Source organism: Apodemus sylvaticus, chromosome 22 (assembly GCF_947179515.1).
Source record: "Apodemus sylvaticus chromosome 22, mApoSyl1.1, whole genome shotgun sequence".
Classification (NCBI taxonomy): domain Eukaryota; kingdom Metazoa; phylum Chordata; class Mammalia; order Rodentia; family Muridae; genus Apodemus; species Apodemus sylvaticus.
Window position 1 is genome coordinate 22,949,822 of NC_067493.1, and position 235,200 is coordinate 23,185,021.

General features: G+C 47.4%; 4 protein-coding genes across 6 annotated transcripts; 1 reads left to right on the top strand and 3 right to left on the bottom strand.

The window, feature by feature from the left end:
- Positions 1-23,731: 23,731 nt before the first annotated feature.
- Positions 23,732-45,771, top strand: Usp42 (ubiquitin specific peptidase 42). The gene is made up of 18 exons (XM_052168451.1): positions 23,732-24,048; positions 27,987-28,233; positions 29,689-29,889; positions 31,678-31,788; positions 32,884-32,986; positions 33,733-33,800; positions 34,336-34,406; positions 34,814-34,896; positions 35,715-35,826; positions 36,230-36,370; positions 36,542-36,642; positions 38,499-38,649; positions 39,090-39,821; positions 39,926-40,026; positions 40,516-42,063; positions 42,476-42,777; positions 44,166-44,205; positions 44,803-45,771. The coding sequence occupies exons 2-17, from the start codon at positions 27,996-27,998 to the stop codon at positions 44,171-44,173; spliced, it is 4,071 nt and encodes a 1,356-aa protein (XP_052024411.1). The 5' UTR covers positions 23,732-24,048; positions 27,987-27,995; the 3' UTR covers positions 44,174-44,205; positions 44,803-45,771.
- A 124-nt stretch (positions 45,772-45,895) lies between these two features.
- Positions 45,896-137,724, bottom strand: Cyth3 (cytohesin 3). Its single transcript, XM_052168452.1, has 13 exons — positions 137,521-137,724; positions 72,897-72,979; positions 70,854-70,918; positions 70,383-70,449; positions 63,673-63,791; positions 58,111-58,191; positions 54,476-54,588; positions 54,166-54,314; positions 53,042-53,153; positions 48,933-49,009; positions 48,782-48,853; positions 48,533-48,687; positions 45,896-48,248 (listed from the first exon to the last, which is right to left on the bottom strand). The coding sequence occupies exons 1-13, from the start codon at positions 137,552-137,554 to the stop codon at positions 48,176-48,178; spliced, it is 1,200 nt and encodes a 399-aa protein (XP_052024412.1). The 5' UTR covers positions 137,555-137,724; the 3' UTR covers positions 45,896-48,175.
- A 61,659-nt stretch (positions 137,725-199,383) lies between these two features.
- Fam220a (family with sequence similarity 220 member A) lies at positions 199,384-201,040 on the bottom strand. The gene has a single exon (XM_052167946.1). It carries the CDS (start codon positions 201,038-201,040, stop codon positions 200,267-200,269), a length of 774 nt encoding a protein of 257 aa, XP_052023906.1. The 3' UTR covers positions 199,384-200,266.
- Positions 201,019-213,794, bottom strand: LOC127672643 (small integral membrane protein 10-like protein 2A). 3 transcript variants are annotated; one of them, XM_052167948.1, is made up of 2 exons: positions 213,364-213,789; positions 201,019-201,117 (listed from the first exon to the last, which is right to left on the bottom strand). In XM_052167948.1, the coding sequence occupies exons 1-2, from the start codon at positions 213,547-213,549 to the stop codon at positions 201,097-201,099; spliced, it is 207 nt and encodes a 68-aa protein (XP_052023908.1). In that variant the 5' UTR covers positions 213,550-213,789; the 3' UTR covers positions 201,019-201,096. The 3 variants fall into 3 exon arrangements, with proteins under 3 accessions (XP_052023908.1, XP_052023909.1, XP_052023907.1); XM_052167949.1 differs by lacking the exon at positions 201,019-201,117 and adding an exon at positions 204,210-204,414 and having other exon boundaries at positions 213,364-213,792; XM_052167947.1 differs by lacking the exon at positions 201,019-201,117 and adding an exon at positions 211,356-211,473 and having other exon boundaries at positions 213,364-213,794.
- Positions 213,795-235,200: the final 21,406 nt, after the last annotated feature.

Consider the following 235,200-nt stretch of genomic DNA (forward strand, 5'->3'; position numbering starts at 1 on the left):
TGTGCAGAATGCCTCACACTACATTCACTGCACACCACACACACACACACACACACACACACAAAACCCCCACAGGCAATTTTTGTTCCATTGTTTTGCTTTTCAAGACAGGATTTCTCTGGGTAGACTGCGCTGTCCTGGAACAGGAACCCCAACTCCACTCTGGCCTGGAACTCACAGAGATCTGCCTGTCTCTGTCTCCTGAGTGCTTGCAGTCAAGGCACGCACCACCACTGCTAGGCCAGAGTTGATTTTCTTTAAAAAACAAACAAACAAACAAAAAAAGTATCTTAAATTCGGGCAGATCCTTTAGTGGGATTTTATGGTTTCATGTAACTATGTTGCATGACCAGAATGTCACCAAGGGATATTTTGAACTACTGGTTCCAGCTGTGACTCTTCAGGAGTACTAATATTACAGTCCCGAGCCTCCATGCAGCGTTCATTGGGTGCTGGGAGAACTCAGGCCTTCTCCCACCCTTGCCAGCTCTCAACCAGCTGACTATTTCCAAGTCCAAATGTCTTTTTTGTTGGTCTTAACAAATTTTAACCCGTTTATTTATGAAAACCCCCCACAGCATTCAGGAGGTGAGAGGATGACGTAATGTAGTCAGCACTTCTCCCTCCTCTATCCGGACCCCTAGACTGAACTCTGGTGGTCAGGCTCTCAAAGGCCTTTGTCTGCTGGATATCTTCCAGCTGCCCAGGCTTCCCTCACGAGAAATGTGTTTTCTTTTATCTTAAGAGACCCATTGCTGTACCTATACAGAGGGAACCAAGGTCATCGAGTCCCTCCACCTCTGACCCTTTGGGTCCCATCCCCCACCCCTGCAGGCGCAGAATTCTCCAAGTCTCCCAAGTTACACTTCTTATTTCCTGAGGTGAGTTAGACAATTTTCCTATCTTCTGTCTTCTGTGCTCTTTTCTTAGTTAGGGTTTTACTGCTGTGAACAGGCACCATGACCAAGGGAACTCTTATAAGGACAACATTTAATTGGGCTGGCTTACAGGTTCATACATTCAATCCATTATCATCATGGAACATGGCAGTATCTATGCAGGCATGGTGCCGAGGAGCTGAGAGTTCTACATCTTCATCTGGAGGCTGCTAGCAGAATACTGGCTTTGAGGCAGCTAAGATGTGGGTCTTAAGCCCACGCCCACAGAGACACACCCACTCCAACAGTGTCACTCCTAATAGTGCCACTCCCTGGAGGGAGCCTATACAAACCATCACAGCCCTCAACTCCTTCCTTAGACATCTACCTTGTATTAGTGGATGGGGATGGTAGAGCTGAGGTGGTGTAAACCCTACAGCCTCAGTGGGTGACCTAGAGCAGACCTGGAAGGAGGTGGTCATCCAGTCACTGACTCGGCAGAGAGGAGGCTTCCCCTGCCAGTCAGGCATATGAGGTCTCCCAGTTTGGATCAAGGGACAGATGACAGAAGACAAAAATTAGGCTTCAAGCAACATGCCTTTTGGGCACTAATCCCCAAACTGAAGGCCCGGGCATGTGACTTAACAGTACAAAGACAGCCTAACAAGTAAATATGTGCCAGGTTTGTCTGGGTTTTCAGAAATCTGGGGAGAATGAAAGGTGGATCAATGCAGCATCAATTATCCAATGAACAAGTGTAAAAACTTGAGTTGAGTCTCAGGAACACACACACAGGCCTGGAAGACAGTGAATGCTCGCAGTGCCTGTGTCTCTGACCAGAGAACAGGCAGGCAGAGGAGAGAGGCTGGAACTCCATGGGATAGCCAGCATGGTTTATGCAGCAGAGAAGGAGACACTAAACAAAAGCAGTGGACAGTGAGGGTGTCTTGTGCCCTCCAAATGACCACTGTGACATGTCACAACTCTCAGACAAAACACCAAAACATTACAAAGGATAATGAGCAGACTCTTTTTTAAGAGTTCATCAGATCCCATTACAGCTGATTGGAGCCACCATGTGGTTTCTGGGACATGAACTCAGGTCCTCTGGAAGAGCCAGTCAGTGCTCTTAACCACTGAGCCATCTCTCTATCTTGAGCAGAGACACTTAGGGATAGACTTTCCTAGCACAGAATGATTTTATATAGCACCTAGGATGACCAAGGACTCCTCTGTCACCAGTGATGGCACTGAACCCACTTCATCCAGCTGCAACCTTCAGAATTCCCAGAATTATAGCCTGATCTGTGTTGGACTCCTTATTTAGTGTGTGTAGTCTTGATTAGCACTCTTATCAAATTTATAACCCACCCTTAATACAATTCACTTAGGTAAAATATTCTTATGAAATGTATTTGTATACATGCAAGTGTGTGTGCATCAGTGGGAGTCTCTTCTCTCTCTCTTCAGTGGATCCCAGGGGTCAGAATCTCCTTAGGCCACAGAAAGTTGCCTTTATCTAACCAGACATCTGGCCAGCTCCTAAGATGGTTTTGGTTTGGTTAGTTGGTTTTGTTTTTTAATGATAAGCCTTCCTTCTGCTTCTAGGAGACTCATTGTTGAGCCTGACCAGAGGGGACCAAAGGACATCAGGTCCCAGGACCTCTGACCCTTTGGGTCAAGTCCACTGTTGGTTAGTGTGAGGGAGTCTGCCCAACACTACTGGAGTTCTTTCTTTGCAGGTAAATTCTCCAACTTTCCTAAGTTAACTCCACTAGTCTCTGAGGGAATGAAACCCTGGTCTTCTCTTCTTCCTCTGTGTCCTTAGCCCCTCACACTGGTACCAGAGGGAGATGCCAGAGGCAGGATCTTAAAAAGCCTCAGCCTCCAAGGAGAAGGCTGGAGGAGGTAGGGAGGGCATTAGTTTCCTGCATAGTCACAGATCCCTCTCACAGAGGGGATTCGACTTTGACAGGGGACAGGGAAGTCTCAGGTCAGAGCAAGTCAAAGAAGACAGTTGGACCCGACTTACCAAGTAGTGATCTTAGTCCCCAGTGCCAACCCCTACGAAGCTCTGGCTGGGATTTACTGGTTGAGGTCATCCAAGGAACCATGCTGCAGGATAGCTTGAGCTCATGGGAGGAGGGTGGGGGAGCTCTGAGCAAGACTCAGTGGACCAAGTACTTGCCGACAAGTGTCAGCCTTGGTCTAAGTTCCAAGAAGACATGTAAAACCCAGTAGGGAATACCCATCTCACAGGGGAACAGCTTTCAGCCTGGCCATGGGCAGACACTGCAGACCCAGTGCATCAGAAATGGTGGAGGATAAAGACAGCTACCTGAGGCCGGCAAAATGTGCAGAATGCCTCACACCACATTCACTGCACACCACACACACACATACACACACATACACACACAAAATCCCCACAGGCAATTTTTTGTTCCATTCTTTTGCTTTTCAAGACAGGGTTTCTCTGGGTAGCCTGGTCCTGGAACAGGATCCCAAACTACACTTTTGTCTGGCCTGGCACTCACAGTGATCTGCCTTTGTCTCCTGAATTCTTGCACTAAACGCATGCACCACCACTGCCTGGCCAGAGTTGATTTTCTTTAAAAAACAAACAAACAAACAAAAAAAGTATCTTAAATTCGGGCAGATCCTTTAGTGGGATTTTATGGTTTCATGTAACGATGTTGGATGACCAGAATGTCACCAAGGGATATTTTGAACTACTGGTTCCAGCTGTGTCTCTTCAGGAGTACTAATATTACAGTCCCGAGCCTCCATGCAGCGTTCATTGGGTGCTGGGAGAACTCAGGCCTTCTCCCACCCTTGCCAGCTCTCAACCAGCTGACTATTTCCAAGTCCAAATGTCTTTTTTGTTGGTCTTAACAAATTTTAACCCGTTTAATTATGAAAACCCCCCACAGCATTCAGGAGGTGAGAGGATGACGTAATGTAGTCAGCACTTCTCCCTCCTCTATCCGGACCCCTAGACTGAACTCTGGTGGTCAGGCTCTCAAAGGCCTTTGTCTGCTGGATATCTTCCAGCTGCCCAGGCTTCCCTCACGAGAAATGTGTTTTCTTTTATCTTAAGAGACCCATTGCTGTACCTATACAGAGGGAACCAAGGTCATCGAGTCCCTCCACCTCTGACCCTTTGGGTCCCATCCCCCACCCCTGCGGGCGCAGAAATCTCCAAGTCTCCCAAGTTACACTTCTTATTTCCTGAGGTGAGTTAGACATTTGTTCTATCTTCTGTCTTATCTGCTCTTTTCTTAGTTAGGGTTTTACTGCTGTGAACAGGCACCATGACCAAGGGAACTCTTCTAAGGACAACATTAAATTGGGCTGGCTTATAGGTTCACACATTCAATCCATTATCATCATGGAACATGGCAGCACCCATGCAGGCATGGTGCTGGAGGAGCTGAGAGTTCTACATCTTCATCTGGAGGCTGCTAGCAGAATACTGGGTTTGAGACAGCTAAGATGTGGGTCTTAAGCCCACGCCCACAGAGACACACCCACTCCAACAGTGTCACTCCTAATAGTGCCACTCACTGGAGGGAGCCTATACAAACCATCACAGCCCTCAACTCCTTCCTTAGACATCTACCTTGTATTAGTGGATGGGGATGGTAGAGCTGAGGTGGTGAAAACCCTACAGCCTCAGTGGGTGACCTAGAGCAGACCTGGAAGGAGGTGGTCATCCAGTCACTGACTCGGCAGAGAGGAGGCTTCCCCTGCCAGTCAGGCATATGAGGTCTCCCAGTTTGGATCAAGCGACGGAAGACAAAAATTAGGCTTCAAGCAACATTTGGTTTGGGCAGTAATCCCCAAACTGAAGGCCTAGGCATGTGACTTAACAGTACAAAGACAGCCTAACAAGTAAATATGTACCAGGTTCGTCTGGGTTTTCAGAAATCTGGGGAGAATGAAAGGTGGATCAATGCAGCATCAATTATCCAATGAACAAGTGTGAAAACCTGAGTTGAGTCTCAGGAACACACACACAGGCCTGGAAGACAGTGAATGCTCGCAGTGCCTGTGTCTCTGACCAGAGCACAGGCAGGCAGAGGAGAGAGGCTGGAACTCCATGGGATAGCCAGCACGGTTTATGCAGCAGAGAAGGAGACACTAAACAAAAGCAGTGGACAGTGAGGGTGTCCTGTGCCCTCCAAATGTCCACTGTGACATTTCACAACTCTCATACAAAACACAAAAACATTACAAAGGATAATGAGCAGACTCTTTTTATAAGAGTTCATCAGATCCCATTACAACTGATTGGAGCCACCATGTGGTTTCTGGGACATGAACTCAGGTCCTCTGGAAGAGCCAGTCAGTGCTCTTAACCACTGAGCCATCTCTCTATCTTGAGCAGAGACACTTAGGGATAGACTTTCCATGCATAGAATGATTTTATGTAGCACCTAGGATGACCAAGGACTCCTAAGTCACCAGTGATGGCACTGAACCCACTTCATCCAGCTGCAACCTTCAAAATTCCCAGAATTATAGCCTGATCTGTGTTGGACTCCTTATTTAGTGTGTGTAGTCTTGATTAGCACTCTTATCAAATTTATAACCCACCCTTAATACAATTCACTTAGGTAAAATATTCTTATGAAATCTATTTGTACTCATGCAAGTGTGTGCATCAGTGGGAGTCTCTTCTCTCTCTCTTCAGTGCATCCCAGGGGTCAGAATCTCCTTAGGCCACAGAACGTTGCTTTTATCTAATCAGACATCTGGCCAGTTCCCAAGATGGTTTTGGTTTGGTTAGTTGGTTTTGTTTTTTAATGATAAGCCTGCCTTCTGCTTCTAGGAGACTCATTGTTGAGCCTAACCAGAGGGGACCAAAGGACATCAGGTCCCACCCAGGACCTCTGACCCTTTGGGTCAAGTCCACTGTTGGTTAGTGTGAGGGAGTCTGCCCAACACTACTGGAGTTCTTTCTTTGCAGGTAAATTCTCCAACTTTCCTAAGTTAACTCCACTAGTCTCTGAGGTGAATGAAACTCTGGTCTTCTCTTCTTCCTCTATGTTCTTAGCCCGTCTCACTGGTACAGAGCGAGATGCCAGAGGCAGGATCTTAAAAAGCTCTCAGCCTCCAAGGAGAAGGCTGGAGGAGGTAGGGAGGGCATTAGTTTCCTGCCTAGTTATAGATCCCTCTCACAGAGGGGATTCGACTTTGACAGGGGACAGGGAAGTCTCAGGTCAGATCAAGTCGGAGAAGACAGTTGGGCCCGACTTACCAAGTAGTGATCCGAGTCCCCAGTGCCAACACCTACGAAGCTCTGGCTGGGATTTACTGGTTGAGGTCATCCAAGGAACCATGCTGCAGGATAGTCTGAGCTCATGGGAAGAGGGTGGGGGAGCTCTGAGCAAGACTCAGTGGACCAAGTACTTGCTGACAAGTGTCAGCCTGGGTCCAAGTTCCAAGAAGACATCTAAAAACCCAGTAGGGAATATCCATCTCACAGGGGAACAGCGTTCAGCCTGGCCATGGGGAGAGACTGCAGACTGCATCAGAAATGGTGGAGGATAAAGACAGCTACCTGAGGCCTGCAAAATGTGCAGAATGCTTCACACCACCTTTAAATCTAACACGCACGCGCGCACACACACACACACACACAACACACACAACACCTACAGGCAATTTTTTGTTCCATTCTTAGCTTTTCAAGACAGGGTTTCTCTGGGTAGCCTGCACTGTCCTGGAACAGGAACCCCAACTACACTCTGGCCTGGAACTCACAGAGATCTGCCTTTCTCTGTCTCCTGAGTGCTTGCAGTCAAGGCACGCACCACCACTGCTAGGCCAGAGTTGATTTTCTTTAAAAAAAAAAAAGTATCTTAAGTTCTAAGGCAGATCCTTTAGTGGGATTTTATGGTTTCATGTAACTATATTGGATGACCAGAATGTCAAAAAGGGATATTTTGAACTACTGGTTCCTGCTGTGTCTCTCTTCAGGAGTACTAATATTACAGTCCCGATCCTCCTTGCAGCGTTCATTGGGTGCTGGGAGAACTCAGGCCTTCTCCCACCCTTGCCAGCTCTCAACCAGCTGACTATTTCCAAGTCCAAATGTCTTCTTTGTTGGTCTTAACAAATTTTAACCCGTTTATTTATGAAAACCCCCCACAGCATTCAGGAGGTGAGAGGATGACGTAATGTAGTCAGCACTTCTCCCTCCTCTATCCGGACCCCTAGACTGAACTCTGGTGGTCAGGCTCTCAAAGGCCTTTGTCTGCTGGATATCTTCCAGCTGCTCCGACTTTCCTCACGAGAAATGCATTTCTTTTATCTTAAGAGACCCATTGCTGTACCTATACAGAGGGAACCAAGGTCATCGAGTCCCTCCACCTCTGACCCTTTGGGTCCCATCCCCCACCCCTGCGGGCGCAGAAATCTCCAAGTCTCCCAAGTTACACTTCTTATTTCCTGAGGTGAGTTAGACATTTGTCCTATCTTCTGTCTTCTGTGCTCTTTTCTTAGTTAGGGTTTTACTGCTGTGAACAGGCACCATGACCAAGGGAACTCTTCTAAGGACAACATTTAATTGGGCTGGCTTATAGGTTCATACATTCAATCCATTATCATCATGGAACATGGCAGTATCCATGCAGGCATGGTGCCGGAGGAGCTGAGAGTTCTACATCTTCATCTGGAGGCTGCTAGTAGAATACTGGCTTTGAGGCAGCTAAGATGTGGGTCTTAAGCCCACACCCACAGAGACAAACCTACTTCAACACTGTCACTCCTTATAGTGCCACTCCCTGGAGGGAGCCTATACAAACCATCACAGCCCTCAACTCCTTCCTTAGACACCTGCCTTGTATTAGTGGATGGGGATGGTCGAGCTGAGGTGGGAAAAACCCTAAAGCCTCATAGGGTGACCTAGAGCAGACCTGGAAGGAGGTGGTCCTCCAGTCACTGACTCAGCAGAGAGGAGGCTTCCCCTGCCAGTCAGGCATATGATGTTCCCAGTTGGACCTAGGGACAGACCACAGATGACAAAAATATGGCTTTAAGTAGCATGTGGTGGTTTGGGCAGTAATCCCAAAACTCTGTAGGCCCAGGTAGGTGACTTAACAGTACAAAGACAGCCTAACAAGTAAATATGTGCCAGGGTTCTCTGAGTTTTCAGAAATCTGGGGAGAATGAAAGGTGGATCAATGCAGCATCAATTATCCAATGAACAAGTGTGAAAACTTGAGTTGAGTCTCAGGAACACACACACAGGCCTGGAAGACAGTGAATGCTCGCAGTGCCTGTGGTCTCTGACCAGTGCCCAGGCAGGCAGAGGAGAGAGGCTGGAACTCCATGGGATAGCCAGCACGGTTTATGCAGCAGAGAAGGAGACACTAAACAAAAGCAGTGGACAGTGAGGGTGTCTTGTGTCCTCCAAATGTGCACTCTGATATGTCACAACTCTCAGACAAAACACAAAAACATTACAAAGGATAATGAGCAGACTCTTTTTCTAAGAGTTCATCAGATCCCATTACAACTGGTTGTGAGCCACCTTGTGGTTTCTGGGACATGAACTCAGGTCCTCTGGAAGAGCCAGTCAGTGCTCTTAACCACTGAGCCATCTCTCCATCTTGAGCAGAGACACTTAGGGATAGACTTTCCTAGCATAGAATGATTTTATGTAGCACCTAGGATGACCAAGGACTCCTATGTCACCTGTGATGGCACTGAACCCACTTCAGCCTGCTGCAACCTTCAGAATTCCCAGAATTATAGCCTGATCTGTGTTGGACTCCTTATTTAGTGAGGGGGAATCGTGTAGTCTTGATTAGCACTCTTATCAAATTTATAACCCACCCTTAATACTTAGGTAAAATATTCTTATGAAATGTATTTGTACTCATGAAAGTGTGAGCATCAGTGGGAGTCTCTTCTCTCACTCTTCAGTGGATCCCAGGGGTCAGAATCTCCTTAGGCCACAGAAAGTTGCCTTTATCTAATCAGACATCTGGCCAGCTCCCAAGATGGTTTTGGTTTGGTTAGTTGGTTTTGTTTTTAATGATAAGCCTTCCTTCTGCTTCTAGGAGACTCATTGTTGAGCCTAACCAGAGGGGACCAAAGGACATCAGGTCCCAGGACCTCTGACCCTTTGGGTCAAGTCCACTGTTGGTTAGTGTGAGGGAGTCTGCCCAACACTACTGGAGTTCTTTCTTTGCAGGTAAATTCTTCAACTTTCCTAAGTTAACTCCACTAGTCTGTGAGGTGAATGAAACCCTGGTCTTCTCTTCTTCCTCTGTGTCCTTAGCCCCTCTCACTGGTACCAGAGTGAGATGCCAGAGGCAGGATCTTAAAAAGCCTCAGCCTCCAAGGAGAAGGCTGGAGGAGGTAGGGAGGGCATTAGTTTCCTGCATAGTCACAGATCCCTCTCACAGAGGGGATTTGACTTTGACAGGGGACAGGGAAGTCTCAGGTCAGAGCAAGTAAGAGAAGACAGTTGGACCCGACTTACCAAGTAGTGATCTTAGTCCCCAGTGCCAACCCCTACGAAGCTCTGGCTGGGATTTACTGGTTGAGGTCATCCAAGGAACCATGCTGCAGGATAGACTGAGCTCATGGGAAGAGGGTGGGGGAGCTCTGAGCAAGACTCAGTGGACCAAGTACTTGCTGACAAGTGTCAGCCTGGGTCCAAGTTTCAAGAAGACATGTAAAACCCAGTAGGGAATACCCATCTCACAGGGGAACAGCATTTAGCCTGCCCATGGGGAGACTCTGCAGACTCAGTGCATCAGAAATGGTGGAGGATAAAGACAGCTACCTGAGGCCGGCAAAATGTGCAGAATGCCTCACACCACATTCACTGCACACCACACACACACACACACAACCTCCACAGGCAATTTTTTGTTCCATTCTTTTGCTTTTCAAGACAGGGTTTCTCTGGGTAGCCTGGTCCTGGGACAGGAACCCTAACTACCCTCTGGCCTGGAACTCACAGAGATCTGCCTGTCCCTGTCTCCTGGATGCTTGCACTCAAAGCCCGCACCACCACTGCCTGACCAGAGTTGATTTTCTTTAAAAAAAAAAAAAGAAAGAAAGAAAGAAAGAAATTTTTTGAGATTCTAAGGCAGAATTTTAGTGAGATTTTATGGTTTCAGGTCACTATGTTGATGAACAAGGACTCAGTATGTCACCAAGGGATATTTTGAACTACTGGTTCAGCTGTGTCTCTTCAGGAGTACTAATATTACAGTCCCGAGCCTCCTTGCAGCGTTCATTGGGTGCTGGGAGAACTCAGGCCTTCTCCCACCCTTGCCAGCTCTCAACCAGCTGACTATTTCCAAGTCCAAATGTCTTTTTTGTTGGTCTTAAAAAATTTTAACCCAGTTTATTTATGAAAACCCCCACAGCATTCAGGAGGTGAGAGAATGACGTAATGTAGTCAGCACTTCTCCCTCCTCTATCCCGACCCCTAGACTGAACTCTGGTGGTCAGGCTCTCAAAGGCCTTTGTCTGCTGGATATCTTCCAGCTGCTCCGACTTTCCTCACAAGAAATGCATTTCTTTTATCTTAAGAGACCCATTGCTGTACCTATACAGAGGGAACCAAGGTCATCGAGTCCCTCCACCTCTGACCCTTTGGGTCCCATCCCCCACCCCTGCGGGCGCAGAAATCTCCAAGTCTCCCAAGTTACACTTCTTATTTCCTGAGGTGAGTTAGACATTTGTCCTATCTTCTGTCTTCTGTGCTCTTTTCTTAGTTAGGGTTTTACAATGTGAACAGGCACCATGACCAACGTAACTCTTATAAGGACAACATTTAATTGGGATGGCTTACAGGTTCATACATTCAATCCATTATCATAATGGAACATGGCAGTATCCATGCAGGCATGGTGCCGGAGGAGCTGAGAGTTCTACATCTTCATCTGGAGGCTGCTAGCAGAATACTGGCTTTGAGGCAGCTAAGATGTGGGTCTTAAAGCCCACGCCCACAGAGACACACCTACTCCAACAGTGTCACTCCTAATAGTGCCACTCCCTGGAGGGAGCCTGTACAAACCATCACAGCCCTCAACTCCTTCCTTAGACACCTGCCGTGTATTAGTGGATGGGGATGGTCGAGCTGAGGTGGTGAAAACCCTATAGCCTCAGAGGGTGACCTAGAGCAAACCTGGAAGGAGGTTGTCCTCCAGTCACTGACTCAGCAGAGAGGAGGCTTCCCCTGCCAGTCAGGCATATGAGGTCTCCCAGTTTACATCAAGGGACAGAGGACAGATGACAAAAATATGGCTTCAAGTAGCATGTGGTAGTTTGGGCAGTAATCCCAAAACTCTGAAGGCCCAGGTAGGTGACTTAAGAGTACAAAGACAGCCTAACAAGTAATTATGTGCCAGGTTTGTCTGGGTTTTCAGAAATCTGGGGGAATGAAAGGTGGGTCAATGCAGCATCAATTATCCAATGAACAAGTGTGAAAACCTGAGTTGAGTCCCAGGAACACGTGCACAGACATGGAAGACAGTGAATGCTCCCAGTGCCTGTGTCTCTGACCAGAGCACAGGCAGGCAGAGGAGAGAGGCTGGAACTCCATGGGATAGCCAGCACGGTTTATGCAGGAGAGAAGGAGACACTAAACAAAAGCAGTGGACAGTGAGGGTGTCGTCTGTCTTCCAAATGTCCACTGTGACATGTCACAACTCTCAGACAAAACACAAAAACATTACAAAGGATAATGAGCAGACTCTTTTTATAAGAGTTCATCAGATCCCATTACAACTGGTTGTGAGCCACCATGAGGTTTCTGGGACATGAACTCAGGTCCTCCGGAAGAGCCAGTCAGTGCTCTTAACCACTGAGCCATCTCTCCATCTTGAGCAGAGACACTTAGGGATAGACTTTCCTAGCATAGAATGATTTTATGTAGCACCTAGGATGACCAAGGACTCCTGTGTCACCAGTGCTGGCACTGAACCCACTTCATCCAGCTGCAACCTTCAGAATTCCCAGAATTACAGCCTGATCTGTGTTGGACTCCTTATTTAGTGAGGGGGAATCGTGTAGTCTTGATTAGCACTCTTATCAAATATATAACCCACTCTTAATACAATTCACTTAGGTAAAATATTCTTATGAAATGTATTTGTACTCATGCAAGTGTGTGCATCAGTGGGAGTCTCTTCTCTCTCTCTTCAGTGGATCCCAGGGGTCAGAATCTCCTTAGGCCACAGAAAGTTGCCTTATCTACTCAGACATCTGGCAGCTCCCAAGATGGTTTTGGTTTGGTTAGTTGGTTTTGTTTTTAATGATAAGCCTTCCTTCTGCTTCTAGGAGACTCATTGTTGAGCCTAACCAGAGGGGACCCAAGGACATCAGGTCCCAGGACCTCTGACCCTTTGGGTCAAGTCCACTGTTGGTTAGTGTGAGGGAGTCTGCCCACTACTACTGAAGTTCTTTCTCTGCAGGTAAATTCTCCAACTCTCCTAAGTTAACTCTACTAGTCTGTGAGGTGAATGAAACCCTGGTCTTCTCTTCTTCCTCTGTGTCCTTAGCCCCTCTCACTGGTACCAGAGTGAGATGCCAGAGGCAGGATCTTAAAAAGCTCTCAGCCTCCAAGGAGAAGGCTGGAACGATAGGGAGGGCATTAGTTTCCTGCCTAGTCACAGATCCCTCTCACAGAGGGGATTCGACTTTGACAGGGGACAGGGAACTCTCAGGTCAGATCAAGTCTGAGAAGACAGTTGGGCCCAACTTACCAAGTAGTGATCTTAGTCCCCAGTGCCAACCCCTAAGAAGCTCTGGCTGGGATTTACTGGTTGAGGTCATCCAAGGAACCATGCTGCAGGATAGCCTGAGCTCATGGGAAGAGGGTGGGGGAGCTCTGAGCAAGACTCAGTGGACCAAGTACTTGCCAACAAGTGTCAGCCAGGGTCCAAGTTTCAAGAAGACATGTAAAACCCAGTAGGGAATACCCATCTCACAGGGGAACAGCGTTCAGCCTGCCCATGGGGAGACACTGCAGACTGCATCAGAAATGGTGGAGGATAAAGACAGCTACCTGAGGCCGGCAAAATGTGCAGAATGCCTCATACCACATTCACTGCACACCACACATACACACATACACACACACACACACACACAACCTCCACAGGCAATTTTTTGTTCCATTCTTTTGCTTTTCAAGACAGGGTTTCTCTGGGTAGCCTGGTCCTGGGACAGGAAGCCAAACTACACTCTGGCCTGGAACTCACAGAGATCTGCCTGTCCCTGTTTCCTGGATGCTTGCACTTAAAGCCCGCACCACCACTGCCTGGCCAGAGTTGATTTTCTTTAAAAAAAAAAAAAAGAAAGAAAGAAAGAAAGAAATTTTTTGGGGTTCTAAGGCAGAATTTTAGTGAGATATTATGGTTTCAGGTCACTATGTTGATGAACAAGGACTCAGTATGTCACCAAGGGATATTTTGAACTACTGGTTCCAGCTGTGTCTCTTCAGGAGTACTAATATTACAGTCCCGAGCCTCCATGCAGCGTTCATTGGGTGCTGGGAGAACTCAGGCCTTCTCCCACCCTTGCCAGCTCTCAACCAGCTGACTATTTCCAAGTCCAAATGTCTTTTTTGTTGGTCTTAACAAAATTTAACCCGTTTAATTATGAAAACCCCCACAGCATTCAGGAGGTGAGAGGATGACGTAATGTAGTCAGCACTTCTCCCTCCTCTATCCGGACCCCTAGACTGAACTCTGGTGCTCAGGCTCTCAAAGGCCTTTGTTTGCTGGATATCTTCCAGCTGCCCAGGCTTTCCTCACCAGAAATGCATTTCTTTTATCTTAAGAGACCCATTGCTGTACCTATACAGAGGGAACCAAGGTCATCGAGTCCCTCCACCTTTGACCCTTTGGGTCCCATCCCCCACCCCTGCGGGCGCAGAAATCTTCAAGTCTCCCAAGTTACACTTCTTATTTCCTGAGGTGAGTTAGACATTTGTCCTATCTTCTGTCTTCTGTGCTCTTTTCTTAGTTAGGGTTTTACTGCTGTGAACAGGCACCATGACCAAGGTAACTCTTCTAAGGACAACATTTAATTGGGATGGCTTACAGGTTCATACATTCAATCCATTATCATCATGGAACATGGCAGCACCCATGCAGGCATGGTGCCGGAGGAGCTGAGAGTTCTACATCTTCATCTGGAGGCTGCTAGCAGAATACTGGCTTTGAGGCAGCTAAGATGTGGGTCTTAAAGCCCACGCCCACAGAGACACACCTACTCCAACAGTGTCACTCCTAATAGTGCCACTCCCTGGAGGGAGCCTATACAAACCATCACAGCCCTCAACTCCTTCCTTAGACACCTGCCGTGTATTAGTGGATGGGGATGGTCGAGCTGAGGTGGTGAAAACCCTACAGCCTCAGTGGGTGACCTAGAGCAGACCTGGAAGGAGGTTGTCATCCAGTCCCTGACTCAGCAGAGAGGAGGCTTCCCCTACAGTCAGGCATATGAGGTCTCCCAGTTTGGACCTAGGGACAGACGACAGTTGACAAAAATATGGCTTTAAGTAGCATGTGGTGGTTTGGGCAGTAATCCCAAAACTCTGTAGGCCCAGGTAGGTGACTTAACAGTACAAAGACAGCCTAACAAGTAAATATGTGCCAGGGTCGTCTGGGTTTCAAAAATCTGGGGAGAATGAAAGGTGGATCAATGCAGCATCAATTATCCAATGAACAAGTGTGAAAACCTGAGTTCAGTCTCAGGAACACACACACAGGCCAGGAAGACAGTGAATGCTCTCAGTGCCTGTGTCTCTGACCAGAGCCCAGGCAGGCAGAGGAGAGAGGCTGGAACTCCATGGGATAGCCAGCATGGTTTATGCAGCAGAGAAGGAGACACTAAACAAAAGCAGTGGACAGTGAGGGTGTCTTGGGTCCTCCAAATGTCCACTCTGACATGTCACAACTCTCAGACAAAACACAAAAACATTACAAAGGATAATGAGCAGACTCTTTTTATAAGAGTTCATCAGATCCCATTACAACTGGTTGTGAGCCACCATGTGGTTGATGGGATTTGAAGTGATGACCTCAGGAATAGCCAGTCAGTGCTCTTAACCACTGAGGCATCTCTCCATCTTGAGCAGGGCCTCTTAGGGATGGTTTTTCCTAGCATAGAATGATTTTATATAGCACCTAGGATGACCAAGCACTCCTATGTCACCAGTGATGGCAGTGAACACACATCAGTCAACTGCAACCTTCAGAATTGCCAAAATTATAGCCTGATCTGTGTTGGACTCCTTATTTAGTGTGAGGGAATTGTGCAGTCTTGGCCAGCACTCTACTAAGTTTATAACCCACTCTCAATACAATTCACTTCGTTAAAATATTCTTAGGAAATGAATCTGTGCACATGATAGTTTGTGTAGGGTGCTCTGTACAATGCATCACTGGGAGTCTCTTCTCTCTCTGCTCAGGGGATCCCTGGGTCAGAATCTCATTGGGGCACAGGCATTGCCTTCATCTGCTCAGACATCTGGCAGCTCACAAGATGGTTTTGGTTTGGTTAGTTGGTTTTGGTTTTTAATGATATGCTTTCCTTCCGCTTTAGAAGACTCATTGTCCTGCCTAACCAGAGGGGACCAAAGAATATCAGGTCCTAGGACCTCTGACCCTTTGGGTCAAGTCCACTGTTGGTTAGTGTGAGGGAGTCTGCCCAACACTACTGGAGTTCTTTCTCTGCAGGTAAATTCTCCAACTCTCCTAAGTTACCTCCACTAGTCTGTGAGGTGAATGAAACCCTGGTCTTCTCTTCTTCCTCTGTGTCCTTAGCACCTCTCACTGGTACCAGAGTGAGATGCCAGAGGCAGGATCTTAAAAAGCCTCAGCCTCCAAGGAGAAGCCTGGAGGAGATAGGGAGGGCATTAGTTTCCTGCCTAGTCACAGATCCCTCTCACAGAGGGGATTCGACTTTGACAGGGGACAGGGAAGTCTCAGGTCAGATCAAGTCGGAGAAGACAGTTGGGCCCGACTTACCAAGTAGTGATCCGAGTCCCCAGTGCCAACCCCTAAGAAGCTCTGGCTGGGATTTACTGGTTGAGGTCATCCAAGGAACCATGCTGCAAGATAGCCTGAGCTCATGGGAAGAGGGTGGGGGAGCTCTGAGCAAGACTCAGTGGACCAAGTACTTGCCGACAAGTGTCAGCCTGGGTCCAAGTTCCAAGAAGACATGTAAAACCCAGTAGGGAATACCCATTTCACAGGGGAACAGCGTTCAGCCTGGCCATGGGGAGACACTGCAGACTCAGTGCATCAGAAATGGTGGAAGATAAAGACAGCTACCTGAGGCCGGCAAAATGTGCAGAATGCCTCACACCACATTCACTGCACACCACACACACACACACACACACACACACACCCCACAGGCAATTGATTGTTTTGCTTTTCAAGATAGGGTTTCACTGGGTAGCCTGGGCTGTCCTGTAACAGGAACCCTAACTACAGTGTGGCCTGCAACTCACAGCGATCTGTCTGTCTCTGACTCCTGAATGCTTGCACTAAACATATGCACTACCACTGCCTGGCCAGAGTTGATTTTCTTAAAAAAAAAAAAAAAAAAAAAAAAAAAAAAGTATCCTAGGTTCTGAGGCAGATCCTTTAGTGGGATTTTATGGTTTCATGTAACTATGTTGGATGACCAGAATGTCACCAAGGGATATTTTGAACTACTGGTTCCAGCTGTGTCTCTTCAGGAGTACTAATATTACACTCCCGAGCCTCCATGCAGCGTTCATTGGGTGCTGGGAGAACTCAGGCCTTCTCCCACCCTTGCCAGCTCTCAACCAGCTGACTATTTCCAAGTCCAAATGTCTTTTTTGTTGGTCTTAACAAAATTTAACCCCGTTTAATTATGAAAACCCCCCACAGCATTCAGGAGGTGAGAGAATGACGTAGTCAGCAATTCTCCCTCCTCTATCCGGACCCCTAGACTGAACTCTGGTGCTCAGGCTCTCAAAGGCCTTTGTCTGCTGGATATCTTCCAGCTGCCCAGGCTTCCCTCACGAGAAATGTGTTTCTTTTATGTTAAGAGACCCATTGGTGTACCTGTATAGTACTAAGATGGCCAGACTGGTGGCAAGTGTCCTTGTCAGTTAAGTCATCTGCCTTTTCCCTAAGAACTATCCTTAATGACAATCCTTTCTCTTTTATTGTAGGCATATTCCCTATATCAGCAGGTTTCCAGACCTGTGAGCCTTCGGCTCAAGTCCTCTGCCACCCCCTCCAATTGGACTTCCCCTCCTTGAGCCTCCAAAGCTACTTCCCCTGCAGTTTTTAGGTAAGCTAGATTTGTGCTTCTTTGCTTACCCCCTTTCTAGATAACAATAGAGAACTAAACGATGTAGAGGGACACTGCTTACAGCATGTGTATGTCTAGGATCACAGCAGAGGGAGGAGGGCTTCATGTACTTTATCCTCACCCACAAAAGCACACATATTAAAAACGACAAGGATCTGAAGGGTGGAGCTTTTAATGCCACTCCACCTTCTCATATAAGATGGCCCTGTGCTCCCTCCATTTCTCATTATGACACTGAACTCCTGACTCACTTCCTGCACCTTTGTTGTTGTTTCAAGATAGAGTCTCACTGTGTATCCCTGGCTATCCTGGAACTTAGAGATCTGCCTGCCTCTGCCTGCCCAGTGTTGGAATAAAAGTTGTGTGCCACTGTCACCAGTTTTTACCTGCACATTTGGGAGTGTTGGGATTCAAGCCTGACCTCCCATGGACCCTTTCTACTGTGCAGGGGAAGGAACCCACGGTGTCCTGTATGCTATGCTAGCATTCCACACAATGAATTTATTTGACAGTCTAACATAATTTCTTTTGTGAAAATGTTTTGTTACTCTGTGTGCTCTATATAGTTTGCAATGTTAGGGAGTGTTCCTTGTCCCCCTTTCACTACGGGAGACCCACTCGGGCCCTGCACAGCAAACCCGAGTAGTCTGGTCTTGCAGCAAACACCTTTATTCCTAAGCCATCTTGCCAATTCTTAATAACAATCTTGTATCTTGGCTCTGTAGGAGGCATATTTGTGAGGTCAGCCCATAGGGACCAAGGCCACCAGGTCCCAAGACCTCTGACCCTAGGGGAAATCTCCACCCCAGCTGATAATTCTTCATCTCCCACATCACTTCCTGTAATTCTTTAGGTAAGTTGGACACTTAGTGCTGAAGCAAGCTTCCATCTCCCTCTTCTGAGATGCCTCCTGAGTTCTTAGGGTGTAGATGTCAGAGCAGGGTCCAGGTTCACTCTTACAGCCCCAGGAGGGCACTGGAAGTCTTGTTAGAAATATGGTCACACAGTTACAGATCCTGCCTAGAGAGGGCACTACATCACACCAGGGGCAGGCTCAAGGTGAGTCCCAGGCTAGCTGCAGTGACATATACCAGAATGAGGTCTCACAGCCACACACTAGGTCTGTAATTCAAGCCTCAGCAGCTTCAGGCAGGAAATTTACTAGTTGGAGGCCAGCTTGGGAAACACAGATGTTCCAAATTAGTCCCCAAAAATGGGGACTGGGAAGAGCTGGGGAGATGAAATTATGGATAAAATCTTGTGCTCAGCAAGCATGAGGACCTGAGTTTTATATTTCACTTTAAGCTGAAGCTGAGGTGTGGTGTGCCAGCACTCTAGGTTCATTACTGAAAGAAGGCAGGCAGAGACCAGAAACAGTCTGGAAGCTGGTGGGGCAGTTAGCTTAGCATACACAGTAGATAGTAAGAGATGGCCTTAACAATGGAGAGAGGCGGGCTAGAGAGATGGATCAGTGGTCAAGAGCACCCACAGCTCTTCTAGAGGACCTTGCTTCACTCTCCATCACACACAAGGCACTTTACAACTACCTGTAACTCGTGTTCTAGGTGATCTGGTGCTCTCTTCTGGCCTCTGCAGGCACCGGGAATGCAAGCAGTGCACTTAAACACATACAGACGAAATACTCATACACAGAAAAATAATTTTTAAGATACAAGGTTAGGGACAACACCAGAGGCTATTCACTGGCACCTCTCTCCCTCCCCCTCCCCTCTGAGATCCTTAAAATACTTACAAGTGAATTTGTAGAGGTTCTGGGGCAGAGCCTTTAGTGTTTCATGTTCTCATGTGACCATGTAGGATGTGGCCATGGGCTTCACTGTGCTGCTCAGGATGAGACTGAACTCCTCAAGTAGTGCTTCCTGCCTCAGGAGTGTGAGCACTGCAGCTCCGAGCTACTACTGTCTGCCTTTGGACAGGGAACCCATGGTTTTCTGCGTTCTAGGGAATCACACTACCCTCTAAGCGAAGAGGTTCCACTGCCCCAGTGGCTTTCTTTTTAAAAGGTTATACTACATTTTTAGTGTGCTGGGAGGTTAGAGCCAGCTTATAGCACTTGTCTCCTTCCACTGTGGTAGGGATGGGACTCAGGTCACTGAGCTCAGGGGCTGTGTCATCCTTCTTAATGACAAGCCCACCTCTGCTTCTCTAGGAGACTCACCGGTGAAGGCAGCCCTCAGGACCAGCACCATCAGGCCCTAAGACCTCTGACCCTCAGGGTTAAGTCTATTTCCAGCCTCCAACCAATTGGACCTCCCCAATTGAGGACAGTTTCTCCATTACTACTTCTGGTTCTTGAGGTAAGTTGGACAATTGGTGTGTCTGCTGTCCTACACCTCCATTCCCCCTTTCCAGATCCCCATAGTATATTAAGGATGCAGGTGTCAGAGATGGGGTGACAAAGACAGTATAGCTCCAGGTAGCAATCGAAAGGAGATCTGGAAGAAGGTAACAGCAGCTCTACCCAACAGGGTCTTGATCCATAAAAAGTAGGGTCGGGCGGGTCCCAGGTTGGAACAAGCATTAAATGAAGACAAAAAGCAGTGTGTGGTATGGGCTTGTAATCCCAAAACTCAGGATGCTCAGGTTTGAATTTGACCTGAGAAGCAAAGGGTATTCCTGAACTAGTCTGGACTGTCAACAACAACAACAACGATGATGATGATGATGACGACAACAACAACAACAACAACAAAAGTGGAATTTTGGGAGAGTCTTAGGAATAATCTTTACTGGCATGTTTGATCAGGCAGTTAGGCAAGTTAGCACTGGCAAATTGTAATAATTTGAGTGAAGACATAGTTGCCTGTCACTTGTTTTTTATGACTTAGTGGTAGCAACATACATGTTTGACAGTGAGTGGGATAAGGATGTTTTGGTGAATAAAACCTCAGCTAATTTCTTTGTGGATGGAAGACATCCTCCTGGTATATAAACTGTCTCTCAATAGAGTCAGCTTCTGTAGGAGGGGGAAGTCTTCCCAGATCTGCAAAGTTGGTTTAGATGAGGTCAAATGTCATGAGATACACGGTGTAAGTTAGATCTAGTGCTGCATATTTGCATTCCCAGCACTTAGAGGGCCGAGGTAGGAGGATTGCTTTGAGTTCTAGGCTAGCCTGGGCCACACAGTGAGACCCTGTCCCAACGAATGTAACAGTGGATAAAGGAGATGGGTCCTTTATTGAAATAGTTTTACATTTATTTGGCGTGGTGTGTGTGTGTGTGTGGGGGGGTGCACATATGCTGTGGTGTGCTTGTGATGGAAATGAAAGGACAACTTGAGATTAGATCTCTTCCTCCCATTATGTTGGTCCCTAAAATCTAACTCAGGCCCTGTGGCTTTTAGCCAGGACCTTTTCAAACTACTTCGCCATTCCACTGGTCTGCCCACTGATCCTTCAGTAAAGTTCTTCCAAGCAGGAAGAACTGAGATAGATGGCCATAACTCACGTGCAACTGTCAGATGAGGTGGTATGGACTTGCTTGCCTACGTCTGGGATGGTGAAGTAAGTCAGGTCCCTGAGCCTTTCTGGTCAACCAGTCAACTGGTCAACCAGCCTTCTTGGCACGTTCCAGGCCAGTGAAAGTCACTGTCTCAAAAAAAAAAATGTAATAGCATCTAATGATGCCTGAAGTTTTCCTCTGGTACACACACACACACACACACCACAGATTCTGGACATGATTATGTACCCCTGTTATCTCAGTTCTCCTGAGATTTGTGCAGGAGGATCAGTGGTTCAAAGTCAGCCACACAGCTAGTTTTAGGCCAGCCGGGACTATATGATGTCCCTTCTCAAAAGAGCCTGCCCCGAGCAGAGGAATGATGCGGCCATAGCCCACGTATACTGCCTAGAGTGGTGGATATGGCAAGAATCGCAAGGAGGCACTTCTCTTAGCTCCGAGATGTCTGCACGACCTTCTAGAATGCACTCTATGCTTTGGGGAGTGCTGCTTTCCAAGGCCACGGCAGACAATCTGAAGTGCTCACTCCAGAACAGTGTCTCAGGCACAGATGCAGTGGTCTTCTTTAGATGCTGTCATGTCCTTATACTGCCAGGGAGTAGAGAGGGGACACAGCACAGGACGTGGATCTCAGGACACCATCTAACCAAGCTCTCAGCTCAGTGTGATGTACGAAGATGCCAGAAGTTACCCTCTGTTTTACACACACACACACACACACACACACACACACACACATGCCCTCACGCGCGCGCGCGCACGCACGCACACGCACACACACACTTGAAATACAGGAACTATTAACAGTTGGCTTCCTGCCTGGTGGTGTTGGCGCACGCCTTTAATCCCAGCGCTTGGGAGGCAGAGGCGGGTGGATTTCTGAGTTCGAGGCCAGCCTGGTCTCCAGAGTGAGTTCCAGGACATCCAGGGCTATACAGAGAAACCCTGTCTTGAAAAAACAAAAACAAACAAAACAAAACAAAACAAAAAACCCAAACAGTTGGCTTCCCGGTGAGTATGCACACCTGCAAGTGTGTCTATATACAAACTACACAAGTATGGTAGCAGTTGAAAAAAAAAAAACCCACCTGATGTTGACCTCTGTTTTTGATATACACAAGCACACAAACCTCTCTCTCTCTCTCTCTCTCTCTCTCACACACACACACACACACATACACACACTCTCACATACACATACACTCTCTCTCTCTTTCTCTCTCTCTCTCTCTCACACACACACAACGTTTTCTAAGGTGATCTGAATTAAAGAACATCAAACTTTGTGTAAAATGAAATTCGAAGTGAGGGCCATTTGAGAATGTCGCATCTATTAGTGCCAAATTTTCTCTCTTTCTCCCCTCATTTAAATCTGTAAGCCCAGCACTTGCAGATTGAGGTGGAGGTTGTTGAGTTTAAATCCAGTTTACAGACTAAGACCCTGCCTGTAAAAACAAACAGCAAACCCCCTTCTTAATAAATCCTAATGGGAGCAGAGGAGAACTTCTGTGACTTCAAAGGGAAGTCTTTTGAAATACCATAAAGTTTTAGTTCAATAACTAGTTCCTCAATTCCTTAGCATTTCAATTTAGTCACCTGGAAAAGGCAGAGTACTGAGCCAGTCAGTTCTAGTCTCTCAAATCTGTCATTTTCTATGAGACAGGGTCTCTATAGTCTTGGCTGACCTGTGTGTGTGTGTGTGTGTGTGTGTTTTCAGACAGGATCTCACTTTGTAGTCCAGGCTGGCTTGTACTCGTGGCAATCCTTCTCCCTCAGCTCCTGAATTCTAGGATCACAGACATGAATTACTTTACCTTTTGGGAATCTCTTAATGTTTAAAGGTCTACAATGGTGAAATTCCATAACCATTTTTTTGTAAAGAAGAAAGTTGAGAAGTTAATGTTGACAAGAGATGCAGAAATATGAGCAACTAGGATCCTTTTTCTCAAAGTACTTGAGTTTTTTTGCTCCAAATACACAATGGAAAGTTTATGGCCAACCTACAGGAACTGTAATGAAGTTAGTAGCATGAGTACATATAGGCTCCTGACCTCTTTATAACTTTAAAAGCTTAGCATAGCAGGCTGATTGGAACAAATGAAAGAAAAAAAGAAATGTGGAGTTGCAGTTTTGTTGTTTTGAGACTGGGAATCCCTCTGTAGCACCGGGTGCTTTCAAACTTGTGATTCTCCTGCCTCAGACTCATCTGTACTGGGAATCATTAAAATGGGACTTTTAATGCCCAAGCTAAGGAGTTTAGCTTCTTCTCTGGCCCGGGGAAGACTCTGAAAAGGGGAAATGACATGCTCTGAGCTGTTTTAAAATAAAACAAAAACTGTGTCCACAATAGTAAAGTGAAACCAGAGTGGTGCGATGGAGGAGTCAGAAGAGGCTTAGTGAGAGAGAAGGCAAGTGGGTGGTGGTCAGGGCCACAGCTCTTTGGGCCAGTGGGTGTAGTGAACTGGTGGTGTAAGGGGTGAAAGTTTCTGGTCAGCAGTGAATGCATTTCAGGGTGTGTCCTAAATGGGTGCCACAGGCAGGCGCTGGAAGGGAGAAATGCAAGGATGAACTACTTTGTCCAGCCTCGGGATCAAGGAAGTGACCAGAAGTAAGACTGTAGGACTGGGGCGCAAGAGTCCACCCAGTTGCCTCAAACTGCAGAGCTAAGGCTTGAAGTGAGATGTCGATGGGGGTGCATGGTCTGTCCTTTTGCCCAGCGGGCTACGTAAGGTAGAGTCAGCGAAGCCCCCGTCGCGGTGAGGGTCCGTGGGTCTAAAAGCCAGAGATCGCGGAGCCCAGTGGCCCCGCCTCGGTAGTCCGCAGGGCCAAGCGCAGGAGAGGCATCAGTCTCTGAGGATGGAAGCTCAGGTGTACTGTAGCTTTAGGGCCCTAGCTGGGGCCGCTCCAGGAACTGTGGACGGAAGCGGCCCCTCCTCGCCCTGCTGCCGGACACCCAGCCAATCAGTGCGTCCCGCCAATCAGGGCGTTGGACCAATCAGCGTGCTTTCTCCGCGGCGCCTGGCGCTTAGCTGACGCATGAGGCCAGCCCGCGCCCCGCCGCCCTTGGGCGACGGCCCCTCCCGCGCTTGCCGGGCCCGTTAGCTGCGCGCCGCGCCTCTTGTGCGACGGCCCCTGGGCGGCGGAGGCCGTGGCGGCGGCGCGTGCCGGCGCGGCCCTGGCGCGCCCCCTGGCGGCCCGGCCGGCAAGCTGCGGGTGCGGCGCTGACCCGGAGGCGGCGGCGGCGGTGCCCGGATGGAGGCACGTCATTGTCCCCCGCCGGGCGGCTGGGCTGTGTGCGGCGGCGGCGGCGGCGGCGGCCGAGGGGGATGGAGCGAGTGCCGAGCCGGGTCAGGTAAGCTCCCGCCTCCTTCCCGCCCGCTGCAGGCCGGCGTGGGGCCGGGCCGCGTGTCCCTGCTTCGCGGCCTCAGTCGCCCCGCCACCTTTAGCCGGCCGCGGCCCGCCGGGACTAGCGCGGCCCCTCGCCCGCCGCCCCCTCTACAGCCGCCGGGCGGCCCGGGGACCCCACGGCTGCGGGACCTGCGCTGCTGCCGCCCGCCCGGGCCAGGCCCGCAGAGCAGGAGGCGGTGGCCACGGCGGGCGGGCTCGCAGCGAAGGCAGCGCTGGGGTTGCACGGGAAGGGCCGGACCCCCCTGGTTGCCATGGCCACCGCGCTCCCACCCCCACCGGCCCCAGCCCGCCCCCTCGGTCCGCTGCTCCGGCCGGGCTGCAGCCGGCAGCTCCCGGGCCGCCCGGCGCGTTTGGAGCTGCCGGGGTGGGCGTGTGCACGCCGGGACAGTGTAGCCGGCGTCCGGGGCCCGCCCGCCGCCCCCCGCGTGGCTGCCACCTTCGGCTCCAGGGCGCCCCTCGGAACTCGGGGCTGGCCTCCCCGCCCCCACCCCACCCCACCCCACCCCGACAAACTTTCCCACCCGGGCGCGGTCCACTCGGCTCCTCCGCAGAACACCGGAGTTGCCCACGCCGGAGCGGACACCCTAGAGGAGAGGCGGACAGCCCGGAGTGTCGGGGTGGGGGGAGGAGCCCCGTAGCTCTTTCCCCTCCGAAAAAAAAGCAAGTGTGCCTTCCTCCCTCAGGTTCTTTATCTTTGGGGCACGAAGAACCAACTTACCTGGAGGAAAAGGCGGGTGGGAGGGATCTTATTCAGATGTTTGAAATGAATATTTGACGGGACCAAAGTTTTACAATCTAGGACTTTAACCTCCCTAGAATGTAGTTGAGATTACTCTTATTGAATAGCTCTTTTATATTTGAAGGCCTTAGGACTTGCTTGTTTGTGTTTCTTTCAAGTAAATACACTCAAGTAATGAAAAGTGTTGGGAAACTAGTTAACGCCCCTTTTACAAAGTAACAACCGGATCCAGGTTCTCACAGCTGTTTATGGAGGATAACTTTTCTTCAAAGCGTGCATTTTAAACATTCTGCTTTCACCATGTCACTCATTCAGATGCTTAGGTCTGTGAATAATGTTACACTTACTTGTTTTTACTCTGGGACAGTTTCACTTTCTTTTCTGTAATCATTGACTCAAGACTAAGTATTTGGTTTGCAGAGTTTTACGGTTAATCATTCTGTTTACCAAAATACAATTAAAAACCAAGTGGTATCTTTTTAAAGTTTCTTAAAAAGGAAATGTTACAAGAACTTGTATAATATTGCTTATGAAGAACTCGCACATAACAGGGTTTTTTTTAATGTGTTGACCTTATTTCTTCAGCATATGTGGAGTGACACAATGTTTAAATAGTAGTATTCTTTCTTAAAATGAAAAAGGTAAATGTAGCCTGGCATTTACTCATCATAAAAGAGACCCAAGCAAGTAAATGTTCTTAGTCTTGCACATTGATCCAGCCTTGTCCAGGCTAAGGTTTCAAATGGGTTGTTGTAACTTTGTAGATCATGAAAAGGAGTTGGGAAAGGCTCAGCTTTTGATTAAAGTAGCTAACTTTCACCATCCATTTTGAATACTAACTTTCAGAAGCTTTACCTATAAAAATCGGAGCCACATGAATCCTGACTTACACAATGTACTTGGGTTTTAAGAAAGGCTGTCTCTGTTATAGGTGGAGTTTAGTTTGATCCCTGGTGACTTTAGGGTGAGATTTCATTGGCTGAATATCTAAGTGAAGAAGATGAATGGATTTTGCTATTTTTGCCAGAATCAAAACAATAACATATTGATGAATTGTGTTTTCCTTAATATTCATTCCGCTAAAATAAGTACAGTGTTTTGTTTGGTTTTTTGTTAATCATTGTATGGAAAAGTTGCTTGTCCCAGGAAAATTAAGGGATTTTACTATTAAACAGACTAACCTTTCCCTACTACTGAATTTTGACTTTCTTTCTTTAACTCTCCCTCCTGTTCCTTTTCTTTCATCAACACACTTTATACATTATACATTATATACATATATATAATATAAATCACATATATTTCTTTTGCCTGTAGCATGAGAAATATATAAACTTTATTTGGATAATTGGCCCAAGTGTTCTTGTGACCGAAGGTGATTTATCTTCAAGTGATGAAGTAGTCAAGTTATTGACTTTACAATTTTATGTAACTGCCCCTACATTGTTAAGGTTGTAACGTCAGTTGAATTAAAAATTGTAAATGTTGAAACTTTCAAGAAACAACTTTATTGTAAGCACCACGCACATGGTGACATCTGCCCCTGGAGTGGCAAGTTCATGAGCATTTTATTACCCTTGGACTTTGAAAGTGGTGAGGTTTTTAAAGGCCAAATTTTAGAGGCACTGTCTTAATTCAGAGGTTCTAAAGAATTAAATCAGATACCATTTATAAATCATTCAGCACAAGCTGGCGCTAAAAGCTAACACTAGTTACTTCCTGTTGCATGATTTCATTCATTTGTTGAACACATGTTTGGAAAGCTTTCCCCGTGCCAGGTAGGGTGGAATAAGTTTTCACTGAATGCTACCATAGAAATCAGCACAGGATTTTTTAGGATTGGTTTCTGACCCAATCTTGGGGTGAAAGGCGTTGTCAAGGAAACCCTTTAGGGTGGGTTTCTAATCCAGTCTTGGAATGAAAGGAATTGTCAGAGAAAGCATTCCAGAGGAATAAGTTCTAAACCTGACAACTAGAAGTGTTAACTAGCCAGAGGTAGAGAGATGGAGAGGAATATGTAAAGAATAGCTTGCAGGAGCTCAGGAAGAGCAGGGACTAAAAATGGTCCCTGTCTATGGTGGGAGCGTGATGTGCGGAGTGTTGCAGAGACTAAAGCGTGTTGAGCTCAGATGCTGGAAGAGCATAGGGCAGTGGAGCCCTCCTAAAAGGGTTTCTTCAGGGTGTGACATGCAGATGTGGCTGCCTGGACGCTTTGAGGAACATTCCTAAAAGCACGTTGCTTACTTAAGGTTGCATGACGGCCAGACAACGGACAGCCCTGCGGGGTGTTTTGGCTCAAGTCACTGACCTTGCAGAGTTTGGCTGATCTTCCAAAAGTTTATCATGAAAATTTAGCAAGTAAATATATATTCAGCAATTAATATATGATACCTAGCACATCGAAAAACTCAATTAGTAGATTTAAAAATAAGATCGAGATTTAAATTCAAAGTTTGATGTTAGTAAAATTACAGGTTTAATTTTAAAAGTTAAAATACTATATACCAGACTTCTTCAGAGAAATGCATTTGTTTCACTGGTAAGACTTTTCTATAGCTAAAATTTTTCAAAACTTCAAATTTCATATAATGGTCTTTTAGACTTTGAGTTTAAAATTAAAACTATTTAGTTTTAATTCTCTTTATGCAATTGAATTGTTTTTTCCCCTGAAAAATGGTATAGGAATTGAAAATGTAAAATATATTAAAGTGTAGACTGTTCCTAGCTTTAAGTAGTAGAGAGTAAAAAAAAAAAAGTTTTTAGCGTACATAATTGTGAATTGAGGTACTTACGTATAAACTTTGATGATTTGGGGGATATAGTACAAGAAAAGGGTTTTTTGGTGTTGCTGCTGCTGCTGCTGCTTCCAAAACAAGGTCTTTCCAAGATAGTGTCTTGTACTGAACTCTTGATCTTCCTTCCTCCACATCCATTGTGGGATTACAGGCATACACCACTAAGGCTAGTAGGCAAGACCTCTACCCATGGAGCTGCATCTCTACCTCTACTAACGTTTTCTATTTGTTGGATGACTGTTTAAAGACAATTTTACTTGGTTAGCCACAGGTTCCGAGGACACAGTGACTGGTGAGTAGACTGCTCTTCTCACCCTTTGAAACAAATGGACTTTCTGTCTGTTGCAGGGTTGAAAAATGACCATAGTTGACAAAACTGAGCCTTCAGACCCATCAGCCTGTCAGAAGCAGCCTGGCAGTTGTGAGGCGGTCTCACCTGAAGACATGGACACAGGCTCTGCCAGCTGGGGTGCTGTGTCTTCAATAAGTGAAGTCTCAAATCATACACTTTCCTTAGGGCCAGTGCCCGGTGCTGTAGTTTATTCTAATTCATCTGTACCAGAAAAATCAAAACCATCACCACCAAAGGATCAAGGTATGATTGCAGATTTACTGCTGGGAACTTAGTACAGAGGATTCAGAAAGGCATTGGTTTTCAAGATTGACACTGTTTCATTTGCTCTAATGGGCATTCATTAATCTACCCACCCACCCACAGACCATTATTACTGTGTATCACAAATAGGATAGAATGAGTTTTAGTTGCCAGGTATGAATTTTTTTTAATTCCTGAGATTTTTATCTTGGCCTCAAACTCATTATGTAGCCAAAGCTGGCCTGATTGTTTTGTCTTTTGTGGTTTTTCGAGACAGGGTTTCTCTGTGTAGCCCTGGCTGTCCTGGAACTCACTCTGTAAACCAGGCTGACTTTGAACTCAGAAATCCACCTGCCTCTGCCCCCAAGTTCTGGGATTAAAGGCGTGTGCCCCCACCGCCCGGCTTGATTCCTGCCTTTACCTCCTGAATGCTGGGATTACAGGGGTGCTGGGGATCAAGCCCAGGGCGCTCTGCATCCTAAGGAAGAATTCTGTTAATTGAGCTACATTTCCAGACTATTATTATAGAAAAGTATGAGAAAATATAAAGTTATAGGTCCAATAAACTGTCATATATCCAACAGCCAGCTGCCAACAGTTGATGACCTCTTAGCTAAGCTTTCACCTCGGGGCTCCCTGTGTGTCGGTGTGACTTACGCCCTCCCTGTGTGTCGGTGTTATTTATGCCCTCCCTGTGTGTTGGTGTGACTTATGCCCTCCCTGTGTGTCGGTGTGACTTATGCCTTCCCTGTGTGTCGGTGTGACTTATGCCCTCTCTGGCCTTCACAGCACTGGTGCTCGTATGTGCAGAGGTGTGGCACACACAGAGAAATACAATTAAATCTAGTCTATATTTAGATACCTCTTATATTATATGTTTGTCCATGTTAAGGTATAAGTTTCCAGGGTCAGATTCTCTGCTTCGGCTATAGGTCCCATGATTAAACTTAGTCGCCATGCTTGTGCAGCAGGATCTTCTACCTGCTGAGCCTTCTGCAGGCCCGCAGAATTTTTTTTAAGTTTTTTTTTTTTTTTTTGGATGTTGTTTGTTTTTGTTTTGTTTTGTTTTTGGTTTTTCGAGACAGGGTTTCTCTATATAGCCCTGGCTGTCCTGGAACTCACTCTGTGGACTAGGCTGGCCTTGAACTCAGAAATCCTCCTGCCTCTGCCTCCCCAGAAAAAATTTTTAAGTAGTGTAAATGAAGTCTACACTTCGCTTTGGGTAGATTTATGTCTCTGAAGATTCTTTAATTTGTATCCAACCCCCTGTGTCCTTGAAGATGATTTGTTGAAGAAGCCAAGTGGATGTGGAGTTAATGTCATCCTGGGCTCTGGACTTTGTCCTCTGGGTTTGTAGCAGGCTAGTACTGCAGCATAGAATCTTGATCAGATTCAGACATTGATATGTATTTTGCTTATTTTGTTTTTAATTTTTTGCTCTCTTTCTTTTTTAAGTCCTAGGTGATGGTATTGCTCCTCCTCAAAAGGTCCTTTTTCCATCTGAAAAGATTTGTCTTAAGTGGCAACAAAGTCATCGAGTTGGCGCTGGGCTCCAGAATTTGGGCAATACCTGTTTTGCCAATGCCGCATTGCAATGTCTGACTTACACGCCACCCCTCGCCAATTACATGTTATCTCATGAACACTCCAAGACATGTGAGTGCCTTGTGCTCTTGAGTGCTTGCTGTTAGTGCTGGGGTTTGCTTCCCTGGTGCTGTGTTCTTCTGAAATGAACATGAAGTGTTTTGTGACGTTCTATTACCATGGGCTTGGGGTTTAGCTCACTAGTGAGTGGTGTGCTCATCTAGCATGTAGAAGGCAGGCCCTGGGTTTAATCCTCAGCCTGCATTAAAAAATAGTCAACAAGAAACCCAGGGCAATGATCACCAAGAAGTTGGTTTGCTGGTTTAGAAACTGGGGTAGGTGGGAGGGACTTTTAGGATTGGTTTTGGGTTGCATAAGGAACATTTCACACTAAATCTGATCTGTAAAGTATTTTAAAAGAAGCTTCTTTTGTTAGCTTTTGACATTTCAGAAGCCCTTGGTGTGTGTGTGTGTGTGTGTGTGTGTGTCTGTCTCAATCTCACTATGTAATCTTTAAAATAAAGTTCAGCATCCTCCTCAGCCTCCCAGGTGGGACCTTGCATTCCGGTTGTTTACATTTCTTTTAACTCAGTCAAAGCCTAGCTCAGTGTTGGCTAGTGAGATTTGGAATTAAATAATTTACCCTTCGCCACAGTTTTTTTGAGGTGTGATTGATAGAAAACCTGTGCTTTAGATTCACAAGTTGATGCAAGTTGACTTTGTGTACATCTCTGAGACTGTGACCACAGTTATATTCATCAAATCTGAAAATGTCCTGGCAGTCCCCACTTCCTCTGCCCCACGCAACTGGCTGATGATATGCCCCTTCCCAACAGATTAGCTTGGAGTTGTTTTTTGTATGTTGCATGGATGGAGTTACAACGTACATATTGTTTTGTTTTGCCTGATTTGACATAATTCAACATTATTCTGTTGGTTGTGTGCATCAGCCTGTTTTGAGCTCTCACAAATTACACAGCTATACACTTGGCAAGTGAAGGCAAGAGGATCTCCAGGGTTGTTAGCTTCCGGCCAGTCTGGGTTACCTGGGTCCTGTCTCCAGTAAATAATCAAAAAACCAAATCTTTATAAAACTAATACATATATTTTTTCTCTTAGGTACATGTGTAAGAATGGCTTCGTCCTGTTCTGGGCACATAACTTTTAGACTTTTTAGAGCCAGCAGGGGATACAAGTTCTGTTCACACCATTTTCCAACACAAGCTTTGCTCAGGGCTCTTTTTTGGGGGGCGGGGGAGCATGTATTTCCTACATTCCTCTACACATTGGCATGCATTTCCAAACGTCATGCACACGGACAATAAGTAAAGTGTAAAAAAGTCTTTACCTAGTCTGAGGTCAGAGATATTTTTACTACATTTTCTTCTATACATTACCCAAAGGACCCGTGATAGCTTTTTTAGTTAATTTTTGTCTGTGATACGAAGAATGTGTTTTTTTCCCCTTTCAGTGCTGGGGAGGTGAATGCAGGGCCTCACACATGCTGAGTGAGTGCTTTGCCCACCGTGCTACAAAGGTCTCTCCTGTTGCAGTTGTCCACCCTGTTTGTGCTCAGGAGTGGGAGCCTTCCTCCTGAATCATTCGGCACCTTTTCTTGCATATCTGCTACTTAATAAATACCCAACGTTGGGTACATTCCTTCTCTTGATTTTAAAGTAGTCAGGATAGACTCACCCAGGCCTCCTTGATGAATGAATGAGCACTAGCTATAGCAGCAAGCTCAGTGCACACGCGTGGCCGGCACTGCAGCTGCATCCCGGGCCTCTGCCCTCACTCCTGGTCTACCTTCCTGGTGCACATTGTCACAGTTTGCTCATTTGCATTCTCATTATCTTGCAGGCCACGCAGAAGGATTTTGTATGATGTGCACAATGCAGACGCACATAACCCAGGCACTTAGCAACCCTGGGGATGTTATCAAGCCAATGTTCGTCATCAATGAAATGCGGCGTAAGTCTCACTGCAGTGGCTCATGCTATTAATATACATATAAATACGGCGTAGCTCAGAACGATAGCCCATGTCTAGTTGTTGTCCTCCATACCTTTTCCTTCTTGACATGCCTCCCAGATCATCCTCAAATGCTGACCTGCTCATAGGTGTGTAACCCGTGCAGGGCTTGTATGCACTTTGCTTTTTTCTTACACACTGTTTGTTTCCTGAGACAGTGTCTCCTTTGTGTCAGTCAGGCCTACTTCCTTACCCTCTGATCTCCACATCCCAAATACTAGAGCACAGGTGTGTGTTGTCATGCCCACTGTATTGATGTGGTTTTTGCTTTTTCTTCTGCAACTTTTTATCATTTTAATTAGCCAAGTTGTAATAAAAATGAACAGAAGCCTTGTTCAGGCTTCTAGCTGAGTAATTAGGTGATAAGGTAATTACACAGTGACGAACTATAATCTTTTTGCTTAAAAAGCTGCTGAAAGCCGGGCAGTGGTGGCACACACCTGTAATCCCAGCACTCTGGGAGGCAGAGGCAAGTGTATTTCTGAGTTCGAGGCCAGCCTGGTCTACAGAGTGAGTTCCAGGACAGCCAGGGATACACAGAGAAACCCTGTCTCAAAAAAAGCAAAAAAAACCCAAAAAACAAAAACAAACAAACAAAAAAGCTGCTGAAAGTCAGAGATTACCTGAGTGTGGTGGTGCACACTTGGAGTCCCAACAAATTGAAGGCAGGAGGACCAGGAGTTCAAGGTCATCTGAGTTGGAGGCCTGAATGAGATCCTTAAGACTCAACCTCGGGACTGGAGGGACCTCTCAGCAGTTAAGATCACTGACTGCTCTTCCACAGGTCCTGAGTTCAATTCCCAGCACCCACATGGTGGCTCGCAACCATCTGTAATGGGATCTGACACCCTGTTCTGGGGTGTCTGAACTCAGCGACAGTGTACTTACATACAATAGATAAATAAATCTTTAAAAAAAAAAACATTCAGCCTCAAAAAACAAACAGGTCATTTGGAGATTTTTCAGGCTTTTAGGGGTGCTGCTATGGCATAAGGTATGTAATAATAAAGTCTTGTCTTTCTTCAAATCTTATAGGTATAGCTAGACACTTCCGTTTTGGAAACCAGGAAGATGCCCATGAATTTCTTCAGTACACGGTCGATGCCATGCAGAAAGCATGTTTAAATGGCAGCAATAAGTACGTACGGCAGAGTGCATGTTGCTCTATTAGATCATGCACGCAGCCTGGCTCCTTGAAGGCACACAGAGCTCGCCGCTGTACCTTGGTGTCTCATCACCAAGATTGTGTAATCTTAAGCTGGTTGCTCACTAGGACTGTTTGATTCTGTTGCTCTCAGATGCTGGGCAGTCAGCTTCAGTCTTGTTGCTGTTTAGTTCCCAGATCTGAATGGCGCTCCTTTTACTTTTCAGCCGTGCTTAATGGTTTCCTTGTTCACCTTTAGACTCAACAATTTGCCCCAACCCCACTTCAGTCAGCAAGTCTGTAGTTTCTTAAAACCCAAATGCAGACTCAGGAGGACTGAAGATAAAGGTGCTAAGGCACCTCCAGGTTGCAGACAGCCAAACAGCTACACCTTGAGCTTTGCGCGCATTCCCTCATGGTCGTGAAGGTTGGGCTGAGTGAGCGCTAGTGCTGAGTGGAGGAAGCTGCTCTGCCCTCAGCTCCCCTTGTCAGGCCTTGGGAACGAAAAGAAGGCCAGTTCGCAAAGAACGCCTTCTCCATTCTCTGCCTCAGGTCCCCTCATGACAGAGTGCCTGTGTCCTCTTGATGTCCATCGCTGTGACACATTTTGACACCGTCCTTTATGATTCTCCTGAATTCTTACTTCTGTATAATCATAAATGCTTTTAGAATGTAGACCCCGTACCCATAACAGTGTTTGCCAGGATCTCCTCTTATGTCACTGTCTGACTGTTTTTCAGATTAGACAGACACACCCAGGCCACCACCCTGGTCTGCCAGATATTTGGAGGCTACCTAAGATCCCGAGGTAAAATTTTTGTTTGAAGGTTCATCATATCATGCATTCTAACAGCTTTAAATGGTAACAGTAGGGGCAGGGTAGTAGCGAAAAGTAGATCCAGGTCTGCCCAGACTTCTGTTGCAGTGCAGCCTTCTGGTGCTTCCTATGCATGCACAAGCTGGGAGCATGCTATGCATAAGGTTTTCATATTTCTCTTACTGTTAGAAAGCTTATGTGAGCATAGAGATGTAAGAAATCTGTTTCATCTTATTTCCTATTGCGGGATAAGTCAGTTTCCATTCTGGTGGAATCCAAGCTCACATGCCTTCATGTGTGTACCTGTGTGTTCAGGGTAGAGGCTTCTAATTTCTGAATCAGGCAGTATCCAGAGGGTATAGTGATTTATTTCCAACGGTACAGAGATTTTACAGTTGCTTTTTCATTGTAATAAAAAGTTACACTCTTAAGTTCTTCATTTTGAAGTATTTTCTGTTCTTTCAGTAGTTGGGAAGGCAATAAGTAGACAGACCTTACTCACTGTTCATATTTTCTTTTATTTCAGTCAAATGTTTAAATTGCAAGGGTGTTTCAGATACCTTTGACCCATATCTGGACATAACATTGGAGATTAAGGTGAGCTCAGCAGTTAACAGTAACAAAGTTACACGTCCTTCTGTCACGGTGGGCTTTTTATGCATTCTCATCTCAATCAAACTTAGATGGGTGTTACTCTTAGAACCTTGAGTCCCGTGGCTTCTTTCACATTCTTTTGTTGTTGCTTGGAGCTTTTGTTTTTCTGATTAGCTTACTATATAGAGAGATATGTCAGAGAAATGTAAAGCCTGCCTCTCAGAATTCATTCTTTAGTGCTGTGATCTATACTGCTGCACAAGTAGATTGCTTTTGAAAAAAAATGTTTATAATCTTTGATATATGCCTGTACGTGTGCATCTGTGTGTATGCATGCATGTTTCCTCTGTCTCTTCATCTCAACCTCTGGCGGTATGCATGCTCACGTGATGTTTATGCCCCTTCCCTAGGCTGCACAGAGTGTTACCAAGGCGTTAGAGCAGTTTGTGAAGCCAGAACAACTGGATGGAGAAAACTCCTACAAATGTAGCAAGTATGACTGGGTGATGGGCTTCTTCCCACTTTCCCGTGATGATTCCAACTTAGAAATTGGCTCAATTTTCAGTGGTTTTTTTTTTTATTGATTTTTCTTTGTTTATTATTTATTTGTTTGCTTATTTATTTTGGTTTGGGTAGTGGATGTCGAGTCCAGAATCTCACATGTGATAGGTAAATGCTGTTAGCCACTTAGGTCCTTTACCGAGTGCTTGTCTTTTCAAAGGCAGTGTCTTCTGTGTGGCCCAACCTGGGTTTTGATCTTTGATGATTCTGAACTGCCAGCTTACATCTCTCTCACGACAGTGGTCAGCTCCCTCTGTAGTTATTAGTACTCCTGTGCACGTGGCTGTTACAGAGGAGTAAACCTGGGCCCCTTGTACTAAGCAAATGCTTCACTGCTGACCTCCCAGCCTCATGGAATGTTTAATTTTACAATTTTGACTGTTGGTCCAAGGGGGTGCTTGATGTTTTATTTAGTTTCCTTGTTTTAAAATATTTTATTTTTATTTTATGTACATTGGTGATTTGACTGTGTGTGTGTGTGTGTGTGTGTCTGTCTGTCTGTCTGTCTGTCTGTGTGTCTGTGTCTGTTGATATCCTGGAACAGAAATTACAGACAGTTGTGAGCTGCTGCGTGGGTGCTGGGAATTGAACCCAGGACCTCTGGAAGAGCAGCCAGTGCTCTTCACTGCTGAGCCACCTCTCCAGCCCTTGTTTTAAAATCTTAATGTAATGTTTTTTAGAAAGTAAAAAGTAACACACTTAAGACGTTTTTACACTGAGCATCCTAACCTTTCCTTCCTGGGCTTCAAGGTGCAAAAAAATGGTTCCAGCTTCCAAGAGATTCACCATCCATCGGTCCTCTAATGTTCTCACGATTTCACTGAAGCGTTTTGCCAACTTTACCGGTGGAAAAATTGCTAAGGTAGGTACATGATTTATGATTTTTCTCATCTGTGTACATTGAGTTTTCTCCTCTTTTCTTCACAATTAATGAAGGGAGACGTGGTCAAGATATAGTAATGTGCTAGAGATATAACACGTGCACAAGTCACTTAAGATAAAGTTATGCTTAATGTCTAGAGCTGTTACTGTTATTACAATTGTTGAACGTTTACAGTATGGATCCTAATTGATGGCAAGTCAAAACAATGGGGTTCCCTTTAGGTCCCTCCTGTTCCATGCATTAGGTTTCGGGGTCAACAGTTAAGGGTCCTGCAAGTCCCTTCCTTAAGACTGTCCTTAGGAGTTATGCCTGTAGCTGAAAGCATGGGGTCCCTGTGTTCTCAGAAGTGGCGGAACTTTCTCTTTTTTCCTTTTATTTTTAGGATGTAAAATATCCCGAGTATCTTGATATTCGGCCCTATATGTCTCAGCCCAATGGAGAGCCAATTATCTATGTTTTGTATGCTGTGCTGGTGCACACTGGTTTTAACTGTCATGCTGGTCACTACTTTTGCTACATCAAGGTAAGCTGTTGGGTGGCAGAGACATCTGTTGTGGGACAGCACTGTGCTCATAACGGTGGAGCTCTCACAGTGAGGTGTGAAGGTCTGTTTTTCTTGGGTGTTTTTTGACTGTGGGTTTTGACATCAGACTAAATCTACCTACCACCCCCACCCCACCCTGTCTCTTTGCAGGCTAGCAATGGCCTCTGGTATCAGATGAATGACTCCATCGTGTCCACCAGTGATATTAGATCGGTGCTTAACCAGCAAGCTTATGTGCTCTTTTATATCAGGTATTGCTTTAGAAACAAGTCGTCAGCTTTATGATTATATCGATTTCTTTCCCCTCATCCATATATTTAAGTTTAACTTTGAGCTAATTTGTACAAACAGCAAGTTAAACCTGAGCTGCCGTGCACCTGAGCACAAGGAGGCCTTTCTGAGTGATGAGTTTGTTGTCACTTCTGACAGGTATAGAAGGCGGGGATGGCCCTGAGGAGTGGTCTAGGGACAGTGGAAGGCATGGGAACGTGCTGTGAGGGCCTGTGTGCTCTGAGCCAGTAAGTCCCTCACCAGCTTGAGCACAGCTCCAGTCAGGCCCTCCAGCCCTGGCCTCTGACCTGCTGCAGGCGCAAGCTCTTAACTCTGCAGCACTCTCTAGAGATGGGATGCCTGCCCAGACCACCTTCTCTTTGTAAGGTACTTGGGCTGGAACCCAGGGCTTCCTCATGTGTAGTAGCCAATCCTTTTGTCAGTTCCAGCCACAACCCCAGAAGGTATCCCAAATAGCTGAAAATTAATGCTATCCCCAGAACCCATGACAGAATGATCATAGCCACGCATGACATACTGTGGCAGTGTTCAGAGTGGTTTGCTTGTTTGTTTGGGAAGTTGGGGAGATGAGGGTCTGACTGTTACACAGGCTGGCCTTGATGTCTTGATCTGTCTGCTAAGAATAATTTGCATAAAGCCTTTTTAAAAATGTTCTGAGAAAGTACTCGATGTATATGGAAAGGAAAAAAGTTGAAATGTTAAATGCAGGTGTTGAAAAGAACAGTGGGCAGAAAGCCTATGGGATAACATCAGTCAGAAGTAGGGATGTGGGCTCAGCGACAGTTCTCTGAGTATTGCATATTACAGGTTTTTCTATAATGGTGTGTGTGTGTGTGTATGTATACATGTATATATATGTATATATGTATGTATATACATACACACTCTTGGGGGGGCGGTTCAAGACAGGGTTTCTCTGTATAGCCCTGGCTGTCCTGGAACTCACTCGGTGAACCAGGCTGGCCTCGAACTCAGAAATCCGCCTGCTTCTGCCTCCCAGAGTGCTGGGATTACAGGCGTGGGCCACCACCGCCCGGCAATGGTATATATTTATAATTGAAAACATAAACAGAAAAATAGTTTGTCAGGTAGCAAAACTATCAGGATATACAGTTCAAAACATCAGTTGAGAGCCAGCCACGGAGGCTCATCATCCTCAGGCAGGAGAATGGCCTCAAGTTTGAGGGCAGCAGAAACTACATGTGTGAGTTCCAAGCCATCCAGAGCTTTAGAATGAGACCTTCTCCAAAACAATGACAAAAAGACGGCAGTAACTTAACAGAAAATCCCAAACTAAAGCATTTCGTTGACTTATATTTGGTTCTAGGTGTGGTGGCACACAGCCGCGATCAGAGGCAGAGGCATCTCTAGTTTCTTTTTTTTTTTTTTTTTTTTTGGTTTTTTTGAGACAGGGTTTCTCTGTGTAGCCTTGGCTGTCCTGGAACTCACTCTGTAGACCAGGCTGGCCTCAAACTCAGAAATCCGCCTGCCTCTGCCTCCCAGAGTGCTGGGATTACAGGCGTGCACCACCACCGCCCAGCCGCATCTCTAGTTTCTAAGCCAACCTAGTCCACACACCCAGTTGCAGAGTAGCCAAGGCCATATACTGTGTCTCAGTGGGGGCGGTGGGGGTCACTGAGTCAGGCCAGTTTCCAACTTTCCTGGTGTAGCCCCTAATAAAGGTGATGTGCATAGCTCTGAGATGACTCGGAAGCTCCAGTTCTGTGTCCGACAGGCTGAGTAGTGCTAAATTTGTAAATGGATCTTTTCGGGTCCTGTCCTTCCTCATACAAGCCATTTCATTCTGTGTCGCCAGGTCCCATGATGTGAAAAATGGAGGGGAACCCGCTCATCCTGCCCACAGCCCCGGCCAGGCCTCTCCCCGACCTGGAATCAGTCAGCGGGTGGTCAACAAGCAGGCAGCACCAGGCTTTATCGGGCCCCAGCTGCCTTCCCATGTGATGAAGGTAACACTTGGGAGGCAGGATTTATTTCCTTTCTTCTTGAATCCAAGCCTGGTATCGCTGCAGGAATTGCCTCGTCTAAGCTGCGCTTCCTGCTTGAGGGCGCTGCAGCCCTGTATTGCGTAGGCCTTGGTGGGTGAGCAATCCAGTGCCGCTCAGGGACTATGTATGTAGCAGGCCCACTCGCTGCGCACCCCACACTCCTTACAGGCCAAATAGTGGGGTTTTTACTAAGGTTTGACTCAGGGGAGTGAAGCTCTTTCAGAAACATTTTGTTCATGTCTGTGGGAATGTGGAAGTTTTGGGCTCATCAGTAGATGAGAGAATGGTATGTATTTCACAGAGGTGAACTTGTTAGTTACCAAGACCAAACTGAGAAGGCCCCAGCCATTGTGTACCCTGTGTCCAGAGTGCTGACCCAGCTGTTGTCTCCCTTCTTCTAGAACACACCACACTTGAATGGTACCACACCAGTGAAAGACACACCAAGTAGTTCTGTGTCCAGCCCTAACGGAAACACCAGCGTCAGTAGGGCCAGTCCTGCTACTGCTTCGACTTCTGTGCAGAACTGGTCTGTTAACAGGCCCTCCGTTATTCCAGAACACCCCAAGAAACAAAAAATTACCATCAGTATTCACAACAAGTTGCCTGTTCGCCAAGGTCAGGCCCAGCTGAATAACAACCTCCATGGCACTTGTCTGGAGGCCCCGAGCAAGGCGGCGCCCTCCTCCACCATCACTAACCCTTCTGCAGTACAGTCTACCTCGAACGTACCCACAACATCAGTGTCTAACAAAGTAGCAAAACCAGTTTCCCCCGGCGAGTCCTGTGCCAAGCCCATGATGAATGGCAAGGCTAAAGTGGGCTCCAGCGTGCTCGTCCCCTATGGGGCCGAGTCCTCAGAGGACTCTGACGAGGACTCAAAGGGCCTGGCCAAGGAGAACGGTGTGGACGTGACGGCCAGCGCTCACCCCGAGAGGCCAGAAGCTGCTGCAGATGAGGATGGTGAGGCTGCCCCTCATGAGCTTCAAGAGTCCGTCATGCTAAATGGTGCTAATAGCGCAGACAGTGACTCGAGAGAGAGCAGCCTGGCGTTTGACAGTGCCAGTTGCCAGGTCCAGCCTGATCTACACACAGAAAACCTCTTTTCTAAACTTAATGGTCTTCCCGGAAAGGTGAGTGGCAGGGAGGGAGGTCTCAAACCTCGTAGCTCATACAGCTGGGTTTCGGTAGGCATGGAGCTGGCCTCAGGAGCTCAAGTACCTTTGTTTCATTGTAGGTGACGCCTGCGCCTTTGCAGTCTGTTCCTGAAGATAGAATCCCTGAAGATAGAACCTTCAAGCTCACCAACCAGGCAAAGGGTCCAGCGGGTGAAGAGAGGTAGGAGCCATGCTCCTGGGTATGGGCTCTACACCTGCTATGTTAGAACTGAGGCCACAACCCAGGGCTCTGTGTGTGCTAGGTGAGCACTGCCCTCTGAGCCACACCCCCAGCCCTGGGCTTGTCCACACAGGAGCTCATTGTGTAGTGCAGGCTGGCCTGGAGCTTCCTTTGTCGATCAGCCTTGTTTCAAATTCTTGTCCAGTTTCACAGATTCTGGGGTTATGAGTATGTCTAGCTACCATTCTGTCTACACCTGGCTCTTTAGATGGGTTAGATACTTACCCAAAACTATGAAGTATCTAGAACTGCAGAGTTGTGAAAACAGAAGGTGGTCCTGATTCAAATCTTAGAAAAACTTGGTTTCCAGGAATGATAAGCGTGATAGTGGGTTTAATCAGTTATGCTTAAGTCGCGGGATGTTGAGTAGAACTGTCGGGCAGTCCTGTGTGGCAGGAAGGCTGACTGTGACTCTCTGTCTTGCTCTAGTTGGACTACGGCAGGGGGAAGCTCTCCAAAGGACCCTGTTTCACAGCCGGAGCCCATCAGTGATGAGGCCAGTCCCCTTGAGATACCGGAGGCAGTCACCAATGGGAGCACGAAGACCCCTTCCACCACGCCACCCCTGGAGCCCACCATCAGCTGTACCAAAGAAGACTCGTCTGTTGTTGTCTCAGCCGAACCTGTGGAGGGTTTGCCTTCTGTCTCTGCTCTTTGTAACAGCACCGGTACTACCTTGGGGGATGCCCCAGTGCCCGAATCGTGTGACCCTGGAGACTTGACTGCCATCTCGAGCCAGCCAACCCAAGCCGTGAAAGGTGATGCAGCTGAGAACGCGCAGGACTCTGCCGTGGCTGAAGTGGTGGAGAGGCTGAGCCCTGCTCCCTCAGTACTCACAGGGGACGGCTGTGAGCAGAAACTCTTCCTTTACCTCAGCACAGAAGGCTCAGAGGAGGCGGAAGACTCTTCCAGAAGCTCGGGGGTCTCTGCTGATACGATGCCCCCTCAGCCTGACAGGACCACCACCAGCTCTTGTGAACGGGCTGCCGAGCAGGCTTCTGGGGAGAGAGGCAGTGAGGCTGGTGTGGGGCCCAGAGCTCAGGAGCCTTCCCCAGCCAAGGAAAAGATGAGCAGCCTTCGGAAAGTGGACCGAGGACACTATCGGAGCCGGAGGGACCGGTCCTCCAGTGGGGAGCACGCAAGGGACAGCAGGCCTCGACCAGAGGACCATCACCATAAGAAGCGGCGCTGCTACAGCCGGGAGCGGCCCAAGCAGGAGCGCCACCCTGCTAATACATACTGCAATGGGGGCCAGCACATGGGCCACGGGGACAGAGCCAGCCCTGAGCGCCGCTCCGTGAGCAGGTACAGCCACCACCACTCACGGATTAGGAATGGCCTGGAGCAGGACTGGAACCGGTACCACCACGTGGAAAATGAGCCTGCCTGGGTCAGGGAGAGATTCTACCCAGACAAGATGCGGTGGGACAAGTGCAGGTATTACCCTGAGAGGTACACGCCCCTGTACACGGCCCGGGAGGCTCGCGAGGCCCGGGAGGCCCGGGAGGCTCGGGAGGCTCGCGAGGCCCGGGAGGCACGCGAGTCCCGGGAGGCACGCGAGTGGCGGCCTCCACATGGTCGTGAGCATGAGCGCCTTGTCCAGTCTGGGCGGCCGCACAAGGACAGCTACTGGGGCCGCAAGGGCTGGGAGCTGCAATCCCGGGGGAAGGACCGGCCCCACTTCCAAAGCCCCCGAGAGGCCGCTGGCCTTGCTGTGCCCCTCGAGAGGCAGCTCCAAGAGAAGGCTGCGCTGAGCGCGCAGGACAGCAGCCACAGTCTCCCTGAGCGCTTTCATGGACACCAAAGTGTCAAAGCGAGGAAACGGAGGTATGAGGCTCTAGAAAACACCGATGGCCATCTAGAAAAGAAAGTCCACAAAAGCCTGGAGAAGGACGCAGAGGAGCCGCGGGTGAAGAAGCACAAGAAGTCTAAAAAGAAAAAGAAGTCCAAAGACAAACACCGGGACCGAGACAGCAGGTGAGGGCGGGTGGGGCGGCCTCCTGTCCTGGCGGTGCTGAGCCCGCCGGCTGGGTCTCTGTTCCAGCACTTTCTTTGTTTCACTCTCTTGAGTTTAGAGATTTCATTAGTTTACATCTCTACATTTTCACACAGCTTTGAAATTGTCATATTCTTGTAACTGCCGTTGTCTTTTGTAGCCAGCTGCAATCACAGCTGCCTCTGTCCTATGCTTGAGCACAAGGTAGAGTAGGGCGAAGCCGTGCTGGGGGATGTGGCGCTGCATTTGAAGACTACGCTTAAAACTGGTTTCCATGAGCGGAAACCACTCGTTAGCAGGCAATGTCTGCCCACATATGCATAGCCGGGTCCTGGGAGCAGGCAGCTAGATGGCAGTTTGCCTTGTGCTCAACTCTGGCTGCTTCTTTTGCAGGCATCAGCAGGAATCCGATTTTTCAGGAGCATACTCTGATGCTGACCTTCATAGACACCGCAAGAAAAAGAAGAAAAAGAAAAGGCATTCGAGGAAGTCGGAGGACTTTATAAAAGACGTCGAGATGCAGTCTCCAAAGGTCTCCAGCCATGAGGCCGTTGGCCATTTCCGGAGAACAGAGGGCAACTTTCCACTGGCTGACGGTCTGCCTGTGGAAGACAGCGGCCCTTCCCGGGAAAAAACGAAGCATTTAAGGATGGAAAGCCGGCCTGACAGATGCCATCTGTCAGAGTATGGCCAGGGTAAGGGAAGTAAGGACACAGCTCTGAGGAAAGTGTCTTGGGAAAGGTGATAAACACAGAAACCTAAGAGGCACAAAGCATATGAGAGTGGACTCAAGATGCCCCAAACAAGGCCTGCCCGTGAGAGGAGGTGTGCTCTGACCGCTGGCTGGCGGCTCTCTGGAAGGCCTGGGTTGCATAGAGCTAGGCTCAGCAGCACCTGTGTCCTTGGATACAGAGCGTCTGTGCACTTCACACAGTGCAACTGTGGCTTCTAAAGCATTCTGTGCCCGTGGGTGTCTTTATGTATGTGCACATGTGCACATCTCTGTGTTGTACTCATTTCTGAACCCGTAAATGCACTAGTGTACCTCCGCTCCTAAGTCCTAACTCCATAGAGCGATCTCTAGAGCTGTAGCTGCAGTGTGGGGCTCTGCTGTCCGTCAGGCTGCTGGCTTAGGTGGTTCTTGCTGATCTCCCTACATGAGTAGTTCTGTACTCTGTACTACACAGCAGCCCCTGTGCCCCGATCTTCCTACATAGTCCAGGCTAGCCTAGGACTCAGTAGTACGCCAGCATGCTGAGTGCTGTGATTACAGGCCAGTGTGCCGGGCCACTCCTTTCTCTGGGAACACTTCCTCTAGGCAGGAGCCTTGGGCTCTAAAAACTGCATGGGCTGTGAATGTCCGTGGGGCTGGAGCAAAGGCTGGCAGCCTGCAGCCAATCTAAGCTGGAGTTTGGGATGGCTCTCAACAGTTAAAAGTGCAGAGGACTGGTATTTGTTCACGAGGTGTGCTGTGACGTTGGAGGGTTGGGGTCAGTACACTTTGGAAATCAATGTGCTTTGTGTTAGTTTTGGTTTCGCTCAGCGGTGAGACATGGCCTGTCCACTGAAATGTTTTTCATCACTTAGTCCTTGATATAAAAAGCTTGACAATTCTGCCTCAGACACCCAAAGATCATGGTCACAAATAAAGGACATGTGTGTTGCTACAATGTGGGTATCTTGGTGGCCCTGAGTGGAACCTTTTGCTTCTTGGCAGTACATACATGCACTGCAGCTAAACACCTCTGCACCCACACCTCCGCCTACCTCTGCCCTGGGGTCTGACCATTGGCCCTTTCTTGAAGGATACCAGCCCTTCCTCCGGCACTTTGTATGAGTCCAGCTCATTTCTTCAGCCTGAAGGAATGTCCGTCCACAGGAGAGTGCAGCACTGTACTGGGACTGAGACCTGGTCCTGTGTGGCTGGCGACCATCCTGTGCCCGTGCTTTGTGCCACTGCCAGCCCATCCTGCTGCAGGGATTGATTCCTTTTCAGCAGCTGATAACGAGCTGTAGGAATTGATTATGGTTGGTCTGCAGGTACACATCAGTAATAAAATTGTTTCCTTACTTTGCCTTCTAGGTGACTAAAAACGCCTTGGCCTCATAACAACAAAATTACGGTAAGCAATTGTCCATCTTTTGGTCATTGAAGTGCTGAGTGGATATAGGTGTGTTTTCTTGTGAGGAAAAATGGGTGGGGAAGGGGAGGGTCCTGGTGAGTCTGTGCCTCTAGCACTCAGAGTCACTAGCATCCAGATGTGGAAATTGTGCTAAGAAATGGGGTTGAGTGTCTGAGAGCAGCGAGAGACCACACAAGGGTCAGACTACATCCTGGTTCCCAGTGCTGGTGTAGTATTTTATAGCCCTGAGACACAGGAACTCAGAGCCTGTACTTTGTGGAGGAGGAGAGCGGCTGTCAGGTCTAGTCAGCAGAGGCTTTAAAATGAGCTGCTACTGCAGCTCAGCTTGCAACTAATACCAGGCTTAGACTGTGTCGTGGAGACAGGCTCTAAGCCTCTCCTCTCTGCCCAGTGAAAGTGGTATCTGAGGTCTGGGTGATTTGCCGCTCTGGGGCCCAGCAGGTGGCGCTGCTCTGGCATCCCAGTTCAGCAAGGTAGAGAGGCCATTTCAGGAACTTCTCAAAAGCCTTTGGGGCTACATCCAGAGAGTGGGAGACGGGCCTCTGTTGGCTAATGCCTGCACCTCTTATCTTTCAGATTCAACATTTTCAACAGAAGCCATCCCCAACCCAGCTTAAATTATAAACATAGAAAATAACTTTGTCCAAACTGCGTGGTGCTTCTTTAGTAAATACTGTACAGATTTTACCATGGACAACTTTTTTTTTCTTTTTTTATTTTTCTTTTTCTTTCAGTTTTTACCTTTTCTTAATTGCCCTTATTCCAAATGGATACTTTCTACACTGCTGAACATTGTAAATTACCGTGTACATAAAATCACACTGACAATAATGCCCTGGAATAGACCATCTCAAATGCTGCTTAGCCACAGACTCAGGTTGACTCCTTGTATCTCATGTAACGTTCCTCCACGCTAGACACTGGTGCACGGCCAGCTGGGAACCATGGACTTCCAAAGGACAAGCGACAGTGCGTCTATTTAATTTAAAGACTTATTTAAAGACCCAAGCTCTCAGTGAGATCTTCGAGGGCTTCCTCTGCAATGTCTGATACTAGAAACTACTTTGCTTCACATTTTAGTTGTATTCAAGATCTGAAGATGTATTTTATAGACAAGTTCTGTTTTTGAACTTTGTGGAACTATCCAATCAATTTACCAGTTCTGATGAGTATTTGCATTATGAATGTATAATCCAGACATTATTTGTAAAGCCTACAGTATGTTTTTTTTTACCTAACACTTTTTATACTGTGTCTCGTCTCGACAATATAATATTGGAGTCTGAGTCGTCAGCTTGATCCCTTCAAGTTTCTAGTTACAGACAAAAATCATACTGTGATTTTATTTTTAATATGGATATGCTATAAAACTGTGACACTTATGATTCACTGGTCCTGCATCAGGAGACGGGAGTGGGGAGAAGACTGTATTTAATACAGTGTGTATCTGAATAATCTGTATGGTTTATACAGTTTGTGTTGTTCAGAGATGTCTAAAGTTGATCTTTGTTTTTTTAAGATTAAAAAAGCACTTGCCCCACTGTATATATACGGCATGTAAAATTTATATAGTATATAAATGGCAGCAAATTAAACAACTGACTTTGTTCTTCTCTGTTCTCCACACGCTCACAGCTACGTCTCTTTTGAAGAATTGAGTCTTACGCAGTTTTGGTTTTAACCATCTGTTTTTATTTAGTGAACACAGTATTTCCAATAGTTCTGACAGCTGTAAGGCCCTCCATTTTACTAGCTGTTTGCTTTGCAATAAAATAGCCAGAAATTCTGATAACATTAATAGGATATTTCTTCATGCAGGTTGTAGGAGTATGTACATTGTGTAACACTGAAGAAATTAATACATATGTACATTATTTACATAGTAACTATTGTAAATAGAAATGTTTTCTAAGGTAAAAAGAAATCACAACTTATGGTTTCAGGTCTGTAGCGACCTGACTTGTCAGCAAAGCACACCTGTATCTCTGAACTCGGTATGACACGAAGCGCAGTAAGTCGCTGCATCTCCAACAGGTCCTCGTTACACTGCAGTTCCACATCGTGTCCTGAAACCCAGAAAGGTCGCCCGGGCCCATCAGGAGAGGAAGCTGTCGTTGGCCAGAGCAGGGCTTAGTGCTTAATGGCCGAGCGCAGACAGGGTGAAGGGCAGGAGCCCCTGAGCCTTCACAAGCTCTGAGTGGCAGGTGCCCTGGGGTTAACACTGTCACAACACGACCTGAGTTAAGTGACTCCATGTGGATACTCCAAGAGCCAGTAACTTAGGATTCTTAGCACCAACAGCCATCAGGCAAACCAATAGCCGTAAGGTAAGGTCCCCTCAAAGACGACTATGGCATTAAAGACACTAGGTAGCCTCACACTTAACGTCCCGTCCTCAATATCCGACAGAGCTCCGGGCCACACCTGGGTTGAACATCGGACCTGCTCACCATGGTCCTGACTGAAGGAATGCCAGTTCCCACCTCCCAACAGGTGCCCCACCAGCAGTAAGTTCAGGTCTGAGGTGGCAAAGGCAGGGGGGTGGGGATTAGGGGGAACAGGGATCATGGAAGACTGGGAGCCAGGCTGCATATACACCAGCCAGGCAGCTCAAATGCAAGGGTTTTATATTTGAGGTATTAGTAAAAACATAAAGCCTAGAAGCTTAGAAATAAACTAAAAAGTGACCAGTCTGGTACAGGAGGGAGTTCTGGCCTTCACATCCCCCTGCCATCTTAGGTGACAGCTATCACCAAGGTCGAGGCAAACAGCCTCAAGACAGCTCACTCAAAGTCTTGTGCAAGGGCAGTTGGTTGGCGGTTTGCACACTCCTGGAGCCTGTGTTTTGAGGGCCCTGGAAAGGTCTGCAGGGGAGAGCCATTTCCAAGTAAGCCACGAATCGCCCTACCACCTACGCAGTATCAGCTCAAGCACAGGTGCCCTGAAGTCATTCGCTGGTCTAGGGGTCTAGATGCCACAGGTCTCCCTCACTGCATCTTCAGCTTTTCTCCTTCTCAAAAGGATGTCACATGTTGGAACACTGCACTGCCAGAGGACAGGCGGGTTACTTGTAGCTGCTTTGGCCCACTCATCACATCAAAATGTATGTCAGCACTTAACCGAAGTCTGACACAGCAAGTAAGCAAAGTACCAAGGCACGAGCCTAGTGCAGGCGGACCACAGGAGTTGCCCTATATGAAGGCCAAACAGTTTAATGCGTTCTGCACATAAGTGGCCTGTTTCCAGAGAGAACTCCATCTCCAGGCCTGGGCCCTGACAGCATAGATACCCAAACCATAGCCAATCTTACTGATTCCTCTTAGAGAAGCATGTGAGGGAAGGGGCAGTCACGCCCGAGTCTCCCAAGCACACTGGTCCTCATGCTCACCCCAATGCCTCTTCACCCAGAGTGGCTGCATACATAGACTTTTCAGTGCACGGTATATATTTGTGTCCAAGAGTTAAGTTTATAGCTGCCATTCTAAAAATACTACTGTTAGAAATTAAGTATCTTTCATTATAATTTTCAGAATATAAAAAGGCATATAAAAGCTATAATCCTATATATCTGAGAAAAATTCTGAATAAAAAAGTGGTAGGTTTTCCTTTCCCATTTTGATATAAAACAGCGACTTCTAGAACATCTAGTGCTGCCCAAAGAGCAGGTGTGGCATGGTGGATGAGGCTCTGGCTTCAGAGGAGTCCCACGTGGGCTGTGCAGATCTGGAGGCCATATCACCAAGTGCTGCTGTGGACAAGGGTCCCCAAAGGTAAACGCCAGGATGGTGGCAGGAAGGAGACGCTCACAGCTGACCAATGTCCCAGAGCACAGGACTGAGGGCTCAGGCCTCGGCTGACTGTGTGGAGGACCTGTGGGCACCGCACTGCCCCCCTGTCCTGCCGCTTGTGAGGCCAGTGTGTCTGCTGGAGTCTTGATCTCGGCAGTCACCTATTTCTTATTGGCAATTCTCCGTTTCCTCGTGGCCAGCATGTCATAGAACGGGTCCCTACTGATGCTTGCTCTGGGGAGAAAAGGAAGTTAAGTGGGTTGTAGCTGCAAGAAGGCCTGGATGCCCACTACACCCCCAGGTTCCAAGCAGCAGGTTCAAGTGTGAGGTAGCCAGCTAAGTGTTGGCATCCGGCATGCACACAGGTCTGCACACCCCTGCCCCACATGGTGAGCAGCCTGGACGTGCACACTCAGGTCTGCACACCCCTGCCCCACGTGGTGAGCAGCCTGGACGTGCACACTCAGGTCTGCACACCCCTGCCCCACGTGGTGAGCAGCCTGGACGTGCCCACTCACTTGATGGACTTCATCCACTCGTCCTTCTCCTCAGGGCTGGGTGCAGAGATCCGGTACACAACATGGTTCCCCTCCACCACACGGCCGTCCGCCTCCGTCTTGCAGGCTTTGATGACTTGCCCTTTGTGACTGGGGTTATACAGCTCAAAGCAGTTCTGATAGAGAGAAGGGAGTGTCAGGGCATGGCGGGTGCTGCAGAGATCCAGGGTGGAGGAGGCGCGCGCACGCGGCAGCACATCCGGCACATACCGGTTTCCGAGGGTCCTCCACCTCCCTGATGCTCAGGTTCTCCAGGGGGATGATGCCCCTGGGCTCCTTGTCCTGAGAGAGAGAGAGAGGTCAGGGGAGGCCTGACCCACAGGGACTTCCGGGACTTAGGAGGGCGTGCGGCCTCACTTACCGTGGTGTACTCGAAGTAGTAGAGGCAGTTGTCTGTAAGGATGAACCAGCGCCGTTTCCAGGTCTTCACACGACCCCCTAGGAGCAGAAGAGCTCTGTGAGGCAGGTGCCTGTGAGGCAGCTGGAGCCCCAGGGCCCAGAGCGGGTCCCAGAGTCCCCTACCACCACTGCCGCGTCAAGGGCTACAGGAGCCAAGCTCAGAACTGGGCTTCCTTCCTCGTCATCACCCTATACTGACCATGGTTATGAGTCAAGGACGAGCCACGAGGCCTGACCATCCGGGATGGCTGGTGCAGGCCTGGAGCCCCCATGCACCCCCACCCAGGGGCCTTCTCCATGACCACCCAGGGTCACCCTAGGTCATACACTGCTTTCAAATCTGCTTGCTGGAAGTTAGTTGTAATGGATGGGTGTAATATTTCCCCCATGAAATGAACACGATGAAGTCAGTGCGGCTCACACAGGTCTGTCCAGGCTTAATCCTGTTACATCAGGGTTGTTATCGCATTACTGGGACTTTGAGCAGCCCGGGATCCATCAAAGTCAATTACTCTTGGCCCAGGGAATTATTAGATTGAATTAATCTTTTAACAAGATCTGGAGCTACACACACACACACACACACACACACACACACACACACAGCTATCTGTACCTGTTCTTTACTATAGAAAAGAACCCTCTTTCTTTTTGCCTTCTGCTCTAACACAGACGGTCCTCTCAGTCAATATCATCTCTACTAATGGCTTCTGCCTTTGACAGGAAGTTTGAGAACATGAAAGGGGAGAGCTGCTCATGCTGACAAGTCAGGGGTTCCAGGACCAGGTGAGCATGAGCGGGCCCTCCTCGCTCCAGAGGCTCATGGGAACTTGACAGTGCTAACAGAGGCCTGGCTTGGCTTTCTCTCCGAGGGAAGGAGGAGGCAGGAGAGAGCCTGGGGCTGCGTCTGCCTTCCTAAGCTCTGCAGACAAATACAGGGTGAAGTGCGGAAGGCTGTGGGGGCACAGAAGGCGCCCAGCATGAGGGAGGCAGGAGCTTCTGGTAGAGACAGGCAGCAGACAGTGGAATAGGGGAGGGAACGTTAACCCTGACAGAGTGGAGAGTCTACACAGTAAGGAGGGGTCTGCAGAGCACAGAAGGATGTCAGGCCAGCCAGCCCCAACCAAGGCGCCACCACACCACATGCCCTCCAGCCTCTTCCCAGCCCGGAGCCATTCCTTTCTCCCATCAGCCATCCTGGTGTCTGCCCTGAAGTCCCGCTCCCCACCCCCACGGTGCGGCGTCCTCACTAGAGGCCTGCCCAAGTCAGGGCCTCTCACTCCATTGCACACTAGGGACGCATGGGCAATCCCATCCCATGCAGGGGCCTAGAAAAGCTCACTCAGCTCTGTTCCTCATGTCCCCTAACTCCCCCAGTGAGAAGCAGAGAGAGGCATGCCAAGATCTAGCCAAACTCGCTTCTTTCAGCTGCCCTCCCAGGCCAGGGCTGTGACAGAATCAGGTGACAGCAAGCTCACAACTCAGACATCATAGTCTGCTGCCTCCTCCCCTTGGGGACTCCCACTGCATGGTCACCCCAGGTACACTGGTGTCTCCAGCCTTGGGCAGGCTGCCTTCCCAACAATAGCCAAAGCACTTGGAAATGAACATGCCTCATTCCCTGCTTCCCTCCCGCTCAGCCCCGGCTCCACGGCAGGCAGAGCTGCCCCGGGGTGGGGTCTGCGGCAGCCGCCCCTGGCACGCCTGCTCCTCCCCCATGCTGGCCGCAATTGCTCTTTACTGCAGAAAAGAAGCCTTCTGCCCGACATACTCAGTACTGTCAGTCAACATTATTTCTACTGAGGCCTTCAGCTTTGGACAAGAAGTTTGAAAACACCTGGCTGCCAGGCCTTCTGTGCTCTGCTCAGCCTCAAGCTACCTGGCCTGCCAGCTGCGGACTCCCAGCTGCCCAAGGATGTGTGTGGGGTATGAGGATGGCGGGCCTCGGTTCAACACCCTGGGTACCTCGGCTGCCCAGCAGGGCTACCATCAGCGCAGATGCAGCCCGGGAAGGGGAGGGCGATGCCCGCACTCCAAGTCACAGCAGACTTAGAGTTATACTGGGTTGGGACGTGCCCTGCTCACCAGTCCGGCAGTCAGCCCTGTGCACAGGGGTTGTGCTCCCCAACGCTTTCATGTTTGTATGATTTCACTTTCACTGGTGTAACCAAGCATGTGTCAATGGACATGGTGGCTGTAACACATGTAACAGTGACATGTGCATGCCTACACACACCTTTTCCTCCACGATAATCCAACTCTCCCAACAGCCAATGTTTTTATTTGAATGCTCAAACTTCAACCTTGTCCACAGCCCCCCGAGACTGTATATGGCTTCCAGCATGTCACCTGTCTCCCGACACTTGTTGAGAGACATCAGCTGGCCGTAGCAAATGCTAGTATGTGCCTCACACAACTGAGGGAGATCGGAGGCAGAAGTGTCCGTGGCATCAGGCACTAGGGAGAGGCTGATGCAAGCTATCCATGCCCCATGCTGGGGTGTCCTCTACAGACAGCACCTCCTGTCACCTCCTGTCACCGTGGCTTTGGCTTCAGACTTTACCCCTAGAGCAGCATGAACACTGAGGGAGGGAGCGCCTAGGTCCTGCCTCCTGCCTCCGGCTGGCCTGCATGGAGGCCCCGCCCAACTCAAGTGCTGTGCACATGCGTCGAGGTCTGCCTAAGTGCTCAGCTGGGCCGCAAACATGAGCCGCTGACAGCCTGGTGCCGTTCATTTGTTAGCCCAGGGACTGGCATCTTCCTAACACAGGAGCCACACAGACAGCTACGAAGCTGCTCCTGCCATCGTCCGAGGGCTGGCCGTCTGAGGGCTCGCCTGGATGGCTGTGGGCCTCGGCGAGAGTTCCTCTTTTTTCTGCGGCAGGTCCACAGCACAGCGAGACCTGAGGGCCTTAGTGTGTGCATCCAAGTCTCCCAGGGGACGAAGCTCAAGGTTATCGTTTAGGTTTTAAGGCCAACGTTAAGAACATTTCTAACTGTTGACCCAGGAATAGGCAAAGAGGAAGAGCAGCGGCCAAAGTCTCCCAAGGAGAGCAGGCCTCGGGGTGACCGGTCCTTGGCCGGCGACAGCAGCTGTACTTGTCCATCTCCGGGTCACACCCTTCCTCCTCTGATCTGTCTTTCTAAGAGTACCCTCAGAATTCCATATCCAAAGAATTCCATATCCCTCATGCCTTTCTTGCTACACAGCAATGATATTACCTGAACACGTAACGTCATGCGTCGTGGGTTTTCCTGTCAATCTGCAGTGACACTTCATTCCCCCCAGAGTCAAATGAACCCTAAAGTCTCAATTGTCCCAGATGCAGGAAGTGATTAAGTTTCCACAGGGAAGCCTCGGTACAAGTGCAAGCACTGTTGGTAAGTGGGGGTCGGGGGGGACAGGCTGGTGACCAGCTGCCTCCCTGCTTATCCCACACAGCCTCCCCATGCGCTTCCTCCCGGTCCTGTCCTATGGGCCGGTGTCATACACTACGCCTGCAGGATGCCGCCCCAGCCAAGTCCAAAGCCAAATGGAGCAGACGGATGGCAAGCACAGACCAGAGCGTCACACAGACCAACGTGGGGAGAGGGTGAGCCGCTGGGGGGGGAAGAAGCCACTGGGTACCTACCTCCTAACGCAGGACAAGCAGGGACAGCCCGGCACAGAACAGAAAGGTGGGAGCCACGGGCAGAAGGAAAACAACAAGAAGGCAACATTTAAACCACTCGCCAGAATCACACCACGCCAAAGCACGGGACAGCACACAGGGTCTGCAGAGAAAGGCACTTGCTTCTTGGGCGACAGGGCTGCCCGGATCGGATCGGTGTGGACACTAGTTCAGGAGCTTCTGGGATGGGCTGTGCAGTGGACATGGTAAGCATGACCCGCTCTGGAAGGCCACAACTCAGGGACAGCGCCACCGGTGCTGGGGGTGTGGCTGCCAGAGTGGGCACTGGCTGGACTGCACTTTCCCCTTTAACCTTTCTGCCTTGTAGCTGGGGGGCCCGGGGAGCTGCTGCTGTGGGTGCTGCAGGGGCGCGGCGCAGGCCCCGCCCCGCCAGGCTCACCCAGCTTCAGAAGCCAGCCTTCGCGGTCCGGATTGAAGAAGGTGTGGGTCAGGTCATTGCCGTCGTCTTCGGGGATCTTAAAGGGCTCATTCTTGATGCTTTCGTACAAGTTCTGTAAGGGAGGGGCAGCCAGTCAGGGGCTGTGCTGGGAGCAGCCATCCTTCCCTCCTCCCTCCTGCACCAAATCCCCTGCGGTTAGGGAGACAGTTGGAAGCCACCGTTGAGATCAATAAACCAGCATTCCTGATTGTCGTTGGACTGAGAGTATTTTGATGAAAGATAACTTGAGAGGCTGGGGAGACAGCTCAGCTGGTGAAATGCTTGCTGGTGAGCACGATTCTTGTTCTGGACCCCAGTGCACATTACACCTAAGAACCTAGGTTTAGCAGAATCTGTGCTTGTCACCTCAGAGATCCTTGGGACTCACCAGTCCATGACAGACCCCCATCTCCAAAAACAATAATGACAAAACACATGGAGGCTGGCAGAGGCCCAGCGGGTCCAGGCAGCTGGCACATGGCCTGGCAACCCGAGTTCCATCTGCACAGCTCACGCACCTGGGGGAGAGCCAACCCCTGGAGTTCTCGGACCCCCACACGCCACCGCCCCAGACACCACGTGCACATCCACCACAGACAACAGCACTAACAGTAAACTACAGCAGAGCAACGGCTGAGGGAGAAACCCCACAGCCAGCCCCCGCCCCTCCCACATACACACGAGTAGGGAAAGCCAGCGAAAGGCGGCAAGGAGGCCATGCTGGCTTAACTGTCTGCACGACACAATCTGGAATCCCCTGAGAAAGAAGCATTAGTGAGGGACTACATCAGCTGCCTGCCCGTGAGGAGCGGAGAGCCAGCCTCCCTGCTCCCAGGTCTGGGCCGCACACTCTAGAGAGGGAGCGTGAAGTGAGCAGACTCTGCCCGCCTCTCCTCTCCTGTCCTGTCCTCTCCTCTCAGCTCTCCATAGGACCTGACCAGGAGCTTCAGCGACCTGCTCTGACTTCCCTACAAAGATGGCCGGCTGTATGTACACCTAGACTCTGTGCGCTGCATGAAGCCTTCCTCCCTTGAAGCTGCATTGTCGGGGTATCTTATCCCAGCAGCAGGGGCCGCCCCACTCACCCTCAGCAGCTCCTCAGGAAGGTCCCCGCCCTCGTTGATGCCTCGGTTCATGGTGATGAACCGCTCCGCGGTGGGCTTGTCACGCACGTTGTGGTTGTGCAGGCTAGTGTTGAGCATGATGATGGCGAAGGACAGCACGTAGCACGTATCTGCAAAGCCACAGACAGGATGGGAGGCCAGGAAGTGCTGCCCCGGCCTCCCTGGCAGGACGGCCACCCACTTAGAGGGATGACTTGCTACACGGCAGGGCTCAGGGGTGATGGGGAGCAGGGGTGGGAGCATCTCCCCTTAGCTTCAGAGGGCTGCTGACCTGTGGACTGGAAGACCCCGGGGTTGCACAGGCAGTATCGGGACGCGAAGGCCTCCATCATGCGGTCGATCTTCTGCGCCTCTCCGGGAAGTCTGAAGCTCCACAGGAACTGCCTGCAGACACAGGACGGTTCCTCCACTGAGGACCCTTGCAGGACAGATCAGGCCAGGTCCCAAGCTGTTCCTGCCCCACACCACAGCAAGAGCATGGCCTGCTCAGTCAGGGACAACTCCCATGAGGGCAGCTGGCTTCCTCCGATTCAACAACTGAAGGCCGCCCACTGCTCCCTTTTGTGTGACTGCATCAATCCCTCCAGATCTGCTATGGACGCCCGCCGTCAACCTGTCTGGGATCCCACATGAGGCCCCTCATGTCCCCATCTCCTCCATGTCCCAGGTGGTCTCCAGGGCCTGCTTTATCCCCACAGTTGTCACAGTTCTGACAGGATAGGGGACTTCTCACCACAAGGCAAGGTTGGTCAATAGCCAGCGCCCACCCACACCTTCCAGGCCACAGCCGTGGTGTGCGGTCATTCCTGACTCTAAGGACCAGGCCCAAGCACAGGCCTGAGACACTGCTGTCCTCAGAAGTCCCTCTCGCAGTTAGGCCTCCCCTGGCCAGCCTATGTGACACTGTGGTTCCTGCCTGACGTCTCCAGCTCCTTCTTGCCTCACTTTCCCAGTGTGCAGGGCACCCACCAGCACTTCCCAGCTGTCTGCCCTAAGTACTGTGGACAAGGTGACATGGCCGTCCTGCCCGTGAAGGCCCCCCTGGCCAGTGAGGTTCCTATCAGCTGCTCAGGACTAGTCAGGCAATGGTGGCTCAGAATGAAGATGAAAAGGCGGGTCAGATCTACGTCTGGAGGACACTTCTGGTCTGCTTTGAGTCTTAAGACAAGCGTCTACAGTGATACCAAGGAGAAGGACCTGTCTCCCTCGGGCTCCTCCTGCCTGGGCTGGTGAAACAGGACTGTTTCCTCTGGGTCTGGCCACCACCCCCTCCTTCTGGCCACTGCCGCCTCTGCCCCCACTGCAGAGGGATTCCTGCCACAATCAGCTCCTCAGTCAGCCAGAGCCTGGCTCAAAGCATCTGTAATGAGAATTTTGGCTTCTTTACAAGACACAGAAATAGGAATGTGCTTTCATTTTAGTCCAGGGCAGGGGTGTGGAGTGCCTACATGTGGCCCCAGCAGGTGACTAGGGTTTGCCTCGTACTCTGGTGGGGCAGGAGCACGATAATTCTGTAGATAGTTTCTGCAACTGTGTGACTTTTTAGACTGTATATGAATGCTGGCCCAAGAGGCGGGGTGGGTGTTGGCTGGTGTTGGTCAGCGTTTGTTAAGTAGCTGTGCACAAAGAAATGAGGAGGAGGAGGAAAAGAGGAGGAGGAAGAGGAGGACGCGGAAGCTAGGTGATATGCTGACAGGGAAGATCAAACCTGTCCCGAGGAAGAATCGGTGGCCCCAGCAGCAGAAGAGGCCCAAGGACAGCGTCGCCAGCTTTCTGGCCTCTGGCTTTACTCAGGATCTCCTTCCTCCCTCTCCACCCGTGTCTCTCCTATCTAGCGCTGGGGGTGGGGAGGACGGGAAAAGGGGCCGAGAAGGAAGGGAGAGCGATGAGCCTGCCGGGCGGGCGCGACATGCTGCTGTCCGTCCGTCCCACTTCCAAGGCAGCCGGTGAGGCAGGGCCCATCTCGGACACATGCCCACTCTGCTCTACACAGCCGGAAAGTGCCACTGGCACACGCTCTCCCTGCCCTGCACCCTGGAGGCCAGTGGCCCATCTCCGTCCCCTGCAGCAAAGGTCAGAATTCTTATAGCAGTTCTTCAGGCTACAACAGCAGCATCCGCCAGCGTGGGGCGTGTCTCCCTGGTTCCTGGTGCTTGCTCCGTCCTGTCCTCGGTTCGGAGGCTAGCCTCCCTCATCCCACTATTCTGACAACCTCTTACCCAGCTTCACACTTTATTCCCACAGGCAGCAGCTTCCCTCAACAGCGCTACAGGCATTAGCAAGGCCTGCTATCCTCCCCCAGGGAGCAGCACTATTAGGAGGTGTGTCTTTGTTGCAGTAGGTGTGTCTCTGTGGGCATGGGCTTTAAGATCTTCCTAGCTGCCTGGAAGCCAGTTTTCTAGCAGCCTCCAGATAAAGATATAGATAGAACTCTCAGCTCCTCCTGCACCGTGTCTGCCTGGATGCTGCCATGCTCCTGCCTTGATCATAATGGACTGAACCTCTGAACCTGTAAGCCAGCCCAAATGCTGTCCTTTATAAGACTTGTCTTAGGCATGGTGTCTGTTCCAAGCACTAGAACCCTAAGACAAGGTCTGAGTCAACAGGGCCTAAAATCAGTGACCCAGGTCTTCAACGTTCCTATATGGGTTTCTGACAGGAAGCTTTCAGGCCAGGCTGAGCTGCGGAGCGGGATCCCAAGGGCCTATAACCAAAGGCTGCCAACACTCCAGTCTAAAAGACCGTGTAAACAACCCCAGAGGCAGGAGGAAAGGTGTGAAGATACAGCAGACAAGATCAACTCTGTGTGCTTAGCTTGGAGCAGGCGGCGACCCGCCAGGACGGTCCTGGTGCCTCTTCCTAGATCAGCTGGTATACCGGGGTGAAGGTGAAGTCACAGTCCAAATGCCATGCCTCCACAGAAAGGCATCAGCTGCGCAAGACTGAAGACCCAGCAGCGTGACCCGGCACCCAAAGGCCACGCTAGGACACCAGACTAGCACGTAATGCTGGGGGCCATCGTCAGAAGCCACAGGATGACATCTGATGGTTCAATCGGCATCCTCCTTTGCATGCTGGGGGCCTGAGGACAACTCTAGTGACAACAGGCCAAGGAGACACTGAGCTGTACCAAGCGTGCCACAGGAAGCAAAGCACACGTATGTGGTGATGGCCAGGCTCTGCTGTCAACTTGATCGGCTACAGAAGCACGGTGGAGACACACCTGTGGGTCTATCGATGACGGTGTTTCCAGAAAGGTTTAAATGAGGAAAACCCGTTCTGAATGTGGATGGACCTGAACTGATCCCGCCTACCTCCCATCTCCACAAAACCTGCAAGAGCAAGAAACTGCTCTCTAAGAGCAGAAGGATCTGTCTCTGCTTTTTGGCCCCAACCATGCTATCGATACACGGTGGTTCTGCTGCTTCAAGGCAGCTCCATAGCTGGGAGCCTGTAATTCTCCAAATAAAGCCATAGGGAGAGCGCCTTACCTCAGGTCCTTTCTGCAAACCTGTCAACATCTTTTCTTGTCTATAGGCCTACCTTAGGCAGCTGCCGTGCCTTCCCCATCGTGACAGACTGCACCCTCGAACTGTGAACCAAACCAAACCCTTCCTTAAGGCACTTCTTAAACAGGGCAGTGTGTCAGAGCAACAGGCGCAGTAACGCCAAGTGCAGGGATCCTCAGAACGAAGGGCAGCCAGGAGACTGAGGAGGGGCTGAAGCAGTGGCCACAGCGAGGCCAGCGTGTGATCTGCCCCTGCGTGAGTCTGGTTTCTGCCTAGGGCTGCTACCTGTCACACAGGAGGGGTACTGGGGAGTCCATCAGAGTCACCTGAGCCACTTAGCAGCTCCGCGCCTGCCGCCCCAGCCTTCTCATCCGTGGGAGACTCATGAAGCACTCACCTTAAGGCCTGGACAAGGTTGAGATCAGCAAACTCATGCAGCTCAACAAAGGCCTGAAGAACTTTGATGTTAAAGTCATCCCTAGGAAAGAACATAATCAGGGCGAACACATTACATCCGAGTTCCTTGGAAAGAAAGCATATCATGGCAGGCCATACAGGTAACAACGGCGGACAGCAGGCAGCCATGGTCCTTCGCTGCAATTTGTTTTAGAGTTTTTATTTTTTCTTGTTCTTTTGAGAAAGAGAGTCTCTCACTAGACTGGAGAAGGCCTGGAACTCAGGATCCTCCTGCCTCCACCTCCCAAGAGCTGAGATTATGGGCTCCCATGACCCATGCGCCCCATTTTCAGGCTCAATGCAAAGAACCCCGAGAAGCTCTCTGGAGAGTATTTCCTCCCAGACAGAGGTGGAAAGGAGTCTATTGTAAACCCTCAATCCTCTTGAGGCCAGCTCCACATATGACAAGTTGTGAGGCCCAGGAAACTGTAGCCGTCCTGGGACCTTCAGAATGGCCCCGAGCAAGGCCTATTATAATCTCCTTGTAAGTGGGGTTTGAGCAGGAAGTAATGGCCAGGCCATAAACCAGCAAAGGCGCTAGACCAGGACAGGTTAGGGGAAGAGACACCATAGCAGGGGGATTTGTTTCGTTTTGTTTTGTTTTGGGAGAGAGGTGAGATCAGGTCTCATTTTGGAATTTGGACTGGCATGAAACTCTATATAACCTAGGAACTATAACCTAGAGACGCATTGGAATCCTCCTGCCTCAGCCTGATGAGCTCTGGGATTTTAGCTAAATCCCGCCACAGGCATACTCACCATGTGCTCTGAAGACATGCCCCCTAGCAACACCATGCCAGAGTTCACCTGCCCTAACTCAGAACTGGTACCCATCATAAGGGACAAAAACCTACAGCCTCAAGGGACGCAGGGATTAGATCAGACGTGGCAGAAAAACCAGTCTGTGCCACACAAACACTAGACGTGTCTGACGCAGTGGTCACTGTTTAGTGCTGCCAGCCCCTGGGAATCCAGGAGCAAAGCTCTGGTGGGGAAGCGGGCACTGTTATCTCCAGGCCCTGCTGGTTCCTTCGCCTGTGTCCCCAGAAGGGGGCATGATGAGACCTTCCCAGGAGGCATGCAAGGCCTGTCCCTGCAGATGCAGAGGCTGTGCCCAGTCCTCAGTCCTGGGACACCCTTGTCGGATGAGCCACTGAGCTGGCACAGCATCTGTGCATCAGGCACTTGGGCCAGGTGTGCGCGCCCACTGCTGCTCGTGTGCGAGCGCCGCTGTGGCTGCAGGCTAGGGACTGCAGGCGTGACCCTCCACTTCCAGCTTTTTCTTTTTCCTTTTCTTCCCTCTTAATAGTATTGTCTGAAGCAGAGTTTGGCCCCAGAACCCATGTGGGGAAAGAGAATCAACTCTCAACAGGTTACCCTCGATCTGCCGACGGACCACAGCATGCTGTCCCCACATACAGACACCGACATTTTACAAAACATTTGTGACGTTCAGTTTACCTTTTCTTCAGTTGCTCAAGCTTTGGGCACTAGACTTGAAAAGCTCTTGCAAGAACAGGTTCACGACGATTCGCTTCTGACTCTTCTAAGCGTTTAAAGCTGTGTCTCGGACCCCTCTTGTCTTTATGTTAGTGAGGAGCCGATGTTGCCTCTCACAGATGTCACCTGAGATCACCTGCTGGGCTCACTTGCCCTCACACAGGTGTTCTATTCTCAGCTCCACTCTATCACCTGCTCTATCTTTATGTTAACTGGGCATGAACACAGGGGAGGGGTGCGCAGGCATGCACAGGTACAGCAGAACACAGGGGAGGGGTGCACAGGTGTGCACAGGCATGCATAGGTACAGCAGAACACAGGGGAGGGTGCACAGGTACAAGAGAACACAGGGGAGGGGTGCACAGGCATGGACAGGTACAACAGAACACAGGGGAGGGGTGCACAGGTGTTCACAGGCATGCATAGGTACAGCAGAACACAGGGGAGGGTGCAGAGGTGTGCATGGGTACAACAGAACACAGGGGAGAGGTGCACAGGCGTGCACAGGTACAACAGAACACAGGGGAGGGGTGCACAGGTGTACACAGGTACAACAGAACACAGGGGAGGGGTGCACAGGCGTGCACAGGTACAACAGAACACAGGGGAGGGGTGCGCAGGCGTGCACAGGTACAGCAGAAGTCAGAAGAGGACACCAGACCCCAGGAGCCACTAGATATGGGTGTCACAAATACAACTCAGGTCCTCAGCCGAGCTCCTGCTCTTGTCAGCTGAGCCAGGTCTCCAGCCCCACAATCTTCTACATATCTGTCTTTATGTCAGTATTGCACTTTGTTTTGTTTGTTTTTTGTTTTTTCAAGACGGTTTCTCTGTGTAGCCCTGGCTGTCCTGGAACTCACTCTGTAGACCAGGCTGGCCTCAAACTCAGAAATCCACCTGCCTTGGCCTCCCAAGTGCTGGGATTAAAGGCGTGCACCACCACAGCCTGGCTCAGTATTGCACTTTATTGATTAGTATAATTTTAATTTTAGTCTGTAACCAAAAGTGGTTTGTTTGGTTTTTTTCTTAACTTTTTTCTTTTTCAAAACTGTGGCTATTTTGATCCCTAGAACCTTCTACGTGGAATTTCATAATTAGCTTGAGGACTTATGTGAAGAGGTCAAATGGCATTTTGGTAAGAGTGTGGGACCTACCATCATGGTGGGGGTTGCCACTATAGCAAGGCTCCTCCCAAGCCGTCACCATGGGCTGGATTCCCATCCACTGAGATCTGCACTGACTGAATCCTCTCAGGCTGCAGGCTGCCTGCACATCTTCTGTTAAATTCACTCCTGGTCTTTTCAATGGTACAGAACCCCTTTCTGTTTGCTGAGGTGAGATTGTACAGAAACCCAAGTGCCTGTGGTAACAGACCTGGACTCCTGCAGTCCTGAGATCGCTGGCTCACTCTTAGTCTGGCGTGCGCCCTGGCTAGTTTCACTGTCAGCTTCACAAAACTGAGAGAAAACTGAGGGGAACCTCAATTTACGAACTGTATTTATTAATCAGGCTGGTCTGTAGTCATGTCTGTGAGAGAGTCTTTGACTAATGGTTGTCTGCTGTGGGTAAGCACTATGTCTAGGCAGGTGGACCTGGGCTACAAGGGAAAGTTAGCTGAACAGTGGAACTGGTTTGGAGATGTGGGTGCAGGTGAGCCAGTCCTGAGGGCACGACGGCTGGAGAGCTGGCCTTGCCTCCTGCTGATGGTGGCATTGGGTGGCCTGGCTGGAGCAATGCTGGAGAGCTTGCCCTGTGTGGACAAAGGAGAGCCGGCAGGCTGACCAGCCCAGCTACCAACCAGGCCCAGTTCCAGGACCAGACCTGTGGATCCAAAGCTGCAGGGTCTCCATGACACAGGGCAACAACAGGATAACTGTGAGGAGTGCTGGTGGGAGTGCAATACTGATGGTGTCACAGAAGACAGAGACCGCGAACCAGACCAGTGACTCATTGCAATGAGCATTCGTTCACAAGTGAAGCTGTGTGGACAGAGGGACAGACTGTGGGACACACTGGGACACATTACAGCTTCCAGGACCAGGTGCTTTCTGTGCTTTGTTTATTTCTGTTTGTGTGTTTTTCACTTGGGCAGGGGGAGGGTGCCAAGGCAGAGGCATGGGGAGCCGAGTGGGACTGGGGTGCACGATGAGGAACTCTCAAAGGAGCAATGAAAAAGGCAGCAGCCAGCTGAGCTTGAGGCGGGAGCGAGGCAGAGCAAGCAGCGCAGCTCCCGCTGAGGGCGTGTCTGCCCCCCCCACCCCCCCCACCCCCGGCTCCCCTCAGGGATCGGCGGAGATACAGAAGGATAGGCAAACGCATTCTTTCCTGACCAGGTTGCTTTTGGTCTGAGTATTTTATCAAGCAGCAGAATGAGATCAGGACATCATGAATATGTATGCATGGTATGTGTATGTGCCTGCTTGCAAGTATGTTAGGACACAGGTATGTTTAGCTATGTATGTGCAGAGGCCAGAGCAAATGCTTCAACCACTTCCTGCTTTACTTTCTAAGGAAGGGTCCCACACTGACTCTGCGACACTGGTGACCCGGGTTGCCCTGGCGGCCTCCCCATCCCCACCTCTGAGTGCTAGAACTACAGACAGCCGCCACCCTGCTCAGCTTCCTGTAGGATTCGCTATACACATGAACCATGTCATCTGCAACCCGTTCTGCTTCTACCTCTCCGATGTGCACCTTTCTTCACTGTTGCCTGGTGACCTGGCCGACAGCAGCAGTGTGCCAGCAGGCAGGCTCCCTGCTCCGCTCTCACCTCAGGCCTGGCATGCCTGGTTGTGCTGAGGGACACCCGTCTAGTGGTTTATCATGAAACAGTGTTGCCTTTGCCACATTTACTGAGGTGTCCCCACAACTATTGCTGTTTACTCTAAGGTACATGCCACTGTGTGTACGTGTGTGCATGTGTGCGTGCGTGTGTGTGTGTGTGTGTGTGTGTGTGCGCGCGCGTGCGTGTGTGTGCATGTGTGCGTGTGTGTGTGTGTGTGTGTGTGTATGTGTGTGTGTGTGTTGCCCAGTACCAATGCAGGGCCTCACGCATGCTAAGCGAGCATTGCAGCACTAAGCAACACTGAAGCTCTGTAACTGACAGTCACTGAACTGACTGCCCAGGGCTAGGAATACCAGGAGTCAGCAAGGAAACAAGTAAATGGTCACTAGAGACTGCGGGCACGCCTCAGTCCCTTTCACTTGAGACTGTGCGGGCAAGTGTGAGTCCATTTCACTAGAGACTGTGTGGGCACGCCTGAGTCCATTTCACTAGAGACTGCGGGCAAGTGTGAGTCCATTTGGAACATAACCTTCACTTACTGATAAGTCTGATTTGCTAATTTGTTTTTAAAAGTTCATTTCTATAGGCACAAGATACTTGTTTGTGGCATTTGGCTCATTAGTGTCTGGTTTGGGTGTCAGCTGACCTCCCTGAATGAGTTGGGGAACGTTTCACTTTAGATCAAGTATTTTTAGTAATAAGCTAGAAGCAGATCTGCCCTGACTAGACAACGTTGGGCTTTAACCGCTCCCCTCTGGCCCCTGCTGCCGCCGTCTTCCCAGTGAGCCTCAGCTAAGCACAGCGGACGGCCCTTCGGGGAGTGGTGATCCCCATAATCCCAGCCCTTAGAGGTAGAGGGAAGAAGGTGGGTGTCAGTACGAGGCCGGCCACGCTACATACCCAGTGAGACTGATCTCAAAAGCCAACAAAGACAAGCAAACTAAAACCACCATTGGGATGGACCTCTAGCTGAAGTGAGAAAGTCACCTCGAGTGACAGGGGAAGATTCCTGAGAAGGCTGGGAACTTGTGGCCAACCTGCAGACGGTGCGCATGCTTTCATGGGCCAGGGGGGAATGACACTTTAACACTGGGGCCGCATGATCCCAAATGCCCGGGTGTTCCAATCCCTGTCCTCACTCGGCTCCCCAGCCATCTGGGGTGAGCGCCTCTGTCCTCCAGCCTGCAGCTCAGGGGCTTGAGGGCCTCCTCAGCTTACCTCTCACCCAGGTAGTCTCCGATGACCGTCTTGTTCAGGCCCTCTCCTTTGTACAGAAACTGGGCGACATCCTCTGGGGAGCTCTGCAGCAGGTCATTCTCAATTAGGAACTGAATGCCCTGAGGAACAATGTGGAATGGAACATGCAGGTCAGGAGGGCCGCTCATGATCCATTTTCAAAGTTGGAAACATGCTTTGTGCAGTAACCCAACAGGGTTAGACACTGAAAATGCCAGAGACCTAGGAAGCCCACATGGTGTCTGGTTTCCAAAATACCATAGAGTGTTTCATCCATTCAAGAAAGAGCCAGTCTGTTTGTCAGCTATTACACACGCAATTAAAAAGCATCATCAGACTTGTAAAGCTTAGGGAAAACATCTCGGCCCTGCTGCACAGAACCTTGCAGTGGTGAGAGACTCTGTCAGGTGTGCAGCCCAATACCTGTCCCTCACCACCAATCTCTTCAAAACTTTGTGTTTCTACTTTATGGCTGTGAGTGCTTTGCCTGCATGGATGTCTGTGTGCTACATGCATGCCTAGCACCTGCAGAGGCCAGAGGGAGTCAGACCCTCTGGGACTGGAGTTACTGGAGGTTTGAGCTACCATGTGGGTGCAGGGAACTGACCTCAGTGCTCCAGAAGAGCAGCTGACACATCTTCCCAGCAGCCCTTCCCCATCTTTTAAAAAATGATTTTTAACTTATTAAAATTTTAACTTCTGTTTACTTATGTGTGAGCCCATGCACTGGCCACAATCAGAGGACAGCCTGCCACGGACTGGCTCTGCCCTTCTACCGTGGTGTCCTGGGGATGGAACTCAGGTCCTCGGGCTTGGTGATGCCTTTACCTGCTGAGCCACCTGGCCAGCCCTCCTTACTCACTGTGACTGTGAGTGACATGCACGTGCCACAGCGCACGGGTGGAGGTCAGAGGACGCCGTCAGAACCGGACCCTTGTGGCCGTGCTGTTTTCTGATCCTCCCACCCTGCCCCAACCCAAGCCTTTTAAATGAGCTTATGACACAGGTCTGGGCAAGCTGGCATTAACGGAAGCCTGGAGGGATGCCTTCTACTGCCTTCCTCTTTCTTTCCACCTTGGAGTCCATGCCATGACCAGGATGTCAGGGACGGACTGAGATAAGCATCTAGTCCCTGCCACTTGGAAGACACTTATTGCCATAGCAACTACATGAGAAAACAAACTCCATTGTGTAACCAATGGGGGGCGGTATTTGTTACCTGAAGCCAAAACCACGTTAACTGGCATATTACCACTGAGCTCTCACCAACCAAACACGGGCCCACTTGAAGAACCTGCACAGCACAGCCGGCAGCTTTGAGACTGGGCCGTCCTGGCCCCAATCAGCTGCACTACACTCTCACGGAATGACCAGGACCCACCACAGGAAACCTTCACCTTTTGCACAACGTGAGAGTTGGTTTATACCAAGCTACCTTATACCAGGCTGGGGACAGTACACGGAATTCTGCTATCCATGTGCCAAAAGGCATTTCTACAAACTCAGAGAGGCTTTTCCAGCTGAAACGCCTAGGCCTAAGCCTGCTGTGGCTTCCTCATACACCCACAGTCCATCTGGCAGCCGTATTTAGCATTTCCAAAAACTTCAGTAAGAGAAAGGATGAAGATAGAAGATGGAGGCTTGCAACTGGGTGGAGAGAATGAGATGAACAGGAGGCTCATAGGCCTGGGACCCAGCAAAGACAGCACAAGAACACGTGTGTAAATATATGCGATAACTGCATGCATGCATGCATGTGCTCAGACATGGGGGCCCCACGCTGCTGCCAGCTCCCTTGACTGTGCTCCGTTTTCAACCGACTGAACCTGGAGCTGCCCATTCTGCTCCATCTGTTTAGCTACCTCGGCCCAGGGCTTCCCTGCCCTGTCTCTCCAGTGCAGGGCCACTGTGCCTGCTCCAGCTTTATGTGGGTCTGCAGAGTCAGTCTCTGGCCCTCACTTCCCAGCAAGCTCCACAGCCACTGAGCCCGCCCCTTCCCCAGGCAGGTACACTTTCATTCTGCTTACGCAAGGTTTAAAAAGAGAAAACCTAATTTTGGTGCTAGTGTGGGATACCTGGGGGAATGGATTTCAGAAGCAGTGGCCCCAGAAAGGTGGCCTGCAGCGTTCTGCAAGTACAGTGTGTTCTGGGTTGAGGGTTCTGTTTCTTAATTTGTCAGAAGGCTTCAAGACTTATATTTAAAATATAATGTGCTGTTTAAATCTGTCGGTCCTACATTAACTCTTGTGTGTTCCTGGTAGGAATGGGAGAGAGCATATCACCCGGGTGCTACTGTGAAAGCCACACACAGTCTGCGCACTACGCCACTGTGATCGTGGGGACACACCTGTGCTGGAGGACAAAAGCCAACCTCGCTGCTGCTCTGTGTGGCTTCTTCCCCAACCAGACAGGTGAGGGGAATTAGGAGTATTCAGAGATGGGCCAGAAGTACTCAGAGTATTCAGGAGTACTCAGAGATGGGCAGCCGGCAGCCGGCAGCCAGCAGGAGGACACCGGGCAGGGAGACCCTTGGGGCTGGCAAGGGAGGGGCAGTAACCACAGGAATCTACTGCCTAACACCTCGGGGTCAAAGGTCAATCCTGCAGCATTACAGAACCCTTGCTAAGAACATTAGGACTCATAAGACCAACAGTAAGTGTAAAACGGTAAGTCTTGCTCCTTGGAGATCTACCAAGGACAGGGAGGAAGGCATCTGAAAGCACCCAGGATTCTGGAACCAAAGAAGAGCCTACAGTGGTCTGGTCAGGCCTGGCTCCTGGAGACTCCTTTCACTGACACTGTAGTAACAGAGGCTGAGTTTGTAGTCAGTCCCTCAAAGATCCCGATGCCCCTAGGCAGACACAGGTATTCCCAGGACCTTTGCCCTCTGGCCTTTTCTCCCCTCCTACCTGCCCTGGGGCTCTAGGGTCTGTGGTCTCCAGGCTAAGTGCCTGACCCTCGAACCCCAGGCCTCTACCAGGTCACAGTGACTTTGTGGATCACACTGTATAGATAGATGTTCAAGACCTGCCTGAGGCTCCATCCTCCCAAAGAATTAGGTCACTGTAACAGCTGATCTTGACTGTCAGCCCAACAGTACCCAGGAGAAAAGCTTGTCTCTGAGGGAGTGTCAAGAGACTTTGAGCTGAGAGGGGAACGCCCCACCATAAATGTGGATGGCGCCCCTCCCGTGGGCTAGGGAAAGGCTAGCTGAGTGCCAGCACTGATGTCTCATGACTGGACAAAGGGCAAGCTTCGGTGGCCGCCATGCCTTCCCCCTATGGACTGGCCCTTGACCTATAAGCCCACGTGACCCTTCCTTCCTGAGGTCTATTCTGACAGGCATTTTGTCACAGCAGCAAGAAAAGGAATCAATACACCTGTTTGGAGAGACATGAGGAAATCAAACGGTTAAAACAAGGTAATTTCTGGCTGACATCACAGAAGAGACACATGGAGGAGGCCAGCAAAGGGTTCCCTCTGCAAGAGACAAACCCTAACCATGGGAACCAGGGCTGCTGGGGAGACAGGGAGGGGACCTACGAAGGCTAGTCTTGTCAACCTGACTGGACTGAGAGACATGTGGTCAGTGGAGGGCACCTCTGGGTGTCGGTGTGCTCCCACGCGTGATTAGATTGGACTAGCCTGGCTTTGAGGGTTCTGACCTCATTAATATTGGGACTCTTCAGGGCCGACAGGTTGGAGGCAGCAGAGCTGTGGAAGACGAGGTCTGGTTAGAGGAACTAGGCTGATGGAGGTATGCCTTTGAAGGGTCTATCTGTCCCTTGCCTGCTGCTTTTCTATGCTTCCTGTTTCTACAAGCAAAGGCCCTCTGCCACCCCCGCCCCCACATACTGTTCTGCCTTCCCTCAGGCCCAAAGCATCCAGATGACTGTGGCTGAAACGCTAAAACCATAGTCCAATCCAAGCCTTCCCTTTGCACTCTGCTCGGTGAAGGAATGTCTGATGCACACCAAGCACCAGTGGAGCCAAAAGCCTGAAACCAAGCAAGTGGAAAAGAAAGGCCCCAGCGGTGAGACCCAAGCGGCAAGGACATGGGAGCAGGCTACCCTGAGTTCAGTGACAAATGTCCTTAACAGAGCAGCTAAGCCAGGTATGGTGGCATACACCCGCCATCTCAGCAGAGGCTAAGGCAGGGCGGTCAAGAGTTCTGAGCCAGCCTGGACTACACAGAGAGAAGGAATGTGCACAGAAGGGAAGGCACAGAGGCTACGTTCACAGCTAAGCTGCACCGCTGTCAATCACCTGCAGCTAGGAAAGGCCTGGACAGACTCTCCATCCAAGTGTGAAAGGTATTCAGCCTCGACTCCTCATTTCCTGTACGAGGATACATTTCTGTGTCTTAAGTCATCTAGTCAGTGGTAACTTGTTACAGAAGGTATAGGGTACTAGACATTAAACAATTACTTATAAGAGAAATCAATGTGTCATTAGTTAAATTTTTTCGAGACAGGGTTTCAGAGTGTAGCCCTGGCTGGTGTGGAACTCACTCTGTGGACCAGGCAGGCCTTGAAGTGAGTGATCTGTCTGCATCTGCCTCTTGTCTCTGCCTCCTGAGTACTGGGAGAAAGGCTTGTGCTAACAAACCCAGCAGAAAATTAATATTAAAAAGAGTCAAGAGCGGAGATGGGAGAGCGCGCTCAGCCTTTACCACAGTGCCTCTTCTTACCTCTTCATTTGTCTTCCACTAAGGGCGCTGTGACAGAGGTGCAGGGTGCCCTTACGTGTAATGTGCTTTTTCCTCCATGTATGTCTGTGCACTGCAAGCATGCAAAGGCCAGAAAGGGTTTCAAGCTCTCTGGAACAGGAGTCGCCGTGGCTGCGAGTCACCATGTGAGTGCTGGGTCTCGAACCTGCAAGCGCTGAACCCACTGAACCCTCCTCTCTCCAGACCCTGCCAGCGTTTACCTCTAACCTAGGTGATTTAACCAAGTCGAGTTTCTGTTAGAACTTGCTCCTCTCTGCTCCTAGCTGGTGGGTTTTTTGGGTCTTTCGGAGGAAGAGTCTGTGAAGGGTGCCACTCTGCAGCCCAGGCCACAGCTGCCGTGACCGTGCCTTCATCAGTTTACCTTCTCTGATAACTTATTAACCTTATTTCATCCCCATCCTTAATGGCAACCCAGAATCTTGACATTTAAACCTGGAAAACCTCAGCTGTCTGCTCCTCTCCTTTTCTCCTTTCTCATAAAATATACTGAGGGAATTTGGGACTCCTAAAACGTTTTTTCATATCACCCCTTTCTTGTTTAGACTTGGGGTTTGTTGGTTTCTGTTCGTCTCTTTTTTGTGGCTGTTTTAGGAGACAGTGTCACACTCTGTGGTCCAAGCTGGTCCTGAACTCTCCTGCCTCAACTTCCCCAGTCCTGGGGTTATAAGCATGAGCCAGCGCCTGCCTCTGTTTGCTTCTGTATTCTGGTGTCTTTCTTGTTTTTAGGTGTATTTACTCAGTTTCTTCTCACTGAATAATCAGACAAGTTCTTAGTGACTTTTTGAGTCCCTGCATATCTAAAACTGTCACTGCTTCCCTGTCCCCCCCCCCCAATTAGGGATAGTCAGGACAGAGTTCTCAGTTTTAAATCATTTCTCCCCTTAAACCTTAGAAGACACTGTTTCCCTCCTGGGCCTGACACAGCATTCTTTGGTAATACAGCTTCAGACTTCCTTGATCTAATCAAGCCTTTCCTGATTTACTTATAAACCCCAGTGCTACTTCTAGATTCCAGCCCACTGAACAAAACCAAAGCTCCTTGTTTAAAGTGTCATCGTTCAGAGGCTGACAGTCCCTCCTACCTGAGACTAGTCACTCTGGCATTTCCTGGTACTTTCATGAGATGTCATGACGCCCTAAGACACAGGCATAAACAGAGTTCTGAGCTATAAAGTGAGATTATCTGTTGCATCTATGGACTAAATGTGTGTGTCCCTCAAGATTACACATTGAGGCCCAAACCTGCAACAGCCTGTAGAGGCAGAGACTGTGGGGTAATCGGAGTGAGACAAGTCCATCTGGGTGAGATGCCGGGGTGGGGGCACAGCTGCCTAAGAGGAGCAGCTCTAAACTCAGCTTCTTCCACAGCGTCATCACATGAAGATTCAGAAAGAAGGCCACCATCTGCACCCAGCCTGGGAGCTGTGTTCATTTATACTCATGCCAGTTTTTCTGCATCCAGGCTGGCCTCCAGTTGGCTTTGTAGGTCAAGACGACAGTGAGCTTCAGATCCTCTGGCCTCCTGTTTCTACCTTCCAGCACTGGGCTTACAGCCCACCAGCCTGGTTTTCAGGGTGTGGTTACGATAGCTCAAGCTGACTGAAGCACGTATTACAACTAAGTCTACAATAGCAAATGGTTTTTTTAACACAGCAAAAAAATTCATGTGCAGAATAAATGAGCTTTTGCTTTTATAGAACAACTTAATTATAAAGAGTTGACTAGAACCATTAGTTAACATAAAATGCATATTTTGACCTGAAATATACTTTCAGGTCAAAAGGGACACAAAGTGAACCTACTGAGCAGTTCGCCGCGGCCTGACTGAGCAGAGTCCCTTGGATGTGGTAGGCAGACACCACAGGGCACCTGGGCCTTTTGTCCAGGCGCTTGTGACAAACTGAAACATCAGCTCCATCTTGTCACGAGGCCATGGGATGCTGAAGGCGGAACTATTCCTTACCTTTTTGGGGTCCATGTTGAATTTCTTCCTTCCCATGGCTATTTGCTTGTTCCTCTGAGTAGTTTTGCTATTGGTTTTAAATAATTTTGAAAAATCATTAGTATTTCACAGAGTACAGCAGAATTACACCCTCCTGTTCCTTTTACATCTCAGGTCAACCTGGGACATAAAGCAGCAGTGTCCCACAGACCCCACCACCCTCCGCAGGTGACATTGCTGCTGCTGCTGCATTTTCATGAACAGTGACTTCTTCAGAAAGGCTAACGGTGAAAAGCAGAGCTGTTCTCCCTCTGCTTGTTCCCAAACCTACAAAGTTATTGAGGAACACAGGAGGCAGCAGGAAGGATGGCCAAAGGCCCTGACTTCCCAGCCCAGCGCTGCACCTGCTCCAGTCTCCAGGTAGGGAGTACGGCTAGAGGAGGTGGTAGGAATAGAGGGGGAGGAGCATGAACATAGTCCCGAGCGCTTTACCTCTCCTCCACTGAAGTCAGGTTGTCAATCTCCGTCATCACTTCTGCAATTTCATATTTCAGCCTCTGTCAGAAAAGAAGGAACTGGGTTATGGGGTATCTTGACTCCTATACTCAGAAGCTCAGAGACATCTTCTGATGTCTTCTCCTGGCACAAGCTTTCTCAAAGACTCAGATGAGCATCACAAGGCCAGATTCCAACATCTATATCAGTAAGGCAGACTCAATGTCAGAGGCAGCACAGCACAGAGAACACAAGCAAGCAAGCACATACTCATGGAAGCACACTCATTCACCACACATACATACACACGCACACTCACACCCATGCACATGTACACTCGTGCACATGCATACTCATGCACATACTCATGCACGCACACATGCACATGCACACACACTCATGCATGTGCACACACTCATGTACATGTACACTCATACAGACATTCATATACATGCACATTCATGCACATCCACACACAATCTCAACCTCTCATCACACACATCAGAGGGGGCCAACTAGGCAGGCTCTTAAGTAATTGTGTGAAAAATCAAAAAGGAAGTAAAAAACTATAAAAGCATGTAGAGGCAAGCAGGGGTCCTCAGCTAAATCATGTAGTCATTGCACATGACCATAGACATGGGTAGCCCTGCATTCTGAGGGGAGCAGAAACCCGGATATGTCTAGGTTGACATCAGGTTTGCCAACCAGTCTCAAGATTGTCACTTCATAAAAAAAATGAAACCCCTCAGGCTAGAGAAATGTCTTAGAAGTTAAGAGACTGTGCTACCCTCTTCCAGAGAACCTGAGTTCAGTCCACGCACACATCAGGTGGCTCACAACACTTAAGTCCAGCTCCAGGGACCCCACTCATCTGGCCCACGGGCGTCTGCACATGTGCACACACCTACACACATATACATCATTTAAGCTAATAAAAAGTAAAGTGATGATTAGTTATGATTCTTTTTAAAAGAGCAACATGAAGCCCTAAGGACAAGGCCCAACTCCGAGACATCAGAAAGAGAGGGGACAGCAAAGGTTCAATCCCCACAGGCTGGCTCCCCACCTCTCTGCAATCAGAGTCAGGGGAGGACCCATGTTCTTGAGCAGTATGATCACTTCTGTCCACACAATATCCATCCTTACTCTTTAGATAAAGGACTTCTCTGGTTTGCAGAATTTTCCAAGAATGCAGGCTAACCTTACAGCCAAACAGCCACCAATTACCTCTGAAGTACAAAGACATTTTATTCAGAACCCTATTATGTGTGTGCCAACAAGTTCAAACTTAAACAAGTCCCTAGAAAGGAGCCATTGTCCAGGACAAGGCCTGGTCTGCAGTGAGTGGCCTGTGAGGCAACATTTACTTTGGCAATGACTGTGTCTAGGAATCGTCTCAAGCAGAGCCACACGACTGTCTTTCCTTAGGTCGCTCCACACCAAAGGACCCAGGCGGCCTCTGAGTGCTGTCTCAAGCATCTCAGATCCCCAGCTCTGGAACTGTAGCTTCACTCATCTCCCGTCCTGTGGGACGTCCTCCGCCCTGGCCCCCGCGTCAAGTGCACAGCCATGGGAAGGCACTGTTTAGGCATCGGTTTCATTCAGCTTTCTTTAAGTTTGTTTTTCTGCCCTTACCAAGTAGGCACATGGTCTGCGGTTAGAATCCAACAAATATGCTTATCTGTCCATTCGAAGGGCACAGACTGCCAAAGGTACAGTAGGTACCTCTCACGTGCCTGGAATAATCCACACAGAAAAGGGCAGCATGTATCGGGCTGTTTCTACCGTTGATGCTAACACTTGTAACTCTCAGGCCACATGTCAACTACTGGGAATGCCAGTCCCATGGAGGGCTCTACCAGGCCTTGTGCTTTCTAGAATGGACAGTCTTTGCTGCACCAGCCAGGAGCAGCCATCTCGTCTGTCTCTGTGTTTCTAATACACACATACTAAAGACTCAATCTCACGTGCTCCTGAAGCTCCCCTATTCAGTGTTCCACACAAATCCACAAGCTAGGGCACGCTGCTGTCGCTGTTTACCTCAATGTCATCGATAAGTTCCTTTTTTCTTCTACGAATGTCCAAAAGTTCTTCTCGCTCTTCTAAGGACAGGTCTTCAGGCACTGAAAAGAAGAAGAAAGAAAGGTCAACAACTTCGGGGAAGCTGGTCAGGCTGGAGACTGGAGGTGGGAGGCCGGGTTGGGAGGCCCCTGACGCTCCTCTCACCCACCCCACAGAGGCTGCCTGCTTCTCTGGAGGAAAACAAAGCTAAAGGGCACCAACCACCTCTGTACGCCTCACCCCACCACAGTGCAGGTTATCTCGCCCCCAAGCTTTATCATCGACCTTCCCCACCACAGAACCCTGATGGGAGGGTGGGGTACTTCTCTGTACCCTCTCACAGACTGTAGCGCCAGGGTTCAGACACAGATGCACCCAGCAGGGCTGTCCTGCTGCACTCAGCTCTCAACTGCATTTAGCCTTGCACCAAAGTGCTACATGTGTAACACATAGAACACGCACTGAACCAGACACACATCAGTAAGAAAGGTCAACGTGGTTACACTCTGGGGACTGAGAAATGCAGTGGGAAGGCAGCACGGTGCTGGCCGCCCACACTCTGCCCCACCGCGAGCCTTGTACAACTAGGGACTTTCTTAGGCACAACTATAAAAACTCTCTCACTGGACTGGCTGTGGTGGGGTGGAGCAGAGCACGAGGGGCACACGAGAGGCGCTTGGGCAAGCACTCAGGTGCATCAGACAGCACCACCCGCAGGTGTGTACACCATGCCCAGCTGCTTTCCCTTAAGCATACGCAGGAGAGCACTCTCCAGCAGTGTAGCAGGACGTGCAGCAATGCTGAAGAAGCACAGTTTAGGGATTAGAAACTATCCAAGAAGGGAAATGCCCATCCACAGTAGGCTGGGCAAACACGCTGGGCTCTCACAGAAGTCCAGCTGCTACAGGCAACTGTCAGCTCATCTCAGCACAGCTGTGTAGACATTGCATGCATTCCCTTATGAACCTCAAGAACAAAAACTTAACTATATTGTTCGGGTAGTTTCTTGGTTTTGTTCCCTGCTGCCATGATAAAACGCCTTGACAAAGTGGTGCTAAGGGAGAAAGAGTGTATCTGGCTCACAAGTCCAGCCCATTGTAGCGACGCCATGGGAGTTTGAGCACACCTCCATTGTCGAGAAGAAGAGTGAGTGCCTGGGACCATGCTGGTGCACAGCTGGCTCCCCTCCCGCCCAAGGACCCAGCGTAAGCATGAAATGGTGCTACCCACACTCACAGGAGGTCTTCCTCACCTCAACCCAATCAAGAAATTCCCTCAAGGCCATTACCACAACCAATATAATCTAGAGAATTCTTCACAGAGACTTCTTTTCCAGATGATTCTGTGTTATATCAAGTTGGCAATTAAAACTAACCACCAATAGGCTGAAGAGATGATCCTAAGGGTAAGAGCACTGGCTTTTCTTCCAGAGGACCAATTTGCAGCACCCACATTGTAGACAACAACTTTAACTCCAGCTCAAGGGAATCCAACACCCTCATACAGACATACATGCAGGAAAAACATCAATTCACATAAAATAAACAAATAATTTTTAAAAAGAAAAAGCTAATCACAGGCATATAAATACATATCATAAAATAATTAGAACAACGAATACAGAATTTATAATCGGTATGTCCTGTAAGGGAGGGAGCGGTGGGAGTGGAGCGTTGGTCACAGTACCACTCTCCTCTTCCTCTCCTCCTCCACACTGAAACATGAATGGCACCTTAGCGGTGTCTTTAGGTGACCTTCTGTGCCAAAATGCTACTAAGGAAACGGTTGCTGTACTCCAAATAAGAGAGCTATAAAATACCTGGGCCTCTCAAAACACCATGAGGGCAGCTATTATTATCCCTATTTTATTTTTTTTAAAAGATTTATTTATTTTATATGTAAGTACACTGTAACTATCTTCAGATAACCCCAGAGGAGGGCATCTGATCTCATTACAGATGGTTGTTAGCCACCATGTGGGTGCTGGGATTTGAACTTAGGACCTTTGGAAGAGCAGTCAGTACTCTTAACCACTAAGCCCTCTCTCCAGCCCCTTAAAGAGTTGATAGGTTTTTGTCTTTTTAAAGATTTATTTATTTTATATATGTGAGTACATTCGCTGTCTTCAGACAGCACCAGAAGAGGGCATCCAATCCCACTGCAGATGGTTGTGAGCCACCAAGTGGTTGCAGGGAATTGAACTCACGACCTCTGGAAGAGCAGTCAGTACTCTTAACCACTGAGCCATCTCTCCAACCTATTATCCCTATTTTATAACTGAGGCCAAGAGAGATTGAATAATTTTTCCTAGGAAAGAGATACTGAAGAGAGAATGGGGCTGGAAAGATGGCTCGACACTTAAGAGCACTTGGTGCTCTATCAGAGGCTCAGAGTTTGATCCCAGTACCCACATCAGGCAGTTCACAAGTGTCCATGACTGTGACTCCAAGGGGCAAGACTGCCCTTCTGAAGTCACTGAATGGATAGGCGGACGGACACACACACACACGCGCGCGCGCACACACACACACACACACACACACACACACACCTAGATAGATAGATAGATAGATAGATAGATAGATAGATAGATAGATAGATAAGAAGAGTAGCACAATCCGAGATATTCAACGCATGCCAATCATGACAAATTTAGACTTGTACAAGGTCCCTGGAACCAGTGTCTTCCTTCTGCCTTGCAAAGTGCGGGCTCCGTCATGAAACTGCCTTCTGCCCTGCTATACAGTACCTGGTAGCTCAACCTCTGTGTGCTCCTCACCCCAGGGCCCTCAGGCTTCTTCTCAGAAGGTCCTATAGAATCTCTCCTTGATTCTCACTAGCCTGAACTCTCAGGCTGCAGATCTCAGTTCATACCAATCAGAAAAAGTAGGAGACATGTCCAACACACACACACACACACACACACACACTTTATGCCTTTTATGTCAAAGAGAAGACAAGGAGCCAGCAACGCCCAGCATCCAGACAGATGAAGCATGAACAAGCACACACTTTCTCTTCAAAACTATTACCACAATCACCAACTCTAACCAAGAGAATATTTCTCAAATAGCCAGCCTTTAGAGGTATTAGCCTGATATTAGTCACCACACACAGACCAGCCACCCGAAGCAACCCCTAAGATGCCCCTAAGGCGTTTCTTCTGCTGACCTCTCCGACACAGACACACAAGAGTCTGGAAGGAAAGAGCTGTAGATTTTAATCTTCCACAGATGGTTTTTCTAAGAAAACAGTCTTCCTCCTCCTGCCCTGAAGACAAGAAGGCTGCTAAGAACCAACAAAGGTAATGGAATCACCTGCATAGTTCACCCTAAAGATGCTACTGTTTGGCCATCGGAACCTTTCCACGGACTGCCTGGATTTCTCTCTTCCTGCAATGCCTGACTTATTCTTTAAAGGCAGTGAGACAGTGCTGCCCCTTCACCTTACCAGGAATTCCAACCAAAACCTGCTTGTCCTAAAAAAAAAAAAAAAAAAAAGAGGAGCTGGAAAGGTGGCCAAAGGCAGAGTGCTTCCCGCCAACCAAACCTGAGTGTGAGCCCCAGGAGCCACATGGTAGAAGGAGAGAACAGGAACACACACACACACACACATACACACACACACACACACACACACACAGAGAGAGAGAGAGAGAGAGAGAGAGAGAGAGAGAGAGAGAGAGAGAGAGAGAGAGAATATAACTTTAAAAAGATAACTTTTGTCAGGTAGGATAATGGTGTTGCAGTTTTATAGGAAATATCCTTATTTTCTAAAGATATCCAAGAATTTTGTGGTATAAGGCTATTATATCTAAATTTTACTCTCAAAGACTTCAGAAAAAAATGAGTAAGCTAAAAATTACTGAATCTATTTGATTGGTTTTCAGTTCTACATTCAAAGTTTGAGATTTCTAGGCCGGGTATGTGGGGCTTGCCTTTAATCCCAGCACTAGGAGACAACAGCAGATGGATCTCTGGGAGCTCAAAAGCAGCCTGCTTTTCATACCAAGTTACATGCTAGCCAAGGCTACATTGTGGGACTGTCTCCAGAATAAAGAAGGAAGGATAAGAAAAAAATTAAAATTTCTCATAATAAAAAATGATCCCTCCCCAAAAAAACCTTTTGACTTAAACAGCTAGTAGCATCTCTTTTGTAATGTCTTTTGAGGTATTTGGCGGAAACAGGCAGAGGAAACAGGGGACACTCTTCCACACATCAGAAAGACTGACAGGGCTGGGTGATGTAATACAGCATTAATGCAAACGATAAAAGAACACTATCCCTGGACCAATCTCTGCATTTCCTCTGTCACTCTACACCTTGCCACGCTGTCATGTTGTCAGGTGCTAGGATGCACCATAAACACAGCAACCACTGCTGGGTACCAGCCCAGCATCTCTGCAGGCCATTTCACACGCTCAGCTGCCACAGCTGAAGGGTGGAAAGGCAGCGATGCTGAGGGAAGGCTCACCAACGCTGCAGACCTTCCCCAGCAGCATGCCAACGCTGCAGACCTTCCCAGGGAAGTAGATACAAAGTCTGGATTTGCTTCTGACATCTGGGCTCTGCCTTGTCACTTTGAGTCTCTTGGCTTAGGAGAAGTAAAGGTGTCTTAATGAAAAATATTTCCTCTAACTTCAAGTAAGGAAAAAAGACAAAGATGTCCATCCTGCAAGGTCTTTTACATTTGAGTGTTTCCATTTTGAAGAGGTGTTCGACAGAAGGTGTGCTTTCCTTTCCTGGCCGTGAGAATCCTGGGTGCGGTCTTCACTGTGGAGGGCCGTGAAGCCATTTGTCTATGAGCTGAGTTTTCGGCACAGGTGGGGGTGTGCCTGGTGGTCTCCTGGTGTGACCTGAGTGTGAAGTCAGACTAAGGCAGTGCAGTGAAGAGCACTTGACAGTCCGGCAGTCCGACAGTACGGTTCTCACAAGCACCGCAGGCTTGGGGAGATCTACGTCCGGGTTCAGAATGTTGCTCCATCTCTTAGAAGTGGATCTGGAGGCCTGTTGTAACTTCATGATTTCCATTACACCCTATGGACACCGCTCAGCTGGAGGCTGGGCTACTGGTGGGCACACGCTTGTGTTGTGCACGTCGCTGTGCCGACTGTGAGTTTGTGCATTCCTTTACTGCCTGTAGCTTATTTTATTGTCACCATTCCTTGATGTCTTACCACTCAGAAAACTGTCAAATGTCAGTCCATTAGAGGAGAGGACTCCACTGTTGTAAAGCTTTCTGGGCATTACTGAGTAAATCTCTGGGGATTTAATTCCCTTCGCCATTCGTTCCTTCTTTCTCTCCTTTTCTCCTCTTCTCCCCTTATTTGTGACACTGGGTATGGAAGTTAGGGCCCTGTGCATGCGAGGCTGTTACCTACCATAGAATGCTATCCCAGTCCATCGCTGATCCTTTTTGTGGGGCACTGGAGGTGCCTTGCACATGCCACGTAACTGAGCTACACTCCAAACCCTTTATTTAGTTTGAGACAGTCTTGTTAAGTTAGCTGGGTTGGCCTTGAACTCATACAATCTTAATTTCTTTATCAAGTTTTTAGGTTGGTGGCTAGGCAAAAGTTGGTGATTCCTCAATTTGTAACATTTTTACTGTATCCTACACAAAGTCTGCAGCAGTGAAGAGTGAGAAACATTTCCTCGTGATCCCAAGCAGTCAGGGCAGCAAGCAGGGAAGGGAGGCACTATCTAGCATGTGCACCCTCCTGTCTGGCCTGTGTGTTCTCCCTGGGGATGGACAGGATCTATATACTTTTAAGATGCCTTAAAAGTAGAGGATCCTTTGATGACTCTTCCCAGAAATCGAAGCGTTTACAGTGCTATGGTTTACAGAAGAAGGTGCCAAGAGAACCGGCAACGTTGTTAGCAGGAACAGAACAGGGCAACTTGACAGCCACTGCATAGAGCGGCCCAACTCCGAGCACCAGGAGGCTGTAAAGCCTGCCAGTCAGCATCTACTTAACAAGGCTGAATTCTGCTGCTCACTGAAAATATAGCTCACATAAATCATCTGCCACACAGCGTTCTCATGTCAACAGGGATGGTATGAGAACAAATAATGCTTTCCTGACTTCTAGGGTGAACGGTTCCAAAGTGAACAGCTCTGACTGGTGTGTGACTCACTTCATTCCGGGGAAGAGGGTGGTAACATCTGGATTCTGGAATCTGGGTGCAGTGTTTGCTGTTTCTCGTCTTACTCCACATGGAGGCAGGCCTGAGTTCTGTGCTCACATACTGAGGAGCTGCACAGAACACCACCTCCAAGACAGCAACGGGCCCTGGCAGCACAGGGCACATCAGCTGTGGGGAGCAGGTACAGTTTCAGTTTGCTCCAAATTCTGGAGAGCAAACAAATGTTTTCACAAGGGAAAACAGTAAGGAAGGAAGGCAGGAAATCCTGTGTTTCTGCTGCTGGCACAGCTTCAGAGAAGATTCACAACAAATTCAAGACCTGGACCAGGCCTTGTGCTTTCTCAGGTACCTGCCTCCTTCAAACGAAGATTTGCAAATCAAAGTATCATAGGGGTGGTGGGGTCAGTCTGCTGCTGGCCAGGATGGAGAAGTACAGCTGGACTTTGTTTTTGTCCGAAATGAAGGAGAAAGTGGAAAAAAATCCAAACCTTACAAAATATCTTTCAGAAAAGGTGAAACCAGCTACATTTTAGACAATAAAACTTTAAACTAATTCATTGGTAGCAGATCTGCAGGCAGCAGGTGTGGACTACCAAATCTAAAACAGTGTCTCGAGCTCAAAGAGAGCAGAGTGGGCAAAGGGTCTCCAGTCCTGATGCGAATTTCTTGAAAAGATTTAGTGCTGCCGTTGGAACCAAAACCAAAGGTACACTGGTTTAGTAGCCAGATAAAAGAACACAAGACTTGGAAGAGAAAATAAAAGTGCATTGTTATGAGTCTCTTTAGACACCTGTAAACAGCGGTCAGAAGGCTGAGTCAAGACGAGCGAGCATCCTAAGTTCAAGGCCAGTCAGCTACAGAGTAAGACTCTGTCTCAAAAAAACTAAAACAAAACAGACAACAAAAACAAGAGAAAAAATATTATTTTCCTGTATAAGAAATGGTATATGTTTGATGATAGACTATAAGTTGAAAATAAATATTACAGGGCTGGAGAAATGGCTCAGAGGTTAAGAGCATCAGCAGAAGACCTGCCCTGGGTTCAGTTCCCAGAGCCCACTTGGCAGCTCACAATATCTGGAGCTCAGGGGACCTGACACCCTCTTCTGGTCTCTGTAGGCACCAAGCATGTACATGGTGGGCAGACAGACTTACAGGCAAATGTCCATACACTACACAGATAAGACCACTGTCTTTATAAACAGAACACAGGGCTGGGAAGATGGCTGGGTGGATAAGAGCACTCGCTACACAGGATTCAGACCTGAGCAGAAATCCCCAGCAGCCATATAAGCTGCTGTGCCTGTGCCCGTGCCTCTGCACGACTGCGACCCCAGCACTGTGGGGACAGAGGCAGGAGGATTACTAGGACTTACTAGCCACTTACATGGCTCTAGACCCTGCTCAAGTGAATAAGTACAGCAGGACACTGGACATCCCATATATAAACACAGCCCCTGCCCCGCCCCACCCCGCCCTGCCCTGCCCCCCCCCCCCCCACACACACACACACTCTAAACCCTGAAGCAGCTAACAAGGTTGGAGATGCTGCATAGAGATTAGAGTGCTGCTCACCACAGTCAAGACAACCCGGGCATGCACCCATTATACCCTGCTGTTCACACACATCGAGAGCAGAAATACTTACATCTCAGAGTCATGGGAAAATAGTGCATTTTGTATATAGCTTAGAAAACATATTGGTATTTAAAGCGTATACTGATGCTAAAGAATCAACAGTTTTCTCAAGGATGAGTGAGTACTTTGTAACAGTGAAGTTAAGTGAATAACTAACTCACTGTGTGACCAATCACAGATGCCAAGGAGCTGTGATTTCTCAGCTCTGGATTGTTGCTGAAACCCTTGTAACTCATTCCCCATCCCACACACTAGCGTCGTCTCCTCTGTCTCTCTCACACACCGTCCATAAGGTTAACATTCTGTTCTACAGCTCTCCTGAGAAAAGATAAGGTGCCCGAGTTATGAACTGTGACCAGAAACATTATGTTTTAAGGACTAGAAGTCAAATATGATAACAAATTATCCAGTGAAGAGAAATCTGACCACTTGGTTACTCAACCATGTGTTCTGGCTCTCAGCAGCAGACTGGAAATGGCATCTGCCACTTTCAAGTTTACTGTCACCACACATAATCAACACTAATGCTCCAAGGCTAACTTTCCCATTGCCATTTGACTGCTTTTAGATTTTCTTGGTCAGGGACATGCCAGTCCTACAGGATATTAGCAAGGCATGAGCCTAGACACTGGTCCCCACGGATCCACTAAATGAGAGCCCTGTGAAGGGAAACAATACCTCTCCTGCATTCCAAACACTAGTGACTCAAACATTAGTAAGCATGGGTCAGAAAGACAATTCCTATCAGGGAGATCTGACAGCAAGAAAAGACAGGCGGCTGGGCACAGGAGCAGCAATGAGCCTGCGGGTCTCAGCAAGAGCCTCTTGACCTCTGCAGGTGACAAGGCCAGTCAACACACTCATACCAAGTGGGTCACCTGGCCAGTCACATGATGGCTACAGCAGGAAGAGCAGTGGGAGTGCTCCAGCTGGCCAGGGTGCTGGGCTGAGCTACAGGACCAGGTAGAACTGGGAGCCTTAAGGTCACATGTGAATTGCTAGTGCATGGTTACCCCTCAATTTCCACTGTTCCTCTTTATTGTTCCAGAACTCTTTGCCTGGTCTTCTTTGTAATTGTAAAACAATTACAGACCAGTAAAAACTTAATAATTTGCCACTTGGGCACTATTATTAGAGGAAACCCTTAAAAAGGACCATTAAGAGACAAGCTGTGAGCCAGGTGGAGAGGGAGCCAGAGAGAGGAAGCAGAGCCCTCCTCCGCCGGCCACTCTGAAGGAAGGCCATGACACAGACAGAATCTCACAGAATGAAGAGCAGGAACTGGAGACGCAGCCAGTGAGCAGCAAAGCAAACAGGCTTCCCTCAAGTTCCTGAGAGCCATGAACCATCAAATGGACATTTTATACAAAAATGACCAGGCTATGCAGGAAAAGAACTGAGTTTCAAATTCCAAAGATGGGAGATGGGACTGAGGGTGGCCCATTACCAGGCTGGCTCTAGGTTTCATCCACAGCACCACAAAATAAAAGAACCAGACAAGAGACACCACACCACTGTTGGAAATTCAAAATACAAAATATTAAAGCAGAAAAGCTAATGTATTGATTCCTATTACTGGAGAGAGAAAATAAGTTGACAGTAGTTTACAGCTCCTCCGATCACGAAGGGGAATCTGTGTCTTATCAGTGACTGCAGGCTACCTTAGAAACCTCCTATGGCCAAAGGAAGAAGGCAGATGTGACAGAGTGCTGGCTCAAGGCCACAGAGCCTCATACCTCACCTCTCATATCCTGGAACCACCATACTCTGGAGAAACTAAGGTTCACAACCCTGAGGGGAGAAACCACAGAGACAGAGCTGCAGACACCCCAGCTGTCACAGTCACCTCAGCTAAGTCCCCAAACACCAGGGTGTCATTGTGTGGATGATCTCAGCCCCCACATGACCTGCCAGCTGAATGCAGCAAGACGAGTGGGCCCAGCAAATCAAAAGACAAAAAGGCTGAAGAAGACCGCATGCTACCGCCAGCTCTGACAACCGCACTGGGCAGTGTGGCCTGCAGCAATGTGGAACTGCTACTTACACAAGAAATATAAAATGAAAAGTCACATTTAAAGCCCTAAAGTTAAAAATTGAACAAAAAATGAAGCTAATTTTTATGAAGACGAGGCACATCTACAACAAACACAGTGTATGTTTCGGGGTGGGGGGGTTGTTGCATGGGTATAGAGCGGGTACGAGGGGATGGCATCGGGCTCAGTGAGAAAGCTTGTTTCAGGGAAACAAGAAGGCCATATTCACATACCAGTGCACATACCTGTATATACACATGTACAACACAGACACTATACACACGTTTAAAATCTTCAACTTTTGGTGGATGTACGATGGATATAGCATGGGAGCCTAGATTAGATTATGTATCCCCCTCCCTCCCCCCCCCTCTCTCTCTCTCTCTCACACACACACACACACACACACACACACACACATGCAGGCATACACTTCTCCTCCAAGGGACTGGTGGGATAGACACCTAAAGTGCCTTTATCTGTAGGGTTTGAGCCTCACTCTGTGAAGACAGTGGTGTTGGTCAGACAGGAAGAACAGGCTCAGGGTCTATGCAGAGCATGAGTAAGACAGGTAGGAAGCCAACTGCATACATGCCTACTGCTGAGATTGTAAATCTTTAAAAGCAGTACTATACACATGAGGTAATGGGTGTGTTTAATAGCTTGATTTAACTTAACAACCCCACAGTTTATACATACAGCAAAACATTATACAGTAGGGGCCTCCAGCTAACGGATAAAAGTACATTCCTGCCAGGTCTGGTGACCCAGGTTTGAAACCAAGAACCTAAAAGGTGTCAGAATAGAGCCAACTCTCACAGGCTGCCCTGACACTCACATGCGTCACGGCACATGTGTGCCATCCCCAACATACTAAAGTAATCATTAAAAAATTAAATAAAAGAACTATAGAGCACACTGTCAATATACACACATTTTGTTACCTCCGCCTTAATAAAACTAAGAAGAAGAAAATTCCACCTTAACATTCCATCCCCAGATAGCTAGGCTTGGATGGGTGAGTGGACCCACTGACGAGAGACAGCAAGCACACAATTCCACCTGGGCTGTTCTACTGGCTGCTTCTCAGAGAGCAAAAGACTGGGAACAGAGGGGTTTCTAGGTCAGCGTCTGTCTACCACCTCTGGAGTGCATTCTCTACATTTCTAGCCCACTGCAGCAATGGTGATCCTAATTCAGACTCGGGACCTGTCACCGATAGGTAAGTAGGAACTGAATGGTTCCAGGCACGGCCACAGAGGTGAGCTCTCTCTTGTGGCCATCCCAAGATGGGCACAGCACCCATCCTGCCTAAGTCACTCACAGTGCTTTATTCCTTGGCGTTCATGGAAAGACCACATTCTCTGACCACAGAACCATTAAGTCAGAATTCAGCAACAAAACAGTCACTAGAAAAACCATTTGTTTAGAAATTAAAAAACAATCCTAGAAGGACATTATGTTAAAATGAAGTAAGACAAATACCACATGTTCTGTCTCATCTGTGGAAGCTAACAACCTGGATGTCAAGTAGAAGAGAAAACAGTTGCTACAACAGTAAGAAGGAGAAGGAAAGGGAATAGAGAGTGGGTGGGTAGCGTGTTCAAAGCAGTTAGCTAAGAAGCCAGTGGGTATTCTCAAAAACAACAGGGTGGCCAGATGCTGGCATCTGCCCCATTAGAGGCTCCAGCAGGAGGCAGGAGTTTCAGGCCATGCTAGGATACACAGACCCTGAGAAGGTAGACTTGGAAGAGCAGAGTCTGAGGGGCAGAGCAATCAGTAGAGATGCTAATTACCCGATTTGATTAGTGTACATTCTATATAGGAATTTAAACTTTAGCCCAAATAATATGTGCAACTATTATGTTAATCAGAAAGAAAAAGCTAAGGATCCTAATTGCAAATAAGTTACTGGTCAAGAAGACATAGTAAAAAATTGTTTCTTATAGTAAAAATGTTTTAAAGACCCAAAATGGGCCGAGTGTGTAAAAATGTCACATACCAGCATTCATGGGCTATAGCTCTAACATAGAGAAAACCACACACTAACATAACAATTTTAGAAAACAAACTGAAAATGTAACTTTTTAAAGTAAGAAAAATAAATTACTTAAACCTAAAGAAGAAAATGAAACACTCAAATTTTTAAAATGTGATACATTGTAGCCATTTTGGAACAGAGCTTGGCAGTTCTTCAAAGACTTAGTCTGCTTAATAGTGCAGTTCAACTCCTGGGTGTGCATCAGAGAAGTAAAGACACCAGTCAACACAGAGGCCCCCATGTCAACCTTCAGAGAAGCAGTGTTGACAACAGTCAAAAGGTGGAAACAGTCCAAAAAAAGAGGGAGACATATATGTGTGTGTGTGTGTATACATACACACACACACATAACAGATACATACATACATACATACACACATACATACATACATACAGGGATGGAGAGAGGGAAGGAGAAAGGGGGAAATAGAGTGAGAGGGAAAGAGAGAGGGGGAGAGAGAGAACGTGTGTGTGACTAGATAGGTAAGAAGAGGCATCAAATGCCCTGGAACTGGAGCTGCATGTAGTTATAACCCACCATGTGGGTGCTGGAAACCAAACCTGGGTCCTCTGTACAAGAAGCAAGAAAGTGCTGAGCCACCTCTCCAGCCCTCTAGACCACCTTCTTAACAGGGAAGGTTGAGAGTAGGTCAAGAACAGATAATCCCAACTCATGACAGAAACGTGAGCAGGGCTAGCCTGGGTGGAAGGTGCTGCCTGAGAGGCCACGGCAGAGCTCCTGAGGTGGCGCCAAGGGCTCTGTTCTGATGTGGGTGGTCACTACCCAGTGCATGTATCCAGCATATGCAGACATGACAGCTTGAGCTCCAGGGAACACTTAGCATCTGAGCACTCTGTTAGTCATATTCCTGTCACCGTGACAAGCATCCAAGATAATCAGCTAAAAGGGAAAACGTTTATTCTGGCTTAGAGTTTCTGAGGTTTTCTTCCACAGTTGTTTGGCCCTGTTCCTTCTGGGTTTGGGGCAAGGGACAAATGATAAAAAGAAACCACTTTGTGGCTAGGACTGGACAAGTGAATGGGGGGGGGGGGAGGCAAACAACAACAACAACAAAAACCCTAAGAATTTAACAATCCTCTTCAAGAGCACACTTTTGATGAATTTTTAGATTTTTTTTCACTTCCTCATTCTAGGCCCCATCTCTTCCAGGTCCACCATCTCTCAAACATGCAACACTGGGAACAAAGTCTTTAGTATACAAGACTTTAACAAGTATTTGAAATGCAAACTAGCACACTAGCCAACACCTTAGCACACACTTTATCACCTGAAAGGTTTCCATCTAGGGGCTGAGGAATGGTTTAATGTGCCGGGGTGCTTGCTCTGGAAACATGAGGAACTGGGGTCAAATCCCTAGCACCCATGTTAGAATCCAAGCATGGCTCTGCAAGGCTGTGACCCCAGCATCAGAGGAGTGGAGACAGGTGATACCAACAACCCCTAAGCAGCCAGCCTAGCCAAACCAGTAACACACACACACACACACACACACACAAATACACATACCTTAGAAATTTTAAAGACTACACCTGAATAGTTGACTCCTTTCAACTTGATGAAAGAAAAAATGTTTCCTAAGAAATTAAAGCACTGAGATCCTGCCTGAGAGCAGTAGGCTTATCAGTGACTTTGGCTATCAAGAACACAGACTTTGTATACAACAGCCTATTTTTTTTTCATCCAAAGTTACTACATTTATCTTACAGTAGATAAAAGTGTTTTAAAATTAGCACATTGTATAGATTGATTAAAAACGGCAAAAACTGAGAATCAGAGCAGTCAGCATGTTTTTTAAAATGTAGGCCTTGTCTTTATACAATGTTGCATGTTAAAAAAAAAAAAAAAAGCTGGCATTGCAGTGTCCTCAAAATAGCCTTTTGGAGTCCATATAAACATCCTCTTGACAACTAGCATGCCAACCCACAACTGTTGCTCTTCCTGTGTGATGATGCAGTCAGCCACCGCCGAGGAACAGAAGGAGCACTGTAGTCCTGTGTTACTGCGCAGTGGTAGAGGGCAGTTTGCTCCCTGGCTCCATCCAACAAAACTAAACACAAGGATCAAGGATGCAGCCAGCTCTCTAAAACACACAACCAACATGTTCCTTTAGAGTCTCTGATTCTGATTTTCCACAGCAGTTTTCTATCATGCAGGGCCCCGTGAACCTTCTCCATCAGAACCACTCAGAAGCATGTACTTGGGGCTGAGAGATACTCAGTAACTGCTGACTTAACAAGCATGACGTCTGGAGTCTGGGTTCCCAACACTACATGCAAAACCAGGTACAGCCATGTGAATATTTAACCTCATGACTGGGGAAGCAGGCCGGAGGATCCCTCAGAAATTGCTAGCCAGCTAGCCTGGCCAACTGAGTAAACTCCAGGTTCAGGTTCAGAGAAAGACCCACCCCCAAATAAGGCAGTGAAACCTGACACTACCTCAGGTCTCCATGACACACACACACACACACACACACACACACACACACACCTGCGCATACACATTCATATGCACACACACAAATGCATGTTTGAAATACAGTTACCAGACCTTTTCCCAGGCCTTTCAAATCAGAATCTCTAGACATGATTTTAAAGATTCTGAATTTTAAAGAGATTGTAGAATGATTCTATTAAGCCCAGAAATTTGAGAATCACTGCTAAGATGGACTGAGGAACATGGACATCCAAATGTGTGGACACGGTGGGCTAAGAATGGAAGCAGCGCTGTGGTCCGGATCTGGACTGGTTTCTTTCATGGGTTCTTAGTTGAGATCCTGATTTCCAATGCAGCACTATTCATAGCTTTTGAAAGGGGGATTAGATCATGGAGACTCTGATCTCATCCACAGGCCATAACGTAAAGTGATGATGAACCCTTTTAGGGTGGGGCCTGACTGGAGTAAGTAGGCCACTGGGAGTGTACCCCCAAAAGGGGTCCAGCCTCTTTCTCACCCTCCGCTTCCTGCTGCCATGAGGTGAACAGCTTTCATCCTCTACCTCCTGGCCCTGCACCTGCCCCACCACAGGTCTACAGCAGGAACTGAAACTTCTATAATTTCATGGACAGAAACCTTTGAAACTGAGAGCCAGAACGAAATTTTCTTCCTTTACGTTGTTTGTCTCGGGTACTTTGTAATAGTAATATAAAGCAGACAATAACCAGGAAACCGTAAGCCAGATGTGGTAATGTACACTTAGAGGCAAGCACATAAGAGGCAGAGACAAGGCTATCCTGGATTTGAGGCCATCCTGAGACAAGGCTATCATCCTGGATTCGAGGCCATCTTGTTTTGTGAGACTGCCTTCAGAGCTTTAGCCACTGCTGTTACGGTGTGAGGCACAGTAGAGCAAACAGGCAGGCAGGACCCAGTGCTGGAGCAGTAGCTGGGAGCTCTACACCCAGATCCCCAGGCAGCCCCAGAAGAGAGAAGCCAGGCCTGCCTTGGGCTTCTGAACCCTCAAAGCCCGCCCCAGTGACACGCCTCCTCCACCAAGGCCACGCCTCCTCCAACAGCAAGGCCTAGTCCTCAGGCAGTGCTGCTCCCTGTGACAAGCAGCCAATCCGGAGCTATGAGGGCCATTCCTATTCAAGCCTTCGCAGGCTTTGGCTCATGAAAACCAAATAGAGGAAGACCAAATAGAGGAGTCTCAGAGAAGTGCTGTCTCAAATCTTACACCTACCACACAGGAGCTGGGTGGCCCTGAGCTGCTCACTAAGCTTGATGTCACTCAATTTTCTTGCCTATAAAAGAGTCAACACTACTACTTTTAAAAGTCACATCTCTTCTTGATCTTGAAATTTTAAAACAAGTACTCTATTTTTTTTAACAAAAACAAGAAATAATTTAAAAAATCTGAAGAATTCTTGAAAAATTAACAGCAGACAATAAAACTTTCTACCCTCAAAAAGAGGTGAGGAAATAAATTTTTATGTCAAACCTGATAGGGTGATTCTTTCCACATCCAGAAGGTGAGGTTGTGGAGGAGAGAGAGTTTCACAAATGAGTGACTAGGAGCTGTGTGGAGACACTCTGGAAGACAGTGTGCCAGCCTCTCTCTCACAGAACTAAACCCAGGCAGGCAATACAAGCCAGTGCTGCATTCCTAGAGACTTACCCAGCAGAGCTGAAAGCTCTGTCCACAGGAAGACCCGCCCATGAAGATTTATAGTGGCTATTCCATTACTGCCCTACTCTAGACACAACTGTGATGCTCTTTGATAGGCGAACGGAGAAACTGACCCATTCCTACTATGGAACAGTATGCAGGAATAAAGAGTGAGGCTGTGGTAGTGAAGTCTTCATTGCTATGAGAAATACTGAAGAGACAGAAAAGGACGAGCTTCCTTCCCAGAAAAGCCGGATGATCCAACCTCCTCACCTCAGCCTCCGGGTCCCTCAGACCTCACCCACCTGGGTGCGGTCCCCTCCTTGTTGGCAATCCCTCTCCTGAGTGTCAGCTCTGCTCACACTCCGTCCCCTTCAGATCTGAGCTGAAGCCTGACCATCTTTTTAGGACACCATGTGTGGGGTGGAGTGCACAGGTGCGCATGCCTGCACCTGGGGACTGAGCCCAGGACCTGACTGGTTCCTACAAATGAAGCATTTTCCTGATTGAGCTACACTCCCAGCTCCTTTGTGACCATTTTTAAATATTTGTATTTATTTTTATTTTATGTGCATTGGTCTTTTGGCTGCATGCATGTCTGTGTGACATGTCAGACCCCCAGGAGCTTGTGAGTCCTGGGAACTGACCCTGAGTCCTCTGTAAGAGCAGCCACTCTGTAAGTGCCCCCCACCACATGGCCATCTCTCCCCAGCCCCCTTCAGAACCATTTGTAAGAGTGTAGTTCAGCGGCTGGCAAGATGGCTCAGCAGATAAAGACACATGATAAAGGTGCTTGCCAGCAAGCTAGGTCCAACTCTGGAATCCACATGGTGGAAGGAGAGAACTGACTCCCTCAAATTGTCTGACTTCCACACATTCTCTGACATGTGTGCGTGTACAGCACACACATGTACACACATGTATACACATATATGGATGGATGGATGGATGGATGGATGGAAGATGGATGGATGGAAGATGGATGGATGATGGATGATGGATGGATGATGGATGGATGGATGATGGATGGATGGATGGATGGATGGATGATGGATGGATGGTGGATGGATGGATGGATGATGGATAGATGATGGATGGATGGATGGATAGATGGATGGATGATGAATGGATGGATGGACGGATGATGGATGGATGGATGGATGATGGATGGATGATGGATGGATGGATGGATAGATGGATGGATGATGGATGGCTAGATGATGGGTGGGTAGATGGATGAATGATGGATGGATAGATAGAATGGTTCCAGAGTGTTAACATTCACATATCTTTTCATCCTCGAACTACCTCGTCTTGTGGATATATATCGACATTAAATACTAAGCTAACCTCACTGTCCTTCACCCTTGAGAGCCACCATCCAACCATCTGTCCGTAAGAATCTGACCACTTATAGACACTTTATGTAGAGGTTCTGGAAGAGGCTTACTACACTGGGTCCAATGGCACCCACAGTGTTAATCTAGGTTCTAGTACGTGATTTCCCTCCTTGGGGGCGGGGGGGGGGGGAGGTGTCTCACTTTGTAAACCGAGGCTAGTAATGAATTCAAGGTGATCCTTCTGTCTCAACTTGCCCACAGTACAGGAGTGTGTAAGTCTATAAAAAAAAAGCAAGTTCTTCCTTCTAACATCTGGATAATATTCCATTGTAAGAACCTACCATATGTTTATTCACTTGTCAAAAGAAAATTAGATTTATTTTATTTTATATGTATCTTGCCTGCATATGTACTATATGTACACCACATGTATATGTGGAGCCTGCAGAGATTAAGAGGGTACTGGATCCTGAGACTGAAGTTACACATAGTTTTGAACTACTTTGTACATGCTAGGAATCAAACCTGCGTCCTCTGCAAAATGAACAAGTCTTCTTAAGATTGCACCATCTCTGCAGCCCACAGGGTCCACTTCTTATCTACGACCAAGAGTCATGTTACTCTCCATAACAGGTATGCCTTTCACATTCACACCCACAGTGCACAAGAGCCCCGGGTCCTCCTTCTGCCATCCTTAGTAGCAAACACAGGGAGCAATGCTTCGCCATGACAACGGGAATGCTATGCATCATGCTAAATTATTGTTTAGTTATGTCTACAATAACACACAGTAGGTGCTCAGAAATTATTTCCTGGATTGGATGCAAGCCGTATGCCCTTGCAGCATATTTAAATGACTGAGAGAGATAGATAGATGGACAGAATTTTCAGAATACTTACAACACAAGTTTTTCCTTTCCAAAAATTTGCTCAAGGGATTGGAGGCATTTGCTTATCAGTGTCTTATAATATAAAGAGCTGTTTCGTGGGGCTGGAGAGGTGGCCCAGGAGTTAAGAGCACATGCCGCTCCGTCAGAGGCTCTGAGGTCATGCCTACACCCATGTTGTTCTGCCTGTAACTCCAGCTGCAGGTAATATGATGCCCCCTCGTGGCCTCTGTAGGTACCTGTATGCATATACACATAACCCACGCGTATATACACATAATTAAAACCTAATAAAATAAATATTTTCTTTAAAAGAAAGAGTTATTTCAGTATTATTTTATGGTCCTAGAGAATTTCTGAAAATCAGTTCCAGCACTGATTTTCAAAACAAAATTTGGGGAGGAAAAAATATCTCTAATGATATGTCAGTAATATTTCAAATATTAATGTGGGATCCCTTTAATGACACAGAGCTCAGCATTTTAAGATTTACAACACAATGAGGCAATGTGATCCTGGCTTGTGAAAACAACCTCAATCTTGGCAAAGCATCCCTCTTCCTTTTCCTCCTGGTCTTTAAATAACCAGTGAAAGTAAGTCTTAATTCTGTTGGCCTGCAACACCCGGGACCCTTGAGAGCCAATGATCCAGGCAGGTGCAGTTCCTCAGTGCAACTCTCACTGCCTTTGTCAGCTCTTCTAGTCCCTAAGAACAAAACCCCACCTGTTCTAGATCCCTCATCTAATGCAAGCGTATACCTCAGAACAAGATGGACGCTCCAGCCTAGAGCTGGCAGAGCAGGAGTCCTTCTCTCTGGGGATGCTCTCCTGGACCACCTGCCCGAGCTCACTCCATACAGTCCCAAGATCCAACACCAGGCACTCATCCGGGCAAGGGCACTCGCCTTATGGTCTTGTAGGAAGGCATATGGATGTAGCAGGGAAGGACAGGAAGTGAGATATTCCCTGTACCTTTACTAGTCACTACAGCTGCTTAGAGAGCATGTCTTTGATGGACCCACCATGGAGTGTATAAGATGAAAACAGGCCAAATGATAAAGTATATTGATAACTACAACCATAAAATGGCCCCAAAGATGAACTAGTAAATAAGGGATGGATAAACAGACAGATGCATGATAAAGCACACCAGACAAAAGGCAAGTTCTAGATCTGAGAAAGTGGTTGCATTTGTTTCTAGCAGGGTCTCTGGCAGCCCAGACTAACCTTGAACTTAATAAATATTTAAAGATGATGACCTTAAACTTCTGACCCGGTTTTCATCGTCTGAGTACAGGGATTACATGCAAGCCCCACCACGCCCAGGTTACTCAGCACTCTGAACGGAGCCCAGGGTTTCATGTACACTAGACAAGCCGCTGGAACAACTGAGCCACACCCCAAGCCCTCGGCCTAGTGGTCATGACAGTTTTCAACTTTTGGGTATGAAGGTTTTCATAATAAAACATGGAAGAGTTAGATAAGTTCCAGGCTAGCCAGGGCTACATAGAAACCCTGTCTCAAAAACGCGAGGGGGTAGTAAGGTGGGAAAAGAAAAAGAAAGAAATGAAGGCTAAGAGCCACTACGCTCTCTCTTCTACCTTTCACACACACAATTGCAGGACTTAAGCCACGGGCTGCCACCAGTGAAGCAGCCCTGCAGAAGGCTCATTCCCACTGCACTCACAAGGTCAGGGCAGAGATGACAGTGTCCTCATTTAAATCAGCTTTAGATACATGACTTAGGTTCTTTTAGTAAGAAACCAATTTTCAACCAAATGCGCCTAACATGATATAGTTATTTCACACGTGAAGAGAACAGACTTGGAGGGAAGGTCTCCTGTAGTTCTGTGTGTAGGCGTGCTGGCAGGGGTGAAGCATGGCCAATGGTCAACATCAGCTCTTTGTCCACACTCCCCACCTTACTTCTGGACACAGAATCATTCAGTGGGCCTGGGTCTCCACTGTCTGGCTAGACTTGCTGACCAGTAAGCCCCCAGAGAGTGGTCTGTCTCTCCCTCTAAGCGTGTCATCCCGTATGTAATATGAAGTGCCACACACAAATCTTTCCATGGATGTTGAGAAGCATATGCAGCAAGCCTTTACCCGCCGAGCCACCCCTGGCTGTACCCTGGAGCACTGTGTCTGCGCCTTCCCACATGTGCAGGAGTGCTGCAGGCAGCATGCACTTCCTATGGGAGCACCCACGTCAACAAAGGAAGGTGCGGTGAATCTGAAGGTTCCTGACGGTCCCTTCACTTAGGAGCCAAACGGAGGAGGTTCTCCACGGCAAAGGAGACATGGCAATCCACAGAGCTATAGAGAAGGAGACGTGGTGATCCACAGAGCTGTAGAGCAGCTCCCCAACACAAACACAGAGACTACAAGCTGGAAAAACATCTTTTATAACTAAAAAATTCAAATTTGAAACAAACTCCCCCACAAACCTATAAATTCAAGAAGTTTATCCAAACAGGATAAACCTAGAGATCTATGCCAAAACACATCATAAATGTACCCCTAAAAGAGAGGGAAAAAGATGAAAGTTTCCAGCTAGGGAGAAGAGTGCCTTACCTAGAGGAGGCAGACAGCCACTAACAGTGTGTGCTCACCGAAGCCTTCCCGGTCTGAGGAAACAGCACAACATTTTTCAAGTGAAGAAAGAAAGAGCTGTCAATGCTGAGCTGTATATCTGACAAAATTATCCTTTGGGAACTAAGGGGAAACTGAAACATTCTTGAACAAAGGAACAGCAAGCTGCATTTGCCAGAGCAGAGCCCCCCTTGAAGGCCAGTGTAAGGCCACAGCGCAGGAAGGAGCCTTAGAGAGCAGGAGGGGCCTAACTGCCACGATACTCCAGCCAGGCTGGTCTCAAGTACAGTGTGCACCTTTGATCTCAGCACTCTGTGGAGCAGAGGCGGGAGACAGTATGAGTTCGAAGCCAGCCTGGTCTACAAAGTGAGTCCAAGGCCTTGCTGTATTTATCTTGTATGTATGGGAGGGTATGCACGTGTTACAGCGTGAAAGGGCAAACTGTAGGAGACAATCCTCTCTACCACAGAGTGCAGGGATCACACTCAAGTACCCCAGTAGGCCAGTGGCATGGCTCTCAAATAAAAGCACGTGCCACCATTCCCACCACACGGTGACGACAAGTGACTCCCTCAAGTTGTCCTCTGACCTCCATTTGCCATGGAAAAGCGTGCGCACACACACACACAATTTCACTAGTTACGCACTTCTGATGAATCAGGTACTTCTTTTTGGGTAGTATTATATGTACACACTCTATCCCCTGTCAGAAAGACTTGCTGACAGACTGGCTGGACAGTTCCCTCTGCCTGACCATGTGGGAAGCAGAACTTAGGATGCAGCTCTGAAGACAGTGCTAATGGCACAAGCTAGTGTCTTACTGCTGATGAAAGAGAAGCACTAGCAGAAAGGGATGAACGGGAAAAGTTTATGCACAAAGGGAAGGAAATTCTGGCCCCCTCTGAAATGTGAAAGCTAATACAAACAGTTCTGGCAAAGCACACACGAGACCTGCATGCTGAGAACCGCTCTGAAGAAAGAGACAGAAGTCTGAAGCAGAGGACAGCACAGCTCCACAAACTGGAAACTCACCAGAGCCAAGATGTCAGTTCTCTTAGTACACGGTTATTATGCCACGGCAACCAAACCTCCAGCTAATTTTTCTTTTTGTAAAGACAGGTTCAATAGTGTACAGCTGTAGTCTCAGCCCTTGGGAAGCTGAGGCAGAAGGTCCATCGACCTGGCCTACACAAGGCAGCAAAGGAAAAGCAAACCAACGGGACACACCTTATCAAGACCAATTTCCTGATTTCGATATTTATTATGGTTACATAAGGTTGCACTAAGGTGTTACAGTTATGTAAGATGCAACAATGCCCACAAATGGGTTAGGGGTTATTAAAACCTCTGTATAGAATCTTTATAACTTTCTACAAGCCTACAACTACTTCCACATAAAGTTCAGTCAACCAATGAAATGAACTCTTCACACTGCCTAACAGGTAAACAGGGTCTTCTATATCCTGGTGACCTGACAGTAGGACCTGGCCTCCCTGGTCTCTAGAGCCACAGATCCTACATCACCTGTGGTGTGAACACCAGAAAATTATCTGAGGGGACAAGAAGCACATTAGGTTCAAAGGGACATACCTGCGGCCACCCTGCTCAGCACAGCCTCTGACTGGAGCAGATGGGCAAGCTCAGGAACACACAAACATCAGGGTCCAGCCCTGAATGGATACCAGAACTTGCTAATTAAATACGTGATTTCAATAAGATATGTTGGTAGCACACGCTGCCATCTTTGATTCAATGCATGGACCCAGATTTCTATACTTGTAAGTCTGACACAGTGACAACACTGAACTAGAGGGGTCACTGACATCTTTAAATTGTCAGAAGAAGAAATACACACATACACATCCTAAAACTTTAGGTGACAGTTCATTTTGGTTTGACAAATATGCCAAAGGAACATTTTAGAAACTAGTTTTAAAGAGCATTGTTTAAGCAGGTATGGGAGTTCGTGACTATAACCCCAGAACTTGGGAAGCTGAGTTGGAGGCTAGAATGGGCTATACAGCAAGATCCTACAAAACAAAAGGAAAGAAGAATGAAGAGGAGGAGGAAGATGATAAAAAAATATGAAAGGGGCTGGGGAGATGGCTCAGAAGTCAAGAGTACTGCTGCTCTCCAGGACTTAAGTTTGGTTCCTAGCACCCATATTCAGTGGCTCACAAAATCCCGAAACCCCAGCTCCAGGCCTACCAGCATCTAGAATCACCTCAGAGGCGAGCCCACCTGAACACCTATGAGGACCAGCCTAGATGAAGGTAGCCTCTTGGCAAGTCTATGCAGGTTTGTCTTGATAACATTAAGTGATATATTAATTTTGGGCAAGACAATTCATCAGTGAAGGGGACCCTGGGGAAAGGCTAAGTGTCTGCAGGTGTGCTCTCCTCTCTGCTTCTCGCCTGTGGATACCCATAACCAGCTGTTTCAAGCTCCCGATGCCCCCGCCTCCCCATCAGGACGATCTAGCCTAAAACTATGAGCCAAAGTGGGTCCTTTCTCCCTCAAGTTGCTTAGGTCTGAACTATTTCATCGAAGTAAAAAGTAACTAAGGCATGTGCTTTTTTTTAAACCTTTGTACAAAGGCAAAGCATCAGCCAAGCACCAAGGCACATGTCCATTAACCCAGCACTTGAGATGCAGAGGCAGGAGGGTTACAAGTTTAAGGCTCCATAATAAGATTATGATGTTTCAATTTTTTTAATTTTTATTAATTTATTATATGTAAGTACATTGTAGCTGTCTTCAGACACTCCAGGAGAGGGCGTACTCATTACAGATGGTTGTGAGCCACCATGTGGTTGATGGGATTTGAACTCAGGACCTTCCAAAGAACAGTCAGTGTTCTTAACCGCTGAGCCATCTCTCAAGCCCCAGTTTCAAATTTTTAAAAATTAAATTAGAAACCAAACCACAAAAAAGATATGGTAATTTAAAAATAAAAATCTTCCAAGCAGTGGTGATGTGCACCTTTATCCCAGCACTCGGGAAGACAGGAGCACAAGGATCTCTGAGTTTGAGGCAGCCTGGTCTACAGAGAGAGTTCTAGGACAGCCAGGGCTACACAGAGAAACCCTGTCTTAAAACACCTGCCCCCATCCCCCAAAAAAAGCAAGGACCAGGTAGTCCTGGGTGTGATCTGAAGCACTGCACAGCACAGGGTATGGTGACAGCCTGTGAGCCCGCACTCTGCAGGTGGAGGCCAGGGGTCATCAGTTCAAGGCCATCCTCAACTACCTGTGAAGCTTGAGTCCAGTCTGGGCTACAGAAGACCCTTCCTCAAAGAATAATTTACTTTACTTTTTTGTTGTTGTTGTTTGTTTTTGTTTATCAAGACGGGATTTCTCTGTGTAGCCCTGGCTGTCCTGGAACTCAACACCCTCACTAGACCAGGCTAGCCTTGAAATCACAGAGATCCACCTGCCTCTCCCTTATGAGTCATAAATTACCCCCCCCTCCATAGTTAGGCTACAAAAATCAAAATGTGTTAATGCTGGTCTAAATTAATTTTAGTTTTCATAGAATGAAAACAGTCATGTCAGGCTGAGATAGTAGGAGCAGGCCTCGTTCACCACTCTGAGGTCCACACATCACAGCACCCGTAGCACCCACGTCTCTCCCCTTAACTTTTCTCCTTCCCACTCACTCCAGTCCACTGACAATAAACATGTTCCAGGCCCTCATGCCCCTGCCCTTTGAAAATACTCTTTCCTTTCTCCCGTTGAAACTATGTGAAAGTATGCTGATTTTGAACTCCGCTTCTCAAAAACAGGGATGACTTGAGTAAGATCAACAACTTCAAGTTGTAGGTAAACGCTGGCGTGTGTAAACATCCAATGATACTCTGACAAAGAGCATGGTACAAAAAATAGGTAAAGAGAGCAACAGACCAAGCTACAGAGCTTTAAAGCAGATAATCACACAAAGTATTCAACCCAGAAGCTTCCGTGTGTGTGTGTGTGTGTGTGTGTGTGTGTACACTCTAAATGAAATCATCAAGTAATAGGAGACACAGAGTCTCAGATGACAGTCTCTTGTCATCAAATGAAGTTTCCTACACTGGAATTGGATTACATCTAACTGAGTTGTTGGCCAAAGGGGTCCTGTGGGAATTCCAAACAACCAGAGCTGTTGCCAAGAGTACAGGTTGCTTTCCACACAGACAGCAAGTCCCCATTGCTGAAGACAACACCCACACAACTCACTGAACACGGAGAAGTTGAGAGCCCTCACCGCATCTGTCTTTGGTACAGGAAGGTACTCGGCACACTACCAACAGCTACCAAGCCAGTCACAAACCCTTTCTAATGGTATAGTGCCTGCAAGATATGTTAGGGTAATACAGCTTGTGGCACAGAAACTGTAGGAGTAGCCAACCAATATCTCATTTGACTTAAGGCCCTCGCCATGAGATGGAACCATATCAGTCACCATTTGGACCAAAAACCAGAGACTAACTAGACAGGGAGCTAGGATAAAATCAAAAATCACTGTTTGAAAAACAAATGACCAACAACAAAAACATAGTAATAAGATGACCCCTAACGTCCTAATGACATTCCGCCACACTCACAGATCAGGGCCCTGCTCGGCCACCATCGGAGCCGCTTCCCCCGCAGCAGAAGGGAACAGATACAGAGACCCACAGCCAGAGTGTGTGGAGAGGGAGAGACCTGGGAACACTCAGCCCTAACCGGGACGTCTCTATCCCTCCCCTCAGGGCTCAGGGAACCCACAGAAGAGGACGGAGGAAGAGTGGAGGAGCCAGAGCGGGTGGAGGAGGCCAAGAAAAAAAAGCCCAGGCCTGCACCAGGTCCTCTGCATATATATTATGGCTTCTAGTTTAGCATTTTTATGAGATTCTGTTTTACGAATGTACAAACAAGTAATCTCTCCTTCTTGTCCTCTTGGGCTCTTTTCTTTCTGCTTGTTTGTCTTGTCCAACTCTAACCTGATAGGGTTTTGTCTTATTTTATTTTATTATTATTATCCCTTAGAAACCTTTGTCCACTAATGAAAGACAGAAAGGGAGTAGATCTGGATAGGAGGAGACATGGGCAGGAAATGGAAGGAGTAGAGGGAGAGGAAATGGTAACCGGATGTCTTATGTGAGGAGATACATCTATTTTCAATAAAAAGAATGAACTCAGTAGGTCCTTCAAAAAAGTATGCTGGGATGGTGGAGTGCCAACAGGAGAAAGGCCAGGTTACACTTCTCCCCCTCACACGATCAAACCTCCACTCAAAATGGACGATGTAAGCTCAGGGTAAGAGCAACGCTGCCAGAAGAAAGTGGAGGTAAACCTGACCTCCGGGTCCTCGGGAGGACAGCCTCACAGAACAGTAAAAACAGCTACAGCCTCACAGGACAGTAAAAACAGCTACAGCCTCACAGGACAGTAAAAACAGCAGCAGCCTCACAGGACAGTAAAAACAGCTACAGCCTCACAGGACAGTAAAAACAGCTACAGCCTCACAGGACAGTAAAAACAGCTACAGCCTCACAGGACAGTAAAAACAGCTACAGCCTCACAGGACAGTAAAAACAGCTGCAGCCTCACAGGACAGTAAAAACAGCAGCAGCCTCACAGGACAGTAAAAACAGCTACAGCCTCACAGGACAGTAAAAACAGCTACAGCCTCACAGGACAGTAAAAACAGCAGCAGCCTCACAGGACAGTAAAAACAGCAGCAGCCTCACAGGACAGTATAAACAGCTGCAGCCTCACAGGACAGTAAAAACAGCAACTGCCTCACAGGACAGTAAAAACAGCTACAGCCTCACAGGACAGTAAAAACAGCTACAGCCTCACAGGACAGTAAAAACAGCTACAGCCTCACAGGACAGTAAAAACAGCAACTGCCTCACAGGACAGTAAAAACAGCTACAGCCTCACAGGACAGTAAAAACAGCAGCAGCCTCACAGGACAGTAAAAACAGCAGCAGCCTCACAGGACAGTAAAAACAGCTACAGCCTCACAGGACAGTAAAAACAGCTACAGCCTCACAGGACAGTAAAAACAGCTACAGCCTCACAGGACAGTAAAAACAGCTACAGCCTCACAGGACAGTAAAAACAGCTACAGCCTCACAGGACAGTAAAAACAGCTACAGCCTCACAGGACAGTAAAAACAGCTACAGCCTCACAGGACAGTAAAAACAGCTACAGCCTCACAGGACAGTAAAAACAGCTACAGCCTCACAGGACAGTAAAAACAGCTACAGCCTCACAGGACAGTAAAAACAGCTACAGCCTCACAGGACAGTAAAAACAGCTGCAGCCTCACAGGACAGTAAAAACAGCAGCAGCCTCACAGGACAGTAAAAACAGCTACAGCCCCACAGGACAGTAAAAACAGCTACAGCCTCACAGGACAGTAAAAACAGCTACAGCCTCACAGGACAGTAAAAACAGCAACAGCCTCACAGGACAGTAAAAACAGCTACAGCCTCACAGGACAGTAAAAACAGCAACTGCCTCACAGGACAGTAAAAACAGCTACAGCTTCACAGGACAGTAAAAAACAGCTACAGCCTCACAGGACAGTAAAAACAGCAGCAGCCTCACAGGACAATAAAAACAGCTACAGTCTCACAGGACAGTAAAAACAGCAGCAGCCTCACAGGACAGTAAAAACAGTTATAGCCTCACAGGACAGTAAAAACAGCTACAGCCTCACAGGACAGTAAAAACAGCTACAGCCTCACAGGACAGTAAAAACAGTTACAGCCTCACAGGACAGTAAAAACAGCAGCAGCCTCACAGGACAGTAAAAACAGCTACAGCCTCACAGGACAGTAAAAACAGCTACAGCCTCACAGGACAGTAAAAACAGCAGCAGCCTCACAGGACAGTAAAAACAGCTACAGCCTCACAGGACAGTAAAAACAGCTACAGCCTCACAGGACAGTAAAAACAGCAGCAGCCTCACAGGACAGTAAAAACAGCTACAGCCTCACAGGACAGTAAAAACAGTTATAGCCTCACAGGACAGTAAAAACAGCAGCAGCCTCACAGGACAGTAAAAACAGCTACAGCCTCACAGGACAGTAAAAACAGCAGCAGCCTCACAGGACAGTAAAAACAGCAGCAGCCTCACAGGACAGTAAAAACAGCTACAGCCTCACAGGACAGTAAAAACAGCTACAGCCTCACAGGACAGTAAAAACAGCTACAGCCTCACAGGACAGTAAAAACAGCAGCAGCCTCACAGGACAGTAAAAACAGCAGCAGCCTCACAGGACAGTAAAAACAGCAGCAGCCTCACAGGACAGTAAAAACAGCTACAGCCTCACAGGACAGTAAAAACAGCAACAGCCTCACAGGACAGTAAAAACAGCTACAGCCTCACAGGACAGTAAAAACAGTTACAGCCTCACAGGACAGTAAAAACAGCAGCAGCCTCACAGGACAGTAAAAACAGCTACAGCCTCACAGGACAGTAAAAACAGCAGCAGCCTCACAGGACAGTAAAAACAGCAGCAGCCTCACAGGACAGTAAGAACAGGAGTGTCGTCACATGACAGTAAAAGCAGGAGCAGGAAGAGCTGCAACTGGGCCTGGGCCCTCCCAGAGCTCAGCTCTCAGATGTCAGGTAGCCGATGACAAGCTCCAGGCCAGCCTGAGCTACAGAAAGACCATGCGAAGACGGCCGGAGGAAGGGCAAGTGGTGTCTGGAGTAACAGCTCAGTTCCTAAGTGCACTGCTGCCACTGCAGAGGACCTGGGTTCAATTCCAGGCACCTACATGGGGGCTTACAACCATCTGGAACTCAAGTTTCAGAGCATGTGACACCCTCTTTCTGCCTTCTGAAAGCACTAGGCATGCACAGGGTACACACAGTCAGTCAAAACATTCATATACATAAAATAAAATTAAATTTAAAAATTATTATGTACAAATGCCAACAAACACATGAAAAGAGGCTGAGTACTGTTAGTCAGAGAAATGCAAATCAAAACCACAACATTCCATTTCATAGGCACGAGAACGGCTTCAGTGTTTGTAAAACATAAAAACTAGTGTTGGCAAGTATGTAAGGAAATTAACTGTCCTACAGAGCTAGCGGCGATACGAGATGGACCGTCACTGTGGGAAAGACAGTGGTCTCTTCAGAACGCAGAGCACCAGATGACCCAGCAGTGTGGCTTCTCTATGTGTACCTGACCACAAACACTGTACGCAGTGTTCACAGACACACCATTCACAATAGCCAAAGGTGGAAACAGCAGAAACACTCCCCAAGCCATGAGTGGAGAGAAAACAGTAGTGGTAGGGGCTGGATGGATGGCTCAACAGTTAAGAATGGGTGTGTCTCTCTCAGATGACCCAAATTTGCTTCCCAGAACCCATGTCAGACATCCTGCCACCTTCTCCCATTCCCTTAACCCTCCCTCCTCCATAACTCCAGCTCCCGGCGATCGGATGCTCTCTTCTAACCACCTCAGACTATTATAGTCACACCTGTACTGCCCCCAACACACACACACAAGTTTAAAAATAATAAGTCTTTTTTTAAAAGTTGTTGTATCAGCTGGAGAGATTGTTCAAGTGGTTAAAAGCACCAACTGCTCTTCCTGAGTTCAATTCCCAGCAACCACACGGTAGCTCACACCCATCTGTAATGGGATCTGATGCCCTCTTCTGGTGTGTCTGAAGACAGCTACAGTGTACTCATATACATAAAATACATAAACATTTAAAAAAGAAAAAAAAGAAAAGTTGTTGTATATCCTACTTACACTGGAATCCTATGCAAGCAGGAAGAGAAAGCACTGATACATAATACCCGCCACAGTGTAAGTAAAGCACACAGAGGTTGTGCTGAGCTACGAGGCTGCCTGGGAACTTGCCACACACAAGAATAAGGAATCTTTTGAGGACATAAAAATCTTCTAAAGCTAAACTAGGCAGCAACTATCATTGAACTGTGCACTCAAAATGGTAAATGTTACAGTATGTAAAATACCTCAGAGAACTATTTTAAAGTACAAGTTGCTGGGGTCTGCAGATTACCATGACAAAAAATAAAAAAATAGGTTTTGTCTTTAAACAAAGAAGAAATCAGCATTTTATTATTTATTTATTTTTTACACTCCATATTTTATTCCCCCACCCCCTGTCCACCCTCTGACTGTTCCACATCCTGTACCTCCTCCTCACCCCACCCCCCTACCCCCCACCCCCCACTCCCATCTCCATCAGTCTTAAGTGTTTGTTAATCGGTGTCTTTTAAGTCTAATCAAATGTACCTCAGGCAGACTGTGAGAGAGGATGGGGGGAGGATGAAATGCTAAAGAAGGGAGACAGGGTGTATGCAAGGGCACACGCGGGCATCATGTACATGTGCCTGGCTCCACAGCCTGCCCAGTGAACATGTGTGCACACAGACAGAGGTCAGAGGACAACCAGTGCGAGTCAATACTCTCCTCCACCCTGCGGGTTCTGAACTCAAGGTCAAGGCTTGGCAGTTACGAGCGGTTACCCAGTGAGCTGCCTCGCAGCCTCGCCTGCCTGCTTACTCACTCTGCTTCTTTGTTTCTTTCTTTGTTTCTTTCCTTCCTTCCTTTCTATTTATTTTTAATTGTTTTCATCTGCATGCGTGCTTTGCCTGAGGGGGTCAGGATCCTCTAGAGCTGGAGTTAGACAGTTGTGAGCCACCCTGTGGACGCTGGGAATCGAGCCCCAGGCCCTCGGGAAGGACAGTAAGTGCTCTCAGCCACTGGGCGGCCTCACCACCTTCTTTCTTACAAGAAGAATCTGAACAGTCTCCACATAGACTGAAGAGTCCCCCTGCACCGATCACACACAAGCACAAATGAGGTTTCCCAGTCGGTTGGCTTAAGGAGCCTTGGAGATGCTTCCTCCCTTCTTGCTGGGAAAGCCTGAATCACTACTCCCTCTGAGGCAAACTGGATACAGCTGCAGAACATCTGGCATTGCATTTCCCACTCACAAACATTTAGAAGGTACAACACTTGAGGAATTTACTGCTGGGGTGGGGTGGGAAAGTGCTATTTCAGGACACAGTGGGCAAAGAGGGCCGCAGCCCAGCTGGTTTTCATTCGCATTCCAGGCGTGAAGGTGAAGTGAGGAGTGGAGGCTGGAAATGCTGCAAGGCTTCTCCAGACACCCAGGGCAAAGTCCTCAAGGAGCCTGGGATCACGCCTCACACTACACCAAGCCTTCTCGCTCCATCAGGGCCTCAAAGGAAAGGCACCGTTGTAACATCTCACCGGTGGTCCCATGGGCGGAGAGGGAGCCGGAAAGGTTGCACTTTGAATTGCAGGGATGAGCAGAGACTCTGCCTCTCTTCCAAACCCAAAGTAGCACAACAGGCTTTTTGCAGAAAATCACTCACAACTCAGAACTGCTACTTAAAAAAAAGGGGGGGCCGGGTGGTGGTGGCTCACACCTTTAATCCCAGCACTTGGGAGGCAGAAGCAGGCGGATTTCTGAGTTGGAGGCCAGCCTGGTCTATAGAGTGAGTTCCAGGACAGCCAGGGCTACACAGAGAAACCCTGTCTCGGGAAGAAAAAAAAAAAAAAGGAAGATACTGAAGAAAAGATTTCAGGAGACGCAGACTGAGAAGTTCGTATTTTAGTCTGAAGCTGCAGTCACTGGGAACGCTTCGCTCCCACTCAAGTCAGAACCAAAGAGAGGAGGTTCTCTCTATGTCCTGCTGCTGTACACAGCAGGCTGCATCAAGTTTTCCAAAGATGAGAAGCCTTTGGTTAGAGCATCAGTTTAGCAACCCAGAGAGAAGCATTCCCCCAACTAACATTTCAATAATTAGGGCCTGAGAAGTGCTTTAGCAGGTTAAAGGGGTTTACCACACGACCCCAACAACCTGAGTTTGGATCCCCAGAACTCACAGAAGACCTGACAGAGATGCACATCTGTAACCCCAACAGCCCTGCCTTAGATGGGAGGCAGAGGCTGGTGAAAGCCTGGCCAATCAGGGGCGAAGAAAAGCTACAGCAGAAAACCCTGCCTCAAACGGCCTAAAGCTGTCCTCTGACCTCCACACTTGCACTGCTGCATGTGGGAAACCCACCCTCCAACACACACACACACACACACACACATACACCCTGACCCAGACTGTTTTTTTTTTAATTAGCAATGTCCAGTGTGGTAGGACATGGCTTTAATCTCAGCACGTTGAAGGCAGAGACAGGGAGATCTGAGTTTTGAAGTCAATTTGATCTACATGGGGAGTTCCAGGCCAGTCAGCACTGCAATAATGAGATGCTGTGTCACACGCACACACACCATAAAATTAGGAATTAACGAACATAGGAACTTGTCCTTAGTTTACACTCTAAAGTGCTCACTTTTCTGCTAACTCCAGGCTCACATAAGAATGGTCTAAGAACCAGAGGAATACACACACACACAGACACACACACACACACACACACACACACACACATACACGCGAAGCAAGCACCGAACCCCACCCCAGCCCACAGTTATCTTCTTGACTTTTTATTCTAGCCAACCATCTAAAACTACTGCTGATAGTGTTCCAGTGTCAGAGGCACGTTAGGAAGCAGATCACACGCGTACCATGCATTCATGAAGATACGACTCTGCTAGATTCAGAGCGCATGCTCTTCCGTGACCATGGGACAGAAGAACACACTCAGCATGCCCTCTGGCCAGGCCTCTGCTCTAAATACTCAGCTCCAACCGTGGAGGTTAGGGGGAGGAGAGGGGCTAGAGAGAAAGGTCTTTGTGAGCTAAGGATCAAGTTCTGGGTTTGTGTGGGAGGGTAGGATTCAGGGGTCAGGCCACACTGAGGGAGCAGGGCTGGAAGCAAAGAAACTTACCCCAAAATGGCCTTATTTTAAAAGAAAAGAAAAGAACTGTTTTAAACCGAAAAGTAGAGGCAAAAGAACTTATCTACAGCCAAACCAATGCTCAACTTTAACATTTAGCTTCTGGAAAGGCGGGCTGCCTCCCCCAGCTGAGCGCCCTCCCACACTTTCCTCCACAAAAGGATTCCCTCAACTCAGGCAGTCTGCCTCATTCTTAGAAATGTAAAATGCCCCTTCTCATAGGGGACTTCCTCCTTCAGTTGGCCTTATCGTCCTTCCCTTCATTTATCTAAGGGGACAGAGTAGTTTTGTAGACGTTTTTATCGGTGGCTCCTGAGTTAGAGGCTACAGTGACAAGGGGGAGCACAGAGCCCTTTGCAACTGCTACATTCTGAAGGCACTGAGTGTACACAAACAGGATACAGGGAGCCACTGTGGAGACGCAAACTACTGCAAGCTCTCTGAGGAGAGCAACAGATGTTTAGCAGCTGTCCAGTGACAGTCTGAGACAGTGGAACAGAAGGTAAAACTTGAGCTAGCCAAATGAAGTGTAGAGGGAAATCCAAGGAGGAAACAGTTGGAGCGGAGGTGGCTGGGGAGCCCGGTGCTCTATGACTGTTGCCCACTGGCTGCTCTGCTGCAGCTACGCAAGGGAAAGCGGCCCCAAAGGTGGTAAAACCTGCTTCTTGTTTTAAGACAGTGCCGCTTTAGCCTTCTAAAGATGTGGAATGTTACTACTACCAGCTGTGCTTTAGTTCAGAGAGCAGGCTGGCTTGTCCAGGCAAGGCCTGGGAACCAGCAATCATGAGCCCACAGCTCACCTCCACCTCAGGTGTGCCACGAAGACTATTTACACAGGATATGTCATCTGGTCAAGTCCCCATTGTCTGGTCTAGAAACTGGGATTTATAGTGACTACACATTAAAACTCAGGAAATTTACAAAGCTTATTTAAGATGTAAACAAAATTCACAACTCTCAGGAAGCCCCTGAATCGTACAGGATTCACGAGGCCCCTCCCCTCAGATTATTATACAAGCTACAGCAACTGCTAACCAGAGATTCTGTGGCCTGCATGCTCACTCATACTACTGTGGATTTTCAGGGGATGCAGTTGCCTATGTGTCATTCATACTCCTGGAGAAACCCCAAAATCTCACTGGTTCACTAAAGTGGACTTGTATTGGAAGAACAGAAACATTTCCTCAAGAAGAATCATACTGAACAGGAGCAACAGACTCAGAAACTGTAGTAAGGATTCAAGTGAGGTCACAGTTCAAGTGGCAGTGATCCCTCTGCCACTCTGTTGCTGGTACTTAACCACATTAAACACTCACAAGGAGCCACAGGTCCCTACCACTGTTCTAGACGGAGGGAAAGGAAACTTGAGGTGAATGAAGAATGCCAGATGACCAACGCAAACGCCAGAACCAGTCAGAACTAAAACTGAAGCCAAGTGTGATAGTGAACGCGTGAAAGCCCGACACTCAGAGCAGGAAGCTTCAAGGCCAGCCTGGTCTATGTAAGACCCTGTTTCAAACAAACAAAAACAGGATTCCACTGTACATTCTACCTTACTAACAATCAGTCTTAGAGAAAAGTCTGTGCCTTGGGCAACTGACAAGATGGCTAAAGGAATATCTATTTAAATAAATTTAAAAAAAAGCCATGTTTCCACACAGAAGCTCACAACCCTCTGTAACTTTAGTTCTAGGGAATCTGCTGCCTCCTCTGACCTCTGAAGGCTCCTGCATGTGCATGGCACACATACACTCATGCAGCAATGCAGTCTTGTGCTTTTTTTAAATAGCAAGTGCTGAACAAAAGGGGGTTTGGGGCACATGAGCATGTTCCCAATGCTAACAAGTCAACCCATAAAGGTAGGCCGCCACTTATCTTTATGAGACTTCTAGAAATTAACATGATCAAGATGTTATCTCCCAGAGTAGGACCCACTAAGAATCAGAAAGCTTCTCAGACTGGGGAGGGGCTTAACACTGGCCGGGGACACTGGCCTCACTAAAGACACTTCCTAAACACCTCCCAGCACCAACTCACCAGAATCTGGCCACAGAATCTCTGGTTAGCAGTTGCTGTAGCTTGTATAATAATCTCAGGGACGGGGAGGGACCTCGTGAATCCTGTACGATTCAGGGGCTTCCTGAGAGTTGTGAATTTTGTTTACATCTTAAATAAGATCTAAGGATAAACACTACACTTAATGGCATTCCAGGCAATCCCACAATCTGGTTATTACTGAAACAAACTGGTAGACAAGTGGGTCTCTGACCTTGGGTACACCTACAAGAAGTACCTACAAGGACTAGAGAGTTGGCTCCGTCAGTAAGGTGCTTGTACCACAAGAGTGAGACATAAGGCTGAAACCCAGCACCATGCTGGGTGGGGCGGTGGGCAGCACCCTGATGGCATGTGCTTGTAAATCCAGTTCTGGGGAAGCAGAAACAGGCCTATCCCTGGGCTTGCTGACATGCACTGTATACCCCATACACACATGCACACGCACTGCACACACTGACCTTCCAGGCTCCAAGCCTACTGCTGGCTTCGGTTAGGTCTGCAACGAGAGCACAGCAGGATCCCTACCAGGTGTTCCCATGTCTCACCCTCTAATTGTTCCTTTCCCCAGCTGCTCCCTCTCTGCTCCTGTGGAAACTATCAAGAGCACAGTGACAGATGGGTCACACGGGCTGTCATGATGGGCAGGCCGCCATCACAGAAAAGATCTGTGTCACGGCTTCTGAACCCTCCTGTTGTGAGGCTGACCGATATGTGTACCCATGCTTGACAAAAATCAATCAAAAAACAACAAAAACCAAACAAATAAAAACCAAACCAAGTAACTCAGAAAACCTTTGCCAGCGCTAGCAACAACCAGGAGCCTGTGGTGGCAGCTGCAGCAGCAGGCACAGGCTACAGCCAGATTGCTCGTGTGCTGGCTGCAGCCCTGGCTCTGGCTCTAACTGCCACTTCTCTTCCGCTGGTCAGTGTCTGGGTATAGCTTTCCAGACAACCTGTAAGTTCTGGGACTTTCTCCTCATCTGTCCAGAGACTTCCTTACATACTTAAATGAACTGACATCATCTTCTGTGATTTGCAAACAAGAACTGTGGTGAGCACAGACATGAGTTTCGAGTCCGGGCCTGGCACAGGATTCTCCCGACATCCCGCCTCCTGCAGTCTTCTGCTTTGCTCGGCCACAACTGCTCTGCCATCTCCACTGCCTTCTCATCCTGTCTAGCTCAGGCAACCCGTGTTCAACCTCAAGTGCCTTAACTAGCACTGGCAGGGCCTTGCTCTTCACCACCGTGGTTCTCACTGTAACCTGGCTATCCTCGTGCTCAGTGCTGCTGGAACTTCACGTATCCCGAGCAGCAACAGCCTTCAACCACAACACCACAACGTACACATCTTCACCAGGAAGATGCTGGCACTGTCACCTGTTGCCTTGTCCTCTACAGTCTGATCCTACCCCAGACTCAACTGGCGCTTCTGCTTTCCACAATGGCAGACCAGCCCTAGCTTTCGCCCAGAGGCGGGGATCCCGTGGACTGCACCTGCACGCCTAGCTGATGCAGCCGCAATGTCCGCCCACTCCACGCCCTTACCCTTTCTCCAGCCTTTACACCTTCTGTCTGTCTGGATGCTGTAACAAGATGCTCTTGATCAAGCTGCTTAGAAAGTACAGAAATGTATGTGTCCCAGTTCTGGAGGTTGGAATCTACAACTGGTGACCAGAGGAACTTCAGTATCTGATGAGGGCTGCTCTTAAGGTGGCCATCTTTTCGCTGTGGCCTCATGGGGTGGAAGATGCAAGCAGCTCCCAGGGGTCTCTTTTATGAGGGCACTAATCCCCATTCATGACCTAATCACCATGAAGGACCCCCAACTCCTAACCATCACCTTGGGGCTAGGATTTTTTTTAAGATTTATTTTATGTGTGCAAGTGCTTTGCCTGCAAATATGTATGTGCATGCCTGGTGCCCATGGTGACCAGAAATGGGCACCTAATCCCCGGAACTGAGGTTACAGATGGTTGTGAGATTCCATGTGGGTGCTGGGTACCAAACCTGGACTTCCTGCTAAAGCAGCAAGTGCTCTCAACCACCAAGCCGTTTACGCAGCCAGGGGTGAGGAGAGGGGAACTGGTGCTAGGATTTCAACAGATGCATTCTGGAGCTGGGCAGGTGGCACACACCCATAGTGCCAGCTATTCAGAAGGCTAAGGTAAGAGGGTCACTTGAGCTAGGAGTTCAAGGCCAGCCTGAGTCCAGAAGCACATGCCAGCTAGTTAGGGCCATTCCGAATCACGAAGTACCTTGACAGCAAGCACGGCCTACGGTTTCACATGATCTTTCAGAAAGCTGCCACGGGTTCTGCCTTCCACAGGGAAGCCACTTACCTGGAAGTGGTGACTAATGACAAGATGAGCAGTCAAGAGCAGGCAGTCCCTTCCAACTCTCATTCACATAGTCTGCCGACACCTGAAAGTCAAGGACATCACACAACCCTCCAGGACAGAAGAAACCCGATTCCAATGTGAGCAGACTCCTTTTTCTCCTCGAAGATCTAAAACACCTCTAACTCCCTGTTAGGGAATACTGTTCTCGGGAGCTCCAAGTACTGGAGGCTGCAGAGATAGCTCCATCCATAAATGACCTGCCATACAACAGAGGACCTGAGCTCAGAACCCAAGCTCCATAGAAAAGGCCAGGCACAGCAACACCCATCTGTCACTGTAGTGCCGGGGAGACTGAGAGGAGACTCCCTGAATCCTGATGACTAACAGGTTTAATTCAATCCCAATTTTGCAGATTTACAGAGAGATTCTGTCTCAGAAACAACAACTGAAAATCTGGCTCAGTGGTTAAGAGCAGCTGTTCCTACAGAAGACCTGAGGTCAGTTCCCAGCATCCATCCTGAGTGGCTCACAGCCGCCTAACCCCAGCTCCAGAAGATCCAGTGCACTCTCCTCTTCTGGTCTCCCGGGGCATCCACACACGTGTACAAAGACAAATGCAGATATACAACTTTAGGGGCTAGAGAGATGGTTCAGTGGCTAGAGCGCTGGCGGCTAGTTCAGAGGACCCGGTCTGCTCCTAGCAGCCGCAGGAGAGCTTACAACTGTCCTTGGAGTCTCAGGGGATCCCCTGACCTCTTCCGGCCTCCACAGGTACCAGGCATGCATGCAGTGCACATACATACACACAAGCAAGACACCCATACACATAAATGAAAAGTAAAAGTTCAATTTAAAATGTAAAAATGTTTTAAAAGGTGAAGGTCTACAGAAATGGATCAGAGGTTAAGAGCACTTGTGCCTCTAGAAGAGGATCCAGCTACAGTTCCCAGTCGCCACATGGTTGTTCACAACCATATGTAATTGGATCCAGTTCCAGGGGATCCAATGCCTTCTCCTGGTCACCATGGGCACCAGGCAGCCATATGATACACAAAATACCCACACACGTTATAAGATAATTTTTTAAAGGACACTACATTCAGTACAGAAACTTACCTGACTGCAGTACCATGGGCCTTGCTTCAAGTCCTCTCAGGAAGCTATACACACACCTCCTTACTTTAAGTCAGGTAGTATAGAGTAGAGCTGTTGGGGTCAGGCACTCAAAGCACAAGGGGAATGGAGAAAGCACAAGGCGCGTGGGGGAGGGGCTGGAGGACAACCTAAGCTCCAGTAGTCTTCAGAGGATAGCTTGGGTCCATCCCACTGATAACAAACCTCAGGAATATACGACATCACAGAGACAAAGCCCTAGCTCTTCATCTATTCTGTTCTGATTTCTACTTTAAGGCATGTTCAGGGGCTAGAGAGACAACTCAGCAGACACAGTGGGGACCTGACTATGGATCCCCAGCACCTACATAAAAAGCCAGGTGTCCCAAAAGTCGTGTGTGTGTGTGTGTGTGTGTGTGTGTGTGTGTGTGTGTATCCCAGAGACAGGAGCTCACTGCCCAACTAGCCTAACCAACTAGGCTAGAGACAGGAAAACATGGGACATCAGTCTCTGGCTTCACACACACAGACACACACAAGCATGAAGAGCTTACTCCCATAAGAATCACTGCTAATTACCTGGGTCTCAACTCATGAGAATTGGAAGTCTCAATTTCATCTAATTTCCAGAGAAGATAAGAGAGACAAAACACAAAAAAGAATTTCATGATGCTCAGGGAAGCATTTGCCCTCTGTTGTTAGAACAGGGCCTGCATACCAATTTGCCTGGGATGTACAATTAGTGGAATTGGCTCTGTGCAAACATTGTAATTTACAAAAGCAAACATTGTATCTAGCTGAGGCAACTGTTATATTTTATCAAGCACCCTTACAAATGGTTGTCATTCAAACTCAAGAAACAGACTATAGCTACCAGGATACAAATTAACTATTAATATTTTAAGTCAGATGTATTCTTTTTTAAAATAATTGCTTTTAAGTATATGATCATAAAAATGTTAAGCATCATGAAACTTGGTATCTATGTAATTGCTTCATTTATACTCAAAAGAAATAACCCTGGGGCTTGCAATCAAGCATAGCTCTCCCCCACAGGTAACTGCTTAACAGTTTCCATTAACGAGTAGGGAGGAAGAGAAGAAAGATTAGAAAATGGGAGCCTTCAGTGCAACTGCTCTGTGACACTACAATGAAAACATGCACACTGGAACTTTCAGATTTGTAGAACAGATACCAGTAAGGTGAAATCCAATCGACACCATGGACCCTGGGCAGTAGTGATGTAGTGGATCCCAGTGGATTTCCAAATGGCTACAGTTTAACTCCAATAGACAATGTGTCCTCGGATGTTAAGGGCTTGGTTATCAGCTAACAGCCTTTTGGAGAGGTGACTGAATCCTGAGGGTTCTGACTTTATAAATAGACTAATGATCCATGGTAAGACTGCTTGCAAGAAGGAGGCTGCTGAAAGGCGTGGCTCCCATGAGCTGAGCAACTGTCCTCCACCACTGCTCTTCTGCCATCAAGTTCCTACCTCACCATGGACCCAAAAACGCCAGGCCAAGCGGCTACAGACGGAAAGTTCTCAAATTGCACAGCAAAATAAATCTTTTCTTCCTCACTTTTGTCAAAGCAACTAGCAGGTGACTAACAGATGGACTTCATCACATATACTGCTATAGCATGGATGTGAACAGTGGGGGAAGGAGCAGGTGGGGCAGAGTCCCTGCTTATCTTCAAGAACATGTTCTGTGACCTCTAGGAGATACCTAAATTTGTATATATATTTATTTTCCTACGTAGACTTCTGTAGTGGGTTGGTCTGATGCTATTGCATTCTGGTGCTGAATACTGGTTCCTCACGATGTGGTTGCCACCGACAAGCAAATCCCCATGTTCTCAAGTGATGCCATGTGAACCTTCTCCCCAGTTTAACTGGTCAATAAAAGACCTGTGATTGGGCAGAGGAGGGGAAAGCAGGACTGGAGGTTTGAGAGACGGGGCTGCAGGTAGAGAGAAGAGGAGAGGAGGAAGACGGAGCAGAGGAAGATGCCACGAACCAGAACTGTGTGGACAGGAGAAACAGCAAGTAACAAAGGGCATTGTTGTTGGGGAATAAAAGTTAGCATAGCCTAGATCTGCCCAATCTAGACATAGGGCTTATAAATAAACTATCTGGACTGTGTTCTTTTATATGGGCTTATTTAGGACTATAAATTCTTAACCCAGATATCTAAATAAGATTTGTCTTATTATTTAGGTACTATAGGAGATTAAAAACAGTTAATTAACTGTTGTAACTTTTTTTTAAAAGTTGTTTAAAAAGTAATGAATATTTCTAGAACTTTCCATTTGGTATTTTGAGACCAAGGTGAACCATGAGAAAGTGAAACTGCAGAAAATAAACCCACATACAACCAAGGGCAGAGGATGGAGGTGGTTACTGAATAAGGGAACTCTCTACAGTCTGCTCAGTTTTGTTGTTACCTAAATTGTTCTAAAAGAATTCTGTTTAAAAAACAAAAAACTACAACTCTAGAATCAGGAGGCTAAGGCAAGACCAAGTGTAAAGCTACCTTGTCTTTTAAAAGAGGGGGGGGGGAGCTTCTTTCCCATCCTCTCTGGTCTCTATACATCACTACCCACAATGCCTAGGGTTACCGGGCCCTCAGCTCTGTCCTCTTTCCCTTTAACAAACACAAGTTCCCAATGTTTCAATTCACCACCTACAAGTTAATGACCTCCAAAGTTGATGGGATAGCTAACACTGTCAACTTGAGAGTATCTAAAACCATCAATGGAAGCAAACCTCTGGGCATGTCTGTGAGGGACTTTCTAGATCAGGCTACCTGAATCAGAAAGACTCACTCACCCTAAATATGGAAGATGCTATCCTGTGAACTGCATAGAAAAGAGAAAAGCAGCTGAGTGTAAGAATCCATCTCTGCTCCCTGACTATGGACAAAGTAACACCTGCCTGACAGTCCTGCCGCCATGCCTTCCCTGCAATGACAGACTGTACCTTCAACTGCGAGCTGAAGTCTCCCTCCCATAAGGGGGCTGCCTTTGTGGGGTATTTGATCACCACAATGAGAAAAGTAACTCCCACAGCTGAGTCTAACCAACCGCTCTGAACTAGAGTACCAATGGCCGCTGAGACCAACACCTTACAGAAAATCCTGGGTTATTTCTTTCATCTCTTTGTAGTAAAATAAGCAGACTTTCATGTTTGAAGATTGTCAATTAGATTAGCTAGAGCGGACAACAAAAGCTACAGAAAGCATGAGAAATTACCAAGAATATGAAATAACTTTTTTCCCTAAGTTCTGGGTTGTTACTACTTTTATATATTTCTTTTCTTTTTTCTTTCTTTCTTTCTTTCTTTCTTTTTTTTTTTTTTTTTTTTTTGTAGCCCTGGCTGGCCTAGAACTCACTTTGTAGACCAGGCTGACTCAGAAATCTGCCTGCCTCTGCCTCCCAAGTGCTGGGATTAAAGGCGTGCACCACCACCGACCGGCTTTTATTACACTTCTTAAAACTTGTTAAATCATTGTAACTTCTGTTCCATTACAACTCAATACCTGAAACACACATGTTTATTCTTTTTCCCTAGACATGATCTTCCTGTGTAGCCCTGGCTGGCCTGGTACTGTAGACCAGGCTAGCCTCACACTCAGAGACTCCCCTGCCTCCAAAGTACTGGGATTAAAGGCTCCATAAATCCTCACTCCATTATTGCTGACTCAGATGCTGCTGTGGGGCCTCTCACCGCTCTCCCTTCATTGCTGTTTACCACAGAACAGAGACCCTGGAGAAAGCATGACTTTGAGAGATGTGCTCAGACCCTAACTCATCTCCAACCTCTAAGAAATTCATAAAGATCTAGTTAAAAAGACTGAGGAAATCATTTGAAATGTAAATAAAGAATATATCGAATAAAAAAAGAAATAATAAAAGGATATTTCATAAGAAAAAATAAAAAACAAAAAACAAAACCAAAAAAAAGACCTCACAAGAATTTCGGGGTAAATCATAATTATCAAAACTCTAAGTAAATGTGGTCCTCAGTCCCCATCAGTACCCTATACAAAATGCCACCTGCTTAAATACTTCCTAAAAGCAGAGCTGAGGAGAGAACATCACTGGGAAGCCGTTTGCTGCACAGACATGACCCATGTGCAGATCTCCAGCACACAGCAGCCACATGCCTCCATTACCCGAGTACAGGGCGTGGGGGGAATTACAAACAGGAGCATTCCAGTATTAGCTAGCCAATCAGTCTAGCCAATGAGCCCCAGGATCAGCAAGCCCCTGCCTCAGAACGGAGGAAAGCAGCAGAGGAAGGCATCTGAGGCTGGCCACTGGTCCACACAAGTAAAGACATGAATTCACAGCATATATGTGAGCACACGAAATCGCTACACTATAACAAGTTATACTCTGAAGAAATACAGGGAAAAGCAGATCACAGCACGTTTGACTGGAGGACCTTATCCCATAATCTGTTCTGTTTTATTTTCTTCCTCTGATGTGAGATGCTTTCATCTTATTTTAAATCTTCTAGTAGTTAGGTCACCTTTATCCTGTCTTTTTAAACCACAGTACTATTAAATTTCTGTAATTATCAATGTCAAAAGTAAAACCAAGACTGGGTCCTTACCTTCTCCCAATACTTCTGAGCCATGTCCTTGCGGGCTTCTCAAGTCCCCTGACTAACTCTGTATTAGGATGGCTACTGAGTAGCCAGCTGCCCCTCTATACTATTTTATCTTCTCATTGAATTCACTCAAATGGTTACGCTTATAATTAGACAAATTTAAAATGGTTAAATTTTAATGGCAGTGTTTTGGTTTCAATATCACAGCTTTCTCATTTAAGTTATTTCAACTTTTTGCCCTTAACAAGACAGACCCTTACTGTGTTGCCAGACTGACCTTGAATGCTCCATTTCAGGGTTAATGGAAACTGGAGTTTAGGCCCACCAATTAAGTCTTTCAGTTGAGGGTCCACTATGAAAATGTCTCTTTTTACAGAAAAACCCCCAAATGGCATCAGGAAGACTGCAGGGAAGAGCCACACCCTTGAACAGAAAGGACATGCTGGTGCCTGTCCAAGGACAGGTGAGCTCCCACCGAGACCCACGTGCTAGCTCTGCCCTGTGTGTGCGTGTGTGTGTGTGTGTGTGTGTGTGTGTGTGTGTGTGTGTGTGTGTGTGTGCGCGCGCGCGCGCGCGCGCGTGCTCAGGAAGCCAGGTCAGTGGAGGCGGTGCTCCTTCCACTCTTCCATCTTACTTCAGAGACAGGTTCTCTCCCAGACTAGACTGATTAAGCAACGAGCTGCAGGGCTCACCTCTGTCCCCAGCTCTGGGCTACTGCCCTAGACCCCCACACCTGGCTTCCTGGGGAGAAGGCTCAGCTCCTCATGTTTACACAGCAAACACTTCACCGACTGAGCCATCTCCCCACACTCCTAGCTCTACCTTCTTTGTAGTTTGAGAGAGCTCCTTTCTTTTGTCTTTACAAATTAACAATGATGGTGATTGATTCTTAGAGACAATCGCTTCTCCTAAAAACTGTCAGCCTTACTCTATCCAATGATATTGTAGGAAAGTCTAAAAGCATCCTGATGTCCCCTAAGTAACCTACACACACACACACACACACACAGACATTTGCTTTAGGTGGACTCTTTTGGGGTCCTTAATCCTGATATGTCTTTCTTTCTACTAATTTCAACCAATGCGGAACAAGCCCACTGAATAGACAAGAGTGTCTGGTGGTTTTCTTTCACGTCAACGTTACTTTTTTCCATTGTACCTCTGATTACTGTTTCTGTTCTGTTTTGTTATCTTCTCAGAAACAATACTTACTTAGATCACAGCACTAATTTAACTTCCCACATGGCCATGATCCATTCTTCCTCACAGATGGATCCTAGTAGAGTTTAAAAGTCTGCAAATGAACTTAGTAATTGTATTTTCTTTCTCTTGGTTTATTCATCTCACTTCATAATTCTGTCTCTCAATCAACTACCTTTCAACTTGGCCTTTTTCATCTTAAAAAGAGTGCGTGTGTGTTTGTGTGTGTGTGTGTTTGTGTGTGTGTGTGTGTGTTTGTGTGTGTTTCTCTCTGTGTGTGTGTGTGTTTCTCTGTGTGTGTGTGTGTACACAAGCATGCCTGTGTCATATGTATGCAGTGTCTATGAGGCCAGAAGAGGGCAGTGGATCCCCTGGAGCCTCGGAAGAACAGCAAGCACTCTCAACTACTGAGCCATCTCCCTAGCCCCACTGCCTTTAACTTTTAATCCATTTATCTCCCTCCTTCCAGTTTAATAAAATGAACACAAAGTACATTTTACCTAAAATTTTCAAGTTTCTATAGTTCATTTTTTTCAGAATTACATTTAAGAACCTGTATCCCCCTTCATTGTATTTTGGCAGCAAGCTGTTTCTATTATTATTGAACAATGGTTTCCAAGTCCAAGCCTCCCCCCACCCACCCCCAAACAGAGTGGCTGGCCCTGCCTGTAACCCCGCCTAGTTTGGCTGGGTTTGTTTTGTTTTACTTTTCTACCTCTTCTGTGTGGGCAGGAGGGGCTGGCTGTGTACACCTCAACCACAGGAGCACCCCTGGGGTAGCCCAGCTCCAGCCCTCAGACACTTTGTCAGTCTCCTAGGATAAACCCATCCTGTTGATTCTGGATCCTGACATCTCTGCCTAACTCTGACCTGGTTTCCACTGGGGGGGGGGTGGGGGAGGGGGCGGGGCTGGAATGCTGCCCACTGCTCCAGGGGAGAGACTGAGCGCGGAGGCAGCAGCACTAGCACGGCTGAGCATACGGAGCCCACATGTGTCCAGTGGCCTCCCGGTCCATCCAGTGGCTCCTGGCGCTGATTACTGTGCAGGCACAAATCCACCCCTGGCTGTCTGAAGTCACTTGGGATCCATCACCCAGCCTTTTTCCTACTTCCCAAATCAGCAGAGCCCCTCCACAGTTTACAGTGTCTCTCGCACACTGAGTGCTTGGGAAGCCATACTCTGACTTGCGTCAGGCCCTGATCCTTCACTGGATCACTGCTGTGATTCAGAGTCACGCTCTTCCCTCCCTGTCACTTCGACCAGAAGCTGCTGACCCAAGAGGAGGGCTGGAGTCTGGGCTCTGGCACCTCCCCACTCACCCCTGCAGCTGCCAGGGTGCACGTTTAAAGTGTTCTCTGTTCTCTCAATTCTCTTTCTTTTGGCATCGGCTATTCTTTCTAAAAATATTTTTAATTAAATCTCTCTCGTGCTGCTGGGTTTTTCCACCCATCTGGATATCCTTGCTGTCTGCAGACATTTAAGAGTGAGCTACAGTTAGCTCCGTGGCATCCTTCCGTGTGGTAGCGAGGGTCTCCCCTCAGCAGATCCCTCCAAGGCCTGCACTCTGAGAGAGAGTGCCTGTCTCTGGCTCACAAGCAAAGCTTCCACGGCCTTCATTCAGGGTGAAAGGTCAGATGAAGGCCGACAGGCTCAGAAGCCCTCAGAGGGCAAAAACAAAAATAAACAACTTTATTTGGGGTCTCAGGGTATATCCAGAGAGCCCCAATTTCCCTTTAGACAGAGAAATCCATTTTTATAGAAAAATGTTTGCCTAAGAATATCTATCAACTCTGTCCTTACTAAATAGGAAGGAGCAAATGGAGGGAAGAGTGCGGGGGACATTCTGGCACAATGGCTTCCAGATGGCCTTTACAATCCAGATTGTGTGTGTGAAACAATTCCCACACTGGCTGCCCTTGCACAGACAAGGCCTTGTAAGAGGCTGCCAAGAGCCTTTCCTGCTTCTTCTAAATCCCCATTCCCACACCCCATCACGGTGGCACAGCTTGTCATGCCAACACTCTGCAGGTGGAGGCAGAAATATCAAGTCAAAGCCCATCTTGGCTACAAAAAAAACTATCTCAAAAAATAACCCTCATTCCGTTTGATGTGCTGGCAGGTTTCCAGCTTCCTGGTCCTTCTAACAGCTTAACTCTGCCCTCTACCAAGGGTCTTCCCTTGAATGTGTCTCCACTTAAGCTATAGCAAAACTGCTGATGAATCCTTCATATGTATCCGTGGGTGTGATACATGCACCTTTAATCTCTGGAGGTAGAGGCAGGGGACTCTATGCAGGTCAACTCTGGCCTAATCTATAAAATGATACCCTGTTTCAAAAAGCTGTTTAATATGCATACATGTTGTGAGAAGATTATCATCTAAGCCAATTATCATGGCCACCTCAAACAGTTACCAAATGTGAGAAAAACAGTTACCAAATGTGATATGATACAGTATTAACCATAGTCACCATGCTACACTATAGCTATCTAGAATTTACTTAAAAATTTACTTATAAATCCCCCTACCTGCCCCATCCCTTTCCTGTGTCTTTCTTTTTTGTTTGTTTGGTTTTTGTTTGTTTGTTTTTTCGAGACAGGGTTTCTCTGTGTAGCCCTGGAACTCTGTAGACCAGGCTGGCCTCAAACTCAGAAATCTGCCTGCCTCTGCCTCCCAAGTGCTGGGATTAAAGGCGTGCACCACCACCGCCCAGCTCCCTTGTCTTTCTTGTTGTGAGCAGGTTTTTAACGTTGCTATCATCCGTAGGGACTTAAGAGTGAAGGGATGAAGGTGTGGCATCCGAAGTCCTCTGCTGTGGACATGCTGGCATCCCTCAGAAGCAGATCTTCCACAGCTCTGTTAACGGTTTACCTCAGCTCCTTGTATCTGTGCACTGGCCTGCAGAGTAAACACCCTGCAGACCACACACTCCTGCCTCCCATGCCGCTGCCTCCCATGCTGCTGCTCATGTACACCAAGAGGCTACCACCAGAGTCGTGCTCCACGTGTAGCGATGCCTGCCTAAAATGCAATTGACTCTTTTCCTCTTGTGTGGGGGGACAGGGGATGTGCTCTGGACTTCCCCTGTCCCACTTCACCTTATGCTTATATTATTTGGGGGGGCACCATGGTCTGTCTGTGGAAGTCAGAGGACGACTTTGGGGAATTGGTTCTCACCTCCCACTTGCTGAGGTAAGCGCTCACTTGTTTCTGCAGGTCAGCTGGATAGACAACTTCAGCACAAGTCTCCTGACTCTGCCTCCCATCTCACAGGGCGGTGCTGGGATTAAGGGGGCTCGCTTGCTACCATGCCAGCTCTCTTACATGAGCTCCAGACTCAGCATGTGTGGAGTGTGTGCCTAAGGCGTGCAAGGCCAAGCCCGGGGTCAGCCCTAACACTGTGACCCCACCGAATGTTACTGTTATGAACAGGAATTTTAGTGCTAAAAAAATAGGCATCTCGTTGCCAAAGAGCTTAAAGGGTTATAAGCCTGATTCCTGTTAGTTTGTAAGATCTAAAACTTGTAACAGATCTTTGATGCTATAAAAAATAAACAATAAAAAAAAAAAACCAGCAAGCCAATCACTTATAAGTAAGCAAGCTATCAGACTATTCTAATTTAAACAAACAAAAAGGTAGGGTGCACTGATGAGCCAAGAAGTGGGAAGACATGCAGCAAGTGCCTCAATTATGAAGATGCTCCTCTCAGAAGGAGGCAGAAAACCAACGGAGCAGGACCCTACTGTAAAACAGGAAAGACGACTTAGAGATCTGGTCTAGACTCAGCAACACTATAGGAAGCAGGATCTCGTCCCTTAAACTTGTCCAGCAGTACTTGCTAGGCCGTCATATCCACAAAAGCACTGCTAGTGTGTTTGTCTATAAAGTCTAAATAACCTCTAGATAGTGAACATTTCTGTGCTAATGTGTATGTATTGCTAATGCTCTGAACCACAGAAACAGAGATCTAAAAATAGCACATGGGGGTTTTCAAGGAAACCTGCCTATAAAATCAAATCTAAGAAGACTAAGAAGGCTTCCACAGACCACATGATTTCTTCACAAGCAGCACTGGTCTCAAATAGCCCCCAAACAGGATGTCTGGCTACAATTAGAAGAAATATGAGAAATGTGACTCCCACACACATACAAAAGAAAAACAAAATGTCCGAGATGCACAAGTGTGTGAAAGCCACTAGCCTTACAATCAGTCCACTAATCACAAAAGTATTTCCCTTCAGCTATAGGGTGATAAGATATAGTTGGTTCTTAAGAGACATCAAGATCCAATGTCTTTCTATAGACAGACTTAAACAGATGCAAATTAAAATTTTCATTGAGCTGCTGATTCTGAACTTAATGGCTTCATGGTAAGTGCACATATAGGAGTATTCCAGAAAAAAACCTAAGAGAACCTGGCTTGCCTTAACGGAGCGGAGCTGGCTCTATCCCACCCTCAGCATAGACCGTGTTCTGAAGAATTCTCACTCTGTTTTCCAGGAGGCGCAGTTGGGTCCTCTGGGTTCTCACATGTTACTATTTTCTGCCTCCCACTGAAAATGTGTCAGCCTCACGTACACTCTCTGGTTACATGGTGTGTGCATAATATTAAAAGGGGAAAAACTAAACCGCCTACTAGACTAGTCACCAACAGAATTAATACTTCAGAATGGAATTTAAATCAGCCTTCTGAGCGGGAGACTCCTAGATCCTGTTGCTATTTCTTGAATGCTTTTATAGGGTGTCATTTTTTCCCACCCTGCCCTTTTCCTTTATTGAATTTTCATACAATGAGTTTGCTATGACCATCACCGGATGTAAGAACAACAACAAAAAGTTACAGCTGGATCCTGTATTGGCTTCAGCTGCAGCTAAAGTTGATTTCTTTTTTAAAGCCTGAAGAAAAGCACTGAGGGAGGGAAGAAAAGAAAGACCATTTCCAGAGAGAGCCAAGTGTGCTCTATTTCCAAGGGTATAACAGCAAGGCGTCTCTTTTATGTTATGTAACTATGTTATGTTATGTTATGTTATGTTATGTTATTGTAGTTCTCCAATCCTATAGTTCATTTCATTATAAAACCCTGGCCAAATACTCAAATAAAATCTTCCCTATGCTAAGCTAGATGAATAACCACCTTCCCGTGAGTGGGAATCTAGCAAGCCATTATGCTGGCCAGTTCCGAGCTCACCCACACACAGGCCACTGGCATCTCAGCTGTCTAGTCACTTCTGGTGACCAACTTAGGCCACAGTTATCAAAAAGCACAAAAAATGAATACAACTTTGATCCTTTATACGATGATTTTAACATATCTGTAATGAAAGTGGCATTAAAGAAGAAACTAAGTTCTTAGAGTATCTCTAGCTCCTGTGGATAATCTAGTCTATAGAATGTAAAGACTATTAAGCAGTAGGAGTATACTCGTCAAAAAAGCGGGAAACTGAAAAATTATATGATGTAAATCTTAATCAGACCTAAATACATAAGAAAAATAAACAGTGAGGCTGAGAAATGACTCAACAGTTAGGAGCACTGGCTGCCCTCCCAGAGGACCCAGGTTAGAGTTCAAGCACCCACATGGCAACTCACAACTTTCTGTAATTCCAGTTCCATCCTCCTCTGGCCTCCACAGATACCAGGTACACATACAGCATACATATGAATATTCAGGCACAACACCCATATACAAAAAGGAAACAAATAAGGCTTAAAAAGAAAAATAGTTTGAACAATTGGGGCAAACTGAATTTGAATTATATGTAAATTACTATGAAATCTGTGTGTGTACACACACTTGACACAAGGTCTGACTGTCTACCTGCCCCTGACCTTACCAGCTCAATGGGAAATGCTCGGGACAATTGTTGTTGTCTTTTTTCAAAACATGTATACTTAAAGACGTGCAGAATACAAAGCTTGGAGAGAAAAATTAATTATATTGCTGGCCTTAAACTTACTAGATACATGGGCTGATACATGCTTCAGTCTCCCAAGTGCTGGGATCCCAAGTGTGAGCCCCGGGCCAGCGGGAATTGCTGTCAGTCTTCAAGTGATTCCACCAAGGGGTGTCCACAGTAAGGCAGATTATAAAGTATTCATGGAAAAAGTGTAATGATACTTAGAAGTTACTCTCATACAGCTTACACACACACACACACACACACACTCATGCACACACATATACCATTTAAATTATATAAAGAAGAAAATGAACAAACTGTCAGCAATTCCGATGCAGAAAACACACACATGAAGTATAGCTGGATGGCTGACCCTGACCTTACCAGCTCAATGGGAAATGCTCGGGACAATTGTTGTTGTCTTTTTTCAAAACATGTATACTTAAAGACGTGCAGAATACAAAGCTTGGAGAGAAAAATTAATTATATTGCCAATCACAAGTTTCTCCTGCACCCCCAAAACAGAATCTACTCCAGCTCCCTTCTGCCTGTGGACTGGGGCAGGCAAGGAAGGGTTTAGGACAATGAGGGCTGGTCGATGTGCCCACTATTCGAAGATTTCACTTAGAGCTCTAAACGTTCACTGCACAGATGAAAAACTTGAAGCTCAAGGAAAGTAACTTACACAAATCAAGAAGGTAGAAACAATATATATGTCAATGCCAAGTGCAACTACTAGGTTCAACGTGTCCACACACATGTCTGTGTGTGTTAAGGACACAGAGTACAGGCAGGATTCAGAAGTCGCAGACTTTATAGCTGATGCTTCTGCCCCCAAAGAGAGGATTGATTTCTTCAGTGCCTGACCTAGAATATCAGAAATGGGTAAGACTCTTGAGTCGCAGACAACAGGAGGTGTCTTAGGAAGAAATAGCTGCTCCGCTATCTCCAGCAGCACGATTCTTACCAGGTCAGCCATGAAGATGAGGACTGGTGACAGAAAAGGCTCAAGTGTTGTGGCAATCCTACAGCTCCAGAGACCAGTTAACTTATGGAAGTAACTATCTCTACATGGAGGTAAAGGAATGACAAGTTCAATACATTAAGAACATCAAGTCCAATACACACAGAACAGAAGCAGCGCCCTCCGGCTGTGTGCAGCAGCGCGCTCGGGTTGCTGTACGCGGGTTGCTGCTGCAGCCAGAACCAGACAGCCTTCCTCCCTTTTACCAGCGGCAGGTGGAACGGCCCTGCCACCAGCTCTTCACAACTCCCTAGTTAAGGAGAGGCACACCTGTAAAAACCTGTTCCTGAAATCTCCCATCACTAATCCACTAAAAGCAAGACAAAAACCAGCTACCCCAACCTCCTGAAACCGGGGCGCTCTAGAGGACTACCGCAGCAGCCCCGAGAGCACATGCCCCGAGAGTTCCCAGCTCCTCGGATGCTGCACTGGGCGTGCTTCACAGTGGCTGTGCTAAGACTAGCCTAGCCAGACTGAATTCTTTTCTGCCCCATCAAAACCTTTTTATAAGTAAATAAGGAAAGACAAATAAACAAAAGTTTTTGATGTGGAAGTTGTGAAAACTCTTCTAAAATACATGGTCTCCACCCCTCTTCAGATGCAAGACCAAAATAATCCATAAAAATTGACAGGAAGACCAATTATCCTCTACTGTGAAGGAGAAAGGTAGAGGCGATGTGAAGGTTAGCAGAGTCTTAAAATCTAAAAACTAAATGTCAAAGCATTAATAGCGGCAGGATCCCAGGGGAAAGAGAGCATGTTCTTTCCAGATTCAAAGCGAAAGATTAGTCATGGTCTGCATGTCCAGCCACATTACCAGGCATTTTATGAAACAAAACTTCTACCCCAGCAGCCACATGAGGGTGGGACACAGATGTCCTGCCTGGACTCTGCTCCACTAACGGTTGTCATCAGGAGTGAAGGTCTGGGTCTCCAAGAAGCAGAGGAGGCAGAGACTGAAGGGGAGAAGGGAAGGAAGCCCAAGCCCTCCGTTAGCCATGTGACTAGAGTAGAGCCCAGCCCTATTTCAGATGAAAGAAACCACATAAGAGCCAGTCTTTACGAAGGAAGAACTCAAAGCTTGGAATCACGTTGCTCTGGGAACCACAGGTAGCCGATGAGTCCTGAGAACAATGCAGTCTGAGAGGCTTGTCCCACAAGACTCCCGCTCTCTGGGGTGAGCGGCACCCTTTCCTTCTCACGTCACCCATGCTCTCTCCCTCAACAATGAAGTCTGTACTGACTCAGAGTCTGCAATCACTCAGCTTCCCACACGGGGATATACAGGCTTGTCATGTGAGCAGGCCAGACATCTAAAAGACGCTACAATCCTCTATTTTCCCATACTCTAACACAAACACAAATGAATTCATTTGTCTGATCTCTTCTCAACTCAAAAAAATTTTAATCTAATTAGTGAAATTTGGCAAAGGGCATTCTTGATCATTTTCCTTTATTTCCTCTCTGCTAAGAACTAAAAGGGAGTCCTGTCTTCTAACAGAATGTTATGTTGCCAATGCCCACACCACTATTCCTCACTGCATTAAAAAAAAATATGCTTGAAAGAACTGTAATCATAAATGTCTGCCAAATGCAATATAAACATATCCTAAGCATATGAACACATAATTTTGTTTATATATTTTATGCAGAAGAACAAAGTGTTAATCTCAAAAAGAAAATATAACCTACCTCAGTTTTTAGAAAGAAAACTATATCTGATTAATATACTTACAGAAAAGGAAAATGCTTTTCTCTCCCTCTACAGCAATGTGATGTTGCAAAGTGAGAGGGGAAGCAGCCTGCTGCCCCACTGCCTGGGGCTGTCACCTCTGACTCAGACAACACCTCTTCCTGGCCACTCTAATAAGGAATTTATTGCCCTGTGTGACAGGAAATATAGAGACATCAATTGAGGGGATTAACCCAGCAAAACCATCTTCTGTAAGAGTGTGGTTTAGAACTCAGGCATAAAGGACACCATGCCTATAGACTGCCTGGCCATCAAGGCCCAAGGGAGTCCAGTGTAAGACGAGTCATATCCCCGTGTAGTTATTAAAGATGAGAAATTCCCAAGAAACCCCTCTGCTAGTGGCCCTCCCTCGGTGCTGGCCCGCCTTCCGGGATTAGTGAGATTCAGAGTGGCTAGATTATCAGACTCTGTGGTGCCCTGACGGGGAGATGGCTTCTGGGCAACTCCTGGTTCTGCACACAGAAGAAAACAGGGTGGACTTGTGACAGTAGACCACCACAGCAATGATGCCAGGCCACCAGAAGCAGGGGACAGAGGACTGGACAGGCCGCTCGCTCAATCCTTCCCCACTCATCTCCCACCAATACTTAGGGCCCAGTTTTATGGTTTCAAATCACAGAGCATTACTTAGATATGGCTTTATAGAATGGAAAAAAATTACTTAATTCCATCAGCCACCCTATTATTTAAATCAACTCTAGAAATAGCTAAATAGTTGCTGCTTTAATGAACCCTCATATTATCAAATTGTGGTTTTTAAAGAACCTCCAGAATGTGAAATAAATGCAACCCAGATGTTCACTAAAAAAAAAAAAAGAAAAAGAAAACAAGACTGTTTTTACTTCATAGCAACCAAATAGGTCAGCCCGTTTCCTCCTTCCGAGAATCCTCAGGGGACCGCAAGCGCCACTCCAAGAGCATGTGTTTCGTATGCATCTGTCCGCAGAAATAGGAAATGCCGCTGTCCAAAGTAAACGGGGAATATTATATGTTCCCATGAAAGTGAATTTAAGACTGCAATAAGACTGTTTTCTGCAAGTTGCCAAACATCTGGATGAAAACAGGGGGAGGGTAATTAGTAATTACCTTCCCGTCATCATCAGAATACTCAGTGTGACAGTATACTTCTGAGTTTATTTATCAATTACAGAAGCATGTTTGCCAAGAGGAAGAAAAGGAGCCGAACACTGACTAGAGCCTCTGCCGGGAGCCGCGGGCAGGAGCTTTATCCCCCCTATTTGAACAGTGTTCCTGGTGACTTACTGGAACTGAGACAGCCCAGAAAGTCAATTTGCTCTGTGAAAGTAAATTACAGAATCATCTTGACCAACTAAGTTGACTCGAGAGGGTCTCTCCTAATATTTACTCAGGGCTGAAAGACATTCATCTGAAAGAAAAGCTCCGGGCAGTCTCTAGGCAGAGCAGGCAGGCAGCATTTCTGAAACCCCAGACCATCTTACCATGCCATTTGGGAGACAGATAGCAGCTCTCAAGTTCATGAGGACAATCAATTTCAGAAGGCTGATAGAGACAAGAGGTATTTTACCCTTACTTAAATCATTCACTGTTTTCCAAAAAAGCCAAAATATGTTATGTGTATTCAGCAGATCCTCTGCTAGATTAACAAAATCTACTTTTAAAAGTGTTTAAAAAGCTGGAAAGATGGCTCAGTAGTTAAGTGCACTTACTGCTTCTGCAAAGGACCAAAGTTCAGTTTCCAGTATCTGTTGGTGGTTAATGCTGCCTTGTATCTGCAGCTCCTGGACAGGCAAAACCCTCTCCTGGCCTGTGCCAAAACACACACACACACAAACACACACACAATTTTAATTAAAAAAAATCCCTACTAGAGGTGTGATGATATATTCCCAGCACTCCAGAGGCAGAAACAGGCTCTATGACTTTGAGGCAAGCCTGGCTTACATAGCAAACTCCACACAAAACAAGACTACATAGTTGAGAACTGTCCCCAAAAAGCAGGGGGTAAAAACTGAAAAGAAGCTTTTCACTTAAAAATTGTCCTTTGTGCTGGGCGGTGGTGGCGCATGCCTGTAATCCCAGCACTTGGGAGGCAGAGGCAGGCGGATTTCTGAGTTCGAGGCCAGCCTGGTCTATAGAGTGAGTTCCAGGACAGCCAGGGCTACATAGAGAAACCCTGTCTCAAAAAAAAATAAATCCAAAAAAACCAAAAAACCAAAAAAAAAAAAAAATTGTCCTTTGTAATACAGTCCTGTATTACAGACTGATAAACCACTTCCTCCAGAACCTTCCATCAGGGTCTTTAAGCTCACTGACCTCTTTCCAAGGGAAGACTCCCACCAGTCCTGTTGAAGCAGTCGCACGGTGTGCCCACCTATGCTCTCAGCAAAAGGAATCACTTCTGCTCACCATACAAACTGATTACTCCAGAAATAGGTCATACGCACACATACGCACACACGAATACACACGTGTGCACACACATGTGAACACATGCACACACGCATACCCACAGTTTTAAGTAATGAAAAGCACGGAAATTAGTCTCAGATATACATACATGACAACACAGAAGACACACCTAATCACATGTAATCAGAGTTCCAGGAGAAGGATCAATGAAGAGACAATGACCAAGAATTCTGCACATGTTAGTTAAGATCAGGCCTTGGCAATGGCCCTACTAAAAAGTGAAACAGCAGGACAGACTAGAGGAAAGCCACCTCTGGCCCAACCCAGCTGAAAGGCAAACAAGACAGGCGAAGGTGAACTGCGCAGAGTCACACGGGCTTCAAAGGAGCCTGAGCTGGTTCCTCCAGAGACACTGCAGCCCATGCACGCACAGCAATGAATGAAAGCGTCCCTTCCCAGCACCTTGGGAATAAACTTGGTGCTCAGTAAAAACAGCCTCTGAAGGTGGAGAAGGCAAACACCGGAGCCCTCTCTTCTGCTCTCTAAGCCTGCTCACAGAAGCTAAAACCCCACATCATCCTCCAACTGCGAGGATCCCGCACTGCTAACCCCTCCCAACTGTCACTGTGTCCGTTTGAGCCTTCAAAGCACAGCTCACTGCTAGAAAAGCAACAAGAGCCATAGCTGTGGGGCTGTGGGGCTGCGGGGCTGCGGGGCTGCGGCAGCTGCTCCAAGGCTGGGAGCACTACCTGCTCTTCCAGAGGGCCTGAGTTCACTTCCCAGCGCTCACACAGTGGCTCACAATGTCTATAATGGGTCCCAACGGCCTCTACCGGTGTGCAGACAAAACACCCGTATACTTAGAAAGAGAAAAGGGTACACAATGTATCTTACTCCTGAGGCAGGTGGACACTTAGGATAAGAGCCAGAGCACGGATGTGGATTAAAATGCTGGGGCTGCTGGGAAGTCAGAGTGGCACTCACCAGATCCTACTGAGAAGGCAACTGGCTGGAATCTAGGAAAACCAAAAGCAGGCAAACCATAACCACTGACTGGGATGCCAGCACAGACCCAGAAACAACAGACTCAGAAAGCCTCACACACATATGAAGAGACACACCTACGGAGCTCATCTCAGTGTTGTCTGTAACCACATCAACAGAAAATCAGGTCGTCAGAGTTCAATGCAGGACACAGACAGAATGTGAAGGGTTAAAAGAAGCAAACGGAAGTCTCTAGACCATTCTGTGTGTCATCCTACACGTACACGCCCGCTACCAAGCATCCATACAGTTGACACTAGTCTCCTCGTTAAAAAGGAGACTTGCATAAACGCACTCTGTCAGAGCAAAAGAAACCACAGGGCCTCACAGCAAAACTTAAGGGCCGCCATTATTGACAGAAGAGGACAGACAATAGGATCAGAGCTTGCTCCGAGGTAACCACACTGACCTGAACGTACTGACTGAGGTGAAGGGCGCGCTGCAAAAAGGAAGGGCCTCTGGTTGAGATCCAGGCACTCAGGGAAAGTCAGGCAAGATCCTGCATATCTGCAGGCCCAGTGCTGGGGACTCAGAACCAGGCAAATGCAGGAGCCCAACAGCCAAACTGGTGAGCCCTGGGTTCAGTGAGCAACTTTCTCAAAAGACACTCTGAGGGGCTGGAGAGGCAGCTTGGCAGTTAAAAGCACTTTAAAAAAAAAAAGAGCCAGGCGGTGGTGGCGCACACCTGTAATACCAGCACTCTGGGAAGCAGAGGCTGGCGGATTTCTGAGTTCGAGGCCAGCCTGGTCTACAGAGTGAGTTCCAGGACAGCCAGGGCTATACAGAGAAACCCTGTCTCGGGGAAAAAAAAAAAAAGTAAAATGCACTGCTCTTCTGAAAGGTCTGGGTTCAAGTCCCAGCACTCACATGGTGGCTCACAACCATCTGCGACTCCAGTCCCAAGTAGCTCCCTCTACTGGCCTCTGTGGGCACTGCATGCATACACATTCAAGCAAACACAAATATGACATAAAAATAAAATTTTTTCAAGACGGAGAGACCTTGAATAGTTCTTTTTTTTTTTAAATTGTGTCTGTGTGTTTTGTGTGAGAATGCCAGTCATCAACCTCTGGCCTCTACCTCCTCAGACATGCATATGCATATACAGACCATATCAAAATAAGTAAATAATTTTACTAGGCCTGATGTACACAGATGCACAGAGCTGTATTTTAGATCTTAAAAGCATAGCAGCAGATAATATTTCTTCATCCATACAACCTACCTTCTTTTAAGTTAATTTATTTTACTGAGATAGGATCTCGATATGTAGCCCTGACTGTTTTCACAGAGACCCTCCTGCCTCTAACTCCCAAGTGCTCAGATTAGAGGCATATGCCAAACTGTCTAGCTAGAACTTACAGTCTATGAGAAGTCAACTATAAACAAATACATAACGGGCAAGCAGTGCTGAGTACTGAGAAGTGGAACTACAAGAAACTGAGAACAGAGAAAAGGGAAGACTGGCCTCGGTGACGCTGGGTGGGTGCCTGAGGGAGGGCTCTGTGGTAAGGAGACACTGCGGTCACAAGATTCTGAATGAAATCGGGAAGGCACCAGGTGCAGCCAGCCAGCAGGAAAAGCCTGGGGGCAGCCGAGCAAAGGCCCTGAGGCAGGGCTACCAGGCGGAGACCAGGAGGTGTAACTGGAGCCAAGTGAGAGGTCGTGGGAAAATGTAGAGCCAGTGGGAGCCGGGGCTGGGGAGATAGGTGAGCTGTGCCTACCACGTTCAGGTCCCAGCACCCACGTCAGGAGGCTCACAGCCACCTGCCAACCCCACTTCCAAGGGATCTAGCACTCTCTTCTGACCTCCACAGATACGCAGGCAGGTGAACGGCTGGGCGCACACGTACACACCACAGATTAAACAAACAAACAGGCAAACAGCAAAACTCTTTTTAAAGAAGATGGGCTGTACAGGAGCCAGATATAGTGGCAAATGCCTTTAGTATTAGCCCTTGGGAGGCAGAGGTAAGCAGGTCTCTGAGTTCTAAAATACCCAGGGACATACAGTAAGTACTTGTCTCAAAAGCAAAACAAACAAAAAATAAATAAAAACACTTACCAAGGGGTCAAGGAGAATAAAGGGTTTTTTATGTAGCATACAGTAACGTACATGAATTAGGATATATACTAATGTATATACTTTACATGCTGTGGTGCTGGGACATACTCTGGCTGTGGCATAAACAAGGCCGTGGAGCTGGATGGGGAGGTGTTTGAAGGTTACAGCAAAGAAGTAAGAGGACGATAGCACCCAGGGCTTGGCCGGAGTAACCAGAAGGATGACGCAGCTATACCGAGGCAGAGGGACAAGCCTCTGCTACACACTGAGATGAAGGGACTTATCTGCAATAATACCTAAAGTCATACCACGCACTGTCAACAGCTAGGGTACTAATTCTGAGAGATGGAGACAGTATGTATAGTGCGCGGCAGTTTGTCTGTTCTGAACCAGAGTCTCACTCTACAGACCAAGCTGGTCTGGAACTCATGCCCGCCTCTGCCTCCACAACATGCAGCTTTTTTAATGGAGACAAGTGACGTGGCCTTTCACCCCTTGACCTGCTTCCCTGCTCCTGCAGCTGGTGTTAACTGTCACCTGCACCACGACCTGCACCTCACTGTGCCCACACCCTGTGCTCTTCCCCCAACCCATTCTTCACTAGGACCCAGGAACACCTTTCCTAAAAGGGCGAGGTGGCCGATGGTTAAAGATATGGACTCGGTGCTTGGCGGGCAGAGGCAGGTGGATCTCTGTGACTGTGAGGCCAGCCTGGGTGTCCCAGAGTGAGTTGCAGGACACCCAGAGCTACACTGAGAAACTCTGTCCTTAAGACGTTAAAAAAAAAAAAAAAAAAAACAGACTCAAACAAGAACACAGATAAAAATCAGTCATGACTCCACCACTTACCAGCTGTGACATTTGACATTTGAAACAAACTACTTAGCCTCCCTCTCCCTCCATTTTTCTCTGTGTAGCTAGTAATACTTAGCAGTGCAGTAAATCAAGATAAGTAAAGCTCAGAAGATAGGACCTGACAAAGAACATTCTATAAACATTAAATACAATTATTGAAACATAAATCTAATGGTGCTGTCCTGTTTGAAACAGGCTCCTGCACGTGAGCACGGCCGCACACTGGTCTTCGCCTGGCTCTGAAGGAGCCCCTCCTCCAAGATGCAGTCTGGGCCAATGGCTTCCTCCCATGCCCACCTCCAACACCCTTCTGGCCACCTCTTCTCTCTTTCAAGACATTTAGAATAATTTTTGGTTATTTTAGAAATCCAGTGACCTTTTAAGCCTGTCTCCCCATGCAAACATAAGGTCCATGGACACAGGAAGTTCACGGGCCTTACTCATGATAACTACCCTGTGGCAAGCACAGGAGCTACCACTTGATACAGACCATATCAAAATCTGGTTACTGCTAGAAACCGCTCAACACCTAATCTAAAAGCATCATAGCCTCTCAAGAGTAGAGTGGTTACTAGTGTCTATACATACTGTGAATGCATGTAGGGAACATACTCTATTTATACTTAATATTTTTATCTTACATAAATTTCCTCAAAAAAGGATGTTTTTGAGACATAAATCTCTTTGTAAAAGGGGATGTCTTCTTTTCTCTTGTAGGAGATAGGTGTGTATTTTATTTTTGGCTTGTTTTGAGAGTTTTGTCTTGGGGTATTTTGTTTTGTTTTTGAGACAAGGTCTCTCTACATAGTCCTGGCTGACCTGGAACTCACTATGTATATAAGACTGACCTCAAACTCATAGAAATCCACCAGCCTCTGTCTTCTGTCCTGTCCAGTCCTGGCTTTGCAGAGACAGTTTTGTGTTTATTTTAAGAAGGATTTATTCTGTAGCCCACACTGTCCTTATGACACACTCTGAACTTCAGGCTGGACTTGAACTCTTTCTTTGCAAGTCCCCTGCCTCAAGCTTCAAGCACGGGGATTAGAGACATCTGCTGTGCCCAACAAATAAATGGGGGGGAGGGGGGGAGGGGTCTGACTTGCACGGAACAATATTTTTCCCAGTAACTTGTTTTCTAATTTTAGCAAGGTGAGGACAGATTTACTTCAACGTTATCCAATTTCAAGAAATAAAAAGACAGAGAATGAAATATTTCCTCCCCGTTTAAATTCATCAACCTGTCTGAACAGGTGATCATTGTTCTTAGTTCCTTGCTTACCCTTCCAGAAAATGATCATTCATCTACGAGCACTTCCTTAAAAAAACAAACAAAAAAAAAAAAAAAAACCAGAAAACCAGAAACTAGCACACAATGCATATTTTCCTTCTTTGCTTCTGTAATTTAGCAAAACATCATGGAGGTCTGTCTGTCTCAACTCAGCTGCCTCTTTCCTCAACTCTGTAGCTTTTTCAGTCACCATCCCTATATTAAGAGTTTATTCTCCCGAGTCTTCTGCTGATAGACATTCAAGGCAATGAATAATCTTTTGCTTTTACTGCCTCTCGCAAATACAAATGTATTCCCGCATTAAATTCCTAGAACTGCACTGTTGGGTCTGAGGACTTACAGTTTGATTTTTAAAAAATATTGCCCAGCGTTTCCCATAGATGTCAGAGTCTAAACAGGGTAAACAGCCATCTCTTTAAGGGAAATTGGCCTAGGGAATTGGTTACGCATGTGACAGAAAAACAGGAAACAGTAAGACAACCCAGAGACCAGGAGGAGCCACAAGCTCTCCCTTCTGTCTTCTGTCGGGAGGCTGGAGGCAGAAGGCGGGAGGTTAGAAAGGACAGGAGCCAGAAAAGCAGAGACCCCGTGGCAGGGGCAGGAGCCTAAATAAAGGAGGAGGAGCAGCAGAGACACGGTTTTACAAGAGAACCTCATTTCTCCTTTCTTCCAGCTTCCAGACTCCCCAACAGCTCCCTCTGGCCAAACCCAGCCAGGCAAGACCACTCATGAAGATGGAAATGCACCTGCAGGGCAGGGTCCCTCCCCACGGCAAGGGCAAGAGACAGATCTAAGCCAATAGGACCCAGGCAGGTCTGTTAACCCTTCTTCAGAGCCGTGACTAATGTGCCCTGCCACCGGCAAAGGCCAAAATGGCCTTACAACACTGTTTTCAAACTTGAGGCTCAGTACCTGACTGACAGGTGAAAGTTGGGATCTCGGCCAACTTTACCTCCGTTTCCTGAGTACCCTGGACTTCAGAGCACCTGAGTGCGCACTGTGCCCACATCCACACTGACGGGAGATGCATGCTGCGGGCATAGGTCAGGCCTATCACCTCACCTGTCCCAGTGGCACGTTCAGAGACACGGGCCTAGCCCCGGCACAGAGCCAAACCAGCCAGTTACCTTCTAAGTAGAGGCCTGATTCAAGAACTGTTCTAGAGAATCTGAAAGGTACCAAGCGCCAAAGGAAGGAAAACCACCTTAACTACGCTCTGCACACACTGCCTGGAACAATGTGTCCCTGTAACCTCGTACCCCACTCCCTCCTCCTTGTAACCGCCTTCCAGCCATTCATACTCCATCCTTTCCTTATCACGCATGGCAAAGAACAAATAATTAAAGCCTGGACAGAAAGTTCAGTTATAAAAACCACAAATTCTGAAGTCCTGTTTGCCTGACCAACACATTAACAATAAAGAAAATCTTTTAAATCACCTTCGGCCTCTGCTGTAACTACTATTTCAATAAATTCAGCTTTTTTTATCTTCTAAGAAAGCTGAAACAGGGGTCCCAGATGTAGATTAAAGGCTCACCTATCTAATGATATGCCAAATAATGCTATACTTTGTAACTGCCCAGCAACTGAAACAGTTTTGTCAAAGGGCTAACAAAAACAAAATCTTTTTCAGCAAAGCAGTTTGGAAAATGGAAATGGGATTACTACAAGAAACGATATATTAACTTCAGATCTCCCCAGATCAAGAGTCATACAGAAGCCATCAAGTTCACACAATAAGTATACAATAACTCACATTTCAAAATTGTGAGAGATTTTTCCACTGGGCTCCAAGTTAAATACTCTAAGATTGCCAAAAGCAGCCGTAAGTATCTCTCCACGACATGAGGAGGGAAGTTTTTTTTTTTTAATAAACTGAATCAATAAACGTTAAAAAGCTGTTTTCTGTCACACAGCACACTGTCTGGCATTTCAGCAGAAAAAAAATCAATAAATCTCTTCATTGTCAAGTATTCCAGGAAGGTGAATTAAATCACGCTGTATGTTTAAAATGCCCACATCTTTTATAAGCTGAGGAATTTTTCCCCCAAATTTGAAAGCATGTGTTCTTTTTCAAGAAACCTGGGAAATATAAGAGAAAAATCCATAATGATAGCAGTATTTACATTGTTTAGACAAGAATGTATAAAAATAACTGCTTATTCTTGGTACTTTTTTAAAAATTGTGTGTGTGTGCACAAGCTCGTTGCTGCTTGCCTAAGGAGGTCAGAAGACAACTTGTGGGCGTCAGTCCTCTCCCTCCGTCTCTCTCTCTCCCTCCCTTCCTCCCTCCCTTCCTCCCTCCCTCCACTGAGTGGCTCCTGAGAAGTCAACTCCAGCTATCAGGCTGTCTTGATTACTTATTTGCAATGTCTCCCTGAAGGAATCTTACCTGACTGCCATTACTGTTTCTCTTTTTTTTTTTTTTTTAACTTTTGACCATGGAATGCAGTATCATTGAATGTAACATCTTTTTTCATTTTAAGAGTGTTTCTCTGCTTTATTACTATCCCAGAGACAGTAAGAGTCCAGAGATAGCTTTAAGCCTTTTTGATACTTTAATGTTGACCTTTATTATACTTCTTAAATTCTATGAATGGCTGAAACACACTGGCTTCTAAGTTTCCCCACTGTATCTGCTTTTACCTTCACATCTTTCACATGTCGAGACGCAACAGCCTCTGCAGCACCTGCAGAGCAATCCCCAGTTCAGCTCGCTTCCTGGATTCCAATGTCAAACTGCCACTGTCTTGTCTTTTCTAAACTATGTCATACGGTGATATAGGCGAAAGGCGAGGCATCCAGAGGACCAGTGCCTCCAGACCACAGCCGGTGTGTAGGAGGGTTTGCAACTGGGCTCTTTCTTTTCATAAACAAAACACCCACTCGGTACCACTGTGCTACCCCTGGCTTTTACTATGAGAACTGAACTTGGCAAATGCCGCGAGGAGTGCCAACTTCCTACAGGCCAGCCACTTCGTCTCTTTCACAAGGAAGGGAAAAAAAAAATCTGAGAAACTTTGGAATTCTCGAAGGCACCTTGATTAACCACTTCACGAGGAAGTCTTCAATACTGCTCATTCTTACAGGCAGCTGCTCCAGCAGCCTGTAATTAAGACTTTTTTTTCCTCCTAAACACTCCCTTATTACATGGGATTCTGATCATTCTGTCAGCAAAAAAGGAAGATCGTTTCTCAGAGTCCAGACAGCTTCAATTTGGGTAAAAAGGATGAGCATATCATTAACCCTTTGCTTGCTTCAATCAATGACCCACTCCACAAACGGTGACTCTTAAATGCTTTGGGAAACCAAATTCATGAAATGACACAACAGGAATTTGTATTCCGTTGAGTAATTTGCAATCGGCACATTTGCAGCAGGGTGGAACTCAAAAGTCAGACACATACAGCCTGAGCAACCCCGAGAACTGACAGCCCACCTCTGGAAGGGTGTCCGTCACAGGCACCTGTCCAGGAGTCTTACAGTCTTGCTGCCTGTGGCTCCTGCTCACCACCCTCGGCTTTAAAGGGATCGCACCTGACCCTCTTTAATTTCTTAATTATATATTTCCATTTTGTGGTGTTGCGGATCAAACTCAGGGTCCTGGGCATGCTAGACAAAGATTCTACCACTGAGCTATTTGTCCCCCTCTTTATTTTTACACCCCACCCCTTCTCCGTAGCATTTTTTCTTTCTATTTGATAAAAATGCATACTCAGACCTGGACTGGAGCTGCTTGCCCCTCATGTCCTTTAAACCATTCCCAACGAGTACTTCTGATCTAAAAACCAGAGACGTGGTCATGACTTCTAACCTTCCTCCTCTCGCCCGACCCCCGGGCCCCCGAGGCGTCCAAATTGAAAACTTTCCCCCTCCCCATCCACGAGCTCCCAAGCTCGGAGACACCTGAGGAGAGCTGAAAAGGAGAGGGGGCCCGTCCGAAACAGCTGGGCTAGGGAGGGCGTGGACGCCCTTGGCCATGAGACGCTGGGAAGGTCGCCCCGCAATTTGCCCCCATCTCTGCAAGGCGACCTGGAGCTGTGCCGCGGAGACCCCGGCCTCGAACCCGCGACCCGCGACCGCGCTGGGCGACGACCCCGCCGTCTCCGACATGTCCTCCCACCAGCGCTACGAAGCCCGCGTCCCGGCCTTACCCCGCGCACCTCCCCACGGTCGCCGCCACCCCACCCGACACCCGGCCCCGCGTCTCAAGCCTGGGCTCTCAACAGCGCGACCCCCGGCCTCAGGGCCGCCCAGAGAGCCGGCCACACCTCCATCACTCACCGCTGCCGCCCTCACCGCCACCGCCTTCGTCCATCTTGAGGCCACTCCCCGCCAGCCGGCGAGCCCGGAGCCGGCAGGAGCGACTGGGCTGAAAGCCGGGACTAGGAGAAGTGGTCGCGAAAAGAACCGGAGAGCAGCTCAGCGTGCGCGGCCCGGGTCGCGGCCGGGCCTCCACGGAGGGCCGGGCGGAGCCTCACTGCTCCGGCGCCATCACGTGACACAAACCACGCCCCTCTGTTGGTGTGGGCGGAGCCTAGACGCCCGAGCGGTCCCGCCCTCCAGACTCCGCCCCGCCCTGCAGTAACTGCAGTAGCTGCAGTAGCTGCTGCAGCTGCTTGCCCAGAGATTTGGATCCTGCATCTCAGCACTCTCCCTCGTACTTCATGTCTGCCCATGTAGAGCATCCTGGAGAGGAAGCCGCATCTATCAGGAGCACGAGGACGCCCTGCTCTACAAAATCAGAAGGCTAAGGGTCGAGACTCGAAAGTGCACGGAGTAGGGGAGTTGGAAAAGATCTGAAAGGGAAAGCTGATGATTGGCTCAACTGCCCTCCCCCCCCCCCCCCCCCCCCCCCCGCCACTTAAAAGGCAGAAGGAAAGAACTGACTATAAAGTTTTACTGTGACCACAGCATGCGTGGGCGTGCACACATGACATATACACAGTAATAATTGTGTGGGGAGATAGTTCTGCGGTTAAGAGCACTGCCTGCTCTTGAAGAGGACCAGAATTTGGTTCTCAGCACCCACAGGACCCTCGTAATTACAGCTCTAAAAAGGATCCAATACTTATGGCCTCTAAGGGCACCTGTACTCCTATGAGGGTTACCTGACACAGTCTTCTTACCTCCACACACACCAGGCATGCTTGTGGTGCACACATATGCATGCGGGCAAAACACTGATACACACAAAATAAAACTTACAAAGACTTGAGATAGGGTTTCTCTGCATAGCTATCGATGTCATGGAACTCTCTCTGTAGACCAAGCTGACCCTGAACTCAGAGATCTTCCTGCCTCTGACTCCCAAATGCTAGAATTAAAAGGATGAGCCACTATGCCCAGCTAAATAAATCTTGTTTTAAAAGTGTTTATTTAAAAAAAATAATTTTAAAAATAATAAGAATTGGGTATGGTGGCGAATACCTTTGATCCCAGCAAGCAAATCTCTACGAATTTTTATTAAGCTTGTCTGCATAGTGAGTTCCAGGTTAGGCAGAGCTACCTAGTGAGTCCCTGATTGAAATAAATTAATAATAATAATAATAATCTGAAAACGAGCTCACTGAGAAGCCTCTCCCCATAACCCCTCCCCCCTTCTTCACCCTCAGGATGTTAGGGTAATTCCAGCCTTTTATCCTTTGGGTATATAATAATAATGGAGTCTCATTTTTCCTGTGGATTGAATGCATTTTAAAATTAACAAAGTATTAGGTTTGTAAATGAACGTAGTCATGCGATTGAACCCTAATCCCAGTCCAGCACAGCTGGGACCCAGCTCTCAAAGAGCATTATTATAGGGTTGGCCAGTCTGGCGTCAGATGCCCTTCGAGTTGAGCTTTAGTCTCCCTTGGATTGCTGCCAGCTGCCCTGGATTTATGATGCAGTAGGAGCTCTGAATTCAATTTCCCGTGGGCACAGCCCAGGGCTGGGCAGACGGCCTCAGTTCGCCCCTGTTCCACATCTATGGCTTGCTTTTTTCATTCTGTGTGTCTTGTTTCCTGGAACCTCTCCTTACCATTGCATGTCTGCCCTCCCAATCCTTTCTGCTCAAATTAAATTGCATTAAAGAAAAGCAAACATTGTAAGGGAGGAGATGGTTCATCTGTAATAAAATTTTCCAGCAACTGTTTTATATTTACAAATTGCCCATTGAATCAAAGGATCCTTCCTCCATCGTCCATCTATCAAAGCAGACAGGCTTCACCTTTTTGCTTAAGGTTAAAGGATGATTTCAAAGAGGCCAATTTCCTGATAACCTCAAGAATTATAACCCCGGATATTCTGCTGCTTCCTAGACTGTAAGATATACTTCTGCGAGTTGGTGAGATGTTTAGCAGCTTGTAACAAATCCACAGAGAAGTGATCTGAGAGTCAAGAGATGTAGGTTCAAGTCCTGATGAACAAAACTGTGGCTTCCTGATCCTGTCCATTTTGTTATCTCAAGATAACAGATTCTGAGAAAAAAAAGCAAACAAACAAACAAACAAACAAACAATAGCACTCTTTGAAGACGATAATGTCCTGGAGTGGAGCTTTGAACCCAGATTCATCAATTATAAATGCTTTCCAATATTAATCCCTGGGCCGGCTAGATGGCTCAGAGGGTATAGGTGCTTGCTGTTAAGCCCAACTGCATAAGTTCAATTCCCAGGACCTGTATGGTAAGAGGAGAGAATGGTCTCTAGCAAGTTATCCTCTGACCTCTCCACATGTGTGGTATAGCACACCCATGAACACATACATACATACATGTACACATAGCAATAACGAAACATATATTTAATATATATTATAATGTAATATATAATATGATATATTAATATTAATCCCTAATGCTTCTGTTTCTTAGATTGTGGTCTACAGGTACATTTCTCAGAGTCTAAATCTAAAAAACTGCTTCTGATAACATCCAATCCAATCTCACTAGCATAATGGATAAGCAAATGGTTGTTTGTAAGCAGCGTGTATTACCCCTATGGGTTAGCCTGAGCCCCCATTTTGACAAAGCTGAAAGAATGTTGGAAGACAAGATGGCTCAGTGTGCCAGGTGGTGGTGGCACACGCCTTTAGTCCTAGCACTTGAGAGACAGAGGCAGGCAGATCTCTGAGTTTGAGGCCAGCCTGGCTACAGAGCAAGTTCCAGGACAGCCAAGGGCTACACAGAGAAACCCTGTCTCAAAAAAAATAAATAAATAAACCAAAACAAAAGAATGTTTGGAGAATAATAAAGACTGTGGGTGTCATTTCTACCGTTTATTAAAGAAATCAGGAGACCTTCAAAATTCACAGGTATTAATATCAAGAAAAAAATTGGATTTTTTTTAAAGTAATGCTTTCTGGTATTTCAGGTAAATCTGACAAAGATATCTGTTGTGCCCCCATATTGGGACAGCTAATGCTCTCATTAGCCACTAAGACACTCGGTGATAGCTAGTTTTGAGTGGTTTTCTCAGATGTTAAAATAAGTTTATTCTATGTATTTATTTGTAGGGGGCAGTGCATACATGCCAAGGCCCTGGAGTGAAGTTCAGAGGACTATTACAGGAACCATCTCTCCCCTCCCACCGTGTGAGTTCCGGGATTCGACTCGGTTTGCTGGGCTTGACGGCAGGTGCCTTGGATACTGAGCCAGCGGAGGGAAAATACGATATGCTCCAAGATAATTGTATTGAAGGCAATTATCACATTGTTCAACTCCTGGGTCCAAAAATAGATATAAGCACCGCTTTAGCTGTTTGTATTTCCTCACTGCATGTGTAGGGCACTCGCATGACCCATGAACGGGAGGCAGAGGACAGCTGTCAAGAACTGATTCTCTCTTTCCACCATGTGGGCCCTGGGGAATCAGACTCAAACCCTTGTCCAGGGGGCAGAACTTTGACAGTAGGCATCTTTACCTCCGTAACTACCTTACCGGCCCCTAGGCACCTCTTAAGTTCCAGTCTAGGTACTCAGAAGATGAAGATGAAAAAAGATGCAGCCTTTGTCTTCCTGGGATTGATAAACTAGGAGGGGAAAGTCATCAAGGAAGCAATGGTATAAATATTTACTCCTCCCAGCTGCCCCCCACCCCGACTCCGGCTCCCGGAGCCCAGGGCAGATGCTCCGTACCCAGTCTCCACAGTATAATTTTAATCTGTCTCCTATTTATAGCCATTCTTGCGTTTGCAGGTTCATGCTTTACTGGCTTCTCAGCCTTGCAGAGATGGTAATCTGTCTCTGCAATCTCCTCCAGGGTGTGCCCATGTAAAAAGGGGAGAAAACAACAGTTAATTGCTGGAGGGACAGATCATAAGAAGTGGAAGACACTCTGCAAACATGTTGAAACCCATTTATCAGTCTCTTAACCATGGAGGAAATAGTCGAAGAAATCTAGAATGTGCACATTCAATCAAGGTTGGGATTTTTTTAAAAAAATACATTCATCTCTCTCTTGCCCAAGGAAGTTTGTGAAAGCAGACAGAAGCCTCTTCCAGAACTAAGGGCACAACAGCCAAGGCCTGCCTACACCAACCCTCCCTCCCTTCTATCCTCCCTCCTTCCTCCCCACACTCCCTCCTTCCTCCCCACCCTCCCTCCTTCCTTCCCTCCCTCCTTCCTTCTCTCCCTCCTTCCTTCTTTCATTCCCTCCTTCCTTCCCTCCCTCCTTCCTCCCTTCATTCCTTCCCTGCTCTCTCCTATCTCCTTTTCTTTCTCTCAAGTGGCCCAGGGTGGCCCTGAACTTGCTACATAGCAGAGGATGGCCATGAACTCTTGATCTCCTGCCTTCTGGGATTAGTCAGTGTTTAGCTCCTCTCTGTGTCTCTGTCTCTCTCCCTCACTCCTTCCCTCTCTCATTTTTTCTTTCTCCCTTCCTGTCCTAACAACATCTCCTGTGTAACCCAGGCTGGCCTTGGTGGCCTTCCAACCTTCTGGATTCAAGAATTAACAGGCATGCACCATTACTCTCAGATGCCCTCCACTTTTGGCCCTTTTCTCTTTGCACGATCAGGAAAAAGACCGCCCACACTGCCGATCTCTGGCTGATGCCAGATCCCAGACAGAACAGTTCCCAGCTCCTTTGATAACGGTCAAAGAACGCAGACACAGCGGTGACAACCAGCAGACCAAGACTGGACTAATAGGTTACATGTGGTCAGGGGTCTGGTGAGTCCAGGGAATGCACAGGGAGGAAGCCAGCTAGCTCCCTGTGGGCTCACAGTCACGAAAGGAAAAGAAATGGTTTCCAAAAAAAAAAAAATCTAATTTCACCTAGGAATAGAGAGGATCTTGAACAGATTAGCGAAGCTCTGGGCTCCACTCTGCCCAAGCAAACAGGAGGATTTCATGTGACAAGTCACAGCCTTCATTAAATTTTCAAAAGCCCAGACACTGTCCTTCAGGCTCTGCCTTTCAGTGTTCAGTGTCTTCCACCTTGGCCGCATTTCCCCCTGGAACCTAGCGCTGACATCAGTTCCCCGGTCTCACATTACATGGGGCAACTTCATTGGTTTTAGATTGATTCCTTTTTTTTTTTCCCCACTTTTTATTTTTCAGGAACAAAGGCAGCCACATTTATGTAAAAAATTTTCATAGTAAACTTGGAAAGAAACTTGGAAACTGGGTGGACTGCTATTCCCAGTTGTTTGTCCTTGAAAGCAAGGCATGCTAGGACGCCTTCTTTTTGTTAAGCAATTATTCTGTGAACCGATTCTTGTTATTATAACTTAAATTGTCTTCTACAGTACTAAAATGCTGTGCTTTTTATTTTACCTCTTTTGTCTGTTTTGGTTTAGTTTTTGAGAAAGGATCTCCAGGGGCAGCTATACCTCACCACCCCTATCTTGATCCTTTATGGCTACAATTACAGGTGGGTCACCACACCCATCAGACATTTATTTATGTGGATTTTGATGGCATTCAAACTCAAGTTATCATGGCTGCACAGAAAACACCCTAACTGCTAAGTCATATCTCCAGACCAGGCCCCAAACCCAGCTGTTTTTTGAGACAGAATATCTGTTGTTACTATTGCCTCTAAACTGAAACATTCAGCACATAAAACCTGCAAGTCCCAGGAAGTTCCCGAAACTTAACAGGATTCCCAAGATATTCTCCCTCAACCAAATTATGTAAGCAGTGAGGATTTCTGGGAAAGATCACTCCTCTAGGAGTTCCACAGACACAGTTTTTTCCTGAGTCACAGATCATGGTAGAGTGGGGTTTTGCTGACACAGCTTCCTTTGAGTCACTCAAATTCACGTTAAATAACCTCAATAAATTCAATGGTTCACTAGGTTAGACTTTGGGTGGAATCCTTTCTGTCACCATTGCCTTATCTGGAAGTGAATGATATTTTGTGTTGGTTTTTTTGTGTTTTTTTTTTTAAATGTCTTTCTGGGAATACTCACCCACTAACTTATGCCGTCCTTCAAATCATGATTCTCCTGCTTCTACCCACTCAGTGGGTACCAGCATGCTAACCTGGATATTATTATTATTATATCTATCTAATTCTTTGTTTTTATAGTTTGCTCCTGCCTGACTGAAAAAACAAAAAAACAATTTCACACACAAAAAGTTAGGTCACAGTCTGTGGTACACAGCCTAAAGCTATCATTAGATATTGTCCTGGATTTCAGAGTGTATAATCAGTCAGGGAATTAAAAAGGTGAAGGGTGAAATGGCAGATATAAAGACATAGAGAGTCTGTCTATGATTAAGGTCATCCATGCAGAAAGTGTGTTCCTTGCCAGCAAATGACAGAATGCTAAATGGCCCTGTCCTGTAAGGGCTGTGACTCAAGAGAGTTTAACTATATCCAAGCAAACGGTGATTCCATAATTTGGCCTCTAGGAGGGGAAGCCAATCATAAGATCTGGCCACGTCACACCCTGGGTGCTTCTGAGTCCTGACCATAGTGCCACCATTGGCACCTGGATAATCCGTACTTTCCAATCAGAGGGACAGGACAGTGTTCTCTGGCTGTGGAACCTTGTGCAAACTGTTTCACTCCTCTATGCCTTAGTTTCTATAAACTGAGACCAACAACAAACTCTGGCTTGGAAAGGTGCCGTGAGAACCTGCTGAGGGCCATGGGGTGGGGGTGGGGTGTATGCCCCGAATCCTAGCACTTGGTAAAGTGAGGCAAGAACATCAAGTTCAACTCCAGGACCAGGAAGAGCACTGGCTACTCATCCAAACGGCCTTGGTTCCATTCCCACAGGGTAGCTCACAGCTTCAGTTCCAGAGGATCTGATGCCCATTCTAAACGGGTAGAAGGCATGTACATAGTTCACAAATATATAAATGTGTGTTTGCATATGCGCACACAGGGAAAACACCCATACACATAAAAATAGAATTAATTACCCTAGCACTCTCCTCTGCTCTCTAGAGAGCATCCTGGGTTCCTAAACCCCTAGTCCTCTGCTGGGCAGTCAGTAGCCCAACATAGGTTTGTGCCCTGACTCTGGAACTGCTATGTCTTTTTACTTCAGAGATTAGGACCAGGGCTTCCTAGTGCTCACTGGCAGACATCACAAGCAATTTTTCCAGGGTCCCAGAATATAATCCTAGTTACTCAGGAGACTGAGGCAGGAAGATCAAAAGTTCAGAGCCAGCTCATGATATATAGAGAGTATAACGTCTGTCTAGGCAACTTTATGAGATTCTGTTTCAAAAAAAAAGAATGTAGTAGAGCTCCTGCCTAGACTCCCCCAGTGAGGGGCCGAGGGCGTGGTTCAGTAGTAGAATATTTGCCTAGCATGTCAGGCCCTGTGTTCATTCTACAGTACCACCAAAAGAAAAAAAAAAGTAATTTATACAGGTTTCTGATTCCAGATGCAGCAAAAGTCACCTCTAATCCTCTCACTAATACAAGAGACATGCGTGAACATTGAATATGAAATACAAGATAGAAACTGTAGAGAAAAGTCCAGACAGACTCCGGACACACGGACCCAAGGAACATCCTCCTTTTCTTTCTGCCTACAGTGGAGGCTGGTGAAGCCAGACATTCAAATCCTCAGAAACACTAACTGGCATCTAGGGGTAGAGTGGGGAGTGGGGGAAATCGTCCACAACAACAACAACAATAAAAGGCTGCTCTCTTGAGCCCAAACCAGGAAAGGCGTAGCCAGACAGGACAGAGAATGTTTAGATGATAGAGCTTAGTCCCTACTACCCTGCTCCCACCATAAAAACAAAAAGCCAAGTAGGGAGCCTGTCCCCCACCCTCCCGGCTGCAGGGACACATGGCAGAGCCATGCCTCCCTCCTCAAAGGCCAAACAATGAAATGGGGTTGATTCTAGCTGCAAAGTAGATGAAGTTCCCTTCCCTGCCCATTGAGGCGGTGGTAGGGGAGATGGAGGGGAACATCAGGACTTCCCCTCACCTGCCAAGGCCTAGGATTGTTCAGAAAGCCCACCCACACTCAGACACAGGAAAGGACCCCCCACAGCCCGATATGGCAACAGAAGTCAGACGGAAAACTCAACTTCCACCCACAACTATTCCTCATGAGAAGATGGTCCAGCTTTGACAGAATAATTGTAACCTAGAATCTCCTAGCATATAATTTATGAAAAACCACTTATGGAGACCTTAGCATGGTTGTGTGTACCTGTAATCTCTCTCCAGCTGCCTTTCCATTATTATTAATCCACTATTACTATTAATGTGTCCCCATTTGTGACTAGAGTCATAAGGAACTACTATTCTTTGACTCAGCCACTGTAGTTTTTTGTTTTGTTTTGTTTTTGTTTTGTTTTTTTGATAGCATCTCATGTAGTCCAGGTTGGCTGTGAACTCACTAGAGCTAAGGGTTAACACTCTAAACTTCTGGTCTTCCTGAATCAGCCGCTGGCAACAGAGCTGGCCACTGTGCCAATGGAGTTACAAACCTAGCCTCTAGATCTATCCCCACCACCACCAGTACCACCCCCTTTTCAGACAAGGTCTCACTAAATAGCTCAGGATGTCCTAGAACTCACAGAGATCTGACTGCCTCTGCCTCTGCCTCTGCCCCCCCAAATGCTGGGCTTGAAGGTGTGCTCCTCGATACCCGGCTATTTTCTATTCTTTTAGTGCTAGTCTTACCATGTACCACAGGCTGACCTCAAACCCAAAATCCTCCTGCCTCAGCCTCCTGGGTGCTGGCGTGACAGGACACGTCACCATGCCCAGCTGAAGGGAATCTTGCTAACAGCATCCCAGGGAGAAAGCAAAGTTTTATGTGGAGGCTGTGTCAGCTCTGTCAGTACAGCTGCTTCTCCAGGAAAATGAGTCCCCGATTTGATCTGCAGCTAAAGAACTGTCTTCTGCAAAAAGAAAGAGGGATGCTCCCTCAGTCAGGCAGCGTGTTTTCTACTTTGAAGGAGGAATTGAAATGCAAACAAAATCTCTGTCTAGTGGAGAAGCCAGGTCGTTGCAGTGCCTGGGGCACCTTCATCCCCTGGAGCCTGCCTGCTCTCAGTCAGAAGACTCCTTCCCAGTCTACTGTCTGGGAGCTTAATAATCATGGCCTTTCAAACTCCACAAGTCCCAGGTCAAAGGAGGCAGGGAGGAGGCTCAGAGAGACACTCTGAAGGAGCAGGCGAGGCAGGGTGAAAGGATGTATTAATTTCTAAAAAGACTTTCCATTCCTCTAAATGTCTGTTGTGCTCCTTCCTCCTCTCCCCCTCCCTCTCCCTTTTGTTTGTTTGGTGGTGGTGGTTGTGTTTTTGGTTGGTTGGTTGGTTGGTTGGTTCCGTTTGTTCTGTGCAGCCGTGGCCGTCCTGGAGCTCGTTATGTAGACCAAGCTGACGTGGACCTCACGCCTCTGCTAGGATTAAAGGTTCATGGCACCACCTCCGCTTCCTTTGTACTTCTTAAAAAGAAAAACAGCTCCCATTGCTTTCATATCTTAGTATGTGTGTGATATATTTGTATGATGTATGCACACATGTCTGTGCAGATGCGCACCTGTGCGCGCTCACAGAGGACAGGGGAGGATGTCTCGAGTGTCCTGCTTTAGCATGTCCTGTCTTATTGGGCTGTTTCACTAACTCTGAAGCTAGGATGGTAGCCAGCCCACATTCTTGTCTCCTCTCCCATAGCTCTGGAGTTACAGGCACACATGTACACACACACACACATACACCATGCCTGGATCTTTTTTTGAGACAGGGTTTCTCTGTGTAGCCCTGGCTGTCCTAGAACTCACTCTGGGGACTAGGGTGGCCTCGAACTCAGAGATCCGCCTGCCTCTGCCTCCAGAGTGCTGGGATTAAAGGCATGCGCCACCACCGCCCAACACACCTGGCTTCTTCATTTGGGGACTGAGGACCATGCTTATGAATCATTGCTCCAACCCCTTCCCTGGCTTCTTTTGTTTTTGTCTTCTGATGTAGCCTAGCCTGGCCTTGAACTTGCCATCTGTCTGCCTCTTAGATGCTTTGACAGAGGTGCCATTACCACCTGACTCTCTTCTCTCTGAGATTTAGCATACAAAAATGAGCAACTAGAGGCTCGATTCTGCCCATACCCAGCAGGTCCGTCAGCACCACCAATGTCAGCATCGCTGCAGCTTGGTTACATTTCTGACCTTCTGGAGACTAAGCTCAGTTCACACTTTGCCTGGAGCCCTCCCAGGATCCTCCCCATCCACCAAACAAGGCAGATATTGTCCTTGTCGGAGCCTGGGAAGTGAGACTCCCAGACAGTATCTCCTCTAGGACCACACAAGACGACAGGAGAGGAGCCAGCAAACATATTGCTTCCACTGGCCCTGTTCCTCTGGAATCTAGTTCAGTCTCAGCAAATGTCTTTTGCCTTTTCTTTCCCCCACATACTCTTCCTTCTCTAATTCCCAGTGCTGGAGATGGAGCCCAGGGCGTGGGCACGCTAGACAAGTGCATTATAGCTGAGACATGTTCCTAGGCCTTCACTGAAAGGCTCTACCACTGAGCCACGCCCCCAGCCCCTCACTGGGGGATTCTAGGCAGGGGCTCTACCACTGAGCCACACCCTCAGCCTTTCACCAGAGGTTTCTAGGCAGGGGCTCTACTACTGAACCACACCCTCAGCCTTTCACCAGAGGTTTCTAGGCAGGGGCTCTACTACTGAGCCACACCCCAGTCCCTCACTGGGGGATTCTAAACAGGGGCTCTGCCACTGAAAAACACCCTAACCCTTTTTTTCCCCACTTATTCTGAGACAAGGTCACACTAAACTGCCTAAAAAGGTCCTGAATTCACTCTGTATCTCAAAACTTGAATTTATAATCCTACTGCTTATGGGGTATTAGGATTCCAGGCCTACGTCACCAGGCCTAGCTTTTTTCTTATCATCTGTCATGTTTTTCTTTTTCTTTTCTTCTTTTGTTTTTTGAGATAGGGCTTCTCTCTGTAGCCCTGACTGTCCTGGAACTAATTCTGTAGACTAAACTGGCCAATAACTCACAGAGATCTGCCTGCTTCTGCCCTCCAAACACTAGGATTAAAGGCACACACCACCACACCTGACTACTGTATACTCATGTTCTGTGGCTATGTCCACCAAATTGAATTGTCTTTCTCCTAGAAGGTAGATGGAATCTAAGGATGCTAATGATGCTGATAAAGTACAGGAAATAAACACCTAAGTCTCAGGAAGTTCCTGAAACTTTTAAGACACACACAAACACATACACACAAAACATATATACATACACACAAACATATACACACACATAATCATATACACAGACACACACAAACGTATATACACACACAAACATATACACACAGACACACATAAACATATATTCCAACACACAAACATAGACACAGACACACACAAGCATATACATATACATACACACACACACAAACATATACACACAGAAACATATATACACACAAACATATACACACAGCATACACAAGCATATACACACATAAAAACATATACACACAGACACACACACAAACATATACACACATAAACATATACACAGACACACACAAACATATATACACACACAAACATATACACACAGACACACACACATATATACCGACACACAAACATACACACAGAAACATACACACAGACACACACAAGCATATAGACACACATACACACACACAAACATATACACACACAAACATATATACACACAAACATATACACACAGCATACACAAGCATATACACACATAAAAACATATACACACAGACACACACACAAACATATACACACATAAACATATACACAGACACACACAAACATATATACACACACAAACATATACACACAGACACACACACATATATACCGACACACAAACATACACACAGAAACATACACACAGACACACAAACATATACACACACATACACACACACAAACATATACACACACAAATATATATACACACAAACATATACACACAGCATACACAAGCATATACACACATAAAAACATATGCACACAGACACACACGCAAACATATACACACACATAAACATATACACACAGACATACACACAAACATATACATACACATAAACATACATATAGACACACATACAAACATACAAAGACACACACAAACATATACACACAGACACACACAAACATATATACATACCTACAAACATACACACAAACATAAGCACATACGCACAAACAAACATATACACAAAGACAAACACACACACAATAAATAAAGTAAAATAAATCTCTTGATTACAAAGTGAATGGATGTGGTGGCACACAGCTTTAATGCCAGCATTCGGGAGGCAGAGGCAGACAGCATAGTCCACATAAGCAAGGCTTCTCACCCTTCCGAATGCTGTGACCTTTCAATACAGTTCCTCGTGTTGTGGTGACCGCCAACCATAGCATTATTATTATTGCTACTTCCTTACTTTAATTTTGTTACTTATGATGTGTGGTGTAAATATCTGACACGTGACCCCTAGTGTCTTACTCAGGGTTTCTATTCCTGCACAACATCACGACCAAGAAGCAAGTTGGGAAGGAAAGGGTTTATTCAGCTTACACTTCCACGTTGCAGTTCATCACTAAAGGAAATCAGGACTGGAACTCAAGCAGGTCAGGAAGCAGGAGCTGATGCAGAGGCCATGGAGGGATGTTCCTTACTGGCTTGCTTCCCCTGGCTTGCTTAGCCTGCTCTCTTATAGAACCCAAGGATACCAGCCCAGGGATGGCGCCACCCACAAGGGGCCCTCCCCCCTTGATCACTAATTGAGAAAATGCCCCACAGCTGGATCTCATGGAGGCACTTCCCCAACTGAAGCTCCTTTCTCTGTGATAACTCCAGCCTGTGTCATGTTGACACACAAAACCAGCCAGTACACCCATGAAAGGGTTGTTTGACCCACTACAGGGGTCGAGGCCCACAGGTCGGGAATTCCTGACATGGTGAGTTCCAGGACAGCCAGGACTACATGGAGAGACCTTGTCTCCAACAAATAAATAAGTAAATAAGTAAATAAATAAAGCTACAAAGTGGCAGTCGTCTCCTGAGGAACTATACTCAAGGTTGACATCCTCCCTTCCTGTCCACATGTTCACCCAACACACACTCGCAAAGCAGCTCAGGAAAGAAGAGACCCTTCTGTTATCAAAGCTGCCTGCAAGTCATACAGAGATCTCTGGGGACTCGACTTCTGCATCTCCCATGCTTTCTGACAGGCCTCTCAATGGCACAGCCTCCTTTGAGACATCCACAGGAAACCCCTCTCCCATACTCCTGTAAGAAACCCAAATAAACTCACTGACAGGCTAAGCTAGGTGTGGAGAGTCCGTGTCCATCTCCCCAGGAAAGGGCATCACAACAAAATCCCAAGACCCTGTGAAGAGCCAGGCTGGGATAAAATTTCAGTCACACTTGGCCCCTCCCACTTCTGTATCTCCACGTCAGCTGCATCGTGATAAGACTGACAAAGAATGAAATTACTGCTCTCTCGAGAGGTGACTCAGGATGGTGGATTCTTGCTCCACCTGTCCTGCAGAATCTCGCATTTCTTCTGCGCACTTCTGGACCACTAATATCATTAGTGTAAACCACATCCTAGGCCACCCTTCCCAGGATGTATGACAAGGCAGCTTACTAATTAGTGGGTGGCCACTGAGGGCTGTGACCCTCTGAGACATGTTACCCATCAGGTTTGCCAAGAAGGGTTGCTTGCCACACTACATCAGGGAGGTCACAGCAGGATCAGCCTGGTTGCAAGTGAGGAAGGACAAGTACCAGACTTTTGTTTTGTTCTTTTGATCCTCTGTGTGTGTGTGTGTGTGTGTATCTGTGTATGTGATGTGTGTGTGTACCTGTGTGTGTGATGTGTGTGTGTATCTGTCTGTGTGTGTGTGTGTGATGTTTGTGTGTATGTATCTGTCTGTGTATCTGATGTGTGTCTGATGTGTGGTGTGTGTGGTGTGAGTGTGTATGTATCTGTCTGTGTGTGTGGTGTGTGTAGTGTGTGATGTGTGTGTGTGGTGTGAGTGTGTATATATCTGTGTGTGTGATATGTGTGTGTGGTGTGTGATGTGTGTGTGTGGTGTGTGTGTATGTATCTGTCTGTGTGTGTGATGTGTGTGTATGTATCTGCCTATGTGTGTGATGTGTGTGTGATGTGTGGTGTGTGTGTGGTGTGTGTATATATATGTCTGTTTGTGTGATGTGTGTGTGTGTGTGTGTGATGTATGTGAGTATGTATCTGTCTGTGTGTGTGGTGTGTGATGTGTGTGTGGTGTGTTTGTGTATCTGTCTGTGTGTGATGTATATATGATGTATATGTATATGTCTGTGTGTGTGATATGTGTGTGTGATGTATGTGTATGTGGTATGTGTATGTGTGGTATGTGTATGTATTTGTCTGTGTGTGAGATGTGTGTGTGCATGATGTGTGTGTGGTGTATGTATCTGTCTGTGTATGTGATGTGTGTGTGGTGTATGTGTATATCTTTCTGTATGTGTGATGTGTGTGTATCTGTGTGTGAGTGTATGTGTGTATCTGTGTGTGTATATGATGTGTGTATGTGATCTGTATGTGTGTGTGTGTGTGTGTACTCATGTGGAATGTTTCTCTACCAGGCACTATCTTTTGACAGTGTCTTCTTTCACTGGCCTGGAACTCAGTAAGTAGACTAGGCTGGCTGCCAGCAAACCCCAAGAATCTACCTGTCTCTACCTCCCAAGCACTGAGATTACAAGCCTGTGCAAACGCCCTAAGATTTGTTTTCTTTTCTTTTCTTTCTTTCTTCCTTTCTTTCTTTCTTTCTTTCTTTCTTTCTTTCTTTCTTTCTTTCTTTCTTTCTTTCTTTCTTTCTTTCTTTGACACAGGGTTTCCTTTGTAGCATTGGCTGTCCTGGAATTGGCTCTGTAGACCAGGCTGGCCTCTGGCTCCTGAGTGCTGGTATTAAGATGGCTCAGCAGTTAAGAGCTGATCTTCTGAAGGTCCTGAGTTCAAATCCCAGAAACCACATGGTGGCTTACAACCATCTGTAATGAGATCTGACGCCCTCTTCAGGTGTCTGAAGACAGCTACAGTGTACTTACATATAAAATAAATAAATCTTTAAAAAAAAAAAAAAGTGTGTGCCACCACCACAACCACCACCACCATCACCACCACGACCACGATCGCCAGCCACTGCTGGACCCGCAAGCTTTCTCGTCCACGGCCAGCTCTGTAGCAGGGAATGTACTGGCACACACGTGTCGTATCTGACACGAGGCCCACGCTCACCTTGAGCTCCCCAGTCATCCAAGCAGTGTTTCGAGCATGTGGTCCTCTTGCCTGGGCATCCTGAGCCACCAGAATTACACATGTGTGCCATTACATCTTATCTATAGCTGGGATCGAGCCTCTCCACTAAGACAAACCGGGAACAAAGAGCAGGCGGTCAACATAGCAAGAGGCATGCGAGATGTGCTCAAAGCAGCAGCGTTCGTAAGCTGCAAAAGGAGAAAACCGCCCAGACATCTGTCCATGGATGTCACCTGCGTGAACAATGACTATCCACCCGTGTAGCAGGATATTAACTATAGAAAGGAAGCCAAGGCTTCAGCAGGTAAAATACACTTCCTGAACAATCAAAAGGACCAGAATTCAAAGTCCCCCATCACCCATAGAAAGGTAGGTGTGGCGGCTCACCTGTAACTCTAGCGTGTGGGATGGGTAGACGGGGATCCCTGGAGATAGCTGGCTAGCCAATTAGCCTAATCAAAGCTCTGTGCTCAAGGGAGAGATCCCGCCTGGATAAGTAAGGTGGGTGACCTAGGAGATGCTTGACATCAACTGGCAGCCTCTGCACCCACAGGTAACATGCATGCACACGCACACACGTGAATATGCAGGCACATGGCTGCCGAAATGAAAAAGCACGCTTGATACATGATGCTGGATGGATAAACTCCAAAAACATGCCAAGTGACAGCGCCAGACACAAAGACCACAGATTGTGTGATTCCATTTATAGGAAATAGCTGGGATGGGAAAATCCATAGAGACGGGGAGTGAATCGGGCTGCCAGGAACCGGGGCGGGAGAGGGAGGGGATGACTCGGGAGTGGGTTATGTACCAGGTTTTCTTTGTTGAAAGTATTTGGGAATGGGCTGTAATGGGAAATGTAAGCTATTAGCCAGGGACTAGCTTGGCACCTGTAATTTCCAGCGTTTGGGAGACTGGGGTAGGAAGATGTCAAGGTTGGACCAAAATACATGACAAATCCAGAGCAGGGCCTGTGTAGCATAGAAAGCTTCTGTGTCTGAAGGAAAAGGAAAGGGAGCAGTGGGCTGTGGCTCAGTGGTAGAGCGAAAACTAGTTAGCTTGTCAACTTAGGCTCAGCAACACGCCCCTTCCCCAAACAAACCCCAATGTGGTAGCCTACACGTCAGCAATCCCAGCAGTCGGGGGGTGGGGGGTGGGAATGATAGGGAACTCAAGGTTATGCTTAACTGCATATCCAGTCGGAGGGCAGCCTGGGCTACTCGGTCTCAAGATGAAGGCAGGGAGTTGAGGAGATGGCTCAACAGATAGAGCCTCGATCGCCATATGAGTGCGAGGACCTGAGTTAAAATCCCACACTAAAGCCCGCTGTAGAAACCTACGATATAAGGAGTCACAAGACATGGAAATCCCCAGAAGCCCACGGGCCAGCTAGTCTAGGATTTAAAGAGGTGGACAACAATGCGGGGTCGGGGGGCACACGCCTTTAATCCCAGCACTTGGGAGGCAGAGGCAGACAGATCTCTGAGTTCGAGGCCAGCCTGGTCTACAGAGTGAGTTCCAGGACAGCCAGGGCTACACAGAGAAACCCTGTCTCAAAAAACCAGAAAAAAAAAAAAGAGGTGGACAACAAAGAGACCCCTCCTCAAACAAGGTGAAAGGCACAAACCAGCAGCCAAGGTGGTGCTCTGACTTCCACTGCGTGCTGTGCATGCACACGCCAGCATGCGCACGCCAAGCAAAAGGAGGGATGGGGTATAGTTAAATGGTAGTGCATGTTCGTGTTTGGAGCCCAGACCCCAGTACAGAAAACCAACCATGCAACAGAATTCAGCTAGGCCCTTTCCTTAAGGGACTTATGAGATATTCACAGATGTGGTCCAGGGTCTGAGAAATCTTAAGATAAAGCACACAAGAGGAAAAGTGGCCGTGTTGTGGTTTCCAGTCTAAGTGTTCGGTGCAGACAACTCGCCCCCGCTAATGGAAAGTGACATATCTGCTTCCTGGATTTTGTGAATAGGGTAGAGACCCCTAAGGAAAACAGACAGACAAACAAATTAAAAAAAAAAAAAAAACCCAAGCAACACAGCTGACGGCACCCGGTCCATTAGTTTTCTGGGCGTGACTTCAGGTTTAATTATTTATGATGGGGCTACAAGAGAAGCGAGAACAACACAGAGCCTTCTTGTAATTGCCTGGTTTCCAGGAGGAGCCTTAGCCTAGCCTAGCCTAGCCTAGCGGGTCTCCAAGATTCGAATGAAAGGGGGGAGGGGCGTGAGGGGCAGTGACCAGGATGTAAAATGAATTAATAAGTTAATCAATGGACAAATCAAAAGGTAAAGCGAGAAAAGGGCTGATTTTAGTTTACATTTCCACGTCACAGTTCATCGGAAGGCAGCCAGGGCAGGAGCCCGGAGGCAGGAACAGAAGCAGAGGCTATAGAAAGTGGCGCTTACAGAACGCAGGACCACCTGCTCAGCGGTAGCCACACCCACAGAGTGTTGTGGGGCCTCCCACAACCATCACGCACCAACATTATTTTTGTTGTTCTTGTCGGGGGTTTTTTGTTTGTTTGTTTGTTTGTTTTGAGACAGGGGTTTCTCTGTGTAGTTCTGGCTGACCTAGAACTTGCTCAGTAGACCAGGCTGGCCTCCACCTGCGTCCCGAGTGCTGGCATTAAAGGCGAATGCCACCATGTTCAACAGTATTAACAGCAGCAAATTATGGAGAAGCCCACTAGCTGAGGAATAGGTAGGAAAACGGTTTGACTGTATAATGCATGATTATTATAGAGTTGAGGAGAGGAATTAAGAGAGCATGCACACAATATATATATATATGAAACTCACAAAGAATTAATTCTTTTTCAAAAAGTGACGTGAAACGGCAGTGGCACAGACCTTTAATCCCAGCACTCAGGAAACAGGCAGGGCGATCTCTATGCCACACTGTCTGCGTGGCGAGTTTCAGGCCAGCCAGGGCTATCTAATGAGGCTCTGCTGGGGGCGGGGGGGGGGGGGGGGTACCACCTGGCAACTCAGCTCAGTGAGTAAAAGATCTTGCTGCCTTAGTCCAATCCCAGCCTCACATTTGGAGCCCTGTAAATTGTCCTCTGACCTCCTACACACACACACACACACACACACACAAAGAGAGTTAATAAAGATGAAGAGTGCTTTGGTCTGGCCCTCAAAGTAGCCCACATATTAAGAATTAAAGAGAAAAGTTAGGGTCAGGCGAGCTGCAGGGAAGGCTCAGTGGTTAGGAGCACTTATCATTCTTGCAGAAAACCTGGATCCAGCTCCCAGAATCCTCTTTAGGCAGCTCAGAACCAGGAAATCCGATGCCTTCTTATGACCCCCATGGGCACTTATATCCATGAAACACACAGACATACATATATGTATACACATGTATGCATAAAATAAAAAACATATTTAAAAAAAAACAGTTGCTAATAAGCAAACTCTGGGGAAAACTAAAGCAGGGAAACATTGTTTCCCTAAAGCCTTCCCACACTCCTTCAACCAGAAACTGAGTGGAGCTGGCCAGCCAGCCACCTACCCGATGCAAAGCAGATTAGATGCTGATCCTGAGACCACAATAGCATAAGCCTCGCTCCCATGGAAAATTCCAGAGCTAAGCAAGGCACGGAGGAGGGGGGAGGTACATGAAACAAACTAAATTTTCACTTTTCAGAAGAGCATGCATGTGACAGACAGCTCGTGCTTGTTTGCGGCAGTACTAGGGGCTGAACCCAGAGCTTTGTGCATTCTAGAACACTCGCTGTCATTGAGCCACACACACACACACACACACACACACACACACACACAGAGAGACATACACACAGAGCCCCTCACTGGGGGACTCTAGGCAGGGGCTCTACCACTGAGCCACACCCCCAGCCTCTCACTGAGGGATTCTAGGCAGGGGCTCGACCACTGAGCCACGCCCCCAGCCCCTCCCTGGGGGATTCTAGGCAGGGGCTCTACCACTGAGTTGTATCCCTGCAAGTTTATCATGGAAGAAAGGACAGTAATAGAAAGAACAAGAGGGCCTTTGGATACGGTACAGCGGTACAGTGTGAACCTCAGTCCTGGGTTAAATCCCCAGCACCTTGCACATCAGACCTTTATGTGTTAGTTCACACTTGTAATCTTACCACTCAGGAGACTCAGGCAGGAGGGTCATTCGTCACGTGGCAACATGGGCTATATAGCAAGTTCAAGGCAGTCTGGACTACATGAGACCCTGTCGAGGCAGAGGGGGAAGGAGAGAGAGGAAGAAAAGGAGGGAGGGAGGCGAGCCAGGCATACTGACACACACCTGTTACCCCAGCACTTGGAGGGTGAAGGCGTGAGGAACTCGGGTTCACTGTAGTTCGGGTCTGCATAGAATGTGAAGACAGCCTGTCAAGAGAGGGCATTGGGAGGGAGAGGACGGCAGAGAGGGAGGGAGGGAGGGAGGGAGGGAGGGAGGGAGGGAGGGAGGGAAATACAATGTGATTTGAATGTGCTAGGTTCATTTACTTAGCACCCTCTCCCTAGCCACAGTTGACAACTAAAACCTGACTTAATACTCATCCATTTAAATCCCGAATGTTCTTCCTTAAGAGGAAAGTGTGGCCTATTAGAACACAATGAGAAGTCCCACTTGGAGGATGTGATCTGAGTTCCTCCCCTGGAGGAGGCTGCGTTTCCATCCCACGGGGCAAGGCTGCATCTTTATTGATTCCCGAGACACACAGCTCTCCTCACATCTCAGCAGGAACTACTCATTTAGGGGTGAAATTTAATAAGTGACACATTTAATTATAGATGTTGACTTTGCCTGTCTGTCCTGGAGGATGGAAAACAAAATGACTCTGATGAAACCCAAGACAAGAGAATGAATAAGCTGTCTGTGCCTGTTGGATCTGGAACTGTAGCCACCTACCTCTGCATATTAGACACCATCATGCGGAAATGGAGAGGGCTGAGGATGCCCTCAGTGGTAGAGCCCCTGCCTAGAATCCCCCAGTGATGGCCTGGAGGCATGGCTTAGTGATAGATCCCCTGCCTAGAATCCCCAGTGAGGGACTGGGGTGTGGTTCAGTGGTAGAGCCCCTGCCTAGAATCCCCAGTGAGAGACTGGGGTGTGGCTCAGTGGTAGAGCCCCTGCCTAGAATCCCCAGTGAGAGACTGGGGTGTGGCTCAGTGGTAGAGCCCCTGCCTAGAATCCCCCAGGGAGGGACTGGGGTGTGGCTCAAAAGCAGACCATTTGCCTAGAACCGTCTAATGAGGGGTGTGGTGGGGTGTATGGCTCGATGGTTGGGTCCCTGTCTAGCATGCACACAGACCTGGGTCTAATCCCTGGTACTCTGTGCTCTCCACACCCTCCCCCTCAAAAAAGAATAAAGAAATGGAGAGAGGAGGCAACATAGTCTACATGGTGAGATCTCCAGGCGGTGGTGGCACACACCTTTAATCCCAGTACTCAGAAGGCAGAGGCAAGCAGACTTCTGTGAGTTCAAGGCCAGCCTGGTCTACAGAGCTAGTTCCAGGACAACCAGGGCTACACAAAGAAACCCTGTATCAGAGAGAGAAAGAGAGAGAGAGAGAGAGAGAGAGAGAGAGAGAGAGAGAGAAGAGGAGGAAAAGGAGGAGGAGGAGGAAGCTTCTTTCTCTCATGACTCTGAATATTCAAGCCTGCAGAGTTCAAAGCCATTGAAAGCCATCAGAAGAAGATGTAGAACTCTCAGCTCCTCCTGAACCATACCTGCCTGGATACTGCCATGTTCCCGCCTTAATGATACTGGACTGAACCTCTGAGCCTGCAAGCCAGCCCCAATTAAATGCTGTCCTTTTTTTTGTTTTGTTTTGTTTTTGTTTTGTTTTTGTTCTTTTTGTTTTTTGGATTTTTTTTTTTCCGAGACAGGGTTTCTCTGTATAGCTCTGGCTGTCCTGGAACTCACTCTGTAGACTAGGCTGGCCTCAAACTCAGAAATCTGCCTGCCTCTGCCTCCCAAGTGCTGGGACTACAGGCGTGCACCGCCACCGCCTGGCAAATGCTGTCCTTTTAAGAGTTCCCTTGGTCGTGGTGTCTGTTCACAGCAGTAAAACTCTAACTAAGACATCAGGTAAAAGCACAAACAAGAGGACATGAGCTCATATTCCCAGGACTCACATAAATACCTGCGTACAGCCACTCAAATCCCTGTAACTGCCATGTTTGGGAGACGTAGAGACAGGAGGATGACTGGGACTTGTCTGGTCACCGGAAAAGCTCCGGGTTTGTGGAGAGATCCTATCTCCAGGTGACAACATGGAGTAAGAGAAGCCCACACATGCACACATGCACACAAATACATACGTGTACATAGCTGGAGGCACAAGCCCTGTAGTCTCAGTACTTGGGGAGCTGAGACAGTAGCACTGTGACTTTGAAACGAGCCTCCGCTACACAGTGAGATCCTTTTGCAAAAACCTGTAAAAGGAGCTGGTTAAGAGGGCTAGCTCGCTGAAAGGACCAAAGTCCTGTTCATGACAGGTGGCCTGCCACCAACTTAACTCCACCTCCAGAGGATCCCTCTTGCTTCTGGGGATACCTGTACTCATGTGCACACCCCCACATGCACACCCCCCCACACCCGCGCACGCACACACACATGCACATTCACACGCACACGCAGGCACACACACATACTCACATGCACACATACGCACAAGACTTAAAAGGAAGAGGAAACAAAGGGAGAGGGGAGGAGAAAGGGGAGGAAGGAATTTGCAAGAAGCAAAAAGAAAAAAATTTTCTGGGAGCTCTGAGATCTCGACAGGCTGGCCATGTGCGCAGCTAAAACTTCACAATGAGGCAGCACAGGTCCATCCGTAAGGTCATTTAGCTGGAGATGTGCCACTGTGTAGGTCTGGCGCTGACAGAATGGGCTAGAAACAAACGGGTCAATCACATGGGGCGAGGCAGCAGCGCAGGGTGACGTGAACAGACCCGGAGGAGGAGCCGGTGGCTATTATCTGTTTGTGTTGGGTTATTATTGGGTTTTGAAACAGAGTCTGGCCTCAAACTTGCTATAAAGTGAAGAATGACCCTGAATTCTGATCCTCTTGTCTCCCAAATGCTGGGATTCCAGGCACAGGCCACCATCCCTGGCTGACACTGTCTTTTGGAAACCTGAGCCACCAAGCCTGATGACCTGAGTCCAGGCCTTGGGACCCATGTACCAGAAGGTGAGAACTGACTCTCCAAAGCTGCCGTCTGGGCTGGCCAGTGGTGGCGCACGCCTTTCATCTCAGCTCTCAGAAGGCAGAGGCAGGTGGCACATGCCTTTAATACCTGCACCCAGGAGACAGGAGACAGGCAGGCAGATCCCTGAGTTCAAGGCCAGGCTGGTCTACAGAGTGAGTTCCAGGACAGCTGGGGCTACACAGAGAAACCCTGTCTCAAAAGAAACTAAAAAACTAAAAAACTGAAGAAGAAAAAAAAAAGGAGTCCTCTGATATTTACACATATGTTATTGTATATGCACACCTGTATATACACAGATGTACACAGACAATAAATAAATAGGTAAATAAATAAATAAATGTAAAAAAATTAAAAGCCTTACAAATGTTTGGGCCCTCTCACTCAGTAAACACCACTCTCAGAATTCAATTTAAAAAAAAAAAAAATTACAGAAATACAGATGAGGTTTTAAATCTCTCAAAAATAAATAACAATTCAGCCACCTGAATCTCTGCATTGCAAAATGAGTTAGTTGTATTTTTTTAAATAGAGAAAGTTGTCATTTTGTTACATTTTGTATGCTTATTTTGTGTATTCGTGTGTGTGTGTGTGTGTGTGTGTGTGTGTGTGTGTGTGTGAGAACATGATTGTGCAATGGTCAAAGGCAACCTTATGAAGTTGGTTCTCCACACCCACCTTTACATAGATGCCTGGGATTGAATTCAGGTCATTATGCTGGGTAGCGAGCTCTTTTACCTGCTGAGCTATCTAACCTACCCTAATGTGGTCTTCATTTTAAAAAAAAGTCAGGTAGTGGTGGCGCATGCTTTTAATCCCAGCAAATGTAGAGGCAGGTGGATCTCTGAGTTCAAGGCCAGCCTGGTCTACAGGGGTAGTTCTAGGATGGCTAAGGCTATACAGAGAAAGCCTGTCTCAAAACTAGATAGATAGATAGATAGATAGATAGATAGATAGATAGATGGATAGGAAATATTTATATTGTTTAAAAGGCAGAACAATAGCCCATAATCCTGGCAATTGGGACGCTTAGGCCAACTCTGACAACCTGAGTTGGATTCCCAGAACCTAAACAGTAGGAGAGAACTGAGTTCCAAAAGTTGTCCTCTGACCTTCATACTCACACTGTACCTACACACACACACATACACACATACATACACACACACACACACACACACACCACACCACATGCACACACACATACACACACACATACACACACACACATACACACACACACACACACACACCACATGCACACACACATTCAAACACACACCACACAGAGTAATAATGATAAACGTATTAAAAAAAAAAAACTAAAGATTTTTGAAAGTTCGAGGCCAGCCTTGGGTACATATCAAAGCCCTGTCTCCAAAATTCTAAATTAGGAAATTAAATGAAAAGTCATGCCAGTGCTCACAGACAGCCTCCATAAGCCTTCTTTTTAAATATGACAAAATGTCCTACAAAACAATAAATAAGGAGCTGGAGAGACGGTTCAGTGGTCAAGAACCCTTGTTACTCTTAACCAGGTTCAATTCCCAGCACCCCCATGGTCGTTTCCAAATGCCTGTAACTCCAGTTTCAGGGGCTCCAAGCCTTTTTTTTTCTCACCTCCATGGGCACCAGGAACACATGTGGAGTGCAGACATACATATAGGCAAAACATCCTTACACATAAAATAAAAACAACTTAGTCTTTACAAATAAAACAAATAAAATCCTAATGTCAGGGCAGGAAGATGGCCCTGTCGAAGAGTGGCTACTGGGCAAACCTGATGACCTGAGTTCAAGTCCCCAGGACCCATGTAAAAGACCAGGCACGGCACCTGTTGCCACAGCTGGAGGCAGGAAATTAGGATCTTTGGGGCTTGCTGGCTACCAGACTTACTTAGCTCTAGGTTCAGTGAGACATCCTGTCTCAAGGAATTATATAGTGAAGAGGGGCACTCACTGTCTCCCTCTGGCCTCTATATGTGTGGACACAGACACAAGTACATTTTCACATACCGTACACACACCCTTGTATGTACTAAAAACTTTTCAAAATTTTACACAAAAATAAAAGGGCTACTAACATGGTGGATGTGATAAAAGAGCCAGCTGCCAGACCTTATAACCTGAGTTCAGTCCCTGGGAACCACAGGGTGGAAGGAGAGAACCGATTCTCACAAGTTGTCCTCTGACCTCCGTACAAGTGCCATGACACACACACACACACACACACACACACCTATACACATGTAAGGACATAAATTATAAAAAAAAAAAAAAACAAAAAAAAAAAAAAACAAGAAACTGGAAAGATGGCTCAGAGGTTAAGAACACTGGCTGAACACCTATAACTCTACTTCCAGGAAATCCAACACCCTTTTTTTTTGTTTCCATGGGCACCAGGCATACATATGGTGCACAGAAATATGTATAGATATAGATAAAACACCCATACACATAAAAATGTTTTAAAGAGATAAGATTAAAAAAAAAAACAGCGCTTTTTTTTTTTTTTTTTTTTTTTTTAGAAATACTGAGAATAGTTTGCCTGTGTCTTTCCAGTGCTGTGTTTTGGCTAAACATGACCCCTCTCTCTTCCATCCCCATGAACTTAGAAGACACAGACACACTGCAGCTAAAACCATGCCTTTGCTAGAGATTTAGTTTATGAATGTTATAAATATAATTGACTTGTAAAGGAGAGAGCACATTCCTTCAGACTCCGCATGTCTCTTCAGATGGGCTTAATTAAGACAAAATACTCTGTAAATAAAACGCCTCATCAGAACGCATGACATTTCTAGAACTTGAACATGACCATGGAAGCATCAAGATACTAAAAAATATTGAAAGCAAGCATTCTCTTTTGTCAAGAGGCCCAAAATATGTCTCAGTATGCACAAAAAAAAAAAAAAATCAAGACTCCAGAACAAAGACTCTGGGCTTGATATTTTAATACTCACATTAAAAAGACCATGAAATATGACCACAGTCTGGATGAAATTAGACAAAACCTGGAAGGCGATCAAATGACGAAAGGAAGTACCATTCAATGTAAGAATTTCCAGTTTGATTAAAGAGACTTGAACTGCCACAGGAGGAGGCGAGAAACGATGTCAAGGCAAAAGTTCTTGGTTAGAGCTGGGAGACGGTGAGCAGCTAAAAAGACTGGAACCCCCAGAACCCACATTTGATAGCTAGCTTTGTCAATCCTGCACAACCCGGGAAGAGTCTCAGCGGGGGGCCCCTCTATCTCTGGTTTGTCTGTGGATATGTCTGTGGGGAATGGTCTGATGTTAATTGATATGGGAAGGATCAGCCCGCTCTGGGGGGCACTGTTTCCTCGGCAGGGGAATTCCCGAACCGTCTCAGAGCAGAGCTACTGAGCTGAGCGCAGGCAAGCAGGACTGCAGTCATTCCTCTTTACTCTTGACTCTGGGTGTGGTTCGTCTAGCTGTTGGAAATTCCAACCTTGACTTCTCCACAATGAAGGACTGTAACCTGGAACTGTCAGCTGCAGTAAGGCCCTCTCTCCCCTGAGTTGCTTTTTGTCAGGGTGTTGTATCACAGAAACAGATACCAGGCAGGCATCGTCATTCTAGTGCTCAGGAGACAGAGCCAGGGGAGCTTCAAGAGCAGGCTGGTTATTGAGAGTAGCCACATAGGATGAGCTCCAGGTTCAGTTAACAGACCCTCCTTCAACGACTGAGGTAAAGAATGTCTGGGATGACTGAGGAAGATAGCCAACATCAACCTTGGGGCTCTACATGCATGTATACACACATTCACACGTATATACATATACATACAATGTACACATATGTATACACATGTACATACACACAAACATACTCTCTTAGGGTTTTTATTGCTCAGAAGAGACACCATGACCAAGGCAAATCTTATAAAGAAAAACATTTAATCGGGGCTGGTTTACAGTTTCAGAGGTTCAGTCCATTATCATCATGGCAGGAAGTATGGCAGTGTCCAGGAAGACATGGTGCTCAAGAAGGAGTTGAGAGTTCTACATCTTGATCTGCAGGCAGGAGATGTGTGCCACTCTGGGCACATAACTTGATCATAGGAGATCTCAAAGCCGGCCTCCACAGTGACAAACTTCCTCCAACAAGCCCGTACCTACTCCAACAAGGCTGCACCTCCTAATAGAGCCACTCCCCGTGGGCCAAGCATTCGAACGTATAAGTCTACAGGCACTAAGCCTGTTCAAACCACCACATTCCTTTCTCTGGCCCCTATAGCCTTGTAGCCGTAACATAATGCAAAATATATTTAGTTCAACTTCAAAAGTCCTCATGGTCTATCCCAGTCTCAGCAATATCTAAAAGGTGAAAGTTCAAAGACTCTTCTGAGATTCATGCAATATCTTAAATGTAATTCCTTATAGAATTAAAAACAGGTCACAGACTTCCAACGTACAATGGCACAGGATATACATTACCTTTACAACATGGAGGAGAGACATGAAAGTGAGGAAATACTGGACCCAAGCAAGAACAAAAGCCAGTCAGACAGATTCCAAACTCTGCATCTCCGTGTCTCCAGTTCTTTTCTGCATTGTTGACTGCCAACACACTTTTCTCAAGCCGGTTCCTCTCCCTGTCAGCAGCTTTCCTTGGCATTTTCCCCATGGCTCTGGTGTCTCTGAGATCTTGGAGTCTCCAAGACAACTCAGGCTTCACCTTCAAGTAGTGGCCTCTCTGGGCCTCCATGCAGGGACGCCCCTACCACCCTTGGCTGCTTTCCTTAGTCCCAGGGGGAAACTCCATAACCCCTTCCTTCTATCCTTAACTCTAATGCCTGAATCACAGGCTTGCTGGGTCTGAAACATGGTCCCTTTGATCAATAGCATCTTCACTAACTTTCTGTTTTTAGGTTGTTTTGTTTTGTTTTTGCATTTGGTTTTTTCGAGACAGGGTTTCTCTATATAGCCCTGGCTGTCCTGGAGCTTACTCTGTAGACCAGGCTGGCCTCAAACTCAGAAAGCCACCTGCCTCTGCCTCCCAGAGTGCTGGGATTACAGGCGTGCACCACCACCACCCGCAACTTTCTGTTTTTAAATGGCTTCCTTCACTATCTGTGATTGGCTGTCCTGGAACTCATTCTGTAGACCAGACTTGCCTTGAACTCAGGGATCTGCCTGCCTGTCTCCTGGGTGCAGGTATTAAAGGCATGTGCCACCAGGTCTGGACCTAAGCTTTTTTTAAAATTCATTTTCACAAGTCAGAAGATTAACTGGGTAGGGTCTTGCTCTGAGGTCACTATCTCCTTTATTTCATTTAACACCAAGCTTTTTAAAAATCCATTTATCTTCTTGAACACAGGATTCTGTTCCATTCTTTCTGGTGCCCCTTTTCTCCTCAAAGTAGTACATTTTATAACTTTTCTTGCACAATGTGCTCTTTTTTATCACAGATCTTTATAAGTGTGTCCACTAATAATCACATGATACAGTCCACACTAGGCTGTATTGAGATTTCCTTGGCTAATGCAATTAATCCAAAATTCCTCAATCTAGCCTCTGGCAATATTTTTGGATAAGAGCAAAAAGACGCCATACTCTTTGCCAAAATAGCACAAGAACAGTCTTTAGTATACATACTAACATTCTTCCCTTCTGAAACCTCTTGAGCTAGGCCACCACAACTCAAATCAATTTGAGACCACTGTTTTCTATGTCCCTACTAGAATGGCCCATTAAGCATCACTTAAATCATTCAACTGATTTTCTAATCCACAGTCCCAAAATCCATATTCCTCCACCCAAAAACATGGTTCCGCCTATCACAACAATACCCCACTCCTGGTACCAACTTCTGTCTTAGTTAGGGTGTCAATTGCTGTGAACAGATACCATGACCATTGCAACTCTTATAAAGGAAAACACATCACTGCGACTGGCATATAGCTTTGGAGGCTTAGTCCATTGTCACCATGGCAGGAAACGTGGTGGTACACAGGCAGACATGGTGCTGGAGGGGCTGAGAGTTCTACATCTTGATCCACAGGTGGTAGAAGGAGACTGTGTGCCACACTGGGCATAGCTTGAGCATAAGAGACCTCAAAGCCCACCCCCACAGTAACACACTTCCTCCAACAAGGCCACACCTCCTAATAGTGTCATTCCTTATGGGCCAAACATTCAAATACATAAGTCTACTGGGGCCACACGTATTCAAACTATCACACATGTATGTCCTTGTGTGAAAGAAAAAAAGTTAAAAAACAACAGAATCAGTAGAAACACATTTTTAAAGATGTCATGGGGCTGGGCAGAGTTGCCTTTAAATTCAAACACTTGGGAGGCAGAGGCAGGTGAATCTCTGTGACTCAAGGCTAGACTAACCTATACAGTAAGACTCAATTTCAAACAAACCAAACAAAGCAGTTGTGGCGGGCTGGAGATGAGGCTCAGTTGGAAGAGCGTTTGACCCAAATGCACAAAGTCCCAGGTTCTGCCCACAGAGCTGCAGACAACAGTGCATGCCTGTGTTCTTAGCACTCACAAGGGGGGGAGGCAAAAAGATCAAAAGTGCAAGGTCATCCCTGGCCACATAGTCAGTGTGAGGCCAGCCCGGGCTACAAGAGACTGTCTCAAAAATGTAAAAAAAAAAAAGTTTTCCAGTTTTACAACCTAAAAAGGCTTTGTTGTTGACACATTTAATTTAATACAATAGATGTTGAAGTTTTGTTACATTTTCTAAAGTATTTTTTCTAACTTATAAGGAACAAAGAATAAAGTGCCCCCCCCCAATTTTCACGCATGAATGTGTGTGTGTGTGTGTGTGTGCGTGCTGATAAGGTTTTCCACCTTAGTAGACAAAACAGGGCCTCTCAACCAAATCCAGAGTTTGCTGATACACAGAGAGTTTTGCTAACTGGTTTGCTGTGAGGATCCCCCATCTCTACCTTGGGAGGCTGGAATTACAGGCCACACCCACCCAACAGTCACAGACAAACAAGGGCTGTTTGTGTATCTCAGTGGTAGAACACATGACTAACATCTGTGAGGCTCTGGCTTTCATTTCTCTCACACACATACTTACATACACACACACACACTCACATACACACTAACATACACACACACACACATACACACGCTCTTCTATCGAGCTTGTTAGACAGTGTACTTGCTTAGCACACACAAAGCCGTGGCTTCCATCTGAACACAACTGTATGGTGCTGGAGTTGGAGGCGGGAGAATCAGAAGATGAAGGCCATTATTAACCACATATCAAATCAGGTGTCAGGCATGGGATTCTGTTGAAAAAAAATTTTTTTCCCTCTTTCATGGCTTACCCTGGTGAATTTTTGTTGATGAGCCTCTTGGGGCAGAAATTCATCAAAAAGCACCAGGAGCACCTGGTCTGTTTTCCCGGCCTCCCTGCCCTTGCCCACTACCAGGGCCACTGTCTGCCTCTGAGTTGTTTATGATCTATGAACAGCTCGGAGACTTTGAAGCTTGAGGTCATATTTCATTTCTCAGTATGCCCGTGAACTTGCAAAAAAGTTTAAATGACAACTGATGCAATTTAGTGGGCATTCTCTTTTCTGAGGGGGGAGGAAGTGTGCCTGTGTGTGTGTGTGTGTGTGTGTGTGTGTGTGTGTGAGAGAGAGAGAGAGAGAGAGAGAGAGAGAGAGAGAGAGGGAGACATTGAGTCTGGCTGTCCTGGAGCTCACTAAGCAGCTAAAAATGACTTCCTCATCCTGTCTCTTCTTCCTTCCAACTGGAGTCACTCCACCAAACCTGGCTTAGCAATTCATTCTTTTAAAAGACATTTTTTTTTTATTTTGTCCCCCTCGATGTGAGAGGGAGTTTGCCACAGCACACATATGGAAGTCAGACAGAGGACAACCTGTGAGATTCTGTCCTCTCTTTCTGCTGTGAGAGGCCCAGGTTGTCAGGCTTGGCAGCAAGCACCTTTACCGGCTAAACCATCTCACTGGCCCTTAGTATATATTCTTGATGGAGTCGGGTGTGGGAGTGCGGAGGGGAGCCCAGAGCCTTGAGCACTGCAGGGGTATGCTCTGGCCTTGAGTAGCACCCACCAGCCCTGTTCTTAGAACCTGCCATCTGAAATTCTCAGGGCCGCAAAGAGTTTATGGACGACATTTCAAAGATGGGTGGACTCCGTATTCACATGTTTCCCAATAAAGAATCTACTTTCTGTTTCCAAATATATCAAGTGCCCTGAGCATGACCAAACTCTTGATTCTATTTTTTTCCATGGAGGGTTGGACTGGAGTAGAGTCAAATGAAATAAAGCAATCCCCTTATAGAAAATCAGACATTTTCCTAAGTTATCTATTAATGTGATTTTTTTTAAAAAAAAAAATCTTTTGAGACAGAGTCTTACCCCAGGCTGACTTTGAACTCACTATGTGGCCAAGTTCTACCTCCTGAGTACTGAGATTCCAGGCACACACCAGCTTGTGGTATATGCCAGGATTAGAACCCAGAGCTTCATACATGCAGGACGAGCACTATACCAACTGGGCCACACCCCACATAGAATGTTAAGGGTTGGATGGATAGAGAAAAAAAGAAAGCTTTGTGTGTGTGTGTGGGGGGTGCATCGAGGTGCCCCTAACACTAGCAGCTCATCCAGACACGCCCAGGTAGTCAGAATGGGTGACTCGGGGTAGAGGGAGAAGACGTGGCAGAAAACGCGGGGCCTTCCCTGTTGGCCGGAGATGGGATCCTCAGCTGCAGCGAGGGAGGAGCTGGGAGAAAAGATTGGGCTCCGTGTGGACTGAGTCAATGCCAGAAGCCAGGTTGGAGGAAGGGAAGTCCAGGCAAGATGGAGGCTGTCATCACGCAAGAACGAGCCCGGCCAAACAGTCCTATTATCTGAACATATCACCCCAGAGTAAGAAGCCAGATGCAGGGACAGCGTGTCACATGATGCCATTTAGAGGAGACGACCAGAACTGGAGCGTCCGTAGGACAGAGAGCAGGGGGCTGGAGGAGGATCAGCAGGGCGGATGTGTCTGCTTATAGGACACAGGCTCTTTTGGGGGGTGATGAAAACGCCCAGGAAGCAGACGGTAGCAAATGTTGCTCAACAGTTCTGGAAGAACCAAACATCGTGAGTGGTAAATTATCTCATGGTGTTTTACTACAGTGAAGGGGGTCTGGGGGAAGACAAGAAATAGAGGCCTTGTGTGGTGATGTGTGCCTGTAATCCAGGCACTTGGGAGGTAGTGGGGGGTAGGAGGTTTGGGAGTTCAAGGTCAGGTTCTCTCATACCCAGAGAGAGAAAGGCGGAGGGAGAGGGAAGGGGAGAGGGAGGGGGGGAAGGGAAAAGGGAGAGAGGGAAGGGGAAGGTAAGGGGAGAGGGGGAGGGGGAGGGAGAGAGGAGCGGAGGAAGAGGGAGAGGGGAACAGGAGGGGAAAGAAGAAAGGGAAGGGGAGGAAGAAGGGGAGGGGGAGGGAGGAGGGGGAGCCTCAGTGGCTGCTCCCCCCACTCCATGGTGTCAGGTCCAGTGCCTTGCACATGAGGACAACACTATCTCTGGCCTACATCACTAGTCACTAGATGGCACTTCTTGCATCATATTTATTTTACCATCATTAAAAGAAAAGAGGACTTTGTCTGGGAGAGGGGCAGGGAAGCATGCAAGCAAGCCATGTGATCATTTTAAATTTTCAAATGTTTTCCAAAAAAACCTGCACGGGTGTGCCTGTGTGTTCTGTCACAAGTGAGCAGACCCGGGGAAGCCAGAAGAAGGTGGCCGACGCCCTGGGGATGGAATTATAGACAGCGAAAGCATTGGTGCTCAGCTCTGAACCAGGTCCTCTGGACAAGCAGCAGGTGCTCACAGTTGCCGCCCAACCCCCACCCCACCCCACCCCCACCCCACCCCGGCCCCTCCCCCATCCCTCCAGCCCCTCCTGTCAAACCTTTACAGCTGTAATTCTTAAATCACAACCAATTCTTTATGATGTTGCAAATATCAGCCGATGGGGGCTTGCCCGGTGCCCACAGAACCCTGTGTTTCATCGCCAGCACTAGAGTGTGTGTAAGTGCGTGAGTGTGAACGTGTGCGTGTGAAACGTGAGGAGGTCAAAGGATTTCTGGGTGTCAGACCTCTCCTTCTACCGAGTGGGGGTCCCAGAGATCTAACTGGGATCATCTGGCTTTGCGACAGGGCCTTTGCCGCCTGAGCCATCTCCCTGGCCTGCCGAGAGGACTTTTGCAATTGTTCTTTGGAGGAGCAACTATGTTTTTTGTTATTGTGCAGCCCAGGCATGGTGGTTACACACCTGTGATTCCACTCTCAAGCTGATGCTGAAGCAGGGGGATTTCTGTGATGCCAGGCCATCCTGGACTCCAGAGTGAGGCACTACCACAATAATAAATAACCTACATACATATTACAATCAATTGTGAGGAGTCTTTGGATCAAAATAATTTCACTCATAATTCAGAGAAGAGGAAGGCAATAAAATGGAATCAAATAGTTCTCGATTCCATGGTGGAAACTTCGTGAACTTTCCTACAGGATACATGTGAAAACCAAAAAAATCATGCCATGGTCTCAACTTTACAAAATATATTATTGATAGTTTGCCGAATACACACAAAGCCCTGGGTTCCATTCCCAACACTATAGAAACTGAGCTCGGTAGTACATGCCCCTAATTCCAGTGCTCAGGAGTTAGAGACAGGAGGATTATAAATTCAAGGTCATCCTTGCCACATACTTAGTTCAAAGCGAGCCTGGCTTACAATCTAATTTTGTTCTTCTTAATGTTTTATTTGGCTTTGGTTTGTGGTGGGGTGTTATATTTCACTCATTATTATTTGTATTATATATGTGTACATGCACCGTGTGCGTGTGTGTGTAACGTGTGCATGGGGGAGCTAGAGGACAACTTTGTGGTGAGGTCAGTTGTCTTTTTCCTAACGGGTCACCAGGCTTACAAACTGTCTTGGTCAGGGTTTTATGGCTGTGAAGAGACACCATGACCAAGGCAACTCTTATAAAGGAAAACAATTTAGCTGGGGCTGGCTTACAGAAGTTCAATCCATTAGCATCATGGCGGAGCACGGCAGTGTGCAGGCAGAGATGGTACTGGAAAAGGAGAGTGGAGAGTTTTGATCCGAAGGCAACCAGGAAGAGACTCTCTCTTTGCCACTGGGCAGAGCTGAGCACTAGGACCCCCACCCCTACAGTGACACAGATCGTCCAACAAGGCCACACCTATTCTAACAAGGACACACCTCCTAATAGTGTCTCTCCCTTGGGCTAAGCATCCAAACACTTGAGTCTATGGGAGCCATCCCTATTCAAACCTCCACCCAAAACAAGTGTCTTCACCTGCTGTGCCATATCAATGCCTCATTGTGTTTTGGTTTTCTGAGACAAACTCTCACACTTTAGTCCAGGCTGGCCTAGAATTTATGATTCATCTGCCTCAGCCTCTAGGAGTCCTGGGGTGGCAGATGTTAACCACACCAGGTGGTTTTATTGTTTTGTTTCTTTGTTTGGCTTTTCTAGATAGGGTTTCTCAGTATAACCAGCTCTGGCTGTCCTGGACTCACTTTGTAGACCAGGCTAGCCTCGAACTCACAGAGATCCGCCTGTCTCCACCTAACCAAGTGCTGGGATTAAAGGCATGCACCATCACTCCTGGATAATTATTTATTCATCTTCATTTCCTGTGCATTGGTGTTTTGCCTGCATGCATACCTGTGTGAGGGTGTCAGATCTTGGAGTTACAGATGGTTGTGAGCTACCATGTGGGTGCTGGGAATTGAACTCAGGTCTGCTGGAAGAGCAGTCAATGCTTTTAACCGCTGAACAATCTCTCCAGCTCCCCTGGTAGTTTGATTAAATGTTTGCCTTAATTAAAGAGGCTGATTAAGAACAGTCTTTAAGAGGGTGAGTGTGTGTATATGTGTGTATGCTCCTATGTATACATATATGTGTGTGCATATTTGTGTGTGTGCATGTTTATGTTTGTGTTCTTGTGTGTATATTTGTGAGTGCGTGCAAATGTCTATCTGTGTATGTGTGTGCATTTTTGTGATTGTGCTCCTGTGTGTATATGTGAGTGTGTCTGTGTGAATGTCTGTGTGTGAGTGTCTGTATGTCTGTGTGTGAATGTCTGTGTGTGAGTGTGTGTGTGTACGTACGCCTAGACTAGAGGCCAACACTGGGTATCTTTTTCAATCTCTTCACTTTATCTTTTGAAACAGTCTCTCACTAGACTGATCTTGAAGCTCGCCGATTCAGACCAGCTGACCAGTAAGCCCCAAGGATCCTGCCTCCAGCCCACCAGTCATTGGGATTACAGGCATAGGCCACCACGCCCATCTTTTAATGGGTGCTGAGGATCTGAACTCAAGTCCCCAAGCTTGCCTAGCAAGCGCTGTACCAACTGAAGCCACGGGCTCCTGAGAAAGAGCAGCCCAAAGAGGGAAACCCCGCAGCTCAGTTCTCAGCCAGCAGGCCTCTTAGAGAGGAACCTGGATGAGAGGGGTCCACACTAGACGGCGGCTGCTGCTGCTGCTGCTGGAATCCACCCAAGTCTGGGAGACAGAAGTAGGGAGCGCTGATACCGAAGGGCCTGGAGCAATTGTGAGGACTTTGATTCTTAATCTGAGTCACAAGGGCAGTCAGGCGCTTTTGTGCAGAACATCAGATCGCTTTTCTCTACAAAGTAGCAAAGAAAAGATCCCGGAGCTCTGTTCCCAGGGTCCACGGAAGCTCGAAACCGGAGAGTTATTTTCCTTTGATGTTGAGTCAAACCAGGAACAAGAGCCTCCTGGAGGTGGGCTGGGGAAGGGGTCACCCGTGTTAAGGAAACTTTATAAAGACTGAATAGGGCATTTAGCCCACGTGACTAAATTTCTCAGCTAAAGGCTTGAGCTTTTAAACTTGGGAGCGTCTAAGATAACAAACAATCCTGCACTTGAGGAGGATTTGGGGCCAGCTCGAACTGGAGCGAGAGATACAATGAGGCCATGGCTGCTTATGCAAGATGAATGGCAAACTGCGTCACTGGAAAGCGCATGCCCAAAGGTAGACACCAGCTGACAAATGGATCGGCGGGGACAGATGCTTGCCACTAAGCCGGATGACCTAAGTTTGATTGATGCCCAGAACCCACTTGGTGAAAGAAGAGGAAGGACTCTGGAACCATTCTCTTCTGACCTCCACATGTGTGCTGTGGCCAATGTCTGCACACACACTCCCAAAAGCTGTCTGCTGACCTCCTCCTCCATATACATGGCCTGGTACCCATGGTCCACAGTCAGAGACATACGGTTCATATGCGCACTCGGTAATAATAAGTAAAGTAGCTAAGTAGCAAAAGTTACTCAGATGTACATCTACAAAGGAATGGATAAAGAAAGTGGGTAGTCATGTGGGATCTACAGAGCAAGTACCGGGACTGTCAGGACTACATGAAGAAACCCTGTTTCAAAAACTGAAAATAATATATGTATGTATGTATGTATGTATGTATGTATGTTTATACACACACACACACACATACATACATATATATATATATATATATATATATATATATATATATATATATATAATTTGTTTAAAGTAAAGAGGAGGAGAAAAGAGGCAGTAAAAAAAGAGGCAGGGAGCCAGGCAGTGGTGGAGCATGTCTGTAATCCCAGCACTTGGGAAGCAGAAGCAGGCAGATTTCTGAGTTTGAGGCCAGCCTGGTCTACAGAGTGAGTTCCAGGACAGCCAGGGCTTTAGAGAGAAACCCTGTCTCAAAAAAAAAACAAAAAGAAAAAAAGAAGAGGGGAAAGAGAAAAGGGGGCAGGAGAAGATGGAGGGGTGAGGGTGAAGTGGGGGGAACGGTTTGATGGTTTCAACAAGAGAAGTCTGCATAGTCTCAGGCATATGAGCACGTAGTCCCCAGTTGCTAGTGCTCCACGCCTCTGATCCCAGCACTGGGGAGACAGGCAAGTTCACAACCAGCCTGGTCTACACAGCAAATTCTAGGACAGCCAGGGTTACACAGAGAGGAGTTGTCTCAAGAAAAGAAAGAAAGAAAGAAAGAAAGAAAGAAAGAAAGAAAGAAAGAAAGAAAGAAAGAAAGAAAGAAAGAAAGAAAGAAAGAAAGAAAGAAAGAAAGAAAGGAAGGAAGGAAGGAAGGAAGGAAGGAAGGAAGGAAGGAAGGAAGGAAGGAAGAAAGGAAGAAAGGAAGAAAGAAAGAAATAAGCAAGCAAGCAAGCAAGCGGGTGGGGCTGGAGCTTTTGGTCTGTGGTTCCAAGCAGCAGTGCTCCCGGGAAGAGGGAAGAGCCAGGCTTGGTCCCCGACACCCACGTGACAACTTACAATCACCTGTAACTCCAGTTCCTGGGGCTATGATACCTCTTCTCATCTCCATGGGTTCCTGCATGCGCATGGTGCACAGACATACGCCCAGACAACAAATAAGTACTTTAAACAAAATAAAAATATTTTATTTTTCTCTTCTTATGCTAACCTGCAAATAAAACTTTTAAAAGGACCGGGGAGATGATGGCTCGGCTGCAAACAGCGCTTGCTGACAAGCTTGCTGAACTTCCGGCTCAAGTTCAATCCCTGGAGCCCACACAAAGGTAGGAAGGGGCAGAAGTGTCAGGCTCCCTCTGACTCCCAAGTGTGTGGCCAGGGTACACACACACTCATGTACCCAGTAATAACAGGCCATTTTTTTTTAAGTGGGGTTTTTGTTTGGTTTGGTTTGGGGGTTGTTGAGTCAGGGTCTTCCTGTGTAGCACTGGCTGGCCTGGAATTTGATGTGGAGACCAGGCTGGCTTCAGACTCACAGAGCTCCACCTGCCTTCGCCCTGAGTTCTGGAAAACGAGGCGTGCCATACTACACCAGCACAAATTGTTTTGAAAATGGAGATTTTGAATCAAAAGCGATTTGAGCAATTTCCGAGATCCAGGTTTGCTGGATTACTGTATTTCGAGGGACTTTTATTCCTGTAGGATTTATGTTTGTGCCCCTGCGTTTGGAATACATTGTGTTCTCTTTAACATCAGAAAATTACATAAGGTCTTTGTCACTTTGGGGACCTCCCTAGAATTGTCTTTCAAACCCTGCAAGATGTTTGTTTTATTTGGAGCATTCTCTAACTCTTATTGTATAAACTGTACCAGTGGCTCAAAGCTCAGTCATTATAATAACGGGAAATACTTAACCAAAGCACAGACAGCCAAATCCCAGCCACCCCCTCCCCCCACCCCACCTACGCCATCTGACTAGCAAAGCTGGATGAACCAACCTCAGCAGTCTGTAATTTTCTGTCATCCCAAAGGGCTCACCGTTTAATCCTACTTTGTGGTATATACAGATGTCTTATATCTTTTATTTTTGTTTTGAGACAAGGTCTCCAGAAAATTGAATTATTTTCCATAGGTTTATGGGGGGGGGTCCTTCAAATTTGACTTAGCCTGTGTTTTTCTGTGTGCACATGTGTCTGCATGATGTGTGTTACATTTCGTGAGTACATCTGGCACATGTTGTGCGTGTTGGAGCTCAGAGGATGACCCTGTGGGGTCAGTTCTCTACGCCCTCATTCATGTGAGTTCCAGGAATCGAACTCAGGTCCTTGGGCTCACGGGCTGAGCACTTTACCCACTAAGCTAGCCAGCCGGCCCTTATTTTTTTAATTCACTACATTTCTGCCACATGAAGAAAATATCACAAAATGCAGGGGGACTTGGAGGCAGTCCATCACACACCTACAATCCTAGCACTCAGAAACAGGAAATAATAGGATTGATTGCCCATGAGTTTGAGACCAGCGTGGTCTACATAGTGAGTTCCAAGACAGCTGAGAATAAAGGGTGAAACTCTGTCCCCCAACACAAGCAAGCAAGCAAAATAAGATGCAGGGATGGGCCTGTGAGATGACTCAGCAGGTAAGATGTCCTGAAGACTTAAGACCCAAGTTCAAGCCCCAGGACCCACATGATGGAAGTCAAGAACCAGATGCCCTCTGACCTCCACACACGTGCGCTTAAACGCATACCCAAGACAATAAATAGATATAACGTAATTTTATTCAAAAAAAGATAGAGGGGCATTCCAGTTATGAAACTTGCTATTATTCCTTTGGTTTCCAGTAGGCCCGTCAGTGTGACCAGAAATGGTTCCAGTGCCCAAATACAGCTGAAGAGTTAAACAAACTGTGGTACCTCTATGTAATAGGATATGGGAATTTAAAAATCCCAGGTACCTCTAAACGATAAAATATAGGAATTTAAAAATCCCAGGTACCTCTAAACAATAAAATATAGGAATTTTAAAAAAACAGGTCTGGTGATTTATACCTATAATCCTAGCCTCAGGAGGCTGAGGCAGGAGGATCCCAAGGCCAGCCTGGACTACTTAGTGAGTTTGGGGCTAGCCTGAGGAATTTAGTGAAAGATATTGACTCAAAGTAACGACAGTGATGATGATGAATACAGTACCAGATGAACCACACTGATAGTTTATTTTTAAAAAAAAAGTCAAGCTGTAGTCATAAATATCACTGGAAATGCCAGGAGGCACTCGGGAGGCAGAAGCAGGCAGGTCCCTGAGTTGGAAGCCAGCCTGGTCTACAGAGAGAGTTCTAGGACAGACAGAGCTACATAAAGACATTTTGTTTGGAAAAAACAAATAAATAATAAATAAGTAATAAACAAACAAACAAGTAAAAATAGGTAAATCATCAAAGTTGGTATATTTGATTTGTCTGTCATCCCTTAATAGACCTGGAAAGAAATAAAGTTGAAAGACCCAAATTTAATACATAGAAAGGTTTGACACTCAACTTAGGCAAGAAAGTAATTGTCTCACTCTACTTTAAAATTATTTTATTTTAAGATTTTTTTCATTTTGCGTGTAAGTAAAATGCCTGCATATATGTATGGGTACCCCTGGCATGTCAGGTGCCCATGAAGGTCAGAAGAGAGGCATCAGATCCTCTGGAACTGGCGTTACAGGCAGTTGTGAGCGGCTATGCAGATGCCCGGGGCTCTGGAGGGGCAGCTGGGGCTGCTCTAGAGGCGAGAGATGGAACCCGCAACGTCGAGCATGCGCGCATGCGCGATAACGCTCTGCTAGGGCACTATCTCCAGCCCCTTTCACTTTTTATTTTGCAACTATTTGCTTATTTACTTTCAGTTACTTATTTATTTATGTTCATTGAATGTCTCACCAAGGTAACTCTGGTGGCTCTGAACTCCTTCCATGGCTCATGAGGAGGCCTGGCTTACCTCTGTCTCCTGAGTGCTGGGACTAACGGCGTGTACCGCCACTGTTTGTCACATAAAGTTATCTTAGCAGTGTTCCGTCTCTCAGCAAGCCTCCCAGTCATGATGGCCGTAAAGTTAGGGGCCTCCTTCAAGCCCACGCTGGAGTTGCCCAATGCTTCCAGCCGTAATTGTCCATTGCTGGGAAAGGGCGGGGTTGGACGAGCTGTCTGGGAGGGAAGCAGACCTCCCAGCGTCCTCAGAGATTATTAAACAATCCCATTGACTTTTCATTCCGGTCTTTACAAGATTCGTAGCTAGCATATTTTACATACTTCAGAGTCTCATAGCTACTCCTCGCGAGTCACTCTCTTTTTACTCGAGTCTACGTATGCTTGTGTTCCTGTGTGAGGGTCTTCATGCATGTGAGTGTGTCACAGGTGAAGGCCCGTGGGCATTTACGCCTTCCTTTACTGTTTTCTACCACTATGTAGACCAGGCTGGCCTGTCAGCCTCTGCTTCCTGAGTGCTTGGATTAAAAGCTTCAATCACCATGTCCTGGACCCACTCTGTGTGTGTTCAATGCTAACTTCTTTATTTATAATTGTTCTTATTTTATGTTGATGGGTCCTTCCCTGCTGATATGTATTGCACCTCCATGCATATCTGGTGCCCAGAGATATCAGAGGAAGGCTTTGGATGCCCTGGGACTGGACGGCAGGAAGACATGTTGGTGCTGGGCACTAAAGCCTTGTGCTTTGCAAGAGCAGCCAGTGCCCTTAACCAACGAGCCATCTCTCCAGCCCCCTTTCTGCCATGTTTCTTAAGTCAGAATTTCTCACAGATCTCCCACAGATCCTCCTGTCCCCACCTCCCCTGCAGTGGGATAACAGGCACATGCCACAGGCCGGGCGTTTACATGGATGGATACCGTGGATCCAGATCTGCATCTTCATGCTTGCCCAGCAGGCTTTGTACCGACCAAGCCATCTTCCAGTCTTTTTAAATTCTTTATTTTATGTATATGAGTACACTGTCGTCATCCTCAGGCACGCCAGGAGAGGGCATCAGATCCCATTACAGATGGTTGTGAGCCACCATGTGGGTACTGGGAATCGAACTCAGGACCTCTGAAACAGCAGTCAGTGCTCTTAACCCCTGAGCCATCTCTCCAGCCTCCCCCCCTCCAGTTACCCCTTTTTATTACATTTAAAATTATTTACCACGCACGTGTGTCACAGAGCACATGTGGAGACCAGAGGATAACCTGCAGGGGTATGTTCACTGGACATTGAACTCAGGTCACCAGACTTGGTGGCCAGTGTTTTCACTGGCTGAATCATCTCAACAGCTTCCGTGTGTGTGTGTGTGTGTGTGTGTGTGTGTGTGTGTGTGTGTGTGTGTGTGTTTCTGAGATTGGGTCTCATGTAGCCCATGATGGAGTTGGACTTCTTATGTAGCTGGGGCTAGCCTTGAACTCCTGACCCTTCGGCCTCTACTTCCCTAATGTTGGGACTTTAGGCATACACCATCCCACCCAGGTCCACCTTAGCCATTCTTCGGTGAACAGTTCATTGGCATTAGTACTTCCCAAGTGTGGGCAGTAGTGAGTAGTGCCATCTGCCCACCTCTGGAACTTGGTCATCTTTTCCAAGTGAAACTCGTGGAAGCAGGGAGATGGCTCACACGGGTAAAAGCTCAGAAGACGGACCAGTTCGTTGTTCCTGTTCTCACTTGCAGCTGTTGGTTTCTGCCGAGGAACAAGTCGTCCTGGAGGAAGTCTTGGCTTTGTGGCTTTTAAAGCTATCAGAAAGATGAAGCAATGCAGACGGAACCGCAGTGGCAATGCACAGAATTCAAATTACACTCTACTCACTGGTGGTGCCATGACGTCATCGGGGTGGGGGATGGGGGCGGGGGTGGAGGGGGGGCGTACTGAACCAGAAAGGAAAAGAATCCGAACATGATAGGATCCGTGTGCATGCCTACCTACCAAGACACTGAGACACACTACAGGAAAAACACCCGGTGGTGAAGTTTTGTTTCCCTGGGCTTGCTGAGATTCCCTGAGAATCTACAAGCGACTCGGATTTACCCAGCCCTTCGGAGATTGTTCAAACCACTTCCCACAGCACCAAGCCAGGAGCGGAGGCTGAAGTCACTGCTGGAGACTACTAAATCAGTCTTTTAATAAACTGCTTTAATCAGTCAATAAAAATACAGATAGATAATAGATAGATAGATAGATAGCTGGGATGTCCTGCATCTATAATCCCAGCATTCCCATAGCAAGATGGGAGGCAAAGACGGAAGAATCAATCAGACGATGAAGGCTAACTGCTCCTTAGTACACTGTGCCCGGGTCAACATGCTAAACTCTGCCTCAAGAAGAGAGGAGAGAACCCGGTCCTAAAAGTTGCCCTCTCACCTCTGGCCGTGATACACACGCATATCAGGGCAGGTGTGCATTTTGCTCACATACACAATAAATACAATAAAAATATTTTTTTAACTTCATAAACCTGTCGTCAGGGAGCTGGAGAGATGACTCGGTGGTAAAAGCATTGGCTGCTCGTCAGAGGACCCAGGTCTGGCTCCCCATCTACATGGGGGCTCACAATGATTCTTGGCTACAACTCCAAGGGATTAGATGTCCTCTCCTAGCACCAGACACTTGAGTGGCACTCAGACGTGCAATTCAGACAGAACACCCATCCACAAAAAATGAAAATAAAGAAAATCTTTAACAAACAACTTCAGGATTTGGAGAGATGGCCTGGGGGTTGAGAGCATGCACTGCTCTTGCAGAAGAACTGGGCGTGGTTCCCAGCACCCACACTGCAGCTCAGAATCCTTAACTCCATCCTTAACTCTAGTTCCAGGGGACTCAGACTCCCTCTTCTGGCCTCCTCTGGCACCTGTAATGACATACTCACGTACCCCTGGACACTAAAGTACATAAACGGTTTAGAATAAAATAAATCTGAAAAGGAACCCATCGACATCTTTTAAAATCGACTTTACACATTTTTTCCAAAGGGAAACAATGTTCAGAAAGAAAAGCCAGACTCAGAGCCTATGGAAACTGGGCTTAAGACCATGGGAAGATCCAGCAGGATTCATGATTTCTAAACACAGAAATTAAACACAGCCGTTGACCTAAACCAACTTCCATTATGAGGCTAACCCAAAAGAAGTTAGAAGGGTAGTTAATTTATTGTTTACCTCTTTCAGTTCTGAAGATGAAATTCAGTGCTTTGTGCATGCTAGTTAAATCCTGGAATACTCACTGGGGCATTTTAGGAAAGTACTGTCACTGAACCATGTCACTGGAGGAGTCTAGGCAGATGTTCTACCACTGAGCCACGCCCCCAGCCCCTCACTGGGGGATTCTAGGCAGATGTTCTACCACTGAGCCACGCCCCCAGCCCCTCACTGGGGGATTCTAGGCAGGCTCTACCACTGAGCCACGCCCCCCAGCCACTCACTGGGGAATTCTAGGCAGATGCTCTACTACTAAGCCACACCCCAGCCCCTCCCTGGGGGATTCTAGGCAGGGGCTCTACCACTGAGCCACGCCCCAGCCCCTCACTGGGGGTTTCTAGCCAGGTCTTTTATCATTGAATTATGCCTACACTCTTCCCCCATTTTTTTGGCTTGTTTTTGTTTTTGTTTTTGTTTTTGTTCGACACAGAGTCTCAGAGTGCAGGCTGACCTAGAGTTTACTATGTTGCTTGTACCATCTCTAAGCCAAGAACCTCCTCCCTCTGCCTCCCTGGTACTACAGCTACCGGCATGCACCACCACACCCAGCAAAACTACTTCTCCCCTCCTCCTTTGGTTTTCTGAAAGAGGGTTTCTCTGTGCCATCCTGGCTGTCCTGGAACTCACTGTGTAGACCAGGCTGGTCTCTGAGAGATCTGCCTGTCTCCACCTCCCAAGTGCTGAGATCAAAGGCATGTGCCACCACTGCCCCAGCAAAGCTATTTCTTAAATCAAACTTGGGGAAAGGGTGTGGAGTGGCACGCAGTTTGGGGTCAGGTGTTCTCCGTTTATCATTGACGAAGGATAGCTTTCTGCTTAAAAATAGAAAACTGCGTTCTAGCAGAGAATTCACTCCTCACAACGGCTCACAGAAATCCTCGCTCGTCTGTCTCTGCTCCTCTCAGAGCAGCGAATCTATCGCCTGCATTTCCCACGTTGGAGCTATTTAGCAACTGGCTATTTTTGCTAATCTTTTGGATTAGTCTTTGAACTGCTAGAGAATCACCGCCTTAAAAAGGAAATGTTTCTGCCTTAGAACTTCTACTCTGGTGGAATAAGCGTGATCTGTCCCCCCCCCCCCCAAAAAATGCTGTGTAAGTAGCCAATGGCTTACCTTATTTTAGCTGCTTTTTACCCAGCAGCTAAAAATAAGCCCTTAAGGAACAGCAGAGCATAGGCCAGGCACAATAAAACTGACAGATCCTTCTGGAGTTGAGGAATTTCAAGGCCCAAAGCTAACCAGCTCTTAGCTTACTTTGATCTAGTACAAAGACCAAAGCTGATGCAGATATATTGTATATATGAAGCAGAATGTTACCCTGCCCCTTATAAATATATTCAATCATAATATGTCACTCAAAAGAAAATACAGCCAGGGGGCGTGGCTCAGCAGTACAGGCCTGTCTAGAATCCCCCAATGAGGGGTTGGAGTGCAGCCCAGTGGTACAGCCCCTGCCTAGAAGCCCTGAGTGAGGGTCTGGGGGCGTGGCCCAGTGGTAGAGCCCCTGCCATTCTAGAATCCCCCAGTGAGGGGCTGGGGACATGGCTCAGTGGATGTAGTGTAATCTGGGTGCAGTAGTACATGCCTCTGAACCCAACACTTAGGAGGTAGAGGTAGGAAGATCAAGAGTTCAAGTCAAACTTCAGCTACATAGCAAATGTCAGGCCAGCCTGGGCTACACAAGATCCCTTCTCAGTAACAAAAAGTACACAATTCTATGTCTTCTCATATGTACATAGAGTTGTGCAAACATCATTACTGTCACTACCCTCAATGTTAGGATATTTTCATCACCCCCCCCAAAAAATCCCCTGAATCTTACTCATCCCCCCCCCAAGTTCTCTGAACCTTGCCCCAGTCCCTGGCAACCACTGTCCTATTTGCCATCTGTGTACAGCACTTTGTCTGACATTTCATATGAGTACACTTATGCAATCAGTGACCTTTATGTCTAGCCTCTTACCATGCTTCCAAAATTCATGGGAGTTGTAGCATATATGAATTCCTCAGTCTTACTAGGTGTCAAATTTGGGGACTCATCCTGCTGGGCAATCCACCGATCCATACCCTGAATCCCACTTCTGGGTGTGTGTGTGTGTGTGTGTGTGTGTCTTATGCACACACACCTGCATACCAGACATGCACACAAACACGCAGACCAGAGCTTGGCCTCAGGTGCTATTTCCAGGGCTTTATCTACATTGTTTGTGGTCAAGAAGCCCCAGGGATCCTCCTGTCTGCTTCTCTAGTGCACGGCTGCACCTGGCTTTTGCACACAGGTTCTAGGGCTCAAACTTAGGTCCCCAGCTTTGCACAGCAAGTGTCTGACCGACTCATCCCAGCTCCCCATCATTCAATTATACACTTCTTCCCTTTTCGGGTTCTGGACATCCAACCCCAGGTCTCGCCCATGCGAGGCAAGCTCTCTGCCACTGAACAGCGTCCCCTAGCCAGAGTAGGAGGCAGCACTTGGGGCTGGGGAGATGATGGCTCGGCAGTTCAGAGCACTGGCCGCTCTTATAGAAGAACTGGGTTTGAGTCCCAGCCCTACATGGCAGCTCCCAACCATCCTAACTCCTGTTCCAGGTGGTCTGACGCCCTCTTCTGGCCTCCACGGGTACCAGGCATGAACATGGATGCACAGACATGCTACAGGCAAAGCATCCAAATGCAGAAAACAAGAATACAAACAAGGCACAGCCGTTTGTGTCTCACCACTCTGGAGGTAGAAAGCTCCAAGATCGAGGAGCCGATGAGGCGAGGCGGCTCTGCAGTTGAGAGCACTTGCTGACAAAGGACTCCGGTTAGGTTCCCAGCACCCACACCAGGCCGCTCACAATGTCCTGTAACTCCAGATCCCGAAGTCTGGTGTGTAACTCTATGAGGAATCCCATGCAGCAACAGCCTCCATCTTCCCACCAACAGCATCCCAGGGCTCCAGTTTCCCTACATCTTCCCCCCACCCCCCAAGCTTCCCATGACTCTCGGGCGGGCGATAGCCATCCTAGTACATGCAATCTGCACTTTCCTTGTGGCCAGATGTTGACCGCTGTTTTGTTTGAGTTGGTTGCAGATTTGACTCATCTCTTGTTCCCCATTCATGCTGAAGGGCAAGGGTGAGTATGGCAGTGAGATTTCCCTCCCTGGATGGCTCCACATTCTTACAAGCTCAAGGGTGTCGTCTTGACCCTCAAGATTAGGGAAGGGGAAGAGACCAAACCCGCCTGTGTCTATTATGTGGATGGGGCTTGGTCTTCTCACTTAATCTTTGCATTGACTCTGGGAGGACGACAGTACAATCTCTGTGAATATGAGCATGCACACAGGTGCATGAGTGTGTGGACACATGCATGTGTGTGTGTGTGTGTGTGTGTGTGTGTGTGTATTACAGTGAATGGAACACAGGTCTTTGCAAATGCTGGATAGGCTCTCTGAGACTGAGCCACAGTCCCAACCCCTCACTGGGGGATTCTAGGCAGGGGCTCTACCACTGAGCCACACCCCCAGCCCCTCACTGGGGGATTCTAGGCAGGGGCTCTACCACTGAGCCACACCCCAGCCCCTCACTGGGGGATTCTAGGCAGGGGCCCTACCACTGAGCCATACCCCAGGTCCTCACTGGGGGATTCTAGGCAGGGCCTCCACCACTAAGCTCCACTGCTAGTATAAGGTCTCTGTACTGACTAGTTTGACACAAGCTAGAGTCATTTTAGAAGAGGGAACCTCTGTTTAGAAAATATTTACACTAGACTGGCCTATGGGCAAGCCCGTGGTACATTTTCTTGACTGATGGCTGACACAGAAAGGCCCTGCTCACTGTGGTTGCACTATCCCTGGGCTGGTGGTCCTGGCTTCTATAAGAAAACAGGCTGAGGAAGCCAGGAAGCAGCGCCCTCCATAGCCTCTGCATCAGCTCCTGCATCCTGATTATTCCCTTGTTTTGAGTTCCTGTCCTGACTTCTTTTAATGAACTGTGATGTACAACTATTGGCTGAAGTAAACCCTTCCCTTCCCAAGTTGCCTTTGGTCATTGTGTTTTACCCCAGCAGCGGAAACCCTAAATAAGACCAATCTCCTTATGTAACCCAGAGTGGCTTCAAACGTGTAATCCGCTTGTAATACTAGAGAAATACTAGTATTCTAGACATGCGCCACCGTACCTGGTGCAACCTGGACTTTGCAAATAAGGAAACCATGATCAGAGCATTAAAGTAGCTGCTGCTGAGTGATCAGCTGAGCCTGACCCGGGGCACACACGCCTGTCTCCTTTGTGATCTCGCCCCCAGGGATCCCTGCAGGAACAACGTCGGAGCTGACAGTCTTGCGTCCGTGTGACACATTCCCACAAGCTGTCATTTGGATGCTATTAGTCTCCAAAAGCACACGTATGGGAGAGTTGGTCTCCAGAATGGTGGCAGCGGGAAGTGGCACTGGGTCTTGTGGGAGGTCCTCGGATCATACAACACACCCTTCGGGTGTCATACCCTGTGAGGAACTGAGAGCATTGATTGGTGGGAGGCCCTGACCTGTAGACATGTAGATGCTACAGATCTAGGTGTTGCTGTGGTTAGCTTTGTCAACTTAGCACAACCTAGAATCACCTGGGATGAGTCTTTGTTTGTTTTGGTTTTGTTCAAGACAAGGTTTGGCTGTGTAGCCCTGGCTGACCTGTGATGGGAACTCACAGAGACCCATCTGCCTCTGCCTTCTGAGTGTCTCCACCCAGCTGGGACAAGAGTCTTAATGAGGGATTGTCTACCTTGGGTTGGCCTATGAGCACATCTGTGAAGGACTGTCTTAAGTTAATTGATGTGGGAAGACCTAGTGCAGCATGGGCGGCGCCATCCTCTAGGCAGAGAGCCCTGAGCCATGCTATGAGTGCTAGAAAACTCCCACTTAGTAGCTAAAACAATTAATGGATGTTTTCTCCATTTGTCATCATAAGTAAGAGGAGCAGTGTTTATATTAAAACCTATAATGTGGTCCAGCAAAACAGCTCAGCCCATAAAAGTGCTTTCCGATGACCTGGATCTGAGGCCCTAGCCCCACGTGTAGAAGAGAACGGACTTCAGGAATTGTCCTGCTATTTCCACATGTGCCTCCCACACCCAAATAAATAAGACAAAGGAAAGCATATATAATGCATCACTTGAAGCAGCAAGGAGGCTTCTAGGGGGGTTAGAGAAAAGAAGGGGGACCGGTTGAACAGGGGAGGAGGGCTCAGGAAGGGTAACGGTAATAGGAGACGGCCGGAAACACGACCCAAGTCAAATGGTACCTATGCATGAAAGTGACATGAGGCTCAGGTGTGTGGTTCAGGTCCCAGGGTGCTTGCCAAGTGTGCATGAAGTCCTGGGTTCAAATCCCCATACCACATTCAATGGGTCTGCTGGTACACGCCTAGCATCCTAGCACTCAGCCGTGGAGGCAGGAGGATCATTCTCATCTACATAGTAAAGTACCTGGGCTACAGGAGAGCCTGGTGGCTGCTGGGGAGATGAAAGAACTATTATGGTATTGCACTTTTTGTTTGTTTGTTTGACATCCAAAGCTTTTTTACTAACAGTAAGGTCCAGGGTTGGTTTTTGTAGGTAGCCTCACTGGCCCTTCAGCCTCTGGAACACTTGAACTTCCGGCCCTTGGAAAGGACATGGGGTTTGGGGTGACTATGTGGGGCTCCCGGGGCCTTGCTAAAATGCTGGTAGCTTTGTACATTTTTTAATCCCAGCACTCAGGAAGTAGGCACAGGCAGATCTCTGGGAATTTCTGGCCAGCCTGATCTATATAGGACAACCAGGGCTCCACAGTGAGACTATCTCAGAAAAGAAGGAAGGAAGGAAGGGAGGGAGGGAGGGAGGGAGGGAGGGAGGGAGGGAGGTTAATAAAACTAGACTCTCATTAGTCTCAATGTTTTTCCACATTATGTGTATGTGTGATGTGTGTTATGTGTGAAGTGTGTGTGAGGTATGTGTGTGGCGAGTGTATGTGTGAGGTGTGTGTGTAAGGTGTGTGTGTGTGTAAAGTGTGTGTGTGAGGTATATGTGTGTGACTGAGGCATGTGTAAGGTGTGTGAGGTGTGTATGGTGTGTGAGGCATGTGTGTGAAATGTATGTGTATGTGAGGTGTGTGTGTGTGTGTGTGTGTGTGTGTGTGTGTGTGTGTATATGTAAGGTGTGTTTGTGTGTAAGGTGTGTGTGTGAGGTATATGTGTGTGAGTGAGGCATGTGTAAGGTGTGTGAGGTGTGTATGGTGTGTGAGGCATGTGTGTGAAATGTATGTGTATGTGAGGTGTGTGTGTGGTGTGTGTGTGTGTGTGGTGTATGTGTGTGTAAGTTGTGTGCGTTTCCATACTTGGGAGTGAATCCAGTGCCTCATCCATGCTAGGTATTCATTTTGCTACTGAGCCACACCCCAGACCTTTGTTCATTTTCTGTGTGTGTGTGTGTGTTGAAACAGAGTTCCCAACTACTATTGCCCAGACTGACCTTGAATTCACAGCAGTTTCCCTGCCTGAGTTTCGGAGTGCTGGGACCACAGGCAGTGAACAAAAGAGACTCCGTGGACAAGGTGGATGATCAAGATTGAAACCTGGTTGTCCTCTGATCGCCACACATGCACTAAGCCATAAGAGCACCTGCATGAATGCCTGCACATGCACACACACAAACACACATATACTCACTAGCACACTCACTCACATACTCACACATGCTCACAATTCTTTTGTTTGTTTTTGAGACAGGGTTTCTCGGTGTAGCCCTGGGCTATCCAGGACTCACATTGTAGACCAAGCTAGCCTTGAACTCACAGAGATCTGCCTGCTTCTGCCTCCGGGGTGCTGGGATCAAAAGAGTGAGCCATCACATCTGGACTATACAGTCATAATATTTAAGAAGACTTAGGCTGGGTGGTGGCGGCGCACGCCTGTAATCCCAGCACTTGGGAGGCAGAGGCAGAGGCAGGCGGATTTCTGAGTTCAAGGCCAGCCTGCTCTACAGAGTGAGTTCCAGGACAGCCAGGGCTACACAGTGAAACCCTGTCTTGAAAAACCAAGGGGGGGGGAGAAGAAAACTTAGGTTATAGCTCAGCACTTGTCTGGAATCTCATAGTGACGGGCAAGGGTGTGGCTCGGCATTGGAGCACTGAGTGTGGCTGTGGGCACATCAACTTGACAGAACCCAACATCACTGGAAGGCAGACCTCTGGCCGTGCCAGAGGGAGGTGAGCTACATAATGTTAATGCCAGGCAGTGGTGGCGCAGTCTTTAGTCCCAGCACTCAGGAGGCAGAGGTAGGTAGGTCTCTGAGTTCTAGGCCAACCTGGTCTACAGAGTACAAAGTGAGTTCCAAGACAGACAGGGTTACACAGGGAAACCCTGATTTGAATAACAACAACAACAACAACAAGAGCAACAGGTGTGGGAAGAACCATCTTAACTGTGGGCCAGACCATTTCCTAGGCAGGGGATCCTGCAAATGCTGGAGGAAGCAGGCTGAGTCTACCTCACATGTACTGAGTCTTCTTCTAAGAATGTTAATGTGGCCAGCGGCTTCAAGCCCTGAGACCATTGCTTTCCCACCAGAACAGACTCTACCTTGAATCATGACCTAAAATAAAGCCCTTTTTCTAACTTTCCTTGGTCAGAGTATTTGATTAAAGCATCAAGAAAAGAAACCAGGGCTGGAGAGAAGACTCAGGTTGAGAGCACTGGCTGCTCTTCCAGAGGACCGTGTTTCTCACCACCTACACAGTGTCTCAAAACTACCTCTTAATCCAGTTATATTGGGGATTCAGTGCCCCTGGGACACTATGCATGCATGTGGTACATAGACATATACAAACATGAGACATCCATACATATACAATACATTAAAGAAATGGACTAAAGAGAGAGAGAGAGCAGCAGTTAAGAGCACGGGCTACTCTTTCAAAGGACTCAGGTTGGGTTCCCAGCACCTGTAAGGCAGGCACAACTCCATGTTATAGATGTCTCCAGTGCTACTAGATCTAATGGCCTTTCCTGGCCTCCATGGAGTCTAGGCACACACATGATGCACATACATACACACATACACATGCATGCAAGCACTCATACACGTTAAAAACAAACCTTTGGAAAAAGAAAGAAAAACGAGCTAAGACACCTCACTGCCTTAAGTTCAACTTCCAGCACCGAAAACAAATAGAACTCGTGTGAAGCAGTTGGGGCTGGTGTGATAGACGCCTCCGCCCAAGAAGCCAGTGTGTGTGAGCCTCTTCCAACATCTGTCTGGACGCCTCCCAGCCTCGAGAACAGTCTCAGGCCTTCTACACAGCTGTATATTAACAACCGATTTCCTTCCAAGCGTGCAGATACCGGAGATGGTCTCCGGTCTCCATCATCTGTTTATCTTTAGAGCCTGGCACGAAAACAAAACATTCTCTAGAAAACCAAGACGACTACCGTAGGATGTTCCAAGACCTGGTCTGTCTGTTCTGCTTTGGCTGTACGCTTCCCATTCACACGGGGCGAGCCAGCCAAAGACTGTTACTGGCTCTAATCTTGTTTGATTTTTTTTTTTTTTTTGACTGAGACACGGTCTCACTCTATAACTTAGGCTGACTCATAACTTGCCATGCAGTCAAGGCTGGCTTTTACTTCTTGAACCTCCCAAATGTTGGGATTATAGGAGTGAGCCGCCATGCCCCACTTCTGCTCTGATCACAGGGAAACTAATGTGTCCCTAATGATGGGTGACATCATTGTTTATGGGAGCCCTGCAGAAGCCAGGACACGGTCCAGGCAGATGGGAAGCACCACTACTAATATTTGTGCTGACTTTGTTTATAAAATGGACACACCCCAAAGCACCCAAATCTAGTAATGTTAACATCTTCTTCCTCCTTGTGGGGGTAGGGGGTAGGGTCTCGCTATGTGTCCTAAGCTGACCTTGAACTCACATCTCTCTCTTCATAAATACTCTCTAGTACTGTGATGACCAGCGTGTATCTTCACGCTGGATGTGGACAGCATCCTAACCTGACCTGACCTGACATGCTTTAGGAGAGCACATTTGATGCCAGGGACAGTATGGGGGCACAATCCTGTGATCCTAGTACTTGGGAGCTGGAGGCAGTAGGGTCGATGCCAGGCTTGGCTGCGTAGAGTTTGAGGTCTGCCTGAGCTATATAAACTCTCAGAACAATGAGAGGTCGGACTGGGGCTGGAGAGATGGCTCAGCAGTTAAGAATACTGCTCTTGCAGAGGACCCAAACTCAGTTCCCCCGCACTCACACTGGGCAGCTCACAAATGCCTTTAACTCGAGTTCCAGAGGATCCAAAGCCCCTCGCCTCTACAGGCACCTGCAGTCAGCTGCATGTAGGCATGCACAGACACACACTGTGAATAAATCTCTGCCGACTATGTCTGTAACCAAGCACCTGTTTGATTGGCATGTCCATGAGGGGTTTTACTGATTGCATCATTTGAGTCCGGAACACTCGTCCTATATCTGGGCTTCACCTTCTGGAAGGTGCTTTTGCATTTTGCCTGCTTGCCCTCACTCTTGTTGGCAAGTTCATCTGTCCTGCTGCTGAGGCGTTCCTTCACTGATGTTAGGATGGACTTCTGTAGACTGAAGACCAGCAGTTTCCTAGGAAATCCCTGGGCTCCAGCAACAGATCAGAGCTGCTGAGACATCCGGCCTTGTGAACTGAACAATGACCGGATACTCAGCCTTTCCATCAGGAGACAGCCATTGTGGGACCACCCAGATCTCAGCCTGTAAGCCACTCTAAAATAAAATCCCCTTTATAAGATGTAGACACACATACACACATACAACCATAGTTCTGTTCCTTTAGAAAATCCCGACTAATTACACATGCATATACATACTTGAAAGTAAATCTTAAAAAAGAAATGAGTATGCTTTTAGACTGATATATTTAAAAGCCCTTTTAGGAGCTGGGGAGACGATTCCATAGAGTCCTTGCATTGCAAGCATGAAGACTTAAGCTAGAGTCCCCAGCACTCACATCAAAGCTGGGCATGGCCTTGCTCACCTGTAACCCTGGCTCTGGGGAGGCCGGGACACAAGGGTCTCAGGGACTCACTGGCCAGCCAGCCTACAGAATCAGTAAGTTCCAGATTCAGTGACAAATAAGTGGAGAGTGGCTGGGCAGGGGTGGCAATGCTTGGGATGCAGAGGCAGATGGATCTCTGAGTTCGAGGCCAGCTTGGTCTACAGAGTGAGTTCCAGGACAGCCAGGGCTACACAGAGAAACCCTGTCTCGAAAAAACACAAATCCAACCCCCCTCCAAAAAAAAAGAAAGAAAGAAAGAAAGAACGAACGAAAGAAAGAAAAAAGAAAAACGAAAAACAAAATGAAGAAAAAACATGGAGAGTGATTGAGGAATATAATGTGCTCTGTCCTCCATACACAAATGCATGGGACACACACATGTACATCACACACATGTACATCATACACACATACATGTGCATCATGCACACATGTAAGCATACATACGCACACAATACACACATACATGTACATCATACACACATACATGCACATCATAATACACATATATGTACATCATACACACATGCATGCACATCACACATACATATCATACATACACATGTATGTACATCATACACACATACATGTACATCACACAATACACATCATACATACACATACATGTGCGCCATACACACATGTACATCACAAGCATACATGTACATCATTCACACATGTGCATCATACACATAAACATTATACATACACATCATACATGTATATACATCATACACACCACACACACAAAAACATACACACAAACATATACACATGCAAACAGACACACACAAACACACACATAAACATACCCACACAACATACACACAGACACACAATTACACATCACACATAGTTAAAATAAAAAGAGAAGAAAGCCGGACAGCGGTGGTGGTGCAAACCTTTAATCCCAGCACTTGGGAGGCAGAGGCAGGCGATTTCTGAGTTTGAGGCCAGCCTGGTCTACAGAGTGAGTTCCAGGACAGCCAGGGCTACACAGAGAAACCCTGTCTCAAAAAAAAAAAAAAAAAAAAAAAAAAAAAAAAAAAAACAAGCAAGAGAGAGAGAGAGAGAGAGAGAAAAGATAGCTGCCTTCTAACCCCTCTCTAATATTCTTCAGCAGAGTGGGACTGAAAGGAAAGCTCTCCCCTGGCCAACTCCATCTCCAGGGGACCTCCCAGGCCGCCGGAAAACACTCACTTCCTGCCTCTGACTATAAGATGCATTATGTCACATGGGAAATGCGCCAAATCCTATTTATGGGAAAAGAGGTAATATTGGAGGCAACGAGGAAGGCCAAGCCCTGCCTGGAACTGGAAGATGCCCAAGGGCGCCTTAAGAAGCCTTGAAGTCCTGTAGTTCCAGGGGGACCAATACTTAAAAGTCCTGCCTCCCCGTCTTGGGCATCAGCTCTCATATTTTGAGTCTCCAGTGGCTCTTGTCGGGGACAGTACAGGATGTTCTCATGAATCATCCCAAATTTGATGAACAGTCCCAGAACCAATGCCAAGGTCAAGTTTTAAACCTGAATATGGATTTCATCTGGAGCGTGCTAAGGGTAGCTGGCTCTACTGCTGGAAGTTGCACGTTTGTGCTCCAGGAGAATGAAAAACAGTATTTCAGATGCTGGGAGCACAGGCCTGGAATATCACAGAATAACCCAGTGAGACGCTGTGGGCGTGGCTCAGCGGTAGAGCCCTAGCCTAGCACAAACAGGGTGGAGTGTAGGAGTTAAGGAAGAAGATGGGGCTGGAGAGATGGCTCAGGAGTTAAGGGACTTAGTGCTCTCACAGAGAACATGAGTTTGTTTTCCAGCACTCATGTTAGGTAGCTCACAACTGCCTGTGACTCTAACTCCAGGGATCCAGCGCCCTCTTCTGGCCTCCACAAGCACCTACACTCATATGTACATGCACACGTGCATGCAGTGTTTTAAGATAATAAAATGTAAAAGAAGAAAAGGGGTAAACAGAAATGTTTCAAAAGGTATAAGATAAAAAGAGGCTTTGGAAATGTTTGATACTGCACAAGAAATTTGCTTAGGATTCAAGACTATAAATTTTGATATACACAAACTAATATAAAATCAAGGCAGAGCGAATGTTACAGTATATCCTAGGTACCTGGGTCTGGGCTAACTAACCTTTTCCATCCTTGACCCAAGGAAAAATTATATACAAAGGGTGTGGTGTCTGGCTCAGTTGCTGGAGTGCTTGCCTAGTTTGTCAGAAGTCCTGGGTCCCATGCCTAGTCCAGCAGAAACACCGTATGCGGTTCCCCGGCTGCAATCACAGCACCCAGGACAGAAGTGTAAGGTTCTCAGCCACTTAGTGAGTTTGAGGTCAGCCTGTTACCTGAGACCCTGAGAAAATAATTGTTAACTACCTTGTGAAGATTATGATGGCATATACCTGTAATCTGTACATAGGAGGCTGAGGCAGGAGGGACACCAGTTCCAGGACAGCGTGGGCTACATTAGACCCTATCTGAAAAGAAACTGTGGGGGCCAGCTTGATGGCTCAGAGGGTTAAGGTAATTTTAGGTGAGCCTTAAGATCTAAGTTCAAACCCCAGGACCCAGATGGTAAAAGAGAAGCTACTTCAATCCTGGTTTGTACTTGTTTGGGGTTTGTTTGTTTGTTTGTTTGTTTGTTTGTTTTTTGAGACAGGGTTTCTCTGTGTAGCCCTGGCTGTCCTGGAACTCACTCTGTAGACCAGGCTAGCCTCGAACACACAGAGATCTGTCTACCTCTGCCTCTCAAGTGCTGGCATCAAAGAAGGGTGCCTGGCTATTTTGTTGTCTCATTTTGTTTTGATACATGGTCTCGCTGTGTAGGCCCGACTGTCCTGGATCTCACTCTGTAGGCCAGGCTGGCCTCAAACTCATAGAGTTCCATCTGCCTCTGCTTCCCGAGTGCTGGTGTATGAACCACAACCCACAGCCTGGAAATTCACTTTCTAACCTCTATATTATCCCTGTGGTTCTCTTGCCAGCATGCATGTGTGTGCACATACATTTATGCACACACACACACACATTACACATGATTAAAATGGAAGCTTCTTTGTAGAGCTATGAACAGTGTAATGCAAAGACACCAATTTCTAGAATAGATTCCTGCCAAGTTTTGTGATCTTGCAGAACATATCAGGAGAGTTTTGAATATCGCATGCAAGACCCAAGCAGAAGACAGGAAATAACTACCCTGGGAATTGTTCTGTAACAGGCTAAAGCAGAAATATTTAACAAAGAGAAAGCCTGGAGTTTATCCCAGCAAACTGCTTTATTTGAACAAGTCCTAAGTGGTGCTCAAAACATCTCTAAGATACTAAATAGCTTGCAAGCTATTTATACATACTCGATTATCCCAATTTATCATTAAACATTTCTTCTTGACAGATCTACTAAAACACACAAGGAATCATGGTAATTCATTGGAATGAAAAGAAAACAGCAGGCCACAACCTTTTAACTGCTTATTATTTTCGGGTGCACATGTACCTGTGCACAGCATCCAGGGGGACATGGAAGTCAGAGACCAACTGTGGGGAGATGGTTCTCTCCCTCCACTATGGGGGTTCTGAGGATCAAACCCGGTTTGTCAGACTTGGTGGCAAACCAGTTTGCCGTATTCCTAGAGCTTAGGAATATTTCATTAAGGGCCATAGCGACTGCTCAGTGGTTGAGAGCGATGGTGGATTCTGCAATTGCTTCCCCTGCAATCGCTTCCCCTGCAGTCGCAGGATTGGCTGCAGAGTGGTCCCAACACTTTCAAGTGGCTCACAGTGACCATCAACTCCACCTGCGGGAGATCTGACACCTCTGGCCTCGGTGGCATCCTCACCGATCACATGTCCACATACACACACACACACACACACACACACACACACACACACACACACACACTGGGGGCTGGAGAAATGGCTCAGCTTTAAGAGCATGGCTTCCTGCTCCACAGTGCCAGATCCCTAGGATCCGTGTGATGGCTCACAGAGATCCTTAACCCCCACTCTAAGGGACCCAGTGTTCCTCATCTCTGCGGCTACTGTGCAAGTGCACGACAGGTAAGATATTCATACACATAAAAATAAAATCTCTTAAAACTTTATTTTTATTTTATGTGCATTGGTATGAGGGTGTCAGATCCCTTAGAACTGGAGTTACAGTTGTGAGTTGCCATGTGGTTGCTGGGAATTGAACCTGGGTCCTCTGGAAGAACAGCCAGTGCTCTTAACCACTGAACCATCAGTCCAGCCCCCAAAAATAAAATCTTAAAAAATAAATACATATTGTCATGATATTGTCACAATTCAGTCTTGTCTGCTATAAATTATTTTTGTTCTAATTTGGCAACTTTCATTCTTTTCTATGTGATACACACACACACACATACACACACACACAAACACATACATTCTCATGGGACTAGTGGCTCACTGGTTCCAAGTTCTTACAGCTTTTACAGAGGACTCTGGTTCAGTTCCCAGCACCCTCACCTAATGATTCACAAGCACCTATAAGTCCAGCTCCAGGGGACTGTACTTGTTGGGTAACCTGCATAAATGTGGCACTCACAGAGAGAGAGAGAGAGAGAGAGAGAGAGAGAGACAGAGAGAGAGAGAGAGAGAGAGTACTGAGCTCAGAATAATCTATCGGAACCATGGATGTATTTCATTGTTTCATTTGTTATTCAAAATACATTTTTAACTTTTATCAAACTGTTCTATATGTAATCTGCTTTCTTATGTTTGAACAAATAAGCAAAACGATATAAAATCTAGTGCTTCTCAAGTCTCTCTGCAGATGTATCCCAGGAGGTTGGCTGCCTACCATCTACAGGGCCCTGGTGTCAGCCTTCAGCAATGGGTACACACACACACACACACACACACACACACACACACACACGATACAATGCATGTCACGGACCATGTAGCCTTATGGATTGTAACCTGAAGTATAAAAAAGAAAGCAAATGCAAAACTGATCAAATGAGAATTCGAACCTGGACATGAGGCTGGCGAGTTCAGCAGGTAACAACACTGTCTTCCAAGCCTAAAGACCAGCATCTGATCCCTAGATCTCACTCTGCAGACCAGGCTAGCCTTGAACTCAGAGATCCACCTATCTTCACCTTTCAAGTGCTGGGATTAAAGGCATGTGCCACCACTGCCTAGCTTCAAAATAATCTTTAAAACAATTTTTTAAAAGCTAGACATAAGGATGTTTGCTTGTAATCCTAGCACCCAGGTGGGTGAAGCAGGGTAGCCAGAGTTCTAGGTCAACCTGGGCTATACAGTAGGTTCGGTATACAGGTCAGTTAGAGTTATATATCAAGTTTGTATAGAAAAAGAATGTGTGTGTGTGTGTGTGTGTGTGTGTATGCATTACATATGTAATTTCACATACAGACGACACACACACATATATATACATATATTAATAAAATATGGAGTTTGATAGAAGAAGGGGAGACTAGAGGCAGGAAGGGAAGAAGATAGAAACAGGGAGACAGAGAGACCTCAATAACCTAACCGCTGACAAAAGGGAAGACTTTGGGGGAAGCAGCCCATTTGTCTAGGTGGACATGTGGCTCCCTCTACTGGCAGGTCTGATCCTTGCAGGCACAGACACGGGAAGTTCCGTCTTCCTAGCTCCAAAGAACGACCTTCCTTGATCCACACTGCCTCTCAGAGGTATCACAACCACTGTGGCTTCCGGCAGTTCCTCTTCAGGTTTGACTTTTCTACCGAAATATTTGCATGTGTGACACTGGGGAATGAAACCACTAAGACAACAAACACCCGTCCTCTAAAACGACTTATAACTCCGGTGGATTGAACCCAGTGGCTCCTGTGTGCTACCCAAGGACCCTTAAAACAACTCTTAGAAACACATGTGCTGGATGTGCTGACACACACCTTCAACCCCAGGACTTGGGAGGGGAAATATGTGCCAACCTCATCTACGTGGTGAGTTCCAACGGAGGTTTTTTTGTTGTGTTTAAAGTCTTAGGGAGGGGGCTCAGTGGTTAGAAGCACTGGCTGCTCTTCCAGAGGACCTGAGTTCAGTCTGCAACTCCTACCTGGAGGGTTATGACTCTTTATAACTCCAGACCCAGGAGGTCTCATGCCAGTCTAGCCTTTGTAGGCACCATTAATGGAGCTACGGAGAGTCGGAGCCAGTCTGGACTCTATGAGACCCTGCCTGCAAAGCATGGTGTCTTAATGAGCTTCATAAAGTGAGAGTATAAAGTTCACAGCCCTGTGAACTTTATCTTTCCTAAACAACCTTGAAAACAAACTTGTGCTGGTGATATGACTCAGCATGTAATGGTGCTTGCCACCAAGCCTGGGTTCATATGTACAAGAGGGTGTCCTCTGGTCTCTACCTCTGTGCAATGGCATGGGCACGAACACACACACACACACACACATCCACAAAATAACAAAAACAAATAGTTGTGGGGCTGAAGAGATGGCTCAGAGGTTAAAAAAGCACTGGGTGTTCTTCCAAAGGTCCCTGAATTCAGTTCCCAGCAACCACATGGTGGCTCCTAACCACCTGTGATGGGACCTGATGCTCTCTTCTGGTATGCATGAAGAGAGAGCACTCATGCATATATATTATGTATATAAATATAATCTATAACATGATCTTTTAAAAGTACTTGCAGATGAATATTATGTGACTTGATTTTATATATAGGCACAAGTCATCTATTATACAACTAAAGTGTGAATCCTTACATACTCAAATTTATAGGCTGATGGCTCTGACCCGACAAAACAGAATTGCACTGCGGATTCTCTCCACAGCCATTGTATTTATTTATTCACGTACTATTTGTGCACGGAGGTCAGAGAACAACTGGCAGGAACCGGTTCTCACCTTCCAGGGTGTGATTCAGGGTGGCGGGCCTGCGGGCAAGTGTCTTTTCCCACTGAGCCCTACCAGCCCCGTTCACACACGAACATTTAATTCACTCTTCCTAGCCGTGCAACTGCCTGACAGCTTCAAGACTTCATCATTCACCCCAACTGGTCTAAAGAAAGGAAATCGCGATTTCCAGATGTGCATTACAAGGCCATTTTCTACTTGGTGCAGTTGCAAAACTTGAGTCCTTCAAAGCAGCCGCTGTAGGGGATGGGGAGTGGCAGAGAAACCCACAACCTGAGTCCTTGCCCAGCACGCAGGCCGTGTGATGGTGCACGCCTGCAGCCCTGGCCCTCAGGAAGTAAAGGTTGAGTAGAAGGTCAGCCCCAGCTGAAATACAGCAAGTCCAAGGCCAGGTAAAGCTACATGTTCTATGGAAACTTCATCTAAGGGGGGAAAAAAAGACAGCCTTGTCACATAGCTCAGGCTGGCCCCAAACTCATATATGAAACAACCAAAAAAACACCCGTTTTGCTTCAAGAGTGCGAAGATGATGTGTTCACCAGTCAGCCCGTTCTGAAGCACAGTATTTCTGTACTGTCTCAAATGTTTATATAAAAGGCCTTCTTTGAAGTCATAGGCAAGGTTTTGTTTTGTTCTGCTTCTGAATGCTGGGATTATAGGTATGAGCCACCATGCCCAGCTTTCTTGGTATTTTGAGGTAGTCTGATTATGTAGCCCAGGCTAGCCCTAATCTCTAAACATTCTGCTTCTCTGCTTTCCAAGTGCTGGGATCACAAGAGTGTGCCACCATAAGGAACCAGAGATGATAGCTTGACAGGGGCTCTGCACATGCAGAGGCTCTTAAGGGGATGCTCACGCACAGATGTGTGTGGCCACATCAGCCTTGGGGGCCACTCTCTTACACAGCCATCCACCTCGTTCCTGACAGGCTCTCACTGGGCTGGAGTTCATCAATTAGGTTAGATCAGCTGGCCAGTAGGCTCTAGGACTCTAACACACTAACACACTAACACACTAACTAACACACACACACACACACACACACACACACACACACGGGAATCAAACGCAGGTCAAGCCTGCACAGAAAACAGGTTCCCGTGTCTCTAGCCCCTTGTTTTGTTTCCTGGGACAGACTTGTTTTGTAATCCAAGTTGGCCTAGCATTCAATTCATAAACCAGGCTGTGTTTGAACTCATGAATCAGTAACACAGGCTAGCAAGGAATTCACGCCTCAGGTCTCCTGAGTGCTGGGTGTGTGCTATAATAACCTGCCACAGTGCACTATTATTTCAGGACCTGGAGAGAGAAAAGGGGACAAGAGCTCAAGAAGGGAGGAGGAGGGAAGAGAAAGAGGAGGGAGGAGGAAGAGGGGGAAGAAGGGAGGAGGAAGAGAAAGAGGGAGGAGGGAAGAGGAGGGAGGAGGAAGAGGAAGAGGAAGGAAGGTGGGAGGAGGGAAGAGAAAGAGGAGGAAGCAGGAGGGAGGAAAGAGGAGGGAAAAGGGAGGAGGGAAGAGGAAGAGGAGGGAGAAGGGATGAGTAAGAGGATGAAGGAGGGGAGTGGAAAGACGGAGGGAGGAGGAGGAAGGAGGAGGGGGAGGAAGACTTCAAACCTATTGTGTTAATTTTTCCTTCAAGCTCTTAGTCTTCATCAGCAACCTTTCGCTCCGTGCTAAGGATGCAGAGACCTTAAGATGACAACGGCATAACAAAAGATGAGAACATAAGCACACAAAATAAACATATTTATTATGCTAAAGAACAGATTTTATTATCATCCCAAAACACTAAAATAGCCCATGGCATGTAATTTAAGACACAATATAAATGACATATACAGTCTGGTTCCTGCCCCGCCCCGCCCCCATGGCTGTTTTTAACTCTATCTTGGGTAGGGAGGCTTTAAAATGTTCACTCTTTAAATGACCTTTATTAAAGTTATCAACAAACCACAAAGGGAGAGTTACTTCAGGGGGGAAAAAATCTTAATATAAAAGAGATGACAAATCCTGGGCCAGGCGGGGTCAAGGAAAACACTTCATTTGCCGTCTATGTTCTGTCCGCAGAAAAGCCTCAAACTCTTCTGTAATTTGAAATTATCCTAAATTTAATATTGCAACTTCTCCAAAGTGCCTCCATTAAAAACTGCAACTCAGGCGGTAGGAGAGGGGAAGTGAGAAGGGGACATCAGGGACTTCTGGCTGCAGGTCACAGAGTCTGTCCAAAGCAGAAATGGCAAGACTCGTCATGGCCGAAGCGAGGCCTACAGGAAGCGGAGGGCATAGCCTGTGGACCTCCACCTCCAGCGGGGGCCGAGTGAGCTGAGGCAGGCAGCATCTGGACGCTAGCCCTTGAGGATGGGTCTCCATGATTTAGAACTCTGTGCTAAATGGTTCCTGTCTGATCTTATGCTGGGGGATCAATCGCTTCCCCGGGGGAGGGGGCTCTTCGAAAACATCCCTCTGCATCCACCGGCGAGGTGTGTCTGATCACAGGAATCAGAGCAGGAACGGCTGCAGCGTACGCCAGACTTAATGCAAAAGAAACTTTAAGACAACCTTTAAAATTAATCTGCTATTTTTATTGTTCTGCTTGAACCTTAACTATGGCATCAGAGACTTGCTAATCTGGAAGATTGCTGAGCCAGTGACCCCACGACTATCTGCAGACCATCTGAAGTACTTGAGAGTGGTTTCTCGTCTTCTACTGTTTCCTCTGAAAACACACGATTTAACCGGTCAAGGGACACGCATCTCGTCTTGTCTTCTGGGAGAACTTCGTAATGGGTGTGAGCACACGGTAGCTGGCACAGCCTGGAGTATTGGTAAGACAGTTCTGACCCGGGGCCTAGCCCCTTGGGGACAGCACTTAGGGGTTCGCCTCTGAGGAATCCCATTTCCCTCAGTTTTGGATGGCCTGGCCATCCTGACACCCAGGACTCTCCTTTGAGGTTCTGTCCACGGCTGTGTGTGGCTCTGAGCGCTCTTCCTGGCCAGTCACTTCCTAGTGCATCCCAGATGTCACCGGACACCCCAGCTTCTGAAGGAGCAGAGGATCGAGCTGCAGCCTTGCCTAGGGAGGCTGCTGGAGCTGAACTTCTCCCCACTGATCCCTTCAGAGACTGAGGCTCTTTGAAGCCACTGTGAAGTACGCGGCTGGCCTTGCTGTGATCTTCCTTCATTTCTGAGGATGCTGCCGCCGTGGCCGGTGACTTTCCATGGGTATCTGCTATAGGCTGGTCTGTCCAAAAAGGCACATCTGATGGGCTGGGGTTCCCCTTCTGACTTCTTTTCTTAAGGCCACATGCTAGTTTGTCCAGGTCACCTCCATGTGACTGCTTTACACGGGCCAGGCAAACACCCAGGGTCCCTCTCCCAGCCCTCATGCTTTACGCCCTCTGATGCAGTGAGTCGGGTGATGCCTATCAGTCAAGGACGGCCTTCAGTGGATCTCAATATGAACCTGGAAAAGATAATCAAATGAGAATTCTGTGACAGAGGGTTATTAAAACAAACATTCTCTCTCTCTCTCTCTCTCTCTCTCTCTCTCTCTCTCTCTCTCTCTCACACACACACACACACACACACACACATACATATACATATACATACATACACTATCACCAATCACTAGGTCCTTGTGGAGTGGGGCCACAGAGCTGAACTGGAACCAGAGAGTGAGAAGCACTGCCCATTGTCATAGGTCACCCTGAATCCCAGACCACAGGCGTACAGTGCAGAGACAGAGGAATGGAGACCATAAGTTCAATGCCATCCTTGGCTACCTAGAGTCTGAGTCAGCCTGTGCTACATTGAGGCTCTGACTCAATCAGATAAATATATGAATAAAGTATAAAGATACAAATTATCAGTCCCTTTGGACCCAGACCTTATAAAGCTCCCAACCCCATGTCAGGACTACAAAAGAATCAACACTGTTTGGGGTTGGGGTTTTTTTGTTTGTTTTGTTTTTTGAGACAGGGTTTCTCTGTGTAGCCCTGGCTATCCTGGAACTCACTCTGTAGACCAGGCTGGCCTCGAACTCAGAAATCCGCCTGCCTCTGCCTCTCAAGTGCTGGGATTAAAGGCGTGCGCCACCACTGCCTGGCTAAGAATCAACACTGCTAACTTATGGCAAACACCCCTGCCCAGCAGAATGTGAGTGATGAGCTGATTTCCCAGGACACGGAGTCAGTTCCTCCACAGCCACTCCCCTCACCCCTGCTGAAGACGCTAAGAGCTCAAAATGTAACCGAGGAGTGGGAGAAAGGCTCCCAGCTTTGTCCAAGATCCCCAGGGCAATCGGGAGCCTTTCCGGGTGGGTCAGCCAACCGGAGAGGTGACAATAGGCCTGACCCAGTTAGGCAGCTGCTGCCCTGCAGGACGGATGCCTGTCTCCTCACCTTCCCCAGCCTGGCTATTAATGGCCTCAGGCACCTGACAGTCCAGACTACTGCTGCTTTGTAACCCAAAAATACCCTGCTCCCAGGACTCTCCAAAGCAAATTAGCAAGGCTGCTCCTTAGGGGACGGCGAGGAGTCGCAGTGAGTAGGGCAGTGGGCCTCGGTGCGGTGACTGACTGGTGAGCACACTCTAGACAACCCGCCTGCAGGGGGGCAGCATGGGGTGAGTGGGCCCTGACTAGGCTCGGGTTGGCGGTAAATTACTAGGGAGGATGAGGAAAGGCGCCACCACCACCCTCTGAATGAAGCTGACTCATGACCACAGAGAACACGTCACCGAGTTCCTTCTGACCAGGCGTGTGTCTCTGCATCACACCTGATCTCACAGAGCCATATGCCCTGCAGCCGCGCCTCGTCTGCTGGTCACATATCTGCTCAAGAGCACATTTAGTAAACGGAAGCTCCGCCCAGCTCTGAGGAGCCGGGCATCCTTGTGTCAGGCTGTGGACTCAGTGAGGGAAGGAAAGCACTGGGCGCAGTGGCAGCTTTTGTACCAGTGTGGGCGAGTGTCTCGGGATAAATGAGAGAGGCTGCTGGGACGTTTGGTAAAGTGAGGAGCAGAAAAGGACCCTGAGCAGCCAGGTGCACCTCGGTGGGCCGCCAGTTCAACTCCCAGCACCAGGGATCCGGTACCTTCCTCTGGCCTCTGTGGGCACACACACCTACAGATAGAATGTTCACATTAAGATGAAATAAGGGCTAGGAAGACCTCGATTCCAGTTCCGAAATCCACGGGGAGGCGGTGGCTTTTATTCCCAGCACCAGGAAGGTGGAGACCTGTGGGTCTTGCTGGCCAGCCGGCCTCGCCTCAGGCCAGTGAGAGAGATGTCTTAAGAAGCCCGAGGAGAGCACAGAGGAGACCCTGGAGCTCGTCTTTGGCCTCCACACGCACTGCCTCCGGAAGTCAGTGAACCTCCTATGGTTGGTCACGCAGGGCTGTGCTCAGTGCTCAGGAAGAGAACAGAGAAAGGAAAATCAGGAGTTCAAGGTCATCCTCAGCTATCAGGGATGCCTGACGCCACCTCAGGGCAACACCAGACCCTGTCTTTAACTCTCCCCTCGAAATAAATATGGAGGGAGAGGAGATACAGCCCGATGGTAGAGTGAGTACTCGGGTATTTAAAAAGCTCTTAGCTGACTTGGTTGTTTTGTCCTGTTTTTGAGACCAGGGTCTCACCATGTAGCCCTGGCAGCCTAGAATTCACTCTGTAGACGAGGCTACCCTCGAACTCAAGGAAATCTACCTGCCTCTGCCTCCCAAGCACTCGTGTACATGCCACACCTGCCTAAGCCTTTGAATGGGTTCAACATCAACAGCAGCAGCAGCAACAGCAACAACAACAACAACAACAACATACATACACACACCACACCCCAGTAGCAGCAACAACAACATACACATACCACACCCCAGCAGCAGCAACAACAACATACACACACCACACCCCAGCAGCAGCAACAACATACACACACCACACCCCAGCAACAACAGCATACACACACCACATCCCAGCAGCAGCAACAACATACACACACCACACCTCAACAACAAGCACACACCATACCCCAACAACAAGCACACACCATACCCCAACAACAACATACACACACTACACCCCAGCAGCAACAACATATACACCCAATACTCCAACCACACCCCACACCCAACAACCACACACCATACCAACAACAACCACATACCATACCCCAACAACAACCACACACCACACCCCAACAACATACACACCCCACACCCCACACCCAAGCAGCAACATATACATACCATACCCCAACAACAACATACACACATTCCACACCCCAACAACAACAACCACCACACACACCATACTCCAAGTTGAAAGGCGCCAAGCAAGAGGCTCCATGCCTGTAATCCAGGTATGGAGAGGAGAGGCCAAGGAAAGAGGCTCTCCAGTTAGAGACCAGCATGGACTACATATGAAGACTGTGACAACATGTGAAGTAGGCACCAGGATACATGTGAACCCCTCATGTCCTTGGGGCTGGGAAGGGATTTTTAGTGACAGCTCACACTAAACATTAAAAAAAAAAAAAGATTACTAACCTTTGACTCAAAAAAAAAAAAGTCAGGGGTACAGAGAGGATTCACCAGGTAAGAGCACTGGCCGCGCTGGCAGAGGACTGGTGTTGGAACTCAGCACCACATGGCTCATTACAAGCACCTGTAACTCCAGTTCTACGGAAGCTGATGCTCTTGGGGCCTTTGAGGATACCAGACATGCAATATGGGGCACAGACATATGTGTGGGCATTCACACCTGCACAAAGAATAAAGATAAATCTTTAAAAACAATTTTCAGGCTGTGCATGGGACACAGTACAGACTTGGAATCCCAGCACTTGAGAGGATGCAGGAGGGGGGATTCTAGCTCAAGGCCAGCCTGGACTACACAACGAGCAAGTGTCTCAAACAGGCCAGCCTGGACTACACAATGAGCATCTGTCTCAAACAGGCCAGCCTGGACTACACAATGAGCATCTGTCTCAAACAGGCCAGCCTGGATTACACAATGAGCATCTGTCTCAAACAGGCTAGCCTGGACTACACAATGAACTGTCTCAAACACCCTTCCCTCAGAAGTAAACAAACATAAGCATGACCAATAGACAAAGCCAAAATACAAGACGCTAAAAAACTGTTTGCTCTTACAGAATTTTTAAAAACTGTGCATAGGTCCCTCCACATTTAGAGAGGAGGGGTAAGGCAGGGTCTTCTGCAGCCCTGAGGCAGCTAGGTATGGCTGGCTGGTGCCTCAAGGCACGAGGCAAGAGGACCATTATGGGCTCCAGTTCTGTGAAGATACACGAAGTCCCAGGACAGCCTGCATATGAAGTCAGGGTGGGGTTGGGAAACCCCGTCTCCATAAACAAAGTCAGGCTGGGAAGAAGACGGCTGGGTGGGTAACAGCACTTGAACCTGAGTGTAAACCCACCATACTTAAAACAGATATACACTCCAAAAAAAAATAGGTGTGACCACGCCAGCACCTGTAACCCCAGCATCTCCAGGATGGAGGCAAAATCCAGTAGCTGCTGGCCAGCTGGCCTAGCTAACACAGCAGGCTTCCAGTTCAGTGAGATGACGTCTCCATGTGCACCTGTATAAGCATCCACACTCATGCACATGCGCACGCATGTACACACACACACACACACACACAAATGCCCATAGCAACATTACTCAGCGAGACAGTGACAACAACCCAAAGGTCCAGCAGCCAACTGGAGATTATCTGGAGAAATGGCAGCTATTAATAGATTCCAAGTGGGATCCAGCAGTGGAAAAGCACATTGGTGGAAGAACTGGGGCTGTCCAAGTAGCATGCTCACACTAGAAGGGGGAGGGGGCGGTGTCTTGCAGGGCTTCCCAAAACTGTTTAACCTTCCAACCTACCTACCTTTCTTTCCTTCCTTCCTCCCTCCCTTATCCATCCATCCATCCATCCATCCATCCATCCATCCATCCATCCATCCAAGAGACAGGGTTTCAAATAATCAGGTTGACCTCTAATGGCTATCCAGCTGAAGATGACCTTGAACTCTGGATCCTCCAGTTTCCACCCGTGTGTACTGGGACTCCAGGCCTAGGACACCTTGCCTTGGTTGTATATTGTCCTAGTGAAGCCTAGGGCTCAGGACATGCTAGACAAAGTCTCCTCCAGCCAGGCCACATTCCCAGCGCCCGTATTCATCCACTCACCTGCCCACTGGCTCGATGCTGCGGTCTTTGGACAACTGTTTATTAAGGCCGGAGTGACGGACTTTAAACCATTTTCAAACCTCCATGTTTAAGTCCATGTTCAACTGTGTGGGGAAGCACCAGACTCCCGCCCAGAGCACACCCACAGCAACATCTGCTTCTGCAACCTCTCCTCCCACCCCTGCCCTGACAACAGCCATCCCAACAGGTGTGCCGCGGCCTCCCACTGCTCCTGAGTGACGTGCTTTTTCCTACAGCCCAGGATCTTCTCAAGGACACACTGGCCCTCTGCTCACCTCCTCAGAGACGCGCTACTCCAGCACTTTGCCAATGACTGCGTTGGGCTGCTTGGGTTTTGGGTTTTTTTTTAATTTTATTTATCTATTTTTAATTGTAAGAAATCTTTCTATATTTAGGGTATTAATCCATTTCTGAATTAATTTACGAATAAACGCTTTCTTCAGTTCTTGACCATGTTGGGGATGGCCTAGGACCTCAGCGTCCGTGCTAAGCTAACATCTGACGGCTGACCTACACCTTCAGCTTCTCCACATTCGTTCTTCTCGCATGCAGAGTGAGTTCGTGTTTACTCCGATTTATTGCATCTTACAAAACTATCAGGTGAAGAAACTGGCTCTTCTCTCCCCAGATACAGGCGGGCCGGGGTGGCGCCTGGAGCCCAGGGCACACAGGGCAGCCCCAGAAGGAAAGTGAGCACTTCCAAACTCACTTGTTCCTATCGCCTTATATATGAGAACTAGCTGGTAACATTAATCTAACTAGAGTGACCCACATGCTTTAAGACAGGTGTTACGTGTGATGGACACACGTGTGAGTGCATGTGCCAAGGTCAAAGGGCAATCTCTGGTGTTGGCTCTCAGCCACTCCACAGCCCCAGGTTCATACGCTGCAACATCTGCCCGAACCACACACAATTATCTCTAGAACGCTTTCAGAAACAAGTTAAGAGAGCCTGACGTGGTGGTACAAGCCTACAATCCCAGCAGAGTCCCAGTAGCGTAAGCTACAAAGTGAGTTCTAAGCCAGCCTGGTGAGCCTGTCTCAGAACAACTAAGCAAGCCCAGAATCCAGGAAAGAGGCTGGAGAGACGGCTCGGAGGCTGAGGGTGTCTCTGCTGCTCCCGAAAGGACCCAAGTTCCGTTCCCAGCACCCACACTGGGTAGGTCACTAACACCTGGAACTCCAACTCCAGAGGAGCCAACACCTTGTCTGGCCTCCAGGTACACTTGCATAAACACACAAACACACATACACACATTTAAAAAATAAAAAAGAATGGAGGTGCTGGGCCAAGTCAGGCAAGGAGCTTTTCCTGGTACCAGGCCAAGACTGATAACCCAAATCTGATCTCCAAGTCCAATGTTATAGAGCGAGAGAACTGATTACACGAGCTTTCCTCTAATCTACACACATAACAAAATACCAAGAAAAACAGAAGCTGTCCCAATGCGCTTTGCACACATGTGCCGCTTTCTTCCTGGCTCACTGTCCCAGCCTCCAGCTTCCTGCTGTTCCAGGGGTGGGTCCTGGTGACAGCTCGCCCTGTCCACATTCTGCGCTCCTCTCTGGCCCAGACATCAATGTGGTCACAGACCTCACCTCTGCCAAAGCTTTGCTCAAGCATCCCCTTATCAATGAGGTCGTCTCTGTCTTATTCAGAATGCCAGTCAACTCCCCTTCCCTTAGAAGACATGAAATGTTTCCATGTGATGGAGCTCTGAGAATGGGTGGTGACAACTGCCCGATATGGAAAGGTTTTAACATCCCTGAATCCTACACTTAACTGCTATGATACTTTCGTCTTTTGAGATGGGGGTCTCATGTGACCCAGACTGGCCTCAAACTCACTCTGGCTGAAGATGACCATGAGCTCCCCATCCTCCTGCCTCCGGCCCCTAAGTGCTGGAGTCATTAGCTTGTACCACTGCACCTAGTTGGCAGGATAAGCTTCCTTAGAAAATTTCCTCCCTTAGCATCTCTACATGGGATTCCAGGCCTGTAGCACAAAGCCTGGCAAAGTGAAAACTTACTAAGTACAAGGGGAAGATAGATGTCCAAGTGGTGAGGTGGCACAAACCCCACGAAGTGAGAGTTAAATGGGTTCAGGGAAGAGATGAGCAGCTTGGCATGTGAGACTGACCGCTCAGTGGGGAAATGCGCTTGCTGCCGGATCACTAGAGTCTGAGCCCCAGGACCCACACAGTTGGAGACAAGACACTCCCGTAGGTAGTGCTCTGACCCGCCACACATGCACACACGCACATGTGCTCACACACACAGATATAATAGAAAATGGAGATTAGAGTCAGAAACCAGGGATGTAGCTCAGTGGGACAGTGGGTTCAGTCCCCAGCTGGGCGGGTGGTGGCGCATGCTTTTAATCTGGGGCAGAGGCAGGCAGATTTCGAGTTCAAGGCCAGCCTGGTCTACAGAGTCAGTTCCTGGACAGCCAGAGGAGAAACCTTGTTCAACACCTTGCTGAGCATGGGCAGCTGCAGGGAAACAAGGTCCCTTGGTCTGGTGATTGCCATCAGTGTCCACAGCATCTTTGCTCTGTTCTTTGCAGACCTTCTCTTTGGGTAACCTGGGGCTAAGACACTCGATTCATGTTTCTCAAGGCACTTCTATAAGTAAAAGGTTGTAGATGTGGCTTGTCCAGAAGGCATTCATGATACTGGTTATGTTTGTTGGTTTGTTTTGGTTTTTTCAAGACAGGGTTTCTCTGTGTAGCCCTGGCTGTTCTGAAACTCACTCTGTAGACCAGGCTGGCCTCAAACTCAGAAATCCACCAGTCAAAGGTGTATGCCACCAACACCTGGCTTTTCTTTTTTGCTGGTTGGGGAGGGGCAAGGTCTCATATAGTCCAGGCTGGCTTTGAACTCCAGATCCTCCAGCGCCTACCTTCCAAGTGCTGGGATTATAGGTGTATGGTACTACGGCCCACCCAGATAGTTTTTACTATCTGTAGCGATTGGTATAGATTCTCGCTTTTTATATCTGTGTGAAATTCCCGTGTTATATGAAGAAATGGAGTGCTGATAACCTCAGATGACGAGGCCTGCTTAAAAGCAGGTCTCAGTGGGAGCTGATGCGCCTAGACCTGCTGGGACTAGATGCCCCAAGGTGGGGTGGGACCCAAGGGGGGCTCCCCTTCTCTAGGAGAAAGGAAGAGGGCAATAGGGGAGGAATTTGTAGGGGTAGGACTGGGGGCAGAGTGGGCTGTGATTAGGATGTAAAGTGAATTTTTAAAAAAGCAGCACTTTCTTCCTTTTCTTTCTTTTTTGAGACAGAGAAACTGTGTAACCTTGGCTGGTCTAGAACTCACGATGTCGACCAGGCTGGCCTTTAACTTGCAGAGATTGTCTGCCTTTGCCTCCTGAGTGTTGGGATTACAGATTGCCTGGCTTTAATTTTTAAGATTCTGTGTTATTTTTAATTGGATGTGGGGGGAGGGCATGTTCAGTACAGTGCCCTCGGAGGCCAAAAGAGCTCGAGAGATTCCCTGGAGCAGGAATTATAGCTGCTGGGGGCCACTAAGCTCCAGCCCCCCCCCCAACAGTGGCCAGCCTCCCCCAACAGCAGCCCCCCTCCAGGCCCTTCATCTTGGGACAGGGGTCTTGTCACTATGTTGTCCACACTGACCACAGACTGGCGAGGAGGCAGCTCAGTGAAGAAGAACTTACACACACACACACACACACACACACACACACGCACAATTTGTCTGCAAACAATACTTTTAGAAACATTTTCGCTACACGTGGTTATCTGTGTATAGAGTATACATATGTGGTCGCTCCAGTACTCACAATCCTCAAGAAAGGTTCTACATATGTGGTCGCTCCAGTACTCACAATCCTCAAGAGAGGTTCTTTTGACCGTGTGGGCCTTGGGGCTCCAACTCAGGTTGCCAAAGTTGGTGACAAGCACCTTTAACCACCTCGCTGGCCACAAACAGCTTTGTTTATTTTTAAAGACTTATTTATTTGCAGGCTGGAGAGATGACTCAGTAGAGAGGAGCACTGGCTGCTCTTCGAGAGGACTAGGATTTGATTCCCAGCACCCACATGGCAGTGCACAACTATCTGTAACTCTAAGGAATCTGATGCATTCTTCTGGCCTCCACAGGCACTGGGGTCAAGTGTGGTGCACATATATGCAGACAATACATTCATACATGAAAATTAAAAATACAATGTTTTGTTAAGGTCTGTGGTGCGCGAGCCTGCCTGGGGTCTAGAGAGCTTGAACTGAAGTTACTGCAGTCATGAGCTTCCTTGTGGACGTCAGGGAAGGAACCCAGGTCCTCTGCAAGAACGGCAAGTGCTGCTAGGCTGTGAGCCTAAGGAGTGTCCCCTTTAGTCTACTTCTTATTATACTTCTCTTTACCCAAAATCAGAACACCTAAACTCTCACGTTCAGTTAGAGATTGTTCTCAAATGAGCAGAAGACTCCTAAAGCCTTCAGGGGAACTTAAAGCATCAGATAGAAAGATTCCAAGGAGAGCACTGTAACCCAGAACCCCTCTCTCGCTCCCCCAGGATGAACAGGCCCTGGATCAAGCCTAAAACCCCCACAGGGGTCTCAGAAACCCTTCCTGGCTAGGCAGTGGTTTGCGTCTAACTCCAGTGTGTGCTGAGGAAAAGGCAGTGGTTCTCTGTGAATTTAAGGTCAGCCTAGTCTATGTAAGGAATTTTACAGAGTTCCAAGCTAGCCAGGATTGTACAGTGCAACCTTGTCTCAAAAGAGAAACAAACAAACTTTCCCAAAGCACTTAGTGAGACTATCTTTACCTCTACCTGGGCCCACTTGACCCTGAATTAAGAGAGCCCATGTCTGGTTCCCCAAATTTTCTAAAAACAGGCTACACCTGAATCAGACCTTGATCTGGAGCCTACCCAGCTGCCCTGGATATCATGAGGCCTGCACTAATTCGTGGCTCACACCGCTCTTATTATAGATCTGTTTCCCTCCTCCTAATGCATTTGCCTTCCTTTGGCACAGTGCACGTGCATACGCACACCCCGTTATGAAATGTGCATTTGAATCACCCTTCCAGAGATGATCTCACGGTCCTACAAACACATACGCAATTAGGAAAACACTGGGTATGGAATCTGCTCATTTACTGCTTATAGAACAGTGAGCCTTCGCCACTCCTGCAGTGAAGAAAGCCCGTGCCCGGTCACAAGAGTTCCCTCTGAAAGAACTAACCTGGGAGACTGTCCCTGCCGAGGAAGACACTCATCATACTCAGGAGCAGGAAGAGAATGAGTGAATGTAAACTTTGTGAAGAGGAGGAGCCCCTGGCAAAGCCCTACTCAGCCATCACGGTGCAAGCTGGGTGAGGGGTGAGTGGACCTTGCTGTGGTCACATTTAAGGATGCCAGGACATGACATCTCTGTTCAGAAGACTTCTCTAGGGAGCCAGAGAGATAGCTCAGCTGTTAAGGGTGCTTGCTGTTCTTGTGCAGAGACCTGGAACTCAAGCAGTTCACAACTGCCTGCAACTCCAGCTCCAGAGGATCCAGAGACCTCTTCTGGCCTCCTACTCCTCCTCCTCCTCCATCTCCATCTCCTCCTCCTCCTCTTCCACCTGCAGATAATCACACATATATCCATACATACACATGATATATATATACACATTACACACACACACACACACACCCCTCTAATTGACCAGTGGAAAACAAATAAGACACAAAATTCCAGGCTAACAACTGGAATAGCCTGGCCTCGAGAAGGGTTCACAGAGAAATGAATACATTTTGGGGGTTTTGTTTATTTAGATATGGTCTCAAGACATAGCCAAAGGTGACCCTGGGAGTCTCTTCTCTCCACCATCCAAATGCTAGGACTACAGACATGGGTCACCACAACTAGTCTATGCAATACTGGAGACTAAACCCAGGACTCTGCACACCAGGTAAACACAGCCCACCTCCTGAGCTACATCCCTAGCCTGTTTTTTGTCTGTTTGCTTGTTTTTAATGTTACAAAACACAGCAACCCAAGATAAAACATTTTGTAGTAAGTAAGCTCTTGTAGTCTTTCATGTCATTTTGTTAGATGGGTCAAACGTAGACTGCAGACAGTTTTGCTTTATTCCCCAAAGATTTCTTTTTCTTTCTGAAAACTCTGAGCTAACTTGATGTTTAAAAATCAGGATGTCTGATTTCTCTCAGAGGAGGTTGCTAGATCTGGCAAGACCAGAGCCGTGTTTGTACAGGTTGGTAACTGGCAGGAACACAGGTTTTCTGGTTCACCTCGACTCCCACACCCAGCACTCTGTAATCACTTGTGGCACCTGCTGTAAAGCTTTGACGATTCTGCCCCCGTGGCATGGTATCACTTAAGATGCCACAAGCCCTGTTTGTGCTTGCCTAGCATTCAGGAAGTTCCAGGTTGATCCCAGCAACACCTCATAACCAGGTTGGTACACACAACACGCCACCCCCCCCCCCAAAAAAAAGAGCAGATTTTCATTTGGGCCTCAAAATTGGTTTTTCTTAACTCCTTTTAACCAATTTTGATCAACATGATTGGATTCAGATTTCATGTGATCTGTAACCACCTGTGTCAGGGACCATTTACACACACCAAATCCATTTACTCTGACTTGACCCAACTGCAGAAAAACTAGGTACACTACACTAAACTGGTTCCTCTGCACACCTGGGAACGACATATGCACAGGATGTCTGGAGCTGGGGCGATTCCTTGCTTATAGCAAATGTAAAGCACCCACCGGGTTCATTTCCAGAACCACAAAAACCAAAAAACTGTCAGATTGTCAGATTACATGCTTCCCAGGGGTGGAGCCGAGTCCTTCCTTCCAACACAGCCTGTGCCACTCCAAGGTGTGTAAACACAATCCAAGGAAGTTCGCTATCGAGCCTTTCTTACATTTTGAGACAGAACGCTCAGACCTCTCCGCTAGACAAAAAAGCATTTTGTAATTCAAGAGATGGAGAAATGTCAGTCATTTCCAGCAAATGAGGCCTCCAGAATGCTGCTGCGGGCATGCTGTTAATCCACATCTAAATTGTTTCAGGCCTCTGAATCTGTTTTCCCTCTTTCTCTCATCCCCATTTCTAACTCCTGGCCAGAATAAATCGGAAACACTGGTCAAGACACCATTAACTTTCAACCTAAGGTACAAGGATAACATAATAAACCGTCACAAAGTTTGGGGATCCGGAACTCAAAGGAACTCGCAGCTACAGGATTGCCAACAATTTGTCTTTTTTAAGGACAAAGCGTCCTAAGGGACCTTCCTGTCATCTTTCCTTGGACCCCACCCCGAGATGCGGAACCTACCCTCTGAAGCATCCTCTATGCAGAGTGGGGTTACGAGGGGTGGAGGGGGGAGATTACGCGACGTTTGGTACCCACTCAGCCTCAGGCTGAGAGCACGAGCCCCCAAGCACCTGCATCCCGCCCAGCCAGGTGGGCAGGGATGCCGAGGGCGCGGCTCACCTACCTGCAGGCGCACGTTGAGCATCATGGAAGCCACGATGTAGAGGTAGGGAAAGTTGATGCGCAGCCGCCAAGCCAAGTCAAAGAAGATGAGCAGCGTGCGGGTCAGCCCCTTGCAGAAGACCCCATAGGAGCGGGCGGCGGCCGAGCGCGACAGCCGGACAGCCAGACCCGACAGAGCCGTCGCCATATAGAGATCCGCGGCGCTCCCACTGCCCGCCCGCCCTCCCTCTCCGCGCCCCGTCGCCCAGGGCCTCCTCCCCCGGGCCGCTGCTCAGCGCTCAGCGATCTCACGGAGCGAGGGAGACCGCGGCGAGGCCGGCAGGAGGGCGGGCCGCGGGGGAGCTGAGTCTGCGCGTCACTCTCCTGAGGCGCCTCCGCGAGCTACCACCTAGATTCCCGGCCGGGCCGCGCGGCCTGACGTCACAAAGCCGTCCCGCGCCTGCGCAGGCGACAGACTCCGCCTCCTGCCCCGCCCCACCCCTCCCCTCAGGCGGCTTTCCTGGCAAGTGAAGTGCGCGTGCGTCGGAGAACAGAGTTGGCGGCGTTGCGTCTAGCGCCCTCTAATGGTGAGGTTGAGAATAACAACAGAGGGAAAGTGGCGCGGTGGCTCTAACCTGTTAATATTCCAGACTGAGGCAGGGAAACTACAAACTCAAGGCTGGCTGCTCCTCCAGAGGACCCTCAGTTCAGTTTCCCGTACCCACACTAGGTGGCTCAAAATCACCTGTAACTGGCTCCAGGAGATCCAATACCTTCTGACCTTCGTGGGCATCTGCACTGATTTGCACTCACATCCACATCCATATAAAAATTAATCTTTAAAATACAACAGAAAGAGATGATGCATGGTTATGACCACAGGTGCTTTGTACCACTTTTTGTTTTGTTTTGTTTTTTTCGAGACAGGGTTTCTCTGTGTAACCATGGCTGTCCTGGAACTCACTCTGTAGACCAGGCTGGTCTCGAACTCAGAAATCTGCCTGCCTCTGCCTCCCAAGTGCTGGGATTAAAGGCGTGTGCCACCACCGACCAGCTGTACCACATTTTCTTAAAAATGGTTAGTGAGATTACTCCTAAGGACCTGAGTTCAATTCCTGGAACCCTCGTGACAGAAGAACACCATTGACTCCAGGGTGTTGTCCTCTATGTTGCTTATTTATTTTTGTTAACTTGACACAAGTTAGACTAGCGGTTCTCAACCAGTGAGTGGGTCGCGACCTCTTTGGATGTCAAATGACCCTTTCACAGTGCTTAGCCTAAGACCATCTGTTTATCAGATATTTACGATTCGTAAAAGTAGCAACATTAGTTATAAAATAGTTATGAAATAATTTTATGGTTGAAGAACTGTATTGAGGGAGTCCCAGCGTTAGGAAGTTTGAGAACCACGGCTAGAGTCATCTAACTCCTAGAGTTATCCGGGAAGAGGGAACCTCGATTGAAAAAATGCCTCCATCAGGTTGACCTGTAGGCATTTTCTTGTTCGGTGATGGATGTAAGAGGGTCCAAGCTATTAAGGAGGAGATACCAACTCAGCTGCAGCCTCCTGAGTGCTGGAAGAACAAGCTCGCGCGGCCACGCCATTAGAGGGCGCCAGGACGCAACGCAGCAACCCCAGGCTCCTACACACAGGTGTAAGAAAACAAGGTAAACCTGGTGGTGGTTCTGGTGCTGGTGGTGCTGGTCGTGCTGGTGCTGGTGGTGCATGCTTTTAACCCTAGTCCTCGGTAGACAGAGGCAAGACGATCTCTGTGAGCGAGGTCAGCCCAGTCCATAGACTGATTTCCAGAACAACCAAAGCTACACAAAGAAACCCTGTCTCTAAAAGAAAAAAAGAAAACAAAAAGAGGTGAGCATGTCACGGAAGGCAAGCCAGGAAGTAGTGTTTCTTTTGTAATTTCAAATGTAGTGCCCGCCGCCAGTTTCTGTTGTGCCCATGTTGCCTGCCTCGGCTTCCCTCAGGGATAGATTGCTTTCTGGCTGCGTGACGCAAATAAATCCTTTCCGCCCCACATTACTTTTGGTAATAGTGTTTAGTAGAAATCAAACTAATACATCTTCCGACCTCCTCCAGCCTACTGTGTTGCATGCATGTATAAACACACACACACACACACACACATAAACAAAATAAAATGTGACTTTAATTTTTTTTTTTTTTTTTTTTTTTTTTTTTTTTTGGTTTTTGAGACAGGGTTTCTCTGTATAGCCCTGGCTGTCCTGGAACTCACTCTGTAGACCAGGCTGGCCTTGAATTTAGAGATCCACCTGCCTCTGCCTCCCAAGTGCTGGGATTAAAGGCATTTTTTTTAAAATGGCTATAGTGGGGCCTAGAGAGATGGCTCAGTGGTATAGTGAGTGCTCTATCGAAGGACCAGAGATCAGCTCACAAACACCTAAAACTCCAGCTCCATGGAATCTGATGCCTACTTCTGGCCTCCGTGGGCATCCACATGCACATACATGCATATACACACAGAAATAAAATACAACAAAGTATTTTTAAATGGTTGGAGTGGTAAATTTTTTATTATATATATTTACCATAATTTCCAAAAGAAAGAAAAACAGCATTTGTGGGCTAATGTCCAGCGTTCTTATGTGAATTGCTTACACTGCCAGCCATTCTTGTTTAATGTTCAATTACATATACTTTAAATTCTTATTAAGTTGTTATTTTATGCATATGACTGTTTTGCCTGCATGTATCATTTTGCTTGGATGTATGTCTGTGTACCACATGTGTGCCTGGTACCTGTCGAGGCCAGAAGAGGGCGTGAGATTCTCTGGAACTGGAGTTACAGACTCTGAGCTTCCAAGAGGGTTCTGGGAATCCAAGCCAGATTTCCGGCTTGGTAGAGCAGCCAGTGCTCTTAGCGCAGGACCCTCTCTCCAGCCCTCAGTCACATAGACTCTAATAAATGTGATGCTTCCAGGCAGGGTAGCACACCCCCCAATCCCAGCACTCAGGAAGCAAGGGCCGGGAGATCTCTATGAGTTCAAGAGCAGCCTGGTCCACATAGCAGGTTCCAGAATACCCGTATCTACACAGCAAGACCCTGCCTCGAAAGACAAACAAACCAGAATGATTATGGTGCTAATTAAAGCCCCTGAGGTAAAATATACAGACTTTTAATAATTCTAGTATTCTGGAACAGAGGAGGACATTTTTATTTCTCGATTTGCTTGAGAGAGGATCTTATTTTACATTGTGTTCTCCGTTTTCTGTGTATGTGTGGGTGAGTGGGTGGGTGGGCAGTTCTCAGGATTTAGGGCCCATTGGCAGCCCAAGGTTGATATAAAGAGTCTTCCTCAATGCATCTTCCAGTGAATTCTTTGAAGCAGCATCTTCAGTGACACCTGGGCTCTGCTAGTACTGGTACTGCTAGTCTAGGTAGCTAGCTTGCTCTGGAGAATGAGACCTTGGGAAGAGGTTGGGGAGGAGAGGAGAGGAGAGGAGAGGAGAGAGAGAGAGAGAATTATAAATATCAATGTGAAAAATGCTTTTTTTTTTTTTAACAGGCACAAAGTGTTACAAGAAAGGGCTAGGAAGGGGCTGGAGAGATGGCTCAGTGGTTAAGAGCACTGACTGCTCTTCTAAAGGTCCTGAGTTCAAATCCCAGCAACCATATGGTGGCTCATAACCATCCATAATGAGATCTGATGCCCTCTTCTGGTGTATCCGAAGACAGCTACAAGTGTACTACATATAATAAATAAATCTTAAAAAAGAAAGAAAGAAAGAAAGAAAGAAAGAAAGAAAGAAAGGGCTAGGAGGGAAGTTTCATTAATAACTGATCAGCAAGAATCCCACACAACACACACACACACACACACACATTTTACTTACGTTCCTTGATGCTCTCGGGGCTGTGCCTCTGAAGAGAGCCGGCCCAGAGAACCCAGGTTCAGTTGGCAGCACCTTCTTCATGCTATCATGACCCGTTTCCAGAAAAAGAGGATGCGCTGCTTACCCCACACCACCCTGTCCCGCCTCCAGGGCTTTGTGGGAAATGAATGAGCTCAGGTTGGCAGCACTGAGCCAAGCCCCAAGCACACAAAGGCACCAGAAACAGTATCTGTGTTTACATCGGAACCCTTGAGTCCTTTGTAAGTCCATCGGATTTAGGAATCATAATGGTTAATGTTTAGTCCTTTATGAAATTACTCTCCCTGGGACAGTACTTGCAGACAAGCCCAGTGCACTGCCCAGGATCCACATGGTAGAAAAAGAGAACTGAATCCTCTGGCTGCCACATGCCCACCATGTGCAAGCATGTGTGTATGCATGCGCGTGCGCACACACACACACACACACACTTATACACACACATAAACACAAAAACACACATACACATATACACACATACAAACACACACATATACATACATACATACACACACACACCACACACACACACACATTAAGGAATTAAAACTAACGTAATTTTCCTTGACAGCTTAGTGAGGCAGTGGATTCCATCTCTATCTCAAATACTGAAAACAAAACAAAAACCTATTTGCTTATTTTTCTTATGTTTTATACCTGTATGAAACTATCTTTTATTACCTTTTGTTGTGTGTGTGTTATATGTGTGCCTTGGGGAGGGGATCTGCCTGTCTCTGCATGGAGGCCAGAGTCTGGTGTCTGATGACTTCCTCCGTGGCCTGCCACCTTAGCTTTTGACACAGAGTCTCTCACTGAGCTCACTGATTGGCTGGACTTTCTGACCAATGGGCTTCAAGAATCTTTCCATGTTCTGTCACCAGATACTGGCCTTACACATGTCTGTGACATACCTAGCTTTTTCTTTTTCTTTTTCCTTTTGTTTTAAGTATTTATTTGTTTTATGTGTATGAGACACCGTAGTTACCTCCAGACACACCAGAAGAGGGCATCAGATCCCATTACAGATGGTTGTGAGGAATTGAACTCAGGACCTCTGAAAGAACAGACAGTGCTCTTAACCCCTGAGCCATCTCTCCAGGCCCTAGCTTTTTTCTTTTTTAAACAGGGCCTCACTCTGTAGTCCTAGCTGGTCTGGAACTCACTCCATAACCATGCTGGCCTCAAACACGTTGCTTGCCCCTGTCTTCTTACCCCGTGCCTTAAACAAACTAAGGTTTCAGCCAGCTTTCACTTGGGTGCTTGGCCTCCTGCTTCAGGTCCTTGTGCTAGCATGACAAGCATTTTTACCCACTGAACCAAATCCTTATGTATAGAAAGATTTTAATTTTTATTAAAAATTGTGTTTATGTGTCTGAGTGGTCCGCCCACATATGGCACGATGCTCATACCTGGTCTTTTTGGAGTTTAGAAAAGGGTGTCAGAGGTTATGGAGTTTGTGACCCCTGGGAAATATTGTGGACTCCATCCGATTATAAGTAAAGATTTTTTTGATTTGTTGTTAGCAGGCAGTCTGAGCCAAATTAATTTGAGATTTCCTTGAGAAGTGGGATGAAAGTTTTGTTTTGTTTTTGTTATTTCTTTTTGTTGTTGTTGTTGTTTGGTTGGTGTTTTTTTTTGTTGTTTTTTTTTTTGTTTTTGTTTTGTTTTGTTTTTTTGTTTTTTTTTTGTATTTGGTTTTTTCGAGACAGGGTTTCTCTGTATAGCCCTGGCTGTCCTGGAACTCACTCTGTAGACCAGGCTGGCCTCGAACTCAGAAATCTGCCTGCCTCTGCCTCCCAGAGTGCTGGGATTACAGGCATGAGCCACTACCGCCTGGCGTTTTTGTTATTTCGAGACAGTGTTTCTCTGTATAGTCCTGGCTGTCCTGGAACTCACTCTGTAGACCAGGCTGGCCTCAAACTCAGAAATCCTCCTGCCTCTGCCTCTGCCTCCCTAGTGCTGGGATTAAGGGTGTGTGCCACCACTGCCCAGCGAGGTGAAAGATTTTTAAAGGGGAAAACCACAAGACCTTCGATATCTGCAATCAAGCAAAAACTAGTCTGATCTGCCAAGTGACCCCCTCAAAAAAAGAAACCCTTTAGTTATCTGTATAAGCAAGCTGCATAAAGCCAAAAAAGCAGATAGCCATATCATAACAAGTACATAGTCACGGCTATACATGTGTGTGTGGGGGGGGGGGGTGGTGAGGTCCCTACCTTAGGGTTACTGGGAACTTATCTTCCAGGACTGGAATCAGAGACAAACAGCTAGTGTGTACCAACATGGGTACCTGGCATAAAACCAAGTTTCTTTAGCCTTCACGTAGATCTCCTGGAGCTGTAGTTACAAACAGTTGTAAGTCACCATATGGGTGCTGGGAACTGCACCAAGGTCCTCTGCTAGAGCAGTAAGCATTCTTAACTGCTGAGCCATCCTGTACTAGGAAAGTGTTTTTTTCCATGCTTAGTTAACCTGAAGTGCATGGTGCAGGAGGAGAGAATGGGCCCACATGAACCAAGAGGTGGGTCAACAACTTTTTGTAAAGCTGGATATGGTGGTTCACTCCTGTAACTGCAGGATTTGGGCGGCTGAGGCAGAAGGATTGCCTGGAGTTCCAGGCTAGCTTTAGCATTGTGACTTCCTCTGAATTGAAGCATTCCTTCCTGGAGGAGAGAGTCTCATATAACATGAAAGGATCAGAGAATTTATACAACTTAACAAGGCTCAGGAAGGTAGAAAGTTATAGGATTCACAAGGCTTCTCTCCAAAATTGTGTAAGCAGTCAATAATTGCTGGGTAGAGAAGACTCCCCAAGGGATTTAAGCTCCCTAATAAGTTGTTCAGTGAGCTTCAGGGATGTGCTCTCCTGAGTCATGACCTGTGCTGGGTGAACTGTAAGATGACATAGCAGCCTTTGAGTCACCCAAGTTATTGTAAGTCACCTACATTCCTGTAAGTAACTCAATAAACCCACTGATTGACTAAGCTAGAGTGAACAGGGAGACTCATTCCTTCGGTCTGTTGTCTGTGATCGTCTGAGATGAACAGATAACTGTTCACATCTTCCCAGGGGAAAAAAAACATTAGGCAATGCTGAGCTAAACCAATAAAGTTATTACAATGAAGAAATCTGCAAAATTGAGAGTATCGTATTTTACTTACTGGTACTTTTAGAAAGGAAGAGACTCTGGATGTGGACAAGTCGTAGGACTGACTTGGGAGGCTAAGGTGGCAAGAAGACCTGAGTCCAGGGGTATAAGTCTTGTCTGAATTGTATACTTACATAGACCCTGTCTCAGCAACAAAAAACAAGTGAGGGTGGAGAGGTGACTAGCCACTTAGGAGAGCTTGTCGAGTTCTTAAAGATGGCTAGGATTTGGTTCTTGTCACCTCATCAGGTGACTCACAACCAGGTAACTCCAGCTTGACACGGTCAGATGCCCTCTTCTGACATTGAGTACTAATGCTCACATGAGACACAGGTAGAGGAAAAGAGCAAAGAAAAAGAATATCCTGTCCTTGACTTGACCCCAAGCAGGAGACCAGGGCCAAGGAAAGAACACCCTGCCCCTGGTTTGACCTCGAAGCTCCTGAGACGTGGAAATCCCCGTTCCTGTGACTCAGTGTTAATGGTCAAACAATGCTTCTGTATTGTGAGGATTTGGCTTTCTTAAAAAAAAAAATCCTGTTATGTTATGTGATTGTTCTGATCCCAGGTGGGGCTGCTTCAGCCGCTATGATTTGTCTCATGCTCCAGGAGGGGCGTGATTTTTGCCAGCTGCAGATAGTTTATGTTCAGCGTCTGGGGACTCCTGAGAGTGCATATAAAGCCAGAGTCCTACGGGGCTGTGGTGGCAGCTGCTCCTCCCTGCTGCTGGTTCTTGTGTTGTGTGCTTGCTTACTGGTTGGAGATACCGTGATGACTGCTCCAAGGAACTCGATATCCCTAATTACCAGGAAGTAGTCTAAAGAGGTCCACAGCCCACTTTCCCCTCTAACCTTCTCTCCTACCTAGTGTTGGAGGTTGGACAGGACTAGGGCAGAATAAGGGTTGGAAGGTTGGTAGGTATAAGCTGGCAAAAATCACACCCCTCAACGGGCATGGTGGCACACACCTGTAATCCTAGCACTTGGGATGCAGAGGCAGGCGAGCATCAGACAAATCATCATTAGCAGCAAGTAGCCAAAAAGTCCTCCCTACCTCGCAACCCTCTGCTGTCTCAGTTCTCAGAGGCAGCTGCCATTCTGTCTCTCCACCCCAATGAATACCTTGTGTGAGGTTTGTTGTGTGGTGTGACTTTGATGTCATTCCCTGGCTCCCAATTGCCAAGATACCCTTGCTCCGGAAACGCCCTATAACTGGGTCCCTGATTTGGATAGGCCCTCCTGGGGCCTGTGCCCCATTTGGATCTGAGCCACACCAAGACCCTAGCCCCCATCTCCAGCCCACCCACAATACTCAGCTTCCGGCTCAATAACCACTCAGCGTCCTGCTCTCTAGCAGTAGTTCTGTAAATTTCCCCTTTAATCGCTATAAACACTTTCTTGGCCTGCCTGACAAATGCCCTCCTACAATATACAAGTATACAGTATACTCAGGATACAATATCCTGAGACTGGTAAACAACTCCTCATGCTCTGCTTCTTCTCCCAGAATTCCCCTGCTATGACCACTGAGCATCTAGCACCCCTCTGGGTTCTTTGGGGGCAGTCGTCAGAGTATGTCCAATTGGCAAACCAGCAATAGCAAAAGCAGCAGTGGTAATATGCATTGGTATTTACCCTCGCCACATTTACGGCTATAGCTGGCCCTTTCCATTAACCCCATCACCTGCCTCCTTGGAGCTGCAATCCTCAGCTTCCTTAGTCCTGACTGACACTCCCCACTATTTCTGCCTCCCCCTTGAAGCTGCCTACAGTTCCCCTTTGTGGGAAGTCACCAGGGTGGATGGCTTTGTCAGGGTACTGTGTCCCCTTCCCTATGAAGCCCATTCTCTCAGAAAAAAAAAAGACTAGGGTCCTATATTACCAATTCCTCTACCTTTATTAAAGAATTCCAATATATGACCCAATCTTTCGACCTTATCTTTCATGACATCTGTATGATCCTCACTAGCAACCTTCTCCCTGAGGAGCGGAGGTAAGTCTGGGAGCAGGCTAGGCCCAGGCAGAAGTCCACCAAACTGGCGCCACCCACCCAGTCGGGGCTGAGGCAGTCCCTGACTGGGACTTCGAATAGACCTACATTATTGGGGGGGACGTTTTAGTTAGAGATCAATTTATATCAATTTATAACTTGCCTGTTGGCATTATTTTGGGGGCTACCTTCATTATGTTCTATTATCTACCAGCCTTCCAAACATCCAACACTAGGTAGGAAAGAAAGACTACTTTCTGCTGATCATCGAGTTACTTGAAGCCAGTCTGCTCTCTGTCATCAGGATCTCTCCAATCCAGCAATCGCTAGCAGCAGCAGTAGCCCCAGGCTTGCTCTCTCTCTCTCTCTCTCTCTCTCTCTTCTGTAGTGTCTAACTTTGGACTGTGGAGAGCTAGTGTTGTGATGTTACAGCAGGCTGCACAGCAGGGGCCCTCCTGTGGGAACCCAAGAAGTGTGCCCACAAACTTTTTTGTTTTTATTTTTGTTTTTACTTGTTTCTATTTTTATTACCTGTCTGTCTATGGGTTTTTAAGACAGGGTTTCTCTGTATAGCCCTGGCTGTCCTGGAACTCACTCTGTAGACCAGGCTGGCCTCGAATTCAGAAATCTGCCTGCCTCTGCCTCCCAGAGTGCTGGGATTACAGGTGTGCGCCACCACCGCCCCACTTCCCCAATAATCATCTTGTTGTTGTTGTTGTTGTTGTTGTTGTTGTTGTTGTTGTTGTTCTTCTTCTTCTTCTTCTTCTTCTTCTTCTTCTTCTTCTTCTTCTTCTTCTTCTTCTTCTTTTGGATTTGGGTTTTTAAGACAGGGTTTCTCTGTATAGCCCTGGCCATCCTGGAACTCGCTCTGTAGACCAGGCTGGCCTCGAACTCAGAAATCTGCCTGCCTCTGCCTCCCAGAGTGCTGGGATTACAGGCGTGCAACACCACTGCCCGGCTTCCCCCAATCTTCTTAATCCTGGGCTCCCCAGCTGTTCCCCTCCTTCTCCTCCAAACCACACAGTGTGAGGTGCTTTCCCCTTACCCAGTCTCCTGTGTGGATCCCCGAATATGGGACACCTGAAACTCTTCTGCAGACAGACATTCCCCTCCTGTCACTGAACTAAAAAGCACAACCAATTACCTCACCCAGGCTCAACACCCACCCTCTCGCCAACATCTCAGGGGACATAAGCCTCTTATCTCTGACACCCCCATACACGCAGTTTAAAGCCCAGTGGAGCCTGCCACTTAGTTCAGGATCTCCAACTTAACTCTGCAGGGGTTCCTCGCCACCCCATAGAACCCCACCCCTAAACTCTCATCTCCACAGTACCTTCGAAGACCTTTCATTCCTCTGTCCTGGATCTCAAGGATGCTTTCTCTCCCATGTCTCCCAACACCCCTGTCTCACGGTATCTTTGCCTTTACTTGGACTGACCCGGACACCCACTTTTTACCCAACTTACCTAGACCGTCCTCCCCAAGGGGTTCCGGGACAATCCACATCTATTCAGCCAGGCTCTGGCCTCTGACTTACTCTGTCTCCTCCTAAATCCAAGTTTATACAATACATAGACCACCTTCCCTGTAGTCTGTCCCTACATATTAGCCAGGCTGACGCTAATTAATTAGCCTAAACTTTCTGTCTGCCTGGAGATACAGGACCATCTGAGGTCCAGCCATCCACCCCTCAGGTTACTTCTGTGGGACTAGCTGTTATTTCAACGTACACGGCCATTGCCCTAGATAGAAAAGGCTTCAATTCAGTCCCTCACACTCCCCACCATGGATGAAAGTCCATCCTTCCTAGGGCTGTCCGGGTTCTTACACGCCTGGCTCCCCTCTTTCTCCTTTCTTGTTCATCCCCTGTGTAAGGGAGCCCTTAGACCTTCACATGAGCCCCTCTTTGCACCGTTACCAAGCCCTTCTGTAAGCCTCAGCAAGTCTCCCCTAGGCCCTGGCCCCGCCCCTTCCAGATTTGACTCCGCCTTTCTCTCTGTCACAGCGAAGGATGAATGGGACCTCCCTTTGCTCCTGCTGCATACTTGTGAAACAAATCATCCCCTTACTATCCAAGAGTGGGGCCCTAGCCTGTGTGCTCTGGCCTTTCCTTCAGCTCACCTTCTCTTCTTCACACTTACTCTACCTCCTAGCACGCCAGAGTCTGCGCACACTCCCTCCCTCCTGGGTTCTCTCTTCAGGTAGCACTGATATAGCTCATTCAACCATGCCCAACTCTCGACATTCCGACCAATCCCATGGTAGCCCCCATCTCACTCCTGCATTAAAACCCCAGAATGATGCCTCATCCCTCACACATACACGAGGGAGTGCTCCCTCGCCGCTCCTCCCTGCATGAGAGAGTCCAGCGGTGGGATAGCTACTGTCTCAGACCCCCAGGCAGATGAGGCACAGCCCCCCCCCCCCAGCAGGCTGAACTAATGTCTCTCTCTTTTAAAGGTTTGTGTATTTATTTTATATATGACTGCTCTGTCTGCATGCATACCTGATTAAAAGAGAGCATCAGATCCCATTAAAATGGGGAATTTGGGGGGAATTGAACTCAGGACCTCTGCAAGAGCAGCCAGTGTTCTTAACCACTGAGCCATCTCCCCAGCTCCTAATGTCTCTTACCTGTGCCTTTCAACTAACAAAGGGACAATTCCTAAACCTTTATCAAGATTCCAAACATACCTCCCATATTCTCCCGTCGTGTGCAGCCATCTGGACGGAGTGTGGACCACTCACCACAAGGGGAATTCAATAGCCAGCTCAGACCAAGTTGTGGCCATGCTAAGGGCCTCTCGGTGTCCCACAGCCACAGGAATTATCCACCGACAATCACACCAAGCAGGCAATTCCATTGCCTTCAAGGGAAATAATGGAGCCGATGAGTCTGGAGCGGTGGCTCCCAGAGGCCCGTCTGGCATCCCCACACTACCGCCCACGTCTGTCCTAGCATCTCCAGACACTGGACGACTTCTGTCCCATCTGTACCAGCTCTTTTAACCTAATAGCCAGGTTTTGTTTCATTTCATTAAAACCTAATTTCATCCCACCCCTGGAGATCCATATTTTCTTTTCTTCCCCCCCCCTTTGTTTTTATTTATTTATGTATTTATTATTTTTTTATTTATTTTTTATTTTTTTATTATTTATTTTTGAGACAGGGTTTCTCTGTGTAGCCCTGGCTGTCCCAGAACTCACTCTGTAGACCAGGCTGGCCTTGAACTCAGAAATCTGCCTGCCTCTGCCTTCCAAGTGCTGGGACTGAAGGCCACCACTGCCCGGTGGATCCATCTTTTTTAAACGCAGTCACTGCCTCTTATAAAATCTGTCAAACTCCTAATCCCACCACAGGGGCTTAGGAATCTTCCTTTCCCTGCTCATCAAGCTAAGGGATCCCTGCCCTTAGAGTGGGTAGAGACTTTCCCCACCACAGGAGTTTCCCTATCACAGGAATCTCTGATCTCCTGGAGATCATCCAGTTTCAGAGTTCCAACCTCCCTTCAATCAGATAATGGTGCTGAGTTTAAGTCTTGAATCTCTCAAAAAATTAACCAAAGTGCTCTTCATCCTGTGGTTTTTTCTTATCGCCTCTCATCCCTGGTCCTCAGGCAGAGTCGAATGAACCAATTGCTCTCTCAAAAACTCCATTAGAGTAGATAAAACTCCTGCCGTTGGCTCTTCCTGCAACTAGCTTTCCACATATTCCCCCTGCCCCCCCCCCCCCAGGAAACCTCCATCTGCCCTTTTGAGCCCATGCATAGATTTTTCTTCCTGGCCTTATGTCTAGACTGTCGCCTCTCCTCCACCACCTTCTCACGCCCTTGTTACACCATTTTCATCCCTCCTTTGGAATTTCATCAGCTGCTACTTCATCATCTTCATCCTGACGGCCCTCCCTCCTCAATTAACATCAGGAACCTGGTCCTTCCTTCTCCCCCTGGTCACAGTCCCCCTCCTCTTTCTCCAAAATGAGTGGCCTCTTTTGGGTTGTCATGGCTATCCCAACTGCCCCTAAGCTTAATGGTTCTCCTGGTCAGATTCACCTTTACTATCTTAAGCCCTTTGCAAGAGTGAAGGGAAGTGGAAATTTCTTGTTTCCTTGGAAACTCATTTATTTTGTATGATGTTTTGCTGGGTCAGACAGGTGAAAGGATGATTTGCAGAAGCAGACACAGGTGAAAAGATGTTTTGCTGAAGCAGATACATGAGAATCTGTGTGATGTTTAGAAAGAATATAAATAGGACCCCACAGACAGTGGGAGGAGGCGCTGGCATTGGTTCCCCTTGCTAACCTTCCCTGATGACCGTCTGGCATTGGTTCCCCTTGCTAACCTTCCCTGATGACCATCTGGCATTGGTTCCCCTTGATAACCTTCCCTGATGACTGTCTGGCATTGGTTCACCTTGCTAACCTTCCCTGGTGACCTTCTGGCATTGGTTCCCCTTGCTAACCTTCCCTGATGACCGTCTGGCATTGGTTCACCTTGCTAACCTTCCCTGATGACCGTCTGGCATTGGTTCCCCTTGCTAACCTTCCCTGATGACCGTCTGGCATTGGTTCCCCTTGCTAACCTTCCCTGGTGACCGTCTGGCATTGGTTCCCCTTGCATAGCTGTTCTTCACTTGCCATGACTTCATAGAGAGTAATTTGCCAAAGAACTTCTTGCCATAGTCCAATGGCTTCCTGCCATTTGTGAAGACTGGGGCCCATTGGTGGAACTTCTCGGTTTCTTCTGGTTCGAACTGCCACTGCTGATTCATGAGTAGTGTTTTGCTAGAGGACTGAACTGCAGACAACGGAGATTGAAACAGCCCCAAAGAATTATTTCTAAACAGGTCCACAACCACTGCTTGCTATTAACCTTTCTTTTTTTACTACCTCTGGTGGCTGGTGGGCTAGAAGGGAGAGTGAAGCACTTAAAAACCCTTATTAAAGTAGGTTTTGAAAAATCTAAGCCTACACCATTGCCTCAAAATTATCCTTCATTTTACATTTCAACCCCAACAGGACCTTGTTCCTTCAGACATCAGAAGGTGCTAAGGTAAACCAGCTTTCCTCTGGCTGAGGCCTCCTACATCTGCTGAGACCCAGGTCTAACCCCACCGGGATATCCCTTACCTTTCATTTCTCCCCCTGCTCGCTCTTGTTGGTAGCAGACTCCACATATCTCCAGAGATTTAAGGTCCAAGAAACTTACACTCAACCATTCACCCAGACCGCTCATGGTAGAGCCTGGAGATTACTCACCAGCAGACCATCAGCAGGAGATACTATCCCTACAATACCCTCAACGGTCCCTATCATGCCCAACCTTTGCTTGCTTTCTCCAGAACTGGAGATTGTTGTCGACATTGGCCAGGGGCTTATGGAGACTGCCTCTACTGGTCTTGTAGAATACACAAGGCGTATTCTGGCGGGGACTCTAACTTTTATATGGAATGGGGGATTTCTATCTCTGAATTAAGGACCCATGGCACTTGGGAGATGGAAGATGTCACTGGTAAGCTTTACTGTGGTATTTATCACTGTCACTCAGTGGGTACAGTCGAAACACAAACTGTGCACTCCATTCTCCCAACATCTAGGTGTAGAACATAGAAGGGAGTCCCTTAGCTCCCTCACGTCTCCCCTCTTGGATGACACCAGTCCCACCTTTCTGTCCTCATGATCACTCCATCTTTTGTTTCAGACTTTAACCTCTGCATATCAGCGACTACTGAACAGCACTACCACCCAACCCCTATGATCCTCTGCGGCACTCAAGTTTCCCACTGCCTACCCAATGGGTGCTCAGGGACTTGTGCCTTGGTCTTCCTTTTCCCAAGTTTATGGGTGGTACCCAGAGAAGAATTCTTGCCAGTTCTCATCACAGAGTATATAGCAGCACCACACAGCTAACAAATGGTTCCTGTCCCACCTCTTCTTATATTTCTGGGTTTAACCACTGGTGTCACCATGGCAACAGTGGGACTAACTACTTCCCTATCTTCTGTCAGCTTTCCTTTTAGGTCATCCTGTGCATCCGAAGGGTGGTTCAATGTAGGTCTCCATCACCATGGGGCTGTTGGAGGGGGCAGACCACAAACACACTCTTATAACAACTGTCCACTGCTGTGGAAAGCTAAACTAACATTCAGTTTAGTTTCTTTGTTAGATGTGGATATGTGGAGGTCAGAGGACAATGGACAAGTGTCTGTCCTGCCTTCCACCGTGGATTACCAGCATTTGGGAGGCAGAGGCAAGAGATTAAGACTTTAAGGCTGTTCTTGGCCATCTAGTAACTCTGAAGCCTTTCTTGGGTACATGACACTGTCTGCAAACCAGAACAAGATAAAAACAAAAATGACAATATATATTAAAAAAATAAAGATAAATCCAGACATACCTGCAATCCTTACACTTGAGAGGTGGAGGCAGGAAGATTAAGAAATATAGGACAGCCAGGTGGTGGTGGCGCAGCCTTTAATCCCAGCACTTGGGAGGCAAAGGCAGGTGGATTTCTGAGTTCAAGGCCAGCCTGGTCTACAGAGTGAGTTCCAGGACAGCCAGGGCTACACAGAGAAACCCTGTCTCGAAAAAAAAAAACCAATATATATATATGACGAGCTCAGCTGCAGAGGGAGTCTAAGGCCAGCCTGCATGGCCTGAGATCCTGTCATCAAGACCAAAAGAAAAAAAAACATGTAAATAAAAGTGTGAAATAAAAATACACAGAATTATATAATTTCCTAACAAAAAGATTTACAATTTGCATTGTTCTCAACTATTTCATTAAAATCTATATATTGTTTTTCATTATTGTGTGTGTAGAACATGTATATGTGTATACATTCATGCATGTATATAGCTTTACACATCACATATATGTGACTGTGTGTGTGGTTTGTGTGTGTGTGTGTGTGTTTGCACACGCGCATGCGATGTTCTTGAAGGCCACAGGTTGATGGTTGATGTCTGGTTTCTTTCTCCTCTTCTTTTTCCTCTTTTATTTTAATTTGTTTTTTGTTTTTTGATATTTTTTTTTCCAGACAGAGTTTCTCTGTGTAGCTCTGGCTGTCCTGGAACTCACTCTGTAGATGAGACTGGTCTCAAACTCACAGAGATCTGCCTACCTCTGCTTCTGCCTCTGCTGGGATTAAAGGCATGTGCCAACCAACATCCATCTCCCCCTTTATATTTAAAGACAAGACCTCTCACTCTATCTGCACCAGAGTGATTTAACTAGACTGGCTGACTAACACACCCCAGGGATCCTCCTGTCTCTGAATCTCCACCACAGGGATTATAGGTGCTGGGGACTGAACTCAGGCATTGGTACTGTGAGCCCTTTCCAGCAGAACTATCTCCCAGTCTCGATGATAGCCTTTTGGTTTTTATTTTGTTTTGTTTTCTTTTCCTGCCCAGCCACAACTTCCCGTTCTTTCACAAGACTTCCTCCACCCCATGTGTGGTCCTGCAAGTCACCTGGTCCCTCTCTTCCCTAGTGGGTGAGCAAGGAACCAGACAACCAAGATTCTCTTTCCCCTCAACAGGACTCAACATTTTCTCTGGCGTAGCACAGGGACCTCAGGCAGAAGGGCTAGATTTGTGATGTCAACTCCACCAGAATAAGAAAGTCTTCATTATTTTTTAATTTTCATAAACAGTTATTTATGTATATGTGCACACACATGTACACATAGACACACACATAAAAGTATGATTAAAATTTTTGTTTAAGGAAACCTTTCCTGATGGGCAGTAATGGCACACATCTTAATCTCAGCATTTGGGAGGAAGAGGCAGGTGGATCTCTGAGTTTGAGGCCAGCCTACTCTACAGAGCAAGTTCCTGGATGGCTAGGGCTACACAGAGAAACTCTGTCTCGAAAAACCCGAGAAAGGAAGGAGAGAGAGAGAAAGAGAGAGAGGAGAGAGAAGAGAGAGAGAGAGAGAGAGAGAGAGAGAGAGAGAGAGAGAGAGAGAGGAAGAGAAAAAAGCCCTTTCCTATTTTTTTTTTTCTTGAGACAGTCTTATAATGTACCCCTGGCTGTCTTGGAACTCACTAAGTAAGACCAAGCTGGCTTTGAACTCACAAATATCCATTTGCTTCTGTCTCCCAAGTTTTAGGATAAAAGGTATGTGCCACTATACCAATCAGGACTGAATTTTTCCAATGAGGCAACTAAATTTGAAGAACTGAATTTTACAGACTTAAGAGATGGCTCTACAATAGACCACCTGCCTAGAATCCCCCAGGGAGGGGCTGGGGTGTGGCTCAGTGGTAGAGCCCCTGCCTAGAATCCCCCAGGGAGGGGTTGGGGTGTGGCTCAATGGTAGAGCCCCTGTGAAAGGGGCTCACTATTCCCTAGAGAGAGAGCAGGGAATAATTCAGTGATAGACACACACACAGACCACAGCACTTGTGTGTGTCTGTGAACACACACACATTTTTGGTTTATTAAAACAGAATCTCACTATGTAGCATTGGGTGGTCTTGGACTTGATATGTAGACCAGGCTGGCCTTGAACTCACAGAGATCTACTGGCCTCTGCCTCCCTAGTGCTGCGATTAAAGATGTGAGCTAGTACATCCATCTTAAAAATTAGTTTTGAAGGCACAGTAAAGTAGAAAAAAATCTACAGTGAGATTACCTCGACTTGAAACCCACCATCTTGTCCTTTTAAAAATTATTTAGACCAGGGGTAGAGAGACGGCTCAGTGGTTAGGAGCACTTCTTTCTCTTGCAGAGAACACAGGTTTGGTTCCCAGCACTTCTGTAGTAGCTAACGACAGTCTGTAACTCCAGTTCCAGGGAATCCAAAACCTTCTGGCTCCGTAGGCATCAAGCAAGCACCAGGTACATACATTGCCCACACATGTGCATGCAGGTAAAGCACACATATACATACAATTAAAAAATCCTTAAAATAAAACAGAGTAAAATTACTTAGGCCTTGTCATTTTATATGGGAGGCATGGCACAGTGGGATAGAATCCTGACGTAGGATGCCCTGCTGTCACTAGCATGGCTCCTGCTGGCTGTCATTCAACTCTCCAACATATCTGAGTCACCAAGCCTTTTTGATTACCTATGCAAAATGAGGAGTGTGACCCTTGTGCTCTCAATTCAATTACAGGTTCAGTAGGGCCATAAAAATGGGAGAGGAGTCAACTGGGTAAGGTAGTACTCACCTTTAATCCCTGGGCTGGAGAAGCAGAGGCAGGAGGATCATTGTGAGTTCCAGGCCAGCCTAGTCCACATAGAGAGGCTCTACCCACTCCCACAAATATGAAGCAGTTGGAGAGATGTCTACGTGATGAAGGCTACTGCTCTTGTAAAGGACCCAAGTTAGGTTTCCAGAACATACGTGCCGGGTGGGGGTGGGGGGGCAGCAAGGATGACATCAGGTAACCCAGGGATCCAATGCCCTTTCTGTTCTCTGAGGTCACCTGTACTCACTGTATATGCATACATAACATTTAAAAAAAGCCTGTAAAAAGGTAGGAATAGTAAGCCAGTTCCAATGATTTGATGCATGTGTATGCATATGTGTGGGCACATGTGTGAATATATATGGAGGCCAGAGTTGACGCTGGGTAACCTCTTTACTCTCTTCTGTTTATGCAGAGGGAAGGAGGGTGTTGGTTTTTCAAGACAAGGTTTCTCTGTGCAGCCCTGACTGTCCTGAAACTCACTCTGTAGACCAGGCTGGCCTCGAACTCAGAAATCCGCCTGCCTCTGCCTTCTGAGTAATGGGATTAAAAGGTGCATCGCCTCTTCCCTGCTAAGTCCTTTTCTTTCTGAGCCACCTAGTATTTGATAATAGTACTACTATGCTAGCTGTACTATATGCATGATGTAATTTTTATATGTGTATGTGCATTTGTGTGTTTCTGGGTGCTGGGAAGAAAAAAAGAAACCAAAAAGTGCACAATTCTGTTGAGACATTGATATTGGAGTTAATAACCTCCACTGTGACTGAATATTTATAAATTACCCAATGTGTAGTGTTTTGCTATAGCAGCAGAAACAGTGGTTAAGAATGCTTACTGCTCTTGCAGAGGACTGCGATTGGCTCAAAACCACCCAGCCATCTACCATACATCCATAATTCCAGTTCCCAGATATTCTAATGACTTCTTCTTCTTCTTCTTCTCCTTCTCCTCCTCCTCCTCCTCTTCCTCCTCCTCCTCTTCCTCCTCCTCTTCTTCCTCCTCCTCCTTCTCCTCCTCCTACTACAAGTCTTCCTCGTCTTCTACAGCAGCCTTTAAAAATAGATTTTATTTTATGTACATGTTCTTCCTATATGCTATGCACCCATACTGCATGTGTGCCTGGTAATGTGGAGGTTAGAAGGCAGATCAGATCTCTGGAACTGGAATTGTGGATTGTTGTAAGCCACTAGGAAAGAGCTGAGATTCAAATCCAGGTTCTCAGCAAGAGCACAAATGCTCCTAACTGCTGAGCCATCTCTCCAGCTCTGTCCTATTCTGACCTCTGTGGTCTCCTGCGTGCATGTGTATACATATACATACCTTCATACATATATAATAAATAGAATTTTTAAAATTAAAGTTGTGGCCTTGAGAGATCATTCAGCATCAAGTGCTTGTATCCCAAGCCTGGCAACCAAAGATCGAGTCCCACAGCCTGCGTCCAAAGCCAGATGCTGTAGCAGAGATCTATGATACACCACTCCTGCACTCCTGCACTCCTGCACTCCTGCACTCCTGCACTCCTGCAGCAAAATTGGAGGTGAACACAGGTGAAGGGGCAAGTGACCGGGAAGCTCAGTGCTGCAGAAAGCTGTGCCTTAACAAGGTGGAGGGTGGGCGCTGGAGGGATGGCTCAGTGGTTAAGAGCACAGACTGCTCTTCCAGAGGTCATGAGTTCAATTCCCAGAAACCACACGGTGGCTTACAACCATCTGTAATGGGGTCCCATGCACTCTTCTGGTATGTGTCTGAAGACAGTTACAGTGTAGTCTTATAAATTAAAAAAAATAAATCTTTAAAGAAAACAAAACAAAGCAAGGTGGAGGGTGAGAGTTAGCTGCAGAAGCCAGGTGTGGTGGTGCACCTTTGATCCTAGCACTCGGGAAGCAGAAGCAGGGGATCTCTGAATTCGAGGCCAGTCTGGGCTACAGAGTGAGTTCTAGGACAGCCATGACTATTCAGACACTGTCTCAAAAACAAAGACAAACGAAAATTTAAAAACCTCCATAACTCCAGGAAATTGTTTTCTGACCTCCACGGACACACCATAGAACATGTTCGTGTACTTTGCGCAAAATAAGTAAATAAATAAATATGATTAATTAATTAGTTAATGGGGGGTCATAATGAAACAGATCAGAGAGACCCACGTCTCCCAAAGGGACCTGAGTAGAAATTGAGTTCTGTGAGAACACTATTAACACTATTAACATTAATGACAGGCACTCCATTAATTATTACAAATTCTCATTTTTAAAAAACATTTTTTAATTCATTTTTCTTTATGTGTGTGCCAGTGTGCTTGCTGGTAGCCATGGCGTGCAGAGGAGGGCATCGAATCCCCTGAAGCTGCACTTACAGGTGGTTGTGTGTCACCGGAAGTGAGTGGGGAATCTTACTCCTGTCCCCTGTAAGAAGAGGACCTGCGCTTAACCTCCAAGCCGCCTTCCAGTCATATAAACATTTATTTTGATGGTTCTTTAAACAAATGTTTATATGTGATGTGCTAGGCGCTGTGGCTCACGCCTATGACCCAAACATCAGGAGGCAGAGCTGGCGGATCTCTGAATTCCATGCCAGGCCTGGTCTATACGGCAAGTTCCAGAGAGCTCAGGGCTACATAGTGAGATCCTAAATCCAAACTGAGAAAGAAGAAGGTGTATGTATCTGTGCCTGAGCTCCAGAACAGGCGAGGAAACCCTGTCTAAAACACAACAAATAAACTAAAAACTCATTTCCTCCCCTCTTTTTCAGCAAGGGTCTTACCATGAGGCCCTGGTTGGCTTAGGACTCTACATGTAGACCAGGCTGGTTTCTAATTCAGAGATCCACCTGCCTCTGCCTCTAAAGTGCTGGGACTGAAGGCACGTGTCACCACTCAGGGCTAATTTTTAAAAGTTATATTTATGTGCGCACATTTGAGCACCTGCAGTGCCCGAAGCAGATGCTCAGAAGTTGGAGGGCAACGCCATTTCTGGGGACAGAACACAAGCTGCCAGGCTTGGCAGTAAGTACTTCTTCCTGCCATAAGCCATCTCGTCAGCCTTCCCAGGTGTGCATTCTATAACATTGGGGTGGGGGACAGTACAGAGAAGGCCACCCCCTCCTGTCTCCCTCTTAATGTCATTGTTGTCACGGCCCGCCAGCGGAACCTGTCAGTGGTCAACAAAAGTGCTGGTTTGTTCTTTTGAAGGAAGTGGGCCATGGGCACAGACAGTACGTGGGCTGTGGCAGTTTCCCTGTCGTCTTGTGGGCGCCCTCCTGCTCTGTGGGAGCTCAGGTTTCTTTCTGTCTTTCATAACTCTTTTTTGTTTGTTTGTTTATTTCCTTCTCCTAGAAGAGCATATGATCCAGGAGTTTCCTTAAACATGGTATGTTGGAGGTAAATCTTTTTTTGAGAACTTACTTATCAGAAGACATCGTTACTTTACCCAACTACTTGTTCAATAATTTTTGGTCATGTGAGGAATTCTAGCTTAAGCATAATTGTCCTAAAGCGTTTTCATTTATTATTTTATTTTTGTTTTGTTTGTTCTCACTATGTAGACGAGGCCAGTCTCAAACTCACAGATATCTGCATGTCTCTACCTCCCTATCTTAT

Excerpts from the sequence above, each read along its gene's own strand:
- Fam220a (XM_052167946.1), bottom strand. The coding sequence starts at position 201,040 with ATGAGGGCTGGGAGAGGGACCCTGGGTGTTTGCCTGGCCCGTGTAAAG.
- Cyth3 (XM_052168452.1), bottom strand. The coding sequence starts at position 137,554 with ATGGACGAAGGCGGTGGCGGTGAGGGCGGCAGCG. Across the intron at positions 70,450-70,853 it reads CTGACTTCAGTGGAGGAGAG|CAAAACTACTCAGAGGAACA; the intron begins GTAAAGCGCTCG and ends TAAAACCAATAG. Across the intron at positions 48,688-48,781 it reads TGGAGGACCCTCGGAAACCG|AACTGCTTTGAGCTGTATAA; the intron begins GTATGTGCCGGA and ends TCTCTCTATCAG.
- LOC127672643 (XM_052167947.1), bottom strand. The coding sequence starts at position 213,549 with ATGGCGACGGCTCTGTCGGGTCTGGCTGTCCGGCTGTCGCGCTCGGCC. Across the intron at positions 211,474-213,363 it reads TGCTCAACGTGCGCCTGCAG|GTGGAAGAGGAGGAGGAGGA; the intron begins GTAGGTGAGCCG and ends GATTATCTGCAG.
- Usp42 (XM_052168451.1), top strand. The coding sequence starts at position 27,996 with ATGACCATAGTTGACAAAACTGAGCCTTCAGACCCATCAGCCTGTCAG. Across the intron at positions 28,234-29,688 it reads ATCACCACCAAAGGATCAAG|TCCTAGGTGATGGTATTGCT; the intron begins GTATGATTGCAG and ends TTCTTTTTTAAG. Across the intron at positions 36,371-36,541 it reads ACTACTTTTGCTACATCAAG|GCTAGCAATGGCCTCTGGTA; the intron begins GTAAGCTGTTGG and ends GTCTCTTTGCAG.